The 286192-nt window shown below is 46.6% G+C and overlaps 3 protein-coding genes and 1 pseudogene across 4 annotated transcripts; 3 read left to right on the top strand and 1 right to left on the bottom strand.

The window, feature by feature from the left end:
* Window positions 1-44720: 44720 nt before the first annotated feature.
* ZNRF3 (zinc and ring finger 3) lies at window positions 44721-201251 on the top strand. The gene is made up of 9 exons (XM_044243998.1): window positions 44721-45020; window positions 139337-139462; window positions 188425-188499; window positions 188907-189038; window positions 190675-190785; window positions 191745-191912; window positions 193700-193802; window positions 194557-196320; window positions 197694-201251. Exons 1-9 carry the CDS (start codon window positions 44721-44723, stop codon window positions 197732-197734), a joined length of 2820 nt encoding a protein of 939 aa, XP_044099933.1. The 3' UTR covers window positions 197735-201251.
* A 534-nt stretch (window positions 201252-201785) lies between these two features.
* Window positions 201786-211235, bottom strand: C3H22orf31 (chromosome 3 C22orf31 homolog). The gene is made up of 4 exons (XM_044244413.1): window positions 211193-211235; window positions 210246-210415; window positions 203127-203576; window positions 201786-202223 (listed from the first exon to the last, which is right to left on the bottom strand). The coding sequence occupies exons 1-4, from the start codon at window positions 211233-211235 to the stop codon at window positions 201786-201788; spliced, it is 1101 nt and encodes a 366-aa protein (XP_044100348.1).
* Window positions 211236-211538: 303 nt separating this feature from the next.
* On the top strand, window positions 211539-277701 carry KREMEN1 (kringle containing transmembrane protein 1). Of its 2 annotated transcripts, none has more exons than XM_044243996.1 (9): window positions 211539-211641; window positions 230183-230345; window positions 235438-235529; window positions 253424-253548; window positions 259404-259557; window positions 269351-269683; window positions 270749-270907; window positions 271931-272015; window positions 273587-277701. In XM_044243996.1, exons 1-9 carry the CDS (start codon window positions 211545-211547, stop codon window positions 273753-273755), a joined length of 1377 nt encoding a protein of 458 aa, XP_044099931.1. In that variant the 5' UTR covers window positions 211539-211544; the 3' UTR covers window positions 273756-277701. The 2 variants fall into 2 exon arrangements, with proteins under 2 accessions (XP_044099931.1, XP_044099930.1); XM_044243995.1 differs by having other exon boundaries at window positions 270749-270910.
* On the top strand, window positions 240674-241684 carry LOC122903288 (annotated as a pseudogene).
* Window positions 277702-286192: the final 8491 nt, after the last annotated feature.

Genomic DNA, 286192 nt, shown 5'->3' with positions numbered 1-286192 from the left:
CATAAATAGCCAAAAGGTGGAAGCAAGCCGAGTGTCCACCAAAGGAAGAATGGATAAACAAAATGTGTCATATACATACAATGGAATATCGTTCAGCCTTTAAAGGGAAAGAAATTCTGATACATCAAGAACGAACCTTGAGGACACGGTACTAAGTCCGTCACAAGCCAGAATATGATTCCTCTGATGGGAGATACCTAGAGTAGCCAAGGTCACAGAGGCAGAAAATAGAATGATGATTGCCGGGGCCTGAGGGGAGGGAGAATAGGGAGCTGTTTGATGAATACAGAGTTTCAGTTTTACAAGATGAAAAGAGTTCTAGAGATGGATGGTGGTGAGATGGATGGTGGGGATGGTCACACCGTGATGTGAGTGGACTTAGCATTACTAAACTGTACACTTAAAAAGTGGTTAAGAAAGGGGCGCCTGGGTGGCTCAGTGGGTTAAGCCGCTGCCTTCGGCTCAGGTCATGGTCCCAGGGTCCTGGGATTGCTCAGCAGGGAGCCTGCTTCCTCCCTCCCCCTCTCTCTGCCTGCCTCTCTGCCTACTTGTGATCTCTCTCTGTCAAATAAATAAATAAAATTGTTAAAAAAATGTTAAAAAAAAAAGATCTATTAAGTGTTTGGTTAAAAAAAAAAAAAAAACCAACACACAAAACGCAATAGAAAAACAGAAAAGTAAGGCAATAAAAAAACAAGGCAGTTGTTAATTATAGGAAAAACAAAAAGGTATAAAAGATAAAGTTTAATTATCGTATACTATGCATCTCAGCTGTGAATAATGACATCATTGTAATAATGCACACCATTAATAAAAATGGGGACATAAAATAGATTGGGAGAAAGAGGGGAAGTGGAAGTGGTTGTGAAAAGAGAATTAATTCCTCATGTGGAAGTCAGTTAATGAAGTCAAAGATTGATAATTGAGATAGAGCAATGTAATGCTGGCTCAGTCGGTGGAGCACGAGATGCTTGATCTCAAGTTTGTGAATTTAAGCCTCACATGGGGTAGAGATTATTTAAAGATAAAATCTTTAAAAAAAAGAAAGAAAGAAAGAAAAATGAAGATGACAAAACAGGAAGTCATAGCAAAGAAGTTCCCTCTGAGGAGTAAGATTGGGGAAGGGGAGGGGGAGGATAGGCAACCTGGATTTTGTTGTAATCCTTTTAATGATTTTATCTATCTATTCATTTATTTTAGAAAGAGAGCCAGTGCGCGTGCATGTGGGCATGCGGCAGCGAGAGGAGGGGCAGAAGGAGAGGGAGAGAGAATCCCCAGCCGACTCCAGGGTGAGTGAGGAACCCGATGTGGAGCTCAGCTCAGGGGTCAGCCTCACAACCCCGAGCTCATTAGCTGAACTGAAATCAAGATTCGGTTGCCCAATAGACTGAGCCACCGCGGTGCCCCTGTTGTAAGCCATTTAAATCTGCCTTGACTGAAAACAAAACAAGCTTTATGCACATTTTTCAATATATTTGAACCAATCTCTACACCAACGTGGGGCTCAAACTCACAACCCCCAAATCAAGAATCGTGTGCTCTAGGGAGCCAGCCAGGCGCCCCTTAAATATATTTTAAAAAATGGAAACCTCAAACCTGTTGAACTCTTTGGCATGCCCATTTCCTATTCAGGAAACATGGGTTTAATTTAAGAGCTCAGAGCACCTAGAGGGAGGAGACAAATGAGAGAACGGGAAGACAGTTGTCCTAGTAGAGGACATTCTCCTCCACCTTCCCAGCTGTGTCTAGTGCCTGGGGCCTCCTTCAGGAACCAGGACACTGGGCCTCTTTTCCTGCCGCCTTTCACCATCTGAGGTTATGGATTCCAGTGGCAACCCCCAGAACGCTCTTGCCCTCCAGTTCCTGTATTTCTGGGAATCTTTACAGCACTGCTCTCCAAACTTGTTGGCCCATTTTGCTTGCTCTCAGGTGCCCAGCCTTGGCTTCCCATCAGATTCTTGCCCAACTCCTACTTTCCTGAACTTGACACTTGGGACTTTCCCTGGTTTTCTCACTCCAGCTCAGGCTCTAATTCCTCTGACACTCCACCCGCCCTCCACAGCTGCGGGCCACCCCACCCTCAGCCCAGCCCTTGCAGCCCTGGCCTGGGCAGAACCCAGGATCTACCCACACAACCGAGAGGAAACGTCACGCTGAGGGAATTGTCACACGTGTCTGTAGTCTCGGGCTTCTCGCAGGTGACTTGAGAGAAATGATTCTTACTATGAAGATTCAAGATGTCTAGCAGTAAGAACTGTGTCAGGCACAGGGTAGGTTTAAGGAGATGACTAGGTAAAGAAACACTGAAGTAGAATTTCGAGTAATGCCAGGAAACAGCAGCAGATAGGTGGCTTGGTGGGGGTGAGGGCAGCCACTTGGAGCGAGTGAAGATTTCTGGAAGCAAACAGCAAGCAGAAACTTTTAGATTTCAACAGTTCTGACAGAAAAAAACACTACACAACAAAACATGGCTATGTCTATAACTGGATGGTCTTCTACGCCCATCCCTGGGGCCCTGACACTTTCGACCACAGCCGGAGACATGGACACTCCCCATCTTTAAGTAAGAAAGAAAGGACTGTATTTACCCAGGATTCCTCCTCTGTCTTGCTCTCCCTTCCATTTCAGAACATCCCCAATCCCCTGTGGCAGGTCTGAGCTTTCTTGTGAACCCCTCAATTGTGCCTTGACCTTCAATGGGCTATACGACCTTTTGCTTTACTTTCTCTAGAACCGACTTCCTATATTTTGTGTCCTCCTCATGGTCCCATCATTTAAGAACTGATGTCACTGTTTCCCCAGGGAAATTCCTACCGACTCGGAGCTTCCTTGATTTCACGACTCTTTTATCAACATCTTTTCATTTCACTAACTATTTCACCAAAAAGAGCTTCTAAGTATAACGTGGATGACTGTATTTAAAGTGCCTTTTGCAGGCACTTTAGCTTGTTTATTTCCAGAAACGCTGCTCAGAGGGCTGGGGATCTTTAAACCACGTTAAGATATTTGACTTGGATCTGTTTTTCATGGGAAGCTGGTACTTTACTGATTCCAGACTTTCAAAATTCACAGTTGGGTAAGATTTTTTTTAAGGTGGTTGTAGGGAAGGGTCCCCACGATAGGAACAATTGTCCGTTACCACCCAAAAAGAGTAGGAAGGACACATTCTCAGAATGTAGAATGGCCTTTCAATTTAATACATTAATCTTTTTAAAAAATGCTCTACATTGTGCTTACTTTTCTCATTTCTCTGCTCTTCCTGTGGTTTGGCCACTAGGAGCAAACCCGCGAAGGCGGGTAGAGACAGCACCGCAAAGAGCTGCAGGGCCATCTAGTGGCCAGATGTCCACACTGCAGTGCAAGTGACGCTGTTCCTGCCCATCCTGCCCCCAAATGGAGAACTCACGCCTAGAGTTTTTGGCATTAAGGATCAACCCTTGCTACTTTGTGGCATTTTTGAAATTCATTTTATAAATGTTCCTACAGCCTTTGACTTCAAAGGATTGCCTTGCCTTAAAAGTGAAGACTGAGCTTCCAGCCATTGAATGGTGATTCTGAGCGGTTTTTCCTGGTTCAAACAGGCCTGGGTTAGAATTTGCTGTCTGGGTGACTTTAGGCAAGTTATTTAAACTCTCTGACCTTCAGTTTCCTCTTGTACAATGGCTATAATAATAGTGGGCAGGCTTGTTCTGAAGATAAAGGGAAGCATGCATGTCATGTATTTTTGGCTGTTCCTAACATGTAAATGTTGCTATTGGCTTATTCAACACTTATGGAAAGATGGTGTAGCCCAGGAAAGGGACAGAAATTCACCCACCCAAATAGGCCCACATAAAAGTCTTCATACGAGACTCCTGAGCAGTATCCCAAAAATCCTTCATTTCTTCTCAATAATGTTTTATAGGTTTGTTGGTGGTTTTTGTATAAAGATCATGCACATCTTTTTTTTTTTTTTTAAAGATTTTATTTATTTGTCAGAGAGAGTGAGCACAGGCAGACAGAGTGGCAGGCAGAGGCAGAGGGAGAAGCAGGGAGCCCCATATGGGACTTGATCCCAGGATGCTGGGATTATGACCTGAGCCGAAAGCAGGCGCTTAACCAACTGAGCCACCCAGGTGTCCCACAGCTTTTTTTTTTTTTTAAGATTTTATATTTAAGAAATCTCTACTCCCACTGTGAGGCTCGAACTCACAACCCTGAGATCAAGAGTCACACGCTCCACCAGTGAGTCAGCCAAGTGTCCCCATACACACATTTTTTTATATTGATTTCCAGATTATTTTAATTTTTGATGCCATCTTAAAAGCACCTTTTTACATTTCATTTTATAACTGGTGCTATGTGTAGAAGTCTGTTTTTTGTATTGACCTGTGTCTAGCAAACTTGCTAAAGTAGCTTATTTATTCTGATACTTTATTTTTAGATTCATTTGGGCTTTCTCTGTGCACAATCATGTCACTGTTGAATAATGGCAGTTTTACTTCTTTTTGTCCAAGCTTTTCGTAATGATTGCCCTCTTGTATGGCCTAAGGCCTTTAGGACATTGGTGAACGTCTGTTATGCAAGCGCCTATCTCAGAAAGGAACCTTTCAAACTTAACATTAACTCTGTTTGCTAAGGGTTCTTAGTGGATCATATTTAATAAGATCTCTGCTTTCTGGACCTTTCAAAACAATGATTTCTATAGCTAATACTGGAGGTAATATATTTCCAACTCTGAACAGTGATTATCAGGGGCTCCCTGGCTGGCTCAATCAGATCCTGTGACTCTTGATCTCCGGATTATAAATTCAAGTCCCATGTTGTATATAGAGATTACTTAAAAAAAATAAAATCTCAGGGGCACCTGGGTACCTCATTCAGTTAAGCGTCTGACTCTTGATTTCAGCTCAGGTCATGGTCTCAGGGTTTTGAGATCGAGCCCTGCATGGGGCTCTGTGCTGGGTGTGGAGCCTGCTTAGGATTCTCCCACCCCCTTGGCCCCCTCAACCCCTCTCTTCCGCTTAAAATAAATAAATAAATAAATAAAATCTTAAAAGAAAACAGGGGTTATAGCAGGATAGGAGTGTGGGGAGGTGTTGTATGACATCACAGGCAAGTTTTACTTTCTAAGAAATGAATTACTTTAGCATCTGGATCATTTACAATGAACATAGATTTTCTTGTCATCTGCAAAAAGAAAACCAAAGGACAATTCAATGAATCCAGTAAAAGGTAATGAGCATCACATAGTAAAACAGATGAATCCCAGATACGGCTTTGGGTCCAAGTACATCTTTTTCACTAATTTTTTTTTCTCATCGTCACGTCCCCAGTCCCTGCTGAGACTGTGTCTCCCCAATTCACACTGAATGGCAGCGTATACTGAGAGCTGGTCTCTGAGGTTGATGGTCTTGGGGGCCCTGCCCGCCTGCAGAGGCGGGAGCACCTACTTTCCAGCTGCCCTGGGTGTTGGCTGCTAAAAGCTCACGACTCCATCCATCTTTGGAGGATTCTCTTAGCGAATGGGAGCTGCCCTGCCAGGAGATGCCTGGGAGGTGACACACACAGCCAGCTCGGGCGGGAGGCCAATGAATGACTAACAGGGTGGGGTCCAAAGCCTGGCTCCCCGGCCTCAGGGTAGGACAAACCCCGCAGTGTAACGAATCCCCAGAGCTCCCCGCGGGGTCGGGCTGCGGCGGGACCTCTCCGGAAAGCTCCTGTCTGCTTGGCTCCTTCCCCCCGGGCTCTGTCCAGCTTCCCTTGCTTCTCCACAGGCTTCTCCCTGGGGCCCTTCCTCCCCCAACCCCATGCAGGCGAGTCCCCACCTGCCTCAGTCTCTGCTTCTGGGGAGCCCAAATTTAAGTCCCCAAGAGTGGGCTCGCCTTGTCCAGAGCCCACGGCGATTGGGGGAGGGGACGCAGAGCGCTGGGAAGGAACGGGGCCCTCTGAGGCTGTCTCACTTCAAAGCCGGCAGCCGGAGCTACAACTGTGTGCCACTCTTCACGCAGCCTGGAAAGTTTCTGCAGTTTTAAATTGCAACTTTTCTAAAAGCCAGAAGGGGGTGTGTATGTGGGTTGGGGGCGGGGCGTGCGACTCATGATCTCAGGGTTGTGAGTTTGAGCCCCACAACCGGTGTGGGGATGACTTAAAAATAAATAAATAAGCATCCAGACAAACAAACAAATAAATGCATGCCGCAAGAGTTGTCTTCCTTCATCGACACAGCTTCTAAGAGGCTACATGGCTCATACTGAGCACCCAGGCGGGCGGCGGCCCTCTCGCAGCCTGCAGCCTTCCACCGAGTCTAAACCGCTCGCTTTGACTCAACGCAGACCAGCAGGTCAGGGGTGAAGGGGTGGCAGCCGATTATTCATATGGAAAAAAGAATTGGTTCCCTAGGTCACACCAGACCATAAATGAATGTCAGATGTATCAAAGCTGTCTAAATGGGAAAAAAATGAGGGGCGCCTGGGTGGCTGAGTCGGTGAGGTGTCCGACTCTTGGTTTCGACTCTGGTCGCGATCTTGGGGTTGGATCCGCCCTGGCGTAGGGAATTCTCGCTTGACAAGGGGTCCGCTTGAGAGTCTCTGATTCTCTCCCTCTCCCTCCCGCCTTTCTTACTCGCGGACTTTCTAAAATAAGTAAATCTTAGGGGCGCCTGGGTGGCTGAGTGGGTTAAAGCCTCTGCCTTTGGCTCGGGTCATGATCCCAGTGTTCTGGGATCGAGCCCCACGTCGGGCTCTCTGCTCAGCGGGGAGCCTGCTTCCATTCCTCTCTCTGTCTGCCTCTCTGTCTACTTGTAATCTCTGTCTGTCAAATAAATAAATAAAATCTTTTTAAAAAAAATAAGTAAATCTTAAAAAAAAAAAAAAGAAAGAAAGAAAAGAAAAAGGAAAAGGAAAAGAAAAGAGCATCAGGCTGGAAAGGCTCTCTTAAATAGGATGCAAAAACTCCAAGCCTTTGAGGAAAAAAAATTTATTTATTTATTTATTTATTTAAGATTTTATTCATTTATTTGACAGAGATCACAAGTAGGCAGAGAGGCAGGCAGAGAGAGAGAGGAGGAAGCAGGCTCCCTGCTGAGCAGAGAGCCCGATGCGGGGCTCGATCCCAGGACCTTGGGATCATGACCTGAGCCGAAGGCAGAGGCTTTAACCCACTGAGCCACCCAGGCACCCCGAGGAAAAAAAAATTTAATACAATTGTATCAAAATTAAAAGTATCTGTTTGACAGATGGCACCATAAAATGAAAAGCGAAAGGCTTGATGGTATCAGATGGGGGATTCCAACTTACTACATATGTGATTCTCACTCACAGGCTTTCTGCCTGGAGGGCTGGCTCACCCGTGAGGCCATTTGCCACCCTTACCTTCATCCCTGTGGTGTGGCCACTCAAAATGCGCAAGACCGTGAGCTAGGCCAGACCCCCAAAGGCTGGGCCAGGTAGGAGAACTGGGGAGGCAGTTGGCTTGGACCCCGTTGAAATCGTTTTCACTTTGCTTTTCTGCAGAACCTGCCAAAGAGCTGTCTTAAAGGAATATCTGACATGGAAGGTACCCTTGGCCCTGGTGTGCAGAAAGAAGTACACCTAAAGTCCCGTGTCCTCAGCTTTCCTAGGGGAGTGAGGAATGGGCCCCAGCCAAGGGGTCTAGAACACTGAGGGGCCATTTTTCCTTTTTATTCTGGAAGAGGGAGTATGTCAACGCCTGTCTGACTTATAAATTCAAAACTCCTTGCTGTGCCACAGTTCCCTGTCTCTTCTGTCTTTTTGTTTGTTTGTTTTTGACAGAGAGACACATGGAGAGAGGGAACACAAGCAGGGGGAGTGAGAGAGGGAGAAGCAAACAGGCTTCCCACCAAGCAGGGAGCCCAGTGTGGAGCTCGATCCCAGGACCCTGGGATCATGACCTGAGCCGAAGGCAGTTGCTTACTGACTGAGCCACCCAGGAGCCCTTCTAACAATGCCCAAGAAGGCATTCCAGAGGCTTCCATTTAGCAGGACTGGCCTGGCCTACCACAGGAGATAGGTATTTTCTAACTGACCTGAAATCCTCCATTAGAATAAAAGGAAGCTGTTGTACTTCCTTTAGTCTGTGTTTCTCTGGGGTTGTTTTGGGCCTTACATAGAACACCCGAATAGTCAGCCCATGCTCTCTGCTTTTTGTGGGTCCACTTTCCAAATCCTCCAGCCTTCAAGAAAGGAGGATGAGGTCTTAAGGCCAGTGATGACCATGACAATGTCTTGCTCTCTACTCGTGTTTGGTGCTAACTCTGATCACAATACATTAAAAAAGCAAAACAAAAACAAAAACAAAAAACCTTAATTTTTTAGAATACTTTTAGATATGCAAAGATAGTACAGATCGTTCCCACCCAGCCCACACCCAGTAATAAAGTTTTCCTCTTTATTAACATCTTATATCAGTTATAATAAATGAGCCACTATCAAAACATTGTTAGTAACAGAAGTCCATACTTTATTCAGATTTCCTTAGTTTTTATTTAATGTCCTTTTCTGATCCAGGATTTTATACAGGATGCTGTATTACGATTAGTTGTCGGATCTCCTTGGGCTTCTCTTGGCAGAGACAGTTTCTCAGACTTTCCTTATTTTTGAAAACCTTGATGGTTTTGAGGAGTAATGATCAGGTAATTTTTTTCTGATGATTAGACCAGAGTTAGGAATTTTTAGGAGGAAGACCACAGAGGTAAAGTGCCACTTTCTTTCTTTCTTTTTCTTAAGATTTTATTTTATTTATTTTAGAGAGAGTGTGTGCATGTGAGCAGGGGAAGGGGCAGAGGGAGGAAGAGAATCTCAAGCAGATTTCCCACTAAGCATGGAGCCCGATGTGGGGCTGGATCTCACATCCCCAAGATCATGACCTGAGCCAAAGTCAAGAGTCAGACACTTAACTGAGCAAGCCACCCAGGTGCCCCCAAAGTGCCATTTTCACCACAGTCTAACAAGACATGACTCATATTTTTTTTTTAAGATTTTTATTTATTTGACAGAGAGAAATCACAAGTAGGCAGAGAGGCAGGCAGAGAGAAGGGAAAGCAGGCTCCCTGCTGAGCAGAGAGCTCAATGTGGGCCTAGATTCCAGGACCCTGAGATCATGACCTGAGTAGAAGGCAGAGGCTTAACCCACTGAGCAACCCAGTCACCCAAGACTTGACTCATCTTAATGTCACCATTGATGGTGACCTTGATTACCTGGGTGAGGTGGTGCATGCCAGCTTTCTTCACTGTAAAAATTCTCTTTGTGCCTGCCTTTCCATACTGTAATCTTTGGAAGGACATCACCGTACACAGCCCACACTTAAGGAAGAAGGAGTTACACCCTCCACGAGGACAGGGTAGCTACACGTTATTTGGAATTCTACTGCATGGGAGATCTGTCTTGTTTCTTTTTTCAATCACTTTATCAGTATCGACTCATTGGTATTTACATTATCCTTTGGGCTAGAATCTAACACTACTACTTTGTTTTATTGTTCAATTTATTGTTCCAGCTTTGATCATTTTGATCTGGGTTCCTTTGACATAGCTCCATTAGTGTATGATTGTTGCTGGGTCCTTCCTTATTCTGTCACTACAAGGCATTCCAGGCTCATTTGTATATTTCTTGTCCCAGTCCTATAATCAGGTTCTTCTCCAGGGGACTCTGGTTCCTGTACCGGGAAAATGGAATTAGAAACCAAAGTCTGGACTCAAAAGGTGCTCAGTCATGGTACTCCTTATTGTTAGAGATCTTGGAGTTACATTTTGGAACTTTTAATTTTGGGGAGGCAAAACCAAGTCATTTGTTACTAAAGATGATCCCTCTGTGCCTAATGAAAAAGGGGTTGTAAGCTGCCACAAAGCTATAGTTGTATGGCTGCATTTTTCAGACATCAAAAATGAAGTATGTTTCAAATCAACATGTTGTACACCTTAAACTTACACAATGTTACATGTCAATTATATCTCAATAAAGGTAGAAACAAAAGTAAATAAGTAATAAATTATTTTTTTGAAAATGAAGTGAATTCAGGAATTATTCACAGAACATTTCTTTTTTAAAAATATTTATTTGTTTGTTTGTTTTTTTCTGTTTTGTTTTTTTTGTGTGTGGTTTTTTTTTGTTTGTTTATTTTTAAAGATTTTATCTACTTGGGGCACCTGGGTAGCTCAGTGGGTTAAAGCCTCTGACTTCTGATCCAGGGTCCTGGGATCGAGCCCCACATCCGGCTCTCTGCTCAGCAGGGAGCCTGCTTCCTCCTCCTCTCTCTGCCTGCTTGTGATCTCTGTCTGTCAAATAAATAAATAAAATCTTTAAAAAAAAAAGATTTTATCTACTTATTTGTTGGAGTGAGAGACAGAGCACAAGCAGGGGGAGCGGCAGGCAGAGGGAGAAGCAGACTCCCTGTTGAGCAAGGAGCCCAGGTGGGACTTGATCCCAGGACTGTGGGATCATGACCTGAGGCAATGGCAAATACTTAATGGACTGAACACCCAGGTGTCCTTCTTCTTTTTCTTCTTCTTCTTTTTTTAAGATTTTATTTATTTATAAAAATTTTTCTTTTTTTAAAGATTTTTTATTTATTTGACAGAGAGGCAGAGATCACAAGTAGGCAGAGGAGGGGGAGGGAAGCAGGCTCCCTGATGAGCAGAGAGCCCGATGCGGGGCTCAATCCCAGGACCCTGAAATCATGACCTGAGCTGAAGGCAGAGGCTTTAACCCACTGAGCCTTCTCTCAATGTCAGGTCATATAACACAAATAAAAGTAGCACATGTAAAAAAAAAAAAAAAGATTTTATTTATTTATTTGAGAAAGAGAGAGAGAGAGCGAGAGAATGAGCAGGGGTAGGTGCAGAGGGAGAGGGAGAGAGAAAATCCTTGCATAGACTTCCCACTGAGTGAGGAGGCCAATGTGGGGCTCAGTCCCAGGACCCACAGATCATGACCTGAGCCAAAGGCAGATGTTTAACTGACGGAGCCACCCAGGTGCCCCTTCACAGAGCATTTCATTTACTAACCTTCAAAAGGTGAAAAGCAGGATGGAGGAATTAAAATATCAACCTCTGGGCTCCTGGGTGGCTCAGTGGGTTAAGCCGCTGCCTTCGGCTCGGGTCATGATCTCGGGGTCCTGGGATCGAGGCCCACATCGGGCTCTCTGCTCAGCAGGGAGCCTGCTTCCTCCTCCTTCTCTCTCTACCTGCCTCTCTGCCTACTTGTAATCTCTCTCTGTCAAATAAATAAATAAAATCTTTAAAATAAAATAAAATAAAATAAAATAAAATATCAACCTCTATCCATCTAACAAGTATTTATGGATCCCTTACTCTGGGCTAAGCAGGAAAAATTCAGGATGAAAGGCTCAGTGTATCAGTCTGGATGATTTTGTTAACAAGTGACAGAACTCTACATAAGGTAGTATAAACAAACAAGCAAAAAACAAACAGAAACACACAAAGAAACATTAATGATTCACATTAACTAAAACTCTAGAAACGGATTTCAGACAGGAATGGTTCCAGGCCCTTGAAAGATCTCACCATGGCTGACCCCATCCTTATTTACTTCCCCATGTGCATTGGCCTCATTCTTATCTATTCACAGATGGCTTTTCCCGTGTGGTCTGAGAAAATGGCAAGCAGCCCCAGTCCACATTGTCTTTATGACTTATGATCTTAGAGGAAGAGAAGTCCCTGTCTCCCAGTTTCCTTCCATCGAAGCTCAGGGAAGACCCCGACTGGCTCTCCTGGGCTCCCATAACCAGGCCTAAACCAATCCCTGTGGCCCTGGGGATGGGTGTTCTCAGGGTCCACCCTAGATCACATGCTCAGCGCTTGGTTGGGGGGTGGTGGGAGAGGGACAGAGCATTGTGAATGAGAGCCTTGCCAGGACCACAGGAGGTGGGAAAGGGTAGGCTGGCAGGGGAGAGCATTCCAGGCATTCAAAACAATAGCTATCATCGGCTACAATAGCTATGTAGCTCGCATGGGCTTTAAAATAATTCCTCTCCCCGCTGGCCCCAGCTTCATTACGTGCTGTGCCCTCCCATGGGACTCTCTACTCCCCATTTCTTCCTTCCTTCCTTCCTTCCTTTTTCTTTTTTAAAGATTTTATTTATTTATTTGACCTAGAGAGACACAGTGAGAGAGGAAACACAAGCAGGGGCAGAGGGAGAGGGAGAAGCAGGCTTCTGCCAAGCAGGGAGCCCGATGCGGGGCTTGATCCCAGGACCCCGGCATCATGACCTGAGCCAAAGGCAGATGCTTAACAACTGAGCCACACTGGAGCCCCTCTATTCCCCATTTCTGTATCTTTCCTGTTTTACTGTTCTCTTCCCCACCAGACCAGAAGCTTGGGTAGGGCCGGGATAGTGTCCATTTCCTTTACCACAGAATGCCCAGTGCTCACCAGGGTGAAAGAATGAGCGATGACAACCCTATGCACGTAACTGAGGAGTTATAATGGGAAGGTAAATCTGAGCGCTCGTCCCCGGTAAGACCAAGGCCACGGTAACGACATGGACCAGTTCTCCTAGGGAGCACAAGGAGAGAGTTGCCACCCTGTCTGGACAGGGGTCCTGTTCAGAAAAGGTAGAGGGGGGCGCCTGGGTGGCTCAGTGGGTTAAAGCCTCTGCCTGCAGCTCAGGTCCTGGGATCGAGTCCCGCATCGGGCTCTCTGCTCTGCAGAGGAGAGAGCCTGCTTCCTCCTCCTCTCTCTCTCTCTGCCTGCCTCTCTGCCTACTTGTGATCTCTGTCTGTCAAATAAATAATAAAAAATAAAATCTTTAAAAAAAAAAAAGAAAAGAAAATGTAGAGGGGACATTTCTCTTTCTTTCCTTTTGTCCCCCTGCCTAGCACATGGACCACCCCCCTTTCTGTGTGTATGCAGTTCCTTACTATGTAAGCCTTGGAAGAACCCACTTTCCACCCCAGAAACTCCAGACCTCAGATACTGGCTTACCCTTGCCCCTAAGCATCCAGGCTTGGTCGCCCTATTGTAAGTGAGGCAATATCTGCTTCACAGAATCCCTTCGATGACTACATAGAGCTCGAAAAGCACCCAAAACAATCCCGACAGACACTCAACCCTCAATGATTGTGACTCCCTCTTCCATCCTGGGGAATGGGTGCAGGGGAGAAGAGCACGGGACATTCAGGATGTGTGTTTGAACTTCAGACCTGTTTCTGTTGGTATTGCAAGGGGATCTAATATGTTGTGGGGGAGGGGTCACGAATTTGCATCACTTAGATCTTCTGCTGGGGGAGCAGGGTTGACTGGCAGACCCACGTGCTTCCCTTCTGAATTCACCCTGTGTTAGTTTTCCCACCAAGGCTTCCCAGCAGATGACCGAGCACAGTGTGGATACTGCTGTCCATCCATAGGAGACAAGGGATCCTTGCAACACACCAGTTTGGCTCCAGGACTTCCTATGGGGCTGGCTGAAACTGTAACAAAACTGGATAGTAATCTGAGCCTCTTCTTACCCAGTCCTCCTCCCTCCCCCTTCTGTCACAGGTGTGAGACCTGCATCAAGGTCTAAAGGCTCTCCCTGCCTTCTCTAGTCGTGGCCCTTTATTGTCCACAGGTGTTTCTCCCATAAATCTAATCCCATCCTGGTGTCTGCTTTTTGGAGAAGATGAGCTGATATACTTGTATTTTGGGAACTTTTTGTGATGGAAGCAGGCATTGTCCAGGATGTGGCAATCCTATTAATTAACTCAACTTCACCAGAGAAATGTCTCATCACCACCAGCAGGTAAGTGAACGTTTAGGGGCCATGGGACAGAGATCACAGAGATCTTGCCGATGAGATGTGAACAGATGATGCTAAGAGAGGCTTTTGGATCCATTTTTAGAAAGAGGGTAGACCAGGCTGGCATATCTTTCGTTCTTTGCCTTTGCCTGGAATGTAGAGGAGGTGCTGGAGATGGAGCAGCCATCTTGTGACTATGAGGGGATGAGCCCAAGGCTGACAGCCCACACACTTGGGGTGAGGAATAATGGAGTAGGAGATTCTGCGGGCATTGAGAACCCACCATGACAAGCGCTAAGCTCCCCACACCTCTGGACTTCTTATTACATGAGAGGAGTAAGAGCCCTATCTGGTTAACCCATTATAAGCTGGGTTTTCAGTTATATGGAGCCAAGGTGATTCCTAACTTGTACAAGGCTTGAGAAAGAAACGTGGGGAGATACAAGTTTGTCAGAGGAGTGAAGAGAAGGAAACAGTTGATGAGGCTGGAGGTACATACAGGGGCCAGATCACAAAGTCTTTGAAGACTTGCTTAGGAACTTGGGCTTTATCCCAGAGGCTTTTCCTTGAACCTGAATAATGTGTAAGTGGGCTTTTCTAAAGGGGGGATGGGAACCCTTCTTCCTGACCCTCTCTCCACCATAGTATTCACTGGAAGCACTTTTATTGTAATGTAGAAACGTAACACTAGATACAAACTCCTTATAGAAGCATGGAAGCAAATTGACAAGTAAAAATTGCAGTTGTCTACCACTTAATGTGACAGGTGATGTTGTTTTGCTGAAACTAATTACCCCTCGAAACAAGGGGAGGATGCCGGGTGCCATGGTCCAGTTCTTTGAGTTTAGCCTGTTTATAGGACTCGGGTCAGGCTGGCCCTGTTTGCCCACAGCTTTTCTCCATGTCAATATTTACAACAGCTCATCTTAGTAGTGTGGGCTCCGAGTCACCTGCTGCGGTAGACCATGGGGTCTGCCACTTACCAGCTGTGAGTTTTGGGCCGGAGACTTCACATCTCTGAGCCACAGTTTCTCAAGAGCAAAATGGTGGTGATAATACCTGTCTCATAGGGAGACGGCAATGAAGTGAAATACCCTTGTGCCCTTGTCCTTGTGGTAGTGTAAGTGCTAGAAGGAAGAGAGAGCAAGAGAGGAGGGGAAGAGGGTGTCTGGAACACTCCACGGCACACCATGCTGGGATGGCACCAGACTTCACTTAACGCAAATATAAATTTTGAATATTAAGTCTCTGTTCTTTTTTTTTTTTTTAAGATCTTATTTATTTGACAGAGAGAGAGACAGTGTGAGAGGGAACACAAACAGGGGGAGTGGGAGAAGGGGAAGCAGGCTCCCTGCTCACCAATGCAGGGCTCAATCCCAGAATTCTGGGATCATGACCTGAGCTGAAGGCAGATGCTTAATGACTGAGCCACCCAGGTACCCCGATTCTGTTCTTTTTTAATTAGCCCATGCTGATTAAAGTAGTGCTATCTCCTTGGGGCGCCTGGGTGGCTCAGGGGGTTAAAGCCTCTGCCTTTGGCTCAGGTCATGATCCCAGGCTCTGCTCAGGAGGGAGCCTGCCTCCCTTCCTCTCTCTGCCTGCCTCTCTGCCTACTTGTGATCTCTGTCTGTCAAATAAATAAATAAAAATCTTAAAAAAAAAGGTAGTGCTATCTCCTCTCCATCATGATTGCAAACACCAACAAAAACTTGGGCATTGCAATGCTGATTAACTGTGTTCACCAAAATTTCTTCCTCTCTGTCTTCTGAGCACCCATGGGCTCAAAGTTGTGAGCTGGGCCAGACCATTTAAGGGCTGGTATAAGATCTTTTTTTTTTTTTTTAAGATTTCATTTATTTATTTGTTTGACAGAGAGAGAGTACAAGCAGAGGGAGCAGTAGAGGGAGAAGCAGGCTCCCCACTGAGCAGGGAGCCTGATGTGGGACTCAATCCCAGGACCCTGAGATCATGACCTGAACTGAAGGTAGTCACTTAACAACTGAGCCACCCAGGCTCTCTGGTGTGAGAACTATTTCCCTCTGTCATGGCAGCCAGAAGTATTCCAAATAAGGGCTACTTTGATACCATCCTGGTGTTTGGAGGCAAGTGACATGGAGCAAAGCATCAGCCAACATAGAAAGGATATGTAGCATGAGATAGTGGTAAACTTTGATTGTTACAAAACACTGAGTTTGGGAGCTGTTTGTTACTGAGGCATAATCTAGCCTATCCTGACTAACGCAGACACCGACTTTGAATGGCAATACTGTCATTTATTGATAATGTATATATCCTTTGGATGATCCAGAATGTGTTTAGATTAAGTTGATTACATTATTAAAGCAAAACTCTTAAACATGCTTAAAATGCTTTTAAACATAACCTTGTAGGTATGGAAGAAAACATCCTTATTCCTAAGAGATGTATTTTTAAGTAAACGGGAGTAAAATGTTTTCATATTGGCAACTTACTTTCAAGTGGTTTGGCAAAAGTGAAACAGAAAGATAGGACAACCCTGAAAACTAATAATACACTCTATGTTAACTAACTCAAATTTAAATTTAAAAAAGAGAGGGCAGGGGCACCTGGGTGGCTCAGTGGGTTAAGCCCCTGCCTTTAGCTCAGGTCATGATCTCAGGGTCCTGGGATTGAGCCCCACATCGGGCTCTCTGCTCAGCAGGGAGCCTGCTTCTTCCTCTCTCTCTGCCTGTCTCTCTGCCTACTTGTGATCTCTGTCAGTCAAATAAATAAATAAAATCTTTTTTTTTTTTAAAAAAAGAGGGCAAAAGGTTAACGATTTGCAATTCTAAATGAAAACCATATAAACTGCTCTTTCCACTTCTCTGTGGGTTTGAAATAAAAAAAAAATATAGAGAACTCAGGGAGTCCCCCAAAATATGTCATTAGCTCCAGGTTTGAGAAGCAGTTCTAGCCAGTGGGAGGACTAAATCATTTTCACTAGCATCAGATTTTTGATCCAAAAGGTTAGTTTGGCAGCTGAAGAACCTTCTGGAATGGGCTGAGGCCTGGGTGATCTAGGCAAGAGTTGCAGTGGGATGGGGAGGGGACAGTGGATCTGACACACCTTTGGGAAATAGAATAGACAGGGCTTGGTGACAGCTTATGAGTGGCAGAGTTGGGAGCCAATTGCTTTCTTCCAAAATCTGTTCCCATGGTAGCCACACCAACCACATGGGGCTATTGAAATTTAATTAATTACAATTAAAGAAATTAAAAATTCTGTTCTTCAGTCACACGGGTCACATTTCAAGCACTCAGTGGCCATCCCTGGCTACTGGCTACAGTATGGGATAGTGCAAATATTGCCCATTTCCATCATCACAGAAATTCTATTGGAATAGGGTGGTCTACACCTTTCCCATTTTATTACACTACTTCCCCTATCCACTCTCAAAGGAGTGATATGGTTCCCTGTTCTCTAGAAACTTCCAGACCACAGGTAACCAAGTGACTTTAATACAATGTAGAATTGTGTCGAGATGCATTAACAGAATGTAGAGGGCTTTCTGTGGGAGTTCAGATGAGGAAACCAGTATTTCTGGGAGAAAGTAGCATTAATGGAATCTTACAGGTGACAGGAAAACAGAGACAGTCACTCGAACCTGATGGAGCAGGGTCTTTCCCTGCTTCCTTGAAAGAAAGATGGCAACTGGCCTCTTGCCTCTATCAGTTCTCCCCAAATTGATCTATAGCATCAATAGAATCCCGATCAAAATCCCAGCAGGGTGTGTGTGTGTGTGTGTGTGTTGGCAAACTGATCCTAAAATTTATACAGGGATACAAAAGACCCAGAATAGCCAACATAATATCAAAGAACAGAGCTGGAATACAGACACTACCAGATTTTGAGACTTTCTGAAAAGCTACAACAAATTACACAATGTGGTCCTGGGGCAAGGTGAGCAAACATATCAATACATAGAACACAGGATCCAGACCCCCATGTCAATTGTCAGCAGACTTTAACACAAGTGGCCTTGCAGTGCATTTGGGGGTGGGGGTTGGGGGAAGCTAGTCTTCTCAATAAACGATCTGGGTAAATTTGAATTCTGTATGGAGGAAAATGAACCTTGACTCATATGTCATACCATACACAAAAATTAATTAGAGATAGATCATAAAGTTAAATCTGAAACAAGCATCCAGAATAGGAAAATATTTCATGACTTTGGGATAGGCAAAGATTCCTTAAATAGGACACAAGAAAGCACTAACTATAATAGATTAAGGATTAGGCTATCATTAAAATTAAGAACTGCCATTTGTCAAAAGATAACATTAAGAGAGTGAAAAGCTAAGACCTAGAGAACAGGAAAATATATCTGGAAAATATATATATCCAGAATATATAATATATATATATATATATATATATTATATTAAAATATATATATCCAGAATATATAAAGAACACCCACAAATCAATAAGAAATGGCAGATAATCCTTCTTTTTATTGTGGTGAAATATATATAAAATACACCAATGTAAATTTTTTGTTATCTTTTTTAAAGTTCTTACGTTTTGGGGCCACGTGGGTGGCTCAGTGGGTTAAGCCTCTGCCTTCAGCTTAGGTCATGATCCCAGGGTTCAGGGATTGAGCCCCACATCGGGTGGGGGGGGTGTCTCTGCTCAGCAGGGGGCGTGCTTCCCCCCCTTCCTCTCCGCCTGCCTCTCTGCTTACTTGTGATCTCTCATCTCTTTCTGTCAAAAAAATAAATAAAATCTTTTTTAAAAAAGGTTTTTACTTTTTATTTATTTTTTTAACTTTTTTTTGTTTAAAGAGTATATTTATTTACTTGAAAGAGAGAGAGGGAAGCATGAGCAGGGGTAGAGGGAGAAGCAGACTCCCCACTGAGCAGGGAGCCAGACAAGTGACTGGATCCCAAGACTCTGAGATCACAACCTGAGCTGAAGGTAGACGCTTAATGGACTGAGCCACCCAGGCACCTCATACTTTTGAATTTTTTTAAAGTAATCTCTTCTCTCAATGTAGGACTCGAAGTCACCACCCTGGGATTAAGAGTCTCATGATTTACCCACTGAACCATCCAGGCATACCTACCGTTGTAAATTTTAAAGTGTATAATTCAGTGTCATTAAATACATCCACAATGTTGTGCAACCATCTCCTCTGTCTAATTCCAGAAGCTTTTCATCACCCCAAAATAGAAACTCTGTATGTATTACGCTGTCATTCCCTGCTCCCCCTCCCCTCATGCTCTGGTAACCACTAATTTGCTGTCTCTATGGATTTCCCTAGTCTGGATATTTCATATAAATGGAATCAAACAATATGTGGCCTTTTGGAACTGACTTCTTTAATTTAACATGATGTTTTCAAGGTTCAGTCATGTTGTAGTTCATTCCTTTTTTTTTTTTTAAAGATTTATTTATTTATTTATTTGATCAAGAGAGACACAGTGAGAGAGGGAACACAAGCAGGGGGAGTGGGAGAGGGAGAACCAGGCTTCCTGTCAAGCAGGGAGCCTGATGCAGGGCTCAATCCCAGGACCCCAGGATCATGACCTGAGCCGAAGGCAGACGCTTAACTGAGCCACCCAGGCTCCCCTAGTTCATTCCTTTTTATGGCCAAATAACATTCCATTATATGGATATGATATATATATATATATATATATATATATATATATATCCATTATAAGGGTATTTTATTTTTTTATTTATTTGACACAGAGAGAGATCACAAGTAGGCAGAGAGGCAGGTAGGGGTGTGGGGGGAAGCGGGCTCCCTGCTGAGCAGAGAGCCCGATGTGGGGCTTGATCCCAAGATGCTGAGACCATGACCGAAGCCGAAGGCAGAGGCTTAACCCACTGAGCCACCCAGGCACCCCCATATACAAGTCTTTATACAAATGTGGTTGTATGTTTTCAATTCTTTTGAGGATATACCCAGGAGTGGATTTGGTAATTCTGTGTTTAACTTATTGAGGAACCATCAAAATGTTTTCCACAGTGGCTACACCATTATACCTTCCCACAATGTACAAGGGTTCTGATTTCTTTGTGTTCTTGCCAGTGTTTGTTATCTTCCCTTCTTTGTTTTAATAAGCATCCTAGTGGGTGTGAAGTGATATCTCATTATGGGTTTGATTTGCATTTCCCTAATCACTAATGACATCAAATATCTTTTCATGTGCTTGGTGGCTATTTATATATCTTCTCTGAAAAGACATCCATTCAAGTTTTTTGCCCATTTTATAGTTGGCTTGTTTGTCTTTTGTCATGGAGTTGCAGGAATTCCTTATACATTCTGGATACTAGTCTCTTACATGATTCGTACCAACGTCCTCCCATTCTACAGGTAGATAATCCATGGTTTCAACATGGGCAGAAAAGCTTGCACAGATATTTCACAGAAAAGAATATCAAAATGACCAATAAACTATATGAAATAACCAATAAAATATAAAAAGATGCTCAACATCTTTTTTTTTTTCCATGACAGAAGTGTAAATAGAAACCATAAAAGGGTACCACGACAATCTCACCAGAATGGCCAAAACTAAAGAGACTGACTTACAAAGCATTGATGAACAACCAGAATTCTCTTATTTTGTTGATGGAAAGATATATTGATACCACCACTTCGAAGAAATATTTGGCACTAGTTACCAAATCTAAATGTAAACTCTGTGACCCAGCAATTCCACTCCTGGGCATATACCCAACAGAAGTGAATGTTATATTTACCAAAGGACATGCTCAAGAATGTTCTTTGCAGCGTTCTTCATAATAGCCTCAAACTGGAAACAGCCCAAGTGTCCATCAACACGTTATCAGATTCCACTGCTATAAAGCTCAGAAACAGATCAAATTAACCTGTACTGATGGAAGTCAGAATAATGGTTACCCTTAGGTGAGAACTAATTGGGGGCAGGGCATGAGGGAGCATGCTGGAAGTGTTTCAGATCTTGATCTGAATGGGTGTTATGTGAGTCTGATATACGTCAAATTCCTCAAGCTGTACCCTGGCACCTTTTCTGTAACACTTTAGTGGAAGGACCGTATCCCCTCCCACTATCCTGATGCCCGGCCCTGCCTTGTTTCTCTTCATGGTAATTATGACTACCCAGCTGTCTTAGTCAGCTCCGGATGCCGTAACACAGTGCCATACACGAAGAGGCTTACACAAGAGAGAGCTACTTTCTCACAGTTCTGAAGGCTGGGAAGTCCAAGATCAAGGTTCTGGCTGATTTTATCTCTGGTGAGAGCTCTCTCTGTGTACTCCTACGACCTCTTCGTGCACTTGGGGACAGAGAGAGCAAGTAAGTGCTCGCTGGTGTCTCTTCTTATAAGGATACTAATCCTATCAGATCAGGGCCGCACCTTTATGACCTCATTTAACCTTAATTAATCCCTTAAAAGCCCTATCTCTGAACACGGTCACATCCAGGCTTTGGGCCTCAATGTATGGATTTGGGGTGGGGCAGGAGATGCAAACACTCAGTCCGCCGACACCAACATATGTGTTATTGACTTGTTTAGCATTCATCTCCCCTCATTTGGAATCTAATCTCCCTGAGGGTAGAGATTCTGTTTTGGCTACTTTGGCATCCCTAGCACCAACGACAGTGCCCAGCAAGAAGTTCCATGAGTGTTTGTTGGATGAATGAAAGAAGGTGGATAGAATTGTGGACATAGCTGCCAAAGGCTACTAATCCGAGGGTCTGGCATGTGGGAATATACAATAAGTGATAAGGGACATCATCATCATGCCTTCTTAAGCGTTAGGGTACTCCATATATTAGCCAAAGTTTCTGCCTTCAAATAATTTACATTCTAGAAGAAAGACTTGTTATGTGCATTTTGCTGTCTGTTTTATAGCATGTACTAGGTTGGGTCATTCTTTTTTTAAAATTTTTATTTTATTTTATTTTTTAAAGATTTTATTTATTTATTTGACAGACAGAGATCACAAGTAGGCAGAGAGAAGAAGGAAAGCAGGCTCCCTGCTGAGCAGAGAGCTGGATGCGGGGCTCTATCCCAGGACCCTGGGATCATGACCTGAGCTGAAGGCAGAGGCTTTAACCCACTGAGCCACCCAGGCGCCCCCATTCTTTTTTTTAAAAAGAGAGAGAGAGAGAGAAAGCACAATCAGGGAGGAGCAGCAGAGGGAGAGGGAGAAGATGGTTCCCCACAGAGCAGGGAACCCAATGGGGGGCTCGATCCCAGGACCCTGGGATCATGACATTAGCAGAAGGCAGACGCTTAACTGACTGACTCAGGTGTTCCGGGGTCATTACTTCTTTTAGGAAAATTATTTCCGGGGCGCCTGGGTGGTTATTATTTCCGGGGCGCAGTGGTTTAAAGCCTTTTCCTTCAGCTCAGGTCATGATCCCGGGATCCAGGGATCGAGCCCTCCATCGGGCTCTCTGCTCAGCAGGGAGCCTGCTTCCTCCTCTGACTCTCTGCCTACTTGTGATCTCTGTCTGTCAAATGAGTAAATAAGATCTTTTTAAAAAAAAAAAGAAAAAAGAAAATTATTTCCTAGTTTATCATTCTGCTAAGTGGTCTGAACACCAAAGATAAAATTTAGGACTTGATTCTAGTTTTGACTTCACCACTACATCGCCATATGTTCTGGTGATTCCCTTTCCTTCCTCAACTTCCTTACTAATCTGTTAGGATTAGTGTCCTTATAAGAACTTGAAATAAAGGGTTTTGATCAAATTGAGATCTCTGAGATCACTTTGCGGCTGGAAAATGTTACAACTCCCCTAGTGTGCTGTTTTTGTTTCTGCCACCAGGGGGCAATCCAACCAGAGCATTGGCGCGTATTCTGCTATTACAGATCTGGCTATATGATGAAGGGGTTGATGCGGAAAACTGACTGCGCTCTGTTTTGGTTCCTCGACCTCTTCTGAAAATCTAAGCTGGCAAATCTAAGCCTTCTATGGCTGGTCAGAGACTCAACCTTCCATCAAAGGGAACAGAGCTGGATCACCCATGAAATCTTGGATCCATCATTTTTCTATCTGTCATGGTTCATGATTGTGGTTGGAGAGATGGCATTTGAGTAACGAATTGTCTGTGAATGGCAAACAGACACCCAGAAGAAGGAAAAACTGAGATATAGACTGAGATTTTCTTTGGAAAAGAGAATGATTGAGTAATACTGTCTTGCTATGATGTTTGGATGAGAACCCTCCAAGTGGTGGGAAGGTCTCCTGCATAGAGCCTGAATGCTAGGAGAACTGCCGTGAAGTCCCAGCTTGCCCCGTGACACACAGTGTGACCTTGGGCAGGTGGCTTCCCCTCTGAGTGTCAGTTTCTACGTGTTAAAGGAGAAAGAGACGTATAATAACAAATGCATTTCCTGTATACCTTCCCACCACCTCCTGTGTCTGACAGGTAGCTCTCACAAGAGCCTTTTCCTAGTGAGTCTAGACACGGCCTCAGAATCGTGTTTGTTTGTTTGTTTTTTTTAAAGATTTTATTTATTTGAAAGAGAGAGATCATAAGCAGGCAGAGAGGCAGGCAGAGAGACAGAGGGAAGCAGGTTCCTTGCTGAGCAGAGAACCCAATGGGGGCTCGATCCCAGGATCCTGAGACCATGACCTAAGTGGAAGGCTGAGGCTTAACCTGCTGAGCCACCCAGGGGCCCCTCAGAATCTTTTTCAGGAGTTGGCCTGTGAGGTAAAACATTTTTGCCTTGTCTGTTGACCTTAATTTATTTCTAAAAGTCCTTCCAGTGCCAGCATTTTATGGTAATGGGGTTTTAATAGCACAGTCTTTTCTGCATTGACCAGAAGGCTGGTTCTGGGTTGTTTCGGTCAAAATTTCAATGACTTTTTATGCTGGGTAGAGACAGGAGAGTTTTTGCTTTATGTGACTATAGTGCTTTGCAGGGGTTGAAGACTATGGTGCTTATCCCACTGACTTAGCAAAAAGCCTTTACTTGTGTGGAGAGGTTGGGCAGCATGTTTTAAAGCAATTAAGAAGTAGAGGGGGTGGGGAAGGGTAGGAGAGCATGTACTCATCTTTGCTTTGCCCTTGACCTTCAGAACTTTGCTTGGAATTTTCAGATCCAGGGGCAGAATGTGGTACATTTAGGCACAAAGATCAGGTTCTTCCAAGTAAATTTGGAACTAACTTGGGCTTCATTCCTGGAAGATGTCTCCATTCTCTCATACAGCCATATCCACTTGAAAATGGGTACAAGATGGGGCATCTGTGTGGCTCAGTTGGTTAAGTGTCTGTCTTTGGCTCAAGTCATGATCTCCACATCCTGGAATCGAGTCCCACATCAGGCTCCTTCCTTAAGAGGGTATCTGCTTCTCTCTCTCTTTCACCCTCTGTCCCCCACCCTCAGATAAATAAGTAAGTAAATAAGTACATAAATAAAATCTTTTTTATTTTATTTTATTTATTTGTCAGAGAGACAGAGAGAGTACAAGCAGGCAGAGTGGCAGGCAGAGGCAGAGGGAGATGTAGGCTCCCCGCGGAGCAAGGAGCCCAATGTAGGACTCGATCCCAGGACGCTGGCACCCCAATAAACTCTTTTTAAAAATGGTACAAGAGGGGCGCCTGGGTGGCTCAGTGGGTTAAAGCCTCTGCCTTCGGCTCAGATCATGATCCCAGGGTCCTGGGATCAAACCCCCATCAGGCTCTCTGCTCAGCAGGGAGCCTGCTTCTTCCTCTCTCTGCCTGCCTCTCTGCCTACTTGTGATCTCTGTCTGTCAAATAAATAAAATCTTTAAAAAAAACTCATTAAAAAAAATGGGTACAAGAAAATGTGTCCTCTTCATCCTTTTGCTGGACTAGAAGTCAGACCTGGGTTCTGTTCTCGGTTTCACCCTTTATAAGCTGAGTGACTAAACATCACAGAACCTCAGTCCTCCCACCTGTAAAATGAGAGTAATTATTCCTGCTCTACCTATCTAATGTTAGGAGGGTCAAATGAGGTCATAAAGCTAAAAGTACATTGCAAAAGGCAATGTAAGATACATGATATGGAATTTTATAGGGACCATCTGGGGACATTTTTATCATCTTGCACTCAGTCAAGGAACTCAAGATTTTGGAGATCCTATGCTAGCAGGAAGGTACATTAGGACAACCTTACAGAGGCAATATGAATCAAAAGCCTTAAAAACATGTGTGGGGCTCAAACTTACTTGCAACCCAGAGATCAAGAGTTGCACGCTCTATCAACTGAGCCAGACAAATGCCCCCATAATGTTAAGTTAAAAGTGCCATCTCAGGGGCACCTGGGTGGCTCAGTCAGTTAAGCCTCTGCCTTCAGATCAAGTCATGCTCTCAGGGTCCTAGGATCAAACCCCGTGTCAGGCTCCTTGCTCAGTGAGGGAGTCCACCTGTCCTTTCCCCTCTTTCATTGCTCGCTCTCTCGCTCTCTCCCTCTCCCTTCTCTCAAGTAAATAAATAAAATCTTTTTTTAAAAAAAAGATTTTATTTATTTATTTGACAGACAGAGATCACAAGTAAGCAGAGAGGCAGGCAGAGAGAGAGGAAGGGAAGCAGGCTCCCCACTGAGCAGAGAGCCCAACGCGGGGCTTGATCCCAGAACCCTGGGATCACGACCGTAGCCGAAGGCAGAGGCTTTAACCCACTGAGCCACCCAGGCGCCCCTAAATAAAATCTTTTTTAAAAAAAGTGCCATCTTGGGTGTCTGGCTGGCTCAGTTGGTAGAGCACATGACTTTTTTTTTTTTTTTTTGAGCACGTGACTCTTTATCTCAGAGTCTGAGTTTGAGCCCCATGTTGGATGTAGAGATGACTTAAAAAAAAAAAAAAAGCCACCTCAAAGACTATACCATCTAGGGTGCCTCAGTAGCTCAGTTGTTAAGCATCTGCCTTCAGCTCAGGTCATGATCCTGGGGTCCTGGGATTGAGCCCTGAATTGGGCTCCTTGCTCAGCAGGAAGCCTGGTTCTCCCTCTCCCACTCCCCCTGCTTGTGTTCCCTCTCTTGCTGCTCTCCCTCTGTCAAATAAATAAGTAAAATCTTAAAAAAAAACCCACAAAACTATACCATCTAATTCCATTTGTATTAAGTTGAAAATTGGACAAAAGTCATTTGGGGTAACGAAAGCAAGATGCTGGTTACTCCTGGGGGAAGATAGGGCAGGGAATACCTATTTAATACCTCTTAATACCTATTTAAGAGGGCTGCTGGGGGGCAGGATAATGTTCTGTTTCTTGATTTAATAGCAAGTTACCCAGATGTATTCATTTTGTAAAACGTAATCTAGCTGTGTCCTCAGGATTTTTGCACTTCTTGGCAAGTATATTAATCTTCAATAAAAAGTTTACTGAATAATGGTCATGACACTGCCCAAGAAACCTAACTTTCAAGGATTAATTTTTTAGGGGCACCTGGCTGGCTCAGTTGGTGGAGCGTGCAACTCTTGGGCACAGGGTTGTAATTTCAAGCCCCACATTGGGTGTAGAGATAACTTAAAAAATCTTTTAAAAAAAAGAGTTAAGCTTTTAAATTAAAATATTTGTTAAGCAAATACTGGTGATAACTAGTTTGGATTCAGAAGCGTGCCACTTAGCTATACTGTCTTTTTTTAAAAAAGACTTTAAAAAATGCATTCATTTGAGAGTGAGCGAGCATGAGTGGGAGAGATGAGGCAGAGGGAGAGGGAGAAGCAGATTCCCTGCTGAGCAAGGAGCCTGATGTGGGGCTCCAACCCATGACCCTGGAATCATGACCTGAGCGAAAAGCAGATGCTTAACCCACTGAGCCACTCAGGTGCCCTTCTTCTATTTGGTTAGTTAGTTAGCTAGTTAGTTGATTAGTTAGTAGGCTCCACACCCAGTGTGGAACCCAACACAGAGCTTGAACTCATGACCCTGAGATCAAGACCTCAGCTGAAGGGCACCTGGGTGGCTCAGTGGGTTAACCCGATGCCTTCTGTTCAGGTCATGATCTCAGGGTCCTGGTATCGAGTCCCGCATGGGGCTCTCTGCTCAGTAGGCAGACTGCTTCTCTCTCTCTGCCTGCCTCTCTATCTACTTGAGATCTTTCTCTGTCAAATAAATAAATAAAATCTTGGGACGCCTGGGTGGCTCAGTGGGTTAAGTCACTGCCTTCGGCTCAGGTCATGATCCCAGGGTCCTGGGATCGAGTCCCACGTCAGGCTCTCTGCTCAGCGGGGAGCCTGCTTCCTCCCCCCTCTCTCTGCCTGCCTCTCTGTCTGCTTGTGATCTCTGTCTGTCAAATAAATAAATAAAATCTTTAAAATAAATAAATAAATAAATAAAATCTTAAAAAAAAAAAAATAAAGACCTCAGCTAAAAACAAGAACCAGATGCTTAACGGACTGAGCCAGCCATGTGCCCCTATAGTGTATTTTTTTTTTTTAATACAGTCACTACAGTTTTCTTGTTATTAGAATTTACTTGGTAAATTTTTTTTCATCCTTTTATCTTTTTGATAAATTTTTAGGATAAAATTTACTGGTTTAACCATTTAGAGTGTGCAATTAGTTCAGTGACAGTAAATACATTCACAGTGTTGCACAGCCATCATTACAGTCCCCAGAAATTTTTTATTATCCCAAACAAAAACTTTGTACCCATTAGGGAATACTTCTTCAGTCCCTGGTAACCATTGTTCAATCTTCTGTCTCTGCAAATTTCTGTCTCCCATGTCTTTGCCTATTCTAGGCATCCCAGTGGACAACATAAAATGTGTCCATTTGTGCTTGGTTTATTTCACTCAGCATGATGTTTTCAAGGTTCCAGTTGCAGCATGTGTCAGTATTTTCTTTCTTTCTTTTTTTTTTTAAAGACTGAATAATATTCCAGGGGCGCCTGGGTGCCTCAGTGGGTTAAGTCTCTGCCTTCTGCTCAGGTCATGATCTCAGGGTCCTGGGATCGAGCCCCACATCAGGCTCTTTGCTCAGCAGGGAGCCTGCTTCCCCCCTCTCTCTGTCTGCCTCTCTGAATACTGGTGATCTCTCTCTCTCTGTCAAATAAATAAATAAAATCTTAAAAAAAAAAGACAATAATATTCCATTGTGGGTCTAGACCACGCTTTGTTGATCAATTCATCTGTTGATAAACATTGGGTTGTTTCTGCTTTTGGGTTATTGTGAATAATGCTGCTGTGAATGTTGGTGTACAAGTTCCTGCCTTCAGTTCTTTGTGGGGATAGACCTCGAAGAGGAATTGCTGGATCCTATAGTAATTTTATGCCTTTTTTTTTACATTTAACTTTTTGAGAATCTGCCAAGCAGGTCCGATTTTACCTTCCCCCCAGCAGGGCAAGAATGTTTCAGTTTATCTACATCCTCACTAACACTTGTTATGTTATGATTTTTGTTTTTGTTTGTCTTTGGATTTTTGTTTGTTTTTACAGCCATCCTATTGGGTATGACGTACTATCCCCTTGCGGTTTTCACTTGTGTTTCCATGATGTTAGTAAAGACAGGGAGAATTGTTTCATGTGCTTGTTGCCATTTGTGTATCTTCTTTGGTAGCTTCTCCTTTTTAAAGTATAAAATATTTGACAGACCACGGTTGCCTGGCTGCCTCAGTCAGTAGGACACATGACTCTTGATCTCTGGGTTGTAAGTTTAAGCCCCATGTTGCATGTGGAGGTTACTTTTACAAAGTAATTTAGATTAAAAAAAAAAAGATTTTATTTATTTATTTGACAGAGAGAGACACAGTGAGAGAAGGAACACAAGAAGGGGGAGTAGGAGAGAGAGAGCAGGCTTCCCCCAAGCAGGGAGCCTGATGCGGGGCTCAATCCCAGGATCCTGGAATCATGACCTGAGCCAAAGGCAGGCGCTTAACAACTGAGCCACCCAGGTGCCCCAAAGTAATTTAGATTTTTTTTTTAAAGATTTTATTTATTTATTTGACAGATTAGGTCACAAGTAGACAGAGGCAGGCAGAGAGAGAGGGGAAAGCAGGCTCCCCACTGTGCAGAGAGCCCGATGTGGGGCTCCATGCCAGAACTCTGAGACTATGACCTGAGCTGAAGGCAGAGACTTAACCCACTGAGCCACCCAGGTGCCCCTAGATTTTTAAACAATCTTCAAAATATATTTGACATGCCAAAAGATATAAGGAATAGTACAATAAACACCCATGTTCCCACCACATCGCTTAAGAAATAAACCATTCCTTGGGATGCCTGGGTGGTTCAGTCAGTTAAACATCTGCCTTCAGCACAGGTCATGGTCTCAGGGTCCTGGGATGGAGCCCCGCATCCAGCTCCCTGCTCAGCGGGAAGCCTGCTTCTCTCTCTGCCTCTGCCACTCCCCTTGCTTGTTCTCTCTCTCTCTCTGACAAATAAATAAAATTATAAAAAATGAAATAAAACATCCCCCAAATTGCAGAATCGTATCTGTACCCTTTCCACTCAGTTTTCCCTGATAAACTTTATCTCAAGTTTGATGGTTATTATACTCATGCATATCTTTGTAACCGTATTACATCTAAATATATGCCTCAACAAGAAATAGTATTGTTTTTTGCATGTTTGTACAGCTTATTTAAATGAAAGGCTCTGGTGTGTGTTCTTCTCCACCTTTTTATTTAGCAATTTATGAATCAACCAGGTTGGCACACTCTGTGTGCCCTGTGGTATTTCATGGTGACAGTGCCACATCTATTCATTCTTCTCTCTCTCTCTCTCTCTCTTTTCAGATTTTATTTGTTTGTTTGACACAGGGAGAGAGCACAAGCAGGGGCAGCAGTAGGCAGAGGGAGAGAGAGAAGCAGACTCCCCACTGAGCAGGAAGCCCAATGCAGGGCTCCGTCCCAGGAACGTGGGATCATCACCCGAGCTGAGGGCAGAAGCTCAACCCATTGAGCCACCCAGGTGCCCCTCCACTCTCCTTTAATGGTCCTCTTTCCCCCAATTTTTTGCACTGTAAGCAGTGCTCCCTGAACATTTTTGTACCTGCCTCCTTGTGCGCATGAGCAAGATTTTTTGCAGCTGTGCCTGTAATTGAAGGGCTGTTGGGGATCCAGCATCTTCAGCTTTACCAGATCCTGCAAAGCTGTTCTCCAAACACACTGTGCCAACTTATACACTCCCAGCAATGTGAGTGCCCCTGGCTCCACATTTGGTATTGTCAGATTTTTACATGTTTACCAATCTGATGGGGGGAAAATGGGTCCCATTGTGGTTTTAACTTCTTCCTCCCTGTTTGTGAATTTCTCCACACATTTATTGATTGTTCAGGTCGTCTGTTCTATGGATTACCAAGTTGCATTTTGCCTCCTTTTCTATGGGGTTTATCTGTATCCTGCTTATTTTTAAAGATTTTTAAAATTTATTTGACAGAGAAAGATCGCAAGTAGGCAGAGAGAGGGGGGAAAGCAGTCTCCCTGCTGAGCAAAGAGCCCAATGTGGGGCTCGATCCCAGGACCCTGAGATCATGACCTGAGCAGAAGGCAGAGGCTTAACCCACTGAGCCACCCAGGTGCCCTATCCTGTTTATTTTTAGATGTTCTCTATGCACTCCTGCTATTGCAGGAATCTTCTTCCCATCTGTGGTTCATGTTCCCTTTTTTTAAAATGGTGTCTTTTTCTTTGTTTTGAAGATTGTGTTTTTAAGTAATCACTACACCCAGTGTGGGGCTCGAACTTAGAACCCTAAGATCAAGAGTCACATGCTAGGGTGCCTAGGTGGCTCCGTGGGTTAAAGCCTCTGCCTTCAGCTCAGATCATGATCCTGGGGGTCCTGGGATCGAGCCCTACATCGGGCTCTCTGCTCAGCAGGGAATCTGCTTCCTCCATTCTCTCTCTCTGCCTGCCTCTCTGCCTACTTGTGATCTCTGTCTGACAAAAAAAAAAAAAAGAGTCACATGCTTTACTGACTGAGCCAGCAGTTACCCCTGGTATCTTTTTCTTTTTAATATTCATTTATTTACTTTTAGAGAGGAAGAGAGAGCACAAGAGAGCCTCACGTGTGGGTGAGCAGGGTGGAGTGGGGGTGGGGGAGTAAAGAGGGAGGGACAGAGGGAGCAGGAGAGAGAATCTCAAGCAGACTCCCTGTGGAGCACAGAGCCTGACCCGGCTGGATCCCACGACCCTGAGATCATGAGGTGAGCCGAAATCAAGATTTGGATGTTTAACTGACTGAGCCCCCCAAGCACCCCCCCCTTTTTAACAGAAGATTTAAAGTTTGATTTGTCTTCTTTTTACCTTTACGATGTGACTTGTTTAAGAAATCTTTCCTACTCCAAAGTCAAAACAATATTCGCTTTTATTTCCTTCAAAAGCTTTTGAAGTTTTGCTTTTCAAGTTGAGGAATTTGACATCCTTGGAATTGATTTGTGGATATGTGGTGATACAGGGGATCCCCCTCTTTTCACTATTTGGATAATAAGTTGTCTGTTTACCAGATGCTCAGAAATCAGTGACAACTGACTAATATTATTCCCCTACTTAAAACTCTCCCATGGCTTTCCAGGGCCACAAGGAGAAGCTGGAGTCTTCTCGCCTCAGTCTACTGAGTATTGTACTAACTCCCTCCCATCACTCCCTGGGCGACTGCCCCGACCCACCAGGCTCTATTACCTCCAGCCTCCGCTGGTTTTGTTCTTCCTTCCTGGCATTCCACAGTCTTCTGGTCTCAGTCCTAGTTGTGTTGGGCTGAATAGTACCTCCTCCAAAGATGTATCCACTTGGAATCTGTAAATGTGATCTTATTTTTTTTAAGTTTTTTTTTTTTTAAAGATTTTATTTATTTATTTGGGAGAGAGAGAGTAAGAGAGAGATGAGAGGAAGAAGGTCAGAGGGAGAAGCAGACTCCCGCGGAGCTGGGAGCCTAATGTGGGACTCAATCCCGGGACTCTAGGATCACGACCTGAGCCGAAGGCAGTGGCTTAACCAACTGAGCCACCCAGGAACCTGTGATCTTATTTTTTCTAAAGACTTTATCTATTTATCTGAGAGAGAGAGAGAACAAGCATTGGGAGGGGCAGAGGGAGAGAGAGAGACACACACACAGACTCCCTGCTGAGCAGAGCCTGATGCGAAGCTCCATCCCAAGACCCAGAGATCATGACCTGAGACGAAGGCAATCGGTTAATTGACTGAGCCACACAAGCACCCCATGATCTCATTTTTTAAAAATTTTATTTTAATACCAGTATAGTATTAGTTGTATTAGTTTCAGGTAGATAATATAGTGATCCAGCAACTCCATACATTAGTCAGTGCTCATCAAGATAAGTGTATTCTTTTTTCTTTTAAAAGAGTTTTAAAATCTTTTAAAGATTTTTTAAGATTTTACTCATTTATTTTTTATTTATTTTTTTTAAAAGATTTTATTTATTTATTCGACAGACAGAGATCACAGGTAGGCAGAAAGGCAGGCCGAGAGAAAGGAGGAAGCAGGCTCCCTGCTGAGCAGAGAGCCTGATGCGGGGCTCGATCCCAGGACCCCGGGATCATGACCTGAGCTGAAGGCAGAGGCTTTAACCCACTAAGCCACCCAGGCACCCCTACTCATTTATTTTTTAGAGAGAGAGAGAGAGAGAGAGCGAGAGCGCACACAAGCAGGGGAAGTGGCAGGCAGAACAGGGAGAAGGAGAAGCAAGCTCCTGCTGAGCAAGGAGGCTGATGTGGGACTCCATCCCGGGACTCAGGGATCATGACCTGAGCCGAAGGCAGATGCTTAACCAGTAGAGCCACCCAGGTGCCCCAAGGTAATTGTACTCTTAAACAAACAAACAAACAAACAAAAAGTCAAGTGTGTTCTTGATCCCCATCACCTATTTCCTCCATTCCCCTACCCACCACCCTTCTGGTAACTATCTGTTTGTTCTTGATAGTTTGGTTTGTCTCTTTTTTTTCCTTTGTTCATTTGTTTTTATTTCTTAAATTCCACATCTGAGTGCAATCATATAGTACTTGTCTTTCTCTGTCCATCAGCCTTTCAGGCTTCCTCCTCCAGCTTCCTGCCTGGATTAGCGTCCTAGGGCTGCCATCACAAACTGCCCCAAACTTGGTGGCTTCCAAAGGCAGTACTATATCTTCTCACTGTTCTAGGAAGCAGAAATCTGAAATCAGGGGGTCACCAGGACCATGCACCCCCCAAAGACTCTAGGAGAGGATCCTTCCTTGACTATCCCAGCCATATATGTGTGTGTATATATACACACACACACCACATCTTCTTTGTCCTTTGTCTATCAATGGACATTTGGGTTACTTCCATAATTTGGCTGTTGTAGATAATGCTGCAACAAATGTAGGGGTACATATATCCTCTCAAATTAGTGTTTTCATATTTTTTGGGTAAATACCCAATAGTATGATTACTGGTCATAGGGTAGCTCTATTTTTTTTTTTAACTTTTTGAGGAACCTCTATGCTGTTTCCCAGAGTGGCTGCACCAGTTTATATTCCCACCAACTCTGTAGGAAGTTTCCTTTTTCTCCACATCTTTGCCAACATTTATTGTTTCTTGAGTTTTTTATTTTAGCCATTCTGACAGGTGTGAGGTGATGTCTCTTTGTAGTTTTGATTTGCCTTTTCTTGATGATGAGTGATGTTGAACATCTTTTCATGTGTCTGTTGGCCATTTGGACGTCTTCTTTGGAGAAATGTCTATTCATGGGTTCTGCCTATTTAAATGGGATTATTATTATTATTTTTTTGGCATTAAGTTGTATAAGTTCCTTATGTGTTTTGGATACTAATCCTTTATCAGATATGTCATTTGCAAAAATCTTCTCCCATTCAGTAGGTTGCCTTTTACTTTTGTTGATTGTTTCCTCTGCTGTGCAGAAGATTTTATTTTGATATAGTTTAAATGGTTTGTTTTTGCTTTGGTTTCCCTTGCATCAAGAGACATATCTAGAAAAATCTCATTACAGCCAATGTCAGAGAAATGACTGCCTGTGCACTCTCCTGGAATTTTTATAAATGTGTCCTTATTTGGAACAAGGGTCTCAAGTTGAGATCATCCTGAGTTACCTGGGGCAACTCTAAATCCAATGACAAGTGTCCTTATAAGAGACCGAAGATGAAAAGACACAGAGAGAGAAGAGGAAAAGGGCATGTGAAGACGCAGGCAGAGATTGGGGGGATGCAGCTGCAAGCCAGGGAACTCTGGAAGCTTCCAGAAGCTGGGAGGGTCAAGGAAGGATCCTGCCCTAGAGTCTTTGAGGGGTGCATGGTCCTGGTGACCCCCTGATTTCAGATTTCTGCTTCCCAGAACAGTGAGAAGATATAGTGCTGCCTTTGGAAGCCACAAAGTTTATGGTAGTTTGAGATGGCAGCCCTAGGACGCTAATCCAGGCAGGAAGCTGGAGGAGGAAGCCTGAAAAGCTGATGGGAAGGGAACCTAGATTGGAGGGCCAGAGAAGATGAGGTGCGTGGTGGGATGAAGCCTGTCCAAATCCCAAGCCAAGAGGCCAGCCCACTCCCACGGGTCTAGGAGGGGAGAAGGAAGCCGTATGTAAATGGCGGGGTCCCAATGGAAGGAACCTGGTCTCCAGTCCTCAGTGGAATGAGTGAATCCACTCTAGACACCTGAGGAGAGAGGCAGTAGGGGCCCCAGAGAGCCTCAAGGAGGCCGGGGCAGTGAGGGAGTGAGCATATCAGCTGCTGCAATGGACCAAAGACAGGTAGAGTCACCTCAGAGAGAAGCTAAGGGCTAACCAGAGCATGACTAAAAGCGGGGCGGGTAAGGTCAAGGGGGCAACGAGGCGGGGTAGGTGCCAGCAGGCTAAAGGACAGTTCTGGGACAGGGCAGTGGGAGGGCTCTCTGTGTCTTTGGGCTTCTTTGATCCCTGGGCCACTTTGGCAGGGACAGAGCCTTGAGCACCAATGGGGTCATGTCTGTTTAAACAAAACTAAACACTGGAGGTAAATTATTAACTCACTGAAAAAATAAGTGTGGGCCATATCTCCAGCCCCAGGAGTCTCATGGAGGGTAAGAAGTCCGGCTTATGAGGAGGGGTCCTCCTAGGCAAGCATTTCCCGAGTGAGCGGGTCGTGATGCCAGGCACTGGGAGCACAGATGTATAAGGACAGTCAGAACCTGCCCTGGGCACAGAGCTGGGGGAACCGGAACTCACAGCCATCATGAGCATCCACGGGTCTGTCACTGTGCCCTCCACGGCCCATGACTCATCTCATGTCACCTTCATGCCGACCCTCTGAGTGCTGCAAGGATGGCCTACATTTGCCAGACCCAGGAAACCCAAGCCCAGAGAGGGAGAGAAACTGCCTGTCTGCACAGCTTGTCGGTAGTGGACGACAACAAACAGAGCTGGCTTCAGAAAAAAGGAGACCAAATTGTTGGGATTCAGAGTGCATTTAGGAACCTAAGGACCGTAAACAGAGCTGGGCTTCTGAGAAAATAGGGGGCAGGAGCAGCAAGGCCAAGGCAGCCACTGTGCCCTTGTCTCTCTCTTTCTGGGAGTGCAGAGTCCTTGTCCGACTTGTCCTGAACACTTATTTTATTCTTCCCTCTGTTTGGGGGATAAGAGCAAGGGTTCTGGTATCAGAGCTGGGTCCAGTCCTGGCCTCATTATGTATTACATTTGTGACCTCAGGCAAGCCATTTCCTCTCCACTTCCCCACCTATAAAATGGGGATACCGTGGTCCCATGTGGGGATCCAAGGGAGGAACAGACACAAAACCCTAGACACAGTGCCTGGTGCATAATAAATGTTCAACACAGGAGTCACTGTCATCACTTCATGTGGTAGGAAACAGCCTCCCTAGCCCTCTCAGCTCTAGCACTACCCATCAACTTACCAGTCCCCTGGTTCTGACTTCTTCAGCCAGAGAACCAAGCACAGCAAGGGAGAGTGGCAGGGTTCTTTAGTTCAAGCACAGTCTTGGGTCTGTTTATCACGTGCCAACTGAATGGAATGCCTTTTGCCAGGGATTTCCTATCTAAGGGAAAGGAATGGTTTTCACTCTCAAGGAGTTGAGTGGTTTGTAGGAGGAAACAGACACGGAAATGGATGAATGTTGGGCAACATGACCCAAATTCTAAAAGAGATCTGCTTAAGGTATGACAGGAAAGGGAAGAGGGCAGAGAAGCATCCCCCCACCCCTGGGGAGCCTGGCAAGGAGAAAGCAGCTACTGCATCTGTTTCTGGTTTTGTGGGTTCTGTCTGCCCAGCATCCATTCAACCCTTCCTAAGGGGAACCAGTCATCAGCCAATCTCTGTCCATGTGGTTAAAAGGGACTGATCATGTTCCCTGCTCCGGAGAGCGGCAAAGGGCCAGGTCTCGCCAATCAGCATATTCCATCCCCCTGGCTACAGTGATTGGTTCAGTGAGGTGTGTCTACCAGCTCTGGCCAATGAGAGACAACGCATGACTCGGGTTGCAGCCGAGAGGAAAAGCAGCTCTCTCTTTCCAGTGAGTGTTGGAAGCTTAGATAATATGAGCCTGGAAGAGAGGGGCCAAGGTGCCGAAACCAAGAAAAATGACATCTCAGAGGAAAGCAGAGTGAAGAGCTAGAGAGAGAGAGAAGACAACTGATAACATTTTCTGAGCCCTTGAACCCAGCTATGTCTGGAACTAAAATTATCCTTGGACCTTGCAGTTGTCTGAATCATTAAATTCCCTTTTTTGCTTAAGGCAGTTGGAGTTGAATTTCTGTTATCATTAGAGAAAAGAGTCAGTCTCTCTTATCCCAGACTTCCAGTTTTCTTTTTTTCAAACATTTCTGATAACAGTGTCTTCTGTACATTCCTTATTGTTGTGAGTCATTGAAGTTCATTCCTTTTTTTTTTTTTTTCTTGAGAGAGAGTGAGAAAGAGAGAGTGAGCAGGAGAGGGGTAGAGGGACAGAGAGAGAATCCCAAGGAGGCTCCATGCCCACTGTAGAGCCCAATGCAGGGCTTGGTTTCATGACCCCAAGATCATGACCCGACTGAAATCAAGACTCAAATGCTTAACTGACTGAGCCACCCAGGAATCCCCATAAATAAAATCTTTAAAAAATTTTTTTTAAATTATGATTTTTAAAAAAATTTTAAAAGATTTTATTTATTTATTTGAAAGAGAGAGAGATAGAGAGAGAGGGATCACAAGCAGGGGGAGTGGGAGAGGGAGAAGCAAGGTTCCCACTGAGCAGGGAGCCCAATGCAGGGCTCAATCCCAGGACCCTGGGATCATGACCTGAGCCAAAGGCAGACGATTAATGGCTGAGCCACCCAGGTGGCCCCCCTATATCCTAATTTAAATTTTTAAATATTTTATCATGGAAAATTTCAAACGTATATGAAAGAGAGAATGGTGTAACGGAGTTCTAAGTCTCCAACAGCCAGCTTTGATAATTATCAACATCTGGCTAATCTAGGTTCATCTTTACACACACCCACACTCCCTCCACCAGTGGAAATTTTAAAGCAAATTTAGGCTCTTGTATGATTGTCCGTGACTTGTGCTCTGTTGATGTTGGTTTCCACTCTTTGGCTTTTATGAATAGTGATAAAATGAAGGTCCCTTATAAATAAATCTTTGGGGGAACCTGAGTGTCTTATCTGGTTAAGCGTCTGTCTTTGGCTCAGATCATTATCCTGGAGTTCCAGAATTGAGCCCCATGTCGGGATCCTCACTCAGCGGGGAGTTGGCTTCTCCCTCTCCCTCTGGCCTCCCATCCCAGCTTGTGTTCTCTCTCTCTTGCTCACTCTCTCTCTCTCTCTAAAATAAATAAATAAATAAAATCTTTAAAAAAAATAAATCTTTGCATGCAGCCAAAAAAGTAGCTGAAGAATCAGTTTATATGAGTGAACTTGTTTGATCTAAAGGGCAGAAAAAAAAAATTACCGGCACCACCCCCAAAAACAGGGTGGATGCAGTCCAAATGCTAATTGATTTTACACAACTGTCTTCTGAAGGAGATGCCCCATTTCCCACTCTGTGTCACCAGGTTTTTTGGCAACCTTTAAGCTGCATTTTTTAAAAAATAAAAAATATTTTATTTATTTTTTTGACAGACAGAGATCACAAGTAAGGAGAGAGGCAGGCCGAGAGAGAGAGGAAGGGAAGCAGGCTCTGTGCTGAGCAGACAGCCCAATGTGGGGCTCCATCCCAGGACCCTGGGATCATAATCTGAACCAAAAGCAGAGGCTTTAACCCACTGAGCCACCCAGGCACCCCTCTCTTTCTCATTAAAAAAAAAATTATTTATATGTTTGACAGAGAGAGAGATCACAAGTAGGCAGAGAGGAAGGCAGAGAGAGGGGGAAGCAAGTTCCCCACTGAGCAGAGACCAGGATGCAGGGCTCGATCCCAGGACCCTGAGTCATGACCTGAGCCAAAGGCAGAGGCTTAACCCACTGAGCCACCCAGGCGCTCCTCTCATTTTTCTTGATTTGGAAAATTTTGTGTGTGTGCTGTTGGGAGGGTGAAGTTCTGGAGATCTTAAGCTAAAACTGTGTTTGACTCAACTGCTTTGAGCAAAATTTGGGTTTCTTGACCTACTTCGACTTCAGAGTTTCTTCGGTTTTATGTTGTGTGTGTCTATTCCCTATTGTCACTGAAGCTATCACTGACAGAGTCTGCCTTACTGTTAAATTTGTCAGGAGTCTTTTGTTTTAAGGGTATATCTAGGGGTTCAAAGGATGAATATGGTGTCTTTACCCTTCTTATTTGTCTCCTCTTGGCTTGTCTCTGCTTCTCTTCTACAGCAGCAACACTTTCTATGTAGTTGTGGAAAATAGCCACAAACAGCTTAAATTGATCAAGTCCTTGCATTTTGAGAGCCCACAGAAGATGGATCTTCTCTCCCCCGTTTTCCAACAGATCATATTTTGGGGAAGATACTGATTGGCCTGGCTTTGGTCACGTGCCTACTTCTGAGCCATCACTGTAACTAGGGCATGGAATACTTTGGCCATTCAGGGTCACGTGCCCACATATGCCCGGAAGCTGTGCTCTGTGATTGACAGCTGGGGAGAGATGAGGTGAGGCGGAAAGAGGTGGTTACCCATAGGAAGGGATGCGGTGTCAACAATTCCTGTTTGATACCATCTCCCTGAAAATGGGTGTTCCTTTCCTCCTAGTGTGAGTGGAGTGTACCTTTCTACACCCTCACTCAAACTCTCTCTTCTCTCTTGTTAACTCACCTCTGTGCTAAGCCACCCTTTTGTCTACAGTTGGGCAAAAGCAAGTGACTGGTCCTTAATTTCTTTTTTTTTTTTTTTAAGATTTTATTTATTTATTTGACAGAGAGAAATCACAAGTAGACGGAGAGGCAGGCAGAGAGAGAGAGAGGGAAGCAGGCTCCCTGCTGAGCAGAGAGCCCGATGTGGGACTCGATCCCAGGACCCTGAGATCATGACCTGAGCCGAAGGCAGCGGCTTAACCCACTGGGCCACCCAGGTGCCCCCTGGTCCTTAATTTCTTCCAGTGTTTTCTCTCAGTCCTTTTTTCCTTATTTTCAAATAGAGGTATAATCAATGCAACATGTCTTATGTTCCGAAGCTCAGTGACCCCCTCATCCACTAACAGCCTTTCTTGGTCAAGTAGGCATGCGATTACATTTCCACTGCAGTTAAATATTGCATCCTGAAGACAGGTGCCTCTTGTGGCCTCTGGTGTTGCCCACACACACAACTGTCTCCTTTATATAGTGCAGTATTTATACTTCTAAGATCTAGGAATTGTTTTCCTCTTCCTCCGCCTTCACAATCTAGAAATGATAGTTTTATGACCTGGTCTAATCAGCGTCTGCATTGCCAGACTCCTCTTATGTGTCTTTTTCACCAAAAAATGCCCTGTAGGTGTGTTTATTTGATTCCACACAGCAATACAGTTTAAAAAAAATTTTTTTTAAAAACCGAGAAACACTACAAATATATCCTTTTTTTTTTTCTTTTTTTGAACAAATCACAAGATCTGTGAATCCTGGGCCCACATTCCCCAGAGCAACAATGTGTGGTAATAACCCTCTGGATGGGCCATGTGTTCCTAGACCACCACTGGCAAGGGTATTCCTGCCTGAGGCCCCTTTGCCATTTACCATCTCGTTGCTAGTTATTTTGCTTGCACCTGGCCCACCTCACTCAGTCACATTCCCGGCTGGGCCCCTGGAGCATTGTTTGAGTTTGTGACTCCTGGTTGGGTGGCCATTGCAAATCAGGGACAGGTTGAAGCAAGGTTTAAACCACCGATGAATCGGGGCCCAGGTTGGCCTTCTGCCTCAAGGCTCAAAGTAGACATAGATTGATGGTATAACTTCAAAGGCGGGAGAGACACTTCTAAGAGTTTTGAAAGAACTGCCGCTACTTGTCTGTATAACATCTATTGTACCTTTCAAGAGAATTATATGATGTTTAAATACAATAAATGAAAGTTTCCAGAAATAGATATACTGTGGAAGAATGCTAGCAAGTCTTAAATTTGAATAACCTTAAAGAAGCAAGATGAGATTCAAACTCTTAGAATTCCTTGGTGAAATAAAGTGTACTTTATCACCCTTTATGATTTCTGTGTCCTGTATAGTAATAAATGTTTGCAGAAGGAGGGAAAGAGGGAAGAAAGGAAGAAAACTTCCTGACTACAGGGATTGGATCATCCAGGTTTTTTTTTAAATTTAGTTTTTATTTGTAAACGATTAGAAGAAGCTGCAAAAGTCGTACGGAGAGTTCCTGTGTTAAATGTCCCTAATGCTAGCATCTTCCATAACTCTCAGCCAATCCCTTTTCTTATTCCAGTGGCACATATTAGATGTTCAATAAAGTTTATTAAATGAATTCATTTGCATATAGAAAATGAATGTGATTTAGCAGGCTACTCTCTTTTATTTTATTACCCTTGAATAGGTAGTATATGCAATGGAGCTAATTAAATAAGTACAAATGGAGACAGGAAAAAATAGGTCTCCCTCCTTTACCAGCTTCCCAGTCACCCAGATGCATTTCCAGAGGCTGCTGTTTATCCATTTCTTTCTTTCTTCCTTTCTTCTTATTTATTTATTTACTTATTATTTTTAAAAAAGATGTTATTTATTTAACAGAGAGAGAGAGATCACAAGTAGGCAGAGAGGTAGACAGAGAGAGAGAGGAGGAAGCAGGCTCCCTGCAGAGCAGAGAGCCCGATGCGGGGCTCGATTCCAGAACCCTGGGATCATGACCGGAGCTGAAGGCAGAGGCTTATCCCACTGAGCCACCCAGGCGCCCCTCTTTCTTTCTTTCTTTTTTAAGATTTTATTTATTTATTTGACAGACAGAAATCACAAGTAGGCAGAGAGGCAGGCAGGGAGAGAGGGGGAAGCCAGCTCCCTGCTGAGCAGAGAAACCGATGCAGGGCTCGATTCCAGGACCCTAGGATCATGACCGGAGCTGAAGGCAGAGGCTTTAACCCACTGAGCCACCCAGACACCCCGTCTCTTTCTTTTTAAAAATTTTAATTAATTTATTTAATTGACAGCGAGAGACAGCGAGAGAGGGAACGCAAGCAGGGGGAGTGAGGAAGGGAGAGGCTGGCTTCCCAGAGAGCAAGGAGCCTAATGGCAGCTTGATCCCAGGACCCTGGGATCATGACCTGAGCTGAAGGCAGATGCTTAATGACTGAGCTACCCAGGCGTCCTATTTATCCATTTCTTATATCTCCTTCCACACAGAGTTAATGTTTGCAAACCCTCACGTATCTGTTGTCTACTTACCCACCCCCGTCCATTGTAATATAACGCACGCACATTTCTTTCACTTAGCAGTACATATTGAAGATCATTCTATAGAAGTTCACAGAGTGCTTGCTTATTTTTTAAACGGCTATTGAATATGAGTCCTATATAGTAACTAAATGTACCATAATTTATTTAACTAATTCCCTATTGATGGGCATGTTGGTTGTTTCTTATCTTTTACTATTAAAAACAAGACTGCGGTGAATATCCATGTCTGTTTTTACTTAGCACAGACGGAGTCTCTTTAGGTACTAAAGGATATGTTTATGGATTTGAAATCCCTATACTTCCCTCTTTGGTCATATAAATAGAACTTTGATGGTGGAACATTTCCCAAAGCTTTGTGGGGTTTTTGGCCTAAGTCAGTGAGATTTGCCAAAGGTCTGGCAGCTTTAACTGATTCTGATGCACCTGTTCTTCGTTATTTTCATCTGAGCTGCGTCTGATCAGTAAAGAAAAGAACAAGATAAGTTACACTCAGGATGGCCTAACTAGGGATGAGCCCTTTAAAATAATGAATGGGTTTGACTTCTCTTCACTCCTATCACTCAATCCAGTCCTTGCTCCTAGCCAATGGGTCTTATCTCTTATTTGAAGTTATTTCCTATCTCCCCTCACTGCCCATCAGATTTTGGTGAAACTTCATTACTCAGTAAGTATCTCCATTCCTAAACAACTTTACAACGGGTGAGAGATGAATTATCTTACCTTTGTGTCGCTGGCCTGTGTTTTACTGACCACGTATTTCTTTAAACAGAGTTTTAAAAATTGAAGTCGGTTTCTTTTTTGACCCTTGTCTGGGTTTTCGCTGCAGTCTTTGAGGGGGAAGGACTGTTGCTCTTCTTCACATTCAGAATTTATTTTGGTCCCAAGAAGTCCAGTGCTCCTAAGCAGCTGTTAGTTAACAGGCTGCCCCAAATGTCTGAAAAATGGGAGGGATAAAAAAATGATGAGCTTATCACTCATTCATTTAGTCATTAATTCATGCAGCAAATATGTATTCAGTGCCTACTCTGGGCCAGGCAGACTTGGCCTAAGTCAGTGATCGAGACAAGATCCTTGCCAATATAGAGTTTGCTCTCTGGCATGTGTTTATTTGGGGCGTGGAAGAGAGACAAAAATAAGTAAGCAAATCATTTAGTATGTTAGAAGGTGATAAATGCCACAGGGGTGGGGAGCGGGGGTCAGGTCAAGGAAGACTGGGATTTGGGGAGAGGGGGCTCACTGTCATTTTAAATATAGCAGCCTGGGTCCTGAGGGTGTGATATTTGAACTAAGCCTTCAAAGGGCAGAGAATAGCCTTACACAGTAATCTGTGTATGTATGTATGTGTGTGTGTTTTCATGAAAATACCACTAATGGCTTTGAAATTCTTTAAACAACTGTATTGAGGTATAATTGACAAACCATTAAACTCATCCTTTTACAGTGTATAATTCAGGGTGTTTTTTTTTTTTTTTAAATTCAGGGTGTTTTATTATATTTTCAGATTGTGCAACCATCAGCATTATCTAATTCCAGAACATTTTCATCACCCCCAAAAGAAACCCGTTAGCAGTCACTACCCATTCCTGCCTCTCTCCAGCCTCTGGCAACCACTAATTTACTTTCTTTCTCTGCAGATTTGCCTATTCTGGACATTGCATCTAAATGGAATCATACACCTTGTGATCCTTTGTGACTGGCTTCTTTCACTGACCAAATATTCTCAAGGTGCATTCATATTGTAGCCCAGTATCAGTGCTTCGTTCCAGTGTAGGGATATACTGTTTTTGTTGACTCGTTCATCAGTTGATGGTGACTTTGAATTTCAAATACTGTGAAGTGTCATAGTTGGGCTGTAGTAATGGACTTCCCCCTTAATGACTGGACTGTTCCATCTAGGGGGAGTTTCCTAAGCAGAAACTCTGGGTGGTCCAAATGTGGCAATGCAGATTAGTGGATTTTTTCGAGTGTATTTTCTATTCCACATTTTGCAAACATTTTTTCTACTTTAAAATGCAACCTTGGTAAATTGTTTACCCAAGACAATACTCATTGAGTTTTCTTTTCGTCTTTTTAGTATTTTGGGTGTGGTAGCAAATAGAAGCAGATCATCCTAACCAAATATTTGCGGATATCTGAAGAAAGCCATTTTGCTGAGAGAAGGAAAAGTCCACGGAGGAAGTGGGAATTGAATCTCAATTTTGAGGGAAGAGTTTGATTTTCATAGTGCTAGAAGAGGACGGAAAAGGCATGTTCCAAAGGGGGGCGGGGACTTGAAAAGTTTATCTCCTGGGCGACTGGGGACCCCCTGGGCCCTGGAGCATGTATTTGCTACTTTAAATTTGCAGCCATCATTCTGTGCATAAAGACTGATGGTATTGGAATACTCTGGCCTTCTGCACACGGAGAGACTCAAAGTTCCAGAACCCTCTTGCGGGGGGGTGTGTTTGAGTTACAGCTTCTGGGCTGCAGAAGGATGAACTCCATCAGAATCCCATGGTTAAATGCCTCCCACCTCCGCCCCCCAAGTGGAGTAAGTGTCTTAGCGACACTGGGGCGAGAATCAGACGCGTCTCGAGAGGCAGGGCTGAGCTGCAACCGGCTGTGACCCGCGGGGGCATCTCCCATTTGATCCCGGGGGGGGGGTGAGGGTCGAGAGCCGGGTGCGGGCTCCCGGGAACTGTGGATTGGGGCCGCAGAGCCGGGAAGGACAAGGCCCTAACTACCGCACGGGACCAGGAGGCGTGGAGCCTCCAGAGAGAACGCAGTCGCCTGGCAGCAGGATGCTGTCCGAGTTCCCGCCGAACTCCGGCAACCGCGACGAGAAATGTCTGCCGCTGGGGGCGGAGCGCGGATGAAGGGGTGGGGCTACAGCGTGGGGGCGGAGCGAGGACGAGGGGGCGGGGTACAGATGAAGGGGGAGGGGCGGAGAGAGGCCAATGGGGCGGAGCAAGGCGGTAGGCGGAGCGAGAACAAAGGGGTGGAGCGCCGGCGGTCGTCGAGGGGCGGGGCTGGGACGAGGGGGCGGAGCGAGCTCGGGGGCGTGCCCGGCCTTCGGGCCGCCCCCCGCCGTGCCCGCCCCGCCTTCCCGCTCCCCCCGGCGGCCGCGGCGGTCGAGTGCGGGGAGGGAGGGGAGAGCGGGTCACGACGTTGCCGGGGCGGGGATAACCCCTCACGTGGAGCAGATGAAAGGGCCGCGGCGCGACGGCCGGGGGAGCCGAGCCGAGCCTGCGACCCACAAAGCCGCCGCCGCCGCCGCCGCGATGGGGCTGTGAGGCGTCCGCCCGCGCTCGGTCCTCCGCCGGCCCGCGACTATGCCCGGCCGCGCCCGCCCTCCGCGCCCTCCCGCCGCAGGACCATGAGGCCGCGCTCGGGCGGGCGCCCAGGGGCCCCGGGCCGCCGCCGCCGCCGCCTCCGCCGCCGCCCCCGCAGCCCCCGCGGCCGCCGCTTGCCGCCGCCGCCGCCGCTGCCGCTGCTGCTCGGGCTGCTGCTGGCGGCCGCGGGGCCCGGCGCGGCGCGGGCCAAGGAGACGGCGTTTGTGGAGGTGGTGCTGTTCGAGTCGAGCCCGAGCGGCGACTACACCACCTACACCACCGGCCTCACGGGCCGCTTCTCGCGGGCCGGGGCCACGCTCAGCGCGGAGGGCGAGATCGTGCAGGTAGCTGCCCGCCGCCCGGGCCCCGCGCCGCCGCAGCCACAAGATGGCTCCGGGGGCTGCGCCCGCCGACCCCGCCGCGGGCTGGCGGGCTGGCGGGCTGGCGGGCGGGAGGGGCGGCGAGGAGGTCGGCTGCATCCCTCCCCGGCCGGCGGGCGGGACGCGGCCTCCAGGGCGCAGCAGCGGGGGGCGAGTGCACGTGGGGACTCTGTCTCCTGTGGGTCCGGGGGGCGGGAGTGGGACCCCGGGTCCGGATACCCATGTTGGGGGGGGCCCCTTGGGCCGGTTGGGCATTTCGATTTGCCTCAGGTGGAAGTCCTGGAACTACCTGTTGAATGCCAACTTTGGAAAGAAGAGTGATGAAGGATGGGGTGGCTTGTTTCAGGTCACAGGCTTTGCTTTGCATCCTTGCGTGTTCTTTTTGAGAGTAGTAGCCAGGTTTGTCCGCGGGCTGCCCATTAGGTTCTTTCCTGGAACCTGCCTCCAGCTTCACCTGGGCGCTGACCCCCCTGCAGGGCTCTGGACAAGCAGCAGCAGGCAGGGAAGCAGGGGGAGCTGGCCGAGGAGTGGGGATCGCTAGTGCCCTGGAGTGGCCGGAGAAGGCAGCCTTCGCTGCGTGCCTCAGATTACAGAGGGTGGGAGGGAGACTGCCTGCCCGCTCCTGGGCCAAGGACTTCTGCGGAGGGCCTGGAAATCGGGAGACAGGGTCGCTCACTGACAGGGCCTCCCCACCTTGCTCCCAGTGAGAGAGGTCTGCATTCCAAAGGGAGCTGGCGAGGCAGAGCTTTTAAGCCGTGCCTACACTTTGGAGGAGGGACTGAGTTGAAGCCTCTGCGGTTGCTGAGCTGGGTAGATAGATGCCTTCCCGCTTCCTTGGCTATGATTTTATCAACTTGTTAGTAGACTGCCAGCGCACTTATGGCGGTTAATATGCATGCCTCGGATGCGGGCGATTTGAAATGGTTGGCTTGATTTGGAGCCTTTTTTGGAGGTGATGGGATAGCTGCAGGGCTCTGAGCTTGGGGCCTTCTGTGCTTTACTCTTGGATGACTTATGAATGAAAAGAGGGGAACTGTACGGATGATTGCATGGCAGCCTCTTCCTTTCCCCTCCCGTTGTGCATACTCAGCCCGGTGTGGATAGGACAGGGAGCTGTGAAGCTTGGCTCCTTAGAGGTGTGTCCTTACAAAGACCGGGGAAGCACCCTTGCCAGGCATTAATCAGCAGCATTGCCTCACAGGGCTCTTATCCCCATCTTAAACTTCTGCAGGGTAAATACAAGGGGAAACACATGTTTGAGTCCTGTGACTACATATGTTAAAGGCTTTGGACTTTTTTCCTTGCTCCTGTTATAACTATGGTCTTTAATTTATAAGCTTTAGAGAAGATGGTCTACTGAAGATTCCTACACGTTTTAGTGGCGGTCTTCAAGAATAGTTTGAATCTTAAAGCCTGCTCCTTGTAGCTCCTTGTTTCTCTTTGAGACTTTCACTGTGCCCTGATGGCTTTAGAAATGTTTGATTTACAGCTTTCTAAGAGAAAAGATGTTTTAACGTGGCACTTCACTTTTTGAAGGAGACTTTTTTGAAGTTTGCGATTTTTATCTGCAGTGTTTTAACTTGTACTCTTTCTCCACTGTAGTTTGTCTGGCGGGCTATCCATTATGGGTAGTGCTGGGCTTTGAGATAATCCTGGGTTCACCATTTAATACAAAATTAGCAGTTTAAACACACCATTTGTAGCTATTTTATCCTTGTGAGTAGAGCGGGAATGTATGAATTTGGCAGAAGGAATCTGTTCTCTTTTGAATCTTTTTGAAGTGCTTATCTAACTTTTTTGCAGTCCATTAGCTTAGTGCCCCCCCCAAATTAAGTCAACAATTGCTAAGTAAAGAAAAATGACTTAAATGGTATTTAATAAGTAGAACTGTTAAGCAATCACTAATAGGTGTCCTTAATTCCTTTATAACTGCACAGGGTGTTGGTGAGTTTATCTGAGCTGTCTGAATAGTAATTTCTTGCTGTTCTCACTCCATATCTTTAATAACTTTATTGTGGGGGCCTCCTTGCTGAACCTCTCAAGGGCAGAAAAGGAGCTCAGCGTGGCTCTCAGGGCCATGTGCGTACAGAGGCTGGCATGCTTTTATTAGTTCTTCAAATACTGCTCGGACTGAAGTAACTGGCGTGGTCCCTGTCAGCCCTGAAAAATGTTTTTGTAAGGGAAGCTGGTGTTTCAGGACTGCTGGGAGGAAATGTAACATTTTGTATGAAAAATGACAATGTAGAAGAAACAAATTGATATTCAGCTTCAGATTAATCGTGTTTTTTCCTAAGCACTTTATTGAAGTTCTCAAACCTTTTATTTGCTATCTTAAAATAATCGTGCGTGATTTGCTCTTTAATCTTTTATGATCTTCAGAGCAGAGTTCATTTTCTGATAACTAAACCTAAACAGTGGCACTGAAGCATTGCTTGTGTTATTTCCAGTGCGGTTCGGTAGTGCTGTTGTTCATGGTTAAGGGGAGAAAAAGATCCGTTTGGGAGTTTCTTCACTTGAAGCGTTCTAAGATAGGAAATTGGTTTGCGTGACTGTTTTTCCTCCCTCCCCATTATAAACAGGACAGAAGATACCTTATCACAGTCTGGTTTGCCCCAGATACTTCTAATTAGAGTACCTGTTGGTCATTTGCATGGATTAGGGGAAGGGAGGCCTGGTTGAGAGAGACAGAGAGCAAGAGTGATAGCGATAGTAATTCAAACCTTGGGATTAGTCATCAGGATTCTTGGTTCTCTCCTGGTGCATTTTAGGCTTAAATAACTTTTCCAAGGTCACCAGTGTGTTCTGTTAAGAAGAGAGATTTTTTTTCTTTTTTGACATCTTCATCTGTGAAAGTAGTGGAAACAGTGTGTGGATATGAAATGCTGTTAATTATCTTATCTTATTTATTCATGCAGCACTGAAGTCCATTTGCTCCTAAGGGTCAGGCATAGAGTGGGAGTGCTGGAGGAATTAATTACAGCTCTGTCATTCTGAAGTGTGGAACTATAAAGCGCTCTTAGACGTATTGATACATATTTCAGCTTTGAACCAATTTGTTGCTATTATGAGATCATTATCTGAAACTTGCAGACTTGGCTGCACAACTCACATGGTTAGTGATGTTAAATAAAGGCCTGATTAAGCACTGGCCAGTGGTATGTGGATTGGTTAAACAAACAAAGAAAATTTGCATCGCTAGAGATGAAAGATTGTTTTAAAGTGGAAAAGCATTTTTCCCCCTTGAAGTCAAATATTTAGAAATGCTTAAGAAATTCATTTGTAGAAGGACGCTGAATGATAGGTTTTGTGTAACTTTAAAATTGGCCTTTCTATTATCCTGGGATAAGTGTTGAATGGTCTTGAAAGCAGAGGAAAGTTGAGAACATTTAAGAACTAAGCCAGTGCCTTTAGCTGTGAAGGGTTGGGGGAAGCCAGGTGGCAGGTTAGAAGGGCTGAGGGCATCCTTAAATATCCAAAATTAACTAAGGGCATCATAGGGAATAATTTTAGGAAACTAATTCCTCTGCCTTGTTTCCCTGTCAGTGTGTTTCTGCAGTTCAGTATTTGATCAAACACTTTTCTTTTCATCTCTGTTTTAAGTTAAGGGGCCTGCCTCTAAAAATTGACTTGGCCTCATAGAACAATGTGTGCTGGCAGCTGACCTGGATTTACACAGAAAGAGATTGCTGGCTGTCTTGTCAGAAGGGCCTTCATAGGGTAAAACCAAGCATTTGATTTGGGAGAAAACATTAGGGCTGTGTTTTGTGACCTTATGAATTCTTAGGGTCTCTTATTTTCTGCCCTGTTCTCTAAGATCCCATGGGAGCTGTTAATGCAGCGCAGAATGGAGATGCAGATGGGAGTGGGAGGTTTAAGCGTGGAATCTGCAGACCAGAGGGGAGGTGGTGATGGCCCTTTATGGTGGCAGGGCACTGTGCCAAGCACATGTGTTTACTCATCGCCTCCTGACTTTAAATGGAATTAGCAACTGCTGTTAACCCATTTTACAGATAAGGAAACTGAGGCTGAGAAAGGCGATTTGACTTATTCCAACCTCACCCAGCCAGCAAACAATAAAACCTGGGTCAAAACCCAAGTCTGTCTGCCCCCTTTGCTCCTGTTTTTGCCAAATAAATAGAACTTGGCTGGTTAGGTTTGGGCATTAATTTGAGTCTAATTACTTTTTTTTCTTTTTTTAAGATTTTATTTATTTATTTGACAGAGAGAGACACAACAAGGGAGGGAACACAAGCAGGGGGAGTGGGAGAGGGAAAAGCAGGCTTCCAGCCGAGCAGGGAGCTTGATGCTGGGCCCGATCCCAGGGCCCTGGGATCATGACCTGAGCTGAAGGCAGACGCTTAACGATTGAGCCACCCAGGCGCCCTGAGTCTAATTTCTAAGAATCGAGTATAGGGGTTCTTAACCTGAGGGTCACAGACTTCCAGAGAGGGCCTGTGAACCCTTGAAACTATATACACAGTTATACACACAATGCACTTGTGAATGTGCTCTTCTGTTTTCCTGAGAAGATACACAGTTTTGCCTCTTGGGAGTTCTCTGATGCCCCTTCTCCCCAAGAGAAAAAAGAGAAGCACTGATCTAATACCCGTCATCAAAGAGTCCATTACTAAGAATCTGGAGTCACGTGGGACTCCGGCTGGCGAGAGTTGTAGAGAAGTCTACAAGTTCGTGTGTCTCCATCGGGCATATTCATCTGATAAATGTTTACCAAAACCCTATTTTCAGACACTTTATTGCTGTTTTTTTTGGAGTCCACAGTCTCTTACAGAGACAGACATGTGTATGGATAAATGATAATCCTTCCCAAGAGGGTTTCCCCATCGAACTGAGCCCTTAGTTCCCAAGACATCCATTGTCTATAATGAATTAGCTTCTCTCCTGGGCATCCATCTGGTCCTAGTTAAATGCATTATCCTTGGGTGAAGTGAGAAAATAGCCTCTCAAAGAATTTTTGCACTTCGTGCAAGAAGGTGGCGATCTGAAGGCAGCATCTGAGAGAACAGACTGTACGTGTGTTCCTTTTCACCATTTTCTGGAAAATGAAATGGAGCATCTTTGGATGTCGAAATGCCTTAAAAACAACTCCTCACACTTTCTTTTGTGGACCATGGCCCCATGGTCTTGGTCTGTTTGTTTTTGCTCTTCCCAGGATCCATCCCTGGTCCCCAGTGTCTGCCACTTATCAGACACTTAATAGTTGGTGAATGAATGATGGATTTAGAATGGACATCAGGCAGGCAAGGGGATTGGAGTAACTTCCTTTGACATGGCTGATGCATTCTTTGGTGATCTTGCCTTTTTGGTTGATATTTCCAGAAAGTTGCTTCATTAGAATGGACCTCTGTCTGGTTGTGGTGGCCCCACTGGTACCATAACTGCAGGCTGTGTGAGAGTGACCTGTGTGTGTGTATGTCAAAGGGCAGGACACCTGGCATTAATAAGGGTCTGTAGATGTCCTTTGCTTGATAAAACATGGAGTACCGGGAAAGCTGTAACGTGGACAGCTGTTAACAGATGGACAGAAATGCACGAAGAACGGTTTACAGCCCAGCCCCAGTGTCCATAGAAATGACAGTCAAGGCTTGGTATTCAGAACCCTCCTTAATCTGAGTCTGTGCCATATGTGAAAACTTTGCTTCCTGTTGGCGTTTCCCAAGTCTGGAGAATGTGGCTTTACAGTTCATGACCAAAATGACATTTCAGTCAATCTTGATAATCAGAAGAACAGATTCAGCCCTTTAATGTGTGAGATAAGGAGATCCAGAGAAGTGGAGTGCCTTGCCCAGGGCATGTGGTGAGTAGAGATGACCCTGATAACGGTTTGGGTCTCCAGACTCCCAGGCTTGGAGCCTTTCTGTCCTTTTCAGTGACACTTCAGCTGAGCACAGAGATGCAGACATGCTTCAGAATCAGGTGTGTTGTTGGGGAAAGCCAGGCCTTCTTACGCTGTACTTTGGGTTTAAATGGTTGCTCTTCTTTTCTTCTTTTTCTTTTTCTTTTAATTTTTATTTATTTGAGAGTGAGCACAGAAGCTGGGGGAGAGGAAGGGCAGAGGGAGAGGGACCAGGAGACTCTGGGTGCGGGGAGCTGGGCTGAGCAGGGAGCTTGACAAGGGGCTCGATCCCAGGACCCCGGAATCAGGACCCGAGCCGAAGGCAGATGCTTAACTGACTGGGCCACCCAGGTGCCCCTAAGTGGTTGCTTTTCTCCTCTTGATTTAGATTTTCTGACTTGCTCAGTCTTTCCCTCTGTCAGAGCTTTAGAAGATAGCTACTGCTATATATATGTGCCACTCTGCTTCCCGCGTGTCAGGCTTTGGGCTCAGGGCTGTGCTCACACTTAGTGGGAGAGCTAGATAGCCCGCCCCAGGTTTTGAGATGAGGAAACTAAGCTCCGAGAGTGAAGTTACTTCCGACGTCACTGAGCACGTCTGGGGTAGGGCTGAGATGCAAACCCTAGTCTGGGTGATTCTAAGCCATTTCTGTTTTTACAAGACTGCTTCACCTGGCACTTGCTTCTGCTTGGGATGAGATGATGGGAACTGATGGTGCAATTTGGACTTGGGAATACCCAGGAACACTGACCAAGAAGCGAGTTTGTAACTTCAACTGAGGAGACACTACGCTTACAGAGATTTATTGCCTGCCTTCCTTCTCTCGTTCTAACTCGTTTTTCCCATGAAGGGCCAATCTGCCAAGTTTGGGAAGAGGGACCAGTGACTTGAAGTATACAGCTGTCACTCGATGGCTCGTCCGTTGTTCTTTGGCTCTTGAGAAAGTTGGAGTGGCCATAAATGTTCTGGCCTTTAAGGGATTTCTGGGGTGAGACACACCTCCTCCCTGTGGCTGACTTTTTAGAGCGGTTCTGAAGTCTGCGTCGATTTCTCCCACGTTCTGCACCTTTCTGACTTTGCACAGACTGCACGCTTCCTGTTTGATGTAAAAGATTGCAAGAACCTGAAGGTGCGTATTCTCTCTACTCATCCCGTCCTCCTCGCTCTGAAAACTCACTGCAGATGCTGTGCTTCTTCTGTCGACAGACATTGACTGCTGCCTTCTGTCCACCAGACCCTGGGTGAGGTGAGGTGGCAGGTGGGGGGTGAGCAGGACCCCATCCCCACCCACAGGCAGCTGAGTGTCAGAGGCAAGCCACGCAAACCACAGGTCTTCCGTGGTAGGATGCATCTACAGGAGACTGAGGGAGCAGCTGGAGTGGGGGGCAAAGTTTAGGTCTGAGCAGCCCATTCTGAAGAAACATGGATAGGAGGACATAGTATGTGGATTTGAGCCTTCTGGCCTTTTCCTAGTGTTGTTACCTCCCTTTGAGGTTAAAGCTGATAACCTCTTTGTGGAGACGTGCCTTTTTATACCTGTCAAACAGGATAGGGAAGAGGTAAAGGGTAGAGGTTCTTTGTTTCATTTGTAGCCTGAATGAGATGTTTTAAAGTCTGACTTCTAGCAGCTCTGTTGACTCATGATAGTATGAAGAGAATGAGGTCAGCTGCCTTATTGTGGTTCAAGGGAGAGCATTTTATTTTTATTACCCTTAAGATGTGTTTTAAGACTTGGTATTTAAAAAAAAAAAAAAAAAAGACTTGGTATTAATCCCCTTCTCTCTCTGGCAGCCAGTGTGATATGGTTGTTCAGAAACTCAATGTGTAGACTTAATTTGGTGGAAATAGACTTGGAGGATCCTACCAGTTTCATGTAAAAGTGTATGCGGGAATGGGGATTTCCGTGGCGAAGCTGCTGCATTTTAAAAATAAAAGAGGGGGCAACCTGGGTGGCTCATTCAGTTGAACTTGCGTGGCTTTTGATTTTGGCTCTGGTCACAACCTCAGGGTTGTGAGATAAAGCCCCACCTTGGGCTTGCACTGGGCACGGAGCCTGCATAAGATTCTCTCTCCCTCCGTCCCCCTCCACCCCCCCAGCCCCGCCTGCCTCTCCCTACTCTCTACAAATAAATAAACAAACAAGTAAATAAAATAAAGGGGATGCCTTAACACAGTTAAGTGTCTGACTCTTGATCTCAGCTCAGGTCTTGCTCTTAGGGTCATGAGTTCAAGCCCTGGTTCCTACTTAACAAATAAATAAATAAATAAATAAATAAATAAATAAACTAAAAGTCACGCTTAATTGGGTGTGTGTAAGGTCCTATCCAGTGCTGTAAGAATTTGATTAAAATTTGATTTTTTACTTGAATTCGAATACGGTAACTTGTCAGCAGACATTTACTGAGTTTCTGCTATGGATACAATGTAGAGAAGAACATAGCCTTTTTCCACCTATGATATAGCATGTGCTTTTCAGATGTTTCTGAGATTTCTCCCATACAAATTGGGACAGTTGAAATTTGCCCCAGAGGAAACTGAGGCTGGGAGGCAAAGTAAGCATCTTGAGGCCACAGAGCTGGAATTGAACTTGGGTCACCTAGAACCAAAGCTCACTGACCTGCTTGCCTGAGGACTTGATGTATTCTGGTAGATAAGGCAAAGATGTTAGAATATATTCATTTTACATTGCTTCCAGTGAGGGCCAAAATCTTCCTTAAAAAAAAGAAATCTGTAACTTATTGTTTTTTTAAGGTTTTATTTTTAAGTAATCTTGCCACCCATGGGGCTTGAACTCACAACTCCGAGATCAAGAGTCGCATGCTGTACCGATTGAGCCAGCCAGGTGCCCCTGTAACTTACTTTTTAGTCATAAAAATCATATACACTTATTGCACAAGACTTGGAAGATACGGAAAAGTATGAATGAAAAAAATGAGCCCCACTACCTAAAGATAGCTTCTTTTAACCTTGTGTGTTCTGGTGAAGCTTTCCTTTCATTTTCCTGCAGTCTTGGAGGTATTCTAAAGAAAACGGGGAGAGAATATTACGTGGTGCTTATAACCCTTCATTCGCCTTCATTCCTGTGGCTAAATGCTCTGAAACCTTTTTAGTGTCTGCGTAACATACTCCTTGTTTTCCATTATTCTAAGGAGTGGCTCTTCTCTATTTCTTGATAATTTTCTTAGGGCGAAGTTCTAGAATTAGGACTGTGGGGTCAAGTGGTATAAACATTTTGAATGCTCTGCAGAGGAGTGGTTTTAGTTTAGGTTCCGCTGCCGGGTTGGCATACAAGTTTCCACCTATTCCTGCTCATAACAGGTGTAGCATCTGTTTCTAACAAACAAATCCGGAAGGGCAACTTCGTCCACGTGAAAATCTGTGCATTTCTGTTAGTGAGTAGTAAAATACTGGCTTTTTTTCCTCTGCCACGAGGATCTGAGTTATTACGAGTGTCTGTATCAAAGGGAAGTTCCCCGGTGTGGTCTTCTGGGTCCTTCCTTGTAGTAGGTGCATCTGAGCGTGATTCAGGAGCACCAGGGCTGCGCATGTGCGCTGGGCAGGGAGAGGCCGGCTGTCCTCGCAGGTGGCGGTGCTCAGAGGCCGTGAGAAGTGCTCATTGTCGGCTCACCCTGCGGCCCCAGATTATGGCCCAGGAGGGTGCTGCTCCTGCAGCCACTGTTTCAGGCCCCGCCGAAAGAGCAGGTTTTCTGCTTCTGAACAGGCTAGGTTCCCTATGAAATCTGTCCTCTAACTCGGAGTGACGCTGTCGGCTTGTGGTGGGCAGAGACGCAAGTAGAGCCAAGAGCCAGGTCCGCAGGCATGCATTCAGACGGCAGGACCAACGCTGAAAACGGCTTCCTGGTATTTTCTTTGATCCCTGTTAAAAATCTAGACGTTTTACATAAAAATCTAGGGCTGTGGCTCTTCTTGCAAAATGAAAAGATCGGGCAACATTGGGTCCCCTTTTCTTCACGGCAATCGCCCAGCTTGCCTCCGTGGAGTAGCAGCCGTGCCCTTCAGATGAGTCATGGGCCCTCCGGTTAACTGGGCTCTATCTCGTTGCTTTGGTTTCCTTCACTCACTGGGAATTACATTTACCCACGCCTGGCCCCAGTGGGCCCTGGAGTTTGCCATCCTTTCTCTGAAAGTTCTGAAGCTGAAAGCATTTTTTTTCTTTTAAAAGATGTTATTTATTTATTTATTTGATGGGGGGTGTAGCACGAGCTTGGGGAAGGGCAGCAGGAGAAGCCGAGTCCCTGCTGAGCTGGGAGCAGATGTGGGGCTTGATCCTAGGACCTGGCGATCATGTCCTGAGCTGAAGGCAGATGTTCAACCGACGGAACCACCCAGGCGCCCCAAAGCTGAAAGCGTCTATGTGGTGCTGAGTCTCCTTTCTTTCCCTCCTCAACCAGGCATGGTGTCTGATGCCCATTTGGGGCAGTATGATGATGCCTCAGGGGACCCCGTGAGCCTCTAGTTACGTTGCTGGGGAAGGCTCAATGGCCCTGTGTGACCAGAGTGCTCTTTTTGCCTTGGGACAGGGGCTTTCATTTTTTTCTTGTTCTTCTCGAAGGCTGATGTTGTTTGACCTGTGTCTCCCATGAAGATCTTTGTTCCTCTTCTCTTTTTGCTCCTTGGTTTCTTTTGATCTCTGGAGTTCCTGTTTGAGCTGGAAATGCTGTGGCTCAGCTGTCCTTTTATAGTGAGGGGACTGCGGGGCTTCCAGCCTTTGGTCACAGGAGAAGCTGTGATTAGAAGTGTGGTCTTGGGGCTCCCCCAGTGCTGGATCTTTCTCGGACAGCGTCCTACTCCGCTGGTTGAGTTCCAGAAAATCTTCCATGTGCCTGATGGGTTAGGGTCTGCAGTGTACTCTGACCTGTATTATTATCTTATTTCTTCTCTCATCTGGGAGTGGCCTTCCCTGGATTCTGCCCCAGAAAGCCAGCTGCCCTTCAGGTTGTCCGTGTTGCCAAGGTTTGTCCCATACTTGGACATAGACTGCTTTTCTTTGTACTTAATTGTATACTTTTACTTAAGTGCCTATGACACATGTGTTCAGTGCTTTTATGCAATTTTAAGAAATGACACGGGGTAGCCAGAGATTTTTCATCTTTTCAGAAAGTGCCTCAGTGTTGGATTTGGTGGTAAGTAAGACAGCCAATGGCATGTAAAAAATGTTGCAATCTTGACTTGCAAAGCTTTTTCAAAATCGTAATCAAGGTAGCCTGTGGCCAGGTCAAAGGGAAATGGTGCGCTCCAGACGATGCTTGATTTCCTCTTTCCTTGCTGACCTTCCCTCTTCATACCTCACATTCTCACTCTTCAAGTCAGTTCCTCCTCTCTCCACCAGATTCATTTTTCGATTGGTAACCTTGGATCTCATCACAGCCTTGATCCAAATCTTTCAGTTCCGTCCCACTGTTGACTACCTAGCTGAGCATACAGGTGACCTGGTCCTAAAGTCTCCCTCTCATTGTTGCCTCTGGGCTGCAGACCTGGGTCCTTTGCGTTCCACCTTTGTTCCCTGAGTGGGTGCTGGGTTTTCCTTTGTGCCTCTCATCCTGAGAGCCCCTCTACTATAATACATTTTTACGCCCCCACATTCCTGACCCCGCCTTTCCCTCTCCCAGGGCTCTCACCTGCACTGGGGTCACATGTCCAGGCCTTCCTATCACACGTTTCCTGTTCCACCAGTGTGTTCCTTTGAACCAAAATGCTCTGCCCTTCACTTGGCAGCAGGTCTTAAATTCCTCATTGTAGTTATTCTCTTGTTCATGTTTTCTTTTCCCCACGAGATCACAGCTCCCAGTAGCTAGGGATTATGTCTTACTCATCCCTTGCAATACAACTCAAATATTTACTGAATTGAAATCCTTCTTCTAGATCATAATACTTAGTGATGGGGATATCAGTGTGGCCAGAAAAAGACTGGGCTTGTTTGAGGGAGAACTTTCTATGATTGTAGAAACAATTCACAAGCCACTTGCAGACATGGGTGTGTCCTAGGGCTATTCCAAGTGGTTGGGATGGACCAGACTGGCACAGTAATTTCACCTTGCCTGTGCTCTCCGGGTCCGGAAAAGGAGGTGTGGCCCTGGGGATTATGCCATCTTTAATCCTTCCAGCCTGGTGTGTGACTGCCTGGGTATGGTGTCCAAAGCATGCTGGAGAAGAGACTATCTCAGCCTGATGGCAGACTTTGAGGGAGTATGTTTTATTTAAGTTTGGTTAATATCTTGGTGACACTTAGAAAACGGGTACTTTTGAGGAACAGCAAAACTTGTATGTAGCTCCAGTGTGACCCGTCAGAAGCAATGGTACATAGGTCTTTACTTAAATTTGTAATGTATCGTTAAACCTCATTTCTGCCCGCCTTGGGAAGCTCTGGCATGGGCCTTAATCCTGTATTTTAAGCACTGGGTGGGAAGCAGAGTTTTCAAGGACTACAGTAGTATTTCTAAAGAGGTCAGCAGGCTTCATGTGGAAGAAATTTCAATTTTAATTCCACGAACATTTGATTTGCTGCTCTTTATGGGGCCCACTATGAACATCTGGAAATTATTCAGTTATTTCTTGGTTATGGACATGTTGGCATGTTGAGATTATTTTTTGGTTGTCATTGCTGTTTTTGTGGGATAGTGGCTATCATCTGGGCCCTGGAACCTTCTGGAAGATTCTGGAGTCTATCTATGCCATGTTATAGTTCACTTATACGAGAGGGTTTCCTTCCATGCCTCTTCAGGGCATATCCAGGGCACATTCCAGTGTCCATCAGTAAATGCCATCCAGGAAATTAAACAAACAGCTGATGTATAGTTGTGGACTTTGGGTGTTATTAGGTTTACATCTCTAGGACACACATACACTCGCCTGTGGCATTAACTGTGCCGTGTGGGTGATTTCAGGTTCCAGTGGCAATGGGAATTTTTGCATTTCCTGACTCTTGTGTTTAAATCTGCCGTCTCAACATTGCATCACCATAGGTTTTCCCATTTAATGAATATTTATGTTGAGCCGAGTTCTATACGAATGCTCTGGTTTCTGCCTTGATTATAGCTTGCCGTGTACTGTGGCCAGGAGTGCCCTACAGACAACAGAGTTGGCACACGCCTCAGCATGCCAAGCCCTGGCGGATGTGGTTAGGGACCACGGTGACTGGTGCTTGGGTTGCCATGCCAACCTTGTTTTTGGAAGGGGGAGGCTCTAAAACAGCAGTGGGATGGGGACAGAATGGTTTTGAATGCTCTAAGGAAAATGATTCCCCATAGGTGCCCCTGCAGGAAGATGTCGTAGAAAACTCTAGAATTCTTACTACATGCTTAGAGAACGTTAATTAATTTTCTTAATTTACTTTCGCCAGGCTGTTTGCATCCTCCTCTTGCAAACTTGTGGATGTTATATGACATACATGCGTATGTATGTATGTATATATATATCATATTTATAAATCTCATTGGCACATGTGTTCCCTACTTGCTGCAGGGTGAATAGGGAATCTCCTATCTCCTAATATTACCAGTCCCCTCCTCTCATGCCCTACCAACATCCCCTGCCCTCTCTGATAACTCTAACCTAGTGATAGCTGATTGGAGGAGGGGGAGGAAAAGAAAAAAAAGAGGCAGGGAGGGTGCTTGGGGGACTGTCTCTCTTCCAGCTCTTTATCTTCATTCCCCTGTTTTCCCCGTCCCAAGAAGGCCTATCCTCTTCCCTACTTATTCTCCTTATTCAGTAAAGACCCTGGTTGTGGGTGCCGTCACCCAGGTGTGGGACCTTCAGATGCCTAGCTCTTAAGTCTTGGCAGGCGGAGTTGGGGACAGGAGGAGGAGGAGGGTTGTGTCCCGGGCATCCCACACTAGAACGCTGTTTGCCCCTTTGCAGATGGTGCCCTGCGTAACTAATTCTGCGGTCCTTGGTGTTACACAGTGACATGGTCAGGAAGGGTCTAGTAAGCCAGATGGGGGCCCATTCTGGCAGAGCAGGGTGTGACTGGCGGGCGCCATCAGCTGTCCTAGCATTTCCTGACAGGAGGAGGGTTGAGCTACCGGAGGCTGGGACCTTCACAGGCTCAACAGCTCAAGCAGTCTTATGTTGGCCTTGCCTTCAAGGCTCAAAACAGAAAAACAACCCTCCTACCCCCACCCCTTTGAAAGGAAACTTACCATTTTGGAAGGGGAGGTTGATTGCACATTGCTTGCTGACTTGGGGTCAGCTATGTGACTTCCATTAGATTGGATCCTCCTTCAGGGCAGGTCTGGTGTATCTATCATCTGAGATTTCCCCCTGACACCAGCCTGAAGGGTCTTATTGTGTGAATTAGGAAGAACTTTACTTCCTCAAGATACCTGATTTCTGTTTGCCGTAAATTGGTCCTAACGTGGGTCTAGCATGATCATGGCTATGAAGGCACCCCCTGGAGTTCAGTACACGAGGCCATCTTGTGGGAGCTGATGTGGCACCTTTGTATATGTCCTTCCTTCTTCTTTCTTCCTTGCTTCCTTCTCAGTAATACTTATATGCTGCTTCTGATTTCTGTCATTTGTTCCTACAATTTGAGGGAACCATGTTTGTTAGAGCTGTGTGCAACATTAGGAAACAAGATACCAAGGGGACATAAGGAGTTTAGTATGCAGATTCTTTTTTTTTTTTTTTTAAGATTTTATTTATTTATTTGACAGAGGAAGAGAGATCACAAATAGGCAGAGCAGCAGGCAGAGAGAGAGGGGGAAGCGGGCTCCCCGCTGAGCAGAGGGCCCATGCGGGGCTTGATCCCAGAACCCTGAGATCATGACCTGGGCCGAAGGCAGAGAGGCTTAACCCACTGAGCCACTCAGGTGCCCCTAGTATGCAGATTCTTGACCTCTGCTCTGGCTGCTTTTCTGCTCTGTATTAGTTCTTAAGAGATGAGCTGACCTGAGTGGGGTCCCTGAACCTTGGGTGCCTTAGTAATTACATGGGTAGGCTTTTTGTGGAGCAGAAATGACACACCGTTTTATGGGCGAAGATACACATGTATTCCAAGAGTTGATTTTTGAACTCTAACCTGCTTTGGGTATAAGTTCCCCTTAGTTCTGTGTTACAGGGACATCCTTGGGCCAGCTGCATTTGGGAGGAGTGGAGAGGACACTTCTGTGTCGTTGACCATTGATGGGGGTGTTAGGAGCAGCTGTTTTCAGCTTTGCTACCTAGGGTTCACCAGGTTCCTTAAAGCAAGTTACAAATTTTGCGGAAGGAGTGGTCCTGGATTTCCTTCACTGATAGGAGAGACTGCCTTGGGTTTGAACCCAGTCACCTGCTGTGGAAACGTAGCTTTGCTTCTCTGGGTCTCAGTTTCTTCATCTGTCAAATGGAGAGAAATATTTCCTTGAGTTGTGTTAAATGAGCTACTCACAGCATGTAGTTTTAGTGGTGGTGAGGCTGCTGATGGAGAAGATGCTAAACATTTTTTCAGGACGTTCCTTGTGCCTAACCTGCTGTAGTTCCCAAGTGGTTGACCATTTTTATTCTAAAGTGGTAGTTTAGCAAGGTTAAAGAATCTAGAGGTGCTACTTCATTGAGAAGTCATAGCACGACTATCTTTTCTTAATGTGCTCTGTGTCTCACCACTTCGACGGTAGCCCTGCTCCCCAGGTGGGGGCCCATGGGCTCCCCAGAGTGGCACAGGTCAGCACTGTGCAAGAGGCTCAGGAAGCTCGTTCCTCCCTGGTCCCCACTTCCCAGTTTCACTTCTGTTTCCTGGGAGGTGCGCTTTGCTGCAGCTTCATCTGGTAACCCCCGCACCCTACACCTAGATCATTGTCCTGACCCTGAGCTCTGTCGGTTTGGGGTCTGTGGGTGCACACGCGTATGTGGGAGCTGCAAGGCCCGTGTACAGGAGGTTGGGTTTCTAGGCCAGCCTGCCTGTTGTTCCCAGGCCACATGGCCTGCATACGGGCACAACTGCTCCGAAGGAACGCTGGGTGGTTGATTGCCCCTCTGGATCCGACCAGGGCACATGGAATGTTGTGATACGCTAAGGCTGTGCTCTGGGGGCCTAATTATGTGGGGCCTGTGGCAAGCACAAGTGACTTCAGCACTTGGTTTGATCCAGTGTGCAATTTTGCCAGAGAAAATACTTGATTAATCTTAACCCTCAAATTAGACACATTGACTTTTTCTAAAAATGGGAATGATAGGAGTGCATTGTGGGGTTTTGTGTGTGTATGTGTTTTAAACTACCCCCCGCCCCCCCGCCAAGACTGGGCTGTGCATTCCTCTCCTTGAATGGAGAAGGTAGTTCCATCTCTGTCTACCCCCTTCTCTCACATTCCTGAGACTGGGTGCTGGAAAGATGCCCCTTCTCCTTTTGTGCAGGTGAGCTTTTCTCCTTGCTGTCTCTGAGGTTCCACATTTTTCTAGGTCAAGACCCAAGAATCTTGCTCCTGAAAGGATCTGCTGTCCTGATGGAACTTTCCTAACTGAGGACTCTTCCTGGTTTCCTGAGGCTTCTGATCCAGCATGCGTGCAGGGAAATCTCCGGGTGACTTCCTGGAGTGACCTTGAGCATGTCTCAGGAGGCTCAGCCGTAAAGTCTGGTGTGGCACGCGAGCGAAGGAGCACAGCCCATAGAAGAAGGGCTTCCCGCTCAACACTCTTAAGAGTGTCGTGGCTAAAGGGCACACTCATAGGGTAGGATGAATCGGTGGTATTAGAAAGTGAGCCTGCTCTTATCTAGTCCAAGTAGAAAAAAAAATGCCTCTAAATAAGCAAGCAACCTAACCTCATCTCAGAAAACTATTCGGGGTTAGCCTTCTCTTTTCTCTTCACTCAGCCTCTGCCAGCGATCTGAGGGGACCTGGTGGGACTTACCGGCTTTGAAGTCCTAAGGTGCTATTTTAATACTTTTCTTTCACGTTGCAGGTTTTGAGGCCGATTTAACTAGATTCTGGAGGGAGCTTACTTTACACCGTTCTTAAGAGCCTGGGCAATCTTGAAAGAGTTAAACCCTAATTAGTTCATTCCTCAGGTATTTAATGCCCTTATTAAAACTCAACTGCTCGCTCACTTTTTTCTTTAGTGAATCAGATTTCTTGAGGAGCTGAGCCCTCACTCCTCAGATCACAGGCTCACATGTTGAAGCTGGCAGTGCTAGAGGCTAGTTCCTATCTGTGTGACAGCATTTTTAATTTAACAGGACCGCCTTTGATGTTCCCAAATATTTATAGGCAGCTTTAGATCATTTCAGTGTGTGCTTTCTTTTTCTTTTCTTCTCTCTCTCTCTCTCTTTTTTTTAAACTGGAGCAAAAGTTCTTCCTCATGCAACAGCCTTCCTTTTATCCTGTTGGTTTATTTTTGTTTCCTTTGCAGCTTTGGCGAAAGTTCTCTGGCTGCATTCACACAAGGCTGACCCTTCCTTTAGCTTCTTTGGTAAAGGCCACCTCTCTGTATCATCCTGCCTGCTTGAGATTGCTTAAGGCACTTCTGTGCGCCCCTTGACTTTCTAGAGGCTGAGTTTTTTCGGATTTGGCTCAGGAATCTGCTCTCTGGCTGACCCAAGAGCTTTCAGATCAGTGTGGAGACCCGGGCAATGTGTGTGGAGGTGTCTCTTAACAGATGACCAGCCTGCGATGTCCTACCCTGCCCGTGCGTGTTGACCGGGCCTCCACAAGTTATGATTTATAATGGAACTTCAGCAGATTCTGTCGTCATTGGGCAGGGACCGCAGCGAGGCAGAACTGTCTCCCGCTCTTTGCAGGCTTGCTCCATTTGGCTCTGCGCGACCTGTGGGCTGAAAGTAATAGAGAATTCTAGCCTTCAGTGTCGGGGATGGGAAAAACAGAGTCGCGATGCAGGTCTGTCAGACCATTAAGAAAAAGGAAAAGAAAACTTTGTACCAATCAAAACAAATTACAGAACAGAGGACGGTGGATTCTCTCTCCAGCCTGGGCTCTGGGTAAACATTCTGCTTGTGAAACAATCCAAGTTATTGAACTCTCGGCTGCTGTTACTTATCTGGGCCTGTCCGACAGAAACCTGGAACTTTCCATGGCTGCTGCCATCGTTGCTGGCTCTGCCTCCTACTACACAGGAGCCTTTTAGGGCTGAAGGTCACGTAGGTGGTTGGTGGAACGTTCAAACGAACGAATGCGTTGTTAGACGCTGCCCTTGGGGCCTGGCGCTGTGTGTCTCACTCGATCCTCGGGAGGATTCTGAGTTTCACCTCTCTTCTTTGAAATGAGAACGCCAAGGAGCAGAGAGGTTTTAGCACCGCTAGTGAATGGAGGGCTGGCCCGGAGCTCAGGAGTGTGTTTATAACCTCACTGTAAGGCATTTTGAGGCTGGCAGATCCAATGGCGTCTTGCTAACCCCTTAGAGCTAAGAAAACCTCTTGAGGCTGAAATCTACAGTGTGTTGCGTTCTGAGAGTTCAGAGCTGACCTGGCTGTTGCCAAGCAAGGGACACAGAGGTGGAGAGCCCTGGAGCCAGACAGGCCTACTCCCTTTGATCTTGGCCAGGTCACCCAACCTCCCCGAACCTGGTTCCTCATCTCTAACATGGCACACTATAGCTTGTACCTCTCCCTCCAAAGGAGTGTGAGGATCCAGTGAGATAATACATGCGAGTTACACAGTAAATGCTTCACACATGTTGGCGCTATAGGATCGCCACCCTTGAGGACTTCCCAGTCCTGCAGGAGAGAGAGTCCAGGAAACCAGCTGCTAGACGGTCAGGTTCAGCAGGTAAACTTGGCAGCTATGGCGGAGAGCTGTGCTGCTGCTGCTTAGCAGGGGCTCAGGGCAGAGCCACTGGCTCGGGTTTTGACTCTTTCATCTTTTCATCCACCTACTGAGGGCTTACTCAGTGTTCAGGAGTCTTGGAGTCACCCCATTGCCTCCCTATCCCCTCCCCAAAGTTCCCTTTCCCTTGGGGGAATTTGAGTTAAAATGTTAATTGCCACCTGGAGAAGGATTTCCTGAAGTCATTTTCACATAAAACTCCCCAGATGCCAAATGGCACAGCCACACTCCATTTGACAATTTATCTTGCCGGCTTTGGACTGTCCTTCAGCTATTATTTTAATCTTATCTAATTTTCCCCTAATTTTTCTGGTCTCTCGTACATGAGAACTTGACAGTCCTTGAGAATGTGTGAGCGACTTGCTGTGGGAGCAGGTGGTGATCTTTTGTTCCACACAGGGCCCAGATGGTGTCCGTGCCTTCCCGTGGTCTGGTCCCATGGGGATTTGTTGATAAGATTTTGCTTTGATTTGGTTTTCAAACTCAGCGCCATGTTCAGATTTGGTTACGGACACCGTAGTGTTTTTTTCTCTGCAGGGAAGTTTCGTTGTTCTGTCATTGGCTGTCTTGAAACATAAGTCCCATTCTCCACCCCCCCCACTCCTTTGCAAGCTGTGGGGATGATTGTACAGGACACTTTTTAACTGTCCCTAGCACATGGTCCAGAGCAGATGTTAGCATACTTGAACTTGCTGAAATGGTTGATAAGATATTTAACAAAGTATGTTATTTTAACAAAAATGACATGTGAACAAAAGAGCCAATAAAAGCCTGTTGGCTGTTGTCCTTACAGACTTAAGGACCCAGGTAAACCTTTCTCTCAGGTAGCTTTCAGGTCCTTTTTGTGTCTCTCTTGTTGAGTTAGTGGGTATTTAGTGGAAGTGGGTATTTTTTCAATACACTGTTGATTGGAAGCTAAGATGTTGCCTTAACTACTTTTGGACCCTGAAAATAACGTTATTTTTTTTTTTTCTAATTTGGCTCTGAGGGCACCACGAGAGTGAGTCATTTTACATTCACCTTTGGTACCCACACTTTCTTTAAGCAGCGTGTTTAACTTCACATTAAAAGTAGCTTATATTCAGGGGCGCCTGGGTGGCTCAGTGGGTTAAGCCTCTGCCTTCCCTCAGGTCATGATCTTGGGGTCCTGGGATCGAGCCCTACATCTGGCTCTCTGCTCGATGGGAAGCCTGCTTCCTCCTCTCTCTCTGCCTGCCTCTCTGCCTACTTGTGATCTCTCTCTCTGTCAAATAAATAAATAAAATCTTAAAAAAAAAAAGTAGCTTATATTTAAGCCTCTGCCTTTGGCTGAGGTCATGGTTTCAGGGTCCCGGGATCGAGCCCCACATCAGGCTTACTGCTCAGCAGGGAGCCTGCTTCCCCCTCTCTCTCTGCCTACTTGTGATCTCTCTCTCTATGTCAAATAAAATCTTAAAAAAAAAAGTAGCTTATATTAAGCTAAAACAACAATTGATTGAAAGGATAGTTCAGAAGAAGGGTAAATGAGAGAGAGAAGGCAACATGTCATTGCATTTGGCTGTAGGTCAGGTCCGTAGAGTTAACTGAGAATTAATTGAAGCCCAGATTTCTTTCCTGAGACGGACAAGCTTATGTTTATTTGTCTTCTTTGGTCATCTTGGTGGCATCCTTCTGTCCCTGGGTCCCCAGTGCACACCGACTGTACTGTGGATAAGGCAGTTGTGCCTGGGAGCACATCTTGAAGTAGTATTAGGTACTGTGCAAATCACCTTTGGAGAGGGTAAGTGGGCTGTCATTAGATAGTGAAATTTGGGCAGAAAGAAGTCCGAGACAGATGAATTAGGATGCCCAAGGCCTGCACGGGGGTGATGTTTGCATTTTCCAGCAATACTTAGGGGGCATCAGTTTGCCCCATAAGTATGGGATGTGTCTGCCCTGCCCTTGATCAGAAGTAGGAATGGGAGCAAATCTGTTGCTTTCATGCTCCTTCCCCAGGCTTAGCTGGATTGCTAGATGAGTGGTCAGTCCCATGCAATTTGTTTTGCTCGAGAAAGGGAAAGCCTGCATTGATAATACAGTGATAGGACCCGTGATTGCAGTTTGGGTTTTTAAAATTGGTGATTAGATCTGTCTGGGCAGGGAGCAGAGATGAAGTTAATGGTCTAGTGGAGATCACTGGTTCCCAGGCAAGGGCCTAGTGGCTCCAATGGGTTTCTTAGGCATACTTTGTCTGAAGAACACTTTTTGGTTTTGAATCACTTCCCAAAACTCTGAAGTTCTCCCTGATCTTAACTCTTTGTGGAAACTTGCCCTCTGGGAATGGACAGTGACCAGGAGCCACCTGCCTTTAAGTATCGGCCTGTCCCGGGGGCTTCCTGTTGGGTTTGCTAACCAACCCTACCACTGACTCTTCCATCAGACCAGGATGGTTTTCGCTGTACTAATTTTCTCAGAAAACAATCAAACTAAAATTTGCTTTTGCTGGTATAGAATGATTGTGCAAAGCAGGTCTATGTGCTTAGGTTCCTAGAAATGTAGTTTAGTGAAAAGGAGAAGCCACCTTCTTTTTGGCTCATGTACTTTCCTCATTTACGCAACGGATTTGGTGAAATCTGGTTTGTATCTGGGAAGCCTCAGTTTCTCCATTACACTTTGGATCTGCAAAGTCCTGAGGGAACACAGTGAAATAACTTCATGCTTTCTTCTCCCCTGTGGATTTGAGCTGTCCCAGTGTCTTCTTTGTGGTCCGTCATGTTCCTGTATTCTTGGTATGAAGGCGAGGGAGTCTGCAATAGTCTTTGGTTGCTTAAAGGTGTGTTTGGTCAGGCTTAATGCCCTCTTTAGGTTTTGATGGATGTGGAGCATGACTTCTTCTGGGTAGTGTTCACAGAATCACTGCTGGCTCTTTCCTGTAGGGGTGGGCTCATGGGCAGCTGGGAGAGAGGGAATTTGTCCCAGAGCTGGTGGCATTGTAATGTGTATGGGCTGAGTACCCCCGTGCAGGGGCTGAGGGAAAGCGCCTCAGAATGTTGGGCAGCAGTGGCCTGGGGTGAGCCTCAATCTGGATTTAAAGAAGGCTGGGCTGGGATTTGCCCCTGCCTACACTTGCGGGGAAAGCACTCCTTGCTAAGATGAGCCTATGATGGCATCTGATGGGACTTTCTCTAGTGGATCTGGAGGTGGCCTCATGGGGAGTACACGCACTGTGGCACTGTGAGGAGTAAGGTGAGGCCGAGTAAGGCCGTGGCTGCAACATAGGGGACCTGACCCGCTCCCTGATCTGCCACTGCAGTGGGACCGGAAGGAGCCAGCCTCTCGGAGCCTTAGCCCCACATCTGTAAACTGGGTGTGGGGGCTGGGTGAGATTCCTGGATCGGTATGGCCAGGGGCTTCCTGCAGGGCAGGAATAGGATGGGGGGAATCACTCAAACTGGAGAATCAGAGAGGGAAGAGAACTGTAGAGGCCACTAAAGGTTGGACTGGGGGAGGGGCACTGCATGCCAGACAAAGGTGTTTGCCTTTTATTATAGAGACCTGGGGGCCTTACGGCCACCTGTGGTAGATGATGTCCATGTGGATGGCCAGATTTTTTTTGATGACAGGACCTCCTTGGCCCCATGTTCCCCAGCAGCATGGTTTGTAATCACAGTAGCCCAGGGCCTCAGTCGGGGGCTGTGCTCTCCTATCCCTAGGGCAGCCTGGAATGTAAGGGAGTAAGTAACGTTCTAGTGACAACCTTGAATTCCCTTTATTAAAGATAAATAAATTACATGCCGACTTTGGCCTTTCACTGTTATTAGTACAAATTGCTCTCCACCCATACATTCAACCATTCATGACACCTTCAGGAAATGTGCTGCTGTGCCCCCCCACCCCGGGATTTTTATATACCATGAGTGTGTAGAAATTTGGGGAGTGATTCCCCAGCCGCTTTTCAGATTCTGGCCATGACCCTTCAGCTGGGGCTCCATCTGTTGACAGTCCTGGGTTTCAGAAGGGAGATTTCGAGGTCCGTTAGGATTAGGCAACAGAGCGACTGGCCGGTTTGGGCATTTTTTTGGTTATTGACAGGCCTAACTGTGGCTTCTGATGAATGAGGAATATATTTTTCTAAATGCAGCCATTGAGCCAAATGAGCCACACTGGGATAAACTCTGTTTGTTTACAAATTATGTAAGAGAAAGGCCTGGCCATTAAATTCTTCTGGGCCAGACTTCTTACCCCTCTTTAAAGTTGTAATCAAACTTAACAAACCCTTTCCACAGGAACCGACTCCCTCCCGAGAAACAGGAGCAGATGCTCCTGGGAGGCCTTTAGCAACTTTGGAATGTTTAATGTAGAGATATGTAACCAAGGTGAAGTGGTTCCAGAAACATTTGCTTACTCTAGCCAGGACCAAAGCACGAGTCAGCTTTTTTATTTAGGGCAAGAGGTGCAAAACGAACTGGGCCAGGCGGGATTTTCTTTAGAATGTTCAGTTTTCTGTTTTCATCTTTCCTACCTCTCCTACTTTCAGCCCCTTGTGACCTTTATTCCTTTCTGCTCAGTAACTTTTTTTTTTTTTTTAAGGCTTGATTCTTATCTCTCAGCTCTGCCAGATTACATCTGGGGATCAAGGAGCCCTCCTCTTAACCAAAGCATTCAATTACTGCTTCTCTGTCTCTAGGAAAGATGTCAGGTGCAGAGCAAACACTCCAGGGGAGGGAGGCTGAGGCTGCCTTGCCTTTGTTGTTGTTCCAGTAAGACAGTTCTTTTGGGGATTGACAAAGACGATCTAGGCTCAGACACACAGTTTCCTAGCTCTTGCTGACTTGAGTGTTCACTGGTGGTTTGATTTATTTTGGCTTGGGAATGTTGTGAATTTTTAGGCACACTTGTATTAGAGTAGAGATACAGTTTCTAAGACCAAGTGCAGATTTCTCTGGATTTTGCCTCAAGGTGAGCTTTTCTCAAGGTGTCATCCGAACTCTCGCCCTACAGAATGCTTTAGAGAGGGTTCTATGGTGAGCGGACTTGGAGAGTGCTGCTTATTCCATCTTGGAGATGTAGATGGCACAGAAGTGAATTAATGGCTCTGAGAAATCCTGCTGAAAGGAAATCCACCTGAATGCCTTTCCATCTGGCATTTTGCAAATATACTTGATCACAGGACTCCGTTTCTCAAATACCTTCGAGCTGGGGAAATTCCACTCTTGTTAGCTGGTATTAGGTTGGTTAGGGTCTGTGCTGGTCCAGTTGGTGTCCCGTTGGATGATGAGCTCGGAAGGCTAAGGGTATGTTAATTCATGACTTCCAACAGGGCCCTGGCACATAGTCATCACCACCGTGGCCTGAATGCCTTTCACCTGTGATAGGGCTGCTGTTTGTTTTAGCTCAGCCGGTTTGTAGTCTTCTCTATACCTGGGTGAAGGGTAGGGAGGTGTATGATAGTCTAAAAGAACCAAGAAACAATGACTTTAAAAAAAAAAAAGTTATTTATTTGAGAGCAAGAGAGAGTAAGAGGTTGAGGGCAGAGGAAGAAGTAGACTCCCCACTCAGGGGGGAGCCTGACTCAGGGCTCCATCCCAGGACCCTGAGATCATGACCTGAGCCAAAGGCAGATGCTTAATCAGCTGAGCCACCCAGGATCCCAGTAACAGTGCCCCCCCCACCAAGGAATTTAGTCTACTGGGTTAGGGAGATTCATGGAGTTAAGCAGAAATACCTTGCAAGCCCAACACCTGTCCTCTGGGCATTTGTGGAGGGTCTGGGGAGGCATTTGGCAAGCTCTGGGGACCTTTTGCCATTTAGGAAGCCATGGGACCTGATGAGCAGCGGGGAGACAATATAGAGGTGTGCCCCGGCAGTCGGGAAGTCTCAAATGACTTTTCATTAAGCTTGCTCCTATTTTTAACGCATGTTCACAGGTAACAGTCTCTTCAATGCCCCCCAAAGAGTTGGATGAAATGTGTTTTTAGGCTGCTGGAAGAACTCTCTCTGGCTGATCTGCCAGTGTCGTTAAAATCCTGGGTTTGGGGACGGCTGTCCTCCCCAACTCTGACCCTGAGGCTGTGAGGTTTGGCTGCCAGGTTTAGGGTGCCTTCTCCCTTGGGGTGTTGGGCTGAGTTGAATGGATGTGGATTTTTCAGATTTGTCTGCCTTGGTTAATGCACAAAAGACGGAATATGCTCTTCAGGCTCTAGTTGCCTATAGGAAGAATGTGACATGACCAGGCCTGAGATAGTACCCCTGTGAGGTGCTAAGGGGAGGCTCCGAGATGAGGAGTTTAAATTTTTCTCCAAATATATGTCTATTTTACGGAGTGTTACTTAGGGCTTTTCTTCCTTTCCTTTCTTTTTTCTTTCCATTCCTTTCTTTCCTTTTCCTTCCTCCCTTCTCTTTTTAAATTGGGGTTGACCCACCTGATGGCTATTGGCAGCAGCTAAGATTTCCCTAGCTTGGGGCACCCAGCATTTTGACTTTCTTTTTTTTTTTTTTTAAAGATTCTATTTATTTACTTGATAGGTAGCGATCACAAGTAGGCAGAGAGGCAGGCAGAGAGAGAGAGAGAGAGAGAGAGAGAGAGAGGAGGAAGCAGGCTCCCTGCTGAGCAGAGAGCCCTGCGGGGCTCGATCCCAGGACCCTGGAACCATGGGACCATGACCCGAGCCGAAGGCAGAGGCCTTAACCCACTGAGCCACTCAGGTGCCCCATCCTCAGTACCTTTTGATGAGACCCCAGGCTGTGCTTTGGGAAGGGGGTGCTCAGCCTCTTCTCATCCCAGTCCCCACCCACCTTAAGGAGCCATCCTCTTCTTGGTACGGTGCTGTTGTCAGAAGACTTCTTTCCTTACACTAAACTAGACTGATGCTCCTTGCTTCCAGTTCTGCCTTCTAGAGCCTGTCAGTGTCCCGGCTGGTTTATACAACAGGAATTTATTTCTCACAGGTCTGAGGCTAGAAGTCTGAGATCAAGGTGTCAGCAGGGTTGGTTTCTTCTCAGGCCTCTCTCTTTGGCTTATAGATGGCCATCTTCTCTGTGTATGGTCTTTCCTTTGTAACTGTGTTCAAATTGTCTCTTCTTATAAGGACATGTGTCAGATTAGGACCCATCTTAATGACCTTGTTAACTTAACCACCTCTATTTTTTTTTCTTTCTTTCTTTTAAAATTAACATATAATGTATCATTAGTTTCAGAGGTAGAGGTCTGGTTCATCAGTCTTATATAACACCCAGTGCCCATTACATCATGTGCCCTCCTTAATGTCCACACCCAGTTACCCTATCCTCTCCCCTCCAGCAACCCTCAGTTTGTTTCCTATGATTAAGGGTCTCTTATGGTTTGTCTCCCTTTCTGCTTTCATCTTGTTTTATTTTCCCTCCCTTCCCCCATGACCCCCAGCTTTGTTTCTTAAATTCCATATATGAGTGAGATCATATGATAATTGTCTTTCTCTGACTTATTTCTCTCAGCATAATCCCCTGTAGTTTGATCCACATCATTGCAAATGTCAAGATTTCATTTTTTTAAAAGATTTTATTTATTTGACAGAGAGAGAGAGAGAGCGCATGCAGGCAAGCACAGAAAGGAGCAGCAGGCAGAGAGGGAGGGAGAAGCAGACTCGCCGAGTAGGGAGCCCGACGTGGGGCTCAATCCCAGGGCCCTGGGATCATGACCTGAGCCAAAGGCAGATGCTTAACAACTGAGCCACCCAGGCACCCAAGATCATTTTTTTTTGATGCCTTAGTAGTATTCCATTGGTTGTTAATCCCCTCTTTAAACCCCTTCCCCAAATAACCACACTCTGAGGTCCTGGAGGCTAGGACTTCAACATATGAATTTTGGGGTGACACATGCCAGTCTGTAACATAGAGTCCCCACCTAAGATATGATAGCCCTTCACATCTGTGAAGCTGGTTATCCTCTGTCACCTCCTCCCTACACCAGGAAAACCAATAAAATTTGTTTTCTCCTTGCTGAGTACCCTTAGTTCTTTCTCTTCATCATATAAGATGGTTTTGGGGTCCCTTGTCCTCTTGGAGCCTTCTGGACTTGATTTAGCTCAGGTGAGACAAAGCAGAGTATCCGGACCGCTTCTGATATTCCCAGATAGAATTCATTCTAGTATCTGCCCCAGCAAATTGTTTTGGTAATTTTCTGAAAAATTTTAAGAGGCTAAAAATAGGCCTGTGAAGTTTTAGTAGCAACTTTAAGAAATCTGTCTTTAACTGTGACCGTTGACATGTGCGCACGTACACAAACATGAACACTCACGTGCAACCCCCCCCCCCCCCCGTGAAAGTGGTGCTAACCATAAGTCTTCTCTGACTCAGGCATTTTGGTTTAGAGTTAAGTGCCCAGGGTCTAAATTTATTTACCACTCTTTGCCCTTCCTCATACTTACCCAGTTTTAGGAAAGCCAGCGGGGATAGTTATTTCAAAAGAACAAATGAACGTAGAGATGTATTTATTCTTTTGAAGTGTAATTACTGTCTGGAGAGCCTAGAAGTAACTCAGTCACTTGAATATAATTCCTTTTAGGTTCACGCTCTTATGTCAAGCTGTAGTGTAATTAGATTTAAAATTATAAGGCACCCTCTTCACTTTTGGAAATTGTTTTCCTTTTATTGTCCATCTCCTGCGCTAGAAATTACAGAAAAGTCTTATCTGTTTTGTTCTCTGTATTTTCAGCACTTAGGAGAGCAAAGTTTAAAAAAAAAACAAAAAACAACTGTCAAACAAGTAAACAAATCCTCTAGGTCGGTCATCTCCTGCTTAATCAGGAGGGTCCTGTTGGGTCTCAGAGGCCTAAATATGGCAGAAATGGCATCTTGGGGTTTGGGGGTGACTCTGGCCACTTCCCCTGCTGCTGAATTATCGAGCTTCCCATGAAGAGACCCCACAGTGCTGTTCACTTTTCTGCTAAACTGTGATGTGTAAATCCTGATGGATCATTTTGACAGACTTTCTCCTCTCTAGATAGCTGGAGACCCTCTCAGAGTCCCTTTGAAGATGCTTTGCCCACACCACCCAGGATTTCCAAACTGTAGCTCTGAGATGGCCTGAGCTCTGGCCCCACACAGCTGTTATGTCCCCTCTGTTCTGGAGGCACGACATTAAAAACACCAACTATTTATAGCATACTTTTCGGTGTCTGTAAATTACAGGATGCTCTTGCCAGTGGGACGGGGCGGACACCCACCTGCCTGCCACACACTCATTGCCCAGAAACTTGCAGCCAGGTGGTAGGAGCTGAGCCCCACCTGAATGTTTCCGGGGCCTCCCCCGGTGGAGCCTGGCTAGGATGCCGCAGTGTTTCCAGGAGAGCCAGTGGAGGACTCCAGTAGAGTCCTTGGAGGTGGAGTGGCTCAGGATTAAAAAACAAAAACAAAAACAAAAAAACCCAAAGACACCGACGTCTGTGTGTTCTTGAGAGAAACCTATGCTGCTCTGACTGCTAGGTCCCCAGGTGGCTGTGCTGTCAGTGGTCTGTGCAAGGACACCTGTTGGGTTAGATCACTGGGCAGGGGGGACGGGGGACGGAAGTGTCCCATGCAATGTGCATGTCCTCTTACCTGGAAGGATCCCTCACATTTCAACAAGGTAACTGAAGAATGGTGACTCTGAATTTGGGATCCAGTTAATCTCTGCAGAGGGAAGAATTTTAGGAGTGTGGAGAAGCTCATAAAAAGCCCTGATAGAGTCTGGGGACTTCATTCTTCCCTCTGCCACCCCTTGGGGGAAGATTTCCTAGTTTGCCATGCAGGCAGGGTTCGTGGGAAGGCCCCCCCCCTCAGGGCGCTGTGTAGAAAGGGCTCAGCGGGTAGAATGCCCCCCATCGCCACCCCCCCAACCCTGCCCTGACTGCTAAGCCTGAAGGAGATGGACTTTTGGGGGGCAGGGTTTGTTGTGCTAGCCTTTGGGCCCTCCAGTTCCTCGCCTGGTTCAGGGAGGGACAGGGAGAAAGAGGCCTGTTCTGTTAGCTGGAGTTTCCATTGAAGTGCTAAGTGCTGGATCCTTTGAACCTCCAGCCGGGGAGGTATTTATAACTAGCTGTTTGCGTGCTTAGAGGAACTGAGGCCCTGCCTTTCTGTAGTGGTTTAAGAGCCGTGCCCTTGGTGTGGGCTGAAAGGGCAGGCCCGGCTGAGTGTGGGGACTCATGCTCAGCTCCCCACGACCTTGTTCTCCACCTCCCCCCCCCCCCTTGAGGCCGGCGGCCCTTTCAGGGTTAACGTCTCTGCTTTGGAAGCAGCTGGCCAGTTTACACTCCTCCCTTAGCTGTACAAAAATACTTCCTTTGAAGTGTTGGGAGAAGCGGTGAAGGGTAAAACCTGGTGAAGAAGGAAACCTGGAGTGGGGCTCGAATGCACGTCTCTTCCCAGAGTCTCTTCCAGGGAGCTTGCCATGGGCCTGAGGCCCCCCCACCTCCTCTGTCACCCACTGGGCTGGTTGGTTCTCCTCTCAGATCTCCCAGCTTCCAGCCTGGGTCGCAGCTGGCTTTCTCTGTGGATATGTTTGCGTTTCAAGCCTCCACAAGAGGAGGATTTCTCAACAAGAGAGAGCTAGGTTGCTGCTGCCCAGCTTGGCAGCAGGAATCCCTCCAACCACACGGCTCCCTGGGGCTGCTCTGGAGTGGGGGTGGTGGTACCCCCAGGGTACGTGTGAAGCTGAAGTGTTTCCACTTGGTCCTAAGGCGCCCAGCCCTGCTCCTTGCCCCCTGCTGGCCTAGGGAGGCTGCCACTGATCCAGTTTCTGATTCCAGATCAGAGCATTCCCGCTTTCCAGCGGAAAGTTCTGAGTTCTGACACTTGCCACTTACCGAGACCCAGCATGATGCTCTGACTTCTCTTAACCTCGGTTCCCTGGGAAAGCAGGGCTGGCTGTTCCTGCCACAAATTTGCCATAAGGATCAGTGGAAAGAAAGGGTTGGGGGCACCTTGAGAAAGTGCAAGACGCTTCTCTAATGTAGGGCTTGCTGTTGAGCAGAAATGGCATTTGGGATAAAGGGGCCAAACAGAAGAATGCCAGAGCAGAAATGAGACGGAACAAAGCTTGAATGTCTCCTTAATCCTTGAGTATTTGCAGCCGAGGAGGGGTCGGGGTGAGATGGGAGGAGAGGCAGCTGTTAGATTCTGGAGAAGAATGCCAACCTGTTTCTCCCCACAGATGGGGCCACACAAGTTCTCTCTGAACTGAGGTTTGCAGTCCCTCTTCGCTTGGAATGCCCTTATCATACGGATTTCTTACATCCTGTTCCACTACTCCCTAGCTCTCTTCGACAAGGGGTGAGGGTCACACCGTAAAAAAATCCCATACATGGTTAACATTTCTTGCTGACTTGTGCCAGGCATTATGTTAAGCACTCAATGTGAATGATCTCCTTTATTCCTCGTCACAGCCCCGTGCTGTGAAGTGCTGCGGTCCCCATTTTATAGGCGAGGGGACAGAGGCTTGAAGATGTGAAATGACTTACCCAGGGTCTCACTACTTGCCGATGACAGGTATGGACATACAGACCCAGTCAGGCTGATTTTAGACCTCTTACCCTTAAAGTCTGTATGTTACAGTAAGTGATGGAAGATGACATTTACCTCCGTGTCTCAACCCTGGTGAGAAACTGTTTTAAGGAAGGAAGTGGATCATGGAACTAAGTTTGTTGTGAGAGTATGTTCATGAGTTGACTCTTAGCTTATCGGTTATATTTGAATAGACATCAGTGGTTTTAGCTTTGCGGTTTCTGACGAGGAACTTTTCTAATTTTGAGCTGTGTTGTCTTTATAACATAAAGCCTTTTTTCTTTCACTGGGAAGGAGGGAAGATGGTTGAAGAGCTCTGTAATCGTGGCTTTCTTGTAGTTGAAGATCTATATGTTGTTGATCAGTGGGCAGCCGGCGCCTCTAGGAATCCTTAGTTGTAGCCTTCAGTCTTTCCCCGCCTGGATCCACACTTGGCACTTACTTCAAGGGACTTGACATCCTATCCTTGACCTTCCTCAGCCAGCAGGGGAGGGAGGGAGCAAGCTGGGAGAGCCTGAGTGGTGTCTCCCCCCCCCACCCCCCCACTTTGCACATGGGGCCAGACCCCAGGGCCACACTGGCAGTCCACTGGCCACATGCCTCTCCTTTTCACCTGAATTTCAAACAAGAGGGTAGATGAAAGGGATAGAAATGACAAGTCAGAGGAGTAGGAGGGTTCTCATTTGCAAACCGTTTCTTTTGATCTTCACCTCTTCTTTAAAACACACACACACACACACACCCCAAAAAACCCCACAACTGGTAGCCTGAGCACATGGTTTGCTCTAGTTCATCGAGGGGCAGTCATTTCTCCCTTAGCAGGGACCCCCCCCCCCCCGCGATCTGTTTCAGTTAGGGCCCCACACCCTCTCTCCCATTGCTGCTTGGCTACCAGATGTCTCGCTCCTCTTCACAAATCCTTAAGAGCTTTTTTTTTTTTTTTTAATTCTTTATAGGATGGAGTCTAAACCCCGTATGTATGTATGCATATATGATTTAAACCCTGTTTATCCTAATATTCTACAACCCTTGGCATTTTGCTCGCAGTCCATCTTTATAATTTGGTATCCTGCTGTACAAGCCCTCACTTTCCAGTTCCATGGCTCCTTCAAACAGGCTTTGGTCTTTATTTGCCTCTTTGCCTATATTCTGCCTACCTTTCAAGGCTGCCACCTCCAGGAAGCTCTCCTGGACTGTTGCAGTGCATAGTTAACTCTGCTGCCTCTGAACTTGAAACAACCTGGTCTGGTCACTACTCATTTGGCTCCCATAATATGTCTTTTGTTGTTGTTGTTGTTGAATCTGTAGGTGTGTCTGTCTCCTCACTAGATTGTGAGCCTACTGAGGTCAGAGGCATGCCTTCTGAACTGCTTTATATCTCATCAGCACTCCATAGGGCCTAAGTCCGGCGCTATGTAAAGGATCTGTGACTGAAATCCTACCATTTTTCTGTAAGTAGGAACGAAAGACTTGATAAATGAGTTTCCAAAATGAAGTGATTAATAGGTTTGTATAGGGTCTGTTGCTATTGCTAGAATTAATATACTTTTAAATCAGGAGTTGAATGAATCAGGAAATTTTTGTACTTTTTTTTTTTTAAACTATGTGTGATCTTACAGGGAAATGGTCTCTAGTCGTGATTTCTGACCTAGACCCCTTTCAAGAGGAATGTTAACACATACATGGCTTTTAAACCTGCTATTCTTGATATTTTGTTCCCTAGTGAGCTGCCCTTTATTTTCAGATTTTTATTTCAGTATTTAAAAACTTGCAGCTTGTTTCTCGAATCTCTACTCACATTGTTACAGCTGTGTTCTTAAGAACATCTTCAATCTTGTGAGCTATTATGATTTTGTTTCCTTGACCTCTTTTATGGTTTTGTGGTCGTGCCCTCAACTCTGCTGGGTTTAGGTAGGTTGATGGTCTTCACTGGAATTTTCAGTCCCTCCTCCTCCTCCACCAAGGTGGATCTACCTGCACAGGAAGGATTTTTTTTTTTCCCTCTCTACCCTCTCCCTGTCCTTTCTTCTGCCTTCTGGCCTTGAACACCTAGCAGTCCTGGACCATGTCTCTTTCCCAGTTAACTCTTTGGTGCCCAATTGGTGTGTGGCGTGCTCAGCTGCCTGCCTCTGGGTGGAATCATGTTTGTATCCCCATATACCATTTCCTCTTGGCTATTTTTCCATTTCTTGCTCCCCTGTTTTTTTTTTTTTTAAAGATTTTTATTTATTTATTTGAGAGAGAGACAGTGAGAGAGAGCATGAGTGAGGAGAAGGTCAGAGGGAGAAGCAGACTCCCCGTGGAGCTGGGAGCCCGATGCGGGACTCGATCCCTGGACTCCGGGATCATGACCTGAGCTGAAGGCAGTCGTCCAACCAACTGAGCCACCCAGGCGTCCCTCTTGCTCCCCTGTTAAGTGTGCGGCAGAGGAGAGGTGGTGACATCACAAGGCCGCCGTTAGGAGCTCTTTGTTTTTAAAATATAAGGACAGGCGACTTATCCAAGGTCACTGGGCCCTTATGGAGCTAAATTGGCCTTGTGAGGCCACCCAGCGATGTGCCATGGCCCGTGATGTCACCACACGGTGGCATTGGGAGTCTAGTGGCTGGTTAGGTGCCTCTAGTAATGAGGGAATGAGTTGTTCAAATGAAGCAAGCTGGAGTGCTTTTACTCTAGCAGCCATTTCTAATCTGATTTCTGAGAGCAACAGATTTTGAGGGTGGGATATTTCCTCCAAGCTCTGCTGTGTGTGTATTTTTCTGGAGAGATGGGCTCTCTGATAGTCATCTCTCTCTTAAAGGGGTCTGAGTCCCCAGATGATGAAGCAGCCCCTGCTGGGGGTAACACTGGATGCCCCTGCAGGGTTTGCCCTGAAGAAGCTGGCTCTTTGGTTCACAGGCCTTCTTGGTAGGTCCAGTGACAGCCTCGGGGGCACAGTAGGAAAGTGAGTGTGCCCTTCCTTAACCTCATCCAGTGCCAGACTTTTTTTCCTTCATGAATTAAAAAAGTCTTTGAGGAGTATAACCTTTAAAAACAGCAAAGCGTTAGTTTCTTTTTCAAGTTCTTATTATAGAAAATGTTACATATGTTCACAAGTAGAGAGAACCACGTCGGTGGTGTGCCTCTGCAGTCCCTGGCTCCCAGTCACCATCACTCTGAAAGTTGTCAACTCCTGGCCCCTCATTTCATCTGTGCCCTCACTCCCCATACCATCACCATGGTATTTTGAAGGAAAGGCACCCATATCGTTCTTTTTTCCTCTGAAGATTTCAGTACCTCTAAAAGACAGAATTTTCTTTCAAAACACAATTCCAGTGCTCTTCCCACAAGAGGTTAATGCAAAGTTAAGGATGTCCCCACCAAGGGGACAGCCCCCCTCCCCCGCCAGCATAAGCCTTGGAGTGTGTACTTGAGCGCCAGGCAGGGGTGGGGGGGCAGCCTGGTATGGGGGTTGGGTACTGGTGGAGCCAGAGCTGGTGGAGGGACCCAGCGGGCCCTAGCCGGGGGATCCAGCTGTGGATGGTGGATCCCTGCGTGGGCGCCGCGCTGGTTTCGGCGTTGCCTGGGGCGGGAACCACAGGATCAAAGGGCGCCGCACACTCGCACACTCGGTGCTTCAAAGCGCCCAAGCCGCCCGGATTGATGCAGAGAATGAGAGCGCTCTGCTGATGTAATCGTAGCTTGTGAGACAGGTTCTTTTTTTTTTTTTTTTTTTTTAATTTAAACAAAGACACCCCTGTTTGTTTAGAGAGGTGAAGCCTATGCTGCGGAGGGCACGCGGCATCTGGAGGGTTCCACTCTGGGCTGATGGGTCTCTGTAGGGCAGGAATGTTGCAAGTGGCGGGTGTTTTCCTAGATGGCTTTGCAGAGTTTCCTGGGAAGGCTAGGCTGCTTCTCTTCAGAGCAGCTGATTTTCTTAGGCTGGTGGGGTTTATTCCCCAGTGAGCCTCCCATTGATTTTGAAAGCAGCATCCCCAGGTGGGGAGTCAGGCTTTGGAGCACATCTGGGTGAACCAGGTAAGGAGACAAACTAAAAAGTAGACAAGGGGTCTGTAGGCTGCCTTTTTTCATTCCTGTCTCTGACTCTAGGAAGGAAGCTCATCCATCCTTCCTCAATGGGTGAGAGGGGCTTGGTGAGGCTGGAGAGTAGGGCCGGCCCAGCTGGGGGCTCCCCAAGAATATGGTTGAATGTGCTGCACCTTGCCTGAAGATTCCTCAGCTATTGAAAACATCACAGACACACGGGGCACTTGCCTGCCTCAGTCAGTAGAGCATGCAGGTCTTGATCTCAGGGTTAGAAGTTCAAGCCCCATGTTGGGTATAGAGATTACTTTAAAAAAAAAAATCACAGGGGCACCTCGGTGGCTCAGTCTGTTGAGCCTCAGCCTTCGGCTCGGGTCATGCTCTCAGGGTCCTGGGATCAAGCCCCGCATCGGGCTCTCTGCTCAGCAGGGAGCCTGCTTCCCCTTCTCTCTGCCTGCGTCTCTGCCTACTTGTGATCTCTGTCTGCCAAACAAACAAACAAATAAATAAATAAATAAAATCTTAAAAAAAAAAAATCACAGATGTGGGAACATTCAGAAAATCAGCCAACTTAAGCCGGTGCTCTGCCTTTAGTAGTTTTTTTTGTATACACATTGGTGAAACCCTGTGCCATATTAACCTCCATGAGTAAAATCATAGCCACATTCCATTTTCTTACTTAGAACTATAGACAAACAGCTACAGACAAAACAACCCCTCAACCTGAGCCAGCTTGTTAGCCCCACACCAGAGTTTAGCATCAGTGGGATCCGAGGCACTTAACCAGACTAAGTCATGGTAACTAAAGTTTACTTTGGCATCTTAGGGCCATCCCAGCCAAATCCAACATGTGTAAAACCTGGTTTCTCTTTCTTCCCCAAAACCATTTCTTTTGGTTTGTCTGTTACTTAAGCTAAAAATTACCTGCTGTCATTCTAAAGTACCTGGCCTGGCCCCATGATGCTTCTGTCCATGCACATTGAATTGTCTGCAAGTTCCTTGAGGGCAAGACTGGGAGATTTTTCCTTTTAAAAAAATTACATAATCGATTGCCTCCATTTTCTACAAAAATGCTTCCTGTTTTTTTTTTTTTTTTTAAGATTATATTTATTTATTTGACAGACAGATCACAGGCAGGCAGAGAGGCAGGCAGAGAGAGGGGAGGGGAAGCAGGCTCCCTGCCGAGCAGAGAGTCCAATGCAGGGCTCGATCCCAGGACCTTGGGATCATGACCTGAGCCAAAGGCAGAGACCCCAACCCACTGAGCCGCCCAGACGCCCCTCCCCTATATTTTTTTAAGAAAAACTTCAGACATGCAGGAAAAGTGAAGGGGTTTTACAGTGAATACCTATATTCCGCCACTAATATTTTACTAACTGTATCACATATCTGTCCTCTGTGCATGTGATTGATGTGTCTTTAGTATTTGAAACCCGAGCACATGTATTTCCTGCACACGGTAGGCACTCAAGATATTTCGATGGATGTGACAGTTTTTTGAGAATCCCTTTTTATTGTTTCTATCACTTTTAGATCCAGTTCACTCACTGGGCTCCCTCCTGTGCTCTTGGGAGCTTGTGTCTTTATTCAGGCACTCAAGGGAGAACTCAGGGGAATGCATGGCTACTGGACCACCTGGGGCACAGAGTTTGCTTTAGAGACCCTGTTGTGTTTCAATGACTTCCTCCCTCTTATTTCCCATTGCCCCTCCTTCATCTTATCCCTCCTTTGCCTTCTGGCTGTGTGACCTGGCTGCAGTGAACACGGCCCATTTTGTTCACAGGCTATAGGATTTTGTATAGTAAGGAACTGCTGATGTGTTTTAAACAAGCTTGTCTGGAAAATCTGTAGTTTGAACAGTATTATGTTGGTTTTTTTTTTCTTTCCCTTTTTTCCTCAATTGAATAAAACTATTAAGTCATATTTCTTTCTTTCTTTCTTTCTTTTTTTTTTGAAGATTTTATTTATTTTGGAAAGAGAGAGCAGGAGGGGTAGGAACAGAGGGAGAGGGAGAGACAGAATGTCAAGTAGACTCTGCTCAGCTCCAAGCCAGACACAAGACTTGATCCCCCAACCCTGTGATCATGACCTGAGCTAAAATCAAGAGTCAGATGCTTAACTGACTGAGCCACCCAGGCATCTCAGCAAGTCATCTTTCTTGAAATACCAGCAATGAACTTGTGATTTAGGGGTAGTTTCACTGGATTTGGCAAAGTCAGCTTGTCCTCTGACCTTTTCATAGACAGGCTTTAGCTCTCTCTTGCACATCTGCTCAAAGGATCCCAGAAACCTATATTTTGACTTCTGTGTAAAACAAATAGGTTTTGCAAAGTTGAGATGAACCACAAACTGTTGCACTTAAGCTGGCTTCCCATGGACTCTTCTTTTGCTTTGCTTTGTATATCCCCTTGTTAAGTTCATGTGTGTGTGTAAAGGCTTTTTGTTTTTAACTAGGGGTATGTGTGTGTATGTGTGTATACACACACATATGTGTATATTTACATATATCTGTATACATAAACTCTATGCCCAGTGCCCCTGAGATCAAGAGTCACATGCTCGGGCGCCTGGGTGGCTCAGTGGGTTAAGCCGCTGCCTTTGGCTCAGGTCATGATCTCAGGTTCCTGGGATCGAGTCCCGCATCGGGCTCTCTGCTCAGCAGGGAGCCTGCTTCCTCCTCTCTCTCTGCCTGCCTCTCTGCCTACTTGTAATCTCTCTCTGTCAAATAAATAAATAAAATCTTTAAAAAAAAAAAAAAAGAGTCACATGCTCTACCTGCTGAGCCAGGCAGGCGCCCCTGTGTATAAAAACTTTTCAGAGTAGAAGCATTTTCTTCATTGTTGTAAACAGGAAATGGACAAGGCCTACAAACTTACCTGATTCTTATCTGAGTCTTTCTCTTCATAGAATAGGCGAGCTCTTCCTTCCTTAGGTGACAGTCATTCCTTCCCTGCTTAAGAGGTTTGGGCTCAGACAGGTTTCTGTGCGTGTGTGTGTGTGTGTGTGTGTTTGGAAGAGTGATCTGTCTCTGCAGTGCTCCCGTGGTCTCCAGGGTGCCAGGAGGCCTGTGATGTGAGTTGTATAGTGGGCCTGCTGACTGTGCCTTTGATGCTGCTGTCCTACCTGTTTTATGTTGCTGTTGCTGTAGAAGGCAGTGACATGGTTAACAGTGAAGCTAAGACCACCATCTCCAGTCTGATTCTGTTTAGAGGCCTTTTTTTTTTTGTTTTGGTATAGTCTACCTTCAAGACCAAATGACAATTGTAAGTTGGTTTGTGTCTCCCTACCCCCTTATCTTGGTCTGTATTTCGTTTCTACAGCTCTTTTATTTTGAAGTCTTTAAGCCCATAGAAAAGTTGAATGAATAGGTCAGTGTGTGGCAATATGTTAACAATTGCTCAATTTGTCCTCTCTCACACATTGTGTGTGTGTGTGTGTGTGTGTATTTCTCTGTTTTGGCTGACCCTTTTTTTTAAAGATTTATTTATTTGCTAGAGACACAGCAAGAGAGAGAGCACAAGCAGGGGGAGTGAAAGAGGGAGAAGCAGACTTCCCACTGAGCAGGGAACCTGATGACACGGGGCTTGACTCCAGGACCCTGGGATCATGACCTGAGCAGAAGGCGGATGCTTAACTACTAAGCCACCCAGGTGCCCCTTGGCCGACCATATTAAAATTGCCAGATGATGACATTCTATCCCCCAGTGTACCAGCATACATCTGCTAAGACTGAGGACGTGCTTCTGACCACTATACTATCATATCTACGAACTTGACACATTTAAATTTCACGTTTTAGTTGTCTCAGAAATGTCTTTTATAGCTGGCTTTTAAAAATCCAGGCTCTGGGGCACCTGGGTGGCTCAGTTGGTTAAGTGTCTGCCTTCGGCTTGGGTCATGATCCCAGGTCCTGGGATTGAGCCCTGCATCAAGCTCCCTTCTCAGAGGGGTGTCTGCTTTTCCCTAACCCTCTGCCTGCCATTTCCCTTGCTTGTGCTCTCTCTCTGTCAAATAAATAAGTAAAATATTTTTTAAAAATCCAGGATCTATTCTAAATTCTATAGTATTTAACATTTTTTTTTTTAGAAAAAAGATTTTATTTATTTATTTTAGGGAAAGAGCATGTATGCAAGTTGGGGGAGGGGCAGAAGGAGAGGGAGAGGCAGAGAATCTCAAGCAGGTTCCCCACTGAGCACAGAGCCCAGTGTGGGGTTCAGTTTCATGACCCTGAGAGCATGACCTGAGCTGAAACCAAGAGTTGGACACTTAACTGACCAAGCCACCCAGGCTCCCTGATACAGTATTTAACTTTTAAAATAGTTATGTTGTATAGGTGCACACAGTGTGGTGCTTAACCAGAAGCAAAACAAAAGAAGTCTTCTCCCACAATCCTACTACCACAACAAACCAGTCTCACTCTTCCATCCCTTCTGGTGTTCTTTAAAAATGAAGCTTGGGACAGATTTTTTAGTTCATTTTTATAACCATCCATGAAGTAGTTGGAGGTATCATGGGAATGTGAAAGAAAAAAAAAAAAAAAACAAAACCAAAACCCTGACCAATACCGTTGTGCTGGTTTACTCCATAAGCAAAAATTGTGGTCTTTGAAAATTCTTGCTTAGAGATTTTGGAGTTTTATTAAGAATACCAGGAAGCCAGTGGCCTTTGCGTAATGTTTGAATCAAGAGGGAAGAAATCAGCTCTTCCTTTTGTTTGTTCAAAGGCTGACTTTTTTGAGGATGGAACAGCATCTGTAGGTCTTGAGACTCCTTTTTCCCAGTTGGTTTCTCCATCTTGGCACTATTTTCACTTGCAGCTGGGTCATTCTGGGTTGTGGGGGGCTGTCCTGTGTACTGGGCGATGTAAGCAGCAGCCTAGGCACCTGCCCACTAGATGCCAGGAGCAAATTTCCCTCTGAGTTATGACAACCAGAAATGTGTCCCAACATTGTCAAATGTCCACGGGTTGAATGAGGTAAGGCAGGCTCAAAATTGCCCTTAGTTAAGAACCATTGCTCTGGAAACTCTTCAGGGTTAATTACTGAGTTGAGGTTGAATGTGCTTTATCGGAAAGATGTTTCCTATATTGACAGTTAAGTTATTATAAGCCCTGTCCCAGTTTGAGAACTCAGAAATTTCTAGATGTTCTTGGCCAAGGGATTGAAAATCAGTTGGTGGATGACAGTTGTCAGGGTGTATGTGTCTTTCATGATTTTCACACTTTAGTGGGGGTCTTGTTATCTGATATTGTTGGGACCTGCAGGTGGTTGAGTAATTGAAAAAGGTCAGTTAAATTGAAGCAGGGAATGATTAAAAAGGAAAGATAGTTTAAAATTATGTTTTAGTTACAGCCCGTAAGTGGACATTCAAGCCCAGGCTTTTGTGAATGGGACCACTCATTTGTGCTCCATAGAGTCTTGCTGTAGCCATACTCTTGATCTGTCACTTAAAATTTGCAGTTTTTCTCCTCCTCCTCCTGCCTATTCTTTTCCTTCTCCTCCTCCTCCTAAGGATTTTAGTTATTATTTGACAGAGAGAAACATATCGAGAGAGAGAACACAAGCAGGGGGAGTGGGAGAGGGAAAAGCAGGCTTCCTGCTGAGCAGAGAGCCTGATGTGGGGTTCGAACCCAAGACTCTGGGATCATGACCTGAGCTGAAGGCAGACGCTTAATCAACTGAGCCACCCAGGCGCCCCATAATTCATTGTTGTCGTCTTTTTTTTTTTGCAGTTCTTCTTTTTTAAGTGATGTGAAAAACTTGTATAGCTATCAGTTCTAGAATTTTGCTTCTTTCCCCCTTTATCTAGTCTTCGAAAGTTACATTTAGTTCTTAGCCATTTTTTAAAGTCGTTTGCCTTTGTTGACTCTTTCTTTCCTCAGTATTTGACTTAGTTTACTAGGATAAAACTCTATTTATTTGTTTATTTATTTATTTTTGCATCATTTTAGATTTAGTCCAGTCACATACTTAGAGCAGATCGAGTTGGCATACACAGATCTACAAACAGGCAGAGCTTAGCCAGTCAGCAGGGCTGTGTGGAGGTCCTGGACAGTGTTTTCCTGGCTAGGAGCCTTCAGTGGAAGCAGGCACCAGTTAGTGGTTCATTGAGTAGGTCTGTTCAGAACCCCAACTTTATTCTAAAGTGCACGCAGAGGGGTGCCTGGGTGGCTCGGTGGGTTAAAGCCTCTGGCTTCGGCTCAGGTCATGATCCCCAGGGTCCTGGGATCGAGGTCCGCGTCAGGCTCTCTGCTCAGCTGGGAGCCTGCTTCCTCCTCTCTCTCTCTCTGCCTAACTCTCTGCCTATTTGTGATCTTTGTCTGTCAAATAAATAAAATCTTTAAAAAAAATAAAAATAAAAATAAAGTGCACGCAGAAGCTTTTGGAGGAGGGTGGTGGGCTTTCTGAGTGTGTGCTGTGTTAGGAGTTGGAGGATCCGGGGACAGACTCCTTAGTGGCCACAAACCTCAGGTTGCTCATTTGTCAAGTGGAAAATGATAGTCTTAAGTACCAGGCAGGTTATCCTGCAGGTCACACCCAGTCACATAACAGGACATGCCTATGTAAGTGTTCCACGTGACGCTGGTATGTTATTAATGAGCCAGCTACTGCTGGCCCTGAGAACGGATCTCCGCTCTCTCTTGCTCTTTGATTGCAGAGCACTTGGATCTCTACTGTGAGAACTTTTGGTCAGATCAGGAAACGGTGCATTTTGCTTAGTGCAAATTCACACTCATTCCCAGGGAAATGGCTTGGGGATTTTGCTGATGGGGAAGGCAGGTGGCATGGCTGGGTCTTAGTCATGGGTCTTGCTTGAATGCAGGTTACTGGCTTCTCGGTGATGAACCCACAGAGCAGGCCAGGCTGAGGGTGGGAGGACCCGGGACTTGGCTGAAGTATCAGGGGCAGCCTGGGTTCTCAGCACTGTGTGTTTGCCCCTGCTTCAGTGTGTTATGCAAAGTAAGTGATTTGTGGACTGCACCACCCTGGAGGGAGAGAAGTAATTTGCCACATTGTAGTGTCTTCTGGAAAGTAAGGCATTTTTATTTTTGCCAGGATGCTCCTTTTATTCTTTCATCAGCAGGTGGTGGAACTGTCTGCCAGGGTCTTGTGCCATCGAATGGTTAGAAACATCTAGCACGGATGTTTTTACCTTGAAGGACGCTTTGTCGTAGACCACCCAGACAGACTGGGCCTTTGTGACGTGGAGCTAATCTAGTTGCTTTTCCCCCTGTTCCCTTGCTGCTCCTGAGGAAGCCAGAATTGGCCCAGTAGGGGAAGGTGTTACTTTGTGAGTTCTTGTGTAACTTGAACACGACTGACATGAAGGAGCAGTTTGCATCAGGGAAACCCTAGGGATTACTGCACACATTCTCCTCTTAGGCCAGCATTCGTGTTTTGGCCTGGAAATTGACAAGGGGGAAACAATCAGGGAGGCCACAGCTTTGTTAGGGAACCTCATCAATCCGTCCGTGCCCAGCACTGTGTTAGGCAATAGGGATACCGCAGTGGAAAAGTCAAAAATTCGTGCCCTCACAGAACCCACACTGTACTGGGAAACCTCGCTCCTAGCACATTGCCATTCTGGAATCAGGGGGACTCTTCCTGCCCAGTTCTATGGAGCTAGACATGGGAAGAGAATGTGTGGTTGAGGAACAGCTAAGCTTTGGTCCAACGGCAAAATACGGGTGAGGCTTCTGTTGTCAGAGAAAGCTGAAGGTGTGAAGGGGACACACCGAGCTTGGTGGCACATCACCGCAGGCAGCTGGAAAAACTAGTGTAAGGACAGTGCAGGTCGGTGGCCAGGCATGGGACTAGAACAAAGACCGGGAGAGGGACAGGTGTGGTGTGTGGTCCCTATAGCTGGGACTCAGCTAAGAACCTCACCCTGCTGGAGCAGAGAGCCCTGTTCAGCATGCGCTCTCATCACTGAATGCCTGCTTGAAATCCCAGATGAAAGCAAAGAGACCTGGAGATCTGCCTGGGGCAGTGGGAGGTGGACGAGCTGATGCTTATCTTGGCTGAGGGAGGCCTGGCCCTTCTCCTGGGCTTGGTTTCCTCACCTGTAGAATGAAGCCTGCATCTCATTGGTCTCTCCTGGTTTGAATTAATAAGCACGTGCGCGCGGGCACACACACACACACACACACACACAACGTTGTTGAATAAGAATGTAGCTGGTTGCCTCTTTGATCAGTGACCTGCATGAATGCCCAAGACCTGGCTCTTCCTGGTTCCTGCCACCTTTGGAATGAATGCAGAATGTCTGTGCTGCAGATGACTGGGTCCCTCCTGGCCCTCGCAGACTCTCAGGCAGGGTGAGAGTGTAGTAGCCACTTGGTGACCCCAGGTCGTCGTGTGAGCACACTTGTAACTGTCTCCAAGCTGTTCCATCCTGCTGTCACTCCAGCTGAGAGTGACAGCTGAGAGTGACTTCAGCTGAGAGAGTCTCCAGCTGAGACTGAACAGAGAAAAAGGGCTCTCGCGTCTAGAACCCCTAAAGCCTGGGCAGGGCTGACGCTGTGTTTCCTTCGATCCTTGTCTTGGGTGTCGTTGGCTGTGATTGGTTCCCCTTACAGAACTCTCATGGAAGAAATTCACCGGATATCTTTCTGTTCATCAGGAGCTCTGCCGCCTTCTTTTTACCTGCCATAAACTTCAGTATACATCTTCTCTGAGTTATGTTGTTCCTTCACCCCCATTCCCTCCAACCTCTTTTCTGTCCCTCCCTCTGCCTTAAAGAAAGAGGCTAAAACTTTAATTATATGGAGACAAAGATTGCCATGGCTTATTAGAATGAAGTATGGTGGGTGTGTGTTCCACTGGTCATAGCAGCTAAATCTTCGAAAGTACGTCATTGGACAGTTTAGAATATAGACTTCCTTTTCACAGCAAAGCTGTATTCTCGTGGCTTGCTGCTTAAAAGATATTACTTAGTGCCCCCAAATAAATACATTCTTCTCCCCTATGCCCTAAATCTACCCTGACCTTTCCTTTCTTCCCTCAATTGCTGTAGAAATTATTGGAACCCACTTATAAAAAAACTGGGAGTTGTACATTATAGTTGTTCAAAAATGAATCCATTCCAGTTCGAGCAGTAGTACAATAAGTAAAAGGAGTTTCAGGTGTCTTTCAAATTTTTTAAAAAGAGCATTCCTGAGTCTGAATGAGGCAGTCAGCATTTTGGGCGAGCTCTGGGTCCATGAGCAAATGTCCGAGGCATCTGGTGGGCATCGTAACTCCGAAGGAGTTAATGTTACCCCTGGCATGTTTCAATATTAACCAGAGGGCTTCCTCTGCCCTTGTCTGTTATCAACAATTACTTGGAACATTTTCTGGCAGTTGGGCTTTGTTTTTCCTCCGAGGAGATGCTTAAACAGGATGAGAATAGACATTAGGCCTCAACAAAGGAAGATTCTTGATTATGTCCAAAGAAACTCTGGCCTTGTGGGCACATAGGGTTTGCCTTCTTAATATTAGGTAACCTCCTGTCAACCCTCCCACCCTCCTGAACACACATGCACGTGTGCACGCATGCACACACGCACACACACATACAGTTACCTGGACTGGGGGAGAGAGCAGTAGTAATGAATTTATTGTGTAACATTAAATGGTACCTCTTCTGTTTGGGACACTCATTAAAGTCGCTTTGTGGAGACAGAGTGATGGCGAGGTGCAATTAAACACAGTCAAGTGCTTTCTGCCTAAGAAAACAGAGGTATTAACTCTCTCCAGGTCACTCATATTTGGGGGGACAAATAAGGAGGGTACGCTGTACTGCAGATGTGTTCCTTTGGTTATTAACAAAAGGCTGGGTGACCCAGAAACTTAAACCCCGAGAAGAACAAAAGTACTTTCAAACTTACAAATGGGAAGATCTTGGAGGCTCTTGAATAGTTTCCCTGGAGAGCTTTCTTTGCTACCTCGCTACTCGGGAGCTGTGGCTTCTAATAGCTTCTCAGCCTAGAGGGCCCCATAAAATTTTAGCCTGTTTCTATATAGAGTGCTTTGGAGTGGCCATTTCTCTCTGCCTCTTACTTACTCTCAAATACCCTCTGGAAAAAGAGCTGATGAGGTGCATTGAGACTTGGCATCAAAAGCCATTCGTTGATAGCTATCACTCACCCGTTCTGTACCGTTGGCCTTAAATGTTGTTTAAAAAAAAAAAAATTCGTTTCTAGGAATTACTCTTATAATGCAAGAAGACCCACGCGTGAAAGTCTGACCAGTGGAAAAGTATATAAATGAAAAAAGCCCTCCCACCCTCCTCTTCTTCCTGTAAATTCCCCTGTGGTGAGCTGGGCGTCTGACTTGTGTTTGTTTTTTTTTTTTTTAAAGATTTTTATTTTATTTATTTGACAGAGAGAGATCACAAGTAGGCAGAGAGGCAGGCAGAGAGAGAGAGATGAGGAAGCAGGCTCCCTGCCAAGCAGAGAGCCCGACGCGGGACTCGATCCCAGGACCCTGAGATCATGACCTGAGCCGAAGGCAGCAGCTTAACCCACTGAGCCACCCAGGCGCCCCTGACTTGTGTTTTCTGTGCATTTATCTGTGGCCCCTGTTCCTGGACGGGCTGATCCAGGGCTTCTCAGAGTGGAGTAGAGGACACTAGGTGCACCATAACCAAACCTCATTATGGCTTATGATGCTGATGATAATCACACTCCTGGGTGTGATTAGATATGTGTGGTGCTCATCTTCAGCCCCTGGGTTTCAGGCCTAGTGCAAACTCCAGATACTGCCCCACTTTCTGGATACGGCTGCCACAATTCTTGATTCTTCCCGTGTTGTTCTAACGGGGCTCTTCTAGAATGGAATTTGGGAATCTCTCCATTCCTTCAGCTTTGGACATGAGTGTGTTGCCCTTGCCCACGTGCCTGCCCTCCGTCCCTAGAGGAGCCATTGTGAGAGCCCTAATCCCATGACCTGCTCTGACCGCCCAGACGATGCCCACCTCTGCGACCTCCCATGTAACAAGGCCCTGTCATTTTTGTTTCCAATCACTCTGCTTTGATCTTAGTTTTGCTTTTCCGTGGCTTTGGGTTTTGGGTGCTCTGTCTGAGTCTTGGTTCATCTCTGTTCATTCTGAGTTCTTCCCTTGGAGTATACTCACCAGGCTCCACTTCTTGAGGTCAAGACTGCTGTCTTCATACTGTTGGAGGCCGGCCCTGTGGGGTGCCCCAGGTCGGCCTGTCATTTATTTCCTCCCATCTCCTCCAGGGTTTGTTGGATTCCAGTATTCGCTGGCTACAGAAAATGATTTTCTCCAGTTCCACCACTGTGGCTTAGGATAGAATCGCTTTCCTGAACTTAATATAGGGTTACTTCCATCAGCAGCAAAGTATTCTCTTAGGGGTCCCAAAGAGGCCATTCCCACCTGAATTCCCAGCCACCTCACCAGGGGGTTAGAGGGAAAGGGCCATTTGATCTTTTTTGCTTCAAGAAGCACTGCTCATGGGCCCAGTTGGTTGGATGTCTGACTCTTGATTTTGGCCTAGGTCATGATCTCAGGGGCCTGGGATCCTGGGGTGGTAGGCTCCCCCCACTCAGCAGGGAGTCTGCTTCTCTTCCTCGCCCTCTGCACCACCCCAGCGTGTGCTCATGTGCACTCAAATAAATAAAATCTTTAAAAAAAATTTTTTTTTAAAAAGCACCACTTATACTTTCCATCCTTCACCATTCCTGTGCATAGAACCCCTTGGTATGAGGGGAGTTGCGGGGAGGGGGCCGACCAAAGGCACAGAGGTGATTTGGGAAGCCAGACTCTGTTCTCTTCGGCAGAGGTGTCTGCGCATCAGGCTGTCATTCCGAAGCACTGCTTCCATTCACCGTGCTGCCTTTATTCCACTCCCTGATCACTGCTGCTCCTAAACTCACGCGGAAGTCTTTGAACCACAGGTCCCCGATCTGGGAGAACGGTCTCCTGTCTGCGCTCCAGTTTCATTTTCCTTGTCCTCCCGCTGCCAAGTCCTGACCTGGCAAAGCCATGACTCAGACTGAGACCCCCAGTGGTCTTTCTGGCCAGGTCCATCTCTTGTCTCTAACTGTCCATCCTGGGTTCCCGTGGCTGTCATGTTCCCCTACCTGCGCGGTTTCTGCCTTGATGACATGCTGTCCCCTAGCCTGGGGTATGTGCCACTGATGCCTCGTCCCCTTTCTTGGTATTCTGAGGTCCATTCACCAGCCACCCAGGCAGAGCAGCGGGCTTAGCACCTGGGAATGTGGCTCCCATTCCTTGGGCCCCTGGGGGTGCTCGGAGGAGCCCCTTGGTCATGGGTGGCTGACTTCTGATGTTTAGTTTTGCTCCTCCTCCTCCCCTTGGCTCTAGGAGGTAGTAATTTTTTTTTTTTTTAAGATTTATTTGACAGTGAGAGAGAGATCACAAGTAGGCAGAGAGGCAGTTAGAGAGACAGGAGGAAGCAGGCTCCCAGCTGAGCAGAGAGCCTGATGTAGTGCTTGATCCCAGGACCCTGAGATCATACCTGAACCAAAGGCAGACTCTTAACGACTGAGCTACCCAGGCGCCCCAGAGGTGGTAATTTTTAAGATGACTTGGGTCTCTGTGCTTTTCTTTACTGCAGTGTTCACAGAGCTCACTCAGCAGACAGGCAGCCCCTTGAGAGCTTCTGAAAGTAGAGCTGAAATGCAGACCTCACTGGTCTTCTACACGAGGTCAAAGTCCTGCCCTTGGAAGGGAGGAAGCCAGCTGGGGATTATAAATACTCCTGGACCAAGGAAGAGGATCAAAGGAGGACTCGAGGGGCCATTCCAGAGGCAGGAGTGGTGACCTAGTGTGGATCTTACTCATCTGAGCTGCTACCATATACAGATTTAACTTTTTTTTTCTTTAATTGTAAAGATGAGTCTTTACCTCTTCAACTATTAGTTTTCATGCCATGGCTGGTGCTATTAATGTAGAACTGGGACTGGAGGCCATAAATTTGGAAGATGAAGATGATAAACTGCTGCCAACAAACGTTTCCCTTCCAATAAAATGGTGGGGTTTTTGTTTTTTTGTTTTGTTTTTTGTTTGTTTTAGAGAAATCTTGCCATGTCAGGCTCATTTGTCTGAGGTTTGTCTCTGAAGGTATCCCAGAGGCCCCCACAGAAGCCGACTTGGGGAGCCAGGGGATGGACAGAATAGGTCAGCTTGGGCTGGGCCTGGCTGGTGCCTGCATCCCAGTGCATGTACTGTGTGAGGGCTTGGGTTGGGTCCAAAAATCCTTTTCGTCCATCAGCCCACTGACCCCCTTTCCAAGTTCCATCGTTCTGTTGTTTTGACTGTAAAAGTGACACCTGTTACAAAATCAGTTTCTGTGATCTAGAACAGTGTTCTTGAACTTGTGTGTGCATCAGCAGCATCTGACCCCACCTCTGGATGTCTGATTCAGAGGCTCTGGGGTGGGGCCTGAGAATGTACATTTCCAGCAAGTTCTCAGATGCTGTGGCTGCTGCTGCTGATCTGGTAACCATCTTTTGAGAACCACTGATCTAGAAGGTATAAGGAAATGAGCATCAGCTTCAGTCTTTCCTGTGGGAGCCACTGTTAACCCTCTAGAGTGTAAGGAATGTATAATTAAATATATGGACATACCCTTTTCTTTTCTTTTTCTTTCTTTCTTTCTTTTTTTTTTTTTTTCTTAAGTAGGCTCCACACCTGGCCTAGAGCCCAACATGATGCTTGAACTCCCAACCAGGAGAGCAAGACCTGAACCAAGACCAACAGTCAGTTGTTCAACCGACTGAGCCACCCAAGCACACCCAGATGGAGCAAAGATCATTCTGTGCTACACATTGCTTTAAAAAAATAACCTTTTTATTTTAGAACCGTTCTAGATTTATAGACAAGTTGCAAAGGCAGAACAGAGAGTTCCCTGTATATCCCGCACCCACTTTCTCTAATTAGCCAGGAAGTCATCGTAGGGGTTTTGCTCGCTTAATCTAGCTGACCCTCAGCTTCTACACCTGTTCATAGGGATAATAAGGATACCTATTTCCTAAGGTTGTTTTGATAGCTGTGTCTATGATAACTATGGCTCTTGTTAATTGTTCATCTCTTACTTAATAAGGTACACTTGTCACAACTCAGGAACCCACACTGGTGTATTATATGAATGAAACTATATACTGTTATTACTTCTAATGAAAATTTTCATAAGAAGATTCAAGTATCAGAACTGCACAGTGGCAGAAGTGAAAGACCTTTTCCCCTCCCGTCTCACTCCTTCTGTATTTCAGCATATTTTTCTAGACACTTGTGTACATGTAATTATACTCACATGCACACAGATGCACACACATCTTATTCCAGAACATGCTTTTTCATTTAAAAATGATGTCTTGGAAAGTTTTCTTATGTCAGTGTATCTAGATCTGCCCCACTGTATTTTAATGGCTAGCACACGTGGTTTTGTACCCTTCTAAAATTTAGTAATGTCTTACCAGTTTCCAGATTTTAAATCTAGTACATTAGAGGTGAAATCTGGCATCCCTCCCTTTTATCTTCCGTTTGAGGTTAGAGACGATTTGCCTGCCTTTGTGGAGGACTTAGCATGTTCCAGGCGCTGGCGTGCATTTAGCACTTATCATCTGACACAGTTATCAAAACAACCTTAGGAAATAGGTATCCTTATTATCCCTATGAACAGGTGCGGAAGCTGAGGGTCAGCTAGGTTAAGTGAGCAAAACCCCTACGATGACTTCCTGGCTAAAGCAGGCTCTCTGTGGTTCTGGGGGCCGCGAGACACGCACTCAGGGTGAACATTGCTTGCTTGTTCAGCTCTCCTGGGTGCCACACCCCATGCTAGAATCTGAAGGTGAGGATGTCCTTAAGGAACTCCATCTGAATGGGGAGACATACATTTAAACCAATAAGTATATAAGTATTACACTGGAGGTTTTAGGTTACTGGTGGGTTTTTGATGCCTTAAAAAAAATGCACGGGAGGAGGGGACGTGTCCCTGGAACTTCTGCAGTGTGGATAGAAGTATAGCATCAGACTTGACAGTCGGACCCAAGTTCACGTTGTATGTCTTACGTGTTAGCTGAGTGACCCTCTAACCTCTCTGAGTTTTCATATTGAGTATATTAAAAAAAAAATCCTCTTTATGGCTCTTGTTAAGGCTAAACAAATACACATTAAGAACTAGCTATTTTGGGACGCCTGGGTGGCTCAGTTGGTTAAGCAGCTGCCTTCGACTCGGGTCATGATCCCAGCATCCTGGGATCGAGTCCCACATCGGGCTCCTTGCTCGGCAGGGAGCCTGCTTCTCCCTCTGCCTCTGCCTGCCATTCTGTCTGCCTGTGCTTGCTCTCTCCCCATCTTTCTCTCTGATAAATAAATAAAATAAAATTTTAAAAAAACTTAAAAAAAAAAGAACTAGCTATTTTTATGCTTCACAAATAATAAATATATATATGAAGTATTTTACAGATTTAATGAGCTTGATAAATACACATGTGGTCACACCCACCACATAAGTTGATGGGTGGAAGCTCGGCTTTCAAAGTCCTTGGACAGTTCCAGGTAAAAATGAGGAAGGAACCAAAGCCCACAGTCTTCTTTATCTTTTAAGACCAAATCCTGAAGTCCTCCCGGAGCCCCTGAGGGCCCCATCTTTGCCTCTCACTCAGATACTCTTGATGGGCTTCACTCTTGGCACTTAACCCTCCCTACCGTCTACATTTTATTCTGTTCGCGCCTTCTGTCCTCTGTGTAGCTAGTCTCTCTGGAGGGCAGAATCTGTGCTTTTCATCCTCATGTCCCCTGCGGTTTAATGGAAACACATTAAATATGAGTTGCAGAACCAGATGCTAGAGAAGGGGCTCACATGCTACGTGCCAAGACGGGCTGAGCTTGAACATTATGGTTTTGGAAGAGTTTTTTTTTCCTCTCCCAACCACCTCCCCCACCCCAAGGTTTTTAAAACCTTAGTCTTTTACACCCAAACTTGAATTTTTAACATAGAAGGGTCACTGCACATTTTGTTCAACGAGATTTTTAATGAGTTGTATCATGATATATGAGTAGTCTGCTTTATGAATTAACTTAATCCTCTGCTCTTTGACTGGGAGGAAAGATTTATGTTGATTTTTTTCCCCCCACTTAGAAAAGCAGAACAAAACCTCAGCAGGCCTACGGCTTGCGTAGCCAGAACAATTCTGATCAGGCTGCCACAGGTTGGATAAAATGCTGCTTGCTCTTTTCCTTCCCTACGTATGCTTGGGGTGGAGAGCATCCTGGCAAAGATTCTGGGCCAGTGAAGCTGGAATAATACCGAAAAGAAGTTTTGGTTGAGGATGAGACTAAGTGAGTTCAAGGAAAGACCAGTTTCTCTGCTGTGTAATGGCTTGAAGTTTCGAAGTTTGTCCTGGGGGACTGGTAGTTAAAAAATGTTCCATGTCAACCTGAGCTGTCTAAGTAGTCTGGAGAAGACATATGGCAGTGTAATTTTTTTTCCTCCTTTCCCTGGAAAATCAGCTGAATGCCACACATTGGTCAGAAAGTAGGCCTGACCTGTCGAGTATGTGAAACTCCACTCTCTTAGATCCAAAGAGCAGGGTTCCTGTTTCTGAGGGCAGTAACAGCCACACTAGATCTCTGCCCATCTATCTATCTATCTTTCTTTCTTTCTTTTTTTTCTCTTTCTTTCTTTCGGAGTTTGCTCCCCCAAGAGAGCCAACTATTCAGAAAACTTAATCATAGGGTCTTCTCCATTCAGACTTAATCTGGTTATTCAGAGGCCCTTGCCCTCCCCTTCAGAGGCTGCCGGCCTCCTGACCTGGGGCCATGGAGGCCTTCCTCTCGGCCTTCGGAAGGCTCAGAGGGCAGGAGCGAGTCTGATTCGATGGGAAGGGGCTTGGGTTGGGTCTCTTAAACTTAATCTCTGGTTGTGAACTGGAAAGGACCTCCTCCAGTAGCCACTTCACTATCCTCCTTCATTCACCATGGCCGCCAGAAGCTTCTAATGGTTTCAGCCAAAACAAATTTATAAATTATGATATACAACAGAAATTTATTTCACAGAGGTTGTTCATTTTATGGATAGTTGTTCCTTTCCGGCCATTTGAATCACCCCTGTGAATTCCCCTTTTTTTGGTCTTCAGTTCTCTCACATGTTTTAGTGACAGAAGTGTTTTCAAGTAAATAAGTGCCTACATCTGTCCTTGCACTTTTGTTCTTCCTGTGACACTAATGGAACAAGTAGAGGTAGGATTCTCAGAAACCCTGTCATCTCAAAAAAGCTTAGTTTGAGGTGGTGGTGGTGGGGTGAGGAGGCCCTGGCCCGTGGCTTCGGTGTACCCTCTTGTCTATTAGCTGTGTGGCAAAAACGTGTCTGGAGGAGAGCAAGTTTATATTTTACTGATTTGAATTTAGGAGACTTTTTTATTTTTATTGTTTCAGTTTCATGTTTACTCTTTTCCCCTTGGCTGTGGACGTGTGCCGAGACAGTCTTGGCGTAGCGAAAGCGCCATTTAAATCTTGTTTGATTTTCGGTGCATTTTACAGCTGCAAAATATGATGAGGACAGATCCATTGAGAAAAACAGATTGCACAAGTCTGCAAGCTTCTGCGAGTGTTTAAGTGGGAAGAAATCGCCCGTCCCGTTTTTAGCTTTGCCTTTCCCATGAGAGATGGTTCTGTTACACGGCTTCATGCCTGAGCCTTTCGTGTGTGTATTCCTGTTTCAGGAAGTCATTTTGAGGGAACCGTACCTTCTTTGAGGGCCTGAGCACTTTCTCACCAGTGATATAGAGTGAGCAAGCTGGGGAGGAAATACTGGTGTGTCCACCTGTTTGGGGGCCTGACTCCTGTGATGAAGACCCACAGACACCGACAGACGGACAACTCTTTTGAAGAGAAGAGAGACCCAGCGCTTTGATGGAGTGTGCCAAGCCATTTGGTAGCAGCCAGAACCTGAGTTAGGAATGAAGACCAAGGTTTTAGCCCTTCTCCTTCCTGGCCCTGACGTGATGGTTGTCGCCCATCAGAGGAAGGAGCCTCGGGCTGGGATTTGGGACACGGGGCTCTAGATAAGCTAGGTGACGTTGAGCAAGTCTCTTAATGTCCCAAGTTCTTTCTTCAGAGTGAGGGAATGGGACTTGATTCTCTAGCCGTCTCTTTCCCTCAAGTCCTATGTGATTCCCACGGCCAGTGCTTCCCGTGGGGTTGGAGATCACAGATACAAAAGGGACTATTTGAGATGTCCTTTGGAGGCTGTGAAGTCTGTTAGCTCCTGTGTCTTTCACCTGGAAAAATGAGGGCAGCTTCTACCCAAATTAAGGGGTGCCTTCAGGTTCTTCTATTCAGATTCTATGGACAAATGGTAGGTTCCCTCTTTTATAGGGTCGCTGTTGCCCTGTTGGGAAAGAGGCATTTTAGACTAAATATTTAGAGATTTTTCTACCAGGAGGTGATCATATTTGTACTGAGATGGTGCTTCCCTCTGGTACTTGCCATTTTACTACTAATGGCTAGATTTCTCTTTCCATAGCTGTGGCTTTTATCTGGCCATCTCTCAGGTATGCCAAGAGATTTGACTAGTGCTTAAAAAAGGCAAGTTCAAGAAATGCTATTTTCTGTATCCCTTCTCCCCTCTGCTTTTCCCCTTGATGAACAACAGAAAACTACCAGATTTTCTGTTCCACTGGGCAGCTGCCGCTGGTCTGATGTTTTTCTCTTCCCTTCCTCCTCCTCCTGTCCCCCCCCCTCTCCCGGAGGCCCCCCTCCCAGCCATTCTTGCTCAGCTCGGAGGGGAGCTGTACCTTTGTGGTTCTTCTGCAGCTGCTGAACTTTGATGGGGACATGCTTGCTGCCTCTACACTTGCTTCCCGTAGCAACCGGTTCTTTGAAGATGACCTCTTGCTGTTTGCCTGTTGTCTCTCATGTTGGATTATAGATGAGAGATTTACCAGGCTGGGGGTAGGGGCCTGCTGTTAGCACATTTCTTTTAGGGTTCCCAGAATCCCTCTGCCTGTGTTTTCCCTTTCCAGCATATGAGGGTGGGGGGGTTGTATGTGAAGGGGAGACTTGTGCTGAATCAAGGCAGTTTTAAGTTTGTAGGACGGTGCTGTTTGTGGGATAATTTGGAAATACATGCTGAAGTGATTCCTTCCTGAAGCAGTGTGATGTATCTCTCCTTTTTAGTCTAATGTGATTACACACATAGGAGGGGTTGAAGGACCATTTGTTCATCTCTGTGCCCCCCAAGTGTTTGTGTGTGGCATTAAACTTGCTTCCTGACGTAATCTGAGCTCTGGGAATTGCCAGATTGCCTAAATCTCCGCATATTTGCACACCCCCATTATCCCCCAAAGCATCGAGTTTTCTTTCTCTTTAAAGTAGCAAAATCCCCCCAATGTGTGGTTCCTACCCTGCAGGACAGTTCCTGGGGTGCCGTGCACAGCTAGCATGTGGATTTTCGTTTTCCTCAGTGCACTTGCTTTGGACAGGGTGGGGACAAGGAGGGAATGACAACATTGTGGGACAGCAAGGATTCTGAAAGAACCCTTGATCAGGACAAAAACTAGCTATTTTTTTTAACCTATCCCAAGTGGCAAAGGCTGAAATAATACCAGCAACCTTCGTAGTAAAAAGGTACAAGAAAATGGACACTTTTATGGACTGTTGGTGGAAGGGTTATTTGTAGTCATACATGTGTCAAGGGTTTTAAAATATTTATTTGTTTAAAAGAATTTTTAAAAGATCTTTTTATTTATTTTTTATTTATTTGACAGATGGAGATCACAAGTAGGCAGAGAGGCAGGCAGAGAGAGAGGAGGAAGCAGGTTCCCCGCTGAGCAGAGAGCCCGATGCAGGGCTCGATCCCAGGACCCTGGGATCATGACCTGAACCGAGGGCAGGGGCTTTAACCCTCTGACCCACCCAGGCGCCCCTAAAGATTTTTTTTTTAAAGATTTTATTTGTTTATGGGCGCCTGGGTAGCTCAGTTGGTTGGACGACTGCCTTCAGCTCAGGTCATGATCCTGGAGTCCCGGGATCGAGTCCCACATCGGGCTCCCAGCTTCATGGGGAGTCTGCTTCTCTCTCTGACCTTCTCCTCGCTCATGCTCTCTCTCACTGTCTCTCTCTCTCTCAAATAAATAAATAAAATCTTTAAAAAAAAAAAAAGATTTTATTTGTTTATTTGACAGAGGCAAGCAGGGTGGTGGGGGGGAGCAGGCCCGTTGCTGAGCAGGGAGCCGGATGTGAGGCATGATCCCAGGACCCTGAGATCATGTCCTGAGCTGAAGGCAGAGGCTTAACCCACTGAGCCACCAAGGTGGCTTAAATAAACAAAATAAGATTTTGTTTATTTGTTTTAGAGAGCACAGCAGGAGGGGCAGAGGGAGAGAGAGAGAATCTCAAGCAGACTCTGTGCTGAGTGCAGAGCCTGACATGGGGCTCGATCCCACGACCCCAAGGTTATGACTTGAGCCAAAACCAAGAGTCAGATGCTCAACCAGTGTGTCACCTAGACAGCCCAAGAGCCTTAAAATATTTATACTCCTTGACTCAACAGTTTTTCTTCTAGGAATTTATCCTAAAAAAATAATTAGAGGTTCATATCAAGATTCATGTGTGAGGATATTCACTAACAAGTTACTTACAACAAGTTACTTACAATAGAAAATTGCCAACAGGGCACCTGGGGGCTCAGTCATTAAGTGTCTGCCTCCATCTCGGGCTGTGATCCCAGGGTCCTGGATTCGAGCCCTGTGTTGGGCTCCCTGCTCGGCGGGGAATCTCCTTTTCCCTCTCCCACTCCCCCTGCTTGTGCGCGCTCTCTCTCTCTCTCGCTGTGTCTCTGTCAAATAAATACATAAATAAAATCTTTAGGGAAAAAAAAAGAAAATTGCCAACAATGAGAATATTTAACAATTAAAGGCTGACTGAGCAACAGTACTTTGGTCATATAATTAAGTACTATGCAAACATTAATATTGTTTGAGAGTATTTAATGTCAAGGAGAAAGGTCATAAGTGAAAAAAGCAGAATATAACGTAATATGTCATATCCTACTTTTGTTTAATGAGAAAAATTAAGAAAAGTTGTATGGCATGCATTGGAAAAAGACTATCATGAAATCCACCCCCCCGCCATTTTTTCTCTAGTAATGAGATATTGGGGTATGTTATATTCCAGATTCTTCAATGATCAGGTACTACTTTTATCAGCTGGGAAATTTTTTTTAAATGGATTCTTCACCCCTTCAAAGTACATTGAGAATATTTCACTTACTTTATTTATTTTTTAAAAAATTTTATTTATTTAAGAGAGAGTGAGAGAGATCATGAGCAGGGGGAAGGGTAGAGGAAGAAGCAGACTCCTGCTGAGCAGGGACCCTGATGCGGGGCTTAATCCCAGGACCCTGGGATCATGACCTGAGCTGAAGGCAGATGTTTAACAGACTGAGCCACCCAGGTCGCCTGTATGTGTGTGTGTTTAATGCTATCGTCACTTTTTGGTAGGAGAAATGGCTTTGTGCCTTTAAGAAGGTGCAGTTTTATCCAAAAGGAAGTTATATATCCCTTAGCAGGAACTCAGTAAAACAATGTATCATCTTTTTGTTTTGATGTGATGATGCCTCAAAAAGATTTAATGTGTATGGCCATTGGTATTTGGATCAGTGGACTGTCCCATTTGCTAAAGGTGGATGAATGGCAGTAGGCTTTGGGAACCCTTCTGTTTGCTATGTTCAAAGCACTAGTTTGAGTTTTGGACCCTATCTTTATTTGGAAGTGTTCATGGTTTGGGAAGAATGAGAAGCATTAGAAGATGATGGTTCTAATGAGCAGGATGTCTAGGGGTATCAGAGTGGTGGAGGAGGATTTTGGGGAGTGAGGGGTGGGTTTAATTTGTCTTTGGTAGGAGTGCGTGATGGCTGCTGAGGGTAGAAAAGTCTGTACTGTCTGTACTATCTGTTGAGGTGAACTTGAACCATGGAGATTGATGTAGTGGATAAGTAGCAATGAAATCATGGGCTGTCAAAACTTATGCTTCCTCAGCCCTCACTATCACCAATTACTTGGGCAACGCATAGGCTGGGTGGAAGAGAAATGCAGCGGCCATTCCTTGAGAAGGTTTTGAGAAGCCAGTCCAGAATGTTGGCATGTGGGCTAAACTAGCTTCTCTTGGGCTCATTAGGGCTGGGAGATAGTGACATGGGCCAAAGGCAAATGCTTAACCAACTGAGCTGTCCAGGCGCCCAGGACCACAAAGAGGTTTTCTTCATGTGGGTTATGTCTATTGACATTTGCCATGAAATGAAAACAGAAACTTTAAAAATATTTAATTTTTATGGGGTGCCTAGGTGACTCCATCAGTTGAGTGGACAACTCTTGGTTTCAGCTCAGGTCATGATCTTGGGGTACCAGGATCTAGTCTTATGTCGGGTTCCATACTCGGTGGAGAGTCTGCTTATGGATTCTCTCTCCCTCTGCTTCTACCCCCTCGTGTTTTCTCCCTCTTTCTCTCTCTAAAACAAGTAAATAAATCTTTAAAAATATTTAATTTTTAAATTAATTTTTATAATTTTTAGATAGATTTATTTACTTTTGAGAGAGAGAGATCTTGAAAGCTCAAGAGTGAGTCGGGGAGGAGCAGAGGGCGAGAATCCTCCAGCAGACACTTAGCACAGAGCCTGACACAGGGCTGGATCTCACAACCCATGAGATCATGACCTGAACCAAAACCAAGAGTCAGATGCTTAACTGACCAAGCCACCCATGTGCCCCAACTTTAAAATTAATTTTTAAAAATAGTGTATTACATATTAATTAAAATTTGTATACACAACAATATTGTTTTGGATGATACATTGAAAAGAGTGGCTCCGTTTTAAATTTTTGTAAATCTCTTTAATGTCTGACTTAATAAAATGGTTGGATTCTCATATCTACTTCCTCACACTGACTGTTGTGATATGCTTTGGTTGAAGTATATGAAGAAAATCTGGCCTTGCACAGATACGTAGTTAAAAAAGGGAGGAGTGTTTTATTGGTTCTTAAGATAATTTTGGATATTCTTTGATGCTATATCAAAACTTGATGGGAGGTAGTTTCTTTCTTTTTTTTTTTTTTAAAGGTTTTATTTATTTATTTGACACAGAGAGAGAAAGGGAGAGAGGGAACACAAGCAGGGGGAGTGGGAGAGGCAGAAGCAGACTTCCTGCTCAATGCGGGGCTTGACCTCAGGATCCCTGGGATGATGACCTGAGCTGAAGGCAGACGCTTTTTTTTTTAAGATTTTATTTATTTGTTTGACAGACAGAGATCACAAGTAGGCAGAGAGGCAGGAAGAGAGAGAGGGGGAAGCAGGCTCCCTGCTGAGCAGAGAGACTGATGCGGGGCTCTATCCCAGGACCCTGAGACCATGACCTGAGCTGAACGAAGGCAAAGGCTTAGCCCACTGAGCCACCCAGGCAGACGCTTAAGGACTAAGCCACCTAGGCACACCCAGGAGGTAGTTTTGTAAAGGTTAGATGCAATGTGAAACCTGAAGCCATATCAGTGACCTCTTCCTATTCTTTTACATTGAAATCCCTTGGTCTCTCCTGCACTTTAAATGGCCTTTTACTAATGAAGTGATTTTGTTTTCTTGGTCATTGGTCATTTGGGAGATACTCATTCCCTGAGTCAGGTGGGTCTTCCAGATGCGGACATACTGTGTAGTATTTAAAAAATTGCATTTGTTGATATCTCACCTATCTTGTTAGGAAAGTTTAAGTCAGTTTTTTCAAGCTCATGATGATAGATACAAATTTCTCAAAACCCTAATTTTGTTTGATAATTCAAACGTTATCATTGTTAGCAAATACTATGAGTTGTTTTCCTTGAAACAACAGACTTACTCATTTTTGAAAAAATGTCTGCCCTGTACTAATCTATAGTAGATTATACTAATCTATATAACGGTACTTTTTTAGCTGTCTTAAGTAAAAATGCTCTTTCAATAAAGTGGCTAGTTTAGCTTGCAACTCCCAATTGCGCAAATGATTTTTCTGGAGGCAGCTGTCGTGCTATTGATATACAGCAGAAGAGCTTTATGCCTGTTTCCCATTTTGTCACCCAGAATATTAAAAAGCATGTGCTTAGGAGTTGAGAGCTAATAAAATGAATAATTATTACTTCATCAGTGTTCTTCATGGACATTATTTTTTTTTAAAGATTTTATTGATTTATTGGACAGAGAGAAACAGAGAGTGCAAGCAGTGGGGGCAGAAGGCAGAGGAAGAAGCAGACTTCCCGCCGAGCAGGGAGCCTGATGCAGGGCTCGATCCTGGGATCATGTCCTGAGCTGAAGGCACACAGTTAACCAAGTGAGCTACCCAGAGGTCCCTTCATGGACATTCTTTAGGAAACTTTTTTTTTTTTTTTTAATTACAAGTGTACAATAATCAAGAATACATTTTGGTACCACTGCTTTGATTCATGCAACAATAGCTCTTCCCATGTGGCTTTCACACAATTAGGGCAAATATCGGCACAACTCTAAAAGGCAGACAATGTCTTTTGTATTTTTTTTTTTTTTAAGATTTATTTATTTTAGAGGGAGAGCATGTGAGCAGGCAGAGGGAGAGGGAGGGAGACTTTCAAAAAGACTCCACACGGAGTCAGTCTCACGACCCTGAGATCATGACCTGAGCCAAAATCAAGGGTTGGATGCTTAACTTGCTGAGTCGCCCAGGTGCCCCAGTATCTTAGTATTATTACAAAAATAGTTTTGTCCTCATAAGGTCTCTGAAAAGATTTAAAGCTCTCCCCAGGGGCTTGCAGACTGGACTTTGGGTACCACTGGCATAGGTGGCATTTAATAGAAATTGGGATGAAATAGTTCTGCAGGTGCTTGCCTCTCCGTTATCTGAGAACATTAGCACAGACCATTGTGATGGCAACAATATATATTTTTAAAGTATTATACACCCATGACTGCATCCGGAGCCTTTAACAATATTCGGAATCGCAAAGCCATTACCATCGAGGCACCTTTGAAAATAAAATGCCTCCCCATTTTCTTCTTCCCTTTCTTTTTTTTGTCCATCATCACCCACCTTTGCCAAGCACCGGTGTTCCTTATTCTATGGTTTGGGTTTGAAAATGTGTGGCTCTTGAGGGCCCTCGTCCTTGTGTCTCTTTCTCAGGACACTGCTTACTCTGAAAACCCAAGCCTGGTGTCTAGTTCAAGCCCAGGCCTGGGGCAGGCAATGACCTGATCTTTGCCATGTAAATCCTCACTGAATGGCATGAGACTCAAACTTAGCAGCTCACGGAACTATGAGGTGAGCACCGTTTCCCGGCCAGTTATGACTCGCTCTAAAGCCATAGCCGGGCCATTAATGTATTTTGGGTCTCGTCCTCTTTTATATCTTGCCAGACTCTGAGAGTCTACCATACAGCTACTGGCAACAGGCCTCTGCCAAAATGTTCTATGAATGTATCATTTTACACCTCATTTTTCCTTGTTTCCCTCTGTGATGGCGCCTTGCCTGTGTTTCTCTCTCACCTCTTTCCACCCACTTAAAGAAAAATTACTCATTTAACTTACTCCTGCATTGTGATACGGACTTGCAGCTTCTGTGGTTACTCACTGTGAAAGAGATGCCGAAGAATGAAAATGCTCATATCTCCCTGTAGGGCCCTTCCTTTCTCAACCCCCAGGAGTTCTCTTTAGGGCCCTTTTATGGGTTGAATTGTGTCACCTCCAAAATTCCTATGTTGGAAGTCCTAACCCCTGGCACCCCGGGGGAGGGTGGGAATGTGATCTTATTTGGTGGTAAGGTCTTTATAGAGGTAATCAAGTCAGAATGAGATTATTGGGGGACCTGATCCAGTATGACCCATGTCTTTATAAAATGGGGAAATCTGGACACAGACACATACACAGAGAGGACGCCGTGTACAGATGGGAGGCAGTGATAGTCGTGCTGATTCTACAAACCAAGGAGGCCCCGAGATTGCCGGCAAGCCACTGGAAGCTAGGGGAGAGGCCTGGAACAGGTTTTCCCTCAGCCCTCAGACACCTTGATCCCCAACGTCTAGCCTTCCTGAACTATGAGACAATCAGTTTCTGCTGTTGAAGCCTCCCAGTGTGTGGTACTTTGTTCGGGCAGTGCTAGGAGACCAACATTGGCCCCAAGGCTGGCTGCTTTCTCTCCAGGCCCCACAGTCCTGTTATTCACCTTGGACCTTTGTTCTCCAGATCACAGCCCAGACATCCTCCCAGAGTTACATGTGCTCCCTGCCTGCTCAGAGCAAGGGTCCCTTAGGCTCCCGTGAATGAGGAACACAGGGTTGAGGGTGGCGTCTTCTGGAAAGATGGACAGAGATGGTGTGGGACTCCGCTGCCATCCCTTCTGCTCATTCCTCTTCCCCCGGCATCGATTCAAGATGTTGAAATCTAACTGGCCTCCACTTGCTCCTCAGTCCTGTGGCGCAAAGAGCATTGAGCCAGCATGGGGACAGTTGGCTTTGTTTTCTCCAAGTGCTTTCTCCATGGGACCCTCCCGTGGGTTCCCAGCTGACTGCTTCTTTGCACCGCACAGCTGGGAAAGGTGGCCAAGAAAAGCGAGCTGCTGGAATGCTCAGGGCCCCAAAACATTGCCCTTCGTGGTAGTTTGGCTCTTGCCAGGATGTCCTTGTAAAACTTTTATGAAGATGTTGTTGTACTTGCATCGGAGGTTGAAAATTGCTGTTAACTCTGCTAAGTCCCGTGTCCCCCAGGAATGTGGGACACTGAGGAAATGCCTCTGGCCCTCCCTTCTGGACGGGCGCTCGACTGCAGCAGCTGCCTGCCCAGAAAGTTGAGCTGGATGGATGGATTAAGGGACATCAGCTAGGCCTTTGTTTAAAAATATTTAAAATATGTTTGAACCTCCCTTTTATCAACAAAGAACAGTTCCTTTCAGCAGAGAGAAGTTTTTCATTTCCACATTTTTTTGCGATTTTGTTTGGTTCTTTTGTATACTCGCGACTTCGGAAAAGTGTCCCCATTCACATTTTGAAAACTGAGTACAAAGGGCGTGCATAGTTATGTGCTATTTTGCTTAAGGGAAAAGAGCAGTTTACTTCTATTAAGAACATAATGTTTATGAAGATAATCTTCTCTGGCTTGCGTTAACTTTTTCTGGTGCTGAGTTTTGACATTTGAGAAAAAAACGTGTTTGAGAATGTATGTATTTCAAACTTCTTCGGGTTTAGGTGTTCATGGGGATTAATTAGTACTAAGAGTGAGCTTTGGAAGTTATCAAGAAAGAAACAGAAAATAGGTTCCTATGTCCGAGTCTGCTGGGTCTTAGAACCAGGAATGTTAACCCACTCAGAGTCCTTGACGTGTAGGCATTTTGAGTTAAGTGTCAGAATAAGGTAGCATTTTCCTAAAATAAGATCCAGGTTTTTTCCCCCTGCCTTCTTCTGTGATGATCACAGGTCTGTGTATCAAGTTTCTGCTTCACTTCAGATCTTCTCTGGGCATTTGTGTTATTAGAAACCTGAGATGCTTCTCTGCATACATGCAGAAAGGGCCAGCATGTTGCACAACTCCAGGGGCCCCATTCATCTGGAGAGTGAGTGGATTAGCCCAGGGTGTGAAGGGCGCCGGCTGGAGCCTGGCCCGGTGCAGGTCCACTCACTGGTGCCACCGAAAGGAAAGGCCTGGTGGGTGGAGGTCCCTGCTTCTCGGGTCAGCAGTTTTAGAAGTTGGACCCCAACCGTAACCCCTGATAGTCTGTGTCCTTAAACCAAATCATTCATCTCAAGGAGGATTTGGCCAACTCTGGGTTATGGCTTTGCCCTCCGGCCACTAGCTCAGCCACAGCTTGACAGGACCGAGGCCACAGCCCGTGAAAGATCAATCTGGAGAATTATTAGTTGTCTCTTAAGGTTGCCTTAGACTTGCTGGAGGGCCAACCCTCATGTTTAGAGGAGTGTACTTGCATTTCTTCATTTCATATCCTTCTCCTACAAGTCATCCTGTCCTTCCATTGATTCTGGAGGCTGGCATCCGAGTGAAGACGTTGAGGGGGGCTTGAGATAAGCATTCTAAAACATTTCCGAAGTTTCAGGACTTCGGATTGAGGTTAGTGATATGTCAGCAGTGACCAAAGTTCCACTCTATCCAGAAAGGATATTTCTCTCCAGCTAGTCACATGTCCTCTGATGATCAGACGTTGGACATGTGGCACCTCTGTCTGGAATCCAGTGAACTTGCCATATTTGTAAGTCAGAAGTTCTGGGCGAATAATGGTGATTTCCCAGAGTCGTCCTCAGGAGAGGCTTAAGAAGCAGGGAGCTGGGATCCACTTGCCTTGTGCTGGAATTCTTGCCTTCGCACTTCCTGGTGTGTGACCTTGGGCAGGTCACCCACCCTCATCAGGCTGCAGTTTACTGCTCTGAAAATGGGATGATGTTGGACCGTGCGGCAGGGTTGGTTTAAAGATCAAATATGTTCAGTGATATAATGCACCTAGAACAGGGCCTGGTGCTCTGTGTGTTTGTGTTACATAATGTCTTTTGAACACTTTCACACTCTCTGCCATGTCTATGTTGTCATTTATGTTGTATATGTGTATGTATATTTAAAGATTTTATTTATTTATTTGACACAGAGTGAGAGAGACAGCAAGAGAGGGAACACACACAAGCAGGGGGAGTGTGAGAGGGAGAAGCAGATTTCCCGCTGAGCAGGGAGGCTGATGTGGGGCTTGATTCTAGGACCCTGGGATCATGACCTGAGTCAGAGGCAGACGCTTAACCAGGTACCCCTATGATATATATATATATATATATATTTTTTTTTTCTTTTTTTTAAGTGACTGCAATTCTAAGAACCAAAGAAAGTGACTAATTTTGGTGATCCTTAGATTGTCTTTTTTTATATCCTGTTATCTCTCAAATTGGAATGTCTTAAAATTCATAGCTTGGTCTGGTTTAATTTTTTTTTTCCTTGTTCACTAAAAGATGTGATTGATGGTGTCTTAGATTTGGCGAGAAAGGTATTTTTTTAAAGGAAACTGTAGCAAGAGTTTGTGCTGGTTATCTTTTCTAATTCATGATAACACAAATAGATGTCTGTTGCTTCTAGAAGTCCACCTGTCTGCCACCTAGAATCTTCTATGGGTCAGTAGTGGCTCACAGCTTATGCTTTGGGAAACACAAAGTGCCATGAGCGAATGCTGTGAGCACGGTTTTCAGCTCATGTTCTGTGGAACAGCTTGGAGGCTCCTGCCAGGAGCAAAGAGCCACAAGAAGATGCTTCAGATTCTCTTTACCTGGCGTTGGACCTGCTTTTGCCCATCTCAAAAATTGGAGTTTTGGTTACGGGTTGGTTTTCAGAAAGGGCTTCCATTACTGAACATGGTTTGAAACCCAGCAATAAGCCATCCTTCCATTTGCCTCATGCTCAGTCTACCCAGGTCCCACAGGCTGGACAGGATGGGGTAAAAAGAATTCTCTCCATCCCTAGGAGAGGGAGAGCACATTGGCCCCCTGGCGTAGGGGAGGCAGCTCTGTCCACCGCTAGAGCTGGTATTGAGTACCACAGTGATGGCTAGAGACAGGGACGTCTGGCTGCCAAACATCGCCCTCAAGGAGGAAGTGTGTGTTTTGCAGGCTGATTTCTGGGATGGAAGTAAGCTGGCAGACTGACGTGTGAGGCCTATCCGGACATAGAAGGGATGGGACTGGAATGTAGTACAGGAAAGGGGAGGAGTGATAGATACTTCTTGCTAATACCTGTAGAATGTACGTCATCATGGTAGATGGTAGTGTCTGATGGCACTTCTTAGATTTTTCTGAGCAGTCTTTTATTTCCATTTTCTTGATTTTCCTTCCTTCCTTCCTTCCCTCCCTCCCTTTCTTCTTCTTCTTCTTCTTCTTCTTCTTTTTTTTTTTTTTTTAAGATTTATTTATTTATTAGAGCACCAGTAGAGGGAAGAGGGAGAGGGAGAGGGAGAGGGAGAAGCAGACTCCCTGGTGAGCAGGGAGCCTGATGTTGGGCTGGATCGCAGGACCCTGGGATCATGACCTGAGCCGAAGGCAGAAACTCAACCGACTGAGCCACCCAAGTGCCCCAGGGGCTGTTGCTGTCTCTGTAAGCCAGAGTGCAGAATGGAGAGTTTGGGGAAGCTAGTTTTTGCCTTTTCTCCTATAGGAAGAGAGGCTTGTCTACAAAGTTTGTCTCTCAGTCCTTTATTACTTTTTTCAGTTTTAAAAAATGATGTTATTTGTTATTACTTATTATTTATTTGAAAGAAAGGAGCATGAGTGGGGGAGGGGGGTTGGGTAAAGGGAGAGGGAGAAGCAGGCTTCCTGCTGAGCAGGGATCCTGGGACCATGACCTGAGCCAAATGCTTAACAGACTGAGCCACCCAGGCACCCCTCTCTCAGTCCTTTAAAGTCTGACAGAGACAATTTCCCTGCTAGCTTCTTGAACCTTGAGCTGAGCAAAAAATTACTTAATTGCCCAAAGCAAATATACAAGGTTACTATGGAGGCTTGCCCGTATTCCTGCTTAAATTTTATCTGCGAGAGAGCTGGGAACGAAGCGAGGCATTCCTGCTTCTTGATTCTCTTTGGGCATTGTGTGGCATCCTGTGGGGGCTCCGTTGCTTCAGGCCTGGGTTGTAAGCTGTCTTAGGGACGTGGGAATCAAGCTAGGTCAGTTCTGGAGGGAAAATAGGGCCCAACGGCCATGACCTCTTTCCACCCTAAAATGTGTTTAGCCATAAGGGTCTTGGCAGCCAAGTGTGATCCTAGGGCACCAGAAGCCTTGACTGGCTACTTCCCGCCTCCTGGCACATCTTGATTTGTTGCGAAGGTGGGTTTGAATTAGATCTAAAAGACAGAGTGTGTATAGAGCAGTGTAGATTAACATGGAGCATCTTAGGGTTGTATGTTTTGGACCCAGGAGAGCACTTTCTAAATTCTGTCTTTGCTGAGGGGCTTTGCAGTTTTAAGACTGTGCTTTGGTGGCACTGGTTACAAGATAAGATTCCCGGTTACAAAATTCCAGGCTGAGGATTATCATCTGCAGCCATTCCGCAGTGGGGTCCTTGGTCTGACTCCTCACTGTGTCGCTCACAGCTCTGGTCAGAGCACATGTCACTCTGAGGGTACCTAGTAAATTTATTGAACAGGTTCACAAACTTACAAGTGGCTTGCTGGTTAGGTTATAATGCTCAGTCTTTCTGAGACCTTGTCTGTTACATTGCGTCAGTGACGTTGAACCCCGCATCCCCCTGAAACGGTGTCATGTGTAGTGGTGGGAAGCAAGCGTTTGTTGTACTCAGTTTAGCAGTCTGGACAACTTTGGGGGCAGGAGGGGCAGTCAAGAAGGATGCCTTGAGAAGCAAATGGCTCTTCTCCCCAGTTGTTAATTGAGCTGAGGTTACAATTCTTTGTGGTGAGTTTTGTTGTTGATGAAACATAATAACCAGATGACCTGTCAGCCACTCTCTGAGGGCATTTGGGCTGGCAGTAAATCAGCACGCAATAAATCAGTGATTGATACATTTAGAGTTGGATAAAACAGTCGGGTTTTACTTTCGTCTCCCTGAAATCCAGAGAAGGAGGAAAAAGTTGTTTATTTTTCCTCTTGGGAAAGACAGGTATATGACACAATGGTTAAGACTGACAAGTCGGGGTGGGGGTAGGGGCTGTGGTGGGGAGGAGGGGAGTCCCAGTGGCTTGTTTGAATGTGGGTCCAGCAGACGCTCTGTTTCTTTGGGAATGTCACCCCCTGAGCCTGGCTCCTCCTCACGGCGTGAGGGGCAGTCATCTCTGCCCAGCCCACTTCACAATGGGGAAGCAGATGGGACCGTGTGACGAGTTGCAAGGGCTGTACCCCCGAAAGTGCTCACCGCTGCCAGGGCGGAGGATGTAAGAGTGGCCCACAGTGGGCTGCAAGGACAGGAGGAGCCCTAGGCTTGTGACTGGCCCCATTCGCTTCTCCTACCCTCCTTGGGTATTGATTCACCCAGTTCCCTTCGTTTGGCATATTTCCCAGTTTGGCTTCTCTCTTAGTTCAAGGTAAACAAGTTACTGTGTTCAAAACTGAATGGATTGTATCTGGTACATTCTGTCCTTGGATCTTATAGCAAGGACTAAATGGTACTCTGGGAGCTTGGCAAAGTGAGTACGGGCTTCATCACCAGAGAAGAACGTAGTCGCGTGGGAAGGCGAAGCCCTGGGGGAGAGTGCTGCTTTCTGGTCCCTAGTACCGCGCTGATCACAAGTGCTAGTGAAAATTACCTTCTGGTACTCCCTCTGCCATCCTTCCCAAGGGAAGGCTGAGTTGCTTCTCAAATTTCTCTTGTAACCACTGGGATGAGAGTTCTGGTTTGGTTGGGGGGGAAAAAAAACCAACAAAAAACAAACTAGAGCTCCGAACCAAGAAAATACAGGCTGATCTTTTCGGAGGAAGAAGGAAGCTCCATTTACACGAGCCTCTGGTCCAACAGCTCATGGCTCCCCACAGGGGAAGTGAGCCCCTAGCAGTGGACAGGGCCGGTCAATGAACGCTATGCTTTGCCCCCCTGACTGCCACGCCCCTTGGCTGCTCCCCACCCCCCCCTTTCCCTGTTCTAGAAGAGCAGCATGGCAGTTCAGGATGGAGATACATCTTTGGCCTGCGTCGACCTCTTTCAAATAGGATTACACTCTTCTACGGCTAAGAAGTTACCCATTCTTTAAGGGGCGTGCTTACATCTAGAAGTAATGGCATCTTATTACCATAGTAATATTAGAGCCATATGCAAATGCCATTTCTGTAAATAAAAATAAGCAAATAGTGGCCATTTCATGCTGTTCCAGCGTTTCTTGAGAGTTAAGATTTCTGTCATATAGTGTCAATTGCAAATAGAAAGTGGGAATCCTAATTTGAGTATGTTCCTTGTGTATGCCTGTTTTTATTTTTGGTCTAGGCAAGTAATTTTCATAGAGTTCTCAGAGGTTTGCCTTCATCAGAAGCACCTGGAAAACATGTTACAAAACCAGAGTCTGTGTCCCAGTCCCAGAGGTTCTGATTGGGATTATGTGTGTGGCTGGACTGCATGTTTTCTCTGTGAGGTAAAATTTATAGGGAGTGAAATGTACCAGTCTGAAGTCTATTATCCTGCAGGTTTGGATAAATGCATCCCCTTGTGTAATCCAACCTTATCTTTTTTGTGTAAAGAAATTTCACCCCAGAAATTTCCATAGTGTCCCTTCAAAGCCAATCTCCACTAGATTGCATTTTTTAAAAAGATTTTATTTATTTTTTTCAGAGAGAATGAGTAGTGGGGAGAGGTAGAGGGAGAAAGAGAGAGAGGGAGAGAGAGAGAAGCAGACTTCCCGATGAAGAGGGAGCCTGATGTGGGGCTCGAGCCTAGGACCCTGAGATCACAACCTGAGCTGAAGGCAGATGCTTAACCAACCAAGCCACAAAGCCGCCCCTAGACTGCATTTTTAACACTGTTCCAGGGCTTCTAATAAGCTGAAGCTGGAGGGCCACTATTAATTAATGAACAACAGCACAGCCTGGACATTAAACCTTAGCAGAAAGGGTTAGGGATTGGGGTTGCCATCCTGAATTTAAGATTATTGAATTCTCTAGCTCTTGAATTTACTGATAGGGACTATATTTTTATTATTTATTTATTTATTTATTTCTGAAGTAAGCTCCACACCCAGTGTGGAGTCCAATATGGGGCTTGAACTCATAACCCTCAGATCAAAACCTGAGCCAAGGGGCACCTGGGTGGCTCAGTGGGTTGGGCTTCTGCCTTTGGCTCAGGCTATGATCCCAGGGTCCTGGGATTGAGTCCCGCATCAGGCTCTCTGCTCAGCAGGGAGCCTGCTTGCCCTCCTCCACCCGCCTGCCTCTCTGCCTACTTGTGATCTCTGTCAAATAAAATCTTAAACAACAACAACAACAAAAAAAACCTGAGCCAAGATCAAGATTTGGATGCTTAACTGTCTGAGCCACCCAGGCACCCTATGGGGACTGTTTTTTTGGTTGTTTGTTTGTTTTAAATTTTATTTATTTATTTGTGAGAGAGCATGGGCATGAGAGAGGGGAAGATCAGAGAGAGATGCAGACTCCCTGCTGAGCAGGGAGTCAGATGCAGGACTCGAACACGGGATCACAACCTGAGCCAAAGGCAGTTGCCCAACCAACTGAGCCACCCAGGCACCTGGGACTGTATTTTTATTTTATTTTTTTTTTTTTGGAAGGGACTGTATTTTTAAAAGAGACCATTTGAGGGTTGGTTAAGCTTCTGCTTTTAGCTCAGATCATGATCCCAGGGTCCTGGGATCGAGACCCACGCTGGGCTCCCTGCCTGGCTGTGAGTCTGTTTCCTCCTTGCCCTCTGCCCCTCCCCCTGCTCCCCTCTCTCTCTTACTCTCTTTCTCTTAAATAAATAAATAAAATCTTTAAAAAAGAGAGTTTGGTGACTTGGTTAGAAGGAAACTGCATAACAAAAATAACCACAGCCTGGGTAGCTTATAAACAACAGAAATCAATTCCTCACAGCTCTGGAGGCTGGACGGCTGAGATCAGGGTGCCACCACGGTCTGGTGCATATCTTTAGGGCCACAGACTTCTGGTTGTGTCCTCATGTGGCAGAAGAGGCTGGGGAGCTCTCTGGAACCTTGTTCATAAGGTGCTAAGCGTGTTCATGAGGGTTCCACTCTCATGATCTGAGATCTGAATGCTCCCCTGGGAGTATTTTGGGGATAAGCACCCCCCCAAAAGTCCTACTACTAATGCTATCATCTTTGGGGGTGAGGAATACGACATTAAGAATGCTGGAGGGACACAAACATTCAGACCACAGCAGAGGCCATCTCCTGCCAGGCTCTTGCTTTCCCTGCCCCCTTCTTGGAGGGGGTCCCCTGCAGTTCCATGGTTAGGGTTTCCCAAATACCCATTCTTCTGGGGCTGTTCCAGTCATTCTAAGTGGATGACCTCTCCATCCTTGGCTTCTGCCCAGTGACTCATGTGAGCGCACTGTCTCCCTTTATGATGCTGCCATTTATTTTTTGTAACTAAAGGTCTGTCCTCTGACATGTATGAACTCATTTGATCTAGGGCCAGTGGTTGACGCCTCTGCCTCCCCTGGGGAGAGAAGGCATATGCCATAGTTCAGCCTAGAAGAGTCTGAATGGAGTGGGCATTCACAGGGTAGGTGTTCAGAAGTGGGCACAGTGGTGGTGAGCTCAGGGATTCTAAGAATGGAAGGAGGCATTGGGACTAGAGTCAGACCAGGAAGAGTGCATGAGGCCAGGAAAGGGGCATAAGGACCTCCAAAGGACTTAGGGGAATTTTTGATGACATCTTGCTTTTATTTTAATTAGGATTTGATACTCTTCAGCAGTCTTTGCCTTTTCTTTTCGTTTCTAGAAATTCTGTGTATTAGGTGGGGCAGGTGGTTCAGTCCAGCTTCTTGTTGAAAATTGAGGTCCAGAGAGAAAAAGTGATTTGCTCACGAGTACATAGCAAGATTAGTGGCAGCCTGAGTTTCTGACCCATGCAATCTCAAGTTTCCGGTGTCACCTGACCACCCACCAGTCTCTGACCCCAGAACACCTTCATAGCTGGTTCCTTGCTGTGTTTGGTTTTGTTATGCCCTGCATGACGCTACTTAAACAAAATCTTTTTAAAACAACATTTTCCCTGCAACTGGTAGCATCAAACGTGTTTCTTTATCTTCTAGATTCAAGCTGGTCTTAACTTTCAATTTGATACTTTTAAGATAACTTGAGGAGGACAAGGGAAGAGATTGCTTGAACTTTTGTTTTCTTTTTCTTTCTTGAGATTGTAGGGGAGCATTCAGATCTCAGAGTCTGAAGTTAATAGAGTAGTCACTAGCCAGACTAAATTAAAATTAACTAAAATTAAGTAAAACTTAAAATTTACTTCTCCCCTTGCACTAGACACATTTCAGTTGCCTAGGGGTCACATGAAGCTCGTGGCTCCTATGTCAGTGCAGGACTAGAACGTTGCCATCATTCTAGAAGGTTCTTTTGGACAACGCTGGTCTCAAGCGGCAGTCTCAACTGAGTGACTTCTCCATAACCTCCTAATCTCCAAACCTCCAACTCTGACTTCTCCATCACCTCCGACATGAGTGCAGAGAGAGGGGATGAACTTGTCTGTGGAACTGACACATGACTCAGGCCACGTTCTAACATTCTCTGGTTCATCTCCTGAAAAGACATGAGCAATCTCTTGTTTTTCACAGAGATGGAAAACCTCTGACTTTAGCTGTTACTCTGACTCTTTATAGTGGTGCTCGAGGTGCTCCTGTGTCTGGGCAGCGTGCTGTGGTAGGATCTAGAACCAGTTGATATCATCTGTTGCATAGCTACAGTTATGTGTGGCAAAAAATCCACACATTTTCAGCGTGGCAATAGCTGCTGGTATTTGGGGAGGCCCCACAGGGGAGGACAGCAGCAGGAAAGACCTCATATAGGGAGTGAGCTGCCATGTTGATGCCTCTGCTCTTAAGAATGTTCTCTGTAGGAGCGCCTGGGTGGCTCAGTGGGTTAAGCCCATGCCTTCGGCTCAGGTCATGATCTCAGGGTCCTGGGATCGAACCCCACATCGGGCTCTCTGCTCAGCAGGGTGCCTGCTTCCCCACCGCCGCCACCCTCCCCCCCACCCCGCCCCATGCCCCTCCCCACCTGCCTCTCTGCCTACTCATGATCCCTGTCTGTCAAATAAATAAATAAATAAATAAATAAATAAATAAATCTTTAAAAAGAATGTTCTTGTGGCGGCTGCTGGTCTCTGACTGGAATGGGTGCGTGGGTTCTGTGAGTCTGCAAGAATAAAGCCCTCAGTGTGGAGTTACAGGAAAGTTACTACTCTTGATGGAGGTTGAGCTAAGCTGTTTTATGTGAAGTCGGCTTATGCTGTGACTATCCTTTAGGAGGGGTGAGCCAAGGAAGGTTCTTGTATACCTGAGTGTGCACACTGCCTCTGATTGGGTGGCAAGATATCCCAAGGGCTCTGCTCTAGGTTTTAGTCTCTTTTCTGCCAAGATCCGGGTTTACAAAGCATGGAAAAGAACCACTTTCATCCTAGCTGTCAGGACAAGGCGCTCTCTCTTCCTGGGGTTTCCATGGCCCAGTTCTGAGCTACACTAGAATCAGCAGAAGAGAGGTCCCTTTTCTCTCCACTAGGTCATCACGTACTTAGGAATTACAAGCCGTTCTTCCTGACTGCGGCTGTTGAATGTATTTATGTAGAATACTAACCGTTTAGAGACACAGAGCATTTTCATTGCCTCTGAATGTGTCTTGTCCCAGCTTTCAGTCCCTTCCTCTACGTTAGCCCCACACAGTCACTGATCTGCTTTCTGTCACAGTAGATGGGCTTACACTCTCCGGAATTCCAGTATGAATGGAACCATGTACTATGTACCCTTTAGGGAGGAAAGGGGAGGAATTCTAGGTGAGTTTATTCAGCATGATGATTTCATGCGTTGTGGCATATGTCCAGGTTTTTGTTGCTGAGTCGTAGTCCCTTCTCTGGATGTCCCTCATTCCATTTATTCATTTACTTGTTGGTAGACCTTGGGTTGTTTCCATTTTGGGGCCATTACAGGTAAAGTTGCTGGGACTATTTCAGTACAAGATGTGCATGGGCAGATGTTTCCATTGCTCTTGTGTGTAAATATCTAGGAGTAGAATGGCTGGGGCAGCTGGTGGGTCTGTGTTTTACTACGTAAGAAACTGCCAGACTGTTTTCCAGAGTGACTCTGCCACTTTGCATTCTCAGAAGCAGTGTATGAGGGTCCCTATTGCTGATGTCCTCGCCAACACAGTCTTATTAGTGCTGAAATTTTAGCCATTCTAGACGATGTGTAGTAGTTATCTCTTTGTGGTTTTATTTTGCATTTCTCTGATGACTGGTGGCGTTGAACACCAGTTTCATGGACTTATTTGCCATTCTTTCTTCTTTGTGAAAACTCTATTTAAATCTTTTTTTTTACGATTTTATTTATTTATTTGACAGACACAGATCACAAGTAGGCAGAGAGGCAGGCAGAGAGAGAGGAGGAAGCAGGCTCCCTGCTGAGCAGAGAGACTGATGCGGGGAGCTGGATCCCAGGACCCTAGGATCATGACCTGAGCTGAAGGCAGAGGCTGAACCACCCAGGGGCCCTGGTAATGGCAGTTCTATTCCTTCCAGTCATCCTTGATTCCTCGCTTTCTCCCCCACCTGCCTCCAGTTCATCAGCCAGTTCTACTGGCTCTGCGTTCAGATTCCAGCCCCTTTCTGTTCCTTGTACTTTTCTACCCAGCCCACTATCATTTATCCTCCCAATCACTGAGAGAGGCTCCTAACAACATTCCAGCCACCCTTCCACTTCCTGCCCCTGTCCCCATTCCATCTTTTCCCAAATGTAGCAGGTAGAACAGTCCCGTGAAAGCATAAGTCAGACCTTGTTGCTGCTCTGTTTAGAATTTACCACTAACTTATGAAGACCTATGGAATCCTTTGTGGTTTGGCTTGCTGCAGCCTCTTCCCTCTTCTCCTGCCTCTCTCCACTCGCCTTTGCTTACTCTGTTCCAGCCATGCTAGCCTTCTTGCTGCTCTTCAGGTACGCCAGGCCTGCCTCAGGGTTTTGTACTTGCTGGTCCCTCTGTCGGGGAGAATTTCCTGACCCCCAGGCGTGACCCTCCCCTTTACCTCTTTCAGTCTTGGTTTAAATATCGCCTTCTGCTCAGTATATAAATTTAATTTTGGATCCCTTCCCTTTAACCCCTAGGCTCCAAACACCAAATAGAAAAAGAAAATTAAAGATGTAATTATGCTCAGAAACATATCTGTGAAAAGAAATAGAACAGAAATACAAAGCAAGGATTGATGCCGAAGGCTAAGTCCTCACTGTGAGTCTGGTAGTAGGCGGTGATGTGCAGAGCGCCACTCTGGTGGGGCCCTGGTAACTAAAAGTAGCCCATGTGGGGAGGGGACCGGAGCCAGACTCACTGCTTCAAACCAAGGTCTGGGCTGGCCTGCTCCAGCTTGAAAGGAGGCTAAAAATATCTAAGACAATTACTGCTCAGAATGAAGCCTAGGGCGGTGGGAAGAAGCAGATATAGATACAACCTTGAGCCTGCTCATGGGCAAGGTCACCTGGAGTCTTGATGATTGAAGCTTCCTAGTGTCGTTTATATCCTGGGGTGTCCTGGTCTGTCAATGTAAGACCTATTCCAGGCTTAGGGATCCTGGGAGATCCCTAACTTCCCCCTAACCACAAACCCTTGGGAGAGAGTGGTATAGAGAGTGCCCCCTCACTCCCACTATACCCGCAACCCATCCAATGGACTGCTGCATGGGTTGCAAACCAGAATTCCAAAACATCTTTGGAAAACCGACTCCGCTAAAGATAGCCAACGCAATCATCAACAGTGAGATTAATTTGTTCAGGATTAAATGAAAAGAGCATTCTGACAACGACCCTAAAATGCATGTTTTGAATTATCAGAGATGAAAGAAGGAATTCCAGCTATAAGAAAATATGAAACAACGGGCAGAAAGAAAGTATTAATAAGTGGGTAGAAAGTGAATAATGCACAAATGATGGAAATGAGAAATAGGCATTGAAATGTAAATCTTAATAAATGAAACTCCACACTGCACAAAGATGCAGGTAGGATTAGTGAATTGGACCAAGGATTCTACCCAGGATGCCATGAGGAAGATGAAAAATATTTTGACAGAGTAGTTGGGTGACCCTGAGCCTCTAATCCAGATCTGATAGGTGTTCGAAAGGAGGAGAGTCGGGGCAATGGCAGACAAGGACTACTCAGAGAGATGCAGCCGGAGAACTTTCCAGAAGCAAAATAATCATTAGTTTTCAGATTGAAAACACACAGAAAATTGCTTTGCTTAACAAGATGAATTAAATCCACAGATCCACCCCCAGACACGTTGCAAAATAGCCAGACATAGGGATAAAGCAAAAACCTCCAAAATAACCCAAAAAAAGAAGACAGACAACCTGTGAAGGAATAACAGTTTTAAGGTAGTCTTTGTCCTGTCTAATGTTCTACTTTTACTTCACCGCAAGCCTTAATTCTAAATACTAAGGCAGCGGGTTATTGTGTACACCCCAATTAAAAGGTTTGCTCTTGGGGCCCCTGGGTGGCTCAGTTAAGTGTCTGCCTTTGGCTCAGGTTATGGTCCTGGGAGCGAGCCTCAGGGCTCCCTGCTTGGCAGGGACCTGCTTCGCTCTCCCCTTTTGCCTCTCCCCCACTACTTGGGCTCGTGTGTGCGTGCACTCTCTCTTTCTCAAATAAATAAATAAAATATTTAAAATAAGCTAAAGGTTTGCTGTCAGGCATCCCAAATTTAGTCTCCCCAAGTGGCAAAGGGACCTGAGTTTGAGTGGCCACCATCTGTAACACATGGTGTCGGAAATCTACAAGTTGGGGGTGTTTCTTCCGTGTCTTATAGATAGATGAAGCACCTTGAGGTTTAGAGGGGCTAAATGACATGCTCAGGGCCACGGCTGAGAGGGACCGAGGTCAGGCTGTGACCCAGAGCCCGTGTGTACTCTGTCCCCCTCTCCTCAGGGTGCTAAGTCAACTCAGCCAGTGCCGAGGGACCTGGAGTTTGTTCTTTAAGCTAAGGTTTAAGTTAAGGATCTCTTGCTGGGGCTTCGGTTGTGGAAGCTGTTCTTTTTTGCTAGGACTGTGAGTGGTCCCCTAGCTTCTGGCTGTGGGTCAGCTGCATCCCAATGGAGATGGAGAAGACTGTATGGTTGTTCTCCTAGCCCCACAGACTAAACACCTGCTATACTCCCTAATTCTTTGGCCACCTTCCGGGGTTTTTTTTTTTTGTTGTTTAAGTGACCAATTTCCTTGCTGTTAACATGTTGCTAGACCAAGTTCGTGCACTTACAGATTGCTATTATGTATTCATTTTTTCTTCAGGTTAGGAAAATCCGCAGGGATTGGAAATTTTCTTCCTGCCAGGATGCGTTTTAGAATCTTGTTGAATTGCAAACATTTACTTTTTTATATTTTTTCCCATCAGTTAGACGAGGACAAGCTCTGCAGAGGTAGGAACCACACTTTTGCTAGTCAGGTGGTCGTGAAAATATCTGAAAGTAGAGAGGCAACATATTAGAAGGATCACTGGTTGATAGGGTGGGTAGACTGTGCTCCAGATGAGGATGCTGTGGGTGGATTGATTATGTAATAAAGTCATCAAGCTTTCTTAAGAAATCAAGGGATGGGACGCCTGAGTGGCTCAGTGGGTTAAGCCTCTGCCTTCGGCTCAGGTCATGATCCTAGGTCCTGGGAAATCTCTGCTCAGCAGGGAGCCTGCTCCGCGCCACCACCCCCCCCCCCGCCCCGTACTTGTGATCTCTCTCTCTGTGTCAGATAAATAAATAAAAGCTTAAAAAGAAAAAAATCAAGGGATGGGGATACAGAGCAATAATATATCTGATACTTGAGCATTTGCAAATTCTCCTAAGAAATAGCTGTTTTCCTTTCCTTTCCTGAGAGGTGTGACCACCACCCCTGACTTTGAAATTCCCTCCTTTCCTTCCTTCTCTCCTTTCCCCTTCCTTCCTTCCTTCCTTCCTTTCTTTCCACTTCCTTCTTTCCTTCCTCCTTTCCTTCCTTCCTTCCTCCCTCGCTCCCTCCCTCACTTTCTTCTCCTCCTTCTTCCTTCTCTTCCTCCCTCCCTTCCTTCGTTCCTTCTTTCCTTTTTTAAAGATTTATCCATCTATTCTAGAGAAAGAGAGCAAGTGGGGAGGAGCAGAGGAAGAGAATCTTCTGGCAGGCTCCCCGCTGAGCACAGAGGCTCACACGGGGCCCCATCTCAGGACCCTGAGATCATGGCCCCAGCTGAAACCAAGAGTCAGATGCCTAACCGACTGAGCCACCCAGGAGCCCCTGAATTTGTTATTTTTGTTTCATTTCTGTTGTCACATGTGTTTCAGTTAGTCTAGCTTTTGGCTGAATGTGTTACTTACGCTTGAATATTCCTGAATTTGGGCCTTTGCCCTGTGGAGGCAGAGCGTTTTAAAACTCAGTTTGTCCTCCTCAACTGTGAACCTGGTGAGTCTGTACTCTGAAGGCTGGGTCCCCCATTACTTCTGCTGGCCCTTGTTCTCTAGATAGCTGCCAGCCTCTTCTCTTTGTCTCAGTTTTATTTTTGTTTTTGTTTTTGTTCTTTTTAACTCAAGCTCGGCCAAGTAACTAAGGCACTATTAGGACAGGAACCATTCTTAGCATTTGGATTGGATGAAACATGTTCCTTTCATTTCAGTGGCATGAAAGTGATGGGACTGTATTTGCGGAGCGCCCTGGCTCATAGGTTGCCTGGGTTTAGATCTCAGCTCTGCCACTTTACTTGTGTGTGACCTTGCACAGACCACGGAATCTGACTTGAGTCCCTCATCTATAAAATGAGAGTACTAAGAATGCCTGCCTCCGAGGTTGTTAGGATCGAATGAGTTCACACCCATGCAACTGGGATAACAGTGCCTAACCCAGAACGGGGCAAGCACCCAACACGTGTCAGCGGCCATTATTCTGACTGCCGATGTTTAGGTGCTAGGCACTGCTCTGGGAATTTAATGTGTGTCATCTTGAATCTTCACAACAACCTTATAATGTCAGTATTGATATTCTTAGTGCATGGATGACAAACCGAGGCAGAAAGCATAGGAAGTTCCCTCCAGAGGCCTCGGTCTGTGTGGGGGACCAGGCTTTGCTTTATTGCCCTGGACCCTGCTTCCTTGTCCTCTGACAGGCCCTGGAAAGCAGCCCTGTCCTCTTGACCTAAAGCTCCGGTGCAATCAAAGTGAGAGTCAGGTGCACACTTTTGTCAAACACACAAGACAAGACAAGACAAGGCCAAGGCCTGACTGATGCATTGGGTAAAGGTACAAGGAGCCACTTTTAGATTCAAACAATGTGTCACTTAGCAAAAGGGAGGTAGCTGAAAGTGCCAGTTCCCTGTGGTCTTGGTCCCACACCAAAAAACTGCTACCATGAAACAGAAGGAGCTGATGATCTCTCTGCTGCAGGGGGCAGGGCAAGATTCTTGTCCCCATCAGAACCCAGGAGGTGATGAGAAACTGTCTCGTGACAGCTTCCCAGGGGAGAGAGGAGGCGACAGGAGATGGCCTTGAGGTGCATCTCACATTCCCCCACTCCCCGTGTCCTCTCTTTTTTATTTTTTATTTTTTTAAGATTTTATTTATTTATTTGACAGACAGAGATCACAAGTAGGCAGAGAGGCAGGCAGAGAGAGAGAGAGGGAAGCAGGCTCCCTGCTGAGCAGAGAGCCCGATGCGGGACTCAATCCCAGGACCCTGAGATCATGACCTGAGCCAAAGGCAGAGGCTTTAACCCACTGAGCCACCCAGGCGCCCTCTGTGTCCTCTCTTGTTCATCGAGAATAACTGGTGTTCAGGCCCTTGTCTGTGGCCATGTCTGCAAGAGAGGCTTGGCTGAGCTGTTCCCCTCTCCTTTCTGGCCCAGAGGCCCACAGTCTCTCCTCCTCTGAGATGAAGTGGCTTGACCCCGTGGCCTTCTCTCCCCACACATACCAAGGCTAGTGAGCCTTCTAGGAATAAATGTCAAGTTCACCTAAAGACCCCTGAAGATGGAGACCCACCTCAAGTATAGTTTTTTTGTATCTGTTATAGGCACTCATGCAACATAGCCTTGCCCTCACTTAGAAATACCATAGATACAGGTTTCTTTATTGTGAATGAAGACCCACCTGCTTTCTTTAGTTGGTAGCCTTGAAATCAGACACTGAGAAAGTCTGTCCATCGGTCAGACACCTAAGCACCGAGTAGTGGAAGACTCCAGAAGCCTCTCCCCATTGCCCCCAGCCCCAATCTGGCAGTCACTTCTCTAGAGCCCTAGAATGTTGGGGTGGGGAGGTAGTAACCCAAAGCAAAGGATCTCGATTAAAAACAAAAAGTCCAGAGGACCCTTTTCATCATCCATCTCTGGTATCAAATGCCCCGCACTGTGCTAAACTTTCAAGGTGTCCTGAGTGTGGGTTTAGGGAGTGGCTTTAACGAGATCAGCTAAGGGCAGACCCAACCTGGGTTATGACCTCCCTAGTCCACTCTTCCTTGAGCAAGAACTTTTATAGCAGGCTTAAAAGAGCATAGGTAGCTTAATGAGGTGAGGAATGGGCAAGAAACTGTCCTAGCTTATGCTGGTAATGCCTGATCTCCAAGGAGCCTGCAGCACAGCTTAGACATTATCTCCTGAATCCTCCCCAAACTCCCATGGGGTAGGCAAGTGGCAGGCATTCCTCTTGCTCTCGGACCAGAGAGAATGGAGCCCTTTTGCAACTTGCCTGAAGTCATACAGGGTGGCAGAGCCCAGCGTATAATTTATTGCTTTTAACTCATGAGCCTGTGGTTTCCTCTGCTCCCTATCCCCACCTCCCCTGCCATTAACAGGCTACACAGGAATATTTAATCAGGTGATTTTCACCAAGTGGCCCTTCCTGGCTTGGAAACTCACCAGGGCAACTGGAGAGCGGCAGGGATGGAGTGGGGTGAATCTGCGGCTTATGGCTTTTGCTAGTGAGTCCTCAGTGAACCCGAGGCACTCTTCCCCTCAGTGGGAGTTCTTGCCCTCTCACTGGCGTCCTGCTTTCATGCATTTCTTTGATGGGTTTCTTGCTTCATTGCATGGCCTTAGGGATGTCGAATGGACTGGTTCCATTTTCCACCCACTCCCCTGGAGGGAGTTCTTATTCTGTTTTAACTCTGTTCATGGTGGCCTTGGGTCCCTGGTGAGGGCCCTAATTTGCCCCTTGACCTTGGAATCCTAATTTATTAAATGTGTTTGCTTATCCCATCTCGCTCAAGTGATGCAGGTGCCACCCCGGCTTTATGGATGAGGAAACTGAACCTCGGGGCTGTGTTCTCATCACACCATGCCACCGATGGTAATCAGAGCCTTGTCCTACCTTTTTTTTTTTTTTTCCCCTTTTTTGACTTGTCATTTATTTGCATAACTCTTTAATAACTGCTTTTATTGAAATAGAATTCATACATCATATGAATTCTTCATATGTGGAAAGTGTACATTTCGGTGTTTTCCCATATATTCGCACAGTTGTACACCATCACCACAATCCGCTTGAGAACATTTCCATCATCTCTGAAAGAAACCCTGTACCTTCTAGCTTCTGCCTCCCTGGCCTCTCGTTCCCTTACCCTTAAGCAGCCAATAATCTATTTTCTGTCTTTCTGTCTTTATGGATTTCCCTATTCTGGACTTTCATATGAACAGAGTAGGTGTGGACTTTTTTGACTGGTTTCTCTCACTGAGCGTGATGTGTTCAGGGTTCTTCCCACGCTGTAACACACATCAGTACTCTGTTTCTCTTTTTGTGGCCAAATATCCCATCGTATGGGTGGATCACATTTTGTTTACCCATTCTTCTGTTGATGGGCATTCAGGTTATTTCCACCTTAAGGCTCTTATAAATAATGTGACTATAAACACTCATGTGCAAGTTTTCGTGTGGACTTAGGTTTTCATTTCTCATGGGTATACAGCTAGGAGCGAAATTGCGGGGTCAGGTGGTAACTTTATAGGTAATCATTTGAGGAACTGCCTGACTGTTCGAAAATCAGCTTTACCATTTTACCTTCTTTTTTTTTAAGATTTTATTTATTTATTTGACAGAGATCACAAGTAGGCAGAGATGGAGGCAGAGAGAGGGGAAGGGAAGCAGGCTCCCTGCTGAGCAGAGATTCTGATATGGGGCTCGATCCCAGGACCCTAAGATATGACCTGAGCCGAAAGCAGAGGCTTTAACCCACGGAGCCACCCAGACGCCCCCGTTTTACCTTCTTGCCAGCAGTGTAGGGAAGTTCTGATTCTTCCACATTCTAGACAGCACTTGTTATTGTTTGTCTGTCTTATTATGGCCTAGTGAATATGAAGCAGTGTCTCATTGTGGTTTTGATTCACGTTGCCTTGATGGCTTGTGATTTTGAGCAGTTTTTCACGGGCTTATTGGCATTTGCATCTCTTTTTTTGAGAGAAATATCCACATGGGTCTTTTGCCCATTTTTTTATAAATCAGATAACTTGTCTTTTTATTCTTGAGTTGTAAGAGAGTTCCTTCAGTATTCTCGTCCCTTCTCAGACGTATGATCTGCATGTGTTTTCTTCCACTCCGTGAGTTGTCTTCCCATGTTCTTGTTGGTGTCTCTTGCAGTATAAAGAATATTAATTTTGTGGGAAGTTAGTTGGTCTGTCTCTCTGGCTGCTTTTGCTTTTGATGTCCTTTCGGCCGACTTCCCACTTGCCAGGCACACAGGCCTGCTTAGCGTGTAATGTGCATGTATACACGCATGGTGGCCATGATCAGCAATGGCCTTCAAATGGGGAGACCAGGCTCAGGGGTTACGTAACTCTTCCAAAGCCACACAGAAATTAAGAGGCAGTGGTGGGATCCACCCTGGCCTGTGGCTTTAAGCCGATGTCTGACGCCACACTTCTCTTCCATGGTGGCGTCAACACTGAATGACAGGCTCCCCTCTAGGCTAGACAGTGGAGGGCCTGCCTGCTCTTAAAAAATGGGTTAAGAATCTTCTCAAAACAGTTGCTTGATGAGTGTTGAATTATTCCTCCCATTTTCTATGTTTTTCCAATTAAAGAGACCTTCTGAATAAAACTGAACTTAGGATCTTGATTGGGAAGTAACGAACCTGCCTCTCAAAGGCCTGCCTTTCTTTACATTCAGAAAACGACTCAAGATTACGGCAAGCTGGGTTTATTCCTTCTACGGGTTCCTTGCAAGGAATTTCTCAAATCTCAAGAGTTACTGTCTTTATTTTATAAAGAACCCCCCCCCCCGGACTGACAACGTTATTGTAATATTTGGGGATATATATTTTTGGGCGTGAGGTGAAAGGATTTTTCACCTTGGTTTTGGTTTGAGTCTTTTTGTCCACCTGTTTTGTGCTCTCTGAAGAAAGGAAAAGGATTATTCCGGCATAACTTTGTAAAGTTTTTTATGATCAGGTGTTCCCGTTGAGCAAGCTTGAAGTATTGGGATGACCAGAGCTAAGCTGCTGTGTTTAGACGGATTAGAACAGTGCTTTTTATCGATTTCACCCTGTGGGCTGGTTTACAGTAGGTTTCCCTTGTGTTTTCTTGCTGAGCCCTTGTAGGCACTCATGGTGCCTGGCTTCCCAGCTCATGCAGAGACCTTTCTCCAGAGCGCTCTCGCTTCTGCTGGACCAGCCCACTGGAGGCACGTTGTCATGGGAAAGCAACACATCTGTCTGAGCGCCCATTTCCGCTGAGCCCTGCTGTGTGTTACTTTGAAACTGTGTTACACATAGAGCTGATTTAGTGGAAAAGCCCTGGTGAGTTTCGGATTTCACTCACCTGTTGTATCAGTGTTTGTACATACATTTTTATTTTTTTTCCCCCCCCCCAAACTGCTGATCACACAACACTACAGTAAGGGAGGGCTCCGATCTTAATTGCCTTTTCCTGCCCTGTGTCCAGCCCAGGGTCAGTGCTCAGCACATGTTGGTTTAGATGAATACTGTTCCGGAATCTAAACAAGGAAAACCTCCCACTAGCCTTACTCTCTAATAACCCACCAACTTTTTCAACTCTGTTTGCTTTCAGTTTCTGCCCATTGGCAGGTGGTGCTTTCAATAGGCTTCCTTATGCACACAAACTTTTCTTAAAATTTCACACATGATGCTTTTCATACTATGTTCTCGTCATCATCATCTTCTTGTGATTACATAATTGCCCCATAAATTATGCATGTCGTTTTGCTTGATTATATAGTATGGTCAGTTAAGGCACAATTTTTCTTCGAAGTGTTCACAGCTTGGAAGAGGACTGCTTTAAGATCTTATTGTATAAAGTCTCTTCTTTGGTTTAGAATACAGCCTCAGCATCTATGCCTAAAAGGGGATTCTGGGGGAAAGAAGAACATAAAGAACTTGGGCTGTTTTACAAATTGCTAGACCAATGGGTGCCCCCCCCCCCGCCAAATTGAGCCGATCCACGCTGTGGTCAGGTGTTCACAGGTTTCTTTCCCTACAGTTCTGTCCTGTCATTTCTGTTTACTCTTTACTCTGTTGCCTAGCATATAGAGACACTTTAGGAATATGTTGTTCTTTCTGTCCACTTTGTTGCTCATCTAGCTTGTTAATTGTGCTAAAGGAATTGCCCCAACTCCTGCTGCCTCATCATTTCTCAGAATAACTTATGATAGATGGAGCTTCTCTCTGTATTGCTACCTACCTGCCCAGCAGAATTTAATTAAATGATTCCTTTATAGAGCCAGATGTTACTCCTGGTTTGTGTCATATTAAGATCTATGAAAAATTTAAATGTGTTTTTGGAATTTTTTTTCACTTGCTTTATTTTTCCAGTTTCAGACCAGCTTCATGTAGTCTTTTTTTTTTTTTAATTTTATGATTTTTTTTTTTAAAGATTTTATTTTATTTATTTGAGAGAGAGAGAGAGTGAGAGAGAGAATGAGCAAGGAGAAGGTCAGAGAGCGAAGCAGACTTCCCCATGGAGCTGGGAGCCTGATGTGGGACTCGATCCTGGGACTCCAGGATCACGCCCTGAGCCGGAGGCAGTCGTAATTTTATGATTTTTTTTAAAAAGATTTTATTTATTTATTTATTTGACAGAGAAAGCGAGGGATCACAAGTAGGCAGAGAGGCAGGCAGACGAGAGGGGGAAGCAGATTCCCTGCTGAGCAGAGAGTCTGATGCAGGGCTTGATTCCAAGACCCTGAGATAGATCATGACCTGACCTGAAAGCAGAGGCTTAACCCACTGAGCCACGCAGGTGCCCCAGCATCATGTAGTCTTAATGATTTGTTGTTTTCTAGTATTCTCTTCTATTTATTTTTTTAAGTAGCCTCCACACCCGTCGTGGTACTTGAACTGATGACCCTGAAATCGAGAGTCGCATGTATGACTGAGCCCACCAGGCGCTCATATGGTATTCTGTTTCAGTCTGGAAGAATGAGAATCCCACTTTTACCCTTTCCTCTCCAACATCTTTCCTCTTGATTGGGTAACTGCTGTGTATAAGCCCCTAATCCTTACCTTTTTATAATAACAATAATCAATGGGGCCCCTGGCCGGCTCAGTCAGTAAAGCATGAGACTCTTGATATTGGGTTGTGAGTTCAAGTTTTGTGTTGGGTAGAGAATATTAAAAATAAAATCTTTAAAAAAAAATAAAGTCTTTTTTAAAAAAAAAAGCACAAAAAAACAAGGAGCGCCTGGATGGTGTAGTTGGCTGGGTGTCCAACTCTTGGTTTCTGCTCAGGTTGTGATCTCAGAGTCGTGAGATCAAGCCCCGTGTTGGGCACCACACTCAGCATGGAGTCTGTTTAGGACTCTCTCTCTCTCCCTCTGTCCCTTCCTCTCCCCCACCCCATTCTCTATCTCTTTAAAATCAATCAATCAATCAGTCAATCACTTAAAAAGCCAATCAAGGATCCTTTATTACATTGCCTTGCAATTTAAAGTAAAACTATGTCCATGAATTTCTGTGTAGAGATTAATACCTGTCATCTGGTAGCCCTTTGATGAGTTACCACAAGTTACTTTAAGAATGGATGTAGAGGGGCTCCTGCCTAGCTCAGTCAGTAGAACATGGGATTCTTGACCTTGGGGTTGTAAGCTCGAGCCCCACATTGGGTGTAGAGATTACTTAAAAAAAAAAGAAAAAGAAAAAGCATGAAAACCACACAAAAAGAGTGGATGTAGAATTAACTTTTCCTTAATGTTTTCAGATGCTTTCCTCTAGTCCCTTGGATATTTTTTTAAAACTTTAACTTGCAAAACATCTCTATCTATTTGAAATTGGAAATGCAATTCTAAGTGGAGGTTTGTAAAGTCAGATGGGAGATACACACAGAGCCATACCTACGTTTCAACATAATTCTCCAGCAGGGGGGAAGTTCTAGGGGGATACAGGATAGTCAAGTGAGAAAGGGACTTGAAATCCTTGTTGCCTTACCTGACTTCTTATAGCAACTTCTCGGTTGTTCTTTCAGTACTATAGAACCTGATAGGATAGAGACTGTTCTTGGTTTTTTTCTACAAAGTGACACCCACTGCAGGGGACTTGAGCTTAGTGATTTGAAAGCCAGAGCCCTCAGTGGAGAAGTGCGAGAAGGGCTCGTTTAATCCTCAAGCAGTTCCCAGTTGGGAAGTTCCAGCAAACAGCAATAGCCAGCTCCTTTTTGGGACTGGACAGGTGTCTGTCCCCATTGCTATGACCACATTGGGGCGGGGGACATGCTGTATTCAGGTACTTCTGGATTCTCGATCCAGAAAAAAAGGTTTAAACTGGGTTTGTTCAGAAAGCAAAGAGAGTTGTCTCTTTCTTTGCACACAGAGCAGAAAAAAATCATCCCTTTGATTCAAGAGAAAAATAGGTGGGGCTGTCCTTTTCCATTCTCTCACATACATTCTAAGTCCTGATTCTAGCCACCACACCTTTTATGAAAAGGTCCAGGGGCTGTTGTATCAGGTAAACCTCTGTCCCACAGTGACACCCTACCCTGGCTGGCAGTGGCCAAAGGACAAAAGGAAGTAAGTTTCCCTTTTAAATCCCCAGGAATTTTTTTGATGAGATAATATTACAGAGTGAAATGTCTCTCCCGCTGTTAGTTCAGTGTTTGGCTCCTGTGTAACAGTAACCCACTTAGAAGCGGGCAGCCCTTTGGAAGTTATTTTAAACTTCAAGCAGAGTAGAGAGATATTGTAACCCTGGCTAAGAGCACCCCCCTGCCCAGGTTTCAGTTTTGTCCTTTCAGACGCTTGGAAAGTGCACCAGTATATCTCAAGGATTTTGTACTGAAAGCTTCTTAAAGAGCTGGTCTTGGTTTCAAAGCTTGGCTTGGTGTCCCGTACTCAAGGGAACATAGTTCTCTTCCTCCAGATATTTAACCTTGTCTGGCATGGTGTTTTGGCTTTGAAGTTCCCGTAGATCCTTTGTCCATTAACAAAACCGGGAAACCATGATAGTCCGACTCGTCGGGCTCTTGAGAAATTAAAGATCGGTCCATCTTCATATTTCAACATAAAACCAGATGTTTGCTATCCGGCCCTGATGATGGTTGGGTACAGGCATTGTTTCTTGATAGTCATTCTGATTTAGCGGCTCCTTATTTGGAAACACAAGTAGGCTATTCATTGCCTCTTCTAAAGGTTATAGGATCTCTGTGTGTCTGGGGGAAGATCGGGGCTTCTCAGAACAGTCACCCTGGTTACTGTGTCTGCCATCTCTATAACACCCAGATCCACGTCACAATCTGGTGCCACCTGGGAGTTATTTTTGGTTGCGGGGGTGGTGATGGCTGCTGGTTCTTTCTGCACCATGTCTCCCTGAGTCATCCCTGTGCTGTGTTCCCAGCATCCTCAGCCCAGGCCCTGGATAAATCCCAGAGCAGCCGTCCCAGTCCGAGTCTTCCTCTGAGGACCCTCTGTCTTCTACAGGATGCTCCTGGGGTCTCTCTTCGGCTGGTGGAATGCTTCCCCACCAGGACCCATAGAATCTGCTGGAACACGTGGAGGAAGGGTCTTCTGTCCAGCAGTGCATAAAGGTTTTTAAACAAAGTGTGTGTGTTTATATAAAAGCAAAGAGTACTTCCTGACTTCCTATAAAAAAAGAACATTGCTGGGACGCCTGGGTGGCTCAGTTGGTTGGACGACTGCCTTTGGCTCAGGTCATGATCCCGGAGTTCCGGGATCGAGTCCCGCATCCGGCTCCCAGCTCCATGGGGAGTCTGCTTCTCCCTCTGACCTTCTCCTCGCTCATGCTCTCTCTCACTGCCTCTCTCTCAAATAAAGAAATAAAAATCTTTTTTAAAAAAAAGCACCCTTTGCCATCCCTGACTGCTCTTCTCAGGGGCAGCTATTTTCAGTTATTCAACTGGTTTCTTCTGCTAGTTGTCTCTGCGAGCATTTCTAAAATTCTGTGAATTATTTCTAAATAATGTGCTTATAACTGCTACCTCATACTTGGGGGTCCATTAAACAACAACAACAAAATGTTTTTTACTTCCTACTATGGAAAGTGGGAGATTTTGTCCTCTTATCCCCTTCCTCCTGTTCCCTTCCCTGCTCCCTTCCCCTTCCCCCCACATCCCATCTGTACATTTTTCCAATGTAGCTGCATCGCAGTTATGGTTGAGATCAGGGTTTCTGTTATGGCCGTCACACTCTTCAGCCAGGCCACGCAGAACATCCCCTGCTTAAGGTTTACAGTTCTGGTGTAACTTTTTACATTTTTTTCTGGAGTTAATAATTGTCCCACCATGTGCCGTTACTTTAGTTTGCTATATGACTATCACTTTTTGTTCTCTTATGCAGAACTGAAAAACTCTTGTCAGTATCATCAAGCCCATTGGGTAATGACTCAGGTAGTTGTTTGCTTTCTCTTTTGGGTGTCGGGGCGGGGGGAGGCTCTCCTACAGCTGGTCTATGGCCGTCATCCTGGGGACATCATCTTTCTCCATTTCTCTGTTGGATTCCCCGTGCCCTGGAGCCCATGTCTGGTTGGAGCTTGGTTTATTCTTTTGTTTTGTTGGAGCAGATAGCGGCTTCTGATATCAGATGCGTTGGAAAAATTTAAGGTTTTACTTTTGGGGGCACATCCTCTCTTCTTCTCCACTGCCCTTACGAAGCACTGTCAAGAGCCTGCCTGAGTGAAGGACGGAAGTGTTATATTCACTGTATGTAGGAAGCTTTAGCCCCCTCTCCATGCTCAGCTGCTGTCCATTGCCCAGAAATCTTTTTTTTTTTTTGGTCCCGAGGATGTCTTTGGTGACCTGGTAATCAGCGACTGTGAAGAGTCAGGTGGTTTAAAGTTCATGCAGCATTTGATTAAATCCTGACCCGTTTGCCCTGGTCCCCACTTAGCTGAGCACAGACCCAAGTGGCATACCAAAAACAAAGCATGAGGCATGGCATCAGGCCTGCCTCCAGCCAAAGGCTGTTCTGCCAGCCATCCTTCATTGAGGACCTTGTTGGGGTGGAACGGGACCCCTGTAAGATTCTCCTTCTAGAAGCAGGTGCCTGTCTTAGAGGGGACGCTGGAAGAACTGTGGCAGGCACCAAACAAAGCATTTGGGGGGAAATGGTTTTGGAAGCAGCGACCTATATTGGTGCATTCAAGAAAGCTGAATGGAAGGGGGAGAGTGAAGCCGGCCTCTAGAGTATTCTAGGCAAAGGCATAAAGCGTGAGCAAACATGACAAGTCTAGAGGAAGTGAAGAATATAAGGGCTTTTCTACTGACGGAGTATTTACTCTGTTACTCTGGTTATATGTTTTACCTCCTTTAATCCTCTTAGCACCCTGTTAAGGCAGACAATACTGTCCCCATTTGACAGGTGAGGAAATAGAGGTTTATAGAAATTGAGTCATCTGCCCAAGTTGATGTGCCTCCGAAGAGGCAGGAGTGAGATTTAAACGCAAGGTTGCCTGGTTCCAAAGCTCTCATTCTTTCCACCCCAAAACACCTTTTGGAACAAAATCAGGAGTAAGAGAGCAAGAGCCATAACAACACAATGTTCCTGATAATGTCAGACCTCGTGTAAAGGATTAACTGTCCATTTTCCTTCAACTGACTTAAGCAAAAACATCGAGCATCCCAGAGTTATTGTTCTGAAGGCACGAAGCTACAGTTACAATGCAGGACACATTTTCTTTTATTGTCTCACACTTTAATTGTAGCTGGTTGGTTATTTGCTCTGTTCTTCCAGGGATCCATCCCAGGAATTTTGCTTATCTTCTCATTCCAGGCTGTTCTTCCCTTTCTACAGCATTCTCTGCCCAGCAGGGTCTTAGTCAATTCCACTCTGGGTTTCTGAATCTAGTTGTTTCTTTATGTTTTCATTAACAGTTCTTTGTGACATCCCTGAGTTCTTACACACAAGGCAGCCATTTCTGACTTTCTTAAAAATATTAAGGGGAAAACTTCTTACATTTCAAGCACCTGATCAGGTAAACCTCACACATCCAAATATTTCAAGAAAATAAACTCAGAAGGGCACCTGGGTGTCTCAGTTGATTAAGTGTCTGACTCTTGGTTTTAGCTCTGGTCATGATCTCAGGATCACCAGATCAAGCCCCATGTTCAGGCTCTGTACTCAGTGGAGGAGTCTGCTTGAGATTCTCTCTCTCTCTCTCTCTTTCTCTCTCTCCCCTCCTGCCACTGCCCCCTCTAAAAAAAAGAAATACATTTTTTAAAAAAGAGAAAAACTCAGAAATCCCCGTAATTTTTAAATGCTCTCTTGCCACGTTAAGTTCAAAGTTAACATGCTCAGACATCATTCACTGAAGTATCCTTAGGTTGATCTGGAATGATTAACGTTCAGGAGGGCACACAGGTTTCATATGTAGTCACTGCCTGTGTGTCACTGGCTGGCGTCAACACGTACGAATTAACAAGCCTGGTTTTTACATGACGGGCGTCTGGAGTGACAGTGTGGAAGCGGTGTTTGTCTGAATCTTCAGGGGAATATATGCATTTCATATGTAGGACACCCTCGTTCTCTGTATAGGATTGTTACCCGACACAGGACAAGGATCTTGTTAAATCGGGGTCTGGTATTTCTTAGTAAATAGTGGAAAGAAATTGTTTGGGGCTTTTTCTTGAAAAATGAAATGGAACATAATTTATCTTTTAACTTTAAAAGTTAAATTATAATGGCAGCTATGCATATTAATTTCTGGGCATAGTCAGAGCGAATCCTGGGTGAGCAATGTTGGGATATTTTCAGCAAAATTGTTTGAGGGTCTGGATGTAGCCTCTTTCTCTTACGTTTGACTTTAGCAACAGGATCATCAAAAAGTAATTTTGATTGAGCCTGGGTGGCTCAGTGGGTTAAAGCCTCTGCCTTCGGCTCAGGTCATGATCCTAGGGTCTCTGCTCAGCAGGGAGCCTGCCTCCCCCCGCCCCGCTGCCTGCCTCTCTGCCTACTTGTGATCTCTCTGTCAAATAAATAAAATATTTTTTTAAAAAGTAATTTTTGCAAAATATCAGAGGACTCCCTTGCTTTTTTCAAAGTTCTGTCTTAATTCTTTGATCGTACTCTGTGAATCATCTCTCTTGTGGATTTCTTCTTTAATCCTTCGCTAGATTGTTGGGCTTTGAGTGGAAACCCTGTTATTGACCAATACAGCTTTTATGGGCTCCATAATACTCTGCCTCAGCTGCCGGTTTGCACGTCTAGTTTGCAACTCACACGGTCACAATTGTTATTCCAACAGTTAGCAAGTGGTGACTATAAGGATTAAATAAAATATATAAACATAATAGTCTAGTAAATAATTATATGAAAACCCCCTCCTTTGCTACCCTTAGACATGGCATATTTGTTTGCATTTTATGCCTTTGCCTAGAATATTCCATCCTTAGAGAGGGTCAGTTCACAGAGAAGTATTTTCATGTTACAGCTGCTTGTGCTTCCCTAGAAAACGTTCTACCTAGCTCCTAAGTTGGAGCCCTTGGGAAAAGAGGACCCTAAGGTATAAATGGCTGGAGGCCTGGGGTGGGACATTTCTAGAAGCTGATACTGTCATCAGGGGTGGGCTGACAAAGACCCCAATCATAACAGTATTTAGCAGATGGTTCAAGGAGGCCAGTTTTACAGATGTCGCTGAGGTTGAGTTCATAGGACCAGCAGTTGGGCACCTGGGTTAAAGACCTCGGAGGGAAAGCACAGAGGGTGGAGGTGGGAAGACGGCCGAGGTAGTGAGGGAGGCCTTCAGCCCTCTGAGATGTGATGTTGGTGGCCTCTTCACCCTCCATGGGGAAATAAACCAGCCACGCCAACAGATTGCGCCCGCTGGCACGTCAGAAAAATTCCTTTTGGTTTTTGAGTCTTTGATCCACATTCAGAAGTCAACACCCTTGACAGTGGCTGCCATTTGGAGCGAACAGTCCCCTCTAGTGTCAGTGGAAGATTCGATTGGGGCTTCTTAGAGGAGAACAGGAGGGTGTGTCCGCAGAGGAGGCAGAGAGCGCCTGGCACAGCGTGTGGCCCAGGGCGCAGGGCCTGACCGCCTCCGGGGACCCGGACCAGCGGGTGTGTTTGAGGCTTACATAGTTCAGATTTCTGCATGCCTGCGGACACACTCTTGACATGCCTCTCCTGGCACGTGGTTCCTTCGCAGCCTAAACCCCCAGTCTGGTCGTGGCCGCTTCCTCTCACCAGGGCTGCAAAGGGCCAGGCTTGGCCATCTCCTCCTCCTGTGGTTCTCCATTCCCTCCCTCTTCCTACATCCCACCCACCCTCCCAGGACACCCCTTCTCTCCAGCTGCCCGTGACTGTCCCTCCATTTTTTCCACCGTACCCTGCACCCTAAATGTATCCCCGTGAAACAGCACGATCAGAGTATACACAACAGGCTTATCAATCAAAGGGTTAGAAATGCTGGTGTTTGCAAAGTTTGAAAACCTTTTGTTTTTTGGACCTTACACCTTCTGCAGAGCTCTAATTTCCAAAAGCAAATCCTGAATCCCTATGGAGTATTCCTCAGTGTTAGTTACTTGTCCAAGAACCTGTTGGTAATCTCTCAGAGCTAGTGTTCTGCAGGACATGGTTTCCAGAAGGGCGGCTGTAATTGGCTGAGGCTCCAGAAGGGTGGGAAGGGGACCACTTGGTCCTCCACTGTGGAGCCCCACCTTAGCTGAGTGCAGTTGTATCTGAGTCCGCTCTTGGGACATTTTTTTACTGTTGGAAATTCACCATTTAAATTATTTTTTTTAATTTATTTATTTGTCAGAGAGAGAGAGAGAGTGCACACAAGCAGGCAGAGTGGCAGGCAGAGGCAGAGAGAGAAGCAGGCTCCCCGCCAAGCAAGGAGCCTGATGTGGGACTCGATCCCAGGACCTAGAATCATGACCTGAGCCGAAGGCAACGGCTTAACCCACTGAGCCACTCAGGCGTCCCTTAAATCATTTTTTAAAATATTTTATTTGACAGAGAGAGAGATTACAAGTAGGCAGAGAGGTAGGCAGAGACAGGTTCCCCGCTGAGCAGAGAACCTAATGCAGGGCTCGATCCCAGGACCCTGAGATCATGACCTGAGCTGAATGTAGAGGCCCAACCTACTGAGCCACCCAGGCGCCCCATCCATTTAAATCATTTTAAGGTACACAATTCAGAGGAATTTAGTATATTCACAATGTGCATCCATCACCATCCTCTGATTCCAGAACATTTTCGTTACCCTGAAAGGAAACCCTGGACCCATTGAGCAGTCACTCCCCAGCAACCACAAATCTGCCTTGTTCCCACGGATTTGCCTATTCTGAACGATCTCCTGTCAGTGGAACCCCAGATCCAGGGTCTTAGACCTGCACCATACTTCAGCTCCCCCAGTGTAGCTCTCCTCCATTGGCCAAACCTCATTCATGTGTAAGTAACAAAAAGCAGCTCTCCACCTGGAAACCTCTAAGTCATGTAGCCAGGTTAAAAATACCACGGAACGAATACTGCGGAAAACGGTCAGTGGTACGGTTGCCATGGCCATGGCCATGGCCATGGCAATTTCAGGAAACCAACCTGAGCTGGGCGGGAAGCCCCTTCCGGGTGGTGGAAGCAATGGCCTATTGGCACAATTGGTTTATCACCCTCACCCATGTCCTCTTCAGAGGTCTGCATTTCAGGCCACTCGTCATTTAATAAACCACCAAATATGTTAGAGTGGCCTGGGTTCTTGAGGGGCGGAATCTTCCATTTGTCCTTTAGGCACGATCATCGAGCCTAAGGACTCAGGCAAACATTGGATGTCCCAGGGTTCTTGGTCTCATGCATCGGAATTCGCAGGGGATGGGTTATTCCTCACCCACTGGAGAGAGAGGCCAGCCGCCCCCTTGTAGCACCCTGTGCCCATGTGCCTCACGGATTTATGCAATCCTCTTGGTCCATTGAATTCCCAAGATTCTCTCATCTCTGGGCTGCACCCTTCCTAGCCCCTCCACTCGATGCCTCTCAAGGCCGGGCATGCCACCACCAGGAGCTGTGCAGTCCATCTCCCTCAAGGAACTGTTTTCAGTGGGGGACACTTGTGCCCAAGAACCTGTGGTATTGTCTTAGTGTCCAAACACCTTTCTAGTTTTAGCCTGTGTCTCTCCCTCTCAATGTAGATTGTGGTCCTTCATACTTACCACACTGGTCTTGTTCCTCTTCCCTCTCCAGCCTTTAGCTCCTGCTCCCCAGGCTTGGAACCACTGCCTGCTCTCTCTTCTTTTCCCAAGACTGACATGACTCTTCCTCAAAGCTCACCTCACAGCTCAGCACTTGCACAGGCTTCCCTGAAGCTGCCGGCACTCTTCCTGCCCACACCACGTTTGTGTTGCAACTCTAGGACCACAGAATTTAGAGCTGGCAACATCTTTTCCTAAAGATTTAATCACGTGGTCTTTCCCTCTCAGTCAGATGACTGGGTCTTGGAGGAAATATGGTAAAGTTAAGCAAGTGGAGTGGGAAAGCACTAGACTGTGAACACGAGGGCCAGGTTACCTGTGGGTGCGGCCCCTCGTTGGCTCTGTTGTCTTGGAAAAGCTAGTTCTCTTGAACTTCAGTTCTCATCTATAAAATGAGTGGGGAAGAAGGAGAGTGCTTTAGTTTTGTGTTTGCTGCTCTATGAAGTTATAGCCGGGCGCCTGGGTGGCTCAGTGGGTCAGGCCTCTGCCTTTAGCTAGAGTCATAGTCTCGGGGTCCTGGGATCGAGCTCCACATCGGGCTCTGTGCTTGGCGGGGAGCGGCTTCCCCCATTCTCTCTGCCGGCCTCTCTGCCTGCTTGTGATCTCTCTCTGTCAGGTAAATTAATAAACTCTTAAAAAAAAAAAAAGTTATAGTAAACTCAGTGGCTTAAAGCGTCCCAGATTTATTCTCTTAGCGTTCTGGAGGTCAGAAGTTAAAAATGGATCTGTAGGTGACGTTCCTCCTGGAGGCTCTAGGGAGGACCTGTTTCTTGTCTTCTCCAGCTTTTGGAGGCCAGCCTTGGAGGATATTTTTCCATCAACCACAACAGGTTCTTAGGTCTCTTGTGTCTCCACGCATTTCTTCCAGTCATATAAAGAGTTCAGCACTGTGCTAGACTCATTAATTTCTTGATAAGTTAGTTTATCTGTGAGGATTTCCTCTTCTCGGATTGTTGCTGGGGATCCCAGGGCCTAATAAGACTCAATGATAGAACTGTGAGCGCAGACTTTAGGGTTGGTCTTGGGCTTCCACTGACTGCGCGTTCACTGGCAAACATTGGATGATGCTCTTCTTCCCCTTTTTTGATTTTCTGCTTTGCCCATTTTGAAAAAATCCTCAAAGAAGTTCACCTGTTCCCAGTAGCCAGGGGTGGCCTTTTGAACAGCTTGTTAATTTCACTGGTGATTTTGTCATATGTCCTGTGGTCTTTCCATAAATTCCTGAATGTGTTTTCAGGTCCTCCTGCATAACTTGCCATACATGTGTTGTTAAGGTTTAGAAGGCAGATCGCCTAGGATAACTAACCTAGCTAGTTTCATCATCAGCAATTGCTACTAAATATTATGGTATCTCACGGGAATTTAGATAGGCATTTATATGGGAGTTAGGCAGTTTTTCTTGCCCTGCATCCTATCGACTGGTGTCCGCCTTGGGTGACCACCATGTAGAAGGCAGTGAGAAAGTGGGGAGCTCAGCCAGCTCTGTCAGAGGAGTGTGCGCCCCTTGATCTCGGGGTCATGGGTTTGTGCCCCTTGTTTGGTGTAAAGATTACTTAATAATTAAATAAACTTTTTTAAAAAAAGGCAGTGAGAAAACATTTGTAAAATCCACCCCCCCACTTAATTTTAAGATTTTTTTTTTTTTAAGATTTTATTCATTTATCAGAGTGAGAGCGCACAAGCTGGGGGAATGGCAGGCAGAGGGAGAAGCAGGCTCCCCACTGAGCAGAGAACCCGATTTGGGGCTTGATCCCTGGACCCTGGGATCATGACCTGAGTCAAAGGCAGACGCTCAACCGACTAAGCCACCCAGGTGTCCCTAATTTCAAGTTTTGAGATTACTTTTCACTACTGAGGCTAAGACACACTTACAGGGTGGGTCTAGAACCTCTGAGGCCTGTGTGTTGAAGCTTTCTTTCTCTCTGCCTCCTAGATGCACCCACTGGGCCTGTGTAATAACAACGATGAAGAGGACTTGTATGAATACGGCTGGGTAGGCGTGGTGAAGCTGGAACAGCCAGAATTGGACCCGAAACCATGCCTCACTGTCCTGGGCAAGGTAAGTGCCAGGCCCTCTGAATTGATCTGCTTCCAACTGGTGTTCTCTGCGTTCCCATTTCATCAGTTCCTCACCTGGCTGGTAAGCCGCGCAGGCACAGCACTCCTTCCCAGCTGAATCGTGTGGGAGGAGGACAGAGACATGTCTTGTGGCGGCCCCACCATGGTGCTCCTGACCTTGGACTCCGGCAGAGCCTGCCGGCCTCAGAGTCGGCTCCCCCTCTTGGCACTCTGTGACTCTAGGCAAGTCACTTCCCCTCATGGAGTCTCAGTTTCTTACCTGTGAAATGGGTTGATGATAGACATGCACCGTACCTTCCACCCTTGGGGACAGAGCTTTCAGAAAGCTGAGATTTGGGGAGTTTAGAAAGAGATTAAGGCTGTACCTATTTTATATTAAGTGACCGCCCCCCAGGAGGTCTAGGGCCCTTCCGGTAACTAAACACACTCATACTTATATAGCGAAGTGTATGGATATTCACATTAAGTGGGATGACTAAAAGCTAAATAGCCTCATGCTAGTTCCCTGAGCTAACTTTGCCTCTAAATGAGTTCAGGTCCACTGAGTTTTGCTGCCAAGTAAGTTATGGAAAAACTTCTGGGTTTTAGAGCTTTTTTGGTTTCAGAATGGCAGACAGCAATTATGGTCCTATATTAGAACTTACCTCATAGGATGGTTGGGAGGTGAGAGGAGATGCAAACAGCCAGCAGAGTGAGCTCTCAAAAAATGTGTGCTGCTGTTGGCTGCTGTCATCCCATTTAGAAGTACTAAAAAAGACTCATGAGCCAAAGAGGGGTCAGCATTATCTGTGGCTGCAGTGTTAAGATAGAAATAAATTTATTTTGGGAAACTATCCATCAATGATCTTAAAATATGACAGGTGACAGTCTGTTTTAAACTGAATCATTTTGTTAAAGGGAAAGGTTTGGAGAAAGGGATTAAGATTTTAGTTCGGAGAAAATGTGGTATCTCCTAAGGATAGTGTTATTGCCTGGATATATGTATATATTTTTTTATAATCTCAGAAGCTGCTGCCTAGGTACCATGGAGAGACAGCTGGGGGAAAACAGAGGTGGCTTTGATGAAGGATGCTTGCCAGGGAGTGTTTCTCAGACTTGAAGATGTGCCAGCAAGTCTCCTGAAAGACTTTTGGTCCAGGTGGCTGTTACGGGTCTAATCTATGATTTTTTTTTTTTTTTTAAAGATTTTGTTTATTTGACAGAGAGACACAGCAGGAGAGAGAACACAAGCACGGGGAGTGGGAGAGGGAGAAGCAGGCTTCCTGCTGAGCAGGGAGCCCAATGCTTGGACCCTGGGATCATGACCCGAGCTGAAGGCAGACGCTTAACGACTGAGCCACCCAGGCGCTCCCTAATGTGTGGTTTTCATGTCCCACTTGTCTTCTGAAGCTTTTGAGTGCTTGTCAAGTTCTCCTGCTCTTTTATAGGCGAGGGGGAAAAAAACCAACCCAGGAATTATTACCTGTTTGGTTTACAGTTCATGAAGTCAAATCAAGGTGTTTTAGGTGACCCAGGCCCTGATACTTCATCGTTTAGTCGGCCAGACCTGCTTAATGATGCTAGGAGAGCAGCGACCCCTTTGAGAATACTTAAGTGTTTTCCTAGGAGAAATGCCAGCTACATCCAAAGGTTAGGAACACTGCTTTCCTTGTGGGTAATACACTCCTTGTATAATATTTTCTCCTCTACTTAAGTTAATGTTATGCGAGGCTCAGCAACTTGGCCGAATTTGCTTTGCCCCCCGCCCAGTGGAGTTCTGCCTCTGCATCTGTTGTGTCTGTGAGTGGGTTGGAACAGGGCTCCCAGGGATGCCCCATTGTTCTTCGATGGTTTAGTGGTGTTGAGGTCACTCAGAGAACCCGATTGTTGCTTCCTCCCCCTGGAACAACCATAGAGTGGTTTTACTTGAAGAGTTCTGTATGGTTTGGCCTTCCAGCCTGCAAAGCCAGGTGGTATAAAAACCCTAGATGTATCTCGAATCATTAAGTACTTCTTGGGTTTATTCATTCACCAAGTATTTATTGAAGCAGAAGCTAAGCGTGTGGTTCTACCTGCTTGCAATCAACAACCCTCTCCCTCTACCACGTTTCTATTTGGAAAGGCTCTGTCGTGGCCAGGCGGTATTTACCTGTGGTTAGTCACTAAAATTTGGCTTCATACTTGAGAAAAATCATTAGCAAAAATGCTTGGGCCAGACAAAGCAAGATAGTTCCACAGTTGTTTAGAGCCTGGGTCTGCACCGGAGGTGTGGTGACTCATGCATCTCTCTCTCTCCCCCTTCCTTTTTTCTTTCTCCCTTCCTTCCTTCTTCCTTTCCCTTTCTCATTCTAAAGTGTAACAGTTCTCAGCTTTGATTTTTTTTTTCAAGATTTTATTTATTTATTTGACAGAGATCACAAGTAGGCAGAGAAGCAGGCAGAGAGAGAGAGGAGGAAGCAGGCTTCCTGCTGAGCAGAGAGCCCGACTCGGGGCTCGATCCCAGGACCCTGGGATCAGCTCATGACCTGAGCTGAAGGCAGAGGCTTTAACCCATTGAGCCACCCAGGTGCCCCTCAACTTTGATTTTATTAAATTTGCTAACTGCGCTTTCCCCCCCTTTATCTTGAGTCTTTTTTTTTTTTTTTTGGAGAGACTAAGGTAAAGAAAAGCAAAGTGAGCCATGTGGGCAGCCCTGTCTTCTGCAGATAGCATGCTTTTCTTTCATTTCTTTGCTCTCGGTGGTTATGGCAAGAAGGTGGTGGGCAGTGGAGAGAAGCACAAAAGGAAGAAACTGCAGCCAAGTCACCGTGGGGGTGGGAGGAGGGACGGCTCCATATAGATGTTGAGACTTGCTGAAAACCCTCGAAGGGAGGACTCTGTCAGGCCTTTGGAAAAGCCTGTCGGGGAGTGGGGTGGGGGCAGGGCCAGACACAGACCCCTCTCCTTCCCCCACCCACCATGCTCCCCGCCCACAGAAAATGCCATGGGGCGAAATGTTGAAACAAGAGAGGAATGTCCTAAATTAAAAAACTGTAAATGCCTCTCCAGGAGTTCAAATAAAGTTTCATTTTAAAAGCAAAAGACATAAACTCATCACCTTAGTTTATTACTGAATTCTTTTGAACTCCTCAGAAGGGAACACTATAAACGCATGAGAGAAGAATGATTTATGATCCCCTCCTTATAATCTTTTCGATTCTGCAGGAGGCCGGGCCGACGGTAGGATCAGCTGGGGAGGCAGAGCTGGGGTGAGAGGGAGTCCCCCACAGGGACACAGCCAGCCAGGGCCCTGCGCCAGGCCCTGCATCATACCAAGCGCAGAAGGAATCCCTCGGCTTTCTGGGCCTCTGTTTTTCACTTCGTGTCGAGAGACTGTTGCGGCCTCCTTACTCTTCCACTGTTTTCCGCTTCTGTGTCATTTAAGATCTTTTGAGATTCTAGTTTGGGGAGATTCTCTTTGCAGCTTTGAAAGGCAGACTCAGTTGCTTGTGACGGTTGACGTGCTAGGAAATTAAAATAGAAGAACATTGCCACTTCTGAAGAGCTTGCTACTGAAAGTAAGGGGTCGTTTTTAAACCATCCCCAAAGTGCAGGCACTGTATTTATGCTCTGGACATCTTAACCCTTCAGTTCAAAGTGTTTATTAAGCATCTCATGAGATGCTTAATAAAGCAGTTTGAAGGTTGAAGAAGTTTGAAGGTCGACTTTACTAGCTTCGGTTCCTCTGGCCTGTCCATGTAATGGAGGGTCTCATGGCGGGAACACACGGGATGTGCTGGAGTTTCTAACAAAGCCTGCGTGGCCCAGATTCCATAAATGAAGGCAGAATACACCTCCTCTCCTCCTCTTCCCACGTTGGAGTGGAACCTTAGGGAGGGTTTGGAAAGATAGGCTGGCCAACAGGCATGGACTGGCTCTTTCTGGTACTTAGGAGGACAGCATGAGGAAATTCATGGAAAGACAAGAAAAGCAAGGTCAGAGAGACCCAGCTCTGGCGGAGTGACCTCAGAAAGGTCCCTTCAGTTCAGGGACCCTTGGGCTCCTCCATGGGCCTTGTGTTGCCCTTGTCATTGTGTTGGGGGTCCTGCGAGGTGTTTGCAGAGAACTTTCCACAGAGCCTGGCTAGTGGTAAAATGCCTGATGGGAACATAAAGGCGGCCATCATGTGTTGGGTGCTCACTGAGTACTAGGAGCTTTCCAGGCGGCATCTTTCATTGTCAAACTGACTCTGAGATGGTGTCCCAATTCCCGTTTTACAGTAAGGAAATTGAGTCCCGGAGAGACATTCTCTACGTGACCTAAGACCAGACGGCTCCCAAGTAGCCGACCTGAGATTGGAGATAAAGACTGGTCTATTGCCTCATCTGTGTTAGTTTCTTCCCTTTGCCCCCTTTTGTCTTCCCCAGTTTGTAGATAAAAATCGGATGCTTTTTCAGTAGCCACTGGCTTGGTTAGGACTGTTGGTTCCTCTTAACGGAGACCCAGCTTGAACCACGTTGAGCCAAAAGGGCTCCTGAGTGGTATCAGGGAACCTGTGAGAGGTGCTGCTGCTCTTCTAGAACACCCGACTCTGGGGCTCCATGCCAGCGGCTCTTCCCCAAGTCTTCTGTATATCTGCTTTCACTCCTCTCTCTCCACCTGCTTGGTAGGACACACAGCCCTCCAGTATCCCTGGGCTTGACACTCCCTTGGTTTCGAGCCTGAAGGATTCCAGAAAAGGATTTGTTGGCCCATCTTGGATCTGGTGGTCACTTTTAGTTTGGTCAGCTGTGATAGAGGGCTGGGAACACACAGAACTTAGCTTCCTGCCCAGCCATGTGTGGGGAGTGGGAAGAGGAAGTGCTCTCCAGAGGAAAGCTGGTGGGGGACAGTGCTGGGCTACCCCCTTGCAGTCACCAACTCCGAGATGGGATCGTTAGCCGATTGGTAATGTCCATAGTTTATTCTGAGTCATTCAGACAGGCACTGATGGGAAGGGGCTTCTCTGGTTCGTGTGTACTATGAAACGTTCGTTCCTCCCCTTGCCCTGAGCTGAGGCCCAGTCCCTGGTACTGATCGTAATTGTGAGGAGAGGTGAGTCCATGGGGCTGGAGTGGTCAGATGGGTTTTACAGAGAGGGGCTCTATGTATGAGTCTGGGAGAGGTAGGGGAGTAAGCTCCAGGAATGGGAAAGGAAGAAAGCAAGAAGTTCTTCAAAAGGCATTGAAAGTTGCTGGGGAATGAAGAGGCTTTTCAGGTTAAGGAGTGTAGTCTTTATTCTATAGGCTGGTTGGACAAGGAAGGATCGGGTTACTCTTTGCTGTTGGGTGTTTTCTGGGAAGTGAGTAGTGCCCAGACGTCAATTCTCTTCAATGGCTTGGAGACATTCAAGCCAGTAGCATTGCTGAGGACGTCTTGTGTTTGCCTTCATATTTCCTGTCTGGTCACCTGCTCTTCTTCTGTTTTCACATTTAGGTAAATGTGGTGTGTAGAGACAGTGTGGCCAATAGTGTGTGTCAGGGTGAAAAACTGCTCTGGCCTATAATCCCGGCTCTTCCGATAGGCAGTGGGACACCCAGAAGAGAGATTGGCAGAGGACTGAACCCTTAAGTTTGCTCCGCCAACCCACATCCAACCCTCAGAGTATCTTGGGAACCGCTTCACAAAGAATGAATAAAGACCCTAGAAGCCAAAATGACTGGAAAGTAGAAGAAATTCTCAAAGGACCTTCATTTTCTCAAGATGTTTGGGAGGAGAGGGAGCCTAGAATGGTTAAGACTTGGGTTTAGGTATCAAACTAACTTGAATTTAAGCCCCAGTTCCAACCCTTTAATCCGTGTGACCTGGAACAGTCCGTGGGCCCCTTGGCACGCTTCCACCTCTTCTGTGGGAACAGCACCTAAAGGAGACAGTGCGCGTCAAGTGCTGGTCATGGTACAACTAGAAACACCAAGCAAAGTGTAAGCCCTCATGGCCCATCCTCTCCCTCCTGTGTTCCCCTTCCGTTTCTTTTAGCGCTCAAATTCCTATTACTTGAATAGTCCCCGGTGGTTGCCAGGAGCTATGGAGAGGGGAGGATAGGGAGTTCGGTGGGGACAGAGTTTCATGAAGAAGATGAGAAAGTTCTAGAGATGGATGATGGTGACGGTTGCACAGATCCATGAATGCATTTCCTGCCTCTAAACTGCATGCTTAAGAAGAGTTAAAATGGTAAGTTTCGTGTTACTTGCATTTTCCCACAGTAAAGAAGAAGTGGTATTACTTAATTACCTCCACAGTAAGTGAAGTTTGATGGCAGTGGGTGTAGAGAAAGGAAGCATTTGGTTCCTGAAGCGATGGCGCGTAATCCCACCATGAGTGATACTCGCGTCTGCTGGGTCCCGGGGGAAAGCAAACCCTGAAATCCTATAAGGGGAGTTCTAGAGAGGTTCCAGGAGCAGTGAGGACAGAGACCAAACCCCCTTTGTCCATCAGGCTACCCCCAGGAAAATGTCCTTCATGGTGTGACTCCCGCAATAGGGAGTTCGGGAAAAACAGAATTCTTTGTATTCTCTTTTCACACCATAGCAGAAAACAGGAAAGTGACCCTAACTGCCACCCACATATGTTTGAGTTTCTTCACCTGATACTAAGCAGAACCTGATGTATAATACAGTGATAGGTGGTAGCTGGTCCTTAATGGACAAGGAATCATCCAGAAAGGGGACCGTCACTCCATGATGATGAATGGCCAAGCCTTTCTGCACCAGGGCTTTACTTTTCTGGCCATTGTCCCTCTGGGTTCTCTGATAAAAGTCAAAGCCGGTAAAATCATTGTATAAGTGTTGATCTAGCACAGAAGTTCTCACAGTATGGTCAGGGGACCCTTAGGTATTCCCACCAGTGGTCTCAGAAGACCGGAGCTGTTTTCATAATAACACTATGATACCACTTGCTGAATCACTCATTCCTTCACAACTGTATGGTGGGCTTCTCCAGACACATCATTTTGTGTGGTGACTTCATTGTTCTGTTCGCTAAGGGAATGTGTGCTCAAATATTCTATGTTTTAAGGATTTCTCAGTTTTGGGGTACCTGGCGGACTTAATTTGTAGAGCATGTGACTCTTGATCTCAGCGTGGTGAGTTTGAGCCCCACGTTGGGTATAGAGTTTCCTTAAAAATAAATAAATATTTCTTAGTTTTAATTCTTAATATGGCAAATATCAGTAGATATAACATGCAGAAACAGAAGTTCTTTGGGGTTCTTAATTTTCGAGATGATAAGAGGAGATCAGAGATTTGAGTGCACTGAACTAGCATGACATCCCCATGGAAAGATCATCTCCTAGAGCTTGGCTGAGGGAAACGTCGTGATGAAAGGTTAGGGGAAGGGCACTTGGGTGGCTCAGTCAGGTAAGCCTCTGACTCTTTTTTTTTTTTTTTAAAGATTTTGTTTATTTATTTGACAGACAAAGATCATAAGTAGGCGGAGAGGCAGGCAGAGAGAGAGAGGGAAGCAGGCTCCCTGCTGAGCAGAGAACCCGATGCAGGGCTCCGTCCCAGGATCGTGGGATCATGACCTGAGCTGAAAGCAGAGGCTTTAACCCACTGAGCCACCCCGTGCCCCAGCCTCTGACTCTTGATTTCAGCTCACGTCATGATCTCAGGGTCCTGGGACCGAGACCCCCATCAGGGTTGAAATTGGAATTGCTGCTTGAAATTCTGTCTTTCCTTTCCTTCTGCCTGTCCCCCACTGGCACTCACTCTCTCAAAAAATAAAAAAACAAAGTTAGCAGAAATGAGCAGAAACTAGGGGACAGACAATGCAGGAACTAGAGGTGAATGTGTTGTCATGAAATTATTCTATTCTGTCGTATCAGAGTCAAAGAGTGTTGGTTCTGAAGTTTAAATAATTGGAATAAAACCAATGGGTTGCTGTTTTCCATATTTAATAACAAATAACTGAACAATGAACTTGAAGAACTTAAGTAAAAAAGATCTTACTGTTTTGAGACTTGCGTTGGGATATGACCTTCAGCCTTGACCTTCGATAACAGCTTAGCTAGGTAGGCCTTTCCTTAAGGCAAAAACGGGTGGCAACTTGGATCAGACTGCAGAGTTGTTTAAAACCCTGTAGGTGTGTAGGTGGGGTTTGGGGGGGGGGTTCTTATCCTCCAGCCTGCCCTTCTCATTGGCGTTTTTTATCACAGAATGCATTTCCTTGGGTGCCTGAGTGGCCTGGCCAAGACCCACTTAGCACTCTTCAGTATGAGATTCCCGTCTCCAGCAGGACAGTGGGACTGGGGTCTGACTTGCTGTGGGAGAGGGGAGAAGGCAGCCGACTTAGCAGGATCTCAGAGGCAGCTGCCCCCCATCACAGGCATTGGCTTCCTCCATTCAGGGAAACATGGGGCACTTTGACTACACTGTGTTGCCAGGGTATTGCTGGGGAGCACCACGTGCTTGCGGGCATTTACTTATGTTGGACCTTCTCTGAGCATGTTATCTGAGTTCTTTATTGCTGTGGTTCTCACCTGGAGGTGTGCCCTCCCTCCCATCCCTGGGGACATTTGGCCATATCTGGAGACATTTTGGTTTCCCTCCCTCCCCGGAGGGATTGGAGATAGTGATTGGGGGTCCCACTGGTACCTAGTGGTTAGAAGCCAGGGATCCTACCCAACATCCTAACAGTGCCCAGGACAGCCCCCCACAACAAAGAACCATCTGGCCCCAGATATCAGTGGTATCACAGATGAGGCACCCTGTCTTATGATGGACAGATTTTCTCTCCCGAAGAAGACCTTAAATTCTACTTCTTTCCTTCTCTTCCCTGACCCACTGCCCTCCAGTATAATGCCATAGTAGCCTTTGTGGTATGTTGTGGTGCAGTGCATGTTCAGTGTTCGAGCACATTCATGTTTCCATGTGAGCAGTGCAGAGAGCCTGTATCTTGAAGCAAGCCGTGTGGTCTAAGAGTGAAGGGACTGCGGCTTCCACTCCCATAGTAGCTGGGTAACTTCAGGCCAGTTAATCTCTCTTTGCTTCCATATCTCTGTCAAGATAGTTGTGATGATTAAAAAATGACATATGTCAAGTTTTTGGAATGTGTGAATTCTCCACAAATAACAGTTTCCTTCCTTCTCTAAACTTGCTCCTACCAAGCGGATGAAAGTCCTTTTTCTAAGGTGAGCTGAGGTGGGTTTGTTGTTGGAGAGGAAGTTTGGAAGGCTCTTTGGATTTATTTTTAGGGAACACTTGGGTAAATACCTCCCATATTTGGTTAAAAAGGAAAGCAGGAAAGGAACTTAGTAAAAGAAATCAGATCAGGAGGAAAAGATTGGCATGATATGAATGGAAAAAGGAAAAAACTCAGGGAATACCAACTTTTCTCCTAAGGTCACGTGTCTGATGTGAAAATCACAAACTCTTAATTTGATGCTTTTCTTCTCTACCTAAATCTTCCAGGAACCTCTTGGTTAAAAGGCTATATTAAGCACAATACCTTTTTTTTTTTTTTTTTTTTTTAAGTAGATCCACAACATTTTTAGCTATAAAAGGCTAACCAAAACCATCATTTGAAATCCACTGAGAGGCTTAAGGGAATTTTGAAGATAGAGTGAGCAACGAGAACAAATGATGTGTCTGCCAATGCAAGGAGCACAGGCTGCTGGCCACCTCCCCGGACTGGGGGAAGCCTGGCTTGTGGACACTCCTTCTGGCCGTTGTCCCCTCCAGTTGAACCAGGCTCTCACAAATGAGTCTGTCCTAGGAAACTGGGAGTGTTACAGGCCGGTGGAAAAGCCCATAGAATATAGCTCATGTTCTCATCAACCTTTGAGAGGCCATTTTGAAGTATGAAGAAGTTAGAACCCAGAATAAGTCATTATAATATGTCTAATACCTTTCCCATGTCGGGTGACCTGAATCCCTCATACCTGGAGATACGCCCCAAAGTCCCATCTGTTCTCTGTTCTCAGAGGGGTCTTGCACATGCCTGGTCACGTGTGTGAGTTAGCCCAAATAAGCAACAGTGGGCTGTCAGTCACTCAAAAGTGTTTATGGCCATGCCATGGCCATGGCCATCTCACATTTTGGGGGCTGTCTTGAGAGTGGTTGCATGTCATCAGCTTACAGTCTACCAGGCCCCTGGAAAACCTGCACACGTGGTTGGACCATTGCACATTTTAGAACATTTAGATTTCACCTGTGCAGGAGAGCACCCCACTGGGTCTGGAAGCGGGAGGAATGGGGACGTTGACAAGATCCTGGCTGCTCATCTTGGTCACAAGACCATGGTAGCCTGCAGACAAAAGTAATTTCTTTTCCTTAATCTGTCTTTTGTGTTTTGTTTTCTTTCCCAAAAGTACCATGTTTTATTTGTTGAAAGGTACCATTTCTGTCTTGGTGCTCTGGTTTTCCAAATCAGACATTGGGTTGGGTGTTCTGACTAATGCTTTTTGTGCTTGGTTTGAAGCTGGAGGCAGTCTAAACAATTCCTTTGGGATACTGAAATACTTTAAATTCTGCATCATTTTTGCTAGTTATAAAAATAAGTGTTTCAACACATTCCAGTTGTCCTAAGCCCTGTTGGATAGAATAAAAATCTAGTTAGTCTGAAGAACTCAAGACTATTTCTTGGGATGTATAAAGGCCCTGGGCTTCCACTATTACACATTAACCTAATGCTGATGGATTTTCACAAATATATCAACTCTTAAATGAATCTCAGAGAAAAGAATGTGAAATATGCAAGGAACTTTTGTTACCTTGGCTTGATTTTTAGAAACCAAATTTTAAAGTCTTGAGCTTGAAAAGCTTTCTTTCTCATCTCTTTATAAACATAGTAGTTTCGTTTTCAAAAGTGAGTTATTTTCTTAGTGTTTTTCCTTTTCTCAGAGTTTCAGTTGATAGGATTTTAACAGTTTTTACTGCCTCTAATTTTAAAAGCACACCAAAATTATAGCACTTATTCATTTTACTATTTCTGTAACTAACAGAATTTTCTGGTCTCTTTGTCCTTTTTTTTTTTTTAAAGTATGTAAGCAGTATAATAATTTTGACCACCATTTTTATGTTCCTTGTGCCAAGAACAGTGCAAAGCACATATAGTAAGCAGTCAGTAAATGTTTGTTGCATGAAATCATTAATTGTGGGGAATTTGAAAATAAAAGGGGGGAAAAACCCTTTGTCTACTCTAACACAGGTATTCTCACTTTTAGATTATGCTCTTCCAGTGTTCTCTGAGCCTGATTTCTAATTTAATTATTATGAAGGCACACATCTATTTGACCTTTTGAACTTAGTCATTTTACCAATTTCCTATTATTTTCATAACCTATCATTTTAATGACTGCTTACTGTGACAGATCATGATTTAGTTGACCATTTACCCCAGGATTCAATATTTAAATACCTTCTGTTTTATTTTTAATCCTTACAAATAAACCACACTGAAACCTTTCTTTATGTAGGGTTGGCATCCCCCTCCCCATCTCCTTGAATTAGTCCCTTATGGTAGTATTCGAGGAGGAGATTACAGATCAAGGGATATAAACATTGTTTATGACTCTTGAGGCAAACACTTACAAAGTGTTCTCCAGGAAAGTTCCTCAGTTTATCCTACCAAAAAAAAAAAAAAAATCATTTTTCACATAAACAATGCTAATAACTTTGACCATTATCATTAATCCATTTTTTTTAGCAATTTGAAAGGTAAAAATAGTACTTTATTGTTTTTATTGGCATGTCCTTGATTATTGGCAAATGTTAAACTCTAAGTAAACTTTTTTCCATCTACTAATTAAATTTCCTGTCTTGTGAATTTTTGTTCAGGTCCCTTGCCTATTTATAAGGGTAGGTTTTAATGTAGATTTTTTTTAGTTTTATTATTATTTTTTTAAGATCTTATTTATTTATTTGAGAGAGAGACAGAGACAGAACATGAGCAGGAGGGAAGAGGGAGAGGAAAAAGCAGGTTTCCCACCAAGCAGGGAGCCCGATATGGGACTCAATCCCAGAACCCTGGGATTGGGACCGGAGCAGAAGGCAGACACTTAAACAACTGAGCCACCCAGCTACCCCAATATATATATATATTTTTTTTGGTAGCAGTGTATTCATTCCTTGTCTTTTGGAGTTTTTCTTATCTGTCCGTTTTATTTTATCTTTGTTTATTTGCTTAGCTTTCTTGGCATGCAGGAGTTTAAAAATCTTACGTGATCGTGATTCCTTAATGATTTCTTCTCTTGCTGCTAAACTTAATTATTCTATTCCCTCTCTTGCAAACTTAAGAGTTATTTTTGCCTTTTCTACTTTTTCTGTGATCACTGTTTTCCTTTTAAGGTAGTACATCTTTAAATCACTCAAAATTTATTTTGATGTGTAATATCAGGAAGTGTCTATGTCTTTCAAAGTTCTTCCAACCCCTTTTAAATCATTTCCTTCATTTTATGTATCTTCCTTCTTGAAAAAAGTAATAGACTCTGTTCTCCTGAATTCTAGAGTAGGGTCATATTCTGTATTACCTCCTGTCAAATAAACTCTGTGTCCCTTTTTGGGCTGGTACCATACTGTTTCCATTTTTGTTGTTTTATTTTTATTTTTTTAAGAGTTTAGCATTTTTGTTGTTTTCAGACGTATTTCCAGAGCTAAGTGGAATATGCTTGTGTGAACTCACTGGAAAGAATTCGTTGGGGGCGCCTGGGTGGCTCAGTGGGTTAAGCCGCTGCCTTTGGCTCGGGTCGTGGTCTCAGGGTCCTGGGATCGAGTCCCACATCGGGCTCTCTGCTCGGTGGGGAGTCTGCTTCCTCCTCTCTCTGCCTGCCTCTCTGACTACTTGTGATCTCTCTCTCTGTCAAATAAACAAATAAAATCTTTAAAAAAAAAAAAAAAAGAATTCGTTGGTAAATCAATAAAGCAGATGCCTTTTTGTGCTGTTTAGACCAGGGAATCCTAATTAATCCTCATCTACTCTCACCCAGTGTGCATCATATCCCTGCCCCAACTGTCAGCCTAGAGAGTTGCTTTCATGACCCATGTTCATTGTCACGATTGCCATAAACAAGTTTCACTCCATTTCAGCATGCACACATAATTTTTTTTTTTTTTTAAGTAGGCTCCACACCCAACACAGGGCTCGAACTCAGGATCCTGAGATAAGGAGTTGCATGCTATGTAGATTGAGCCAGCTGGGCGCCCCAGTGTACACATAATTTTTTATTAGGAAATGTACACTGTGGTTAAAACCAACTAAACAGCCTATTTCAACTTCAGGTTGTCCAAGATTGTTTCACCACCAAAACTTTCCTACCCAGTTCTGTTCTGGAAATATGCATTCAGATGGACTCTGTACAGAAACAGAACAGAAATGGCTGATCAGGTTGTTGTCATATGAAGGTTTACTCATTTTTTTTTAAATGTACAGTTGTTTTTAGTGTATTCATGGAATTGCGCAACCATCACCCCCATCAGTTTTAGTATTTTCCTGTTCTTTGTCTCTCACAGATAGAAATCTATTATCAAATACATGATTTTCCATCATCTCCAGAAGAAACCCCTTATCCTTTCACAGTCATTTCCCTTTCCTTCTGGACATTTCTTGCTAGAGGAATCATTCAATATGTGCTCTTTGGTGTCTAGACATTCTTTTGTCAGGGTCCTTCCGTGCTGCGGCATGCATCAGTATGTCATTTTTTCCCAAAACGACTTTATTTATTTATATAGAGAGAACGCACATGGGCGGGGCTAAGGGCATTGGGAGAGGGAGGAGCAGACTCCCTGCTGAGAAGGAAGCCCCAAGTGGGGTGATCCCAGGACCTGCTCAGATCATGACCCAAGCCAAAAGACTGAGCCACCCAGGCGCCCCCATTGTGTCATTTTTTTAAATTGCCAAATAATATTCCATTGTATGTTGTTTATTGCTTGCTTATTTATCAATGAATGGACATTTAGATTATTTCAACATTTCAATTATTAAGGATAATACGTTTGTGACCATTTGTTTACCAGAGTTTGTGTAGACATAGGTTTTCATTTCTCCAGGGGTAAACAACTAAGAGTGGAATTGCTGGGTCATGTGGTAACTATGTTTAACCTTTTGAGGAACTGCCAGACTGTTTCCCAAAGTGGCCACACATTCTACATTACCACCAGCAGTGTATGATTTCTCCACATCCTAGCCAAGCCTTGTTATTATCTGTCTTTTTGATTATAGGCATCCTAGTGGGTATGAAGCGGTATCTCATTGTGGTTTTGACTTGCATTTCCCCAGTGGTGAATGATGTTGAGCGTCTTTTCATGTGCTTATTGGAAGTTTATATATCTTCCTTGGAACTGTGTCTATTCAGCTCCCTTGTCCATTTTTTAAAAATTCTTGATTTATCTACCACTGAGTCATAAGAGTCCCCTATATATCCTTATATATAAGGGATACACATCCCTTATCAGATATATGATTTGTAAATATTTTCTCCCATTCTGTGAGTTTTCTTTTTACTTTCTTGATGATGGCCTTTACTGCACAGAATTTTTAAATTCTGATGAAATCTGGCGATCCATTTTTTTCTCTGGTTGCTTGTGCTTTTGTTATCATATCTTAGATATGAGACCTCATAGTTGTCCTTACTGTGGTATTTTATGTGGTCATATACTGAAGGACCTTCTAGAGTTTGTAATAAGAATTTATTCTCTCTGTGGAAGCATTGATCTCTCTATGTTGCTGGTCCTGCTTTCCTGGATTCTTTTATTTCACCTGGGACATCTGACCACAGCAGTCTCCACACATCCTATGGCAGGAGGATGAGAGACCACTAGGCATGCCAGTGGTCAGGACTTCAGTTCCAGCTTAGTAGCTGAAATGGCTGGGTTGAAAATATGGAAAGACAGCAGAGCTACTGCCCAGCCTCCTCCTTTTTTTTTTTTTTTTTTTTAGCTAATGGTTCTGGAAGATACTGGCCTGCCACTTCCTAAAATCCTAGCAAGTGCCCATGAATACAGATGGTCCTGCTGACCAGCTCTAGGGATCCCATTTCTTTCTTTTTTTTTTTTTTTAAGATTTTATTTATTTATTTGTCAGAGAGCGAGCGAGAGCGAGCACAGGCAGACAGAGTGGCAGGCAGAGTCAGAGGGAGAAGCAGGCTCCCTGCGGAGCAAGGAGCCCGATGTGGGACTCGATCCCAGGACGCTGGGATCATGACCTGAGCCGAAGGCAGCTGCCTAACCAACTGAGCCACCCAGGTGTCCCAGGGATCCCATTTCTTATGGCTGTAAGATTCTTTTCCATCAGGTCTAAGTGGAGAAGATGAGACAGTCTGTCAAAATAAAGGTAAGAGAGGGGCGGTTTTTGAAATGCGAAAGAATCGATGTAGGCTAGTGACAGCTGTCAGTAAGACTCCCACCCCCACTGTGCTTTTTAGTGCCTTTGAAAAGATAACAGCTCAAAGGGCCCGTTTTAGAATGTTCAACATCTAGCAAGTGTTTCCAAAATAATTTTTTTCTCCAAGGTCTGCTGATGAGCACCAGACTGAAAATAATTCCTCTCACTAATGGCTGGTCTCTTGCTCTCAGAAGGGGGTGTAGGTGCCTTAGGGGTGGGGGGTGGTCATCGACCAGGATTCTGTGCTCCTAAAAACAGCACCCACAGGCACGCAACCCAAGCAACTCAACCTTCTGTCGAGTTCTCCTCAGAAGCCACAGCCTGTCTGGAAGGGCTGACTTAAGGCCACAAAGCCGTCGGCAAGTGCGTGCTTCAGACAGTGCCTGGCAGGAGCGGGAGCAGATAGCCAGGCGCACGTGGCAAGGGAAGACGGTTGCGCAGCAACTTCACACTTACTGGAACCGAGACTGGTTTCCCAAGTTCTTTTTCATGATGCCAGAAGCACCAAGAAAGGGGGGGAAAGAAAAGGGGGAGAGTTATTCTGGGTCATTCATATCATCCGAAATACTCTTTGTTTGAGCACGGGTGTTTCCTGTCATACAGTCTTCAGTCCTTCTGCTGGTATTACAGTGCTGTTGGCTTTTATAACATGATTGTGATTTTTAAAAAAGTGTAGTTGGCTACCATACAGAATTTTTACTTGGCATGGAAATGGACTCTTCCCTAAAGGTCAAAATAGAATCAGTTTGTTTTGCAAAAGGATTACCTGTGGAATTGCTTTCAACTGTTCGTGCTGCCCCACACACTCCACCCTGCCCACCCCCCACACCCCACTGTACACCCGTCTCTTCAGAAGCAGTTCTGTTGTCCAAAGCTGCATCTCTGACCAGGCCCCGCGCTCGTCGTCTGTGCTGAGATTGGGCTTTCTGTGCAAGAGAAAATAAGAAAATTGCCTGTTTTAGGCAATGCAGGTGTGTTTCAGAGATTTAGAGTTAAGAAGTCAAGTAAATATTTTGGCAGCCCAACAAAGGTAAGAAAGGGAGAATGCACCTAATGGGCTTCTCAAATTACAGGCCTGTCCAAACACTTGCCTTCCTCCAGAGACACTGGTCAGGGCCGGAGGCCCCCTTGCGGGGTGCCGGCTGCAAGTCCCAGCTGAGAAGCCGGCTCACTTCTGTCTCTGGTCCTGCCTGGCCCTGTGCCAGATGGGACACTTGGGCTTTGATCCAGTCCCACCGAGAGAAAGATATTCATCAGTAAGTGGGAGATCTGTCCTCCACGGATTCTAATCCTAATGCTTCCTCTTCCGGGCGGAAAAAATTCCCAGAGAGCTTTTTCCTCCCCTTTTAAAAATCAGAATGATGAAGAAACAGGGCACAGAGTCTCAGAAACCAGCCCCAGTGTGACTTCGTCCACCTCTGATCCTGGGAGGCTGACAGCTGTGGCAAGAGGGCCCGGACCCGCCATGGCTCAGGGCCGCTAGTCTTCTGGGCTCGGGATCTAGGCATCCAAGCACGGCCCATGCCTGCCTGTCTAGGTGGCTTCCCCGTTGCCTGGTTTAAGAACAGAGACATCCCAGAAGGAGGGAGCTCTGACCTGCTAGTGGCGTGTCTCCGTCAAGCTGTGCTTTGTGTCTCTTCTAACAGAAGGGCAGACATAAAAGCTGCCTCTCTTCCTTGCCCTCCCCCTGTGGCTTCCACCGGATCACCTTGGCAGGGCCTCATCCGAGGATGCCGAGCAGGGGGGCAGGGAGGAGGGAGGAGGGTGGCGGCTGCACTGGCGGCTCCTTTGATCACCTCCCGCCGGGTTCCAGGCCCTGCCGCCAGCAGGCCAGCCAAAGGCCTGGCTCTACTGATCTGATGAGGTGCTGAATAGGACCCGAGGGGCAATGACGGGAGCGAGAAGAAAGCCTCGAATGAAAAGGAAACCCCGTGAACCTGCTCGGCTTCATTGGCCAGATTTTCCTACCAGGGAGCCGCTCAGTTCCTGCCAGCCCCTCGCCTCGGCCCCTCCTGTCTCTGCTTTTCAGACCCTGTGTGTGTTTTGTGTTTGAATCACGGCTGCTCTCCCTGGTTCTCAGGCTGGGAACCCACTGTGCCTGTTTCCATGGTCACTGGGAAGCTCTTAGCGCCATGTGCTTCAAAGGGAACCTTTCCCCTCCCAGCGCTTGCTGCTGCCTGCCCCAGGCGGCCACACAATGAGCGGCTCCTCCGAGCCAGGCCTCTGACCCTTGCATGCCAGGAGGAAAACCTTGCCTTTGCAGACTGAGGCCGTGTTACCTCCCAGAAGTCCCCCTCAGCAGACTGTGTGCTTGTGCACGCACCATGGCCCATGGGTCTCACGTGTGCCCTTATAGGTTTAGATGGGATATGGAGATTACAGGTAAGAGTTTGGGAGTCTTTCTGAAATTAAAGAAGAGAGCAGAGCCTAAGCCCCTGTGAGGAGAAGAGGTGGCCTCCTTTGGGATGGTAGAGGGGAAAGAAGAGGAAGGTTTGAACTGGGACAGGTAGTGGACCCTGGACACCATGTGGAACTATCTCAGCTGGCTCTGGGGTCTTCGGGGTCTGTGCTCACTCCTCCTGGGCTGCAGATGCCCGCCAGGTTTGAACTTGGTTTTTGCTCATTTATTGAACAGTGCAGAGGAATGAAGCCTCTCACATCTGAGTGGAGAGAATCGGTGGTTTCATGGTCTTGGGGGGCTACTACATGTTGATGCTGGAATTAAAAGGTCAGTGTCCCATGAAGACCTGGTGTTTTAGATGCCAAGCCAGCCCCCCTCGCTTGGAGCTCAGGATGTTCACTTCTGCCTTGGGCTTATGGAGCTACAGAGAGCATTGTGAGAAATCGGAGGTTTCTTGAGCTGTCAGTTTCCTACCAGTCTTTACCTTTTGTAATATTTTGGTCATATCTCCTCTTTTTCTTTTACTCCTTTTGCCCTTCTACAAAAACTCTTTTTCTTTCCTTTTTACAAAACTATCTGAAATTGTACCTCTCTAACTTGTATGCTCAAACAATGCGGGAGGACCTGTGAGGATGCCGCAGTTTCTCTATATTAAAAAAATGTCCTCACCTCCATGTCCCGTTTGGTGGGCAGAGTTCATGCTCCAAATCGTATTCTTACTCTGGGAGTTAAAAATCCAAGACCGTTCAGCGCCTAGACATGGAATCTGGAGTTTGCTGATCATGCGTGGTCTCCGTGGAGATGATGACTCCCCCCACTCCATGCTCTGAGCTAACTCCTTCCAGATTCTTTCCCTGACTTGACATGCAGAAGTTAACAGTGGCATGATTAACTTTAGCTCTTTGAGGTGTCAAGCATGTGTCTTGAAGAAACTAGGAAAGAGGGATTAGGGTTCAGATTCACTTGAACCTTCTGGTTTTTTTTTTTTTTTTTTTTTAATATTTTATTTATTTATTTGAGAGAGAGAGACAGTGAGAGAGAGCATGAGCGAGGAGAAGGCCAGAGAGCGAAGCAGACTCCCCATGGAGCTGGGAGCCTGATGTGGGACTTGATCCCGGGACTCCAGGATCACGCCCTGAGCCGAAGGCAGTCGTCCAACCAACTGAGCCACCCAGGCGTCCCGAACCTTCTGGGTTTTATATATTTCCTTTTTCCCCACTGTCAAGCCTGTCTAACTTGGACCTGGCTCTTCAAGGCTTAAAGAATGAGTACCTTTTTCTTTCTTTCTTTCTTTCTTTCTTTCTTTTTAAAGGATTTTATTTATTTATTTGACAGATAGAGATCACAAGTAGGCAGAGAGGCAGGCAGAGAGAGATGGGGAAGCAGGCTCCCTGCTGAGCAGAGAGCCCGACACGGGGCTCAATCGCAGGATTCTGGGATCATGACCTGAGCCCAAGGCAGAGGCTTTAACCCACTGAGCCACCCAGGCACTCCTGCCTTTTTCTTTCTGTGTGCCCTCAGGACAGAGCTAAATGGCGGAGGGGCGTGGGATGGATTGGGTGCCATTGGAATCCGTGCAGGTGAAGAGTGCATCGGTGATGACCCTTGGCTTGAATGTCCTAGCTCTTCAGAAGAAGATTATTGGTTTTTCATCGGTCACACCAATGACTGTTCTTGTTGGCAGCTTTACTAGAAGGATTAAGAAGTTGGATGTCTCTCACCACTCGCTATTGATTCTCCAGTCGAATTCTGTGGCAGTGATAATCTAGGTAGCCAGTTGATCTGTTCTGTTAGCCAAGAAGGTTTATTCAGCTGTGGGGCCAGGGTTTGTAGTTTAAGGTATGCATGTGTAGAGGATATTGAATTTTCGCTACCCAAACCCTTCTTTGCCCTGGTTGCCCTGGTCCCTTGAGGTTCAGCACACAGCTCTGGATTGTCCAGTGGGGCTCCAACCACCCTTTCAGGCATGGCAAGGTCATCGTGGGGAGAGAACTGGGAGGGACTCCTTCAGGTCTGGGCTTAGTCTGGAATTTTCTCTGGCTCAATAGCATGTTTGCAAGGAAGGCTTCACCGAAGAGATGAAACTCAACTTTTAAGAATGGGTGGACTTGGGGTAAGGAAGGGATGGAGGGGGAAATCAGAGGAGCAGGGCCAGCGGGAGCAGAAATAATGCATGATGTATCCCAGGGCCAGTCAGAGAGAGTGACTCAACAGGGCCTCCTGTTTTTATCAGAAGATCCCCTTGGCAGAAAAGGCATTTCCAGGGAATCTTTCAAGAGGTGTGCAGAATAGGAGCATGCCGTGGAGGGGAGGGGAGCGTGTTCCCAGCAGAGGGAACAGGACGTGCTTAAGTCTAGAAATAGATTGCCAGTTTGGGCACTTCTGTGATGTTGCCGTAGATTGCTGTTCTATGGCAATTTAAGAAAAAGAGAGGGATACAACTTAGCGTATTAGAGACCTTAAAATGTAAAATCCAAGAGAATTTTTACAGGAATGAGCTAAAGTGGTACTTGGTGGAACTTGCCCAGTCAACATAAAACATAAACAGGACTCCAATTTTCCTTCTCTGTGCGCGAATTCTTTTCATCCTGAACCCACTCCCTCCCCCCAAATTGCCATTCAGTGTAAGTAACTAAAAGTGACCGTTTTAACCATTTTTTAAAAGATTTTATTTCTTTATTTGACAGAGCGAGAGAGATCACAAGTAGGCAAAGAGGCAGGCAGAGAGAGAGGGGGAAGCAGGCTCCCTGCTGAGCAGAGAACCCTGATGTGGGGCTCGATCCCAGGACCCTGAGATCATGACCTGAGTCGAAGGCAGAGGCTTTAACCCACTGAGCCACCCAGGTGCCCCCATTTTAACCATTTTTAAGTGTACATTTATTTCTATGGCATTAAGTATGTTCACACTGTTGTGCAACTATCCCCACCGTCCATCTCCTGGATCTTTCATCTTCTCCAGCTGAAACTGTCTCATTAAACACTAAATCCCCATTCTCCCTCCCCAGCCCCTGGCACCCACCATTCTCCTTCTGTCTCTATGAATTTGACTACTCTAGGTATGTCGTATAGATTGGAATCATTTAAAATTTGTCCTTTTGAGGGTGCTTGGGTTGCTCAGTGGGTTAAAGCCTCTGCCTTCGGCTCAGGTCATGATCCCAGGGTCCTGGGATCGAGCCCCACGTTGGGCTCTCTGCTCCGTGGGGAGCCTGCTTCCTCCTCTCTCTCTCTGCCTGCCTCTCTGCCTACTTGTGATTTCTCTCTCTGTGTCAAATAAATCTTTAAAAAAAATTTTTTTTTTAATTTATCCTTTTGTAAGCTTTCCATTTAGCATAGTATCTTCAAGATCCATCCCTGTTATACCATGTATCAGAATTTCCTTTCTGTGGTTGAATAATAATCCATTGTATGTATATACCGCATTTGTTTATGCGTTCATTTGTTGATGGACATGTAGGTTGTTTCCACCTTTTGGCTGTTGTGATGGTGGACACAGGTATACAGATGTTTCTTTAAGATTCTACTTTCCTGGGGCGCCTGGGTGGCTCAGTGGGTTAAAGCCTCTGCCTTCAGCTCAGGTCATGATCCCAGGATCCTGGGATCGAGCCCCGCATCGGGCTCTCTGCTCCTCAGGGAACCTGCTTCCTCCCCTCTCTCTCTCTGTCTGCCTCTCTGCCTACTTGTGATTTCTTTCTCTCTGTCAAATAAATAAAATCTTTAAAAAAAAAAGAAGACTCTACTTGCCTGGGCGCCTGGGTGGCTTAGTAGGTTAAGTCTCTGCCTTCGGCTCAGGTCACGATCTCAGGGTCCTGGGATCGAGCCCCACATTGGGCTCTCTGCTCAGCAGGGAGCCTGCTTCCCCCTCTCTCTGCCTGCCACTCTGCCTACTTGTGATCTCTGCCTGTCAAATAATTAAATAAATTTTTTTTTTTTTTTAAAAAGACTCTACTTTCCTCTCTCTCTCTCTCTCTCTCTCTTTTAAAGATTATTTTAGAGAGAGGGCATGAGTTGGGGGAGGGGGAGAGAGAGTCCTCAGGCAGACTCTCTGCCATCACAGAGGCTCCTTCCCATGACCCATGAGATCACGACCTGAGCCGAAACCAAGAGTCATCCAGGCACCCCAAGGATTTCAATTCCTTTGGGTATATATACCCAGAAATGGAATTGCTGGATCATACGGTATTCCATGCTTAATTCTTTGAGGAATCACCATAACATTTTCCACAATAGTTGTACCATTTCACATTCTCACTGGCAATATACAAGGATTTCAGTTTCTCCATATCCTGTCTGCACTTCTTGGTGTCTGATAGGGTTGTTTTTTGGTTTGGGTTTTGTTTTTAATAATAGCCATCTTAAGAGGGGTATGAGGTGGTTTGTCATTGCAGTTTGATTTGCATATTCCTAATGACTAATGATGCTGAACATCTTTTCATGTGCTTGTTGGCTGTTTGTGTATCTTCCTCAGAGGCCTGTTCAAGCCCTTTGCTCAGTTTTTAATCAAGTTGCGTTTGTTGTTGAGTTGTAGGGGTTCTTTCTATATTCTAGCTATTAACCCCTTTTCTGGTATACATGATTTGCAGATATTTTCTCCTTTTCTTTGTGTCCGTTTTCACTCTGTTGATAGTATCCTTTGATTAAAAGAAAAGTTTTTAATCTTGATCAAATCCACTTTTTTCTTTTTCTTTTTTTTTCCTTTTGTTGCCTGTGTCTTTGGCGTTTTCTCTCTTTGTTTGTTTTTTTGAACATGTAGAAGGTTATACAAACATGTCTCACTACTCACCCTTGGTCCGTGATGTACTCTTGTCCTGAAAATTCCAGAAAGGGAGAGAAATCTTGCTTCTTGGGCCAGACCCTCGATATGTTAGAAGATGTACTATTGTAGATACAGAGAATGATAGGAACTGCCCAGAAGGTGCCCTAGGCTGGCCACAGGGGTCCGGCAAGCTGACTACACTATTCTGTGGTGAACCTCTTGCAAATGGGGATCTCCTGTCCGCCTCCATGGCCAGCTGCCACCAGCCCCACGGTGTGAATGGCAAGGAAGTGGGGGCTGGCGGCTGGCTGGACTCCAGGATGCAGCCTTTGCTGGCGGAGAACCAAGGCAGAGGGGGAAAAACACTCTTGTGTATGAGAGAAATAATGCTAGCTCCAAAACCTATAATTCCCAAGTTTAAAAAAAAAAAAAAAAGGAAAAAAGAAAAAAGATTTTTTGACCAAACTGTGCTTTTATCTTTGGATTCTGAATGGGAGATTGTTCACACAGCTAAGCTGGCTGCAGAAGCCAGGCCAGTTAAAACAATATGCAGGCAGCTCTACTCCAAGTAACCAGAAACTGTTGGCTCAAAGGAGCCCGAACCGAGGAACCAACCTGCTGGGAGAGGTTTTCCAAGTAACTCCAAGCAACGGCCTGAATGTAAATCCTCCTGCTGGGGAATGGCACTTTGGCAAATGAAGACCCTAATTAGAGATGGAAGGGTTTCTATTTTGTTTTTCTTTAATCCTTACCCTGGGGCCTTTGCAGGGCCGCCATGTCTCTGCTTGTGTGCAAAGAAATTTCCAGCTTCTCTTTGTAACAAGATCCTCTTTTGGGAAAGAAGCAACAAGCCGACAGTGTGGGCCCACCACAGCCGGGGGGACCCTGCCACCAGCTTAACCCAAAACAAAGAGCTTGGTCTGGGCCCGAGAGGCTGGGTCACCTGGATTGGCCGGTCGTTTGAAGTTCTTGGCCAAGTTGGATCTTATACCACCCCCCACCCTGTGAGACACTTAAATCCATGCTTAGACTGCGCATGATGTTTCGTAAAGTCCCAAAGGAGAACAGAAGTGAGAACAAAATGCAAAGCAATTAAGGGAGAACTGCCGCTCTGAGGCGCCAAGGCCAAGGTCAGATTTGAAATGGGTGGTGGGTCCCTCTTACCTCTTCGGCCTTCCACATGCTTCTTTGCCTGTTTGATCTGGGTGGAGGGGCTGTGCTCTTTTTCAAATTGATCACCTGTTAGTCCCCCGGATACACACGGGTATCATGTAGAGAAGCTGCACATACCGGTTCTGTTTAGTTTAGGTCTGTGGTGGCGAGATCGTTGACCCACCCAGGTCTCCTCAAGGGCTTAGAACTGATGGTCTTGCTCTTTTTTTAATGTCTCTTTGGTCCTAGAAAGGCAAATGAGCAGTGTTCTCTGGGTCCAGAATATCAGGCTGTCCGTAAACTATAGAACTGGTTTTAGACAATTCTGGATAAAAAATAAGTACGACTGAAGGGCCTTTCCAGCCTCTCAGGATAGTCGATCCTGGAGACAGTCATCATCATTCACGTTGCTAAGTGTGGGAAGGGCCCGTGAGAATTTCATGCACCCGCAAATCGAACGCATTCCCAGAGGGCTGTTAACTTGGTTGTTCAGTTCGCTGCTGCTTATAGGATGCTTGTGCCCAAGTGACTTCAGGATTGATGAGGGGAAGTTACACATGTTTGAGTCACATGTAGGAAAGGTGCTTCTCCTGAGCTTCTGCTTCGTGCTGAGCCCCAGGCAGAAAGAAGACAAAGAGTCTTCTTTCTTCTTCTTTACTCTTCCCAAGTCTGTGAGTTGCTCCATACTCCACGTGAGATAAACGCACTGAGTCTCCAGAGGGGAAGAGACTTAGTTGTAGCCACCACACACAGAGCTCCGTCCAGGCCCTAAGCTAACTTCAGACCAGCTTGCTCTGGGCCACCTCAGTTCTTTACACATCAGTTCCGTCCTTTGAACTTTGAAGTTGAGCCTCCAGATGGTGGTTGTGCCGCTTCTGCATAGGTAAAAGGAGAGACCGACAGATTCCTGACCGATAGTCTGTACCCACCCCTGCCCACCCCCCTCCACCACCGCCCCCCACTGGTGGGGAGCCCAGTACTGCCGGGGAGCCCAGTGCTGCCAGAGAGCCACCCATTCCTGGTTGGCACGTGCTGGACGGATATGTCCACTGCATTTAATTCCCAGAAGTCCCCAGCTTGCTCACACTGTCTAAAGTTAGGTTTCAGGGAATCCCAAGATGTTTCTTTTTCAACTCTATGCTTGTGGTTAGGCCACTGCAGCTCTTTGGAGATAAATGGCCCGATCCGTTTGCTGCCTGGCAAAACCAGGGCCGTGAAGTACTGCGACCTCAGTGCTACTCACTGTCCCTGTTCCAGCTTTTCCTTCTTGGTTTAATTTTCAGTGGTGTTTGTAGAAACTACAGAAAATCATTGGGAAACAGGTAGACTGAGAAATAAAAAGAAAACTGAGGTTTTAAATGCCACCTCGATCCTTCTAAAAAGGACAAAAGAAAATCTTATTTTGTGTCCATGATTTATTCTGTTGCTCTTTGGGAAGCATGGTGCTTAAATGGCAGAATGAGATAGCAACTCTACCCTTGTCATTATGGAAAATCTTCACTACGTTATACAGATAGCTAATTTAAAGCTGTATCAAACTAAAAGATGGGGTTGGGGGGAAAGCTGATCATTTCCATGTCACCTTTTAATTGTACATGTGGCTCAGTGGGTTAAGCCTCTGCCTTCAGCTCAGGTTATGATCTCAGGGTCCTGGGATTGAGCCCTGTGTCAGGCTCTGTGCTTAGCAGGGAGCCTGTTTCCTCCTCTCTCTCTGCCTGCCTCTCTGCCTACTTGTGATCTCTCTCTCTGTCAAATAAATAAATAAAATCTTTAAAAAAAAATAATCTACTAAACTTGTAATGATGATGGGTTTGAAAAGGGACTCAGACGTCAAGAACTGAAATCTGTTGCAGATTATTAGATTGCTTATGTAGACCATAAGCATGATGATATAGAGTAAACTTAATAATATTAGATGTATGACAATACTTTTTTACTACATTAGCATGAGGACCAGGGGGTTGGTGGAGAGGCATTGGGCCTGGGGGGCACACACCATTCTCTTCCATAAGCAACCATGGGCGTCGTGGAATACTGGTGGTAGTCTTCACCAGGACAGCCTAGCATTGTTAATAATGTTAAGAATCTCTCTGTACTCTGAAAAAAACAGTGCAAAAGTCTAAATTTTTGTTCCTTAAATATCGCTGCCCTGTATTTCTCCTACGATCATTTCCGTGTTGCTGTAAAGTCATATAGACACCCCAGGTGCTGCTGTGACAACAGTGAGGATCCTAGCCCAGATCTTCCCTAGGAAGAGCTGAGAAATGTCACTCTGATTATCAGGTGTTTTCCTTGCTTTTGGATTCTGCTCCGTTCTTTTTAATATCCTTCATTTTCATTTTTTTGAACAAGACAATTAGTAGAAGTAGCATCTTTGTTGCTACTCAGTTATCTGAAGTCATTTGCTACTGCTCGGCATGCCTTCAGCCGCTTCCCTCCATAGCAGTAGCCCCTGCGCTGCTTGAGCTGTAAGGCCAGCTGGGGTGATGTGATTGCTGACGGGTATGGGATGCCTAGAACAGCCCAGGGTGGGAATGGGAGCGCGCAGGCCATCTTACTGCACCCCTCTCACTTGACAAGAAATAAAGATGCCCCAGGCTCCCACTTATGCTGAAAACAAACTTGAGTCTAAGCAGCCCCCTTTTGTAGCTCAGTGTAGAAGAACAGACTGCATCTCTGGAATTCACTAGTATGTTCATTAGTACTACCTGTATCCCAGGCTGTGTGCTAGATGCTGCTGATACAATAGTGACACTAGTAGACAGGTCTACGGCCTTGTGGGGCTCACGGTCAGTCGTGCGGATGCTGAGGCAACCAGCAAGTACACACACACACACACACACACACAACCCCACCCCCCCCAGGCTAGCTGCAGACTGTGATGTGCATCTTTAGACCAATAAACACGAGTGAGAGGCTGACTGGGGAGTCTCTCTTTTTCTCTGCATGGGCTGTCCAGAATCTAGGTTCCTAGAAGAAAAAAAGAGAGACATCCCCACACCCCTCACCTCGTAGGAACTGGCCTGCCTCCGCACATCTACCAACTTCATCGCCTGGTCTTCAGCTCATCTGCTTCATGGGTGTGCTCTCTCATTTCCTGTTACACCTGTCATTTTCCAACCATCAGACAGCACTTTGCTACCATATAAGTCTTATCTGTTAAGTGGTAAAGTGGGGGCATTTGAGTCTTACAGAAAGTTAAGTGCTTATTTTAGGTATCTTATTAAATATTATCTACTTGACTGTTTTGTGACAAATGCTTTTAAACCCTCTGAAAGTTATATAATATGCTGTGTGATGTAAAAAGGTGTATATGCAAAACTTTTATTCTAGTAATTGCCTAAAACTTACCATTTGGTGGTTTTTTTTAATGCTCAGTTATAGCCTAAGAAATCCGGAGGGAGGGAGGGAGGGAAAGAAGGAAGGAAAGGAAGGAAGGAAGGGAGGAAAGTGTAATCACAATTGGATTGTATTGCTTTCAGTTGATATCCTTCCTTCCAGAATGCCTTCCCTCTTCCAGTGACTTTAAGAAGGGAAGGAAGGAAGGAGGGGGTAAAACTGATTTAAACTAAAACTGGCTTGGCTGATAAGCGTTGTATCTTATACTTGGAACTAAATAATGTTGCAAGAAGTCAACTGATCATTACTAAATGATGTTTCTATGCTGGTAAAGGTCATTGTCACGGTTCATGCAGAGCTTCCCAGTGCATTGACCTCATGTTTGCGTGAGAACTGAGTGACTAGACCAGGGAAGTGTCCTCCCAGCCTATGACAGGTGCGTTTGGGCCCGTGCCGTGGTCTTTGACCACCTAAGGAAAATGAACACGTGGAGGGAGACAGGTTGCAATGTGTTAAAGAACTTTCTCTTTAGAAAAAAGTGAATGAGAAAACAAGGGTTAGCTCGGGCAAGAGGTGGGAGCTCTAGCAAATAAAAGGTTATACCAGAACCCACTTACTTTGTTTGTTCTGCTAAGTAAAGTCTCGGTAACACTGAATAATTACAGTAGGAAAAGCCTGAATGAGGCCATCCTTTCACTTGTTCAGTGAAGGTTAATTTAAGGGACTTAAATTTAAGAGTTAATTTAATGAGACTTGAGATAGAGCTTGAATTTAGGGATTTTTGCAAATTACCTGTTAGAGGCGATAGAAACAGAAGTGCATTTGTTCCTTAAAATGAGAGTGACCTCTTAGTATTTAAGAGTGATTACTGATTAACCAGGGAGTTTCAAATGAGATGTTTACATATTCTGATTTAAAGAACTTGCCCCAGCTGAGTGAGTGCTGGCTTTGGTTTGGGTGAGCTATGTGTAGAGTTGGGGCTGTTGTATCAGACAGAGCATTGTGACTTCAGCTGGAGCAACAACTTCCCATGTGAATCTCTCCAGAGCATCCTAGGAGTTGTGCTCAGTGGGGAGCAGTAAAGTCACCTCTGCCACATGTTTTCCTCTAAGAGACTTGCGAGGGGAAAAAAAGCTAACACCTAGAAAGAAAGTGTGTCTGACCTATGTATTCTAAAAAAACCCAGACAGTGGTACTTCCCCCCACAAATGATCTTTGTAGCTGAGCTGATGAGTGGCAGAGACAGACATAGGCCACCTCTGGAGCCCACTCCTTTATTTCCATTCCTGAAGGTGGGGTGATTTCCATGCAGAGATCTGAGGACTTGCTGAAGGCCAAAGATGTGAGCCATTGGCCCCTCAGGGTACACCTACTCAGGGTTGTCTAAGTATAAATCAGTTGCCAACACTTGAGTTGGCAGATTCACATGTCCACCTCCTCTTGGAAAATTATCTGGCAATATGGTACTCCGCCCCTCTGGTAAAGGTAGCCTGGGTGGTGGAAGCTTCCATCAAACAGGTGTCTACTGTCTCATCTGCCACAGACCCCCCCTCCCCAACCCTGCTGTTTTCCTCACACTATGGCAGTACAACAGTCTCATACCTGGCTACTGTGGGCAGAGTTTGTGATCTCTGTTGTACGATCTTAAACTGCTGGGAGAATACCATCGAGGTTATCTGTACAAGGTTGAGTGAATCAGTCAAGTGTGAACACAGATCAGTGTTTTCTCACAGTCAGTAAATATGAAGAATGATCCAAGATGGGTTGGATTAGTGGACTTTTATGCCTCTAATTTGTGTCAGCCGTTGTAAGACCCATGTAGGGTAGCCCTATTATTTGTCATTCAAGCTAGGACATGTTTGAGAATGGAAAGGGGTTGCCATTATTATTCATTATGGTGGAAAAACAAGTATAGGGTGAGGCTGCTCTGGCCATGCTAGGGGCAGGACAAATGGCCATCCTAGGCCTATGGGACATGAAAACAGTCTGCTTACATTCCGATAACCAGGGCAAGTGAAGTAAAGGTTCATAAGAGGGGCTCACATGGAGGCTACAGTGGTATAGAGATGGTTCTGGGGAAATTGGGCAAGGCTTTGCAGAAGGAGGCTTTTAGGTGGGTCCTTGAGTATGAGAATGACTTTGATAGGTAAAGAAGGCTCCAGGAGAGCAATTAAGGTAAGAGGCATAACCTAAAGTAAGAAAGTTATTTGTGTGTCTTAACTGTTCAGAGGTGGGCAGCTGTGTGGCTGCAGCAGACAGTGTTTGGAGGCCAACAGTGGGAGAGGGGTAGGCCAGGTAGACCTCGTCCAAACGATGTTGAGTCGCAGACATCAACTATAAGGAGCTGGGACTTGACTCGGAAAAGGGCAAGAAGATAACTCTTGGCATGATGTATGAGATGGACTGGAAAAAAGAGTGGAGATAGGGAGGCGAAAGGAGAGAGCCTACTTGAGAGTGATCCACTGTGGACGGATGTGGAACTGAGCAACCTGGGTGCGGAGAGAGGAGGAGGGGTCTGGGCTGCCACCAAGACCACTCCATTAATCCGAGGCAAGCGGTGTGGGTTTGAGAGAAACTTGGTGACTGGTTTTGGCTGTGCTGAGTTGGAGCCCTGGAATTCAAGAAAAGGGTCAGGACTGGAGGTGAAGTTTGGGAAGCCATTAAGTGGGAGTGTCGGTTCAAACCAAGAGTCTGAATGGGCTTGTTAGGAAGACAAAAGGGACCGGCACATGACTTCAAGGAAAACTTGGAACAAGGGATGAGGAGAGGGGGAAGTCCGGAAAAGAGAGTGAGGAGGAATTGAGGAGAGAGGTGTCTATATAAACAGGATATTAGCGTCTGGAGATTTCCAGAGGCAAGCGGAGACCTTGTAAGAGTCAGCAAAGGAAACCTGAATTTAGAGAAGAGAAGCAGGCTCTTGAGCAGGGTGGTGGAACAGCGCAGAGGACATCCCAGGTGAGGGGCGTCACCTCGTGCTGTTTTCATTTAGCACAGGTGTGTTGTTTGGGTTTTGCCGCCTAACAAACTGCCCTGAAACTTAGTTCTTAAATCGTTGTCATTTGTTCTTGATTCTGTGGGTCAGCTGAGCAGTTCTGGGCAGAGGCGACATGGTTGGTCTCTGGTCTGATGGTGGTTCCTTGGGGCCTCAGTTGGAACAGCTGTGCCCTCTTGACATGTAGTCTCTCTGCACCTAGGAGGCTAGCCCGGGCTTCTTCACATGGTAGTCTCAGAGTTTCCAGCAGCAAAAGAGGGCCAGCCCCGTGCAAAGCACTTACCAATCCTCTGTGTGGAGTGTTTGCTAATGAACCCATGGCAAGAGCAGATCCCATCACCAAACCCCGATTCAAGGGCCATTGAAATAAGCTCTCGAATAGGAGAAGTATTGTGGCCTTTTTTTTTTCTTTTTTTTTTTTTTTCAGTCTACCGGGACAGGGGTGAGTTTCTTGTAATGCTTGGTGGGAGGAACTCTTTGATACTTGGGGTCAATGGTGTAACTCTCCATCGAGCCCAGAAGGACTGAAGATCACAGTGGAGCACTTTACGTTCTGATGACCTATCTGATTGTAGAGAAGATTGTTTCAGTTCTGCCCCAAATGAGAGCCCAAGTACAGGGCACGACAATGACACTCATATTCACGACAATTCATATCCATTCAAGCTAAAGCATTTACTAAAGACATCGATATGCCCCATTCAAGACTCAGATGTGAGTTCCCGATCTCAGAGCAGCTTTGTCTGACTTGGAACAGTCAACACCTCTTGGTGCCATCACTCATCTAGGTCTGGATCAATGAATAGTAATCACAGCTGCCATTAATTGGTGCCTACCTTGTGCCCAAACTATGCCAAGCACCAACCTAACAAAGCCCTGTCACTGTCTCAGTTCTACAGATGAGGAGATGGAGGACCAGAAATGAAGAGGTTTGCCTAAGGGCCTCAATTTAGTAAGGGAACCAGGAATTAAAACAAAACAAAACAAACCCCCCCCCCCAAAAAACCATCAGGCCACTGACTCTCCTGACTGCAGTAGTAGTAGCAAGTGCAGAGACAGACACATGCATGTGCATATGCATACACACACAGACACATGCACACCGGCCCCTCCATAGTCCCCATCATCTTTGTGTTGAGGACATAATCTTTCATGCCTACCGACCTAGGATCTGCCTGCTTCCCAGAGTCCACACGGGCACTGTGCTACTGGCCTTCGTTCGCCATTCACCCAGATTCACTGAGAGTGCATTTGTTTTAGGATATCAAAGACCGTTTTAGAGCATCAGAAGGAGATATTATCTGGCTCAATCTGGATAACTTTTTAAGATTTTATTTGAGAGCGCGAGTGAGAGAGAGGGCACACAAGCAAGGAAAGGCGTAGAGAGAGAAGGAGAAGCAGACACCCTGCTGAGCAGGGAGCCAGACACAGGGCTCAAAACCAGGACCCTGACATCATGACCTGAGCCAAAGACAGATGCTTAACTGACTGAGCCACCCAGGCACCCCCTGGATAGTTTTTTTAGACTGGCTTTAGAATTTACCTATCTTAACTAAAAGTACCAGCATAGCATGATAAAGCATTCTTTGTGTCAAAATTTCCTTTTAAGAAATTAGAGAAATAACAGGAAAAGAATATTTGTGGATTCTTCACCCTACCCACCCCCATTTAAGTTCTATATTGAGTATAGTAGACATAGAATAAGCAGGACATATTTGAAGTGTACAGTGTGGTAAGTTTTCACACACACCCACACCCCTCATGAAACCATCACCATAATCCGTGAACCTCCTATCATTCCAGAAAGCTCCTTCATGGCCCTTCAAGGCTCCTCCTATCCCTCCCCTCTCTTCCTTACCAATCCCCAGATGACTGTTACTTGCTTTTGCCTACTATAGATTAGTTTGAATTTTATAGTTTTATATGAATGAAATTATACAGACATGTACTCTTTAACTCACTTCTTTCACTCAGAATAATCGCCTTGAGATTTATCTGCGTTGGTTGGGTATGTGGTTTATTCCTTTGTATCATTTTTAAAATTTTAAATAAGAAAAGGGAACGCTGCTTTTTTCTTTTTTTTTTTTTTTTAACTCTGAACTTGGGCCAGGACTATTGAAGTTACCTACCAAATTGTACATTAACCAACCAATGCTAGTGATGAGTTAATCTGTAACTTCATCTGTTAGCTGTTACTGTGACACCCCCCACCCCCACCCTGATGTCCTCTTGACTGTCAGGCCCCGATCCTGGCTACACTTTCTCTCCAGGCTGGAACCCCAAGTGGGGTTAGGAGCTCAGGGAGCCCAATATTTCTGTCTTACTTGGGCCCTGCCTATCATCAGATCATAAGGTAGCCTGTCTCCATGCCATCAGGAGAATGGGGAGCTGTGGATGTGATGGCTGGGTCCCACATGATAGTGAGGGGTTGGGCTCTTTGTGCAACTCTGTGGTTCAGAAGTTTGAGTTATGCAAATGTCCTAATCCCAGCATATGCAGTAACGCTGGGGGCCTTCTGTTACTAGGCAAACGACTCACTTTATTTATTATTTTTTAAGATTTTATTTATTTATTTGACACAGAGAGAGCACAAGATGGGGAGTAGCAGGCAGAAGAAGAGGGAGAAGCAGGCTCCCCACAGAGCAGGGGGAACCTGATGTGGGACTGGATCCCAGGACCCCGGAATCATGACCTGAGCCTAAGGCTGTTGCTTAACCTACTGAGCCACCCAAGTGGCCAAAAGACTCACTTTAATAATGAACTCAGTACATGTGAAATTATCTCAATTTACACTTAAAGACTCCACCTCCTTTCTGAACTAACGTACACCTGTCTGCTAGCAAGTCCATTATAGTCTACCTCCTTCCTTTCACAGGTCAGTTGTTCAACAATTCTCTCCTTAAGCGCCGGGCGTCAGATCTCCCAGTCCAGGAATGTTCTAGTAACAACTGCTTAAAATAATATGCAAAATATTTATGTTCTTAGTAATGGGTGCTAGTTAAATAGATCTTTCCGTTATTTTTGGAAAACTAACATTGGATTCCCCTCAGTTTTGATTTTTGCCCCCAAAGAAAAACTTGGACATGACAAAACCTAAAGGACTCAAAAAGTATGGGCCAGGGTTGCCAGGATGCAGTCGGCTCTGAACTGAACTCGCTGCCAGCATGCTCTGACTCGGGAAGTCACTGTATCCTTTGCAAGTCTAGGATGTGGGACTAGGTGCTCTTTAATCCCATTCCAGGACTGAGAGGCACTTAATCGATTCAGCTGGACCGTAGTCAAGGTCACTGTTGCCTAACAGGCCCCCTCTGTCCCTCTACAGGAGGACCGCAGGCACTCTTTGGGTGGGCCTCATCGGCCTCTGGGGCCAAGAAACAGGCTCTGTCTGTCTCTGGATTTGGTTCGCTGGCCCTTTCAGATGTCCCAGGCACCTGGAGGGTATGCACTTGGACTTGGTAAGCCTCAGAACGGTGCCAGCCAGTACCCCCGTGCCTGCCATAGCTGGGTGCCTGTCAAGCCAGCACTGGCATATTCTGCAACTATCTGCTTGTTTGGGGGTGCGGTAGGGGGGCGGTTTACCCAGCACTTGCTGTTCCAGCTCTCTCCACTTACCCACAAACCAGACTACCAGACTCCTGGATCATAAAACAAAGCATAAGCACCTGGATCGTGACCCAGCTCTTTTCCTGTTCATCTTTTGAGACTTCCCCAACAGGAAAGGCTCTGGGTAATTGATAGAGATTAACCCTGATTCCCTTAATGTAACCTTTTTACTCTTTCCTTTTCCTGGGATTAAGCTGTTCCTTTGCAAGAAGTCCTTTTCTTAATGACACAGTCACAGACCTGTTACTGACCAAAGGAAGTGATCCAGCCCAGCCCCACCTTCTTTGACTCCTGATCCCTTCGGTCTCTTTCATCCTAAGACTTTTAAAGTCATTAACTGGGTTTTCCAATTTTCTGCCCTGTTAAAGGTTATCAGACTGTACTTTCTTGAAACAATAATTGCCCATACATTTGTAGTTGGATGCGAGTGTCCGTATGAAGTAAATGTGCTGGGATATGCAGAGCATGCTCGGAGGCAGCGCGCCCGCCCTGCTGAGGGTGTGATGAGTGAGGTCTGACATAAAGGGGAGACCCGAGGATTCTGTCAGCAGGCACCTTTTTTCCTCCTCCTCCCTCTGTTTTCCTTCATTCAAGGAGTATTTCTTGCTGTGCGTGCAGGTCCCCCGCTCCTTGAGAGGACTAGATCTTTTAGGATCTTTTAGGATGGGTCTTTTGGCCCACAGTTGTACCGTCGTTGCAGCAAATACATGTTACGTTCATAAACCCTAGGAAAGACAGTCACCTGAGGTGTTTTTTCAGAAAGTATGTAGCCACCCGAATGAACCTTATTTGCAAGTGTCAGAGAAGATGAAATTTTGGTCGGTGATCCAAAAATATCAGTAAACCATAGGGGCTGTGTGTGGATGCTGTGTTATGTCCCAGAAACTAACCTGTGGCCTTGCTGACTGCCACTGAGAGAAAGACTAGTTAATAAATGTAGTCAGTGTTTGTATAGTGTTTATACAATGGCCTCTGTAATGCATGGTCTCCATGGAATCAGGCATCGCCTTTTGTGAACCTCTTCCCTTCCTGGTGCTCAGTGTGTCTGCAGGCTCAGCCAGCCCCTCCTGTGCCCAGCTCCCAGCCGGCCTTGCCTTCTCCCTCCTTTGGGCAGCTCAGTCTCCATGAAGCCCTTCCTGACGGCAGCAACCCGCAACATAACACACCTCCACCCAAGCTCGTCTATCCCAGACTTGATTCGAGCACCCTTCAAGGCAGCCCCACACAGCTGAGCTCCTGATTCATTTGTTTCCCTTGCTAGAAATGGTCTAGCTCCATTTCTCTAAGTCAGTGAGTGCCACTCTGCGCGGCAAGGATGCATCCCCCAACACACACGCACTCGCGCACACACACACACACACACACACACACAGCCACATTGCTCTGCAGCCCAAACAGAGGGACGGATAGGACTGCAAACCACGAGCAGGAGGGGCTTAGCTGCATCCCCTGGTGGGGATGCCTGCATCTTTTCCCTTCACCTCTTGTCCTTTCTTGGCCTGGCGCTTAGTCACCCTTGCTTCTTCCCCTTCCATCGTCACCACCATCATGATGACTGCTGAGCGCCAGGACTAGAAAACATTTGGGAGAAATGAGAGTTTTAACGTGGCTTCAGCTTGTTGGCCTATAGAAATGGGATTATAGGACTTGTTCTTTTATTTAGATGTTAAAACAAGGCCTTTCTGGGTTTAACTTATGTTTTACAGCCTAACCCATGACCTCAGCTGCTACATCTGGTGTCCCTTCACCACTACACCCACAGGCCCCATCACTAGAATTGTTCCTGATGGCAGAAGCTGTCAGGACTCCTTGGCAGAGAAGGGGGCATTAGTTGGCACTTGGCATCGAAGTTCTGTGACTTGGTTAACTCTGTTCAGAGTGTGTTTCAGGGCTTACTTCAAGAAAGCGTGTGTTCTGTCAAGAAAAATGGGACTTTAAGTTGAAAATGGCATCCTTGGGAATCACGTCTTTCAGAACTTCTATCATCCTATTATCGCAGAAGACATTTCTGGAACTTGTGTTTTGTTGCCTTGTCCTGCCGGTGGGTAGAGGCCCCTGTCTGAGGCCCGGGGACCCATGTAGAGTAGTCCCCAAAGCCCTGGACCCAGGGAGGTAGGAGGATGACCTCTGCGGTGAACCCCAAAAGCTTGCCCCCCCATAGGCTAGAGAATTGCTCTTGTGCCCATAGCCCCCTCCCCAACAACTGTGTCCCACAGCATTTGCTGCCTCTGGGTTCCAGGTGCCAGTGTAGGGGCCAGCGACCAAGGATGCTTGCCGTAGTCACAGCCCCTGAGACCTTTGACTGTGAAGGACCCAGGCTTCTGCTCTGAGGGAGAGCGGTGTCATTCTCATAGCCAGAAATCACAGGAAGCTCAATTGCGTGTTGCCTTGAAGTGCATTCTTCTTAGTGAGGACTTTCCTTAAATCTGAGTTAAAATAGCCTAGAAACCAAAGAGTATAACCGAGAAAGGAATCTGGCAGTTCTGGGAGGGGAGGAACAAGGAAATCATGAGTTGGAGTTAAGAAGCCCACTCCCTGCTCCCTGTTCCCCTCTCTCCTCTGACCTCCTTAGGGTCTTGGTCTCTGTGATCAATGCAGAGAGCTTTCAAACCTCTAGTGGCCAGGTCCACCTCCAGCCCAGTGCCCCTCAGTCTCTAGGCAGGGGTCTGCCCCTGTAATTTTTAAAAGCTCCCCAGGACGTTCCAGGCCAGGCTGACAGCCGCTGACCACCTTCTGCTGTTTTGTGCCGTGGCATCATTTCTGGCCCTGAACTCTGATGCTCGTGTGTGTGTGTGTGTGATATGCAGCAGAGTCACATCAGCTTCCAGAACCCTTCAGAAGGCAGGGTCACCATGACTCTTGCGTGCCTGCTGCTGTGTGTGGGAAATGGGCCTGTGAGAAGCTCGGGCAGGGCACCCAGGAAACAGGAGAAGAATCCTGTTTGTAAGCAGTCAAGGGAAGGGCCAGGTGCCCAAAGGAGACACACACAGCAGATGTGTCCCGTCCAAGGAGGGAGATGGGGCCTGAGCAACTACCATGTGCCAGGCATGTTCTCATCTGGACTCTCAACATCTTGCAACGACTGTAAGAATATGTCCTACTAGGGGTGCCTGGGTGGCTCAGTGGGTTAAAGCCTCTTCCTTTGGCTCTGGTCATGATCCCAGGGTCCTGGGATCGAGCCCCGAATCGGGCTCTCTGCTCAGTGGGGAGCCTGCTTCCCCTTCTCTCTCTCTGCCTGCCTCTCTGCCTGCTTGTGATCTCTGTCTGTCAAATAAATAAATAAAATCTTTAAAAAAAAAAAATGTCCTACTAGCATTGTCCCCATTGAACAGATGGAAGCACGGAAAGGCTGTTAAGTCTGCTCACAGTCACAGAGCTGGTCAGGTGAGCCAGGATTTCAGCCCAGGTTGCATGAAGTGACAGTGCCTCCCCTGCCCCCGAGCAGTGCTAAAAAGAACTGGTTGGCAGGTCCCCTTCAGACTGTGTTCTTCCTCAAGGCCCCCTTGGCTGGGGGTGTCATCAGACTGCACCCAGATAAGAATAGTGTGGGGGGGGTGCTTGGGACTCTGCCCTTCTCTAGAGAAAGGGAGAGATTTGGTTCTCTTGCTATTGTAAATGATTCTGCTGTGAAGTTAAGAGATAATGAAACTGTATCATTCTGAAATGCTAATACAAAGTCACCGATTCAAGGACATGATACAACAGGGCCCACGGCGGGGGAGGGGGGCATTTGAAACCACCTTGGTAGATCCTTAGGAAGTGTACGCAGTGAAAGTTGTATTGTTGGTGAACTTGGCATCGGCTAGAATGGCAGTAGACAGAACTCCCTTGAATGAACTTGCGCCTCTGACAAAAACAAACGTGAGCTTTCAAGCAAGAAACCCCGTACGAGGGTAGGGTTGTGTACCCTGCCACCCCTCTTTCTGTTGACTGTAGGAGCCACATGACATTTTGTAAAGGGAGTTTCAAAAATGAGGGAGTCCACGTGGGTTGGGATAAGAGCTATCTGGAATTCCTTGTGGGACTGGGCAGTGCAACACAAGCTGTTAATGCCGTCCTGGGAGTTTCAGCATTCCTGCTGATACCTGCGTACCACATCTCTCTCACACTTGATGAAGGAAACCCCTAGCATAACCAGAGTATTTCTGTAGCCTGGGATTACCAAGAGAGGATGAGGTCACATGTCAGCTCTTGACTTTGTGACTTTGGGAGGTAACCTCTGAGCCTCCAGCTATAAAATGGGAGCCAATTGCCCCTTGGTTGTGGAGTTGCTGGGCAGACTCAGTGGGCCATTTGAAAGCACCTACAGGCCCTTGCCTGGTGCATAATAGGAACTTTGCTTCCTTTGCCACATTGGAGTATGATGCTTTGGGCCTGTGCTGTCCTGAGACCAGGCAAGAAAGGCCCTGCTTCTGAAGCTTCTGGGCCCTGGGTAAGGAGTCCAAGGGGAAGCCCCCTTTTGAGCCATTCTCAGGATCCTGAATTCCCCCTGCACGAGCCAATGCTGGCTTCCAGACCTCTTCTCCAAGACCGTACTCCCAGGATCAGACTGCCCTGGGAGCACACCCCTCTTCCCAAGGAGGGGAGATGGACGTTGGCCATAAGGCTGGGGCGATTACTCACAATGTGTACAAACCCCCTCAAAAGGCAGGGTGGGTCAAGAGTCAGCGTTCTCCACAATGACACATTCAGATGAGGAACTCTCAGGAGTTAGAGAAATCGCAGTTGAACGTGACCCTTCAGGTCTTTATGGAGGCGTACATAAAGATCGAAGGGTAGCATATAATTTATATCATGGTTCATGGGCTCTTGTCCCAAGTCCCACAAATGTTAGGAGCAAGCCTGCCTCAGACATGCAAGAAACTTTCATCCAGATTCTCTTCCTCCTAATATAAATAAGAAAACCATATAATCAGAATAATCGCAGTTTTTCATTTTACCACCTAACACAGGAATTCTCAGACACTCTTCCTTTGCCCCATCGTAAGCATCGCCCCTGAGCCAGTGAGAAAGCTTCTGGACCTTCTCCAGTCCACCCAAACCAGGAGAGGGGCCCCAGAATGTGCATTTGATGGTCATCCCAGAGGCTTCCTACAGCTTGGGCTCCGTGGTTCTCAGCCCTACCTGGATTTTAAGACTAACTGGGAAACTTTTAGAAAAATATTGCTGCCAGAGTTCCATTCCACAGAGATGAAGTCATCATCTCTAGGGGCGGGGCTGAGGCATATGGGTATTTTTTCAGTCTCCCCTGATGCCTCCTCAGTGGGCCACGGGTGGGAACCGAGTCTCAGTGGCTGGACGGCTACAGTGGCCAGGAGCTCAGCCCTCATCCTGAGAGCCTGTCCTCCACCTCTCATGGCGGAAGGGAGGCTGTAGGGTCTTCAGACTTGGTAGGCACTGTTGTTTCTGGTGCAGTCCAAGAACGCCACCCAATTAACACTTGTTTTGATTATAAAACAAGTGTTAACCTGTCCTATGCAGAGAAGGGGGAGGTCTCTTTTAAAATTTCTGGTTGCTGACTTTGGCCCTGAAGTGGGACTTCTGGAAACTCAACCCAAGATAGCAGCTAACAAGTTCTTCCAAAAGTTTCTGCGCCAGCCAGAGACATCTCATGAAACTACCCAACGGTGGACGTTTTTCCATAACATCCCATCACCCAGTGTGGCCAGGGGAAGGAGGGTGTGGACAGGCTTCCCGGGTTTTTGGTGCTCCTTGTCAGGTGTTAAAACAAAGAAGATCATTGTGTTTCTTGGAACTGGCCTAAATGTCTATGTTTAAGATTAAGATCTGGGGAAATGCATTTCCGTTTGAACCCAGCATTTTCTGATTGTGAAAAGGGTACCAACCTGTGCAATGGCGCCGTGACACGGCCACGGACTCCAGCCTCTTCTGTCGGTTCCTTTAATTAGGAGAAATTAAGTGGGGCTGCTACATATTTTGAGAATAAATAACACTATTTAAACTTCAGCAGCCTTAACCACTAACTTAACCGCTGAGTTCTCGCTGCTACATGCCTCCTAAATAGATCAGCATACTCTTAACTAGGACTTAAAATGCATCATCTTCGTTCTGGAGCTCAGAACCTGCAGCCGACGGGAGGCTTTGGAGGCTTAATGACTTTAATTATGGCAAGAAATACCTTCTCCCGGTGGGGAGGGGCGCGGCCGGGCCGAGTAGGGTCAGCGAAGGCCGGATGGGAGCCCGCCCCCCTAAGGCCGGCCCCCACTGGGTGGGGAGAGAGACTGGAGTGGGGCGTGGGGAAGCAGAGAGGGAGGGACCCTGAGGGAGGGCGTGGACAAGCAGGGCTGGAGGGGGGTGGTTGAAGCTCTAGGGTGGAAGGGGAGGAGGGACCCTGGGGGGAGGCCGCGGGGGCCTCAGAGTTCTGAGCTGTGTTTGTGGTTTCGGCACTTTGATCTCCTGCCAGCGAAACCTGGAAGGTCAGGCCGGGCTGCAGCCAAGCCCTGGAGCGAGGAGCCGGGTGGAGCGGGCCGAGCTGCTCCACCCACCCGCACCCCCACCCCCCTCCTCTCCCACTCCCCGAGAGTGAGCCTGCGTGGCTGCCCAGGCGCCCCCGCCCCCGCCCGTTGGGCCGTTTTGTGTGCCGATCTCCTTCAGGCCGCGGATCAGGAGCTCCGAATCATGAAAGTAAATTAGCTAAACGCCCCACAAGTTTGGTTTGGTACAATCATTTATGTTGCGTATGCCCTAAAGAAAGCAGGTTATTTTTTAAGCTAGGTGCACCCCTTCCTCTCTGCCCTTTTCCAGAGCAGCAGGCTATTGGTCTGGTGGTTTTGCGGGTGTTGGGGTCGTTTCTTTCGACACTTCTGACACCCGCCCCCTTCTTGGCACCAGCATTTTCTCACCGGTTACCCATGTGCTCTGGTGTGTGACCTCATTTCCTATGGAATGAAAGGTTTCTGTAGGAAAACAGGGCGCTGGTGAGATCGGCCTTGCCAGCCCCCTTGCCTGGCAAGAGTCTTCCCTGTCGGAGCAGTGACTCATGCTTCAGGGAACAACAGCTGACCAGAGTGATCAAGAGCCCGGTGCCTGGGTGGTCACTACTCAGTGAAGAACACGGGGAGGAGGAAAGGAAAAAGTGAGGAGGGAGGGTTTAAAAGCCACTCTCCGGCCTCCAGCGGGCGGGACCTAAAGGGACCCAGTGGGTGGTGTCTGTTTGGACTACCCCAGGCCTGGCCAGGAGAGACTGGTGCATGTCTGGCTGGGTGGGGGGTCTCTGGGTCTGGCTGGTTGGTCTCCATCCACACTCACAGTCCCTTTCCCTCCCCGACCACAGAGCAGGCCCTGCGGCAGTGGTGACAGACTCAGGGCTTGTACCTGGCCCCCTTTATTCCTGGCAATGATATTCCCCAGGCTCAAGCTTGAGGCAGATGTGCCTCTCAAGCCTGTGTTTTGGTCTCATTGCCCCAACCAAGGCTAAGGCTATCACTGAGTTTGGGAATTCGGACTCTGCCACCAGTTCCCCAGGAAGGCCAGCTTCCAGTCTTCATACCAGCTGGGGAAGGCCCACTGGTGTCCGCTCGCTTTCCCGGGGCAGGCCCCTGTGGGTTGCAGGCCCACTTTCTCCACAGTTTTCAAGGTGTTCCATGGGCCCCACCAGTCTCTGAGACTGAGGTCCCCAAGTATAATGGGAGGAAACTGTAAAAATCGGCATCTCGTGCCATCTATTCTGTGGATTTGCCCAAGGGTAGTCATTTGGTGAGAGTTTGCCTTTGGTCAGAGTTCTAAAAGGAGCTCACATTCCTCCAGAGTGGAAGGAAGGAACACTGCAGGTGCATGGTCTTGTTTTCTAAGAGCTTTGGTATCAGAGATGTGCTCACACGGAGGCCTGGGGCCTCATGAAGATCCCCAGTGGGGCAGAGCCACTAGGAGTGCCTGGGGTCGGGGTTGCCCAGAGACAGCATGGTGGCAGTAGAACTAACCACCGAGAGGAGGGCCCATCAGCAAAGCCACCCCCGCAGGTGGGCCTGCGGTTAATAACCCAAATCCCGAAAGCCTCAGATCAGCAGAATTGAGTTCCAAGAAGATCTGGTGGAGAACAGACCTTTCTCAATGTAAGAGTCAAAGGGAACAGGAGATCTGGTGGCCAGGAACAAGCTATAGTCTGTGCTTGGAGTAACAGGGGCCCAAGTGTTTGATGCTAACCCCGAGGGCAAAAGCTGATCTTTTTGGGTTAATGAACAAACATTTCTTGGCCATTTACCCTGTGCCAGGCCCTTGGCTGGATTCTGGGAACTGGGCAGGAAAGAAGTCTGACACCTGGGCCGCCCTCTAGTGAGGAGGCACCTTGAGTAAACAATGGCACTGTGATGTCATAAGAGCTGCGATGGAGGCGCAGAGTCAGGCTTCGGCGGTTGGGGGGTGGGGGATCAGTGTGGAGACCACTAACACCTTAGTCAACCAGAGTTAGAAGAGGTAAAGGCTAGCAGGTGTGGGGGAGGTAGTGTGTGCCTCAGCAGCAAGGCCATCAGGGAACTAGTAGAAGGTCAGCCCCGTTAGACTGAGGTTGGAGGGTTGGAGTGTGGAGTTTGCCATAAGCAGCGGGGAGGTCACGGCTTATGCCAGGAGTAGCACAGTTATTCGAGGACAGTAGTGCAGGTCAGAGCTGTGATTCAGAAAGGTCCCTTTGCTGCAGAGTAGAGACCCCACTGGGGGGCAGCTGGGATGGGCTAGGAAATGCCCAAGGGAAAATGTTACTGTTACTCACGTTGGGTGTCCTGGACAGAGGGGGCAGCAGTGGGGAAGAAAAAACAGTGGCTGGATTTGGAAGATGGAATCAGCAAATCTTGATGAGTAAATCAGCAAATCAGTTGAGTGTAGGGCTGAAGGCAAAAGTTTAGCTCCGCCCCTGTGAGCCTTGGTTTTAGGAGGGTAAAGAGTAGATGAAGGGTAGGCCCATGGCAAGACCCCATGCACCCATATCAGCCTGAGCAAGAAAGGACCCACAGATGCCCAGGACAGTAGGCTCTGCTTTGGGCATGGCCACAGAAGGAACTTGGGGACCCAAGTTGAAGCAGAATGCTGATACCAAGTCATAGGAACCAAAGGCTGGTCCCATTTTGGATTCTCAGCAATAATGGTTTCTGCCACTTTGGGTCACACTGCTCTATAAGTGTATCGGAGGAGAGCTACAAGTGAACACTCTTCTTGGGCAAAAAGAGATCTCCACACCCTCATCCTGCTCCTTTCAAAGCAAGATCTCTTTGGCCAGGACCGCAGCAAGTGTGTCATGATAGGCACTTCTAGAAGGTCCCAGATTGTATCTTTCTTGGGATGTCTGGCACAGCTGGACTTCTTGAATAGTTGTCAAATTGAACTACATAATGGAATGTTTTCATACCAAAAACCGCCTCATTTAGGTTGCAGTGCATGCAGTCTCTACTTGTTTTCCAGCTCAAAATGCAGATCTCTGTCATATCCCTCAGCCTTCTCCCTATACCTTAGAGCAGGGCCATGAACGAGAGGTTGGCATACCACACACCATGGAGCAGTGGGTTCCAAAATGTCTTCCAGAGAAGGGAGGGTATTGACAGGAGTTGCTGCAGAAAGTTTCTGTATCTCCCAAAATGGGGGATCCCAGGTAGATAAGAGCCTCTAGCATTCTACCAGTGTGCTCTGTAGATGTCAAGGGTCACTCCAGAATGTGCAGCATTTCTCAAAGGACACAAACCAAGACTGTCTCATCCTGTGACACGTACTTGGGGAAAAACTGCAGTAGAGACACAAAATAACTGAGCCCATATTCATCATTTCTTACCCATTTCCCCTTGGAGTAACCATTTCTTGTGACTCCCCTGCCCTCTTCAGAGAGGGCCATGCCTGCATTGCTTGCAGAATGTATGCTCTGTGAGCTGCTGCTTCCGGCTGTAGGTATCCCCAGGGCCTAGCACACACCGGAACGGGTTAAATTACTACGGTTAACAAATAAATAAATAAATGGCACTGCGAATAGAAATTAAACTCTGTTCCCACCTATTGTGTTCATTTTGTTGAGCGTGGACCATGCCCAAGGCGATCTGCTTTGTTAGGCTCTATGGGGCACACAGACTGGTCAGTAAGATGTACCTCCTGGTTCCTTTAGACTCTGGTCCTGCCCTTAGCCCAGCACCACGCCAGCCATTTACATATAAGATGTCTCTGCCCTCTGACTAGGCAGGACCCACTTGTAGCTGTTTCACAATAGATGCTGCCAGGATGTGAGTATGAGAATAGAAATATGGCACTGTTTATGAAAGAGAAAAGGTAGAAATCTGCTAAATGCCTGTCAGGGGGACAGTCTTAAGCTCAGGTACAACCATATAATGGAATAATATGTGTAGCTGATAAGAAGAATGACTTTTTTTTTTTTAATATAAATGCATATAGTACTGTTCAGTAAATGGTTGCATTAAGGTGGGGGAGGTACGGAATAGTGTATACACACAATTTATTTGTGTTTTTTTGTAAGTGTATTTTGATATATGAGTATATAAGTGCATTTTATTCCTGCTAATATATGGGTTTTTAAAAAACAACATAGAGAGATATAAACCACACTGTTGATGTTATAAAGTCTGGGAAACAGGGGGTAAGAGGTGAGTTGTTTTTTGCTTTCAGTTTCTAAATTATTTCAAAGTATTCACATTAAGCACATGTTACTTTTATAAATAGCAAAAACACGAAAAATGGTTATACTTGGGGGAAAATGCATCGTTAGAAAGTGGTAAGCAACAGAAGAGAATTCTTGGAAAGATTAAGGCCCAGAGAGGATTAAGAACTGCCTTAGGCTGTAGAGAAGAATTTGTCAGACTGATGGGAGGCGAGGCACATGAACTTGACCTTGAAGAACCAGTAGGTATGATCAGCACATGGTAGTTCACACTGGAGTATCTTTCTGCATATGAATAATATGCAAAGAGTTGCTCTCAAACTGACTTCCTTCTCCTAGCCAGCTCACCACAGGCCACTTTACCCAGAAGTTGTGTTTTCAAATTTGTCTTGTAATATCTGCGCCATCCTATTTTGTCATTACAGAGAAATTGGAAGTCGAGTGGGTTTATAAGGAGGGGATTGTATTATGACTCTTAGAATAATCTTCCTATCCTTTGGCCCTGGGCCTCCCTTCTAAGGAAATTGGAAATGTAAGCCACAATCTGTTCAATGTAGCATTAATTATTATAATAAAAAACTAGAATTAAGTCTAATAACAAAAATACATGAGTGAGTAGAATATGCGAGTGGATATTTCACAGCCTTAAAGGTGTCTACAAGGACTTTTTAATGACTTGTTGGAAGCCTATGATAAGTATAAAAAAGAAAAAAACAGAACCACAAAACCAAAATGGGGAGGGGGGGATCTGCTTGGAGCCTCCATATGCCAGAACTTCCTGTAAGAGGTTGAAGACATAGATCTTCATATCAGCACTAACAGTCCAACTTCCTTGGTTATTGTATGATCAGGAGTTTGGGACAGAGGAGATTTTTAGTCATCTTTTGGGTTGTCTCTGGTTAAGATGGTGTTCTGTCAAAAGATTTCCTGAAACAAATACTGGGCTCTAGGGCCACCACCTTTAGCGCCAGACAGACAGACAAACAACGGGGAAAGATGGAGTCTGTGCCCAGGGGCTGCTGGGAGTAACCAAGTCTGGGTGTCACTGCACACACTGGGGAGAGTGCCAGACCCGTTCCTGATCGGAGTTCCAGAATTGAATGGAAACTAAAGCAACCTGGAGGCATTGAGTTCTCCCACCCACTAGGTGGTAGTGGGGCTCATTGGAACGCTTCATTCCCATCCGGAAATTCGGGTCTCAGACACACTGGTAGAAAGAAGCGCTTTCCTTCAGGGAAAACCACGTCCATATTCAGGGAGGGGCAACCCAAGAGTATGGTCCCAGGCAGACCACAGAGTAAACGTTTATGGAATAATAAGGGAGACTTGCATCATAGTAAGCGCCAGCCTCATAAGACCCTGTCTCCTGGGGCTTGAAATTTTGTGCTTTGCACAGCAGAAGTGTGCAGATGTTTGCATTTTTGATACCTGTCAGTGGTTATGGACATCGCCTAGCCTTGGGTCTTGAAGACCTGGATAGGTGAATAAAGGACCATGACAGCTTTTTGTTCTACATTTTTGCTGCTGGGCTTCCTGCTGGTTGACCTGCCCACCTGCCCTTGCTGGACTAAGGCAGCAAAGGTAATGAAGGTTGTGTGGGAGGGCTGGGGGTTGGGGGCGTGTAGAGGGCAGTAAAGGCAGGGAGGGCCTTGGGCTGCTTTGAGGAGGCCTTCCCAAGACTTCCCACCCTTCTCATGCCCTTCTTTCCATGACAGTCTATGCACAGTTCAAGGGCAACTGCCCTCTGCAGCCGTGGCCCAGTTTACCCGTGACCTTCATAGAACCACATCCACCAGGCTGCATCTTTTCCATTCTTTCTTTGAAACAGCCCTATCTTGAGAGTTTTGTGACTTTATAAAGATAGGGTTTCTGACGATCACAAGACCACTCATCTCCCAACTGCGTAATCTCCCAATCTATGGTTTAGATTTGTTTTGAAACAGTATTCGGCCCGGGTTGGGGGGGTGGGGTTCCTGGGTGGCTTAGTCGGCTAAGCATTGGACTCTTGATCTCGGCTCAGGTCTTGATCTCAGAGTTGTGCGTTCAAGCCCCGCATTGGGCTCCACACTGGGCGTGGAGCCTACTTAAGAAAAACGAAAGAAACAATATTTGGGCCCAAACTTGACTAGGTAAAACGACGAAATGATCTCAGATGTGGAGATTGGTTCAGGGCTATGCCTTGTCTATTTTTAAACTGAAAATGTGAGGTGAGGGGGGAAGTGTGACCAAGCAGTGTTCTGTGTTTTTTAATTTGCTTTGGGAATAGTATAATAAATGTGTCATTTTCTAAATCTGGATTATTCAGGGCCTATTTTAAATCCCGGTCTGGCTCCTGACAATCCAGTTCTCAGCAAGACCCTGGGTTGACCCCCCTCCTGTCTCGTCCTGGTAGGGGCAGAAAATACAACCTTATTTAATAGCAGCTTCCATTGATTTTTTAAAGTAAGTCAGCTGTGAGAATTCTCGTTTTCTCAAACAAACTGTTTGTACTTAGATCCTGTGTATTAGCCGGGTTGTGTCTGAGTCCATTAAATGGGAGCGGTAAATGGGTTTTAAGCACCTTATTCTTGGCCTGCTGTTTTTACTATGGAAACCAGGAGAAACCCTTCAACTGTCCTAGATTTTAAAATGCCTTTTAAAAAGTGCCTGTCCCGAGTGGGTCATGCCTCACCTCCAGATCCTGGTGACCTCCGCATTCCTGTGGAGACGGGAAGCCTGGAAGCGTGAACAGCCACATGGCTGAAGACCCTGTGACCCCAGGTCCTGCAGCCTTTCATCTGGGGCCATCAGGCTCTCCAGGTGCGCCAGCCCCGAAGCGGGAGGCTCCAGGTGCTCCTAATCGGGTCTGGTCTGAATGCGCAGTTCCCCGAGGTGCTGGGTGATGGTGGAATGAAAGCCAAATAAAGGAACAAGAGGTCCTGTTGATTACCTCATCTTCAGTGCTAGTCCTCAGGGCCCTTCTAGATCTGGGGAGGATTTGGGAAGACTGTGGTATCACCTGAGAAGACACAGCCCCTACTTCCTGTTAACTCTGGGCCCACAGACTGTTGGCCTCCAGCAAGGGAGTCTGTGCCCCTAAGGGCCTTTTGGAGCAAGGCCATGCCACCTGGCCCCAAGCTGTCCTCCCTGGGCCATCGTGTCCTCTCCCTCTGGAGGCGGGGAATAGGGCTACCATGGCCCTTTCTTCATTGCTCCGGACAGCCCCCTGCCTCTCCACCGAGGGGCCAGGATTGGGAACTGGAAGGGACCCGAGTGGTGATAACATAGGCTTCCTCCTCCTCTCAGGTGGGGAAACTGAGACTGGAACTCCGATTTGGTGACTTGCCCACCCTTGGCAGCTTGTCCCTCCCGACTGCAGCTTCCCGGTGAGGCAGTGGGGTGGGACGGACAAGTGGTAGAAGGGGCTTGAAACTGAGTCTCAGTTCAACAAGAAATGAGTCCCAGGGGAAGAAGGAGAGCTTCGGCAGCACAGCACCCTGGGTTCCTCCGGCTCATTAAGTTGCTGGGGACTTTGTAGCATCCCCCAGGATTTCTCAGTCCTGCTTCTTTGGTACACGGCGCTGGGAAAGGTCTGGTAAAAGCTGTGGGATAAGACTGCCCTCTAGTGGGCTCGGGAAGCCATTGGTCCAGCCACTTTCAGGTCTCTAGGCTCCGTTGCTGCCTTCTTTTGCTGAAGCCCCATAGTGATTATTCCCTCAGTAGGAATGCCTTCAATTCAAATTTTATTCTTTGTTAAACATTCTGGCTCACAGAGTTGATCTCTGAACAACATTATTTGCCCATCTTATAGGAGGTTTGGGGTTTTCTTTTTGTTGTTGTTTTCCCCCCACCTTAGAGGTATCTTACTTCTCTAATAAGATTCAGGCCCCTAAAAGCAAGGGTGATGTTTTATGTCCTGTTCTTCCCCAGCTGCCATCCCGTTGTCTGCTTCGCTGGACATGAAATTAGAAGTTTCGCTGGGATAGAAAAGAATCCTCCCTCAAAAAAGAATTCCACCCTTCACATTTGTTCCTAAAACATTCTCATCTCAGCTCTCTGATCCATAGTTCCCCAAGTGGTTGAATCATCTGAATCCCTCAGAAAACTTCCAGAACTCAGTTTCCTGGGCCTTCCTCCAGCCCCGCTGAATCAGTCTCTGTGGTTTGAGCCAGGAAATCTGCTTTACAAACTTCCCAAGTGGTTTTGGAAGTGGAGCCAGGTTTGGCAGCCAACTGCTCTAAATCCCCATTTACAATTTTTTTTTTTCATGGCTTTTTCCCTCTGACAGCATCTCTAAAGGTCTTCAGCTTATGTCAGTTATTAAAATTGACCATTCTGAGACTCCTTCGGAAATACTCGGTGTGCTGTTCTAACTACAGTCCTGGCTGACATGGGAAGGAAGAAGGACCACAAGAGAAGGACCAAAGGCGTTTACTTTGGTTGCCAGTGGCTCTGTGTTCATAGCAGAAAATACTGAAACCAATACCTTCATGCTGACTGGGCAGGTCATTTATGTGTTTTTCATGTTTGGCCAGACAGGGAGACAAAGGTTAACCGAGTACCCAGTTACAAACGTTCACCGGTTCTAACTCCTCTGGTTTTCAATCAGCCGTACAATGTAGGTGGCATTGTCCCATTTTTTACAGATGGAAAAGTTGAGGCTTTGGGAAGTTAGTAAGTTGCCCCAAGTCATGGAAGTTGCTGACTGTCAGATTCTGCATTCAAATACCAGTCTGATTGCCAAGACCAGCTTTGGAAAGGTAAGAGGACCAAGTGTGCCAACCTGTTCTTTTTAACTCTGCCAGGCCAAGCGGGCAGTGCAGCGAGGAGCCACTGCGGTCATCTTTGATGTGTCAGAAAACCCAGAAGCTATCGATCAGGTAAACTCCATGGGCCACGGGGCATGGCTATCTCCCTGAGAGAGGCGCTTTTAGTTAGCTGGGCTTGTCGTGGGGGCATCCCCCTCACTTCAGGGCTCCGCACTTGTCTGTTGACACTAGAGACCCGTGTTTAGATGTCATTCCTACTTGGAGGAGAGGGTATTGAGTAGGCCTGAAGAGCCAGGAAGTTGGTGGTTGGGGGCATTTTCAAAGACCCTTCCATCCTGCCCAGTCCATCCTAAAAGCATCATTCTGCGCCTTGTCCTTCAGAAGCTCCAAGGCTGTAACGCTTGAGGTCTTTGAGGATTTTCAAACGGTTTTTACTGTTCTTTTCCTTCAATCTCTCTCCCTCTCTTGCTTCTTAAAGCAAGAGCGTCTTTTAACCAGACCTGTCTCTTCTTCCTCAGCTAAACCAGGGCTCAGAAGACCCGCTCAAGAGGCCAGTGGTGTACGTGAAGGGTGCAGATGCCATCAAGTTGATGAACATTGTCAACAAGCAGAAAGTAGCTCGAGCAAGGATTCAGCACCGCCCCCCTCGAGTGAGCCTCCATCGGCCACGGCCAGCCTCGCCCTGTGCCCTCTCTGCTGCTCCCCGAGCCTTTATTCCCTTTGGGCTTCCGGCTTTTGTTGCGGTCTTCTTTCCGTGTAAAATGCTAATGCAGCCTAGGTTCCTACAGTTTAGATCAGACTTCAGGTTGGAGGCCAAGGAGAAATATTACTCCTGTTTCTTTATTAGTATTATTTTTTAGGATTTTATTTATTTGAGAGAGAGTGCGAGCGAGCGTGCACACACATGGGAGGTGGGGGTCAGAGAGGGAGAGAGGGTCTCAAGCAGACTTTGCACGGAGCGCTTAGCCCCATGCGGAGCTCAGCGTCACCACCTGAGATCATGACCTGAGCCAAAATCAAGAGTCAGACGTTTAACCGACTGAGCCTGCCATGAACTCCCCCCACAACACGTGTTCCTTTAGAGAGGATTCGAGAAGACCTTCCAGGAATAGAGTTTGTGCTAAAGGGTCTCTGGTATCTTCCGCCCGGCACTCCCTCTTGGTAACTTCTGCCCTTCTTTCTCTTCCATTCCACCTCCCTCTGAAAGGCTGGGGAGGAGTGAAGGAAGGAGTGCCTGGCTTCCTGTGTCCCCCTCCTTCCATCTGGCCCAGACTAGAGAAAAAGGCTGGTAGTGTAGTTCTTTCTTCCCAGAAGGCAAATTGCATTATTAAAAAGCCCTAACTTGTATTTGAGTCTGGAGCACTTAGCTTTCAACTGGGATTGAAGTTTATGCCTTCTAGGTGGTTGTTGAATAGCACGGTGGCTTCTCCGGAGCGTGTCGAAGGGACACTGCTGCCCAGTGACTCTTAAAAGGCATCTTCTGCCCAAACCCCTACCTTTCCAGGCTGAAGGTTCTGGGAACCTGGGACAGGATATAGAGAGATAGAGAGATACATACATACACACACATACATATATATGGTTTATTTCCTTATCACAAATATTCACGTATAGGGTGACTCTTCGTACACACAAAGCATCTAGATACCCATAGCATTCAGTTAGCAAAACTCTAATCCTCTTGGCCAACTGCAAGTCCTAGACAAGGTGGCTTCAAGGTTTCTGGAAGCAGTGTGCCCTGAGGAAAAGGTAAGGACTCAAAGTGGAAGGGATTGGCAGAAGAACAGCCTTTGGTGGCTTCTTTTTAAAGGAAAAACGAGCCCTTTGCTGAATGTGACTCACTGTAGTGGAAGCTGATATTGTGGAAGCAGCATACAATTTTCTGAGTTGTTGTAAACCGTTAATTATATGGTTAGTAATCACTGTTCCCTCAAAACATGACACTCACTCCTTTGTCCCATAAATATGATATTTGTGTTTATTTGGATGGGCCTCTCCTACCAGTTACAGCGAACTTTGCGCTCTTCCACGGGGAGCTGGGCATTCCAACAGGCGTGCTCTTGGCCGGGACTGGGCAGGCTGCCCCCGCCACACCAAGGGGGGCTGTCTGGGCCCGGGGAGCACAGCACGTGTGCAGGTTAGCAGAACCCCAGGTGTTGCTTGCAAACAACGGGAGAGACACACCTGAGTCACCCCAGTCGTATCCCAACTGGGGCTGACCCGACCCATGCGCCGATCCCCAGGCTGAAGAGACCTGTGACTCATCGGATGTGTATTCTGTTCCAGCAACCCACAGAGTACTTTGACATGGGGATTTTCCTGGCGTTCTTCGTCGTGGTCTCCTTGGTCTGCCTCATCCTTCTCGTCAAAATCAAGCTGAAACAGCGGCGCAGTCAGGTAAGAGCCCCAAGCAGCCCGTGAGTGCAGGTGCCCGCTGCCCTGTCCCAGGTGGGAACTGGGGGGTGGGGGCCTGCAGTCCACCGCCTTGTCCCAGCACACCGGGAGCAGCAGAGATGGAGCAAAATGAGAGCAAAGCTTATCACCCTGTGTCTTCTCTATTCCAGAAGGGCCAGAACCACAAAGGCCAAGCACTGGGAGGGCTTCCATCTGGGAGGTTTTCTCATGAAATGCCTAAGTGTTCATGCGGAGCCCTAGAGCCTTGCTCCTAAGATAGAATCTGGGCACCAGCAGCATCCCCTGGGAGCCTTGGCAGAAATGCAGACTCTCGGGCCGTACCCCAGACCTGCTGAGCCGGAAGCTGCATCTTCCAAGCCCTCCAGACGATTCCCAATGAACAGAGTAGCCACTTTCCTGCTCCACCCGACATATCACCATGCTCATAGAAAGGCAGGATTTGGGGGCAGAGGTTGATGGAGAGGGTAAGCGGGAATCTGGACCATCCCGTGTGTAGTGTGACCTCTCAGGAGAGACAGTGGATGCTGGCAGGCAGTCTGTGCGAGACTCACTGATTACTCACCAAGTGAGAGTGGTCATTAGCCCAACATAACAGTGGGTGTGTTTGCCCACAAATTGCCTCATTTGCCCTCGGAACTTTCTTCAGTATAAAGAGGGGGAACCCGAGGCATCGAGCAGGTGAATTACTCAGGGTCTTGCAGAGTTGACCAACTAATTGAAGTCGACCTCTGCTGGGTCTGCCACTTGGGAGAAGCCTGGGTTCAAGTCGCTGACCCTCAGGAGTCTGGAAGTCCCATGTCACGGCAGTCTGAATTTTTAGCACCCGCTCAGAAGCCTGTAGCATTATGCCCGTCCCCGGGCACTGGGTGCCATGGCTCCAGGGGTGACTACCACTGTTAGTACATCCCAGACCCTAACACAGACCATGTTCCACCACACAGAATTCCATGAACAGGCTGGCTGTGCAGGCTCTGGAGAAGATGGAAACCAGGAAGTTCAACTCCAAGAGCAAGGGGCGCCGGGAGGGGAGCTGTGGGGCACTGGACACACTCAGCAGCAGCTCAACGTCCGACTGCGCCATCTGCCTGGAGAAGTATATCGACGGGGAGGTAAGCACAGAGGCAGGGTCCATCCTGACTGGGGACAAGGTAGATAGGTCAGCAGAGGCGAACACAGCCTGGAAGGATGGGGCCCTAGGTCTTTGCCCACAGCTTTGCAGGAGCAGAAGGGTGATGGCTAGGCCCCAGGGGCGTGGCCGGAAGCATCCTAATTGCTCTTCACCCTGGGAAATGGGTGGCCACAACTCAGATACACTCTCTCCAGAGGGCCCAGCTTCCACCCATGGCATTTCAGAAGTTGATCAGAAACATATGGTAGGCCAGAAAAGGTCTGGTGTTAAGAACATTGACACCTATTGACTTAATTTTAGAATCACTCTTCTGAAAGCAGACACTGACTCAAAACAAACCTCTCTGTGCAAAGCTGCGTGGAACACTGGCTGATTTTACTTGGGAGGCAAGGGGATGTGATGGCCCCTTTTTTTTTCTCACCTTTTTTTTTTTTTTTAAGATTTTTACTTACCTATTTGACAGAGAGAGACACTGAGAGAGAGAACACAAGCAGGGGGAGTGGGAGAGGGAGAAGCAAGCTTCCCGCAGAGCAGGGAGCCCAATGTGAGGCTTGATCCCAGGATCCTGGGATCATGACCTGAGCCAAATGCAGACGCTTAACGACTGAGCCACCCAAGCGCCCCTTCTTCTAGCTTTTTATCCTGAAAATGTCAGACCTTCCAGAAAACTGCAGGAGTCCTACAGTGAATGATGTTTCATTTGCCCGCAGTCACCCTTTGCTAGCATCATGCCATGCCTGCTTAATCTCCTCACAGGCAGAGGCGTGCATCCACACACATTTTGGGGAATGGGGAGCAAACTACTTCAGAATCAGCTGCAGGCATCCGATGTATTCTGTTCCCGTGTAGCCTGTGGGGTGAAAATGAGTTTTTGCAGAGGACTTGAAATTAAGAGTCTTGAATAGCCTTTAGGTGCAGACTTCCCATATTCTAGTCCTGGCCCAGGCAGGTTCTAGCTTTGTGATCTTGGGCAGTGATTTCATTCTCTGTGCCCACGCTTGGGACATGGGCCCAAGAGTGACACGGGCTTCAGATGATCATGGAGCTTTCATGAGAAAATACAGTTTGAACTCTCCCACGGTCAGGAACAACGTTTGGTATTAGGTTGAGTGTTATTCTGTTGAGCTGGTCAGAGCATGAAAAAGCAGAGTCACGTTCGCAAACTTGGGTGAGGGGTACTTTGGCTCAGGAACTCCATAGCTAGTTATGCCTTAGAAAACCCCATCACCTTCTTTCTACATAGGCTGCTATGTTATAAACCATGTTCTCTTGGGTGAGTACTCAGGGTCCAGCAAAGGAGAGCTCTGCCCCTTTGCTGCCGCACCTGTCAATTCCAAGTCCTGGGCACCTTCCTTTCTATTGACCCCCAGTTGGAGGGCCCGGAGGGAGCCACCATCCCAGAGATGCATAAGGTCTTGGGGGCCCGGGGCTGCAGAAGCCATTGGCTTTGGTCTTCCCCTCGTGTGTGGCATGAATATGAATGCCCTCCTTGGGCAACAGGAAAGGACCCCTTTTCGGTGTGCTCCCTTCCTGAACGCTGAGGACTGTGGATGGGGCTTCCTCCTAGAAGCCAGACATGGGTGCTGACTCTGGGGCATGGTGTCCACCTGCAGCTAGAGACCGGGATAGGCCTGAAGAGGAAGCCTTTGGTATTGGCTTCTCGGGCCATGCTGGACTCCTTAAAAGGAAGCACGCATGGGGCTGAAGGCAGGACTGCTGTCCACCCGGGCCCTGCCTTCAGGCTGCGTGTCCTCTCTCCCTTCCCAGGAGCTGCGGGTTATCCCCTGTACTCACCGCTTTCACAGGAAGTGCGTGGACCCGTGGCTGCTGCAGCACCACACCTGCCCCCACTGTCGGCACAACATCATAGGTAATTGTCACCGTCTCCCCCCTCTTGTGGCACAGTCGCTTTCCCTACCAAGTGCTCAGCAGGAGTCTGGCATGTGCTATAGACAGTGAGCGAGCATTGCCCTCCAGAGCTGGAGGAGGGCCCAGGGTAGTGGAGCTCACCTGGCCCCAAGCCCTCTGGAGAGCCTGACCTGAAGAATTGCCCCAAGTTCACATTTTGGCTTTCACATGAGCCAGCTTCCTGACCTTGAGCAAAGCGACTGGCCTGTGCAGGCCCGAGGCCCATAGTCTCTCCAGCAGGAATTGTAGTGATGGCGCTCCCATGCCCAGTACCCTGATGCTGTTTCCATGCCACAGGAGGTGAGCGTGAGGGGCCGGGTTCGTGGTATTGCTCCTGCCCCCCTGTGATAGCAACATACCAGGCCTGGAGTGCAGGCTGTGCTCAGGATAGCTGTTGTCCCCGAGAGGGAAAGTGCCTTTTGTCTTGGTGTCTTTGTGGCTGTCTGCATGCTCTATGAGCATCTTCCTCATTCCGAGCCAAGGGCAGGTGGGAGATGGGCCCTTCCAGGTGTGACCATCCTGCAGATGGGGGGGTGGGCCAGCCTCTGCCTGTGTGGCCAGGTCTGGAGACAGCCGGCAGGGGCCTGAGTCCTGACCCCAGCCAAGTGGGTGTGGGACTGAGCCCGCTGCCTCCTGCCCCGCCCTCACTGATTCCTCCAACCTGTGGCACAAGGGTCCCCGGCCCCGCTGACCTTTTGTCCCCTGCCTTTCCTCAGAGCAAAAGGGCAACCCGACCGCCGTGTGCGTGGAGACCAGCAGCCTCGCACGTGGCCGGCAGCAGAGGGTGATCCTGCCGGTGCACTACCCCGGCCGCGTGCACAGGACCAATGGCATCCCGGCCTACCCCACCCGCACGAGCATGGACTCCCACGGGAACCCCGTCACGCTGCTGACCATGGACCGGCACGGGGAGCAGAGCCTCTACTCCCCACAAACCCCCACCTACATCCGTGGCTACCCACCCCTCCACCTGGACCCCAGCCTGGCCCCTCACCGCTGTGGCCTGGAGCACCGGGCCTACTCCCCAGCCCACCCCTTCCGCAGGCCCAAGTTCAGCGGCCGCGGCTTCTCCAAGGCAGCTTGCTTCTCTCAGTATGAGACCATGTACCAGCACTACTACTTCCGGGGCCTCAGCTACCCGGAGCAGGAGGGCCAGGCGCCGGCCGGCCTCGCACCCCGGGGCCCGGCCCGTGCCTTTGCGGCTAGCAGCGGCAGCAGCCTGCTCTTCCCTACCATGGTGCACATGGCCCCGCCGTCGCACCTGGAGAGCGGCAGCACGTCCAGCTTCAGCTGCTACCACGGCCACCGCTCGGTGTGCAGCGGCTACCTGGCTGACGGCCCGGGCAGCGACAGCAGCAGCAGCAGCAGCAGCAGCAGCACCTCCGGCCAGTGTCACTGCTCCTCCAGCGACTCGGTGGTGGACTGCACCGAGGTCAGCAACCAGGGTGTGTACGGGAGCTGCTCCACCTTCCGCAGCTCCCTCAGCAGTGACTACGACCCCTTCATCTACCGCAGCCGGAGCCCCTGCCGTGCCAGCGAGGTGGGGGCTGTGGGCGGCTCGGCCCGGGGGCCAGTGCTGGGCCTCGAGGGCTCCCCGCCACCTGAGGACCTCTCGGCGGCCCACAGTCAAGGTGCTGGGCGAGCAGAGCCTTGGCCCGGCCCCTCCTCACCCTCGGGGGACCAGCTGTCCACCTGCAGCCTGGAGATGAACTACAGCAGCAACTCCTCCCTGGAGCCCAGGGGGCCCACTAGCTCTACCTCAGAAGTGGGGCTCGAGGCTTCTCCTGGGGCGGCCCCAGACCTCAGGAGGACCTGGAAGGGGGCCCGCGAGGGGCTGTCGTGTGCCTGCTGCTGTGAGCCCCAGCCCTCCGCCCTGGAGCCCAGCGGCGGAGTGGCCGGGGGCAGTACACTGTTCCTGGGCCCCCCGCTCTGTGAGGCCTGTGGCCCCACGGGCAGAGAGGTGCAGCCGGGAAGCTCCCAGGGCCTGTACAACCTTCACCCGGACCATTTGCCCAGGACAGATGGGGTGAAATACGAGGGCCTTCCCTGCTGCTTCTATGAAGAGAAGCAGGTGGCCTGTGGCAGCGGCGGGGGCCGCACCTGCTGTGTGGAGGACTGCTCGGTCAGTGTGCAGTACACGCTCGCCCAGGAGCCCCCACCCAGCTGCCCCCCAGGAGCCTGGGACCTGAGCCAGCGCATCCCCATCATTCCGGAGGATGTGGACTCTAACTTAGGCCTGCCCTCAGACTGCCAAGGAACCCATGGCTTCGGCCCCTGGGGTGGGACACTGGGCCCGGATGCCCTGCGACCCCACTGCAGCCTAGGAGCCACCCAGGAAGACGAGCCGATTCTGTGCCACCAGGCCAGGGCTCCGCTCTCGCCCGGCTGTCCTCCGGAGTGTGCAGAGGCCCCCAGGGCCACCTTCCCTGGTGCCCCCCAGGACACTCAGGAGTCCAGCACCACCGCCCCTGAGGCTGCAGGTGAGAGTAGGAGGGGACCGGAGGTCCTCCTCTTTCCGCTGCTTGTTTTCTAAGTGACTTCTCTGTGCCCTTGACCTCAGAGGCCGTCTGTACCTGATGACTTCCAAAGTAGTTCGTCCCCACCCCGGCCCTCCTCTGCGTTCCAGACCCATTAGGCCTCCTGTTCCCCTGGTCCTCAAAAGCATCCCGCCCAGTCTTGTCCACTGCCGCCCTCTCAAACTCCTCCCTCTTCGTGCCCCCCCCCTTCCTCCAGGCTCCCCACCCAGATGCTTGGGGCCCAAACCCACACTCTCCCAGAGCACCCCCTGCCCTCCATACTCCAGTGTCCTGGGCTTCTCAGCCTGCTGTGGGGACCCTGTGGGTTGGTTTTTCACCACCACCCCCCACGCCGTTCAGAAAATCAAATCCCCAGAGAAGTGAAGTTTAGCAAAGGACGTGCAGAATCCAACTCCGGGATTTTCATTCCATTCAGCAGACCTCATCAAGTTGCTATAAAGTTTCCAAACATTTTGTGTCCGTCATAAACAGTCCAACACCTTGGAGTAGCACCACGACACATTCCCCTTCCAAAGCACATCCCTAATGTCTCTCTTCTGTGTCCCCGCCTGCCGTCTCCTCAGTAGGCCCGTCTCCTCTCTCTGCGGCCAAAGCAGTGGCCTAACTGGTCTCTCACTGCTCTTGGCCTTCTGTTCAGCATGGGAGCCATGGGGGTCTTTTTTGAAATGTGTCTTTACACTGGAAAACCCTTCAGTGACTTGCCACTACCTCTAAATTTTAAAAAGGTGAACTCACCACATTCTGTAGGATCTGCCCCTCAGGCCACCACCTGCTTCACTCAACCTCCTTGCCCCTTGAACTTTCTATGGCCTCTGACCTGCTTCCTCAACAAGCCAAGTTCATCCCAGCTTCAGACTTCTCAGCTGCTTCTCCAGATCTTGGCTGAAATCGTGCCCTCCACCCTGCAGGGTCACTGTCACAGGCCTTGTTCACTTCCCAGGCTATCGCAGTCTGAGGTTACTTTGTTCTGAGGTCTGTGGGCTCTGGGAAGGGGTCTTCTCTTCTTCCCAGTGCCTGCGGCAGTGCCTGATGGTGCATCTTCAGTATGTTGTAAGTTCATGCTACCTAAGGGCTTCCAGAAGTCTCTGCCCATCCAGATGAGGGAGACTGGCTGTCTGGGAGGCACCCATGCCTTCCTGCCTTTGCCATATACACGGTCTGTCTGGTGTTCTGAGCTATCGCTCCCTAAGAGCCTGTGACACCAGGGATGGGCACCCAAGTTCCCCACCTGGACCCCTGTGTGTTGTGCCCAGGGTCTCCAGTGCCAGTTCTGTCCCCTTGATGATTTATTTGTATGTGTGTGTCTCTCTCTCTAGGACAGAGATCTTGCCCAGCAGACAGTGGCACAGGAGCCTGAGCTCAGAAGGAACTCTTACACGGAAATGGGGACTATATGGAGACTCCAAGCTCTGACTTCCTTCAGGAAAAAAAAAAAAAAAAGATTTTTTTTTTTTAGCTTTGACAAACACACAAAAGTGGTAATAAAGAGAGCCCTCCTTCTCAACCCAAAATGTGAGCCACCTGTGGCAAACTGCCTCCCACCCCCCATTAACAAACCAACAGACAAAATTCTCTGAGTCTTTTGCCTCTTTTGATAACATGGTATATTCTGTTTTGTAAAGTGTGTGTGCTTGGGGTCCCAAGGTGTGTGGGATTGAGTTCTCTGCTTTGTTTTTTAAGATATTATATGTAAATGTAAAAAGTTATTTAAATATATATTTTAAAGAACCCTAATCGCCAACTTTTGCTGAAAAAAAAAAAAAAAAGAAATCACTGCTGCATTAATTGAACCATATCATGTGTAGATACTGTTGTCTCCCTGGAGGGAGCTCAGGCCTTTGAAAAGCTCAGGGCTACACCTGCCTTAGAAAATGAACCAGAAACTTGAAGTAAAGTTAGTTGATATGGGTACAAACTCTGAGGAACAATGCAATGCTGCCTCTTTCTTTCTTGTGGCAAATCCCAACGTACAAAGTTTCGGGTCTTCTCCGAAGCCATGCTCTCTCCAGCCCACACCTGTAGGCAGCTGACGGGAACAGCTAGGGATAGGGCGGAAGGTCTGCAGCTCTCAGGAGCTGGTACAAGCCATCACTAGGCCAGCCCCAGGGTGACAGGGACAGTTCAGCCCAGTGTTCTTCGGTCTGTCCCTTTGGGTCATTGTCTTAGGTCAGAGGACAAGAGTTCACAATCCTGAACTCGGGCTTCCTACCCCTGGCTGCAGAAATGGTTTGAAGGGGTGTGTGGGGACAGACACCCGGAAGGAATGTAGTTTTGCGATCTTAGTGTCTAGGGGGTGGAAAGTGCTCTCAGTAACCCAGAAGAGGGACAGAGGGCGCTAGAGCATGCTTGCACCCAGGCGTCTGTGTGGGCGCAGCCAGTGTCCTTGGGCTGCCTTCCTGGGGACCCCGCAGAGTCAGCACCAAGCTCTGTTTGAATGATACGTTTCCCATCCCATTTCCCTCTGGAAGCACTGCTTTGGGGTTATTCAGCCCTCTGCCTCATGGCCGAAATGGCTCATCTCGCCTGCAAATGTCTACTATCTTTTCTACCTAATGCACTATTATGTATTGATTCTCCAGGAGACAGAGAAAGAGACTATCAGATAGTTTAGCCCCAAAGGGTAGGTTTTTGTATATTTTCCAAACGTTTGCTGTTCTTGTTTTCAAGAGAGAGGGAGAGTTTTAAAACCCAAACCATTAAAAAAAAAAAAAAAAAAGTGTTTCCATTGTAAAAGGGAGAATCTATTTAAAGCTATTTCAGATCAGGGACTGTCATCTTTTTTGTCCAATGTACTTCTTGTTCTTCCAAGACTTTTTTAGAAGAAACCAATCACATTAGCCCCTGTGTTCACTAACTCCTCTGGCCACTTTCATTCATTTTTATTCAGTTATCGTCATCTGATATGCTCATCTGCAGAACAGGAACCTCGTGGCCTCGCGCCCCCCCCCCCCAACCCCATCCACTAAGTATAGTGGGGAAGTAAGAGAGCGCCCAGGGTTGCCTATCGACGACAGTGATGACCCCTTCTCCAGTCAGGCCAGGGTCCAGACAAGAATACTTTTGACTGAGAATCTCACTGTATCCCAATCTTTTTTGCCCTTTTTTTGTTTTCTTTTTTAATCCAGCCCGTGATGAGGAAATTTACCTCCTTCTAGCCAGGCTTTGACAGAAAGAAATTCCAGCCTCAAACGATTGAACCAGTTGCCATTTAGGAGCTCAGTACGGTGAGCTTTGTCCTCTGGCCTCTGAGGTACAGTCCCCTGGGGGCTGCTTCCCGCCCCCCACCCCCGGGTCTATGCCCAGCACACCTGTTGGCGAGGGTGTGAGAAGGGCCTAAACTGTTGACATGTGATCCGGCCCGCCTTGATTTCTCGGGCCAGGAGTAGCAGCTGCTGAGGACAGACAACGGCTCTGCTTGCATTCCGTGGTTTTAGGGAAGGGGGTTGGGGGGATGGCTTCTAACAGGAACTGCAAAAAAAAAAAAAGCAGCTTCTCATTGTTGAGATTTTTGTTGTTGTTCGAGGTTTTGTTTTGTTTGTTTTGTTTTTAATGCCTTTGAGTGCATATGCTCTCCTTTGTCTGAAACCATACCCCCAAAGTGGCTTTCTTGAGCCTGGTCTGGGAAACTACTCCTCAACAGCCTTAAGCAATAAATAGAGGAGTAGGTAATGTGGCTTCCACGGGGCTTATTAAAATAAATGTGTCCAATTTTCGTTGGAAAGAGCAATAGTAACGGATGGCAAAAAGGAACACATTTTTCTGTAGTTTGCAGGGCAGTAGAAGCAGAAAAATGAAAATGTTAAAACTTGAAATATCAGCCATTGTTTCGAGTTTGTATTGGCCCACCAGACAGAGAGGTCACCGGAGTATAGTGACCAGCTATATTCCTGCCTCACTGTTCAAATTGAAAGAAATGTCTTCTTTGAAGTTGCAAGACTCCAGTAATGGCCTCTCAGGGGTGTGTTGGGGTCATATAGTCTTGGAAACTGGGAGCATCACATTTTCCATGAAGAATTGTCGCCCTCCACCCCCACCCCACACCCCAAGCCAGAGTGTGACTGTTAGGCCTGGTCCCATGGCCCAGCCCTGGGTATAGGACAGCCATGTAAACTAAAGAGTACTGGAACCAGTTAAAAAAACAGGGGTTTGGGAGTTCTGATCAACAAGGTACCTCTTTACGCCGGCTCTCTCTCAATCTCCCGCCTCTCTTGAACCCAAGCCATTTTTATAAAGCCCGATCTGCTGTCCCACCACTCAGACCCTCCCTTATGTGCTGCTAGTTTCTACTCAAAGCTCATGCAGGACTAATGCTTTTAATAAAAAATGAGGTCTAAAAAATAATTACTAATCAGAGTATTATTTTTTAAACAGACCTGCCTTTTTCTATTCTTTATATAAACTCTATTGTGTTGGTCTAACAAGACACTATTTTGAAATGTTTTTTTTTTAATTGCTCCCATAGCACTTAAAAAATATTTTGTAAAGACTTTGCTGTAAAGATTTTGTAATAAAATGGTCTAAGGGCTCCTTCTCCAATATTACCATTTTTTTTTAATGTTTTAAAGGCTAGAAAACAACTTATGTATATTCTGTATATGTATAGCAGCACATTTCATTTATGGAAATATGTTCTCAGAATATTTATTTACTAATATATTTATCTTAAGCCATGTCTTATGTTGAGAGTGTGACATTGTTGGAATAATCATTGAAAATGACTAACATGAGGCCCTGTAAATACATGATAATTGCACACAGATTTTGCATATTTGCCGACCAAAAATGATTTCAAACAAGTTGTAGTCTTCTATGGTTTTGTAACAAATTGTACAAATGACTGTAAAAAAAAATACAATTTTATCAAGTATGTGTTACATGTTGTCATTGCTCTGTTTGGTAAAGGTCTATAGATCCCACCTAGGAGAGAGCACCTTTAACTTCTCCTTGTTCATGTATGCGTCCGTAGGATCTCTTCTCTTGGTAACATAGAGTTCATGTTGTTGGGGCCCAGGATGGTTTCATGAGAGAGCCGCTGACAGAGAGCATGTGGGGTAATGTCCTTGGGGTGGTGGTGGTTGTTTTGCTAAGCCCTATGTGGAAGCAGTGAGGGAAAGATAGTCCACTTTTAAAAATAAGGAACGTGGGCTGTTGACTTTATCTGCCTGGCCTTTTCCTACCTCGGAAGGCCAAGAGACCCCCAAGCACTGAGCCCTCAACGTGACCTAGTTATGAGAGTGGAGAAGGGCCATCAGTATGAAATTAATCTCCTACCCATTTGTCTTACCTCCCAGGGCAGGAGTTACTAATTTGTAAAGCACTCTGAGATTATGTGGAAGGTGCAAAGTGGTGTTTATTTTTCAGACATCTAGCAGAGAATAGCAATATCCTAAGCCCGTGAGCTCCTGTTCCTATTTCTCTCTCTTGAATTTGGGCCACTTCTTGGGCACAGGCTCCTCATGGACCCCCAGCTGCTTCCGGCCAGGCATCGAGCCCTGAGCCCCTAGAGGAGTGGCAGCCTGGCTGTACAGAGCCTCCCAGAGCTTTTGTTTGATGGCCTTGCCCAGCTCCAAGCTGTACCTCTTGGGGGTCCCGGAAGGATTCCACAGCATCGGCTCAACCACCGAGTGGTACAGAGCCCTGTAACCCTCTGCGGGGAGGCCATGGATGGTTAGCTTGTCCTCCGACAACTGCTCTCTCTCTCTGGTTTCGGGAAGCAATGCCTGGCCCTTCCAGGCGGCTGTCCCAGTGTCCCCGGGCTGTGCTTGGGTGACAGCCACATGTTCAGCATATCTGCTCTCAAGATCTTGGCGGGCGGTTACTTTTTTCTCCTTTGAACTTTCTTTACTCTAGCCAGGAAGAAAGCAGAGAAGTCAAAGCTAAAACTTGAGAAGGGAGCTCAGAATAATTATCTGGGATTTGTGTCCCCGAGTCTTGGTTCCAGTCACCACCAACATTTGTCTAGCGTGTTCTGGTTTCCCGAATCCCTTCATGTACGCCACTGCATGCATTGCCCATAAACCCCATAAGGTCAGCAGGAGACCATTCTAAAGGCAAGGAAACTGAAATTGGTTGGCCGAAGCTGGCACGGTGAGAAGGTTCCTAACCACAGTGTCCTTTGCTGAATGCCACGCAGGATATTAGGCATTTACTCTGTGCCAGGCTCTGTTCAAAAACTTTGTGCATTATTATATTAGCTCAATCCTCATGAAACCCTACAGAGGGGGGGATGTTTTCCACATTTGTAGGTGACAGAGACCAAAGAGGCTAAACCCACAGTTGTCCTCAATTATAGTTAGAGCTGGGATTTGAGGCGGGACGGCCTTGCTCTGAGGTGCCCTCTGAGCTCTGACAGGTCATGGAGTGATGAGCCTCTCTGGACACCAGGTTCCTCAGGTGGAAGTTCATGGCAAGATGTATTGCTCACCTCCAGTGTTTGGGTGTGTGTACCTAAGGGCACCACCCATCTCCAGGCCTTTCCCTCCCTCATTTTCCCTTCATGTCAAGTGTTTACGAAAGCTATGCTATCCTCCTGTAGAACTAGGCAGAGTGTAAAAGGCAGAAGCCCAGATCTGGTACTCTCTCCACTGTCTCGTGCAGCTGCCCCCAGCCCCACCTCCACAATCCTGACTTTAACTTTAGGATTTCCTTCCCCCAGGATAAATCACATAAGCATTAAGCAATCCCTCCCTTGCATTTCCCTGTTCTCAAGCCATCAGTTTCTGTCCACCCCCAGCCATCCTAACAGGTACCTTGTTGATGCCTCCTGCTGGCTTCCTGAGCCTTGGGGAGCCAGGACGCTGCCCTACTGGCCGCCTGCCCTTGGAACTGATGGAATGTCTTATTCTGCCCCGCGGCATGGCTCTTTCTGCTGAATTGTCCTTGGACTTTAATCTCCTTGAAGGCTTTGCTTCTCCAAACCTGCTTGGTCCTGGGCAACATTTATCCTTCAGTTGTCGCCTGAGCACCAACTTAATCAGGGAGAAGGAACTGGCCACCAAGGGAGTATTTACAACTTCCCAAGAGGAGGTGGTCCCAGCTGCTGGGGTATTGATGTTCTGCTTTGCACACATTCTGGCCGTCCAGATGTTGGTGAGGGTCGGTGAGTCCACATAGCAGTCCTGAAGCCTGGTGTTCAGTAGGATAGACTGACGGAGCCCATAGGCAGGGATCCTGGGATCTCGTCTCACATAGATGGGATGCTAGAATCGTAAGGGGAGAGAAAGGAATAAGAAAAAGGACCAGTTCTCAAGCACAGACTAGCAGGCCTAATATGAACTGCATTTTACACATGGTTCCTTCTACACAGCTCTCAGAAATCTAACCATCGGATATCCTGCTCACCAGAGCCTTTTGTACCAAGTAGGGAAACCAGGTCAGGATGATATTCAGGCTCTCAAAGAACATGGCAATGCTTGAGCTGGAAGCAGAGGTTTGGGGAGCATTTACAAGGAATCAAAGACAATTCCTGTCTGCTACAAGGCTTAGGAAATGGTAGCAGGAAAGGAATGGGGATGGGATCACTTGAGATTCCTATAGGATCTGCAGCCACCCCTCGACCAGGCTGCAAGACAGAAATGACACCACGTAAAAGTTCTGCCAAGCCCTGAACACACTTCTAACCAGACCACATGAGCCAAGAAAGGCTGCTCCACGGGGAAATACTGGGATCCTTAAAGGCAAAAGTCCAACTAAGTGATACGGACCTCCGTTTCCTGGGAGCAGCTGAGAACAAGAGAACAATTTGGACAGAATTAGAATCACACCCTTAAAGAGACCTGGCCTTCTAAGAAATGTCATCTATTAAAAAAATAAAATTACCTTACCATATTTCGGTTGCCTTAAATTTTATTTTAGCTAGCTTAGTAGGGGGAAGAAATATGTATTTTCTTTTCCCTTTTTCTCTTTTGCTTTTTTTTGGTTGTTGCTGTTGTTTTGCTTTTTTTTTTTTTTTTTAATATTTCTAGTCACCTGTCTTTCTCTGCCTCAGTCATGTATAAGCAAATTGCAGTTTGTTTAGATTTTTGGCTCACAGGGAGGCAGTTTTGAACCATGGTCTCTAGTATTTGTGATGTCACTTTGGTTTGTGATGTGGGGGTGGGTGGGTGTTACATCATCAGATTTTATAGTTAAATTAGGCTGGAAGAAATTCTATTTTGTGGTGCTTGCAGCCTCAGGAGCTGGTGAAGTGCTCATTCCCCCCCAGAAGGGCTTGGGTGAATTAGGAAGGTCCTAACATTCTTAAGAAGCATTGCTTTGCACTCAGGGGGAGTCAAAGACCAAGACTGTATTTGTGGATACAGGTAGTGAGATAGATCCTTACATGTGCAAAAGTGGCCTTCTCCGTGCACATAAAGAAGGTACTGTTACATTCTCAGAAGAGCTGCCAAGGTTAAGGACCAGAAATGAAAGAACACGTTCCTGCCGCCCTGGGCACCTCTCTCTCCATGTCTCTCCCCAGGAGAACTACATGGTTTCTGGAATGTGGTTTTATTTTACATCCCATGGCAAATTCAGTAATTAGAGCTGTTAGCAGTGTCAAGGACTTGAAACAGGAACAAAGACACTTCTTGCTGGTAACTCTTGGGCAATGCCTCGCTCCTTATCAGGGGCTTTGGTCCTGTTGGTGGTTTTGAGTTTTTAGACACAAAATGCCAAAGAAGGCTCCCTCCTGAGGGGGAGGAGAGGGAAGGGATGGAAAAACAGAGTATGAGTCTGGCACGAGCTCCTGGAATCGTATGTGTTGCCTGTTTGATTTTTTTCTGAGTGTTGTCCCAGGAGTGAATCAAAGTCTGCAGGCCGACCGCACGGCAGGCCACGGTGGAACCACCTCCAGGCCAAAGGCATCTGGACCCACAGACGCTCGGGAGGACAATGGGGCCCATTCAGTAGGGAGCCTGGGCCTCACCTCCTGAGAGGTGGGTCGATTTTAGAGCAGGGTGTTGGAAAAGGGTTTGTCTCTGGGAAGACTTTGTTAATGTCTGGAGACGGGGCAGGCAAGCCTCCTTTCAAAGCTGGTGAATCCCGGAGAGGTGGCACCAGGCTCTCGGGCCACTGTCTGCCTTGGCTCTGCAGGAGCAGGGACAGAAGGGAACTGTCAGGCAAGAAAGGAATTCTGGGAGTAGCTCTTTGGTTTCTCTTCTCTCCTTCCCCTTCTCAAGGTTGGCCTTCCCCTTTCACACCTCCTCTTTCCAGATACTCATCTGTTGTATTTACTTTCCTAGGCCTTTACTCAATGCCTGGCCAGGTGACCCCGCTCAGACTCAGAGGAACGTGCTGCCTCTCCCTCTTCTGGCTACAGTTCACCCTCTAACTTCAATCAAAATCTGCCTCCTCTCCCTGCAGGGTAACTCACGCCCAGTAGGTAACCCTCATGCTCCTTGGAACTAACCCAAGGATAACATGGCTTGTGCTATTATTCCTCCTACATTGGTAAAATCTGTATTTATCGGATGTTTGCCATAGGCCAGGCACTGTCCCAGGCACTTCCCAAGCATCATCTCATGAAATACCACCAACAGTCATGAGTTTGGGCACTCTTGCCAAACCCTGCTTTACAGATGAAGAAACTGAGGCACAAGCTGCTCAAGAACCATGCCCCAGATCCCAAAGCCAGTAAACCAACAAAGGCCGGTCTCAACCAAGGTTGAGAGCTACTCAGAGCTATCTGATGCTTTGCCTGTTATTGGGTCAGCCCATCCCCATACCATCCATGGGTCCATTTCTAGTCCTATCCTTGACATGAGACCTTCTCGGGGTGCACAAGTTGATCAGCCCGAGGTGACATCCCAGATCCATCTCTCAATGGGCAAGTGAATTCACGTATCTGAACTTTACTTTCCTCATCTGTGAAATGGGGATAGTAACAGAGCCTTCCCCAGGATCTGTGAGGACAAAATAGGACAGAGCATGGGAGGCACTTGGTATGGCTCCCGGCACAGAGGAAGTACTCAATAAATAATGTTCTTATTAATATGATTGTTATTGTGGCCCACTCAATCATCTGACCCTTTCTTGAACCCTTATTGCCCACAGTCTGAGTGATGTAACTCAACATTTGGTATGAGCTTTGTCTCGGGTCTTTCATGAGGCCAAGCAAGGAGACTCTTGAAGCAGGGAATGATGCCGGTCTGATTCGGGGAGCATGACATTTCTTTTCCCAGGATCCACCTCCCCTAAACATTTGTCAGTTTCCTCGATCTCACAGAACTGCTCTATTTACAAGAGCCAAATTTTCCTGTGGTCATGGGAGTTGCCCGGAATATCTCGCGCTTTCTGAGATGGCAAGGAAAGAGAGTATCTGAGGGTAGACTAAGGAAAGTGACTGGTCTTGGACAGAGATTGTTCAGAATTATAAAGTCAAGATGGAAAGACTCTACTTGGTCCAGGGTCCTGAAACTATGGCAAGAGTTCCCACCGTTGCTGTGAACACCTGGTCCAGAGCACCTGGGGTTGACGCCGTAGAGCTTCTGTGTAGTGGAAAGGCCTATTCCACCGTTGGATTCTCCAATGAGCCTTTTTATTCTGCTGAGCTCAGTCTAAATAGCCTTTATTTTCCAACGATCCTTTGGAGCTGTACTTCCTGACATATCTAAACCACCACATCTGCCCTTCTTTGATGCTTGGCCAAGCTCTCCTCACCATATTTTTAGCTCCTATAATCTTTCTTCTTTCTTTCTTTCCTTGACAACTACCTTTCTTCTCTTTGATTCCTCTTTGCTCCTATCCTCTTTCTGGAAGGTCCGTTGATAAAAAGGAAATTGAGCCAATTCATAATCATTCTTCCCCCTTCATGCCCCGCCTCCAAATCTAGTGGCATATAGTTGTTTTTAATTTCCTCGGAAGATGTTTTCATTTTAACACCCAAGCAGCAAACTGCCACACCCAGATAGGAACATATCTGAGGTTCATGATGTAGAAGGTTTAGGAAAGAAGAGAAAAACTTTGGATGAGAGAATTTGAGAAGATTCCTGAACCATGATGCAAACTCAGAGGACCAGTGATTTAAACCACATGTGCTGGACGCGGACCTATCACGGGCCAAGTATGCAAAATAAGGGTGTCCTGCCCACACCGGCATCCCTTCCCCACCCCAGACTCAGTTCTCAGATGGGGCCACCTGGATGCCCCACAGACACCTCTAATACATTATGTTCAAAGCCAGATTGCTTCGTTCCCCTTGTCCCCATCAGAACAAGCCAAACCACTACTTCTCCTGAGTCTCCCGTCAGTAGCTTTTGGACTCAGAAATCCGAACAGGATTGGTAACAGTACACTGTTGAGCTGAACTGGAGGCTGGAGATCCTCTTTTCTTTTTTCCTTTTTTTTTTTTTTTTTTTTTTGGAGATCCTCTTTTTATTTAAAATTTTGATACTTCGTGCAGTGTGAATTTTGGGGGACATGCCTTTATCTTCTTAAAGCTATTACACTGAGGGGCATCTGGATGGCTCCGTCATTTAAGCCTGTGCCTTCCACTCCGGTCATGATCCCAGGGTGCTGGGATTGAGCCCCGAATCCAGCTCCGTGCTCAGCGGGAAGCCTGCTTCCCCCTCTCCCTTTGCCCCTCCCCCTGCTTGTGTTCTCTCTCTCTCTCGCCTTGCTCCCTGCCAAAAAAGAAAAAAAAAGAAGCTATTGCATTGAAGTAATGTTCATGAAATATGTTTAATATATTTTTACAACTTATTTAAATAATATTTATTTTTGGGGGTGCCTGGATGGCTCAGTGGATTAAGCCTCTGCCTTCAGGTCATGATCCATCGCCTGCTTCCCCTCTCTCTCTGCCTGCTTCTCTGCCTGCTTGTGATCTCTGTCTGTCAAATAAATAAATAATTTTAATAAATAAATAAATAAAATTTATTTATCTTGGTTACCGAGTTTTTTGGGTCTAAAGTCGTATGCTTGACATGAATGTTTCACTTGCCTCACCCTAATTGTGCCCCTGGACCACTCGGTAAGTATTTGTTGCCAGAACCCCAGAAGGACAGGCAGGCAATTCACCTACCTCAGGTAGGTGTTTTCCACCTAAGGTGTAATTCCACCTAGGTAGGCGGAATTCCACCTAAGGTAGGAATCTAGTCCTGAGTCCAACTGCCTGGGTTCAAAGCCCAGCTCCACCACTGGGCCACATTTGGGCAAGCCATTCAACCTCTCTGTCTGAGGTGGGTAGTGAGGGTGCCTCTCTCACAGCGCCACTGGAAACATCATGTGAAGTGTGATGACAACACCCTACCCTGCCTAGAGTTTAGGAAAGTCCTTGTAAATGTTTGCTCTCATTGTTATTAGAATCGGGCTCCTTATCTAGGACTCTCTCCACAACATGGTGCCTTCTGAACACAAAGTATTCCAACTGGAGTTTCAAAGATTCCAGGAGCCCCTCAACTCCATCCGCTGAGCTCTCCCAGCTTCTTGGCAATTCCTGCTGTCCTCAGACGAATTGAAGGGCTCGACTGCAGAGCACAAGCAGGCAAACAGACAGACACCAACATTTTCCTGGAGGCCCAGGGACTGCAGTCAATGTCCTCACTCTTTCCATGAAATAAATCCGCTAAGCGACTGAGGCATGTGAAGCATTGAAATGAGTATCTTAGGCTTCTTCTTGCCAGGGGCCGGGACCACGTAACTGAGCAAAAGACCTTGAGCTGTTAAGTGCCCTGACCTAGACCCGCTGGGCTGTATTTTTAGCCTCTGTGCACTGTTTCCATCACCTGTGCTAGGCTTTAAGCTAGAAGAGAGGGGAGGGAGGCCTAGGGAAGGCTCTAGAGGGATGTTTCTCATAGCAGCCAGTGAGGGCGGGGGCTTGCACACTCTGAGTTCTGTTGTACAAGCCAGCTTCATGGGGTGCGTCACCTGTGTAGTGTCCCCAAACTTAGAAGTGCCCCGCACGTGGTTTAATGCTCTCTCATAGCCACCTTGAAATTCTTAATAATTTTGACCAAGGGGCCCCACAGCTTCGCTTCTCACCGGGCCCTGCGAACTGGTTGTACACAAGGTGGAGAGAACCAACCCAAGAGAGGGGCTGGGACCCACTCAGCAGGAATGATTTCCTGCAGCCGAGCCCAACAGGCTGAGGCTACTATCATGAGGCCCAAATTCCCAGACTTGGCCACATAAACCCTGTTTTGAACCTCTTGTCTGCGCCTTCCTATCTCCTCCTCAGAAACCAGGATGAGATGCCAAATGACCTTGTAAATTGTAGAGAGCTGTGTCCTGCTTTGCAAAAATGTTTCCCTGCACTCTATTTTAAAACAGTTCACAGACCATTCTCTGCGAACACCATTTCTTGTCTCTGTAGAACTTTATGCTCTCTGAAATTCACATTATTTCCAGGAGGAAAGGACCAGCTTGTCTTGTTGGTGCTCTGGGTATATTCCTCACTGAATATTTGTTGAATGGAGGAAGTTTCCCCTTTATTGAGTGTCTGCTTTGGGCTGATGGTTTCACCTGCTGTGCTCATTTCATTCTCCTTCAAGGTGCTCCTGCTGCCTCCATGTTCAAGGACCCATATTACAGGTGAGGAGTTCATGGGTCCTACTGGAAGAAGCTGGTTTTGGAGATGGGAGGGGTCCTGGATGGTGGAGAGAGGATAAGTTGGAGACACCGGGTGAGATGTGGAGGATGGGGGGGTGGGCACTGGGTGAGGGGTGTCCTCTTGAACCAATAAGGAGCCCAGAGGATCCCTGAACTCGGGAAAGGCTGAAAACAATGAGAGAACAAGACTCTTCTTGCCGCGGCTCTGGGTCGTGTGGGTGGAGAGGGACCAACATTGGGAGGCCTCGTGGGAGGTATCTGCACCTTTGGGACCCAGCCCTGGGGAGCAGGTTGTGCAGAGGCAGACCTTGGTAGTGGGCAAGGGGGCGCAAGGGCTGGCTTACCGAAGGCGGGCCCCGGAGCCTGCCGGGGGGAGGGGGGACCGCCCCAGCCCCGCTCTGGGCGCAGCGAGTCTGCACACGAGGGTAGAAGCTCCCGCCGCCACGCCGGGCACAGGCCAGTACTTGCAAGCCCGGGACCAGGGACTTGAAAGCGGCCGGCGCGCCGCCCAGACCTGCCCCGAGGGGCGTCACCGCGGCGCTTTAGGCGGGAGCAGAAGGAAAATCTCCTCTGCCTGGGGGAGTGCGGGGGAGGTGGGAGGCCCGAGACAGACCCAGAGTGCAGCCAGGGAAGACCTTGGGGGCGGGGGCAAAAGACCTGCCACGCGGGGGCCCGCCCGGGCCACCTCGGGCTCTGTGTTGGGCGCTTTACGTTCTTCTATCTCATCTAATCGTGACGGCCTTGTATTAATTCCCATTTTGCAGATGACTGAGGCTCCGACAGAGCAGGAAACTTGCCCCAGTTGACAAAGGATGTGCGACAGGATTCGGAACCAGGGTTCAGTATGCGGCCTTTGTGGGTGTCAGAACTGGGATGGTGGAAGGACTCAACATTTGCTAAGCTCCTACTGTGCCCGTGTAGAAGTTTTCATGCATTGCCTCATTTAGTACAATAGTTTTGGGAGTATGCTATTAACGCTCCCATTTAACAGATGAAGAAACTGAGGTAAGAGAGCTATTTTTTCTTAGACCTGCTCAAGGTCTTACAGGTGACTGAACCCAGACATTCTGATTCCAGAGCGCCCTTTTTTTTAAACTGCTACGTTGATCAAAGCAGGGAAAAACAGTTTGCAAACTGTTGTTTTGTTTATTACCGCTGTGGCTGAGCCCGCCTTGTGGGTCACGACCTGAGTGAAGGTGGAGCAAGAGTCATTGGGGCGCCCGTCCGGCTCCTACGCAGCCAAAGATCCGCGGGAGAACTCGGAGGCGGAGCGCCGGACCCCACCCATCACCTGCTGGCCCCGCCCCGTCGTTCGGACCAATGTCGAGCCCCATGGGGGCGGGCCCAGGTGAGGAAGGGGATGTGGGCGGAGTCTGGAGCGTGAGTGGCAGGCGCGGCGCGCGCACCGGGAGGGGAGGGCTTGAGCAGTCGGCTCCGCCCCTCGGGGCTAGCGGGCGGAGTTGGGCGGGCCCCGCACTGCCGGGGCGGTGGCAAAGCTAAGGAGGGCGGGCCGGGGCGGGGCGGCCGGGCGGCCGGGGCGGGGCCACGCCCGAGCCCCGCGTCCCGCTCCCATGGCCGCCCCCGGCTCCCCGCGCTGCCCCCTCTCCCCCGGGCCGCGCCCCGGGGCCCCGCACTGACGGCCCATGGCGCCGCCCGCCGCCCGCCTCGCCCTGCTCTCCGCCGCCGCGCTCACCCTGGCAGCCCGGCCCGCGCCCAGCCCCGGCCTCGGCCCGGGACCCGGTGAGTGAGCGAGCCCCCGCGCCCGCCCTGCGCCGAGCTCGCCCGAGGGGCAGCGCGGGCCGGCCCGCCTGTGGGGGGCCCAACCCCCTAGCTCCTATTTCCCGGGACTCCTTCTCCCAGTCCCTCAGCGACACCCCCCGGCCGAGGCAGTCCCCCTCCTCAGAACCTGGGACTTCCCCCCCCCCCACTCCCAGCCCCCAGTGACGCCCCCCGGGCGCCCTCTTTGCCTCAGGACCTACTCCAGGGATCCCTTAGCCAAGTTTCTCCCCGATGTCTCCTGGGCTAGGACGTCTCCTCCACCTCAGGACCCAAGACCCCGGACCCCCTGCTCAAGTTCCTCAGCGACTCTCCCTGAGCCGGGATGCCCCCTCTGCCCCAGCACCTCCTGGGATCCTGTCCTGTCTCTCAGCAACGCACCCCGTCTCGAGACGCTACCCCCCCTCCCCAAACCCCTCAGCGACTCTCCCGGGCCCGGATCCCTTTCGCAAGCCGGGCGGCGACGCCCCCGCGCCCCCGGGCTCAGGAGCGGGTGCGGAGGCGAGCGCAGCGGGCGCCCAGCCTCTCTGCCGGGTTCCCGGCTGCGCCTGCTTGCAATTTCTGCCCCGTGATGAGTGGAGTTGACTAGCCCGCCCTGCACGAGGCAGGTCCAGGTCGCGGGACTACCCGCCGTACCAAGCCCGGACTCCTTGTCTTTACCTCCCGGGCCGTTTTGAATCTCCCAAAGCTCAGGTGCGGGCCTAGCTTGGAGAGAGGAAGGAAGGGGTGATGGTTTAAAACCTCCCCTACAGATCTTAGGGTGCTTATCCCGAAGGCGGAATGCAGAGCCCTGTTTCCCAGGTAATCCCACCCTTTAAACAGGGTCACCCACTCCCCAGGTCAAGGCCAAGGCCAGGTCTTCCCGAGGTGGAGCCCAGGACTAGGATGGAAGCTGGGACTTTGCTTAGCTTCCATACACACCCTCCTTTGCAGCAGAACTTTTTTCCAAGTTGAAGAGCAGGCACGAGGGCGTTGTCTGGCCCAGTTACATTTCTCTGCAGGTTGTTTGGGTGTTGAGAATTGGGCGTTCGTGAAAGGGATGGGAAGGGTTCATTACCGGTTTGCCGGAGTAGGAAAACCGGCTGAAGGTTCTCCACCCAAAGTCGCAGACTGTGATGTTGGAAAGAGGATTTTTGTTGCCGAAAGAAAACTTTGTTGCTTTGTTTACTTACCAGCTTGGATGAGTGAAAAAGATAGGACTGGGTGTTGTCACTTACTATGTGATTTTTGGGCCATGACTCAGCTAAGCCTCAGTTTCCTCATCTGTAAAGGAGGGATAATGAGAACTCCCTTGGCCTGGTGTTGGTAAAGATAAAATGATATACTGCAGGTAACACCCACATATAGAAGGCAGTCAATAAACATATTTTAATAATACTTTTTATAGTGCTTCACAGTTCACCAAGTGCTAGACACCTCATTTGCCCTGAGAATGCTATGAGCTTCCAGTCTGATTAGGCCCTATAAAAGGCAAAGCTTGGCTTTAAATCAGTAGAAGGGGGTCTCCAAGTCCTGTAAACCTTAGACTCAGGAAGTGGTTTCTGAGAGATCGGCAGCTTTCAAGAGGACTTCTGCAAAAACTGCTACAGAAGTTTGATCACTTGTGCTATTTGCTGTATGTGAGGAATGAAGGAGAAACTTTCTGAGAGCCAGGATATGTCAACATAACTGTAACCTAGTAACCCCTCAGCTCCACTTTGCCATCTGTGTGGTCAGGATTTAATGTCCTCTATGGGGAGAGAGAGGTATGGGTGGAAATAAACTGGTTCCCCTTCTGGAAAGGGCAAAGTAATAGTCAAGTGTGCCAGCTCTGCTTATGTTTGTTAGAAGGTGGCATCCTCTCCTCAGGCACCTTTGCTTTGCTAGGAGGGGTCAAATACAGCAGCTCTTAGGCAGTTTGAACCTCAAACCTTGGTACACTTTTATTTAGGAGTCTGAGGTAGGGACAAATAAATAACCATTGTGAGGTGATATGTGGTAAGTGGCCCAAGTTCCTGCCTCAGTAAGCCTCACCAGCAATTTTTCCTACCATCCAGGTACACCAGGGGTTTCCTTGGCTTTTCCTTTTTAGTTCCAGAAGTAAGTTTTAGGGAGATACCACATGGTCTGAAGCATCACATCCTGTCCCAAGACTGTCTACTAGTTTTTTAAATCCTTGAGGATATGCCAAACTTGCCGTTTTATATTTTTTGATACTGTAATTTTCTCTAAAATTTTGTGGATGGAAAAATTTATTTCAATACTTGTATTCTGCACAATTTTGTAATATTTAAATTACTGGTGGTTTGCATTTTTGAATGCTGACTTTATAAAAACAGTTAGCTCATTCCCCATCAATGCTAGTTCTAATTACAGTGTATAACTGACCCCAAATGATCTCCCTTCTCCTCTCCATTCTTCCTTTGAGATTCTCTCCCTTCCTTCACAGCTGATAAGCAGGAAGACAGAGGTGGAATCTGGACTCCCTTTTCAAGGAGGAAGGCCGCCAGGGCTGTAGGGCTGATGGGCTCCCATCTGGAATTTACTGTCCTGGAGGGGAGAGCCTAGAGGTAGAAAGAGCAGGGAAGGTTGGGTAGAATTGTGCTATCTGAGTTTTGCTCCTGAGGCAAGCTCCCTGCTTGGGTGTTTCTCTACATTAGGGGGCTGTCAGGTTTGCATCTACAGAGCTTCTCGATTCAGGTTAGATTTGCTGTGAACACCTTTTTTGATACTCATTCTCCTCTAAACCCTCATCTAGTGTTCATCCTCTTCGCCAGTAGTATGTCTTGCCATGAAACCCATGAGTTCGGTGAACAGTGAGAGCTTCATTACTGTATAGAGCACTGATCCTCTTAGAGATATCATTAACGGTTTACCTGAATGCAACACAGGGGCTGACAGGAGTAAAGTGGACGGACATGCTTTTGTACTTTAATGTCGACCCATTTTTTTTATGCTCTAAGTATTTTAAGAAACACAGAACTGTCAAAACTGACCTGATAACCAGAGAACTCTGATGTTTTTATGAAAATTTGTTTTGGTCTCTAGACAAATCTGTTTAAATGTTTGAGATATGCAATGAGACCTTTTATAAATCTGAAAGCAAAAAAGAAGTTCCAGGGGCGCCTGGGTGGCTCAGTGGATTAGGCCACTGCCTTCAGCTCAGGTCATGATCTCAGTGTTCTGGGATCGAGCCCCGCATCAGGCTCTCTGCTCAGCAGGGAGCCTGCTCCCCCCCCCCAACTGCCTCTCTGCCTACTTGTGATCTCTCTCTCTCTCTGTCAAATTAAAAAAAAAAAAAAAAAAAATCTTTAAAAAAAGAAGTTCCAGGGACGCCTGGGTGGCTCAGCGGGTTAAGGCCTCTGTCTTCAGCTCAGGTCATGATCCCAGGGTCCTGGGATTGGGCTCTCTGCTCAGCGGGGAGCCTGCTTCCCCCGCCCCACCTTCCTCTCTGCCTACTTGTGTCTACTCTGTCTGTCAAATAAATAAATAAAATCTTTTAAAAATTTTTTAAAAAAAGAAGTTTCATTTAGGCTCCCTCATAAATAGCAAGTTGGCGTACTTAATATAGATATTATTGATAATATCACTATTTAGCATAGTCAAAGCAGCAGCAATAAATGATGAAGATAAAATGTATTGCTTTAAATACCTTCACAATATGCAGATTAGGGATTTTTGGTGATAGGCACTATAACATCTTTAGTTTAGAATTTGGGGTCCTGGAGTGAGGCTCTAGGTCAGGTGTTGGCAGACATTTTTTGTAAAGGGCCAGACAGTAAATAATTTCAGCTTTGTAGGCTCTGAACTGTCTCTGTTGTAGTTATTCCACTCTGACTTTGTAGGGCAAAAGCAGCCAGAGACAAATATAAATGAATGGGCGTGACTATGTTCTAATAAAACTTTATGGACACTGAAATTTAAAAATTTCATAAAATTTTCTTAGGTCACAAAATATTATTCTTTTGATTGTTTTCAGTCATTTAAAAATTTAAAACCAATGCTAGCTCAGGGGCTGTACAAAATCAGGGAGTGGGCCAGATTGGGCCCGAGGTGTACTTTGCCAAGTCGTGCTTTAAGTTCCTATGTATTGATTTCCTTCCAGGGCTCAGTGGTCTGGAAGGGTGAAAAGGAGACTTGGTTTTGGTGACTAAATGAACCCTTCACATTTTACTATTAACTGTTTTTAAGAGACATATAGGGAAAATGGTTAAAATGGTGAATTTTATGTATATTTTACCATAATTTTTTTTAAAGATACATGAGGGGAAGTTCATGCACATATATTTGGATCTTTAATAATAGTTTTTAAAATGCCTTAAAAAAATTCAGTATGGTTCAGTGTGCACTACATACATTGAAGTAGTGTCTGCCTTGGAACTGGCCCATGGTTTGTTCAACCGTGCAGATGTTGCTTGGAGCAAACGGTTGAGAGATCTGTTTCTCAGAGGAAAGCTCAGGCAGCAGGTGGCACCAGCCTGAGACACAGAAAATCAGCCAGGGGGAAAAAAAAGAAGAAGAAAACAAATTTCTATCACTTTACTAAACAGTTCAATTTTATTTCCATGGTACTGTCGTCATTTTTAAAGTGGCCTTTAAAAAACAACAATGTGCTTAGCATGGCTGATTATTTTGTTTTAATTAAAACATTTTTGAAAAAACAAAATGAAACATTCAAACATACCAAGTTGATTGTGTTTGTACTGTGGAACAGTTAATGCAAAACACTTGAGAGAGGCCGGAAGTTTGGATCTGTAGCCTTTGCCTGAGTTTCTGCCTCCTGAAGAAGGACAACAGAGGAAGATATGAATGTGTCCTTTGGAAAACTACCTGTGGAGTTTTTAAGATGAGGTCTCAAACCCCCTCATGCCATTGGGCAGGTTGGCTTCTTAACTGTCTCACTGTGCAGCCTCTCAGTGGGGCAGAACAATGACTGACATTCCTTCCATATTCAGTGTGACCTGGAGAGTCTGGCTGGAACCCAAAAGTATTAGACCCATAGGAGCAGCCCCTAGTTCACTCTGTTTTTCCCCCCTCTCTCTGTTGTCTTCCGTGTCTTCCTCTCAAGATGGTAGTGGCTTCTTCCCCAGACCTCACCTCTGAGACATTATTCTGGGTTCAGACTGAACAGAGAAAGGAAAGAGGCCATTGTGGATATGTCAAAAGGGTGTCCATACTTCCCCAAAATAACCACTCTACAGAAATTTGCTTTCTCCTGTAAGGAAATTCCCTGCTCCCTGACCTCTGCCCACCCCACCCTACCCCCTTTTGGTCGTCTTTCTAGGGAAACACCCCCTTGCTTGGACTTGCAACAGTTGTTTTTTCTTTCTTTTTTAATTTTATTTTTTATGATTTTATTTTTAAGAAATCTCTACACCCAGTGTGGGGCTTGAACTTAACACCCCCAAGATCAAGAGTCCCATTGCTCCACCTACTGAGCCAGCCAGGCACCCCAGACTTGCAACAGTTTGAAGAGAAATGAAGTGAGGTGCTACAGAGCACCTGGCAGACAGAAGATAACATGTTATCCACCTAACATGCAAGGTTGCCTTTATTCCTCCCCATTATAACAGGACCCTCTAGGGGCTGCCCCTCTGCTAGGCCCAGCTTTTTCTCTTGCCACTGATTTAATCCTTGGCAAGTCGCCAAAGCATTAAACTTTTATTGTTCAATTTACCACAAGGGCGGGCCCTGCTTCTAGTGGGCTGAGGAGGCTGCAGCCGCTTCCAAACCCAAGTGTCACACCACATTAGCAACTTTAGACTTTGAGGGCTGGATTTCTTTCAGTTTGGTTAGATTCTTGGTTAGAACCAGAACAGTATACTCAACACTCAAAGTTTGGAAGCTAGCAAAAAGTAAAAACAGCATAAGCAACTTTTAAAGATGATTCAGAATGGTTGCAGCATCAGCATGTAGGACTCATTCTACATGATTTCTTTGTGCCTTCTGAACAGATATGTTAAATGGCTGTCCATGTTCCTTGGTGGCCTAAAGTTGTGTGACAACATGGCGACCAAGTGGTCCTCTTCCACAATGGTAGCGGTCATTAACCAGTGCCATCACAGTATGTAAATTGCTTGCTGCTGTTCAATCTATAAAAATTCATCTTCAAAGAAGATTATTGGGCTGGTGAAAATATTTTTAATAATGACCACAGAAGCCATATTTGTTTTTCTTTGATGTTCTTCCGAAGACTCTTCTGGTTTTAATCAGATTGTTCCCACATAAAATACAGTGGGAATCTACAATAATAAAATCCCTATTCCTATGTCTTTGGGGAAATAAACAGGATGGGGACTGTCCTTTAAGGGGCTTTCCCCTTCCCTTGCCCCAGACTCAAAGCCTCTATTACTGGTGGGTGTTTTGGCATCAGTTAAGGGCCTTCAATCCTTCCCTCCCTCCATGTTTTGCTCTTTCATTAAAGTGTTTCTGTTGTCTAATTATATCCTTTCAATCAAATTAGAGACTGCAGCATCTGGTGAGGGCCGTAACTGCCGCCATCTGCACCTCGTATATACAGGCCTTTTCAGCTGAGAATCACTCAACTTCCAAATGGCAGGAAGAGATTTGGAAAAAGTTTAGTTGGAAGGGAGGTTAACTTAAAAGCAACGTCTTCAAAGGCTGGATATGACGCCCTGCTTGCTGTGATGTGTGCGTAGCCATGCAGAGCTCCATCGACTTGGCTCACCAAAGATTCTTCTCTAGCACTTGTGGCAGATGAAGGGTTTTTGATTGTCTTAGCTGAAATGACTAGGCCTCTCGTCCTTATTATGGGCTTAAGGGGGCCCAGGGTGAGCTGAGACTTTCTCCCTTGAAAAGAATCTTTTGTTATGTGACCACTGGTTAATCGATATAACACTTTCTGTTTATTTGATCATTTCGTTTCTTTAGTGGTTTCAACTGGAGGAGATTTTGCCCCCAGGGGACATTTGGCAATATCTGGAAACTTTTTTTTTTTTTAAAAGAGAGAGAGCAGGGGAGGGCCAGAGGGAGACAGAATCATGAGCAGGCTCCACACCCAGCATGGAGCCCAACTCCGAGCTCAGTCTCACGGCCCTGAGAACTTGACCTGAGCTGAAATCAAGAGTCAGATGCTTGGGGCGCCTGGGTGGCTCAGTGGGTTAAAGCCTCTGCCTTCGGCTCAGGTCATGATCCCGGAGTCTGCTCCGTGGAGAGCCTGCTTCCTCCTGTCTCTCTGCCTGTCTCTCTGCCTGCCTCTCTGCCTACTTGTCATCTCTGTCTATCAAATAAATAAATAAAATCTTAAAAAAAAAAAAAAGAGTCAGATGCTTAACCAACCAAGCCACCCAAGCTCCCCTAAAAATTTATTTTACTTGAGAGAGAGAGTGTACATGAGATAAATCATGGGTTGGGGGAGGGAGAGAATCCCAAGCAGACTCCACACTGAGTGCAGAGCCCGAGGCATAATCATGAGTGGGACACTTAACCAACTGAACCACCCAGGTGCCTTTTATTATCTGGAAACATTTTTGATTGTCACAAATCAGAGTGGGGTGGGGTGGGGTGGGGTAGGATATGCTCCTGGCATCTAGCAGGCAGAGGCTAGGAATGCTGCTAAACATCTTTCAGTATGAAGGACAGTCCCCCCACCAAGGACCTGTTTGACTCTAAATGTTAATAGTGCTAGGGTTGAGCAACCCCATTCCTAACTGTATTATTCTTTTGTCCTTCCTTTCACTGTGACCTAGGAAAAGGCATCTCTGATCAACATCTTGTTTCACTCTTAAGAAAGTAGATTCTTCATTATCCATATCTGAGTTCTCAAGTAAGCATTTCTGTGGATGGTGATTTGGAAACCTAAGTGGCTTAAGGACATTTGAGATTCAATATGTTTCTGCTCTCCCTGGAGTATGATTGCCAGATTAAATACCAGATAGTCGGTTAAATTCAAATGTCAGATAATGAGTAATTTTTGTGTGTGTGAGTCTGTCTTATGTAGTTCTTAAGAATATTTACCTTAAAAAAAAAAAAGAATATTTACCTTAAAAAAGTGTTTGTCATTTATCTGACATTCAAATTTAACTGACATCCTATATTTTCATTTGCTAAATCTGGCAACCCTGCTCTAGATCTGGGAAAGTTTATACCTTTGACTATGAAATCAATCTGTTGGTCACCATCTACCCTTATTGCCCTGGCTGACTAGACATGACAGCTTCTGCTAGTTTTTGTTTATAAGTTAGTACTACACTGAGTCTTCCTTCTGCCCAAAACTGTCTCTCTGGCCAGAACTTCTGAAACTTGTCACTTGAATCATGTTTTTTATCTTGGGACCAAGTAACAAGTGCCTATCACATGCCTACTATATGCCCAGCATCCCTGACTAGGACTCGTCCTTGGGCCAATTCATAAAAGACTACAACTTGGTTGCTTTAGGTTTTACTTTAAAGATGTGCTCTAGGGATATGCTGTTGACCTACTAGTCAGCTCCCATCTCAAGAATTCTTGTTATTTGGCCATCCCATATCAACCAAGGGAAGCTAAATAGCCCACAGCCCGGCTTCCATGGAGTGTTGGCTGCCCTCCAAGGCTTCACTGTATGGGAACTTTCTTGCTATCTGAAATTAACAATAGGGCACAGGCAATGCTGATGAAACTTGTCCAGAAGCTGGATTATATAGAAATCTGTTGTATCTCCTTTTATACTGAGAGCTTCAGATAGTATGAAATAGGGTTGGTCAAGGGATGGTGAGGCAAAGTACAGATTTGTGCCAGGTGTCTCCTCCTTAAAGCAAACTCAGAATAAAAAATGTGTATTTTCATTATAAAGGAGGTTGATTATTCCCTATTACAAATGGCTTCACCATAAATTTCCTTTTAATAGCAATTGCTCTGGTTTAAACAGCAAGCATTTGATTTTCAGGAACGTGATTTACCAATTTCTGGAACTTCTTATATTCTCAGAGGTCATTCCTAGGTAAGTTAGGATTGCTAGCCTAGAGGCATCAATTGGGGAGGAAACCAGGGCACTCTGAATATGTCTGTAAGTACATTTTCATCTCAGTTCCCCCATATACCTACTTCCCTCGTCTGGCTAACATTTGCCAGTCACGTTCTGAGTGGCCTGTTCTTGGTGCAGATACGAAGATGAGTGAGATGCTCAAGAAACTCATGGGCTAGGGGCGCCTGGGTGGCTCAGTAGGTTAAAGCCCCTGCCTTCGGCTCAGGTCATGGTCCCAGGGTCCTGGGATCAAGCCCCGCATCAGGCTCTCTGCTCTTCAGGGAGCCTGCTTCCTCCTCTCTCTCTCTCTCTTCCTGCCTCTCTGCCTACTTGTGATCTCTCTCTCACTGTCAAATAAATAAACTCTTAAAAAAAAAACCACAAATATATCAAGACAGGTACCATCACCAAAGTGTGATGGAATATGTTCTGGTGGCATTGGCGGTAAAATCCATGGTTAATTCACAAAATTAGAGTTCTTCTGAGCTGGTGACCTCTGTCTGAGTGTGTCCATTCTTTCACTGAATATTGGCCTCATCTCTGTATACGTTATAGAGCTAGGTTCTTTCTCAGAAGCTATCTCTTGGTCTTCAGTTTGATGATTGTATGTTTTTTTAATATCCTAAAGTACTACTGCATATGTGATTTAAATTCCTCAAGCACTACTGTGTATTCATGGTGACTGTTCTGGCAGAAACACATGTCCTCCACAGAGGCAACCATGGCGTGTTTTCCAGTGGGTCCTGCCTGGGAAGGAGTGGAGCATATTCAGGATGAGACCCAGATGGGAAAAGAGTGGTCGGGACCCAAGCAGCACTGCATTCTGGATTGTTGTTAATAACAAATAATAAGGAATCCTCTCTGAATTGTTTTCATAGGTCTTCTGAACTGAAACCTCTGGTCTTATGCTTACAATAGGTTCCGTTTCCTTGGAATAGTGTTTTAAGTAATTAAATATTTTATCTATCAATAGAAACAAATTTAAAAAATGGAGATTCAAACAGAAGACCTCAAGCTCCCTTCTAAAAGTATAAATTCCTTAGTTAAGGGGTGCCTGGGTGGCTCAGTGGGTTAAGCCACTGCCTTCGGCTCAGGTCATGATCTCGGGGTCCTGGGATCGAGTCCCGCATCGGGCTCTCTGCTCGGCAGGGAGCCTGCTTCCTCCTCTCTCTCTCTGCCTGCCTCTCTGCCTACTTGTAATCTTTCTCTGTCAAATAAATAAATAAAATCTTTAAAAAAATAAAAATAAAAATAAAAATAAATAAATTCCTTAGTTAAAATAACTTTGAGAGGCATATCCTTTTCTTTCATTACTGTTTTTAAGGATGCTTGTTTCCTTGAATAAAAAGAAAGACCTAAAAGATTTTTTTAATTAATTTTTTTTAATTTAAAGATTTTATTTATTTATTTGATAGAGAAATCACAAGCAGGCAGAGCAGTAGGCAGAGAGAGGGGGAAGCAGGCTCCCCACCGAGCAGAGAGCCAGATGTGGGGCTCGATCCCAGGATCCTGGGATCATGACCCGAGCCAAAGGCAGAGGCTTAACGTACTGAGCCACCCAGGTGCCCCAGAATTTTTTAGTTAAAAAACTGAGAATTGAGGCACCTGGGTGGCTCAGTGGGTTAAAGCCTCTGCCTTTGGCTCGGGTCATGATCCCAGGGTCCTGGGATCAAGCCCCACATCTGGCTCTCTGCTCGGTAGGGAGCTTGCTTCCCCTCTCTCTCTGCCTGCCTCTCTGCCTACTTGTGATCTCTGTCAAATAAATAAATAAAATCTTTAAAACAAACAAACAAACAAACAAAAACAAAAAAAAATCCCCCTGAGAATTTAAAAAAAAAAACAACAACTTAGAGTGACTCTTTTTATGGTAATTCTACTTTGGGCAAAAGTATAGCTTGTTCTATGGTCATTTCAACTGTTAATACATAGCCCAAGAACATAATATATGTGTATATCTATCTTGAATTTAGATGACAGAATTTGCAACTGATTGAGTTTGTTTATACTTTTTGAAAAGGAACTAAGGTAAATTAATTATAAAGCAACATGTTTTCAGGGTATCCTTTAACACATTTTTATTATGGGAAATTTAGAATACATGCAAAAATAGAAGAACGTAAGGAAGTCCCGTGTATCCATTTCCCAGCTTCCATGATTATCAGCCAAGGCCAATATTATTTCATTTGTAGCTGCTTCATCTCCCCAACTAGATTATTTTGTAATAGATCTCAGATAGATCATCTCATCTATAAGTATTTCAGTGTCTCTTTCTAAATGTTAAGAACTCTTCTCAAATGCATAGTCACAGTACCATTACCTTCAACACACTTAGCAAAACTAACAATAATTCCCTAATGTTATCAAATATCCAATCAGTAATCAGTGTTCAGATTCTCCAAGTTGACTCGTGGGTTCTTTCACAGTTTAATTCAGGATTTAAGCAAGGTACATTTAGAGGATGTGACAAGAGTCTCTATTAACCTATAGGATCCCCCTGTTTTTCTTTTTTCTTTGTAATTATTTTAAGAGAACATCTCATTAACAGTTTTAAACATGAACTTTAAAAATACTGTGCATGTTTATTTATTTTGAGAGAGATTGCTTGCACATGTGAGCAGGGGGAGGGGTAGAAGGAGAGAGAATCTCCAGCAGACTCCAAACTGAGCATGGAGCTCAACTGGGGGATCAATCTCATGACCCTGAGATCATGACTTAAGCCAAAACCAGGATTGGAAACCCAACTGACTTGGGGCTATCCAGGCGCCCCAAGTACAGATATGATTCATTAGGACATATAAACTTTAAACACACTTTCAGTTGAAATTATGATTAAGAAAAAATCTATTTGCTCCATTATACCTTTTTTTTTCTTAACTTTTATTCATTGAATGCTTGGATTCAGCACAGGACTCATACCATATATATTTTCTATCCTGATGGTAGCCTGATAACTTTATTTTTTTTTAAAGATTTTATTTATCTAGGGGCACCTGGGTGGCTCAGTGGGTTAAAGCCTCTGCCTTCGGCTCAGGTCATGATCCCGGGGTCCTGGGATCGAGCCCCGTGTTGGGCTTTCTGCTCGGTGGGGAGACTGCTTCCTCCCTCTGTCTCTGTCTGCCTCTCTGCTTACTTGTGATCTCTGTCTGTCAAATAAATAAATAAAATTTTTTTAAAAAAAATTATTTATCTATTTGACAGGCAGACATCACAAGTAGGCAGAGAGGCAGGCAGAGAGAGAGAGGAAGAAGCAGGCTCCCTGTGGAACAGAGAGCCCGCTGCGGGGCTCAATCCCAGAACCCTGGGATCATGACCTGAGCCAAAGGCAGAGGCTTTAACCCACTGAGCCGCCCAGGTGCCCCTGGTAGCCTGATAACTTTATTGTTTTTTTGTTTTTGTTTTTAAGGATTTTACTTATTTATTTGACAGAGATCACAAGTAGGCAGAGAGAGAGGAAGGGAAGCAGGCTCCCTGCTGGGCAGAGAGCCCAGTGCAGGGCTCCATCCCAGGACCCTGAGATCATGACCTGAGCTGAAGGCAGAGGCTTTAACCCACTGAGCCACCCAGGCACCCCAGCCTGATAACTTTAAGCAGAATTATAAGGATGGCTGGGTGGCTTAGTCGGTTAAGCATCTGCCTTCTGCTCAGGTCATGATCCCAGGATCCTGGGATAGAGTCCCGCGTCACAATCCCTGCTCAGCATGGAGTCTGCCTCTGCCTACCATTCTCTCTCTTTCTCTGACCAATAAATAAATAAAATCATAAAAAATATATATGATTAAAACAGGATGATATGCCTATCTACTCATGTTATATTGCCTTTCATAGGTAACTGTTTTTATGGACCAGAATGAAATATATGATCACGATAATCTCAAATTTATAATAAATTTGATTATTAAAAAAACTTTATAATTATATAGTAATAGTTTATTGGGGACCTACTCTGTGCTAGAGCATTTTACTTGCACATCCTCCAATTCTTCCAGTTGCCCTGAGCTGTAGTTAACCTAACCCCTATTTTACAAGTGAAGAAACATGCTCAAAGAGGTTAGCTGAGTGCCTGTTGCTTGTAAACCACAGGCCAAACCTGAGTCCAGCTCCTAACTGTATTTTCCATGCTCTACCACTTTGCTGCTAGAAACTTTTCAGGCAGAACAGTATTCAATTTAAACTATTTCATAACCCTTGAGATTAAATATTCAATCCTATACATTTCTGTGTGTGTGTGTGTGTCTGTGTGTATTCTGTAGGTATCACTCATTTAGGGGGCCCTTAGGCTAAATGGATCTTGGGGCTGCAGAGAAGACTTTAAGGGTTCCATGAGCACTTTTGAAATTGTAACTGTTGTGTATGTGGTATTTGTCTGGGGTGCAGGTCCCTATTTTTCAAGTGATTCTCTAAGAGGTAGACCTGAGTTTGAGAATTGTAATGTGGGAAATATTTTTTGGAAGTATTTCTACGTCCTCTATAGCTCATGCCTCTAAATTACTGAAATCTTCAAATACTTTTACATATAGCATGTGAATATTTGAGATCTTCCAGATTTGAAGGCATAAATATTGAAGTTTAGAATATAGCATCAGGGCTTTTCTTTATACCCAACCCTTTGAAATTCTAAGCATAACGAACAATCACACCTTTATGAGAGAAAGCTCCAGCCAGCTAGCTCTTCTTAGCAATGAAGGAGTACCAAGCTTTCACCCAAAGGCGGAGTCTTTACCTACATATCTTACTACCATGGAAATTACTGCCAGGCCTGCATGGGGTACCGGTTTCCTACAGAAAATAGTTGGTTGGCACAAAACCATTTCCTCAAGATTCTCAACCAGGGATTTGATTTACCCTAATGTGATTCCACTTATCGGCAAAGGAATTTCAATAAAATTAGCATCTCCAATTTTGAAAATAAATGTCATATGTCATACTTTGGAGGATTTTGGTGACGGGGGAAAAGATAAGGAATTACCAACTTAGAAGGGTGGAATTAGCGCTCGCGGTGCTTTGATGCCAGCTTCATTGAGGAAATTTTCTGCTGTATTACTAAATTTCGGTCAGGCTTATGTTTAACGTAAGGGCTGTTTTCATTAAGTCCCCACAACAAAACATTTGGAGTTTTCCGATGGAGAGATAGGGTCAGACAGATGACTTCTATGAGGTAATTGGGATCTGGCCAGAGAAAATGAGGAAACGAAGTTTCCTCGGTGTTCACAGTTTATTATCCTTCCTGCTCAGGACACCTTCTCCCTTGACTTCCAAGATGCACACACTTCCTTAGCTTTTCTCCTACCTCCCAGGGCACACTTTCTCACTCATCAGTGCCAGGCCCTCCTCTTTCCTTGCCTGAAATGTTGCAGGGCCCCCGGACTCAGGCCCAGTTGTCTTCTCTCTCCACCCGCGGTAACCCTGTTCTCTCCACGCATCTGTGCCGTTACTGCCACACTTGTAGCTCCAGCCAGCCTCGCTCGGCCCTTTTCCTCAGCTCCAGGCTCATCAAGCCATCTGCTTCCTGTGTGTCTCCACCCACTGTTCTGAAAGGTGTCTCAGACTTAACCGATCCACAGCCAAAGCCTTGTTCCACCCAACGTACTCTGCCCCTCTTGGGGCCTCCCCATTGTAGTAAATGGAGTCTCCCCTCAGGCCCATGTCCTTGGGGTGGGCCTCGACTCCTCTTTCTCTCAGCAAATACTTTTGGCTCTGCCTTCAAAGAATATCCAGAATGTGGCTACTTCTCACCACCTTTCGGCTGCCACCCTGGTCCAGGGCATCTTTTCTAGCTCATCTTTCTGCTGTAACCACCTGAGTGATGTCCCCAGTGAGTTCCTGCCTCTCCAGATATTTCTCCACCCAGCAGCTAGACAGGTTTTTTTTGTTTTTGTTTTTATGGCTTTTTTTTTTTTTTTAAACAGTGGTTTTGAAAGATAAGTCAGATCATGTCATTTCTCTGCTCAGAACCCTCCACTGGCTTCCCCTCACACTCAGAACAAAAGCCAAAATCTGATTTATATAATGCTCTAGACCGTGTGTCCTTGGCCTTGTCTCTCTCCTCCCCCTCCTCTTCCCTCCTCACCCACTCCCGCTTAGAGGAGCGGCCTTTTAGTTCCCCAGACCTGCCGAGCACACTGGGGCCCGCAGGGGTCCCCTCTTCACTGTGCCCATTGCCAATACTGCTCTCCCTACACGTTTAAGATGGTTTTGTTTCCTCCCTTTGACCATATCTCTGCTCAAATGCCCCCTCCCCTCCGGGCCTTTTCTGGCCCACCCCCCCTTAAAATAGAACCCCCACCATTCAGTCTCCATCCCCTTACTCTGTTTTTCCTTTCAGCACTCCTCACTACCTGATGTAAATTTGATTGGTTTGTTATGCGCGTGGCCCCCTGTTACTATGTAAGCTCCGTGACTGCTGAGTGTTCACCAGTGTAGCCCCAGTGCTGTGAACAGTGCCAGACACATAGTTTGTACTGAATAAATATTTGTTGAATGGGTTAATTAAGAATATGCTAGACATGAGATCTATCACCTTTGCTCATTCCCTTTCACTGAATGCCTAAATATACAGCTGGCCATGTGATATTTTATTTCTTACTGGTCTAAGCCGTTTCTTGTTTATCTAGCCAAAGCTTATGTCAGTTTTTTAGCAGTAGACAATAAGGGAGAAGGGGTCCTCATTACCCCCCCCCCGTGGTCTTCTGATGAAATCAAAATGCTCATGTCACTTTAATCCAGAATGTTCAAGTTTGTTTTTCTTGTTTTTGTCCATAATTGATATGCACTGGGCAAATCCATTTAAAAAAATCATAAAATGTGGTACGCTGCCTCACTTTCCCTAATGCAATGAGAATAAGATTTGGGTCTAGGAGAAACAGACTGAAGCAAAGAAGCCTACATTTTGCCATTCGCTCTCTCAGATGCCTCCTCATCCCCATTCAGGAGGACTGACAGGTGTGGATGGCCACCACATTCTTTTGTGTTACAAATCAGGTCATCCGAGCCTCTGGGAACACTGACCCCACTGTCCTGCAAATTGCTGTTTATGGCTAAGGCTTCCATTGGTTGGCCGGCATTTCTGGCTCCTGGGCCACTCCCCAACCACTTGTGATAGGAGTAAAAGATGTATCTGCACGCAGCAATTAAAATTCTAGCAATCGGCAAAAGGTTGGCTTGATGCTCTTAGAATCATCTAGTCTAATGGTTCCCAAGACAAATTACTTAACAGAAGCACTGAGGCAGATTTTTAGAAATACAGTTTTCAGGTCCCATTCTAACCCTTGAGTCAGGATAGGGTTTGGTACACACACACACACACACACACACACACGCATGCACAGAGTCTCTCTCTCTCTCTCTCCCTGTCTAGCAGATAATATATATTTCTAGTGATAATAAATGCTATGAAGCAAACTAGACTAAAGGCAGAAAACTAGGAGTGGAGATGGTAGGGATAGGTTTTCTGAGGAGTGAACATTTAGTCTGCCCTGGGAGGTATTAGAGGAAGAACATTTTGGGCAGGAAATAGCATGGTGTGTTTATGGAATTAGAAGCAGGCCAGTGTGGCAGGATCACGGGCGAGTGACTAGGAGAAGAGCTCAGGGTGCTGTGAGAGTAAAGGCCGGGGACTTAGCAGGCAAGGATGAAGGGTTTGGGTTTTGTACCCAGCGCTCATCTTTTCCTGAGAACTTTGAGCACCGTGCAGAGAATGAGTTGCAGAGGACAGAAGTGAGGCTGTGAATCCTGAACGAGGCTGAACTGTCCTCTGAATGTGAATGGGACTAAAGTGGGGGCACCCAAGATGGAGAGGAGAGGGCAGTTTCGGGGTATATATTTTAAGAAAGTCAACAGGACTTGCTGATGAGGGGGAAATGTAGTGAGGGAAGTGACAGAGAAAGCAAGGATGATCTGAAGAGGTCCTCTAGGGACACTGAAAGATAGTTGAGTGACCCAGTGGCCACATTTGTAAAATGGGATACTGAGACCTCTACTTCAGGTTGGTAGGGAGTTGATATTTGTGAAGCATTTAGAGCAGAGCTCGGCATACGGTGAAATACTATGTGTTAGTGGTGCCGTGGGTGACAGTGACTCGTCCAAGGTGACACAGCTGGCCCGCAGCAGGTCCAGGACAAGAAACTAGAGCTTAGCCTCTCCGTTCAGTGTATTTTATGTTACACTGAGCTGCCTCCTTGAATGACCTTTAGCATTTTGTATTTATGCACACTGTGGGCAGAGTGGTTGTTTCAGTGTCTGATGAGTCGTACTGGCTGTGGCATGTGGATGTCACACCAAACACGATGAGTTGCTGTTATGTTCTGTGCAGCCTGGAATTCCAGGTTATTTTGGCTGTCCATAAAACCATGCTCTTCCAGGCAAAGAAAAGCCCAGATAGTGGGAGGAAGGGGGTATAGAAAGCGAGATGGTCTGTGGGTAGATTTTAAATATTAGAAGATGTAGCTCCTAGAATGTAGATGCGCTCATATTGTTCGCATGCGTAAGTTGGAACAGGCACATGCCTTGCAACAGGAGACAGCACTGAGAGTCCTTCATACCGGAAGTTAGAGGTCAACGCGTGCCAGGGGCAGGGGAGCAAGCAAGCCGAGAATGTCAGTGTAACTCCCCCAGATCATCAGGTTCCGAGGGATACATCTTAAAGAAGTGTTTGAAGTACTTCTATCTGTCAGTTTCAACTAAGCTAATTTTTAAAAATTGCTCTTTGTACTGTGCCTTTCTCATGAACCTCTGTGAATTTAATGCATGCAATATGTGGGGGGAAATCCTATCAGCCTCGGTTCCCATCCCCCCAAAGTCTGAGAAGCAGATTTTAGAAGCACATTGTTGCACCTGCAAGGATTTTGTGATTTTATTAAATGGACCTGAGATGACATTCGGTGTGTCTTGTAGGGAGGAATTTCAGAAAGAGGTGAGACAAAATGCCAACTTGGCCCCCGCTCCCTCCTGTTGACTGTCTGTTCCATTGCATCTCTATCTCAAACAGCATGGGGAGGACTGTTCTTCATTACCAGGGAATGTGAGTCATTCCCAGACTTGTGTGATTGGGATTCCAAAGCGTTGCTGTATCCGATGGGCTTATTAAATCCAAGTGTCAGTGTAGCCTTTCAGACTGTAGGGGAGAACTCACGTACAGCTGGTGACCTGGTTCTAGTTACCACACAGAGACACTGGCGAGACCAGTGACCCCCTCCGAGCACCCAGAATTCCTTGTGATGGCTGCTACCCACTGTATCCAGATTTGGGGGTTTCCCGGTTCACTTCATGGGCTTCAGTACATTTCAGCTCCCTGTTTATATCCGAGTTGGGATCTGTATACTCTAGGGGAAGAGTATCTGTAAAGTGTCTGTAGGCAAGCTAGTGCCAAGACTAGCCTTGCATTTGAAGGGGACTGCGTTTCAGATTTACTCAACCCCAGCAATGTTAACTTCGCGGTGTCCAGGATCTAGCAAGACACTATCCATTTCCAGCTGGGTCCAAACAAAACAAATAAAACATCAACCAGAGAGGGAGGAGACTGTGGATGTTGCCAGAAAATTAGTTTGCTCTGTCTTTTCTTTCTCCTAGAATGTTTCACGGCCAATGGTGCAGATTATAGGGGAACGCAGAACTGGACGGCACTTCAAGGCGGGAAGCCATGCCTGTTCTGGAACGAGACTTTCCAGCATCCATACAACACTCTGAAATACCCCAATGGGGAGGGGGGCCTAGGCGAGCATAACTACTGCAGGTAAGATGGGGCCACACCGTGCTTAAAAAAAAAAAAAATCTTTGGCCTTCTTTTCCAGTCCCTTCCAACCTTGCTCACAACTATGGAAAGCTTCTTTGTCTCCTTTTGACCAACTCAGAAGTCCTTTCTTTTTTCTTTTTTTTTTTTTTTTAAGATTTTATTTATTTATTTGACAGAGAGAGATCACAAGTAGGCAGAGAGGCAGGCAGAGAGAGAGGAGGAAGCAGGCTTCCCGCTGAGCAGAGAGCCCGATGTGGGACTCGATCCCATGACCCCGAGATCATGACCTGAGCCGAAGGCAGCGGCCTAACCCACTGAGCCACCCAGGCGCCCACAGAAGGCCTTTCTTGTTACTATGTTAAAAATCTTCCTCCCACACCTTGCTTGTGTGTGTGTGTGTGTGTGTGTGTGTGGCGTGTGCGCACGTGAGCACACACACACACACACACACACACACTCTACCACTCTTTTTTCAACTCTGGTTGCTTTGATGCAGGTTTTCAGAGCTCTGCTTTCCTGTCTGATCACTTACACATCTCTTGGGAAGGGCTTTCTTAGTTGGCCCCAGTGCCAGTAGACAATACACAGATGGCAAAGCTTTTTAAGCTCCTGTGAATGTGGTGGTCAAACAGAGCACTGCCTGTGGCCCGAGCCTCCCTCTGCTTCTGAGTAAAGGAAGCTGTCCTACATTATCCCACCTCCCGCCAGTCCAGGAGAGCCTTGCCCTAGGAGCAGCTGCAACCATCAGCTTTGTGCTGTTTCCTTCCTCTCCGTAGAATAAGATTTTCTTTGGTGTTTACCTCCTGTCTAACTCTGACAGGGGTTCCTCACCCAAGATCCAAGATGCTTCAGCTAGAGATTTTCCACAGATATGATTCATAACTTTGATCAGGGTTGCAAAGTTACCAGTGGTCCAAAGCAAGTTAAGACGCTGGTCTATAGGGACAAGAGCAAAGAAAGATTCTAAGCACTTTTGGTGATAGCTACATTTAAGCTATTTATACTCAAGATACTGATAATGTGACTCATGGTTCAGCACTGTGTCGAATTAATTAGTATTAAGGACAGGTGCAAAGGCAGAAATGTTCACCGAGCTACTCTTTGAGTCTCACGCTATGTCCCTGGTTCTACCAGATGTTGGAATCTCAGCTGTGGCATTGTCGACCCTACTGAGCCAACGTATTCATACTTGCCTTGCATGGACCACATGGTTTACTTTCTGCTCTCCCTATGTAACTTTCCTAATACCCAGGACCCTTGTGGGTGTCTTGAAGTCCCAGGCCTGTCGTCCAGGTTATCCCTGTGCCTGCAGCTCTTTCCTTCACCTCTGCTCTAATTTGTTCCAACTGGCCATTCCCCTGCAGTCACCATTGCATTATTTTTTAGTTGTTATTATAAAAATCTTAAAAGCTTTTCCAAAATCTCAAAAACTACAGATAAATATTGCTTAAATAAGGTCATCTTTTGTCATTTTTCCCCCTAAAATCCTCAGCAAGCCCCACCCAGTTCCCAGAGGTAACAATCATGTTACTTCACATTTTGCTATGTTGCATTTTATTGTTAAAGTTACACATGCTCATGAAGTCATTCTTTTACATTGTGTTTTCAGAGGTTTACATATTCATTAAGATCATTTTTGCATGATTAAGGAAATTAACCCCACTCCATTTCTGGTTTATTTCCGTCCCTTTTGCTACTCATAGAAAGAGTTGGGTTCCTTCCTTCTCTTAGGAAGAGAAACCTGTGTTTAGAGGTTTTTTGTTTGTTTTTACAATAGTTACTTATAGTCTTGTTCCAAAGCGCCTCTTGATAGAGGGCTACTAGTTTATGCTATTATTCTGTTACTTTCTTTCAAGCATGGCTTCTCAGAAGAGCTCCTAAGTTTAAGTCTGACTTTAAGGTAAATTTTAAATTTCCAAAGAGATTTCTTTTATATGAAAAAGAAAGTCTTTTCTCATACATGGATTAGCACCCAGCCCTACACAGACTCCCACAAGTGCACATGGTTCTCCACTGGGAGAGCAGCAGGGGTTGGGGGGGAGATAACATGACTGCCTTCTCTCAGCCCTGGCCAGAGGCAGCCTCTCCTTTGACTTGATGGAATGTACCAGACCTGAACTACCAGTTTTTACTTCAGAAAAAAGGGAGGCCGAAATGTTGATTATCATCACATCAGCAGGTCTATGCCTTTTGTTTTAGCTCGGCAGCGAAATCCAAGATGAATTTGCTTATTCTTTATTAAGCTATACGGATGCTTTTCAGAATGGTTTTGACATTGATAATAAACAGTTGTTTTCTAACGCCTTCACTAAATACTACATCAAAGCTGGACAGTGAATAGAGGGAGGAAGATGACAGTGAAATTCTGTTTAAAAAAGGGCTTTGTACAAGTTCTCCTGCTTTGATTTCTCAGCTGACATCCGACACCATGTTTGTCTTGTGCTCGGGTGCCAGACCCATCGCAGTGGAGATGTCTGTGAGATGGCGAGTGATGGGAATGCACTTCTCTGGACTCGACGGATCTGGATTAGAGGCAAAGGCAGACGGACAGGGAAGAGCAGAGTTGGCGCTGGCACCTGCCTTTGGGCACAGAAAATGAAAGGACCCTTTGTGCTTCGGGAGGCTTATCTTCTGGGCCCCACAATAGGCTTATCCCTCTGGGCCTGATAGGGGTGGCTCCAGAGCTCCCGCTGCAGGGTCTTTATGCCCATTTCCGGCCTAACCGGCGTGTCGGGTTTCCAGTGTTCTGAGTCGAAAGAAAGGGAGCTTGGAGGCAAGGCTTTTCTGTGTGTATGTGCGTGTGTGGTAGCCCTTGCGATTTGGGGTCTGTTAAAGCGGGATGGCCCGTTATTGTCATGGTGTCTTTGAGTTGAAAAGACCTTCAAGGGCATTTTAGAAATGTGAAATCAGCCTTTAAAAAATATTAGTGCTGCATCAGAAGTTGGTACCAGGATCACAGGATTGCATGTTCTGACTGAAACTCTTAGGCTTAGCCTTCCTCAGATTTTTCTGAGAAGTTAGTATTTTGAGGGAGGAATAGGACCCACTTCTGTCAAACATGTGCCAACTAGCCTGGTGTTAGTGAAAGCTTGTCAGTGGATTCTGTAGCACGTGAATTTTATTTTATTGTTTAAAAATTACACAACCAGTGTTCATTGTAGAAGAAACAGAAAATTAAAGAGAATCAGAAAAGGAAAAAAAATTTTAATTACTGATAGTCCCATGCTCCAGAGATACTTTCAGGGGTTTGATGTGTATCCTTTCCTAAATACCTCTTCAAATGATGGGACTGTGTCACCCATCGTGTTTTCAAACTACCTTTAAAAAAACCTAACAAGGGGCACCTGGGTAGCTCAGTGGGTTAAAGCCTCTGCCTTCGGCTCAGGTCATGATCCCAGGGTTCTGGGATTGAGTCCCACATCGGGCTCTCTGCTGGGCGGGAAGCCTCCTTCCCCCCTCTCTCTGCCTGCCTCTCTGCCTACTTGTGCTCTCTCTGTCAAATAAATAAATAAAATCTTAAAAAAAAATAAACTAACAAGACATGTGGATGTCTTTTTATATTAATAAATGTGTCTTTACACCGCATTTTTACTAGCTGCTCAGCATTCCCTTATATGGATATAACATTTATTTAACCAATCCTTAAGTATTGTTTCTAACTTGTTTGTATTATAAAAATGCTACAATGAACATCTTTGTAAGTAGAGATTTACTTAAAGTACTAAAGGAGAAATTGCCTGGTAAAGAGGCTTTGCATATGTTTTGGGCCTTTGGCTTTAATTGCCAAATTGCCATCCTGATCATGGGTGTCCATTCGCATTCTTTTTTTTTTTTTAAGATTTTTTTTATTTGTGAGAGAGAGAGGTACAAGCAGGGGGAGCAGCAGGCAGAGGGAAAAGCAGGGTCCCTGCTGAGCAAGGAGCCCCACGTGGGACTTGATCCAAGGACCCTGGGTTCATGACCTGAGCAAAAGGCAGACAGTTAATCCACTGAGCCACCCAGGCATCACGCATCCTTTTTTTTTTTTTAATGTAAAGTTTTTAAAATTTATATGACAGAGAGAGAACACAGTGGGGGAGGGGTAGAGGAAGAGGGAGAAGGAGGCTTCCCCACCTTACAGAGAGGCTTGGCACAGAACCAGTCAAGTCTCTGATGCGATGCTCCATCCCAGGACCCAGAGGTCAGGGCATCACTACCTGAGCCAAAGTCGGACGCTTAACTGACTGAGCCATCCAGGCGCCCCTGGGCTCACTCACATTCTTTTTTTTTTTTTTTTCTAATTTATTTATTTTCAGAAAAACATTATTCATTATTTTTTCACCACACCCAGTGCTCCAGCTCACTCACATTCTTATCCACAGTACTGAGAGCACCTGTGCACTCCACCGTGGGGTTCACTGTGTGCACACTTAAGGTGCCAGTGCTGCTTGGCATGATTTGTTCTCTGGTCAGTTGTCCTGGTTACACTATCATGAATCTTTGTAAAATTATATAACCTTTGCTCACCACACACATCCCTTACCCCCAAATTCTGAATTGTATGTCAGAGTGCATGAGTTTGTTCTTTTTTTTTTTTTAAGACTTTTTTTTTTTTTTTAAGATTTTATTTATTTATTTGACAGAGAGCTAGAGAGCACAAGTAGGCAGAGTGGCAGGCAGAGGGAGAGGGAGAAGAAGGCTCTCTGCTGAGTAGGGAGCCCGATGTGGGACTCAATCCCAGGATCCTGGGATCATGACCTGAGCTGAAGGCAGCCACTTAACCGTCTTAGCTACCCAGGAGCCCTTGAGTTTGTTCTTGTAGCGTTACCATTCTTCTCTTCCTCTTTTTTTTTTTTTTAAAGTAATCTCTACACCCAATGTGGGGCTTGAACTCACGACCCCGAGATCCAGAGCCACATGCTCTTCAGTCTGAGCCAGCCAGGCATACCCCATCACCACATTTTTCTCTTTGTAAGAGGCAGCACATACCAATACCCATACATACCAATTACTAGAAATAACACAGATGCTGATGCATTCCTTTTTGGTAAACCTGAAAAGTGAGTTGACTCAACATGACAGAAATGTTACTTATGTGTCCTTTCCCCGACAGAAATCCAGATGGAGATGTGAGCCCCTGGTGCTATGTGGCAGAGCACGAGGACGGAGTCTACTGGAAGTACTGCGAGATTCCCGCTTGTCAGAGTAAGGCTCTAACGCGCCCGCTGAAGGTTTCAGGACACTAGCACTGAGGGTACAGAGTGGAAGGCCTCTGCCAGAGAGCAGGTTGTTCAGGCAGGTGGATTTCATGAAGCAGGTGAAAGGTGAAGCCATCCTGGGCTGGGGATTTTCCCTTTCTCTTGTTGAGACTTTTCAGAAATAGAGGGCCTGGTTGCCTCAGGACCCCCATTCCCTTGATAGATAAGTTATGTTTATTATATGCAAGACACAGAGGCAGAAGGATACCCTGACCCTCAGGGAACATGCAGTGTGCTAGGGACTCTTAGGAAGACACTTGAAAACAAGGTAGAATATATTGTAGTTTTAAAGTACAGAAGCCCAAAAGAGAATGGCCCTGGAGGCCGGTACTAATGTACTGTTTGTCCGATCTTTTCTTCTTTCTTTTTTTGAGAGAGGGGGTGGGAGGGGCAGCAGGAGAGAAACTTAAGCGGGCTCCCACCCGACACAGGGCTCGATCTAACCACCCTGAGATCATGACCTGAGCCAAAATCAAGAATTGGACACTTAACCAACAGCTACCTAGGTGCCCCGTAATATCTTTTTAAATATGCCAAGGGAGCAGGTTTTCTCAGTTACTAGAGCTGAGGAAAAGGACAGCCCCTTCATAATAATTCTACCTGGGTTGTTTTTTACCATACTATTTCCCCTTACTCCTTATCCTGTCACCACACTTGATCCGTCACCACACATCCTCACACCTCAGCCCCGGAGGCTATGTATTTAGAGTGATATGGAGGTTTGTGGGGGACCTGGGACCTCTCACTCATGCCCACCACAGCAGTCTGAATTCTGCTGCCTCATGGGGAAGGGGTGCTGCAGGCCCTATCTCTCACCTTCCAAAAGTTACAAATTTCCAAATGAGACCATTGCCTGGCAGTGAGGCCCTGGCTTCACTCTCCTTCCAACCCAAGTATGCCTTGATTCAGTCCCAAAATTGAGGAGACAGTAAAGACCAGCAGAATGGGCTTTTGCTCAGTCTGCTTAATCAAATTTTTAAAATGAAAAACATCTCATTTGGCTCTAGTTATGTAAAGAAGAAAGGGGCAGGGGGAGAGGAAAGCAGATTTTCCTCGGTCCATTTGTTCTACACAAAGATAGTCTTTTAGTACTAGCCTGTGTCATTCTCTCAGGAATGGCGAGGAGGGGATTTCAATCTGGCCGCTTTTATTTGGAAAGATAATCCTCAACTTGCATTTATAAAATATGATTTGGACCAATGGTAGCGGACTCATGTGGTCACTGAAACTAAGTTGCAGAAGAGAGAATTACGGAAAAATGATACAACCCATGTAGTACCCCCTCATTCCTAATATTTGCAGGATGTGCCTCACTCTTCCAAAAAAGGAAAATTAAATATCATTTCCTTTTTCAGTGGCCCTTTAGTAGCCTTCTCGAAATGTCTGAAGTTGGCCTTGAAATGGTCTGGGCAGGGTAGCATACAGAGGTTGGGAATGAGAGCTGGGGAGTACCTGATTTAGGGGGGTGCTGGGGAGGGAACAGTATCTGGCTTTGGTTCTTTAGAAAACCCTTCCGTTCACCCTGTGGGCACCGGGGCTCCCCATCTAGCTGAGCCTCAGACTTTGAGAGTCTGGCAGAACATTGTGCTCCTTGAGTGTCTGATTAATGTAGTTGAGAAAAACTTCTGTGCTGGTTGAAGGAAGAGGCGTTGGTAGTTGCCTAGTGGACTCGACGGAGATACAACCAGCCTATTTTAGGCCAGTTTTGCCCTATTTCTGGATGTGGAGTCATAATTTTCATGAATAATACTAACCCTCTGTGCGAAGCCCACTATTCATGATTAGCATTGAACTTGTCATACAGGAAAAGGCCTGTGACATGATCAGATTCCTGGAAAGTTCATATCTGAATATAACAGACCCAGCAGGAGCCGGGGGAGTGGATGTTTAGGGACAAAACAAAATGTGGTTGAATGGCAGGCCATTGTGTGGCGACCGGAATCTCTGCCCGGCGGCATGTTTCGGACAGAGCTAAGACAAGCAGGGAGGCAGCGATGAAGTCTGATTCACACAGGGAAAAAGAGAAACTTGAACTGTGCTTTTGACCTGTGGAGCATGGATCAGAACATAACCATTATTTTTTTTTTAATTAATTTTTTAAAAGATTTTATTTTTATTTTTTTCAGTGTTCCAAAATTCATTGTTTATGTACCACATCCAGTGCTCCATGCAATACGTGCCCTCCTTAATACCCCCCACCAGACTCACCGTACCCCCAACCCAGAACATAACTGTTAAAAAGAGAACAACTCTGAGGTAATCAGATATGCTCTTCAAACCACATGGGCCAGTATGTTTCTTAGATACCCCAAGTTTCTATTGTGGACAGAAGAAATACAGATCATTAAAAAGCAAATTTCCGACCGAGTCCCGCATCGGGCTCTCTGCTCAGCAGGGAGCCTGCTTCCTCCTCTCTCTCTCTCTGCCTGCCTCTCTGCCTACTTGTGATCTCTCTGTCAAATAAATAAATAAAATCTTAAAAAAATAAAAAAATAAAAAAATAAAAAAATTTAAAAAAGCAAATTTCCTCAAAAAGTCCTCAAGGTTCCCATCCCTCTAGATCCCATCCTCTACAACTCAGTCCTGTTGGTTTGGCTACTGAGGCGGAAACCATTTGGCTTAGTATCTGTTCTTTGCATATCTCTTTCTTGTTAAATAATCATCCTCTCCATTCTAATTCCCATTTATTTCATTGCTTGCAAAGGATGTGATGGGCCTCAGCATGGCTTTTGATTTGTTCTGTTGTAACCTAGATTCTTTTTAAAAATTTGGGACAGTTTTGTAAAAGTTTAAGTAATCTAGTTGTGAGGTGGAAGGGAACCTGAAAATGGCATTTAAAGGCAAATATAATTTCCTCCACATAGCCGATGTGGGCCTGAAACCACGGGCATGAGAAATATACTTTATCATTGCTGAGAGCCATTCTTTGCTATAAAACATTCACCTGATTTCTACAAACTCAACTATACAAATTCATCTTTTTTTTTTCAAGATTTTATTTATTTATTTGACAGAGATCACAAGTAGGCAGAGAGGCAGGCAGAGAGAGAAGAGGAAGCAGGCTCCCCGCTGAGCAGAGATTGTGATGGGGGGCTCAATCCCAGGACCCTGGGATCATGACCTGAGCCAAAGGCAGAGGCTTTAACCCACTGAGCCACCCAGGCGCCCCTAAGATTTTTTTTTTTTTAAAGATTTTATTTGTTTATTTGACAGAGAGAGATCACAAGTAGGCATAGGCAGGTGGGGGGGGGAGCAGGCCCCCTGCTGAGCAGGGAACCCGATGTGGGGCTTGATCCCAGGACCCTGAGATCATGACCTGAGCCGAAGGCAGAGGCTTAACCCACTGAGCCACCCAGGCGCCCCCAAATTCATCTTTGAAATAGGGAAATTGGAACACAGACTATTAGATTATATTAAGAAACCACTGTTAATTTTATTAGGTACAATAATGGCATGGTGGGGACGCCTGGGTGGCTCAGTTGGTTGGACGACTGCCTTCGGCTCAGGGCGTGATCCCGGAGTCCCGGGATCGAGTCCCACATCCGGCTCCCAGCTCCACGGGGAGTCTGCTTCGCTCTCTGACCTTCTCCTCGCTCATGCTCTCTCTCACTGTCTCTCTCTCTCAAATGAATAAATTAAAAAATCTTTAAAAAAAAAAAAAAATAATGGCATGGTGGGGATATACAAATAATTGTTTAAGTCATTTGAAATTATGGATACATACTGAAATATTTGTGGTTGAAATTGATAATATGTCTGGAATTTTTTTTTAATGACCTCATCTCCCAAAGAGTGAATGGGTCAGATGAGTGAAATAGATGAAACTAGAATGGTTTTTTTAAAAAAAGTAGATATTTTTTGATGCTGCATGACAATGGGCTCATTATTCCTTCCTGCTTTTTTGTATGTTTGGAAGTTTCCATTATAAAAAGTTAATTTTGTGATATCTTAAAATTGTATATTTTAAATATTTCAAAATAAATATATAAATACAACATTCAAAGTATCTGGGTTCAGATGTATAACATGATTAACCTAATTAACCTGAATTGAGATAATTTGCATATAGCTCACAGGTATCTGAGTTAGTTATTAGTGATAAGGGACAGCTGGGTGGTTCAGTCACTTAAGTGTCCAAATCTTGATTTCAGCTCAGGTCATGATCTCAGGGTTGTGAGATTGAGCTTTGAGCTGGGCATAGAGCCCGCTTGGGATTCTCTCTTTCCCTCTCCCTCACCCTCTTCCTCTCTAAAAAAATAAATAAAAATAAAGTTAGTGGTTAAAATTTTAGTTATTAAACTTTATAAACTTCTAGTTATTTAAAGTTATTATTATTAAAGTTAAAGCTAGTTATAAAAGTTATTTAAAGTTAGTTATTAAAGTTGAGAATCACAAGGAGTTTATTACTCGCTTTGACAAGTGTCATTTTTTAAGCTCCAGTCATATGCCATACCTTGTACAGCACAGGCGACACAAGGTGTGGTCTCTGGGGACCCCCTAGTCTAGAGCAAAAGACAGACAGACAGATAAGCATACACAAGATACTCTGTAATAAATGAGATGAGAAAAGGTTGGGAGCACTGAAGGAGGGGCATCTTCCCTGGCATGGTGGGAGGCAGGGGCTACTGGTTATCAAGAAGGGCTTCTGGAAGAGGTGGGATCTTGGCTACAGGCCTTCTCCAACTTTAAGTTTCCTCATGAAAATATAGTAGTAGTACAGTCATGGGGATTTTATTAAAATGCAGATTCTGATTCAGTACGTCTAGGGCAGGCTAGAGACTCTGCAGTTCTAACCAGACCCTGGGATGTGGAGTTGTAGGATCACACTTGAAGCAGTCAGGTTCTAGATGTTAGGGTTGGGTAGAGTAGGGAGGGCACTGGGGTAGAAGGAATAATGTGCGTGCGCTCACACACTAGTGAATTCCCAGGCAAAATCAATGTTGCTGAGATAGAAATATAAGAAGGAAAGGCAACTCTTCCTCTCGGTCCCATATTGAAGTCGAGTTGGAAGAGGCGAGTCCTGTCATAGAATGGAGGTAAAACCGCTGCCCAGTCACACCCAGCCCAACTCCAGCCACTGCCACCAGGGGAGGAGGGCCATGATCCAAAGGAACCAGAGCAGTTGAGAAAACTGTTTATTGGTGGTTTGAGCTTTGGAACTACAGATGATAGTTTAAGAGAACATTTTGAAAAGTGGGGTGCACTTACAGATTGTGTGGAGATGAGAGACCCCCAAACAAAACATTCCAGAGGTTTTGGTTTTGTGATTTACTCTCGTGTTGAAGAGGTGGATACAGCAATATGTGCTTGACCACACAAGTTTGATGGGCATGTAGTGGAACCAAAGAGAGCTGTTTCTAGAAAGGATTCTGTAAAGCCTGGTGCCCATCTAACAGTGAAAGAAAATTTTTGTTGGTGATATTAAAGGAGATACAGAAGAATATAATTTGAGAGACTACTTTGAAAAGTATGGCAAGATTGAAACCATAGAAGTTATGGAAGACAGACGGAGTGGAAAAAAGAGAAGATTTGCTTTTGTAACTTTTGATGATCGTGATACAGTTATTAAAATTGTTCAGAAATACCACACTATTAATGGGCATAGTTGTGAAGTGAAGAAGGCCCTTTCTAAAGAAGAAATGCAGTCTGCTGACTCACAAAGAGGTCGTGGAGGAAACTGGAGGTGGTGGAAACTTTGGTGGAAGAGGAGGTTGTGGTAGTGGAGGTGGTGGCAGCAGAGGGAGTTATGGCGGAGGTGATGGTGGATATAATGGATTTGGAGGTGATGGTGGCAACTATGGTGGTGGTCCTGGTTATAGGAGTAGAGGAGGCCATGGGGGTGGTGGACCAGGATACAAAAACCAGGGAGGTAGATATGGAGGTGGTGGTAGAGGATATGGTGGTTACAATGAAGGAGGAAATTTTGGAGCTAACTATGGTGATGGGAACTATAATGATTGTGGAAGTTATAGTGGACGACAGCAATCCAATTATGGACCCACGAAGGGGGGCAGTTTTGGTGGAAGAAGCTCAGGCAGTCCTTATGGTGGCGGTTGTGGATCTGGTGGTGGAAGTGGTGGATATGGTAGCAGAAGGTTCTAAACATTTTTCAGAAGAAAAGGGCTGCAGTTCTTAGCAGGAAAGAGAGTGAGGAGTTGTCAGGAAAGTTGCAGGTTATTTTGAGACAGTCGTCCGAAATGCATTAGAGGAACGGTAAAAATCTGCCACAGAAGGAACAAGGATCCGTAGTCAGAAAAGTTACTACAGCTTAAAGAGGAAAGCCTTTTTGCTCAGGACTGCCGTAGCCACAGTTTACAACATAGTGCAGCTACTGGTTAATGCAATGTAGTGTCAGTCGGATGTACATTCCTGCGGTCTTTTATCTATTGTAGCTTTGTCTGTCTTTTTCTTTTCATTACGTCAGGTATATTGCCCTGTAAATTGTGGTAGTGGTACAGAATAAAAAATTAAGGAATTTTAACTTAAAAATAAAAAAGGAAGGCAGGGCAAGAGATGAGGTCTGAGAAGAATGAGGTGGGGCCAGATAATGGACGACCGTCTTGTGAGTATGGAGCTTGGATTTGACCTGGGAAGATGAGGTGGACGACAGCACCACCTGATGAGGCTGAAGAGTATGGAGTGTCAGAAGATGTGTCTCCATAGCTCCTCAAGCTTCTGTGTTAGGGATTTGGGGTGAAGTGTCTCCCTCTTAATCCGTGAGAAGTTCTCCAGAGATTGCATCATTCGCACAGAGGAATCCTAAGGGGATGCCAGCCATGGCATCTCTGCAAAATGGGGCCTTTGGTGACTTCACTGGCTCAAGTTCCTTTTAATTAAATGACACCCTGGCCTTCTTAAAACAGATTTGTTGTTCCTTACAAATATGCTTCCAAGCGTGATCCCTAATAAGAGTTTTTAAAGCTATGTTCAGAGCTTGAGTAAAAAGCCAAGGGCGCTTTGGCAGGGGTGGTCAAGGCAGTCTCTGAATTACAGAAAATATTTTGTCTCTGTTAGCACTTTTTGCATTTTAATGTCATCACTGATGTTTAGTGTGTTTCAACTTTTATTTCAACTATTATTGAGTACCGACTGTGTATAAAACACTTATATTCATTCACATTACCTCGTTTAACATTTAACCTTTCCAGCAGCGTTGTGAAGTGGGCGGTGTGTCCACTCCCCATCCCCCATTGTTTAGATGAGACAATGAGCCTAGAGTAGTGAGGTGACCTGATGAGGATTATACCCTGAGCCAAATCGGATTTGAATCTAGGGCTCCTCGTGGCAAGACCAGTGCCCTTTCCCTCCAGTTCTTGAGAACAGCTCCATTTCCTTTATTTCCTTGAAAACAGGGGCCCTGGGATGGATCCAGGCTACTATTGAGGTCATTCTTGAGAATTTTCCTGGTGGATTGTTTGGGAATTAGAGTTTGAAATTCTGAAAGTATGCCGAATTATGAAGAGTGCCTTTTTGACATTGTGGAAACCAAAGGATTAAGTCAGTGGCGACAGAGGGTCTGCAGTTCAAGCTCTTAGCTCTAAGTCATTTTCTTGTCTTCTTTGAGTTTGGGAAATCCCAAGCCCCAGGAGGACAGCAGGCTGCGATGGTATCCAGGAGGCATTCGCCGCACAGCAGAATCTCTCTGTAGGATGTTGGGCCGTCTCCGAGGGTGTTCCCTGCCCAGCTGTTCTCAGCTGGGAAGGGGCTCCCCAGTCTTGGACCCTTGGCATGAAACACTATATCAGCAGCCATGTCCAGGCCTGGGGTGGGGGTGGTTTCTCCCAACACCGAATGTTCACTGCATGGTTTGAACTTCACCTCAAAAAGAGCACATCTGGGGCACCTGGGTGGCTCAGCCGTTAAGTGTCTGTCCGCCTTCAGCTCAGTATCCTAGGATTGAGCCCCACATTGGGCTCCCTGCTCAGCAGGGAGCCTGCTTCTTCCTCTCCAGCTCCCCCACGCTGCGTTCCCTCTCGCACTCTCTCTGTCATAAATAAAACCTTAAAAAAAAAAAAAAAAGACACATCTGGGAGCATCATTCACACTTCACAGCTAAAAGGAAACCTGAAACTTCAGCTGACAGCCAAAGCAATATTGAAATGAACAGTAATAATATAAATGATGCAGACTCGTTTTTTGCACCTCCTCCCTCTGGCCATTACAGTTACTTTACGTTTTTGTTGCATCGAGCCCTTTTAGATTAGCATTAAATTAGCCTATGTCAGAATCCTGCTTCGTACTGTTCATTCTTGCTTCATGTGAGTAGTTGTGTTTTCCCAGCCAGACTAAGCTGTTCAACGACAGGAGCAGGGGTAGCTCTGGAATTTCTGTGAAGGAGAGGCTTAAGGTAGAACGGGGGACTCCCCTGGAAGCTGGATTTGCCAAGCACATGCTCTCTTTTTGCATGGGTGGTATGTTGATTTGTGTAGGGTGCTGATGGAATCTAGGGGGACTTCCCATCCCCCCAAGCCATGTATTGTGACAGTCTCCCCCAACACCTAGCACAGGGCAGGCCATAACGGTGCTCATTAAATATTCCTGATAATGTGTTATCATGTCTCTTCCAGTAAGAAAGACAACACAAATTAGTGGAAAGAATGTAGATGTCAGAGTCACATGGCCTTAGGTTTGAATCTTAATCGTTTAGTGGCTTTTGGCAAAATGACTCTGCTCTGAGCCTTGGTCTTTTCATTTGTGCCTTCTAGGGTTCTTTTGAAGATCCAGTGCATAAAGTACACACAACCCATGTGGTGGGCATGGAAGTTCTAGCAGGTGCTATGGTGGCCTGTGCTTTCCCCAGGGAATGGACTGCTGTTAGCATGTTCCCGCCATACAATTCCTAAATAGGTTATTCCTAACCTGTGTGTTATTTCTGTACATTCCTTCTTTATCTGACTAGCCACGGGGCTCAGTGGCGTGCCTCAGCTGTTGTGGGGGCCACTCCCCTGGGGCCTGGTGTGGCTCTGAAGTCAGAGAACACAAGAGGCCCTGCGTTCATTCTCATAGCACGGTTTTATGGTCTCAGATCTGGCGGATACTCAGTTGTTCTTGATTTTGGGCAGTAGGTATTATTTAATTTTCCATGAGGGAAAAAAAAAGACTTTCTGAACCAAATGGCCATTTTCCTCAATGACAGATATATACTGTATTTCCTAAGTGTTCTGAAGCACGGTTGGGCAAGTCATACTACTAACTTAAAAATGGAAAATCATTCAGGTCAACATGGTTGAGTTTACCGAACACCTTTACAGTAGCGCTTGCCTGGAGGAATATACATAAACATAAGAGAGAGTCCCTACCGTCAATCTTAAAATGTAATTAGGAATCGGAGTTATAAACATGGGAGGAAATTGGAGACCAGCTCACCAGGTATATAAATATGATTGAATTAGGAGGTGGAGAGCTGTGAGTTTCTGCAGATGAGAGAGCTCTCGGTGCGGTTGTGGAGGTTGGAGTCATTATAGAGAGAGGTAGATGGGGCTGGATGGATCAGAGCATACCAGGTCAGGTAACAGCCCAACAGGGACTTGGAGGAAGGGCCTGGGGTTGTGTGCGTGGTCTGGGGACCACATTGCCAAGTAGAGGCGTGGGCAAGGAGGGACCAGATGAGGCCTTGAAACCTCGAAAGCCAGAGTTGGCCAGATGGGGACTGACATACTGAAAGCCCTAGTTTAGGAAGATGAGCCCAGGGCCCACTTACAGAATGGGTCCAAGGAAGGAAGTCCAGGAGGAAAGGATGGGTGCAGATTTCTAAATCCAGCGGATCAGGGTCTGAGCTGTGATGACAGCAGTGAGATAAGACAGGAAGGGTTAAATCCGAGATACCTTTAGGAAGAAGACAGAACTTGATGACAAGTAGAATATATAAGGGATGAAACAGCGAGAAGAGTCAAAGACAACTCTGTGGTTCCTTGCCTGGGATATTCGTGGTGTCCCCGAAAAACAAAAGTTCAAGTCAATAAACTGAGAGCTCTTCTTCCCAGAGACCCAGCTGTATCATTCCTCCTGAACTTGGACTGACCTTCTGTCGAGTAAGGTGTTTCAGTTCTCTGTTGCTGTATAACAAGCCGCCCCAAACCCCTGTGGCCTAAGGCAACAACGGCTTACCATTTCTCCTACTCCTGTGGGTTGGCTGAGGTTCAGCTCGGCGGTTCTTCTGCTGCTCTCATCAAGGCTCAGTCAGGTGGCTGCATTCCCCTGGGGGCTCTGCTGGGGCTAGGACATCCAACACGGCTTCAGGCCTCTACTTGGGTAACTGCTCTTTCTAACAGGCTACTCAGGCTACTCACATAGTGGCTGGCTGGCTTCCAAGAGAGAGGAAGCAAAAGCTGCCAGTCCTCTGAAGGCATGAACTCAGAAGTCCACCATGTTCTGTTGATCAAAGCAAGTCACAAGGCCAGCCCAGATTTAAGGGCAAAGGAAATTGATGCCAACTCTTTTTTTTTTTTTTTAAAGATTTTATTTATTTATTTGAGAGAGAGACAGTGAGAAAGAGCATGAGCAAGGAGAAGGTCAGAGAGTGAAGCAGACTCCCCATGGAGCTGGGAGCCTGATGTGGGACTCGATCCTGGGACTCCAGGATCACGCCCTGAGCCGAAGGCAGTCGTCCAACCAACTGCGCCACCCAGGCATCCCAAATTGATGCCAACTCTTAAAGTGGTGGTGGCCCACATGTATGGGGAGGGGCAAGATTATTAGAGCATCCTTTGGAGACTAACACATTAAGTCACCAGAAATTAAGTTTCAGAGAAGGAACTCCCACCAAAAGAAAACTACCACTGTGATACATCAGGGCCGTATGGGGGTCAGGATCCTTAGGATCTCTTACTACCTTCCCCTAAAGGTAAAATTTCACAGGGAAGAGAAGTCTGTGTTCACTTTTTTATATGGACGAGCTCATAGGGGATTCAGACACGAGTAGTGCTGCTCGTAGAATCAGTGCAACTGACAAAGGAAAGCTGATGTTTAGAAATAAAGTTAAAGAAGTACGATGGGCCCATATTGGGATAGGACTTGGACCAAGATGGCAGCTGCCAATCCGGAATGGAAGTTGTAAGTGGCTAGGACGGAGGGCAACGTGCTTGTGGTCACAGCTCGTGGCTGAGAGAATATATGAGTCGACACTTAACCCATTGGTTCTCTGAAGGACATATTTGAAATGATTGGTCCTCTGGTAGGACACCAGCGGCATCATCTCAGGTGAGCTCCATTCTTGCTCCCATGGAGGGAAGAAATCAGCTACCGAGACACCAGCTTGAGGTTCCAGGGGCAGAAGATGGGTCTCCACACAAGGTTAAACGACTTAAAACAAGCAGAGTCACTGCATTTCATTTCTTCATGTCTGAAGAAGCAGATTTTACTTACAAGACAAAGTAAAAGGAGGGACGCCTGGGTGGCTCAGTTGGTTGAGCCGCTGCCTTCAGCTCAGGTCATGATCCCAGGGTCCTGGGATCGAGTCCCGCATCGGACTCCTTGCTCGGCAGGGAGCCTGCTTCTCTCGCTGCCTACACACAAGAGAGCTGTGTGTACTCTCTCTCTGTCTCTGGCAAATAAATAAAATCTTAAAAAAAAAAAAAAAGACAAAGTAAAAGGAGTCCTATAGAGCCAGGGAAGTTTTCCAAAATGCAAGATAAGAACTTTGCTTCTCGTTTCTTAAACAGATATCCCAGATCTGGTCAGAGCACTGGAACAGAAAACATAGTAACAGTCAGGACTTCTTAAATAAATTGCCATCTGAAGATTTGTGTTCAAATTGAGCTTTTGCCATAATGGGCATGCTTTCTATCTTTGTCAGGAGTTGTCTGATTGCCAGGAATGGAATTCACTCAAATTAACTTGAATGAAAAGAATTTATTGGACAGGCATTAGGACTATATTGCAGAACATCCTGTTCCTGTGTCCCGAGAACCTGGGAAGAAAGTACCTACTCTTGCCATCTCTCTCTGGGGCCACATGGTCTCCCACCTCTGCCTCTGTCTCAGGATGGCATCCATTCTTCTTCCTCTTTTTGGAGCAGAAGAATAAGCTCACTTATCAATTCGGGTGGCCCAAATATGGCTGGTTGCCTTAACCCCCACTTAACAAGACCCCTGTAAGTCCAGCACTCACAATTCATTAACTGAAGTCCCAGTTCCAGCTTTCTGGGAGAGAGAATCTCATGGGCCTCACAGAAGTCAGTCAGAGGATGGAATCCTTTGGCCTGTTCCCAACCAGCAGTTGATGCTCTAAGAAGATGGTGGCCCTTAGAAAAGGGTTGTTGGCCATGGGGGCTCCCATGGAGGTGTACACAGCACCTTCACAGTGAACCACAGTTTTGTCCAAATGTAAAGGTGGCTAGTCAGCTGCCTGGATGCTTCCTAGCTGTTCCTTATGATGCAAAAGAACAGTAGTTCCCAGATTAATCTGAATAGAGGACCATCTCCCCTCAGCCACCTCTGAAAATTTTATCTCTGGCAAGACCTCTGAACATCTGAAGAGAATGTTGCTGATTACTGTCACTCGTCTTAAAGCATCAACTATGATAAGCAAGGGGTCTGCTTGTATTTTAAGAGGATTTTTAAAGAATTGAAAGTGATGAAGCCTCTTTGGTAAGAGGAAAAATGCATGACCAAGCCACAGGACTTTAAAGTGGTCTTGAAAGTAAAAAGGAATTTGAGAACAAATATCCTTTTTCAAATTGACTCTTCCTCCCCACTTCTGGGAAGAGCAAAGGGTGGGACACGGTCTGGAAATGCACTCAGTTGGCCAGTAACGCTTTTGAAGACTGCATGACGTGTCTTCTCCGGCGAGACTTCGAGCCACACTTTCCAGCGCGAGTCAGAGGGCAGTGGCACCCCTCAGAGGCTGGCCACTGTCTGAGGGGTTGGCCTCGTGGCACACCGAGTGTGGAGGGGCTGATGTGTTTGAGAAGTCAGTCTTTAATCTGACTTCCATTCAGTTCACCAGACCGGCCCTGTGAGCAAAAGGAACAAAACCACAGAGTGAGTCTCTACCACTCCAGAGCTTGCTTGTACCCTCTGGTTCCATCTTCTCTGCCCCCATGGAAGGCCCACAACGTCACCAGTCCATGATTTCTTCTCTGTCACATAGAATAACCCCGTCCATACCACCTTCCTCAGAGGGCTTTGATTTCCACGTGAGATGCTTATGGGAAAGTGTACTGTGTGCTCACCAGCTGTAAGAGATCGATGTTTTCATATCTGGAATGAAACCCAGTTTGTTGAGGTGGCTGCCTTTGATTTTGCCTTTTAACTCAATGCTATTTTAGTTTTCTGTTACTGAGCAAGTGGTTTCTGTTTGTGTGGTGAACGATGAAAGCCCTATTTATATATACACTTGGCCCTTCAACAATGCAGGGGTTAGGGGCACTGACCCCCTGCCCAGTCAGACATCCGCACATAACTGTTGACTCTCCAAGAACTTAACTACTAAGAGGCTGGTGTCGACCAGAAGCCTTACTGATCACATGAGCAGTCAGTTAACTCAGATTTTGTACATTATGCGTATTATATACTATATTCTTACAATAGAGTAAGCTGGAAAAAAGACAGTGTTATTACGAAAATCGTAAGGAAGAGGAAATACATACACAGTCCTATCCTGTAAAAAATCCACGCATAAATAGACACATGCGTTTCAAACCCGTGTTGTTCAAGGATCAACTGTAATGACAATGAACACTGTTTATTCGGCACATGTTATCCTTCCAGGCCTCGTGGTCTTTACTTTATTTACATTATCTCATTTCAATTCCCCAAAGAACGCTTTGGGGCCCTGTCGCTCCTCGTTCCACTATTGATGAAGCCGGGGCCAGAACTCACGCTGTGGTCTGTCGGACTCAGGAGCACACGTTCGGGGCTGCTGTAGGGCACTCGCTGCTCCTGAGCCAATGGCAGTAGTGCCAGCACCCGTCTGCGGAGCACCGTGTCCTGGGATGGGAGCGTGCAAAACAACTCCTGAGCTGTGGCGTGATGGCCGGAAAGTGGGGAGCCTAGATCTCCCCCTTTAGAAACTGTTTCTGTTTTTCACACAACTCTAATAAGCGTGGCAGTGTTGTTGTAAGCCCAAGCAGCAGCAAATAAAGATGAGGGTACACACACAGACAGGAGCACAAAGTAGAGAGGTTCCCTGAGACTCCTTCCAGTTCCGATGTTCTGAACGGTCAGCAGCCTCGGCGGTAACCAACGGCACAGACTTGACTATTGAAGCCAGACACGAGCACGTAAAAAAAGCACACCAGCCTGGGTAAAGGACATTTGACAACCTCAAGCCACCAAGAGAAACGTAAAGTAGGTTAGACTGAGGGGTGTCTGGGTGGCTCAGTCAGTTAAGTGGTAGCCTTCAGCTCAGGTCATGATCCCTGGTCCTGGGATTGAGTCCCATATCAGGCTGCGGGCTCAGCGGGGAGTCTGTTTCTCCCTCCCTCTCTCCCAAATAAATAAATAAATAAAATCTTTTTTAAAAATTAAAAAATAAAATAGGTTAAACTGAGTTAAGTTTAAAAAAAAATAGCTAATATGTTTTAGAAAGGTTCTGTCCTAAATGATGAGGATAAAACTTTAAGTTTTCAAGTTAACCTTTCTGGAAAACTCAGTTATCCTGAGTGGTGATTTGAAGAGTCAGAGAGGACAGTATGCAGGCAGGATTCAGACCCTACGCTCATTAGCTTTAAGTGGGTGTTGTCACGCAGGTCAGCTCTGCCTTTTACTTCCGCCCTGGCTCTGTTCCTTCACTGCTGCTGAAGAATTACCTTTACCCACTCACTCTGTGATTCCAGCAGGTGGTGTAGAACAGGCCCGGGCATCTGGGATTCAGTTTTAGCACCGGCTCTGTGATTGGGACCGTACCAGGCCCTGGGAATTCAACAGTGTGTGGAAGATACAGTCTTATCCTTAAGTCATACATGGTTTGTTGGGGAGAGAGACACATGAGCAGGTGTTTAGGATTGAGGCTGCTACAGGCCCACAACAGGGACATATGACCTTATTTGGGGGGGCGGGTGCTTCCCCAGGGGAAATAGTGCGCTACAATGTTAAGCAGAGAGAGTATTCCAAGCAAAGGAAAGAGTATGCGCAGAAGTCGGGAGAGCAATGTGTCATGGGGAAACTCGCAAATACACTATCACTTAATTGGCTTTCATCTAGAACATGAGCTGAGCTATAGAGAGAGAGGTCATGCTGAAGGGGGAGGGGAAGTGGAGCGAGCAGCACAGATCAGGCAGGGCCTTGTGTACCATGTGAGAGAGCTGGGACTTACTTCATCCTGAGGGACTTGGAAGGTTGCAAGCAGGACTCTTGCCTACCCCTCCAGCTCCTACTACTTTCCCCTCTCTCTGTCGTTGGTTATCCTCACTTCTTTTTGTTCCTGCAGAGGCCAACCTCATTTCAGCCTTAGGCCTTTGCCTTTCCTTCTGCCTGGAACAGTAAAGATTATTCTGGTTGCAGTGTACTAACTAGATTAATGTGGCGTGCACCTGGAAATAGGGAGATGGACTAGCAGGCCAGGGCAGTAGTCTCAGTGGGAAGGGACATGGCAGTGTGGAGACAGAGACACGGACAAACATCTTCAGTATTTGGGAGGTAGACTCGATGGGGTCTGGCAAGCAACTGACTCAGGCCAGACAGGCACGATACCTCAGGCCATTGATATCAGATGGATGGCGCTGCAGCGTCGGAGAGGCTGACTTCCAGAGATCTACCCCACTACCCCACTGGAACATGAGCTGCCTGGATTTGCTCACCAAATTGTGAATAATGCTTATAAGTTCCAGCTGCATTAGTACAACCCATAACCTTGTTGATATCTAATCTTAACATTTATGATTATGTGCCTTGAGCATTCTGTAAACTAATCCACAATAACATGCTTACTTCTAATCATAATAGGATAAATGAGACAAAAATCAGAGTAAATGACCAGGGTGATGATGATCGAGTAGTTCTCATTAAGAACCATTGAATGCATGGTTCGAGTTTCCGTGCGTAAGGTCCCTTTAACAAACTCGGCTTGTGGGATGTGCCCCTGACTAGAGATACTTAACTCACTGCATTTGTTTAAACTCTAAAACCCAGCCATTCCCAAGCCAGGCTCCCACTGAACACCAGCCTCCTACTGCCTAGAGTTTTTCTGTTTACATTCGCCACTATAGAGATCTGGTTTGTTTCCAAAAGATGCATTTTAACATTTGTGTGGTGAGCCACATTTGTTATATTTGAACCATGTGTGACGCAAGGGAGAAGGGTAACCACTTGGCTGGAGGGGGAAGGGTGACTCTTTGGGTTAGCAGTGGTACTTCCTGCTGATTTAACAGGAACTGGTTAGATGTTAGATGGTGGCAGCAAGTACACACAGAGACTCACATATATTTTTACCTGCCAACAGGCTAATGTGGATGTAAAGTTTGTTAAATTGGACCATGCTGTTTTCTAGTCTTCTTTTTTAAAAATTTATTTTTAAGTAATCACTATACCCAGTGTGGGGCTCGAACTCCCAACCCTGAGATCAAGAGTCACACATTCAACTGACCGAGCCAGCCAGGCACCCCTGTTTGGTTTTGTTTTGTTTTGTTTAAGATTTTATTCACTTACTTGAGAGAGAGAGAGAGAGAGACCACAAGCTGGGGGAGAGGCAGATGGAGAGAGAGAAGCAGACTCCCCACTGAGCAGGGAGCCTAAAGCCAGGCTGAATCCCAGAATCCTGGGATCACGACCCAAGCTGAAGGCAGACGCTTAACCCACCTGAGCCACCTGGTGCCCCTCTGTTTTCTAGTCTTTTTTTTTTTAATTAATTAATTAATTAATTAATTTGATAGGCAGAGATCTCAAGTAGGCAGAGAGAGAGAGAGGAGGGAGCAGGCTCCCCGCTGAGCAGAGAGCCCGATGCGGGGCTCGATCCCAGGTCCCTGAGATCATGACCTGAGCCGAAGGCAGAGGCTTTAACCCACTGAGCCACCAGGCGCCCCTGTTTTCTAGTCTTAAACACAAAGGAGAAATGCTTTCTGGGGGTCTGTATGGCTTACTCAGAATTGAATAACGTATAATTCTTAGCTGACCTAGAAGTGCTTCTAGGAAAAGCCTCATTCATGTTTTATTAATAATATCTTCAGTTACATAAACTGTGAGGAGCCAAGCAGATAAAGTAGGGGAAAGGGCTTCATCTGATAGTGAAGTGATTCATAAATTAATAACAAAGATGGAAAACTAAGGTCCAGAGAGGTTGATTTGTCCATGGCCTACAATCAGCTCGTTCCTTCATTCAACATGTATGTAGTATGTAATATGTAGATGTAGTAATTCTCCATTACTATACCACAAATGACCCTAGAACTTGGTTACTTAAAATGACACTTACCATCTTATTACATCTACATCTCCGTCTCCCTTCGCCCCTCCCACCACTCACACACTCTCTCCCCCTCTCTTTCCCTAAAATAAATAAATAAGTCTTAAAAACAATAACAACTAGTGGGGGGGATGCACAGGCATGGGATGAAAGGCTTCCTAGGGCTTTTCCTGCCCTCCAGCAACTCTGAAACATAATTTACATATTGCAGCTTCTCTATTTTGAGGAAATTGTTCCTAGTTCTCTTTAATGCTCAATTCTATTAATACCGAACAAATTAGTTAAAGGTGGACCTTGGGCCACACATACTCTTCAGAAGAAAACAGAAATATGGCATTGGCCAGAGGACTTCCATTTTTAAAGCTTGTTGCTTTTTATTGATGTGTACCTTAAGAGTAGAAATATTAGCTGAGATGAAAGTACCTGGCACAAATCACTGTTTCGTCTTGGTGTTTCACAGCCAGATGTTGTGAAATTCTTTTGTTTTTCTTTTTCCTCCAGTGCCTGGAAACCTTGGCTGCTACAAGGATCATGGAAACCCACCTCCTCTAACCGGCGCCAGTAAAACGTCTAACAAACTTACCATACAAACCTGCATCAGTTTTTGTCGGAGTCAGAGGTTCAAGGTAATGATCCTATGGCTCTATCTATATCTATAGAAAAGCATGAAGATGTAAATGCAATCTGCCGAGATAACTTAAAAATATATATCCTTTTTTTAAATCTGTCAAACCATGGAACTGTTTTTCTGCCAAGGAGGAACTGGAAGAAGAGCAGGGCTTGGCATTCAGGAGTGTGAGGCAGTATTCTTGTCTAAAGATGGGTGAGAAAAGAGGAAAATCCCCCAATATCTGTATCCCTATTTGACCTCTGACAGAATTATGTATTTCCTTGTGCCTTTGAACGTTATGAGCAGGGACATCTCTGGCTTCCCAGGGGATCTGGGAGTAGGCCAAGGCAGTGGTTATTTCCTTACTACATTAGGGGCCCTAGCCTGGACAAAATACTTTCTTTTCTTGCTTTCCTTTCCTCTATTTGCAATTTACTCCTTGATTATTAAGGTTCAATAATCCTATTGTTTGCTCTATCCTTCCTTCCCTCCTTCCTTTTTCCTTCCTTTCTTTTGTCCTTCCTTAATAATTCAGTGAAAAAGCCATTAATCAGGCCCAAGCAAGGAGAATAGTCTGCAAGGTCAGGGGCTTTGTGAGGCCAGTGGCCCAACCCAATGGACTGATTGGTTGCTTGCAGAGCATATAAGTAAATATACTGAGGATAATGGGAGCCAGATTTCTCACTGTTGGAGAAGTGAAGCCTATAGTATCAGGCAGGGATTGAAGTTATTAGTATAGTATATGGTTTTGATATATAGAGAGACAGATACGGAAATACATATAAACATGTTTGTAGGTCCGTGTGTGTGTTTGTATATACATATATATTTCTTATCTCTGTCCACTGAGAGGACCTGGGAACAGTGACACAGTGGTTCCACAGAGCACACTTAGTGCTCAGATCTTGGTTTCTAGGTATTGTTCTTTTTTTACTTTTTTTTTTTTTAAGATTGTATTTGTTTATTTGACAGAGAGAGACAGTGAGAGAGAGAGCACAAGCAAGGGAAGGGGCAGAGGGAGAGGGAGAAGCAGGCTCCCTGCTCAGCGAGGGAGGGAACCTGACACTGGACTCGATCCCAGGACCCTAGGATCATGGCCTGAGCTGAAGGCAGATGCCTAACTGACTGAGCCCCCCAGGCACCCCTAGATATTGTTCTTCATTATATAAGAATTAGGGCTCCGTCCTAAGAAAGTGCAAGAAGAGCCTGAAGCATGTTGTACAAGAAAGTAAGGAATGGTGAGGGCTGCCAAAAGGACACAGGAACCAACTGGAAGGGTCACCACTATCCAACTCTAAAATAATTTGAGCTTTAAAACAAAAAATGGTAGCAATAGGGGCACGTGGGTGGCTCAGATGGTTAAGTGTCCCCCTTTGGCTCAGGTCATGGTCCCAGGGTCCTGAGATGGAGCTCAAAAGGGAGCCTTCTTCTCCCTTCCCCTCTACCCCTCCCCACTGCTCATATACGCACCTGCGTAGGATTCCATCTATCTCCTTCTGTCCCTCTCCCCCTCTAAAATAAATAAAATAAATCTTTAAAAAGAAAGAGCAGCTATCAAAAAATCTAAAGCTAATGTCATATTTATTCAATAGTGGAAAGTTCAGTTCTTTCTGCTTAAAATTAAGCACAAACAATGATGCCCAATCTCACCTCTTCTATTCAGCACTGTACTTGAGATCCTTGCTAATGAAATAAAGCAAGAAAAAGAAAGCCATGTAGGTTGGAAAGGAGGAAATTTTTTTCTTAATTTATGGACAACATGGTCAGGTATGTAGACAGTTCTACATAAAAGCTATTAAAAATGATAAGTAAATTTATCAGGGTTGCATGTTATAAGGTCATATACAAAATCAGTTGCATTTCTACATAATAGCAGTGAACAATTGGAAAATAAAATTTTTAAATTCCATTTACAGCAGCATAAATAATCTCAGAATTAACAAAGGATATTAAAGACCTATATCCAAATAATGTATAACATTGCAAGAGAAAATTAAGATCTAAATAAGTAGAAATACAGACATTGTGGGGTGCCTGGGTGACTCAGTCAGTTAAGTGTCCAACTCTTGATTTCGGTTCAGGTCATGATCTCGGGGTCGTCTGGCTCCTCACTCTGCAGGGAGTCTTCTGGAGATTTTCTCTCTCTCTCTCTCTCTCTGTCCCTCCCCACCACTCACTCTCTCTTTCGCTCTCAAATAAATAAATCCTTTTTTAAAATGCAGACATTGTTCGTGGATTGGAAGACTTCATATTGTTAAAATGTCAGCTTTTCCCAGATTGATGTATGGATTCAATGCAATCCCAATCAAAAAATGATAGTTTTTTTTTTAATTGTTAAGTGGATCCTTAAATGTTACATGGAAAAGCAGAAAACCTAGAATAACCAAAATAATTCTGAAAAAGATCAACTCTGGAAGACTCATCCTGCTTGATCTCAAGACTTTCCGTAAAGCTATAGTAATCAAGAGAGTGGTATTGGCATAAGAATAATTGCATATATTAGGGTTAGCAAACAGTGGTATGTGGGCCAAAACTTACTACCCATCAACCCAGTAAATAAATTTTCAACTTTTGTGTGTCAGGGAAACTACGAAGAAAATGAAAAAATAACTCACAGAATAGGAGAAAATATTTATGAATCCTATATCTGAATAAGGATTTAATGTCCAGAATCTATAAAGATCTCTTACAACTTGACAATAAAAGGACAACTGAAGTAAAAAATAGGCAAATGGGTTGAATAGACATTTCTCTATAGAAGACACACAAATGGCCAATAAACATGGAAATATGCTCATATTATTAGTCTTGAGGGAAACGCAAATCAAAACCATAATGAGAAACCACAACAATAAATAACCCATGGCTATAGGTAAAAAAGAAATTTTTTTTTAAAGACAATCATTTCAGTTTGTTTGCCGAACCAAACAGGTTTATATCAATGACAACATATTTAATTACTATCAAATAGCAGCTTTAATACCAGTCAAGTCATAGATTGAAAATAAAAACAAACTTATAAGTTGGAAATTAATCTTTGGGAGTTTTGAAACCTTTCTGGAAAAACTATGTGGCTTTTGTACTTTCAAAAAAACCCAAGCAATAGCCTTGGTCGAAAAACACTGATTAATGTAGAAAATGAATCAACCCACTGATAAGACACTAAAATGAAAGGTGTACCAAAAAAAAAAAAAAAAAAAAAGATAAAATAAGCATCGGTGAAGATGTGGAGAAATTGGAATCCTCATCCTTTGCTGGTGGAAATGTAAAATAGTGCTATGGACCAGCTAAGACAGCTGCCATGGAAAACAGTTTGGCACTTTCTCAAAAAGTTAAACGTAACCTTGTAAGCCAGCAATTCCACTCTTGCGTATATACCTAAGAGAGTTGAAAATGTATGTTCACACAAAAATGTATGCGCGTGTGTTCATAGCAGCATTATTCAGAATAGTCCCAAACTGTAAATAACTTAGTGTCCATTAACTGATGAAAAAATAAATACATTGTGCTATAGACACGCTTTTTTTTTTTAAGATTTTATTTATTTATTTGACACAGAGAGAGAGTGCGAGCACAAGCAGGGGTTGCTGGTGAGGGAGAAGCAGACTCCCGCTGAGCAGGGAGCCTGATGTAGGGCTGGATCCCAGGACCCCAGGATCATGACCTGGGCTGAAGCCACCCAGGTCCCCCCACATCCATAGTTTTGAACACAACTCAGCAACAGGAAGAAGATACAGTAAAACGTACTGATAAACACAACAACATGGATGAATGACCAAAACATTATGCTAATTGGAAGAAATCAAACACAAAAGACTACATGCACAACTCAAAATGGATCTTGGGTCTAACTAGAATGTAAAACTATAAAACTTTTAGAGGACAAGAGGGGAGAAAATTTTCGTGACCAAGGTTTACCTGGGTTTACATAGAAAGTACTTAGGTGTAAGTAATATCAAAAGCATGATCCATAAAAGAAATAGTAAATGAACTTCATCAAAATTTAAAACTTTTGCTCTCTGAAAGACATTTTTTTAAAGAATGAAAAGACAGGCCATAGCCTAGAAGAGGATATTTGCAATCGCATATGCAGCAAAGGACTTATTTGCAGATTGCATACAAAAACTAAAAACTCAGTAGTTAAAAAAAAATTTTTTTTTTATTTGAAAAATGGGGCACCTGGGTGGCTCAGTTGGTTAAGTGACTGCCTTCGGCTCAAGTCATGATCCCAGAGTCCCCAATCAAGTCCACATCAGGCTTCCAGCTCTGCAGGGAGTCTGCTTCTCCCCTCTCACGCTCTCTCTCACTCTCTCTCTAATAAACAAATAAACTCTTTTTTAAAAATACCTCAAAATTTAAAAAGTGGGCAAATGACTTGATACTTCACCAAGGAGGTTATACAGATGACAAATAAGCACATGAGGAGACATTCGGTATCATTAACCACTAGGGTAATGCAAATGAAACCCATCATGAGATACCACTACATACCTCTTAGAATGGCTAAAATAAAATATACTGACAATAATGTGTGTTGACAAGGATATGGAACACCTGGGACTCATACATTGTTTTGAATATAAAATGGTACAGTCACTGGAAAACAGTTTGGTGGTTTCTTATAACCATAAACTTACCTTATAACCCAGCATCCCCATTCCCAGTTATTTACTCTGGAGAAATGAAAGCTTATGCACACACAAAGCTATACACCGATGTTTATAACAACTCTAACCATAATCATAAATAACTAGAAACAACCCAATGGATTAACAAACAGTGGTATATCTGTGCAATGGACTTACTACTCAGCCATAAAAATGAGTGAACTATTGATCTATGCACCACTTTGGATAAATCTCAAAGACATTGCACTAAGTGGAAAGCCAGTCTCAAAAGCTTACATGCTATATCATTCCATTTAAATGATGCCTTCATCCATTCTGCCTGCAGTAACAAACTTACCATAGATCGGGTCGATAAACCTTTATTTCTCACAGTTCTGGAGGCGAGAAGCGTAAGATTAAGGTTGTTGGCAGATTGGGTGTTTAATGAGAGCATGTCTCCTAGTTCATAGATGGCCATCGTGCTGTGTCCTCACGCGAGAGAAGGACCCAGGGAGCTCTCTAGGGTCTCCTCTATAAGAGCACTAAACCCACTCATGAGGACTCTGTTCTAGTGCCCTAATTCACCAGAGACTCCATGTCCACATGCCCTCACACTAGGAGTTAAGATTTCAACATACGACTTTTGAGGGAACATAAACATTCAGTCTTAGCATGTGATATTTTTGAAAAAACAAAACCGTAGTCACAGCAAAGCGATAGGTAGTTGCGCAGGTTTATTTATGGAGGGGGAACTATAAAGCAGGTTCAGGATAGGAAGGTTATTGGGGCCATGTGCCTGAGCTACAGGCTGATCGTAGGGGTGGTTGTCAACATGGGTTGAAGTTCATAGAACTATATGCCATATAAATAGTTCTACCGTATGGTAATAAATAAAATGAAAAATTTTAACGGGGCCTGTAATGAGTTTGTGGTGGGGACTAGCCATAAAGCACCTACCGCCTGGAACTCCGTAAACGTTCAATAAAACGTGGAGCCGATGTTATTAATGTTTCAAGTTAGTGGGTTTCCCCCTAGTGCCTGCCTTCAAACTCACTTAAACACAGAGAGGTGCAGGCAGTAAAAGGTATGCTTGCCCGAAGGGGAAACATGGTTACTGATAGTGTGTAACGAGCATCCAGGGAGGGGAGCAAGGCAGAGACCCCAGGAAGAGGGACCCAGCTGGAGGCTGACCCTGCCAAGCTCCTTCAGGGCAGCTGACACCCCAGACTGACACTTACCCAGTGCTGTTTCTCTGCTATGACAGTTTGCCGGGATGGAGTCGGGCTATGCTTGCTTCTGTGGAAATAATCCTGATTACTGGAAGTACGGGGAGGCAGCCAGCACCGAGTGCAACAGCGTCTGCTTCGGGGATCACACCCAGCCCTGTGGCGGCGACGGCAGGATCATCCTCTTTGACAGTGAGTATGCCCTGTGCCCGTTGCTGCCCAAGACCCAGGAACGCTTGTGCCAGAGAAACAACCGGACCAGCCTTCCTCTCTTCCATTCATTCATTCATGTAGCAATACTTATCAAGCACCTCCTGCAGGCCAGGCCCTGACCAGACCCTGGGGATGCAACACTGACCTAGTAGACTCGGCCCCTGTCCTCCAGAAGGAAGGATAGACATTTAGTTGTGCCATGTGCTCTGAAGAGATGAGGCCTGTCACGGGATAAGACGACCTCTGCAACTTAACAGACACTGGTATAGCTCTTCAGTATTAGCCTTAAGGTCCTCTTGTTTTTTTTATTTTTTTTTATTTTTTTTTATTATTTATTTGAGAGAGAGAGACAGTGAGAGAGAGCACGAGCGAGGAGAAGGTCAGAGAGCGAGGCAGACTCCCCTATGGAGCTGGGAGCCTGATGTGGGACTCGATCCCGGGACTCCAGGATCACGCCCTGAGCTGAAGGCAGTCGTCCAACCAACTGCGCCACCCAGGCGTCCCAAGGTCCTCTTGTTTTAATTGACTTCCAATCCCTTTAATGTTTTCCTCGCATTTAGTTTTGCAGCTGAGAAGAGAGCATATGCTTCCAGCCTCCTCTCTGACCCACCATATCTGTGAGATGCTGGCTAGGGGCCGGGTGCACTGCAGATGGGGTATGGATCTGGGGCCTCGATCTCTCCTGTTCTTATCACTGGCCTATCTGATCCCTCCTCATAACCACCACCCCCTGCATCCCACTCAGTGATGGTAAGACTTTGGGAGAGCCATAGTACCAGTATAGCACCAGATTTTGGTAGAAAGAGTAGAAAGTAAATTGTCACAAGTGAGACAGACAAAAGGAAAGACTTGAGGTTACTAAAATATACTACAGAGCCCATAGGTCTTTGTTAGTCATTGGGACACAGTAGATGTACTCTTGACATCTCAACCTGACCAAGTGGCCCAGTTTCATGCAGAAATATCATATGCTCTGTTAGTTTCCTAGGGCTGTCATAACAAATGATCACAAGCCAGGAGCATTAAAGCAACAGAAATGTATTCTGTCATATTTTGGGAGGCTAGAAGTTCAAAATCGAGGTGTTGTCAGTGCTCCACTGAAGCATCCATTCATGCTCCTTCTGAAGGCCCCAGGGAAGAAGACTTTGCTTCGTTCGAGCCTCTGGCCATTGCTGTCAGTCCTTGGCATTCCTTGGCTTGGAGTTGCATCACTGCAATCTCTGCCTCCTCCTTCACATGATCATTGTCCCTCTGTCCATCAGTGCCCCTGTGTCTCTCTGTATCTTCTTGTAAGGACTCTAGTCATTAGATTTAGGGCCTACTCTTATCTAGTGTGGCCTCATTTAACTTGTTCACATCTATAAAGACACTATTTCTAAATAAGGTCACATTCACAACTACCAGGTATGGAACACGTCTCCTTTGGAGGACACACTTCAGCTACTACATACGGTGGCTGTAAAGCCTAAGCCTTTCACAGGTTATGGCTTAGATGTCGTCAGAAATGTGTTGTTTAGGCAGAGGACAGGGGAAGGATTGGCATGTAGAACTCATGTGGTCAACTGTTGGTCTTTTAGGTGAGTGTGCCTGCTGGAGACTGCCAGTGGCTCCCTGTACATTCTGTTATGGCAAGACAAATGCTCAGTTGAGTACCTCTGTTAAAGCTAAAGACTAAGACTTGCCTGATGCTTAAGAAAGGTTGGCAGATAATACGCCCTGCACTTCTATTTAAGTTTTCGCTTCCAAAGTCTATTATTATAAGATCCTCTGCCTTGACACCCTAGCCCAGGAGAATATATTTGCAGAGCTTATAATTTGTCTGGTCTACTCCTAAGTGAAAAAAAGAAAGGAATAAAACATTGAGTGTGTATTAAGTGTATTAAGGCTTTATATAAATTATCAATCTATACAAATTAGCCCCTGTTGGCAGCCATCTGAGGAAGGCATTATTATCATCACTGTCATTGTACAGAAGAGAGTTCTAGGACATGAAGAGGATAGATATCTTGCCAGGGCTCACATGGCCAACAAGCCATGGGATTAGACAGTAAAGAAAAGGAAAGCAGGGTGTGTGGGTTCGCTACCTGTTTTTCTACTTTAAACAGAACATAGTGTTAATTTTTTTGACTGGAGAATAGATGTTGGTGAGCATATGGAGGAATTGGATCCCTCACACATTTGCTAGTGGAAATGTTAAATGGTACATCTGCTCTGGAAAATAGTCTGACAGTTTCTCAAACGTGAAGCAGAATTACCTTATGACCCGGCAATTCCACTCCTAGATACAGACCCAAGAGAGTTGAAAACATATGTTCCCACAGAAACTTGTACAGGAACCTTCACAGCAACACTGTTCGTAATAGCCCCCAAAGTGGCACCAACCCAAAAGTCCATCGATGGAAGAAAGGATCGGCAAAATGTGTTATATCTGTACAATGGAATATTATTCAGCCACAAAAAGGAACGAAATAATGATGCATGCTACAACAAGGTTGAACCTTGAAAACATGATGCTAAGTGACAGAAACCAGACACTCAGGCCACGTATTTTATGAGTCCATTTATAGGAAATGTCCAGAATAGGCAAATCCATACAGACAGAAAACAGATTAATGATCCTCAAGGGCTGAGGAGAAGGGAGGGATGGGAAATGATTGCTTAGTGGGTACAGGTTTTCTTGTTGGGGTGATAAACATAGGCCAGAACTGGATGTCCGTGGTTATACCTCATGGAGCCTATAACACATACCACTGAACTATACGTTTTTAAAATTGTTAAAATGGTGGATTTTATATGGTAAAAAAATAGAATACTTTTATATGGTAAGCACTCATTTAGCACATTTTTATGGAGTGTCTGCGGTGTGGCAGATAAAATGATGTTTTTTTTAGTGCAGTGCCTATACCAGAGGTATCAGATGGAAATAATTTGCTTTAAAGTCAGTCCCGTACCAAGCATCATCTTTGGTACTGGAAATACATCTAGAAGATAGCACTGGGCCTCACACCAAGGTGCAGTACGATGAATTAATTATAATCAAAATAACTGCTGTCCATTGAGTGCTTGCTGTGTGCTAGCCTGGAAGCTGGGTGCTTTTATTTATTTTATGTTATTTGATACTCGGAACAGCCCTGTTGATAAGAAAACTGTGTGTGGATCAAAAGAGAAAATAATTTATCCAGGTGAATAAGAGCCAAATTGAGAACTCGAACCCAGGTTTGCCACAATTTTTATTTCTCTGTTTTCGGTAGCCAGAATTCCTTTCATTAAGAATAATAGACAGGTCATGATAATGGGTCCCGTTTCATGCTCTAAAAGCATGTGAACAGGGTGGGCCCAGTGGCTCTGATTATCATGAAACTGGCTCCTTCTGCAGCCATCCAGAAGCTGCCTTCTCTGGCTCCCCTTCCTTTAGGAGGAACGAGGAGGTTGACATTCGGAGAAGCTCCAGCCTCTAGAGGCTCTGGTCGTGCTGACCGGCAGAGGCCCCTGACAGTAGCCCGCTCCAGTGACTCCCCCACCCCCCAGCCCTGCAAAGAAAGGTACAAACCTGCTCAGTCATTATTGCCACATTAAGTTATTTGTCATAGGCCGTGTGGCTGGTTTTCCAGCAAGCTCTCATGAGCTCCAGAAGGATGTGAAGTGGACCGTGTGTCAGTGTGGCACTGACAGAAGCTTCAGAGCATGTGCTGCCCCCAGAATTCAACGTACTGAATTAACAGAACCAAATAAATGATCAGAGAGGTTGGAATCAATAGTAGATTACAGAGACTGCCCAGCGGGCCTCTTGGGCCCCTTTCAGCTTCTAAGCACAGAAAGGAGAAATGAGATGTGGGATTGGTCCTTCCTCTGCAACCTTCCTCTGAGCCCGTACATGTTTTTAGGGTATTGTGCTATTTACTATCTGTGCATTCCCTCCCTTCATTATAATACCGTGAAGCAGGTACTGTTTCCTTATTTGCCTGAGGAGACAACAGAGGCTCATAAAAGTTCAGTAGCTTGCCCAAGGTCCCACAGATGGAAATTCTTCCCCCATGGAACTTATATTTTAGGGAAGAGAAGAGATTAATGGTTATATTTACACACACACACACACACACACACACACAACCCCCCCCCCTAGGGTCCAATAGGACCTGACTGCTAGGATTGCCTTAGTAATTGTACCTCATAGACTCCCGGATGCCATCAGTCATGTGATGCAACATCACTGTGCATATCACTGAGGAGAAAAATACTTCCAACTAAACAGTGACATGCACCGATGGACAGACACAGTCCAGTCTGAAAGATTAAAATGTTCCCCTTAGAACTGATGAAATATGATAATCTCTTCTGCTTTTCTGGGTGCCAGTCCAGTGGAATCTGATTCAAGGCTGGGACCCATTTGGTTCGAGTTTGTTTGCTGAGACATGCCAGTGTCGTTCACGTCTGGAAGCAGAGCACTCAGCTGCATCCGGGGGAGGCTAGCTGTTCCCGCTGATGCCTGAAGTCTGTTCCTGAAGAAACTGACGGAGCTAATATTGAGATGGGATGGAGGTGCTAAATCAAAGAAGGCAGGAGGACACTGGCTTTCTGCCACCAGAAGTTTCGCCCAGGGCTATTTAGGGCCCCCGGCTGCCCAGGTTGTATGTGGCAAGCTACTCTCCCCTTCAAAAATAAGATCTTGCATATATTCTTAAATTTCAGATTTCCTGTTGAATTATCACTGAATTTTAATAATCTATCATAGAGTCATGAGTTTGCTTTCAAAATTACCGAACTGAATCTCCTGTCTGCATGGCACACATCTGGAAATTGAAAGCTCTAAGGTGAAGGTCAGCCTTCACTGGTGAAATACCAGTTTAACCTGAACACTTGATTCCTTACAAATAATAATAATAGTATAGCTAATATTTACTGAGCTTACACTATGTGCCAGATCCTATCCTACACACTTTACGTAGATCAACTCCTTTTAGTTCTTGTAAAACCCCTAAGGAAGAAACTTACTATTTTCATTTTATGGATGAGGAACCGAGGTGTACAGAAGTTATCTTGTTCAAATTCACACTTAGGGTGTGGGAAAGTCAGGTTGATTATGTAGGGAATCTTTCTCTACAGCTTTTCTTTTTTAAAAAAATGTAGGTTTGGGGCACCTGCGTGGCTCAGTTGATTGGGCAGCTGCCTTCAGCTTGGGTCATGATTCCAGAGTCCTAGGATCGAGCCCTACATTGGGCTCCCTGCTCAGAGGAGAGCCTGCTTCTCTCTCCCTCTGCCTGCCGCTCTGCTTGCTTGTGCTCTTTCTCTCTCTCTCTCTCTCTCTCTCTCTGTCAAATAAAAAAATAAATAATCTTTTTAAAAAAATTAAAATGTAGGTTTTTCAAGGTCTAACTTAGATAAGGTAAAAATCATCCTTCTAGTTGAACACTTCGACAAGATTTGACGAATGCACACACACTCAAGATACAGAATGTTTTCATCTCCTCAGGAAGATCTCTTGTCCCCTCTGTGGTCAGTCCTCTCTCTGCCCCCAGCCCTGAGCAACCACTGATCCGTCTTCCATTGTATAGTTTTGTCTTTTGAAGAAACTCCTATAAATGGAATCATAGAGTACTTAACCATTTGGTTCTGGCTCTTTCACTTCAAGTAATGCTTTTGAGATTCACCCATGATTGTTTCTGCAGCTCCTTTTTAGTGCTAAGAAGCACGTCTTTCTACAAATATGTCACAATTTGTTCATCCATTTATCCGTTGATAGGCATTGATCTGTCTGTGGTCAGGATGCTCCGAAATTGCCCTTAGCCTGTACGCACAGGCCTGTGTGTGAACACGTGCTTTCATTTCTCCTGGGATTTCAGGGTCATGTACTAAGTGCATATTTGTTACCATAGGACACTGCCAGCTGTTTTCCAAAGTGACTCCCTGATTTTCCATTCTGACAGACAATACGTGAGACTTCCAATTGCCCCACATCCTCTCCTGCCCTTTGTATAATCTGGTTTCTTTTAGCATTAGCCATTCTAGCAGGTGCATGGTGGTAATTCTTCTGGTTTTAATTTGCATGACCATAATTACCAGTGATGTTGAACACCTTTTCATGTTCTTATTTGCCATCATCTTCTCTCAGCTTTTGTATGAGAAAGCCTTATTTCACCTTCATTGTAGAAAAACATTTTTGCTGGATATTGAATCCTATGCCGAAAGTTTTTTGTTTTTTGTTTTAGATTTCAGTATCTCAAAGCGCTCCTTTGACTTACAGCTTGTACAGTGTCTAGAGATGTCTGCTCTGGCTTTGTTCCCTGTATATCATCTTTCCTTTCTGCCTGCTTTCAGGATTTCATGTTCATTTTTGGTTTTCAACATTTGACTCTGATGTGTCTGGGTGTGTTTTTTGTTTGCTTTTTAATTTTTGTTTTTATTTTTTAATGTTTTAGATTTTATTTATTTGACCGAGAGAGAGAGGGAGAGAGATCACAAGTAGGCAGAGAGTCAGGCAGAGAGAGAAAGGGAAGCAGGCTCCCTGCTGAGCAGAGAACCCGATGTGGGACTCGATCCCAGAACCCTAGGATCATGACCTGAGCCAAAGGCAGAGGCTTAACCCACTGAGCCACCCAGGCACCCCTAATTTTTGTTTTTAAACTTATTTGTTTACTATTTGCTGAGATTCTTAGACCACCTTTCGTTAACTTGAGAGCACTCTTAGCCATTCATTATCTCTTCAAATATTTCTTCTGCCCCCTTCTCTTTTTCTTCTCTTTCTAGAACTCCAGTGGTTAGATCACTTGATATTGTCCCACAGCTACTGGATTCTCTGTTCTTAGCTTTTTTATTTTTCTTTTTTTTTTTACCTGCTTCTTTTTTTTCTCTTTGTTTCATTTTGCATGATTTCTATTGACCTATTTTCAAATTTATTGATTCTTTCCTCAGCTGTCTGACAGTTTTATTTCATCTCTGATAGTTTTATTTCTAGCATTTATATTTGACTCTTTTTAGTCTCCATCTCTCTGCTGGAATTTCTAATCTGTTCAGGCATGTTGTCCATCTTTTCCATTATGTCGTTATTGTAGTAACCATGTGGCACCTGTCTACTAGCTCTAACATCTGCATCATTATTGAGTCTGATCCTACAGATTGTCTTATCACTTGACCATGAGTCCCCTTTTTTTTTGCTGTTTTTCTTTTCTTTTTTTGCTGCTTCCTTGCTTGCTTGTTCTGTGTGTGTTTTAATATTTTGTTGAATGCCATACATTGTGTATAGAAGAACAGTACAGACTGAGTAAATAAGATTTATACCTGGAAATGGGCAGGCCCATTTAGTGTGGGGACTGAGCCATTATATCAGATGAGCTGGGTTTGGGTGTTATTGTTTCTGTCTTTACCCTCAGTGCACACCAGCCTTCAAATTCTTCCAGCAATAGGCTCCTGTTACCTTGTGATTAGTGTGGAGCCTGGGATGCCCATGGTTTTTCTTTTTTCTTTTTTTTTTCTATTCCACTGTCGGCTTTGAGTAGCTCCTATGTACCTTCGCCAAAGAGGGGATCTTTCTCTGAACTCTTTCCCCTCCCTCAGTGGTAGACAACTGTTGTTACTTGGTGCTGTGCTCCTGGTGAGCTGAGGGGGCTCCTTGGGCCTCCTGCCTCATCCTCTGTGTTAGAACGTTGCTGGACCTCAGACGTGGGGTCTTTCCGGCATTCCCACAGACCCCCTCCATCTCCCGCAGTCAAACACTGCCTTGTATCTCCAGAAAGGGAATTTCCCCTGCCCCTCCCAGCGGGTGGCAGACCTCTGCTTTGCATTGGTACAGGACCTGGGGGCTCAGGGCAACCAGGGGCTGATGGCTTTTGCCTCTGCTTTTCCCTAAGAAGCAGTGGATCTGCCTGGCTACTCTGGCAAAAAGGAGAGAGTCTCCTGCTCCCTCCACAGAGGCAAACAGATTTTACTTCTACCCTTTCTACCCTCAACGGCGCTGCGGACAAGAGGATTTGCTACTCCTCCCACAGCCACTTGAGGCCTTTGTCTCTTTTGAGAGGAAGGTCCAGAAGCAGGCGGTGTTTCACACTTGTCCCCCAACAGCCGTGTTCTGTACAAGTGCCACCCAGGGGGTCTCTATGGTCTCCTTCCCTATCCCAGTCATTCCTTTTTTTTTTTTTTTTAAGATTTTATTCACTCATTAGAAAAAGAGAGAGAGAGGGAGAGCACAAGCAGTGGGAAGAGGCAGAGGGAGAGGGAGAAGCAGACTCTCCGCTGAGCTGGGAGCCTGACATGGACCCTCCCAGGACCCTGGGATCACAACCTGAGCCGAAGGCAGATGCTTAACCGGCGGACAGAGCCCCCCAGGTGCCCTAGAGCCTTGTGGGCTCTGGGTGGAGGTACGCACAGAACTGCTTGCAAGTGGGTGTAGACTCCTGCTGTGTCTGGGGCCCCTGCTCATTCTAGACTGAGAGGCTGGCCCACATTCAACCTCTTAGCTCCTTTCTTCTTCCTGCCTTTTTTGGTGGCTACCTCTTCCTCTCACGCTCTGTGAAAGATGAAACGCTTTGTGTGGCCTGACTCTCCTCTGAGGGGCTTCTTCACTTTTTAGAGTTAAATACGCTGGTTGTTTTGACACTTTAGCCTTCTGATGGGTTGAGGAAGAGTTTTGAGCTTTTTCCCATTGTTTGGATGGAAGCAGCATTCTCTTACTGCTTTCAACATACCAAAGGGAAGTGGAAGTCCACCCAAAGCCTGCTTTTTATTTTTTTTTTAACCTTTTTTTTTTTTTAGATTTTATTTATTTATTTGACAGAGAGATCACAAGCAGGCAGAGAGAGAGGCACGGGGAGTGGGGGGTGGGAAGCAGGCTCCCCACTGAGCAGAGAGCCCGATGCAGGGCTTGATCCCGGGACCCTGAGACCATGACCCGAGCCAAAGGCAGAGGCTTAATCCACTGAGCCACCCAGGCACCCCCAAATCCTGCTTTTTAAACCCCAGCCCTGCACTCCCCCTCAAGGACTTTCATTTCCAGGATCTTGTTCACAATTCTTGTTCACACTTCGCTGACTAAGATGCAGGGAAGGGGTTGTATCCCCTTCCTAGAAACCCCCAGTCCAAAAGGGGAGTCCACAGCAGCCAAATGTGCTTCATGCAGAGTGAGCAGAACCAAGCGTTTCCCCCAGGCAGAGAGTCACTTCTTATGCCACAGTGTGTGTGGGGACCCTTGCGTGAGTACTGCACCCCAGGTATCGGGGATGCCCGAGCAGCTGGAAAGTCCTTCTCTTTTTTATGACTTCACCTCATCAAGTGTCTCCCTGCAAAGAGGCCCCGTGTTTACATGTGCTTCATCTCATCTGTCCTCACGCGTCTCTGTGATACGGGAACAGGTGGCAGCCTCTCCATCCTCCCAACTGAGAGAGGCAAGAGTTCTGGAAGTAAGGTGCAGCCCCTGGGGTCACAGAGTCCAGCTGGTTCCGAACCAGACTCTTCTGACTCCAGCCCGGCCCCCACATAGGGAGCCCCATGTCAGGCTCCCAGCTCAGTGGAGATTCTGCCCCCACAGCACAGCCACTGTGCTGTGTGCTAATTCTAAGGTCTCCTGGGCAAAAAAAAAAAAAGCTCCACAGTCATTTGTTCAGGATTTAAGCTATTCATTCTGTGATTTGATCCTGAAACATAAAACAGTCTGGCTTTATAGACGAAAAACATACCAAACTGGATCGTGTTCGTTAGGAAGAGTTTTGTTCATAGCAGGTTGGAAAGTGAGCCCTGTGGTTGTGCCCCAGACCAAGGGCCTGTGTCCTTTTGTCTCCCACAGCTCTCGTTGGCGCCTGCGGAGGGAACTACTCGGCTACAACCTCCGTGGTGTATTCCCCTGACTTTCCTGACACCTACGCCACGGGCAGGGTCTGCTACTGGACCATCCGGGTGCCGGGAGCCTCTCACATCCGCTTCAGCTTCACCTTGTTTGACATCAGGGATTCTGCCGACATGGTGGAGCTGCTGGACGGCTACACCCACCGCGTCCTGGTCCGTTTCAATGGGAGGAACCGCCCACCTCTGTCCTTTAACGTCTCTCTGGATTTTGTCATTTTGTACTTCTTCTCTGATCGCATCAATCAGGCCCAGGGATTTGCTGTCTTATACCAAGGTAACCCTTCCCAGCCTCCTTGAGGGCCCTCCAGCAGCACCCTGTGGTGCCCCCGGGCACCAGGGCGGGTCTTGATGGGGCTGCGAGGCAGGGGCTACGGGCTCAGCTTGCAGATCTTCCCACCTCCCGCTTCAAGACTTGCGTACATTCACAGAAAAGAGCAACACCTCTCAGTTTCCCTGTGTTAGTTGTTCTGAGGACAGTTTTCATGGCAGGGTTGAAAGAACTGAAAGGAAGAGCTGAGACTGATAGAATTAGAAGGCTTTAGAAAGGTCATTTGGTCGATCCTTCTGCCTCTCGACATCCCAGCCAATCCCAGAAGACTAGTTCCCCATCTTTCTCCGGACCCTCCTCAGGGACACCTGGGTGGCTCAGTTGGAACAGCATGAGGCTCTTCATATCCGGCCATGAGTTAGAGCTGCATGTGAGGTGTAGAGATTACTTTAAAAAAATAAACTTTAAAGAAGAAAACAAACGACAAAAAAAAAACCAATATACCTTAAAAAAACAACAACAAAAAACACCCCTCGTAAGGTGGAGCCCCGCTCTCTGCCCTCTGGTGTGCTCAACACGGGCCCGGCCCAGCTCTCTGCCAGCACGTGAGAAACAGGGGCGTCTGAGACCTGGTCTTTCTCCCGGATGCTGAGGGCCTTGGGAAGAGCTCAGTCAGCCTGTGCTACAGAAGTCAGAGGGAGGAGGCCTTCCCGCAGGTGGGAGGGACAGTCTTGAGAACAGGTAGGATTTAGGTCAGTAGATAGGAAGGAAGGAGGCATTCTGGGCAGAGGGCACCGTAACTGAAAAGGCACAAGGAAAACAAGAACGCAGGCTCAGGTGTCCTCGAAGAGACCAGTCAAATGGTTAGAAGTTGACAGGTCCTGCCTTCTGGGGCTTTCTGGGCCAGAGCCTGACAGGTTCTGCTTTGGGGCCAGTGGGGTCAGTGGAGAGAACTACACACAGAAACGAATCAGGAAAAAATGCCTTCTCTTCCTAGCCAGTGCCGCCTCCTCTGAACTTCTCCGTTGTCGGCATCAGCTCTCCCCCATCTTAATTTCTTTGATCTTCCAGCCGTCAAGGAAGAGGCGCCACAGGAGAGGCCCACTGCCAACCAGACGCTGGCCGAGGTGATCACGGAGCAGGCCAACCTCAGCGTCAGCGCAGCCCGGTCCTCTAAAGTCCTCTACGTCATCACCACCAGCCCCAGCCACCCACCCCAGACCGTCCCAGGTAGCAGTTCCCAGACTCCAACAAAGGGGGTGGAAGCCACGGGCCTCGAGGGCAGTGCTCTGGGCAGTTAGAGAAGGAGCTCTCTTCCCAGGCAGGTTGTAGGTATTGGCTCTGTGACTGTCCTGGCTGTTGAGGGACATTTTCTCACTAGCTTGATTCCTTAGTCCTTAGGAGAAGGTGCTCACGTTCAAAGATCCAGCATGTGTGCCTTTTGTAAGTTGTGATTAATCAGCTAAGCCAGGGTTTTCCCACTCTGAGGATGTCTTTCTAGAATGAGTTGCAGCTCCCTCAATTCACCGGCTCATTCATTCATTCATTCCTTCATTCAGAAGACATGTGAGCACTTCAGTGCTATCATAGGCACCGGACTGTAGAATGAACCAAACAAACAATGCCCTTCCCTCCCGTGGCTTGTAAGTGGGAGGAGACAGACAAGAAGCAAAACAACAGATCAGACAGTGACAAGAGCTAGAAGAAAAGTCATGCGGGAGAGGGATGAGATGTCTGTGGTTGAAGCTGGGTAACTTGGTGGGCTACATACTTCCGTTTTTCTCTTTCGTGCCTGGGAAGATCTAGCCGAGGGTTTTCCCCTGCAGGACCCGCTTAGGTCAGGGAGGAGAGTCCCTCCAGTGCTTGCTCTGTGTTGCTTGCTTTATATCCTGGTAGGATTTCACAGATAAGGAAGCTGAGGCCCAGAGAGTTTATGTAACTCATCTGTGATCGTACAGTGATTCCACTGGTAGAGACGTAGTATATAGCACCCCTCTCACCTCCCAAGTTGAATGCACTTTGGACCACACTGCCTGCTCCTCTCCAGGAGGGCGCTCTAGAACAAGGCGAGGAGGTCAGAAGGCCCAGGCTCCTTGCCCACCCAGCTCTCAGCTGCCTTTGGTGGCGGCCCCCACCTGCAGGGGGGTCTTTAGCCACACCTGCATTTCTGAGCTTCCAGTGGTCACTCGAGGCTTCCAACAGACCTCCTTCTGAGAACGGAGCTCAGATAGGTCCTATCTTCTGTGCTTGCAGGATGGACAGTGTATGGCCTGGCAACTCTCCTCATCCTTACGGTCACAGCCGTTGTAGCAAAGATACTTCTGCACGTCACATTCAAGTGAGTATGAAAGCTGCCCAGTGCCACGAAGGGAAGGCTCAGAACTCCTCTATCACTGCACTTCCTTCGTCTGGGTACGACTGTAGTATCAGAACGTGATGCCAAAGTCCTTAGTTCTGGGCAGCACAAGGCAGTACGCATTCCTCATTCTCCATAGAGTGAAATGTACAACTGGACAAATCTCACCGAGGTCTGCGTTCGCTCCTGGCTCACAGGATATGATTTCAAGGAGGATTGAAACAGCCTGGGCATAAAAAGCAACAATTTCCATTTTTTTGACTTGTGCTGTCCCCTTAAAGGGATTGTCATGTTAGAACAGATTTCTGAGACACTACCATGGCTATTTCCTAATGCCTTCTGGAAACTGGGAAACATTCTTAGGAAGAGAATCCTAACATTTTATTAGCGATTGCTTAACAATTATGCAAGAACAATGAAGAAGCTTCATCCTCCAATTCTGACTGATGCGGGAAAACAGATATTCCCTTCCCTTGCTTTGCTGCTCAGGTGGAACAGTTCCGCCTTTCAGGAGCGGAAGCAGTTGTCTGTGCTCCTGGTGTTCGTGACATTCCAGAGAAGAGCTGTGATTTTTTTTCACGACCCCTACTCTGTCTTTCCTATGGCTCCCCCCGCGCCGCCCAGTTTTACTGGGCTATAATTGATCGACAGGCTTTCTGTATTTCAAGGCCTTTCCTGAATGTTGCTCTTATAAATACACCTCTTTCCTGACCTTCTCACTTGCCCTCTGCCACAGAACTTTTCATATGTGAAATGCCTGCTCCTCCTTTTTGTGAAGGCTGCACAAAGCAAAGGCCCTTCTACACTGCACTTTGCATTTTTGTAGGCCCTTCTACACTGCACTTTGCATTTTTCAGTGGAAACAGGGTCTTTTTTAATGATTCCTGAGCTCATGCCTGAGCTTCATATATATATCTGTCTATTGAAGTCACAAGTCACACCATCTGGGGAGCCTCTCAGATGCAGCAAGAGAGCAGGAGGCTGTCTGTGGGGCCCGGCACCTCGCCACCCACCAGGGCCCCACAGCGCCTGTCTAATGCCTCTGTGACACTGGAGTCCCTCTGCAGCTTCCCTGCCAGGCAGCCCTTGGCGGCGGGGGGGGGGGGGGGTGACATGGGGGAGCTGGGACACATGTTGGCAGTAAGGTAGGATCTGCTTCAAGCAGAGAGACTTTGGCTCTATCTTGTTTTAATCAGGGGGACTTCCAGGTACATGTCATTTGAAGAAAGTTCTTCTATTTAAAAAAGGGGGGCAGGGGATTTGAAAACTCATCATCTCTAGGCCAGCCCCTTGAAGATTTGAATAACTCTTCCAGCAAGAAAGTTCTTTGTTATACTAAAGCTGGAATCTGTGCTGTGGCATTTCCTTCCCACAGACACATTTCATTCCCACGATAGCCCTTCAGACCTCCAGGGGCATCTATTAGGCCTCTCCGGAGGCTTCACCTCACTGAATGCCCCGTGTCGTAGGAACAGGTATCTCAGGAGACGGAAGGTTGTTGGGAGATCTTTGTTGTACCCTACTTGAAATACTAAGTTGTTTTCGTTTGACAGATCCCATCGTGTTCCTGCCTCAGGGGACCTTAGGGATTGTCATCAACCAGGGACGTCAGGGGAAATCTGGAGCATTTTTTATAAACCCTCTACTTCGATTTCCATCTTTAAGAAGAAGCTCAAGGGTCAGAGTCAACAAGATGACCGTAATCCTCTTGTGAGTGACTAAAAGCTTCCCACTCCATGCCCAGGACACGAGGTCCCTCCGAGCTCAAGGCCACTGGGGACCCGTGGTTTCCTCAGACCGACTCTCCCTGCCTCTCCCTCAGCCTCTGGCAGCCTCTGCAAGAGCGCTGTCCTACGGGCTGGGAAGGGATGTCCTGCTGCAGAGGCAGGCCTAGCCTGGACTCCCCCTGCTCCATCGCTGCACTTAGGAGAGAGAGACCCAAAGTCCCAGGGTCTGGGCCCTCCCTGTGCTGCTCTCTCTCTCTCTCTCTCTCTCATCTAGAATGGGGGTGTCGGGACAGGGACTGAGAATGCAGAGATGGTTGTGTCTGGCACTGGGCTCAGGTACCTTCTAGATGACTGTAGGGTGGTGGGTAGTTGTAGTGTATGCTGAGTCTTGCTTGCTTGTTTTCTGTTTTGTCCACTCAGATCACTTTCTCCTGGTCTTTATGGGAGGATTCTGAGGTTCTCTTGGGGGTTGGCCTGGTCCTAGATTCCTGGGCATTAGCACCCGAAAGCATAAAGAGGGCCCATGCTCTGTGCTGACTCTGGGGCTTTGCTCTCTGGGTGCTGGATGAGGGTGGGCCTCCTCTAACCTGGGAGAGCATGGGAATTGACCCCCCAGCATATCAAGCCTGCACCCTGCCACACACGGACTTCTTTCCAAAGCTTGGTGATCACAGAGCAAGCCACACAACAGACTTTCCTGAAAGCTTTTATAGGCTCAGTGACTCCTCATTATATGGGGTTGCCCGGCCTTGCCCCTAGCAGCTCATGATCCTATGGAACCTGAGCTGGGCCTGTCTCTCCGTGATTCTCCAACTCCCCGTTCAGAACAGGGAGTATAAAGGTTGTGGCTTAGCCGTGAGCCAGCATTAGGTGTGACATGGGTGTCAGCAGTCCCCCTGCAGGCATCACTCATTTTAAAAGATGACAAACCACCCTGCGGCCTGTGTTCTCTCTGGTCCCCTCCTCCCCTTTGTCATGGGGACCCAGTGTGGCCTGGAATAGCTCAGTGGGGAGCGGGAGGGCCCTTTTCCCTAGCCCCACACTGCCCTGCCCTTCAGATGGGGAAGAGAGTCTCAGAGAGTGGCATGAGGGCAGAGAGGGAGGTTTTGGGCACTGGAGACCCTCGAGTTTAGGCCTCCCAAGATGGAGAGGTGCAGCCGCAGTGGCTGCTGGTCGGGAGGAAGAGCTGTCCCCCATTTAGAAGTCCCCATCAGCCAAAGTAGGCTTTGTCAACAGCAGCTGAGAAGAGCCGCCGGGGCCTCTGAAGGCCAGTCCTGGGCCTTCGTCAGAGCACGACTCTCCCAGAGGCACCTGGGCACTTGGGCCTTGGAAACCACAGGTTTCCGCCTTGGAGCACTTTGCCTACCTCCCCCAGATCCCTCAGCTACTGCCTGCTGTGGCTTTCTCCGGGGTTCTGCCATGCTGGCGACCTGTGTGCACCTGGCTGCTCCCAGAAACACCGTGTGGGGCCAGCAGGGAGGGGTCTGCAGTGAAAGGTGACATGCAGCAACCAGGGGAGATGCTGGGAGCTGGCAGGCAGAGGGGCACAAGAGAGGGGCAATGGGAAAGCGTGTCCATGGGAGGGCAGGGGCACTGCCCGAGCCACCGTGTGAGGCCCGCTGCGGGCTCAGAGCCGCTCAATGCCGTCTTCACGCTTTGATCTGGAAAGGGTGATTACCCCGGAGCAGCTGTCCACCGGCCGCGGGTCTGCATACAGAGGCCTGTCCCACACGGCTGGAAATACACTGACATGTGCTGTCTCCCCTTCACGCTATTCCCAGCTGTTGCGGAATCTCCTCTGAACCAAGTGTCAGGTGCGTGCAGTCACAAAGGGCCCTGTGCCCTGAATAGATCCATTCACAGCACAAAGGGAATATGGAATTTAGCCCCTGGAGGGGGTCGCCTGGCCCAGGAGCAGTTGTTCAGCCGCTTAGGGCTTCCTGTGGCCATTGGCCTTTGGGGCATCCTGTGCCCCACCCCCCAACCTTACACAGGCAGGGTGTTTTCTGAGTCTGCAGCTGGAGCAACCCGTTCTGAGACCCGGAAGTGCTTGTGACGCCCCAGTGCCCTCCTTCCTGCTGGCCCTGGCACAGCCCACTGCCACCAGGATCAGCTTACTGTCCAGGGAGCAGCCCCAGGAAACCTGGGGGAGAGGCCATAAATTGGCCCAGGCCCAACCCCCACAGACACCTTGGCCTCAGTGTTGCCTCGGCCCTGCTCAGAACCTGTCATTGACACCCCCATGAGGGTGCCCTGTAGCTAAGTAAACATCTGAGGGATACACTGTCCCAGAGAAGGTGAGGTGTCCTCCCGGGAGCACCATAGGAAGCCCACACTTGGTCTTTTAAGAAACGACTTTAGAGAGAAGTGAGGTTTGGAAAGTCTGGAAAGCCTGAAAGGATATCACGGATCACATAGATTAGGAAAGAAGAAGGGGAGGGACTCTGGGGACAACTGTGGCCTGCCACTTTGAAAGCATCCTGCCCAAGGCCTTCACCCTGAAGTGATGGAGGGAACCAAGGCTGTGGCAAGTGATGCCTCTGGGCCTGGGTGCCCTCCTCACCCCTTCTCTGCAGAATCTAGGCCCTTGCCTTCTCAGCCTGTGCTGCCAGGGAAGGGAGGGCTGCCGGCAGCTGATGTTGTTGCCTCTGTGGTAAATGCCTGTGGCCGGCTGGGACCATGGTCTTAGCTGCGTTTCACAGTGTCTTTGGCCCCTCTGGAAGGTGCATGGCACCCTGTGTTCTTCCCTGAGCACCCAGTCACTTGCAGAACAGAGGTGTAACCATGTCTCCTCCCTCTCTTGTCAGGACAGGGTCAAGGCCTCTCTATGGGTGTGAGCAAGGTGACGGGGCTGCTGTAACTTCTGAAGTGTGGGCTCTGGCTCAAGACTCCAATCAGCCAGAAACCCACAAAGATCAAAGCACTAGCGAGTACAGCTGTTCTGTCCCTCAGGCCAAGCCCATACGGCCCCACCCACTCGCCCCATTGCCAGCCCAAGGCAGGAGCTGGCCTGACCTTGCCACCCGGCCATCCTGACATGCCAGCGGGCACAGTGGCCATCACCAAGCCCTGGGCGTCCTGGGCACTTACCTTCACGAGCACTTAGCAGTGGACGGCCTCCGAGATCCTGTCCCCTTGTCTGATGAGGCCACCACGGGTCTTGAACCGAGGCCGGCCAGCTCCCCACCCCATAGCCCAGGCAATTGCCACCCTCTTGGGTTTTGGATCTCCTGTTTGATGTTCGATCTCTGCTTTTGTTACTACCTTGAGAACTTTTAACCTTTTGATTGTTTCCTCTGGTGGCTTTGTTTACCTTCCTCACTGTTCTACCTCCTGGCCGGGTCTCTCAGCCTAGCAGCCCTGGCACGGGGTATTTCTCAAACCTTCCAGCTGCAGCTGCCTCCGCCTCGGCCTCCGGTGGGACAGCTCAGGGGTGACGATGGGGCCTCACCCCACTGCCTGCAGACGCCAGGGGAGCCCATCTCACAGGCTTCTGTGTTGCCAAGTTGAATATACTCAACAAGGCAGAAGTGGGGTGTGGAGGAAGCTCCGAGGTAAATCTGCATCAGAAAGGATGTGTCTTCAGGGGCACATAGTGGGGGACCCTTTCTCTTCCTGCACAGCTGCCGTCTTGGGGTTCACGCAGCTTCAAGACCTGCCACATCCAGACTCACCTGCCCACAGGGATCTTGACTTTGGATGACAAGGCTTTATTTGTAAATATGCTCTTAATATGCAACTTTGAGAATAAAATAGAAACATCATGTATTTTAAAATATAAGATGAAGTGTGACGCACTGTATACAATTTAATATATATTTTTAGGATTTTGTTATTTAAGAAAATGGAATGTAATGGTACTTAACTTTTACAAAAGAGAGAAAAATGTTATTTTTACTGTCTGGAGAAAATAAATATTCTCACTGTTGTAGAAACAGCAACGGGCCCTAGCATGTCGTTTTTGTAGGGGTGCTCCCAGGACCCCGCGACGAGGGGGGGTGTTGCGTGCTGGCCGACCGAGCGCTCTTCTGAAATCTTTGCAAAATGTCCAGGCCTCACTGTTTGTGCAGTTTTTCCTGCTCATGTCCCCAGCTTTCCTCAGGTCTCCTCATAGCTTTGACCCATGGTGGATCTTCAAGCAGGTCAGGTCGGAGGAGTTGAATTTCCAGGTGAACACCTTGGAACCAGAGGCTGGTCATGGCAAGAGGAAGGCACTTTGTGCTCAGAAAGACGTAGGTCTGAATTGACCTTGGGTGGATCAGTCCACTTCTTGGCCTCAGCTTCCCCTCCTGTAAAACAGCGTCGTGTTTGTGCTTCAAAAAGGCTCTGAGGATTCGGTGAGGGATGTATGTAAATGCTTCTGTCAGCATGGTCCCACGTGGATTTCTTCCTGCCTCTCGGGGCACCCGTTCCTCCCCACCCCTCCTGTCAGCAGCCCTGCTGGCAGCCCCACCTGTGAGCTGCAGGCTCCTGCCAGGTGCTGCACACACCCTAACAATCAACCGAGGGCTCCCGTCACCCTTGTCCTGCCATTGGGGAGACAGGCTCCGAGGGGAGCCAGGGCCGCCGCTGAGGGCACCAGACCCGGAGCCGGCCCGCTGGGACTCAGCTCCCACCATTCATCCGCTGAGGCCCGGGAGTGTAAAACAGGCAGCCTTTGAAGGGTTTGGCAGAGGAGTGACATCAGATTCCCAGTTTAGAACGATTTCCTACTTGAGTTAGGAAAAACAGTTGGAGTGGGGTAAGGTCGAGCAGGGGGAGGAGGCGTATCGGGAGCTACACCGGTCCAGCGAGGGATGCAGAGGGCCTGGCTGTGGAGGGAGGTGAGGCCCGAGTGAGAGCACAGCACTTACCACATGGCCTCGGGCGGGTGACCCAGCCCTGTGTGCCTCCTTCCTCATCTGTCAGCCTGGGACACTTGCAGTGCGTACCTCGTAGAACTGGGATGGGTTACCTGTAGTCTGTTGTCAGAAACGGGCAGCTGTTCCTTGTTACGCCAGAATGGAGGTTGGGGGAGTTTCTTACCTGGGGGCTGAGGGGAGGAGAGAAGGTTCAGTTTTCGAGGTAAAGATTGCACATGGCTCCAGGTGTGAGAGAAAACATGCTGAGTTCTGTCTGGACCAAGTCAAGTGGGGGCCCTGTGGGACACCGAGGCAGCGTGAGACCCACGGAGGGTCAGGCCCAAGGAGAACAGTCCATGGAAACGTGGGCACAGTCAACATCCTGGGATGTGTCTGAGGCCATTCCAGAACACAGTGTCTCAGGACACAGGCAGATGAGGAGGAGCCTGGCAGGTCCTGGGGTGGGGGCCCCGGGGGTGGGCAGAAGAGAGGGGGCAGCCCCAGATGCCAAGCTTCCAACCCATCTGGTGCAGGCACACACACACACTGCTGGTTCTGTGAGCCCCAATTCCAAATTCTCAGGAGGTGATTCGCCAGGTAAGTTCCCTGCCCCAGCAGGGCTAAGAGAAAAGGAGGCGCAGGCCGGTCCAAAAAAGAACATTACACGGCTGTGTCTCTCAAAACCTCCCGGGAATACTTGCCTCAGAATCCCTAATGCGCTTGTCCACAATGCAGGTTCCTGGGCCCCTACCCCAACCCTGCTGAGTCAGAATCCCCGGGAAGCTTCTTGAACGATGCCAGTGCTCACTGAAGTTTGACAGCCATTTTAATCTGAGAAGTGGGGTCAGTAGTCCCCTCCTCTTTTGGGAAGTGAACTGCCCACCGACAGCTGTGCAAGCTCCACTGGCTGCCTGCTTTGCCGTAGGGACATACTGGTTATTCGGGGGCAAAGTCTATCACTCAGGCCAGAGAAGGGTAGAGGATACAAGGCACAGCACAGCAGGTATTCCAGATCCTTCTCCAGAAGGATGACATGGAGCCGGAGCCCTCCTTTCCCGCCATCCTCCCTCCCGCCTGGGGTGGGCCTGCACTGGCAACAGCCGTGGCTGTCACAGTCCGAGGGCTCCAGAAAGGCCAGCTTCACTTGAGTGTTTATGTTCTCTCTGTTCCTGGAAGCTCTTCCCTGAAGGAAAATATTGTTGATGGCGGGTGGCAAACAAATGGGGTGGCCTTGCTGGTGAATTTCTTAGAGACAGATCAGCCTGCACCAGAAAAATGGAGGCAGCCGGAATGTGCCGCTGTGGGCTTTGGGCACAAGCGACCGGGACCTCACCCTGTCGTTCTTCCAAACCTGAGAGACGCTGACATTGGCCAGCCCGCCCACCGGAAGCCGGCACCAGGGCGGCCTCTCCCTCCTCCTTTGTCAGACGATCAAAGGCTCTTCTTCCGGCAGAGACGCAAAGGGCTGGACAAGAGTGACCTTGTCTCCCGGCTTGGAAGTCACATGATGGTCTCCTCTCCCCACTGGGCTGTGTGTGCCTGAAACTGCAGACAGTCTCTGGGACTCAGAACTGGGAAGCTTTTGTTCCTCCATGGCGGGGTCGGGTCCCCATGGGGGATTGTTTGTGCTTGGCTGAAAGGGACACTTTGGGGATAGAATATTTCAACCTCAAGAAGCAGCAACATTTGCTTGTAGCTGGAAGTCTTCATTTCTGGTCTCCAGCTGTCGTCTGGAGCTACCAGGCCCCAGCAGAATGGAACTCTGCCTGGCAACTAGGGGCAGGCAGCACGGGGCTGGACTGGCCGAGGACCAGCCCGTGTCCAGGACAGCCGGACAGGCAGCAAGGACGCCGGCTGTCCTCCTCCCAGAGGCAGTCACTGGGCTCCGGAATCAACCTGCTAGCGGCAGACGCCTGGGCCAGGGAAGGGCTTCACAGAGAAGCATTTTAGGGAGAAAGCAGATCCAAGCTTCGTGTCCAGAGTAACTCCTCAGGGGAAGATCAGAAAGAACTGAAACAGCCAAGGCTTTTGCAACGAGAAACTTCAGATTTCATGAATTTCACTCTCAGGAATGTTTACCATTGTCCCCATTCAAATGAGGCCACCAAACTTTTAAAAACTTAATAAGGGGCCTGCTACCTTGCACACTGGTGGTGTGAATATGTCTAACGAACATGCCTTAGTTGCCAGCACCAAACATAAAGTCGGATCAAGAGCACTCAAGGGGCTTTCCAACCTCCTATTTGGCCCAATATGGGACAACTCTTGGATAGGCCTGGGGTGAGATGAGGAAAAAGTTTTTCAATGTGCAAGGATAAGAATAATGATGACAGCGATGATCACCATAATAATAACCAGACACTGTGCCCAGCACTCAGCAGACAAGATGGAATTCATCTTTGGGACAACCCAGCCTGTGAACCAGAAGGGGCTTGGCGCAGTGGACAGCAGAGCCAGGACTTGGCCCGCATCTGCTGGCTCCAAAGCCAGGCCACCTTACTCCCGGTGGCCCTGCACACCTCTTCCACCCAGGCAGGGGCATGGGCTCTGAGGGAGGCCCCACGGCCCCGGAGGATCTCTCCATTGTGTCTCCTCCGGACAGCCCAGGGATGGTACGGATCAATTTGTCTGGAGCGGAGAAGGCATCAGACCTACACTTCCTTACCTGTTTGAGGACACAGACCCCCTTGAGAATCAGATGAATGTTACCAAGCCCCCCTCCCCCCAAAGACTCACACCTACAAAATAATCTGCATAGAAATTTGGAGATTCCAGGGACCACCACACCCCCCCCCGACACCCTACCGCCTCCGCACGAAACCCTTCCATGAACTTTAGGTTCAGAATTTCTCCATGAAGTCATAAGCAAAGTTATCTAAAAACTAAACTTAGGGGGCGCCTGGGTGGCTCAGTGGGTTAAGCCTCTGCTTTCGGCTCAGGTCATGATCTCACGGTCCTGGGATTGAGCCCCTCATCGGACTCTGCTCAGCAGGGAGCCCGCTTCCCCCTCTCTCTCTGCCTGCTGCTCTGCCTACTTGTGATCTGTCAAATAAATAAATAAAATCTTAAAAAAAAAAAAAAAAAAAACCTAAAATTAAGCCAAAAGAGGACAGACAACCAGAGTAATAATAACAACCATGGATACGCCTTCCTGATCTCTAAGTGTCCAGCAACTTTTTCTGCTAAGTAATCTACTAGTAGAAGTAGTAATCTACTACTTTAGGCTTTGCAGGCCACAGCGTCTCTGCTGTCTGACACAATTGCTCAACTCTGCATGCACCTGTGGGGAGGCATCTGCTTGCTAGAAGCCCAGTCCACCCACTGGGATCCTTAAGGATCCCATCACGACCCAGCCTGGAGCCGTCCACACAGTCCCGAGACAGATCGGAGATCGGTGGGAAAGCGGGGAAAGATCACCAAGGCCCACCAGGAAGTAGCCTTGAGTTCTGATGAGACCTAATTTATGGACACGAAACGAATTGGTGACACTTTCACGTGTCATCAAATACTCTTTTAATTTTCCCCCCAAATTAAAAAAAGCCAGTCTTAGCTTGGGGGCCCTACAAAACAGGTGGCGAGACCACAGGCAGTAGTTTGCTGCCCCCTGCGCTCTGCTGAGCCCTTTCCATGTATCTGATTTCATGCTCGCAACTGTGCAGATTAGGCACTGTTATTACCCACCTTTGTCATGTGAGGCCACTGAGGCTCAGGGAGGTCATATAGCTCCTTGAAGAAGCACAGGAGGCGGGTCTTGAACCCATCCCCAAACAACTTGCTTGCCTGAGACGGCTGAGTTTAAATTGTGGAGAAAGGGAAGGGAAGTGGCTGGTGGAGCAAAAAGGGGGGCCCTCGTGCATGGCAGCACTCTGCGCCCTGGCAGTCTAAGGGAGGGCCGGAGAGGGGCTCTTCCGCCCAGGTCTCTGCTTGAACCCTCTGCACCGCAGGGGACAGCGGCTGGTTTCCTGAGCTGCTCCTCCAGGGAAGGAGGCCTCAGACCCAGGGCCCCTGGTGGCTCTCACGTTGTTTTGCGCCTCCCAGGTTCTCTTAATTATAACCAATTTGCCACCCTCAGCAATTCCTTGCTCTCCTTTGCTAATACCCGTGAGTTGGAACCATCAGCTGGACTCGCAGCCAAAAGCTTGGCTAAAATCACTTCCCCTTCCCATGCAGGGAGCCCTGGTCTCTTACAGGATTGCCTTTCTTCTCCATCCTGTGAGGCGGGCAAGGCCGGCCCTTCTGCCTGCCACCTTGCTGGGCTAGGATTTAACATCCAAATCTCTTAGCAAAGGGAGAGACAGAATTTGTTTAACTTTCTCTGTCTCCCTGCATTCCCAGCTGACTGTCGGGCTCAGGGAGACTGACTGCCAAGGGCAGCCTTCCGTCCCTGGTCCTCGTCACTATTTCTCCACTCTAGCCTCAGTTATTTGCAACCTGGGCCCAAGGCTTTGGAACTCTCTGTTCCAGAAACACATGCTGGGGTGTGTGGGGGTGACAGGCACCCGAGGCTGGAGCTGAGGAAGGTGGCAGCAGCAGAGTGGGAAAAGGACATGAGCTTGGTGCCACACCCCGTGTAGGTAACCTTGGCCAAGAGACCTGGCTTCACTGTGGAAACCTCGATTCCTCGCTAGAGGAACACTGAGACCATGAGATCCAGACCCAGTGGGTTCCATCTGGGCTCACGAGTTCCCACACCTCATGCAAGTTACTTTACTTTTCTAACCTCAGTTTACTCATCTGTAAAATAGGCATGACTGGTTTTTCGTAGGGTTTTATGAAGCGGTCATAAAATAATACAGGTAAAATATTTAGCTCTGCCACAGGCATTCTAATGATTACGGGTGATGGCCCTCCTACCCACAAAGGTCTGGCAAGGAGCTGACAGGTCAAGGGCCTGGCTTGTAGTCCTGGCCCTGCAAATGAGAGCTAAATCACGTGGTTCTCACGGCAGATCTCAAGGAGACCACCAAGAGCACTTGGGATGCACCCTGCCTTACGAGTTGAGAACCCCCTTTATCAAACTCCAAACACACAATGCTCCCCAAGTAAGCCAGTTTTCTCTTCAGAAAATAATTCCTGACTTGTTTTCTTTAAACAAGCTGGTTTTTCCCCAATCCATTCAATAGGTGGCCCCGTTTTATAAAAGTATCTGACCTTTACCTTCTCAGGGATGTATCAGTGAGGCTGAAAATACTCTTCTCTGCTGGCTTCCTGCCTGGAGTGGATTTCCTTATCTGTTGCTTCAGGTCAGGAACAAATACTGAATTTGGATGTACTCCTATTTCCCTCCAGGCCCCAGGTGAGCAAACAGTCAGGCTGAGCCCCCGGGCCCAGCTCGCCAGAGGGTGGCGGGAGGCGCCCGCCCGCGCTTTCCCTGCGGGAGCCTGCCCAGCGCAACCTTGCTCGCCAGCGCCGCCCCGTGGTAAGACCGGAGAGCTGTCGAAGAAGGTCGGCCCTGAATCGCGGCTTCCACGCAACCGTCCTGGTCAGCAGCCCGGGACTCTCACTCTTACCGTGACACCTAGAAGATCTGCGATTTGCTGACTGTGCCAGAAGGGGAGTCCTCTGGGCCTTGACCCCACAGAACCCACAACAGGAAGATCTTTATTTAAAAGCATCCTCCCCCCCCTCCCCTTAGAAAAAGAACCAATTACATCAAGCGAGAGTGAAGCCCAGAGACACCTGCTGGGGCAGGGGGCCTCCCAAAGCCTCCGCCCAACACCCCCTCCCGGTCAGCAGGACACTCGGTCCCCAAGCCAAAAGGTCCTTCTCTTTGTTAAGTACAAAATAAACACCCCCAACCCCCCTGGGCTACTTGCAGTACAAATGTTTATGCCTTTGGAAAGAGAAAAAAGAAAGACTCTTGCAAGTTCTCCCTGAACAGATGGGCGCCAAGGCAGTAATTAACCCTCAGCAACTGGGGTGTCTGATCTTCTGCCAATGGGTCTGCAGCAGGTTTGGGGGGGTGGCTGATGTGGGCTTCTACTATAACTTTGTGTTTGATGGGCCTTTGAGGTCTTGAAATGCTCTTGAAATAGCCTTGAAAGGACTGGCCACATCTTTAAAACTCTGAATTAGGCACTAGGGACCCACCCCCAGAAAGCCTCTAGCTCCAGCTCTAGGTGAAGGGTTGTGAGCAGCCACAGTGTTCCACAGGGCGAGACCCTGGTGGTGAGTGTGCACACAGGGCCTGGACGAGGGAGGGCCACCACCGGCTTAGCATTTGCTGAATTCACATCAGTGATGAGCATTTATTAAATTAAGCCTAAGGATCAGGCCCCCTACTAAACTTTACACACAGCATATTGTTTCATTATTTCATGTGATCTTCCCAACAACCTCGTGGAGTGGGTATGGTCATATTCACATTCTACAGATGAGAAAATTAAGTCTCAGAGAAATAAAGTCTGTCACTGACAACATTTAATCCCAGCTGAATAGACTCTCTTCTTCGTAAAATGTGTCCTTTGCCCAAGGTCATCAAGCTTGTGAGTGGAGGCAAAGCTGGGATGGAAACCCCAGGCTTTATAACTTCAAAGTCACATCCACCCAACCTGTCCATTGTGTCCACAAACACAAATGACAGTGATCACTTTTCAGACTTCCAGAAGCAGTGCCCAGCTCAAAGGAGCTAACCTGTGATGGCTCGGCATAAAGATTATGGTCAGGGCTCCCTTCCGGTGTAGACAGAGAAAGTGAGGTGGCAGTTGTCAGACTCCCATCATGAGAGGCTAGGGAAACTGAGAGGATCCCCCCCCCCACCTTTCCAATGAGGGAACTGTGGCCCACAGGGGAATTCATGCCCAAGATGACACTGTGACTTTGCTTCCACAGTCAGCATCCTTTCCATGACTTCATGGAGCTTCCTGGAAAAAATGGAGCAAGTGGCAAGAACCAGACTGGGAATATGGGTAGAAAGCTGATCTTCCCAGTATGTTTCCTAGGCCCTCAGTCTGAAGGGAGAACAAGAGTACCTTGGTGGCTCAGTTGGTTAAGCTACTGCCTTTGGCTCAGGTCATGATCCTGGAGCCCCAGGAGTCCCACATCAGGCTCCCAGCTCCATGGGGAGTCTGCTTCTCCCTCTGACCTTCTCTCCTCTCATGCTCTCACTCTTTCTCTCAAATAAGTAAATAAAATATTTTTTTAAAAAATGAAGGTAGGACAAGGTACAGGTTGTTTCTTGCTTGTGCAGTCATTCATGGACTGCTTACATCTTTAGTTCCACCATCTTGTGGATTCAAGTCACCCTTGATTCATGAACAGGCAGGGGAGGGAATGGACTATGGGTAGAGGCTCTCCTGGAAATTTTAGGGGTGAGACCTAGGAGCCTACTCCTTCACTGTATTTCATTTCCTCCCACATCCCATTGGCCATATCCAGTCACATGGGCTCACCCAGATGCAAAGACCTCTGGGAAATGTAGGCTTCCTGGGTGAAGAGGTACAGGAAATAATGTTAGTAGGTAAATCCATGGCATTGTCTCTGACACAGTTTTCAAACGTTCATAACCATGAGGGGCCTGGTTGGCTCAGTCAGTAGAGCACGCAACTCTTGATCTCAGGGTTGTGAGTTCAAACCTCACAGTGGGCCTGGA

Source organism: Neovison vison, chromosome 3 (genome assembly GCF_020171115.1).
Source record: "Neovison vison isolate M4711 chromosome 3, ASM_NN_V1, whole genome shotgun sequence".
NCBI lineage: Eukaryota > Metazoa > Chordata > Mammalia > Carnivora > Mustelidae > Neogale > Neogale vison.
The sequence above is the reverse complement of the archived record's forward strand: the minus strand, read 5'-3'. Positions and strand labels throughout refer to the sequence as shown.

What these genes read in the sequence shown, in the direction of transcription:
- ZNRF3 (XM_044243998.1), top strand. Translation starts at nt 44,721, where the DNA reads ATGAGGCCGCGCTCGGGCGGGCGCCCAGGGGCCCCGGGCCGCCGCCGC. An exon ending in CGGAGGGCGAGATCGTGCAG is followed by an intron (nt 45,021 to 139,336) that starts GTAGCTGCCCGC and finishes TCTGCCTCCTAG; the next exon opens with ATGCACCCACTGGGCCTGTG. An exon ending in GCCTCACTGTCCTGGGCAAG is followed by an intron (nt 139,463 to 188,424) that starts GTAAGTGCCAGG and finishes TAACTCTGCCAG; the next exon opens with GCCAAGCGGGCAGTGCAGCG.
- C3H22orf31 (XM_044244413.1), bottom strand. Translation starts at nt 211,235, where the DNA reads ATGGGGCTCGACATTGGTCCGAACGACGGGGCGGGGCCAGCAG. An exon ending in GGCTCCGGGGCCCGCCTTCG is followed by an intron (nt 203,577 to 210,245) that starts GTAAGCCAGCCC and finishes TTACGATTCTAG; the next exon opens with CATCCCATCTATGTGAGACG. An exon ending in CAGCAGGAGGCATCAACAAG is followed by an intron (nt 202,224 to 203,126) that starts GTACCTGTTAGG and finishes CTTCCTGGCTAG; the next exon opens with AGTAAAGAAAGTTCAAAGGA.
- KREMEN1 (XM_044243995.1), top strand. Translation starts at nt 211,545, where the DNA reads ATGGCGCCGCCCGCCGCCCGCCTCGCCCTGCTCTCCGCCGCCGCGCTC. An exon ending in ATTTGCTGTCTTATACCAAG is followed by an intron (nt 269,684 to 270,748) that starts GTAACCCTTCCC and finishes TTGATCTTCCAG; the next exon opens with CCGTCAAGGAAGAGGCGCCA. An exon ending in ACCCCAGACCGTCCCAGGTA is followed by an intron (nt 270,911 to 271,930) that starts GCAGTTCCCAGA and finishes CTGTGCTTGCAG; the next exon opens with GATGGACAGTGTATGGCCTG.